This window comes from Lethenteron reissneri, chromosome 49 (assembly GCF_015708825.2).
Source record: "Lethenteron reissneri isolate LAM-NWPU_2019-01 chromosome 49, ASM1570882v1, whole genome shotgun sequence".
Classification (NCBI taxonomy): domain Eukaryota; kingdom Metazoa; phylum Chordata; class Hyperoartia; order Petromyzontiformes; family Petromyzontidae; genus Lethenteron; species Lethenteron reissneri.
This window is the reverse complement of record NC_083827.1, coordinates 2600570-2888927: the sequence shown is the minus strand read 5'-3', so window position 1 is coordinate 2888927 and position 288358 is coordinate 2600570. Positions and strand designations below refer to the sequence as shown.

Below are 288358 nucleotides of genomic sequence, written 5' to 3'. Positions count from 1 at the left end.
AACGTGGAAATTCCACCACTGGCTCAGCGAATGATCGTTTGAGCAGGTCGACATTGAATTGTATCGCAGGGCAGCACTCTCTTATGAAAGGGTCTTCAAGGCTCAGGCTTTTCATTTTAAACAACGGACATTTAGCTGCTACTGTCATCGTGACGTTAATCATCTCCACTGGGGAGATAAAATGAGTGCGTACCAATTTGTGGCAATTCAACGCCAAGAATAAAAAAAACGAACTGGCTCTCGTCACGGAAATGTGGAAATTCCACAGGACCGCCGACAATGAAAATAAGCGATGTACTAAATGGCAAGTTGTTTTAATGAATGCATATTGCCTGCGATAACAGATGGATGATAAACGTGGACATTGACAAAGAAGATGGGGAACGTAGGCTGAAAAGCGTGCAAAGAAGCAGGGAGTAATGTAAGTTTGGAGATACAGAAAGAGGAAATCACACACACGGATCATAGATTATAAGCAGATGAGAGATGTAATATCGACTCTTAGGAATATTGATTGAATTTGTGCAGGACACACCGTGGCTAGACGAGATGATGGGCTGTCATCAAGACTATCGACGGGGTAAACACCCCACCCCACCCCTTCCCCACAACGCACATCGGGAAGATGTAACAATGAAATCAGCTCGATAGTAGATGCGTGAATCGTTGCATCGCGAGGCAGTGCGATACAATGTCAGCCTCGGGAGGGGAGGCCTTCATCCAGCAGTGGGTAGATCATGGCTGCTGCTGATGGCGATGATGCAGACGCTCGCACTAACTCACGCAGAGGCTGCAACGAGCAGAGCTCGGCTCGGAATGACTCGACTCGTAATGACTCGGCTCTTTTGCTGTTTGACTCCGCAGTGTGCGCGCGCGCGCGAGAGAGAGAGATAATAAGGTCGGCAAGAAGAGACAAGCATCGTCGTGTTCCTCTCGATCGCGTGAAGTGTCCACAGATTGCCGCGACAAGTTGCCTCTGATGATGCTGCCGATGAGTCGCATCGCGTGCGCGCCACGGGCGATAAGATCGCGGTGCCGTCTGCGGGCTGCGGGCTGCCGAGATGAAGGGAGACGGCCACGGCAAGACGCCTCGTGTCTTCCTGCCGATCTTAGACGCCCCCCCCCACTCCTCCTCCTGATCAGTGTAGAGCCAGGAGCATAACGAGCGTGGAGGTGTCTTCCCTCCCCCCACGCCGCCCCCCCGGGTGGCCAAAGCTCCTAGTGGTGGCCCCCTCGACAACCACTATGAGATTTGTTTTTAATAAACGTATTAGGGCCCCCATTTGACCGATTGTCGCAACCCCTGAGCTGATGATGTCGTTGCTGCGCCACTGTGTAGAGCACCACGTGTGCGTTTCTCTGCGGTGTGCTGTCCGACGTTTCGCTCCTCGTGCTATGAGCTTCTTCAAGTGTGCTGTACACTTCCCATGGGCCGCACGACCTTCTAGAGAACAGTGGTTGTTAACATTACCTGCAGCCTTGCACCCCTATGGTTCTCACTAATTGTAAATGTATAATGTTAACAAATACACAGGGTTTGATGAAACAGAGTAGTTACATGCCCGTGATTAATTTGTGTTTCGATTATTTACAGTCTAAATTTTGTTTTGTCATTCCTCGCACCCCCAGAAAGGGCATCTCGCATCCCCAGAAGGTGCGCGCACGCCAGGTTAAGAAGAACCCCTCCGTATTTCAAGAGCCGCAATGCAAGTGATGAACGCGAGACGGTGGTCGTCAAGAAACAACGGCGACACGAAGCAGCGGTCCTGAAAGTTCCGCGGGTTCCCGACCCCCTGGTCTAGAAGGGTGCATCATGTCAACAGAGTTGGCGCAATACAAGGACACTCTGGAGTGGGCACGACGTTCAATGTCTCATCAGCACGGTCATGCTCATTAAAATAAACCATTGCTGGTGAACGGGTCGATGTTTAACGTCTCGGATCATATCTGTTAGAAACGGGCGCAAGTTCGACGCAACAGGAGCGGATGTGTGTTCCCCTCCGATGATTTCGGGTCGTGTCGCGTGTTGATCGGAATGATGTCCGACGTTTCGCTCCGCGTGCCGAAAGCTTATTCGCGCACGTGGACGGGAAAACACATGGGAGAGATACACGGCAGTCGCATCACCCGCAACACCTATGCATGACACGTGTGTATTTGTTTATGTTTCAAACGGTTTGGGATGCCGTCAAATGTCACACAAACAAGCGTAAGCGTTGAGTACTTATGAATATCTCCTCTCTCGCTCTCCATGTGGGCAGCAGCCTCCCTCTCTCTATCTCTCTCTCTGTGGGCAGCGGTCCACCCAACGTGAACAGCAATTGAAGAGAGATGAGTGATGGTGAAAACTCAAAGGCGCATTCCACTTGAGCCGCGGGCGTGCGATGGAAAGCACACTTGACTTTAAGGCGCGCGACAGATTGAAAGGCGCACAATAGCAGCGATTTAAGAGTTTCTATTCACTTCCAACTACTGCGAGGATACGAGCTGTCTCGTGCACTCACTCCCAGAAAGCCGCTGGGCAGATGGCTTGTGTAAGAAATACGATGTTTGTTTGTGCGGAGACAGACGGATAGATGCGGGCGTCTTGCGCTTGGAGGCGCGTTGCATACGCGGCGGTGGTGCCACCTGCACAGGTGTGGGGTCAGCTGTCTGTGAGCGCCACGCAGTGACTCACCCGAAGAATGGTCACGACATTTCTCAGGTCCAAAATCGTTGCAACGACTGTTCTACTATTGGTGGGCGTCACACCAGCGAGATGTTGAACTAACTCGCTGGTGTGCAGGCGGTCGTGGGTTCTATCGGTAAGCCCCGTGAGTAAACCCGTGCAGAACAGGGGGAGAACAACCAAACTTAAGGCACCCAAGGCAGGGAAGTGAACTTAGGCTCTTCTTTCTACGAAGCACAAGTGATTCCACTGCGCCACCGAATATCTTTATCTGTAGACATGATGAATATCAAACATTACAGTATGTCTTTGCTGCCCTTCTTTAACCGAAAGCTCGTCGACGTGGGGTCCAGGGTGCTGTTGTTGTTTTTATGATTCGACATGTGCGACGTTTCGATGCACGTGCTGGAAGTGATTGTGTGGAAATGTGGGACGTCATCATGGACGGACAACGCACGGTCGTCTCACCTGCACAGGTGAGACTCCTGTAGAGTTGAACAAAGACGAAACGATGATTGGTTGCAAATGAATTGAATAGATGTCCCTTAGCTTCAAAAGCAGTCCCCAGCATAGAACAGAATTTCTTTGTATATTTTGTACATAGAAGTCACTTCAGTATACGCTGTGCTCTTCCGCGTTTACCAATTCGCTCTCATTCAAATGCAAATTAACACGTTCTACGCAGCACGCGCCGGATGATTGTTAAACCCATCCCACGTGACGCTTTAAGCAACCAACGCTGTCTGCGTTAACTGAGCCGATTCAAATTAAGATGAGGTCTGAGTGTGTGCGTGTGTGTAAACGTCTCCCATGTTTTGTGTAAACGTGTTTCGTGTGTGTGTACGTCTCCCGTGTGTGTGTACACGCGTTCAGCGTGTGTGTGTAAACGTGTTCCGTGTGTGTGTACGTCTCCCATGTGTGTGTACACGTGTTCCACGTGTGTGTATACGTGTTCCGTGTGTGTGTATGTATGCACACGTGTTCCGTGTGTGTGTGTGTGTGTATGTACGTGTTCCGTGTGTTTGTATGTGCACGTGTTCCGTGTGTGTGTGTATGCACACGTGTTCAGCGTGCGTGTGTATACGTGTTCGGTGTGTATGTACACGTGTTCTGTGTGGGAGTGTACACTTGTTCCGCGTGTGTGTGTATATACGTACTCCACGTGACGTAGGCTATACGGGGGATCTTTGTCTTTGTTAACTTTATTTCACACTGTACGTAAGCCAATAACGTAATTATAATATACATGTGTGTATATTGGGGGGGGACACATCCCCCCCCAATATATTCAAATATGCTCAAAATGTCCCCCCCCCCCCAATATATTGCTATAAAATAAATTTCTGTTTATATGATTGTGGTTGTACTTTATTAATCCCTAATCTCTGCCATTATATACAATGAAGCAAGAACAGGTAAAAAAGAAAAACAGCAATGTAATACAATACTCTATAAGACATTATTGTAAAAATAAATAAAAAGTCCATCCCATGTGTTAGTGAATTTTTTATATTTTAGGTAGGAAATTAGTTTTCAAATTTAGATTAATTTTTTTCTGGGGGGGGGGGACCCCCAGACCTCCTGAAAGATTTGGTCCCCCCCAATGTTGACTCCATGGCTACGGCTTTGACGTAAGCCAACCGTGTTAATCGGAGTATGCAGGGGAAGGACAACAAACTAAATGAAAAAAAGTTCTAAAGAAATTAGTTTTCAATCGCGATGATTTAAAAGTGGATAGCTCCAGTGTCTTCCAAATATCGGAAGGGAGAACGTTCCAGACGGCGCACGATGTAATTGGCCGTCTTTGTTCGATGGCTGGACAGCCAAACGCCTTGTGCTGCGAGGATGACCTGAGTCTGCGTGATGGCCCATGCTCCTCCTCCTCAAGGGACGTGTTTAACAATCATCCGGCGCGTGCAGTGTAAAACCATTCGATTTGTATTTGAATGTGGAGGGGTAACTTGGTGAACGCGTGGTGGTGGTGGTCGTGAAGACAGGAGTTTGGGGAAACTTGCCGCTGAGTTGATCATGGTTTGGATTTGAACTTCTTTCGCACCGTACGTAACCAATGGTGGTAAACGGAGGTGCGGGAATAGAGTTGAATTTTGAGAGAATGGATACATTTCCGGAAATTAATTAATCTCGCGTACACATTGTGCATTACACGTTTAAAAAATAGCACGTCTTTAAAGCTATAACTTTTCATCTGTATGCAACGAACACCGCTATAACTTCACATTATAAACGTAATAAATAACGAACGTAACATTTAATAACATTTCAATACCAAACGTGTGCCTACTATTTTATATTAAATTGGTGGTTTTATTCGAAAGCAAATATTACAAATATAGAGAGCTTATCATACGGTGAGAAAACACTTGCAAATATTTACAACAAAAACATTCGGAATATAAAGCACATAAGTAGGTAAATAGTACTAACAAATTGTTAATCTGTTGCATAGTAAAAAATAACTTTACAATTTAAGTTGTAAGAGTAAATAATTACTTATTAACATCAATGATGTCATCTTACTAATTAGGCCTTCATTGTTCCCCGTCCCCCTCTTGCCTGGATGACCGGGCCCAGGTAGGACACTCAAACTAGGCGACGCTTTTAGGTAAGAAACGATGGCTTTGGAATCTTTGTAAAGCTAAACATTTGGATTTAAGATTTAAATATATATACATCTCAAAATCAGCTTGCAATGTAACTCATGATTCGCCGAATTTTGGAGGAAATGTGTCAAAAGTTACCTCATTTGAACTGATCACAGATAATTGCCACGTTTGATTATAATCAATTTAACAAATTATAATTTGTTCATTGTTTTATGCTTTGATAGAGTCTATAATTATCATTTAATAGATATGTTTAATTAATACTGAAATATACCGCAGCAACATGAGTTCAACGCCATCCGGGGTCAACTCCAACTTCACAATCATCACCATCATCAATCTGGTGCCAGGAACAAAAGCACCACTTTGGACGCCGACATTTGCTTGGTTAGAAGTTAAGCATTCGTTGTCCAACAGATGTACTGACCCTCCAGCCATACGAATGTGGAATTTACACAATAGACTGGACTGCCAACACTGATGTGACACTACCAAAAGGCTCAATTGTGCCGGGGAACACTAAAACTTAAAAAAATGTCCGTGCTAATATATTATAACAAGTTTTGCTCGCTGGCTGGCTGGAGGGACGGACAGACGATCACGTGCGCAGGCTGCTCGTGTGCTACAAGGGCAGCACGTGCTACGATGCGTTTGAAACAGTTTCTATCAAATGGCAGTACAAGCAACAATCTGTAAAATTAATTGTAAACACACCAACGTCATCATGCTAAGCAACGACAGCGAACAATAGCAGAGCTACATATGGCAAGCACCCTCATTAAAATCGCCTTGATACGTCAAGGGCATCGTTTTGATTATTACTGCATACGTCAATATGAACAGGCCACCCAGTATCCGTGAAAGGACTCTTGCCTATTACATCAGGAAATTCGGGTGCATATGTTTAGCAGGGCCATATTCTGCCGATGAGACCCAGAGAGGTGGAACCCATTGCATTACAGCGTTTGGCTGCTGAAATAAAGGCTGTTGGAAAACTTTGGTCCACCATTCCAATAGGCTGTTTGAATAAAACATGTTACATTGACATGATAAAACATTTAAAAATATATGTTTTTTTACACATACCGTAGTGTTCTTGTTGAGTACAAAATCGGCAACAACATCGGTGCCATCTAAGGCTGCCCAGGAGGCACATCAACAGATAGCACGACTGATTCCTGAAGCTCAGATGGGCACTGTCGACACGTTCACACTTCATCTTAACTCTTGCCTAATTCCTCAGCGTCCAGAGTTCATCATCACTCCTTTTGGATGTAAATCATGCTCCCAGGCCATCAAAACGTTGAGGTCTCAACTTCCGAACAACTTCGACGGGCCATTCGGGGCCTCCCAGATGGCCGCGGGTCTTCGTCTCAGATGAGGCAGGGCTTGACGTCGTACGAAGAGGCATGGCCAGGTGTACACAGGGACTGGTCGCCCAGGTGCGTGGGCTGTCTGGCGTGGCCGGCGTTCGTTAAGCCCAAGGTAAAGTCCTTTCTGTCTTCAGGTGGAGAGGGGCACAGGAACAGCGGGAAGTCTTCTGCGGGAAAAAAAATGCGTGTGTGATTAAACCAAGGATCGGCCACCAAAATAAAAATAAGAGCCTTTTTTTCGAATTCGGTACCAATATTTAAAGAGCCGCAATGCACGTGAAAACGAAACGGTTTTTGATAAATAGAGTCAAGAAGTAGCCCTTAACAGCTCCGGAGCCGCAGGTTGCCGACTTCTGGGTTAAACAAATCCCAAGGTCGCCCAGGAGGCACATCAACAGATAGCACGACTCCGTGACTTTACCGAAAGAACCAAAGAGTAATTCCTGCAGTCACGAAAGCTTCAAATCAAGTTTGAACCACCTAGACTTGAAGCTTTCGTGACTGCAAGGATTCATATTCTTAGGTTTTTTCGGTAAAGTCACGTAGGTAAAAAATAAAATAAATCCGAAACGTCGTGATTTTATTTTATTTAAATTTTTGACCTACGTGACTTTACCGAAAAAACCTAAGAATTTGAACCACCTCTACGGGGAGGATTTCCACACTACTCAAGACTTAACTTCTAACTTAGCAATCTTTGGAAGAACGTAATCAACCAGCTAATGTGTTAACTGTTGAGTTAGCCGCTTCTCTGTGTTGCATTGCATTACATTTCTAAGTTTACTAGGTTTATTTTCTCAAACTTCCAATTTCTCTCCCCCTGCCGTTTACTCCATTCACTCCCCGTGCCGCTCTCATTGACTTGCTTATTTCTCTGCCCCCCCCCCCCTCTCTATATAATGCCTCACCACAGAGGCCTTGTTTCTCTTTGTGTCTGTGTGTCTCTCTCTCTCCGTGTCTGTGTTTGTCTCTCTCTCTCTCCGAGCTTGCCTGAGGACGTTTGCTTGTGTTGCAATCGAAACGTCGTGTGTTGTATGATTTATTAAATTTAATTTCTACGTGACTTTACCGAAAGAACAAAGAGTAAAGCCTTGTCATCAGAGCCCTGTAGTGCGCTCACTACATTGGTTTACAATAGGGTTCATAGTTTGTGTTGTATGTATGTACGTATGTTTAACTTCTTTTGCACCATACATAGCCAACCGTGCTAATCGGAGGTACAGCGGAAGGACAACAAACTAAACACAAGAAGCAGTTCTAATGAAATGAGTTTCCAATGAAGATTTAAAAGTGCATAGCTGCAGTGGCTTGCATGGCCACAAAGTCACTCATTTCGGGAAATGTACGATTGGATTTACCGTACATTGACTAGCCATTATAATGTTAAATATATCTGAAATGCAGAAGACACCGGGCATCTGAGAAACAACGATTTATAGGACACGTTAGAAATGGCGTAAGCTCGGTTAAAAATCAAACTTGTTTGCCATTGCTCCGAATAAATAGGAGGAGTTGAGGCATTGGGCATCTGCAAGGGTTCGGTGATTTAGATCTTGGGGCTGATCGGGATCACTCGTAAGTTTAACTATTTAAAAAAATATATTTATTTTATTTTACTAGGTAAGGCCCACTGAGTTATATAGCTTTTTTTCAGAAGCGACCTGGCCACAAATGATAGCTGAACGAAGTGGCTCGTCATCATGTGGACATTTATACCAGCCAAATATTCTAAACGCGTGTTTCTTAATGTGGAGGGAAAATGGGAGGACCTGGAGAAAAATCCACGCGACCACGGGGAAAACATGCAAGCTCCAAATATACAGCAGGCGTCAGGGCCGGGAACGAACCCACGACCTCCTCCATACCAGGCGAGGTAGTTAACATCTCGGGAATAGATCCGGGGTTGGTTTGGGAGCAGGCAGAGGAATCGGAGTATTGGGGTTGATGTCTCGTTTACGGGTGCGGGTCAGGAGACCGGCAAAGTCGATGAGGGATGGGGGAGGCTGTACGGAGTCGCAGTCGTTTTTGGTTCTTTCGGTAAAGTTACGTGACTTTCATACTCTTAGGTTTTTTCGGTAAAGTCACGTAGGTAAAAAATAAATTTAAAAGTTAATAAAAGTAATAATGGAAATTACTTTTATTAACTTTTAATTAAATTTTTTTACCTACGTGACTTTACCGAAAAAACATAAGAGTATGAATTCTTGCAGTCACGAAAGCTTCAAATCTAGAATTACGTGACTTTACCGAAAGAACCAAAGAATAAATTCCTGCAGTCACGAAAGCTTCAAATCAAGTTTGGAGTCGCAGCAGTGGAGTCAGGATGTGACTCAGGCATGGAGGAAGGTCTCAGCGGCAGCTGGGGTAAAACAAGATATTCGTATTGTTTACATGCCCTCATACATGTAAGGCAGTGCAGTTATTGTATCTGCCGCCATCCCTGAGTCAGTGGTAGATGGAGTACATGGCAGGGTCACTCTCTCAAGGACGGTTGGCTACGTACGGTGCGAAAGAAGTTCATCATGATCCATGGGCAGGTAGCCCTTAGATGCCCACTGCACATGGCATTTGTTTCCACTTTCCTCTGTCTTGCCAATATGCTCAAGTATTGCCACATCTTTCTGGCACCAATCGCTTAAGTCGTCAAGCCATTCTGTTAAGCCTTCCTTTCAAGTTCAACATAACATAATACACTTTATCGACCTCAGAGAGATGATGTGGCCGAGTCGGCCCCCAACCATGATTTGAACTTGTGAACTTTCCGCTTGTTTGCCAAGTGCCCTAACCGCAGCACCACTCATCATCCACCGCTGTAAATCATCATGAATCATTTACAACCGTCGGTCAATCCACTGCTGGACGAAGGTCTGTCCAACATGTTGTTTACGGGGGATTTGTTTAACTATACTTCACCACTCTGGTCAGTGCAGGTTCGTTATGGGGGAGGGGGGAGGGCAGTAATGATTCAAACGTCACTCGCCACTGACTGATGCTAGCTGACTCATCGCATTCGAAGCGCAGTCCGCTCACCATTGCACCACCGCTCCGCCCCCCCCCCCCACAGCAAATGTCCGTATGTTTACTCCAGTATATTTATACACGTTATAAAATTAGCTCCGTGCGTGCGTACGTCCTGTGCGTACCGAGTGTGTCACTGTGCGCTGGGCGTGTGTGCGTGAGAGAGAGAGAGAGAAGTCTGCTTTCCTTCACGCTCCACAGGAGGGGAGAGATACAAATCGTGGGTGGTCCCGGAGAGCACAGCAGCCGAACGGGACCCGCACGGGGCTGGGGTTTGTGTGGGCTTTGTAAGGGTGGCTGGATCCTGGAGTCTGGTGTCGGGGGGCGGAATGGGAGCTATTGCAGAAAGTCTCGCGGACGGCGAGTGTTTTAGCACTCGGCGCAGAGTTTACACACCCAGTGTTTAAATTTCAGCCGGAACAAGTCCGGAACGCTGTTCCAGGAATTATGTTGGTGCGACAACATCCATCTCGAACCTGCGCTCTTCCCCCGTGATACTGCGGTGGTGTGGAATACATGATACAATTATTCAACTGGAAGTGTCCTACGCCGATGAGCCCCACTCTCCAAGCCAACCCTGGCAGCCTTCCGGAAAATATCGAATGAGAATGTAATCCCTGCACAAAGACAAAGCTCACCCGTACAGCCTTAACAGTCTGTCGAGGAAAGTGATGTTAGCGAGTATCATCTATGAAGGCTGGCACGCCACTCGAGGGGTGGGTGGCCAGCACAACCCCCGACCGCCTTTGTCTCCCTAATGGCGATGTTTACACACCGCACCAGGTACTCATTTGAGGCTGAGTCGACCTAGGGGATGTCCAGTACCGGTTCAGATAATCGACACCGGGTCACCGGGTTCTAAGCGCGGGACGCTAACCGCTGCGCCACCGCTCCCACGCGCACAATCCCAAACTTCGATCAAATCACCCGCATCTCACGGCTATCTCCTCAGATCTCGGAAGTTCAGCTGGGCTGGGCATGCATCGTGCTTGCATGCGTGGCCATCCACCACGTATAAAAACGGGCGCTGTATGGGCTGCTCCGAGGCCGAGTTGTTGTGCGGCCTTCTGTTTGATGCCACCAACTCGTCGACAGCCTTCGCTCAGTGGGAAGCCGCTAATTCACCGCTTCCCCCACAGTCTCGCGCCTCCCGATGAGAATTGTTGGCTACGTACGGTGCGAAAGAAGTGAAACACACGCTAAGTCAGATCTGGAACTTCCTTCCCCCCGCCATCAATTGCTGTCCACTGCCTTCCCCTGTTTAATTTTAGGCCTAAGATATATATATATATATATTTGTTTTATTCCTCTGCCTGTGACTGACTGACTGCAGACTCTATTCAAATAAACACGCTCTCTGTTTCTGTGCAGCGTCTCCAGATTCAGCCGCATTGACAGAGGCTATACACATCCACATTGTACTGCATTGTATGTTATTGTACGCCTCAGTGCATGCATTGAGATTGGTTGTCTTGGAACTTGTTTGTGATTCTAAGTTCGTGGTTGCTACCACCAGCGGTGCTTAATTTCAGCCGGAAGAATCTGGAACCCCGTTCTGGGAATTATTTTGACACGCCACATCAATCTCGCCGTTTATATATAAATAAACCTGCTTATAGGATTATACGGTTCAATAATATTGCATTAGTATGGACAGATGTGCCCTATACTCTAGCGGTAGTGCCTTATGCTGATAGTCCCTACTTCAAGCCAGTCTAGCAGCGTACCGGAAAATATCGAGTGAGATCTGAAGTCCTGGCTGTTCAATTGTGATTTCTAATTCCGTCGGTGCTTGCGAACTTGTTTTATATTTGGGCGAAGTACCCTACAGGGCTGCGCCGTGGAGCCGAGCTTTTGTAATAATTGTAGTTCGTAAACTTTGTTCCCGTGGCACACCGCGGGAAGGGGATTAGGGTCGAGGATGTAATTCGTGGAAGAGGAAAACGGAAACTGGAACGAGAAGAGGTCGAATGGCAAATACGAGGAAATCAACGGAGAAACGCGAGCAAAAGATCAGGAGAGATGAGGATGGGGAGGAAGAGGCTGCATCGGGGGCCTTGATGCAGCTGCACCGACGAGCAGAGTCTGTTTCCACAGGGGGCGGGGAAAGGGCTTAGAGTGGGGGGTGGCCACATTGAAGTCACGTGATTTACAGGAGGCTCGAGCTGATTTAAAATAGACGTTTGTCTTTTTCATGTTTTGTTTTTTTCCAAATTTGGTCGTGTTCACAATGTCACAGCTGTTCCGCCTCACACCGCTGTAGTTGCTTTAAGGGAGCAGATACGCAACTCGATTCTAAGCACGGATAAGACGGTGCCTGTCTGTCCGTCCGTGCAAAGGCACTGCACGTTTTTTACGGAAATAATAAAACTCTGTGAACCAATGCTACGAAACTCACTCCATGGCTCAGCAACACCGATGTCCACATGTATGCAGCATTTAACCGAGATTATGAAACTAAATGCACTTCCAAAACAAAATCACTTCATGAATATATAAAAGTTACATTATGCTGCTCTAAGCAAATGGTGTTAGCACAAGCACCTAATGTCTGTGTCTGTACGTTTGTGTGTGGTGTGTTTGTGTATTTGTGTGTGATGTGTTTGTGTATTTGTGTGTGGTGTGTTTGTGTATTTGTGTGTGGTGTGTTTGTGTATTTGTGCGTGGTGTGTTTGTGTGTGGTGTGTTTGTGTATTTGTGTGTGGTGTGTTTGTGTATTTGTGTGTGGTGTGTTTGTGTATTTGTGTGTGGTGTGTTTGTGTATTTGTGTGTGGTGTGTTTGTGTATTTGTGTGTGGTATGTTTGTGTGTTTGTGTGTGGTATGTTTGTGTGTGGTGTGTTTGTATATGTGTGTGTGGTGTGTTTGTGTATGGTGTGTTTGTGTATTTGTGTGTGGTGTGTTTGTGTATTTACGTGTGGTGTGTTTGTGTATTTGTGCGTGGTGTGTTTGTGTGTTTGTGTGTGGTGTGTTTGTGTATTTGTGCGTGGTGTGTTTGTGTATTTGTGCGTGGTGTGTTTGTGTATTTGTGTGTGGTGTGTTTGTGTATGTGTGTGTGGTGTGTTTGTGTATTTGTGCGTGGTGTGTTTGTGTATTTGTGCGTGGTGTGTTTGTGTATTTGTGTGTGGTGTGTTTGTGTATTTGTGCGTGGTGTGTTTGTGTATTTGTGCGTGGTGTGTTTGTGTATTTGTGCGTGGTGTGTTTGTGTATTTGTGTATGGTGTGTTTGTGTATTTGTGTGTGGTGTGTTTGTGTATTTGTGCGTGGTGTGTTTGTGTATTTGTGTATGGTGTGTTTGTGTATTTGTGTGTGGTGTGTTTGTGTATTTGTGCGTGGTGTGTTTGTGTATTTGTGCGTGGTGTGTTTGTGTATTTGTGCGTGGTGTGTTTGTGTATTTGTGCGTGGTGTGTTTGTGTATTTGTGCGTGGTGTGTTTGTGTATTTGTGCGTGGTGTGTTTGTGTATTTGTGCGTGGTGTGTTTGTGTATTTGTGCGTGGTGTGTTTGTGTATTTGTGTGTGGTGTGTTTGTGTATTGTGCGTGGTGTGTTTGTGTATTTGTGCTATGGTGTGTTTGTGTTTGTGTATGGTGTGTTGTGTATTTGTGTGTGGTATGTTGTGGTGTTTGTGTGTGGGTGTTGTGTGTTTGTGTGTGGTGTGTTTGTGTATTTGTGCGTGGTGTGTTTTTGTATTTGTGTGTGGTGTGTTTGTGTATTTGTGTGTGGTGTGTTTGTGTATTTGTGTGTGGTGTGTTTGTGTATTTGTGTGTGGTGTGTTTGGTATTTGTGTGTGGTATGTTTGTGTATTTGTGTGTGGTGTGTTGTGTATTGTGTGTGGTGTGTTTATGTATTTGTGTATGGTGTGTTTGTGTATTTGTGTGTTGTGTGGTTGTGTATTTGTGTGTGGTGTGTTTGTGTGTGGTGTGTTTGTGTATTTGTGTGTGGTGTGTTTGTGTATTTGTGTGTGGTTGTGTTTGGTGTGTTTGTGTGTGGTGTGTTTGTGTATTTGTGTGTGGTGTGTTTGTGTATTGTGTGTTTGTGTGTGGTATGTTTGTGTATTTGTGTGTGGTGTGTTTGTGTATTTGTGCATTTGTGCGTGGTGTGTTTGTATGTGGTGTGTTTGTGTGTGGTATGTTTGTGTATTTGTGTGTGGTGTGTTTGTGTATTTGTGTTTGGTGTGTTTGTGTATTTGTGTGTGGTGTGTTTGTGTGTGGTGTGTTTGTGTATTTGTGTGTGGTGTGTTTGTGTATTTGTGTGTGGTGTGTTTGTGTGTGGTGTGTTTGTGTATTTGTGTGTGGTGTGTGTGGTGTATTTGTGTGTGGTGTGTTTGTGTATTTGTGTGTGGTGTGTTTGTGTATTTGTGTGTGGTGTGTTTGTGTATTTGTGTGTGGCGTATTTGTATGTGGTGTGTTTGTGTGTGGTGTGTTTGTGTGTGGTGTGTTTGTGTATTTGTGTGTGGTGTGTTTGTGTATTTGTGTGTGGTGTGTTTGTGTATTTGTGTGTGGTGTGTTTGTGTATTTGTGTGTGGTGTGTTTGTGTATTTGTGTGTGGCGTATTTGTATGTGGTGTGTTTGTGTGTGGTGTGTTTGTGTGTGGTGTGTTTGTGTATTTGTGTGTGGTGTGTTTGTGTATTTGTGTGTGGTGTGTTTGTGTATGTGTGTGTGGTGTGTTTGTGTGTGGTGTGTTTGTGTATCTGTGTGTGGTGTGTTTGTGTATTTGTGTGTGGTGTGTTTGTGTGTGGTGTGTTTGTGTATTTGTGTGTGATGTGTTTGTGTATTTGTGTGTTTGTGTATTTGTGTGTGGTGTTTGTGTATTTGTGTGTGGTGTGTTTGTGTGTGGTGTGTTTGTGTGTTTGTGTGTGGTGTGTTTGTGTATTTGTGTGTGATGTGTTTGTTTATTTGTGTGTTTGTGTATTTGTATGTGGTGTGTTTGTGTATTTGTGTGTGGTGTGTTTGTGTATTTGTGTGTGGTGTGTTTGTGTGTGGTGTGTTTGTGTATGTGTGTGTGGTGTGTTTGTGTATGGTGTGTTTTTGTATTTGTGTGTGGTGTGTTTGTGTGTTTGTGTGTGGTGTGTTTGTGTATGTGTGTGGTGTGTTTGTGTATTTGTGTGTGGTGTGTTTGTGTATTTGTGTGTGGTGTGTTTGTGTATTTGTGTGTGATGTGTTTGTGTATTTGTGTGTGGTGTGTTTGTGTATGGTGTGTTTGTGTATTTGTGTGTGGTGTGTTTGTGTATTTGTGTGTGGTGTGTTGGTGTATTTGTGTGTGGTGTGTTTGTGTATTGTGTGTGGTGTGTTTGTGTATTTGTGTGTGGTGTGTTTGTGTATTTGTGCGTGGTGTGTTTGTGTATGTGTGTGTGGTGTGTTTGTGTATGGTGTGTGTTTGTGTATTTGTGGTGGTGTGTTTGTGTATGTGTGTGGTGTGTTTGTGTATTGGTGTGTTTGTGTATTTGTGTGTGGTGTGTTTGTGTATTTGTGTGTGGTGTGTTTGTGTATTTGTGTGTGGTGTGTTTGTGTATTTGTGTGTGGTGTGTTTGTGTATTTGTGTGTGGTGTGTTTGTGTATTTGTGTGTGGTGTGTTTGTGTATTTGTGTGTGGGTTTGTGTATTTGTGTGTGGTGTTTGTGTATTTGTGTGTGGTGTGTTTGTGTGTGGTGTGTTTGTGTATGTGTGTGTGGTGTGTTTGTGTATTTGTGTGTGGTGTGTTTGTGTGTATTTGTGTGTGGTGTGTTTGTGTGTTTGTGTGTGGTGTGTTTGTGTGTTTGTGTGTGGTGTGTTTGTGTATTTGTGTGTGGTGTGTTTGTGTATTTGTGTGTGGTGTGTTTGTGTATTTGTGTGTGGTGTGTTTGTGTATTTGTGTGTGGTGTGTTTGTGTATTTGTGTGTGGTGTGTTTGTGTGTGGTGTGTTTGTGTGTGGTGTGTTTGTGTATGGTGTGTTTGTGTGTGGTGTGTTTGTGTTCGTGTGTGGTGTGTTTGTGTATTTGTGTGTTGTGTGTTTGTGTATTTGTGTGTGGTGTGTTTGTGTATTTGTGTGTGGTGTGTTTGTGTATTTGTGTGTGGTGTGTTTGTGTATTTGTGCGTGGTGTGTTTGTGTATTTGTGTGTAGTGTGTTTGTGTATTTGTGTGTGGTGTGTTTGTGTATTTGTGCGTGGTGTGTTTGTGTATTTGTGCGTGGTGTGTTTGTGTGTTTGTGTATGGTGTGTTTGTGTATTTGTGTGTGGTGTGTTTGTGTATTTGCATGTGGTGTGTTTGTGTATTTGTGTGTCGTGTGTTTGTGTATTTGTGTGTGGTGTGTTTGTGTATTTATGTGTGGTGTGTTTGTGTATTTGTGTGTGGTATGTTTGTGCATTTGTGTGTGGTGTGTTTGTGTATTTGTGTGTGGTGTGTTTGTGTATTTGTATGTGGTGTGTTTGTGTATTCGTGTGTATTGTGTTTGTGTATTTGTGTGTGGTGTGTATATATGCGTATTTTTATTTTGTGTGTATTGTATGTTTTGTATTTATGTGTTTACGTATACGTGTATCTGTGTGCTTGTGTAATACGTACATTTGTGTGTTTATGTGTTTGCGTATTTGTGAGTTTACGTATTTGTGTTTTTGTATATTTGTGTCTTTGCGTTTGTGTGTTTCTGTGTGCACATTTCTGAGTACAATTCATTCCCCGAACAAATGGATGCTCCTTAGCAGACTGGCTTGTCCGTTTAGTTTTATAATTAGCGCAAAACAAATATTGATTGCAATTATGTGCAGCATGCATTAAATATTGTAACTATATTTTAGGCTTGCCTACTATACGATATAAAATTTCACGATGTGATAATTATGCCAATATCAGTTTCCCATAACCTTGTACGTGTATTTCACATTTGTATTGTCCCAGTAAACATACCAACGTTGGGTCACCGTTGATATGTGGTTGGAACCATTGTCCCAACGTCGGCCCATCGTTGTCTCTATGCCTTTCCGTACTTCCAGTTCAAATAAAGTTTGCGTACAAGTTATTTAATAGCAGTTCACTCAACACACACGCCTGCTCTAAAACTTCTAATCATTACATATTTACATCCTAGAATTGTTAAAACGCTCATTCTGTCAGGTACACTAAGAATGAGCATATTTATACAATAACTAGCTGTACTACCCGGCTTCGCCCGGGACTTGTATCTACCACAGCCGGCCGCCTTTGTCTCCCCAGTGGCGATGTTAATACGCTACAGTAGTTAAGTTACTCGTTTGAGGCAGAGTCGACCTAGGGGAGGTTCAAATAATCGTCACCGGTGGTGGCCGTGAGCGGGAATCGAACTGGGTTTGCCGGGTTGGTAGCGCAGCGTAGCGTTAAGCACTACACCCATCGCTCCTCACACACCACACACGCACAGACACACACACAGACACACACACAGACAGAAACACACACACAGACAGCACGCTAACCACTACACTACCGCTCCCCACACACCACACACGCACACACACAGACACACACACAGACACACACACAGACACACACACACAGACACACACACACAGACACAGGCAGCACGCTAAGCACTACACTACCGTTCCCCCTACACAACACACGCGCGCGCGTCCATAGGTACACATACACGCGCTTGCTGCAGACACACACGACTTTCAGGGTGCATACGGCAGTAAACGACTGAAATAATAAAGCGGCAATGCTGTGTAAGGAACGCCTTAGACCCGCATTATACATTTGTGTAATGCGAGCGTAAACACACAAACACACACACAATACACACACACATACATGCAGACACACAGACAGACACATAACACACATACATACACACACATACAAACACATACATAGACACACACATACATACACACAAACACATCCACAGACGTACATACACACATACATACAGGCACGCAGACATACACATAAACACATACAAAAAAACCCACATACATACACACACACATACATACACACAAACACATGCACACACATACATACACACATGCATACAGACACACAGACATACACATAAACACATACACACATACACATGACCCGGCTTCGCCCGGGACTTGGATCCACCACGGCGGCAAAACCGACATACATACACACACAGACATACACACAAACACATACACACACATACATACACACATGCATACAGACACACAGACATACACATAAACACATACACATGACCCGGCTTCGCCCGGGACTTGGATCCACCACGGCGGCAAAACCGACATACATACACACACAGACATACACACAAACACATACACACACATACATACACACATGCATACAGACACACAGACATACACATAAACACATACACATGACCCGGCTTCGCCCGGGACTTGGATCTACCACGCCCAGCCGCCTTTGTCTCCCAAGTGCCGATGTTAATACGCCACACCAGTTACTCGTTTGAGGCTGAGTGGACCTAGGGGAGGTTCAAATAATCGTCACCGGTGGTGGCCGTGAGCGGGAATGGAACTGGGTTCGCCGGGTTGGTAGCGCAGCGTAGCGTTAAGCACTACACCCACCGCTCCTCACACACCACACACGCAGACACACACAGACAGACACAGACAGACACACACACACAGACACACAGACAGCACGCTAAGCACTACACTACCGCTCCCCACACACCACACACGCACACACACAGACACACACACAGACACACGCAGACACACACAGACAGACACAGACAGACACACACACACACACAGACACAGACAGCACGCTAAGCACTACACTACCGTTCCCCCTACACAACACACGCGCGCGCGTCCATAGGTACACATACACGCGCTTGCTGCAGACACACACGACTTTCAGGGTGCGTAAGGCAGTAAACGACTGAAATAATAAAGCGGCAATGCTGTGCGAGGAACGCCTTAGACCAGCAACACATTTGTGTAATGCGAGCGTAAACACACAAACACATACAAACACATACAACAACAACAACAACCGCCATTCGCCACTAAGTGGCGGTGACGTCACCACGATGCTTGTGCCAGGCCAAGTGCACCTTGAGGCCACGTGAAGTGTCGAAAGCCCGCTGGCAGGAGGTCACGGGGCAGACCCAGCAGGTGCCACGGGTCGACTGACCGAGATGACCGAGATGACTGGCTGATGCACCACCTGTGCCCCCTACTGTGCCAACTTGCTGTGCTTTAGCCACCCGGCGCTCCGCTCGTTGTTGTGAGCGTCGCTCCTCCGCCCTCCGTTGTTGTTGGAGGGCGACTGCCTCCAACTGCCCAGTAGCGTCCTTCACGAGCCTCCTCCACTGAGGCCGATCTTGACACCGCTGGTACCAGTCATCGGCAAGTCCACTCAGCTCCACGTCCTCCTGTACCACATCACTCCATCTCTTCTCCAGCCCGTGCCGCGCCCGTCTAGCCCCCTCGATCCGGCCGAACAAAAGCTGTTTAGGCATGCGGTGGCTGGGCATGCGGGCTACATGACCCAGCCAACGCAGCCTTGCCTGCCGGAGGAGCTCACTGATGGGACTTTGCCCAGATCTTTCAAGGATTTGTGAGCTCCTCACACAATCCAGCCTGGTTAAACCCAGGATGGATCGTAGGCAGGCCAGCCTAAATGTTTCCAACCGGCGAAGATGCTCCACCAGGGGGGTCCACGTCTCGCAAGCGTAGAGAAGGGAGGGAATGACCGTGGCCGAGAAGACCTGAAGCTTCGTGCGGAGCGACAGACCAGGTAGCTTCCACACAGCGTTACGTAACCGATGAAAAGATATTGCCGCTCGACTGATTCGGAGTGAGACCTCTGCTGATAGACTGGAGCCGGTCATAAGCACACTGCCCAGGTATGGGAAACTCTCCACTCTCTCCACAACTGCCCCATCACCAATTGGGAGTTGTGGGGGTGGAGTGTCCGATGGTACAAAATACCCAGGCAGGTGCTTAGTTTTGGTGGGGCTGATGGTAAGGCCCCACCTCTTAGTGGCACGCTCCAGTCTCAGCAGCAGCGTCTCCAACTCCTCCTCTGAGTGAGCAGCTATTACCAAATCATCGGCATACATAACGTGGTTGACCAATAGGGAGCCATCCCTTGATCGCACCCGGGCGTCGATCAGCCTCCCATTATATCTGTACCAAATGGAAATTCCCCCGGTACAGCTATTGAAGGCTTCACGAACTACGCGGTCAAAATAGATGTTAAATAATGTGGGAGCCAGAGGACATCCCTGTCGCACCCCAAGGTGTACAGGGAAAGGCTCCGACTCCCGGCCACGTAGTTTTACCCGGGCCCGCTCACCATCATGAAGGTCCTTAATGATCGTGAGCAGAGGGTCAGGGACTCCGAAAGCACGAAGAACAACCCAGAGCCCAGGCCTACTGATGGTATCATAGGCCTTGACCAGGTCAATAAAGCAGAGATGTAGGTCTTTTTGGAATTCCCTACACCTCTGCTGTAGCAGACGGACAGAAAATATGGCATCTGTGCAGGACCGCCCTTTCCTGAAACCGCATTGGGGCTCCGCAAGCCTCTCCTCAGCGTGCCTAGCAAGGCGATGTTGAATAATCCTTGCCAGGACCTTACCCGGCACACTGAGGAGTGAGATGCCCCTGTAGTTGTTACAGTCGGTACGGTCCCCCTTCTTAAAGAGGGGAACCACCAGGGCATCCTTCCAGTCCTGCGGAACCCGTCCAGTGGTCCAGACTGTTGTTATGATGTCATATAGGGCAGTCTGTGCACAAACGCCACCCTCCCTCAGCATTTCGCTTGGGAGATCATCTCTGCCCGATGCCTTCCCTGGTCTCAGACTCCGGATCGCCCTCAGTACTTCCTCAACAGCTGGCACCTCAGCCAGCCACTCACAGGGGGTGACCTCTTCCAATATTTGAGGCACCGCAGCCTCAGCAGGGTTATCACCACTTTGTGCCATGATGTTTTCCTGGCTGAGAGAATTTCCCTCCCCCAGGACCTCACAGAAATGCTCAGCAAATCTGCAAACCTGTTCCTGGGGGTCGGAGATTGGATCACCGTTTTTTCCTCTAATGATGGTAATAGGTGTGGCGCTGCAGGTTACTTTTTTGATGGAGTTAAATAGTGATTTGTGATCACGGGCCACTGAGGCAGACTCCATCTCCTCAGCAACCCGCGACCACCACCCATCCTTACAGCGCCTTACGGCTCTCCGAACTTCTGAGCGAAGGCTGCGGTAAACCTCCTCATTCTCTGACGTGGGATGCTGTAGGCGATGAGAGTGGGCCTGACGCTTTTTCTCAATTAACCTGAACACCTCCTCTGTCAGCCAGGGTTTCTGGGGAGGTCTGGACCGCGTACCCAAAGCAGCCATTGCAGCTGCATGAGTCACAGTCTTAAACCTCGCCCATTTCCCCTCGACATCAGGTGGAGTGGGGGACGATGCCAACCCCAGCTGCAAGCGATGATGAAATTCTCGCTTGCAACTTTCATCAGCTAACTGAGACCAGGCCACTTTTGGTTGGAATGGGATCCTGGGTGTACACCCACCACCGGAGTGGAAGAAAGGCAGGCGCATCTTACAGATGACTAGTCGATGGTCAGAGGAGAGATCAGCTCCACGGTAGGTCCTGGTGTCAAGGACATGGGTTCGCATCCGCTGGTCCGTCACTATGTAGTCCAGCAGATGTTCTTGCTTGGACCCGGCATGTATCCATGATGTTGTGTGGATGCGCCGATGCCGGAAGAGCGTGTTGGTAATTACAAGCCCATGGGCTGCACAAAAATCTAGCAGCCTCCTACCGTTATTATTGAGCTGATCTGGCCCATGCCTTCCAATCACTCCAGACCAGGTATCAGCATCATGACCAACTCGGGCATTGAAGTCACCCAACAAGATGACTCTGTCCCGAGTGGCCACTTTAGCCAGCACCTGTGACAGGAGGTCATAGAAAGAGTCTGACTCATCGGCTTTGCCTGCATCCCTCCACGGATGTTCGTCTTCGGTGGGGGCATAAGTAACCACGACCACCACTCCTCGCCTCTGGTTGATGGGAAGGCGAGCCCAAAGTATCCTGGGGCTTACAGCTTCCCACACCTCACCGCCACGCTCCCACGCCCCCTTCATTCTTTTGTTCAGAAGAAGAGCCACACCCTGTTGTTTGGCAGTCTCCTGCCCCGAGTAGAGGACTGTCCACCCCTCATGGTGGCAGGAGCCAGAACCGGTCCACCGGACCTCCTGAATGCCACAGAGATCCAGGCGGTACCGGTCCAGCTCCAGACAGAGGAGTGGCAGCCTCTCTTCCGCAGTGAGCGTTAGAACATTCCACGTGGCCATCCGCAATGGTTTTTTGTTGTTTCTGGAGGAGCCCCGAGGGTGAAAATTCAATCTCCTGGCTCCGCCAAATGAGGTTTGGCCAGGAGACGTCATAAAAGCCTGTCCCCCCGGGGCCTCCGGCACAAGCTTATTTGTTACAGGTTTATGTTTAATTCGTGGTTTAGTGGTGGTTAATTGAAGGTGGAGGGGTTACCAGCCCCTCACACCCGTCCAGAGCCCCCGTTTAGCCACTGTGGTGGTCACAGACGCCATGAGGGGAGAGGCCAATGGGCATTGGCCCTCCCCCCACAGCACTGCCCACGACAGTGTTGCCCTGTCCGGCACACACAGACATACACATACACACAAACACACACATACATGCACACAAACACATACACAATACACACACACATACATGCAGACACAGACAGACACATAACACACATACATACACACACATACACACACATACATAGACACACACATACATAGACACACACATGCATACACACAAACACATGCACACACGTACATACACACATACATAGAGACACGCAGACATACACATAAAGACATAAAAAAAAACCCACATACATACACACACACATACACACAACAACAACAACCGCCATTCGCCACTAAGTGGCGGTGACGTCACCACGATGCTTGTGCCAGGCCAAGTGCACCTTGAGGCCACGTGAAGTGTCGAAAGCCCGCTGGCAGGAGGTCACGGGGCAGACCCAGGTGCCACTGGTCGACTGACCGAGATGACCGAGATGACTGGCTGATGCACCACCTGTGCCCCCTACTGTGCCAACTTGCTGTGCTTTAGCCACCCGGCGCTCCGCTCGTTGTTGTGAGCGTCGCTCCTCCGCCCTCCGTTGTTGTTGGAGGGCGACTGCCTCCAACTGCCCAGTAGCGTCCTTCACGAGCCTCCTCCACTGAGGCCGATCTTGACACCGCTGGTACCAGTCATCGGCAAGTCCACTCAGCTCCACGTCCTCCTGTACCACATCACTCCATCTCTTCTCCAGCCCGTGCCGCGCCCGTCTAGCCCCCTCGATCCGGCCGAACAAAAGCTGTTTAGGCATGCGGTGGCTGGGCATGCGGGCTACATGACCCAGCCAACGCAGCCTTGCCTGCCGGAGGAGCTCACTGATGGGACTTTGCCCAGATCTTTCAAGGATTTGTGAGCTCCTCACACAATCCAGCCTGGTTAAACCCAGGATGGATCGTAGGCAGGCCAGCCTAAATGTTTCCAACCGGCGAAGATGCTCCACCAGGGGGGTCCACGTCTCGCAAGCGTAGAGAAGGGAGGGAATGACCGTGGCCGAGAAGACCTGAAGCTTCGTGCGGAGCGACAGACCAGGTAGCTTCCACACAGCGTTACGCAACCGATGAAAAGATATTGCCGCTCGACTGATTCGGAGTGAGACCTCTGCTGATAGACTGGAGCCGGTCATAAGCACACTGCCCAGGTATGGGAAACTCTCCACTCTCTCCACAACTGCCCCATCACCAATTGGGAGTTGTGGGGGTGGAGTGTCCGATGGTACAAAATACCCAGGCAGGTGCTTGGTTTTGGTGGGGCTGATGGTAAGGCCCCACCTCTTAGTGGCACGCTCCAGTCCCAGCAGCAGCGCCTCCAACTCCTCTTCTGAATGAGCAGCTATTACCAAATCATCGGCATACATAACGTGGTTGACCAATAGGGAGCCATCCCTTGATCGCACCCGGGCGTCGATCAGCCTCCCATTATATCTGTACCAAACGGAAATTCCCCCGGTACAGCTATTGAAGGCTTCACGAACTACGCGGTCAAAATAGATGTTAAATAATGTGGGAGCCAGAGGACATCCCTGTCGCACCCCAAGGTGTACAGGGAAAGGCTCCGACTCCCGGCCACGTAGTTTTACCCGGGCCCGCTCACCATCATGAAGGTCCTTAATGATCGTGAGCAGAGGGTCAGGGACTCCGAAAGCACGAAGAACAACCCAGAGTCCAGTCCTACTGATGGTATCATAGGCCTTGACCAGGTCAATAAAGCAGAGATGTAGGTCTTTTTGGAATTCCCTACACCTCTGCTGTAGCAGACGGACAGAAAATATGGCATCTGTGCAGGACCGCCCTTTCCTGAAACCGCATTGGGGCTCCGCAAGCCCCTCCTCAGCGTGCCTAGCAAGGCGATGTTGAATAATCCTTGCCAGGACCTTACCCGGCACACTGAGGAGTGAGATGCCCCTGTAGTTGTTACAGTCTGTGCGGTCCCCCTTCTTAAAGAGGGGGACCACCAGGGCATCCTTCCAGTCCTGCGGAACCCGTCCAGTGGTCCAGACTGTTGTTATGATGTCATATAGGGCAGTCTGTGCACAAACGCCACCCTCCCTCAGCATTTCGCTTGGGAGATCATCTCTGCCCGGTGCCTTCCCTGGTCTCAGACTCCGGATCGCCCTCAGTACTTCCTCAACAGCTGGAACCTCAGCCAGCCACTCACAGGGGGTGACCTCTTCCAATATTTGAGGCACCGCAGCCTCAGCAGGGTTATCCCCACTTTGTGCCATGATGTTTTCCTGGCTGAGAGAATTTCCCTCCCCCAGGACCTCACAGAAATGCTCAGCAAATCTGCAAACCTGTTCCTGGGGGTCGGAGATTGGATCACCGTTTTTTCCTCTAATGATGGTAATAGGTGTGGCGCTGCAGGTTACTTTTTTGATGGAGTTAAATAGTGATTTGTGATCACGGGCCACTAAGGCAGACTCCATCTCCTCAGCAACCCGCGACCACCACCCATCCTTACAACGCCTTACGGCTCTCCGAACTTCCGAGCGAAGGCTGCGGTAAACCTCCTCATTCTCTGACGTGGGATGCTGTAGGCGATGAGAGTGGGCCTGTCGCTTTTTCTCAATTAACCTGAACACCTCCTCTGTCAGCCAGGGTTTCTGGGGAGGTCTGGACCGCGTACCCAAAGCAGCCATTGCAGCTGCATGAGTCACAGTCCTAAACCTCGCCCATTTACCCTCGACATCAGGTGGAGTGGGGGACGATGCCAACCCCAGCTGCAAGCGATGATGAAATTCTCGCTTGCAACTTTCATCAGCTAACTGAGACCAGGCCACTTTTGGTTGGAATGGGATCCTGGGTGTACACCCACCACCGGAGTGGAAGAAAGGCAGGCGCATCTTACAGATGACTAGTCAATGGTCAGAGGACAGATCAGCTCCACGGTAGGTCCTGGTGTCAAGGACATGGGTTCGCATCCGCTGGTCCGTCACTATGTAGTCCAGCAGATGTTCTTGCTTGGACCCGGCATGTATCCATGATGTTGTGTGGATGCGCCGATGCCGGAAGAGCGTGTTGGTAATTACAAGCCCATGGGCTGCACACAAATCTAGCAGCCTCCTACCGTTATTATTGAGCTGATCTGGCCCATGCCTTCCAATCACTCCAGACCAGGTGTCAGCATCATGACCAACTCGGGCATTGAAGTCACCCAACAAGATGACTCTGTCCCGAGTGGCCACTTTAGCCAGCACCTGTGACAGGAGGTCATAGAAAGCGTCTGACTCATCGGCTTTGCTTGCATCCCTCCACGGATGTTCGTCTTCGGTGGGGGCATAAGTAACCACGACCACCACTCCTCGCCTCTGGTTGATGGGAAGGCGAGCCCAAAGTATCCTGGGGCTTACAGCTTCCCACACCTCACCGCCACGCTCCCACGCCCCCTTCATTCTTTTGTTCAGAAGAAGAGCCACACCCTGTTGTTTGGCAGTCTCCTGCCCCGAGTAGAGGACTGTCCACCCCTCATGGTGGCAGGAGCCAGAACCGGTCCACCGGACCTCCTGAATGCCACAGAGATCCAGGCGGTACCGGTCCAGCTCCCGACAGAGGAGTGGCAGCCTCTCCTCCGCAGTGAGCGTTCGAACATTCCACGTGGCCATCCGCAATGGTTTTTTGTTGTTTCTGGAGGAGCCCCGAGGGTGAAAATTCAATCTCCTGGCTCCGCCAAATGGGGTTTGGCCAGGAGACGTCATACACACAAACACATACATACACATACATACACACATACATAGAGACACACAGACATACACATAAACACAAACACACATACACATGACCCGGCTTCGCCCGGGACTTGGATCCACGATGCCCCGCCGCCTTTGTCTCCCCAGTGACGATGTTGACACACGACAGTAGTTACGCTTTTGAGGCTGAGTGGACCTAGGGGAGGGCCAGGTCCGTTTCAAATAATCGTCAGCGGTGGTGGGCGTGAGTTGGAATCGAACTGGGGTCGCTCAAGCAGCTTAATGACTGTTTGTACAAAGAACATATAAAGAATCGATTATAATAACCAGGCAAGAGCCCACATTATAGACTGCCAGTACACGCACTCAGCTTCATAAGCAGGCTAGAGTGTACATGATAGAGTGGCAGTACGCTCACCGAGCTTAATAAGCAGGCTACAGTGTACATGATAGACTGGCAGTACGCTCACCCAGCTTAATGAGTATTTGTACAGTGAACATTAAAGTAATCGATTGTTGGCGCGTTGGGTTTAAAAGTAATATTAATAGCACACATTGTGGTGGGGGTGTAGTGAAGAGTAGGAAAAACTTTGATGAATTTACCTCAGAGTGGCGTGGTGGGTGTCGAGGCCTAGTAGCGTGCAAAGCCTGCGGCCTCGCCTAAAATTGTCGGCTTGGAAGAGGCAGGGTACGGGTGGCGTTCCTTCCCCCCCCCCTAGCGCTCCAACAATACTGTGTAATGGCTATTATTTAATTAAATACGGAGCTTATGAAAGTGGCGAAGGCGTGGCTAGCCGTTGGCAGGGGCAACCGCCGTCCAATGAAACTGCAGCCCTTGGCGAAGGCGTGGCTAGCCGTTGCCAGGTCCAATGAAAGCGGCGAAGGCGTGGCTAGCCGTTGCCAGGGGCAACCGCCGTCCAATGAAAGTGCGTATGGGCCAAAGTCCACACACACACACACAGACAGACAGACATGAACGATTTTATATATATAGATGGAGGCTTAATTCAAGTTGTAATGCAGGAAAGAAAGTTTAAAAAATAATCTTCTTGGTTCTTTCGGTAAAGTCACGTAGAAGGTAAGTAATAAAATATTATTTTATTATTTTATTACTTCCCTTCTACGTGACTTTACCGAAAGAACCAAGAAGATGAATCCCTGCAGTCACGAAAGCTTTAAATCGAAATTTAAAGAATAACACAAACACAAACTCCGTCAACTACACGTTAGCCTTATAAGGATAACATATGTAACAGATGACGTTTCGGGTATTGGCCCGCTTTTATTTTTGTTGTGTATGTACGTATGTGTGTATGTATGCATGTAGGTGTGTATGTATGTTGAACTTCTTTCGCACCGTACATAGCCAACCGTGCTAATTGGAGATGCGGGGGAAGGATAACGAACTAAACCCAAAAAGCACTGATGAATACATTATTTTTAAATTTAGAATTCCAGAGGATTTAAAAGTGCACAGCTCCAGTGGCGTCCTAATGTCGGAAGGAAGAGCGTTCCAAACGCAAGGACCATTGCCTGAAACGTCGCCTATTGAGTGTCTTTTTTTTTGTCTTTTAAGGTCTCAGTGTTATTGATGAATGTGTTGAGTTATTTTGCACCACGGCCAACGCAAAGGCAGCATCATCATCATCATTAAAAATAATTTGTATAATATTTAAAGAATAATTAGGCAATTAGATTGTTTAGAAATTAGATTATTGTACCGGTTATTACACGAATATATTTGTCAAGAAATATGCAATGAAAAAAGACCAACGCTTTAACCGTACGGTATTTCTGTTTTGTTTTAACAGACCATGCGGTTATTGTGGGCCTGATCCCGTACGAGATGTACCGACTGTAACTTCACAAAATCGTGGCAGAATAGGGGTTTCATTCACATTTTTTGCTTTAATGTGTAACTACGATATTTATGAAACGTATACAAATTAATTATAAATTATATTTATTACATTAAATTGCTTACGTGTAAATTATGCAAATTGTTGCATATAAATTATACGCGTATACCACATGTCGTATAATGTATACACATTTGCAGATTCAAAATTATCCTCAACAAGCATTCGTACGATTCACGTTTGTTTTTGTGCTTGGGCCACGTGGCAGATATCTGCTATTATAATTTGTTGTTAACCCTCCACCTCCCGACAAGATAGCCACGTTTACAAATACAATACATTATCATTATAAATTTTATTTATACGTCCCAATGTACCAATCAAATTCTGACCACCTCCACCTCCTTAAGACTCTTCTTGACAGAATTAAACACCAACGTACGATGACGTTTTTACTCAAACTGCATTGAGCATCATCAGGCAATGAACTCGGAGTAATCGAGTGAGGCTGCCTCAGCTAAGACACGTGACACCACCAACGGCCACAGCGTTGCTCGTTCCCATGTGTCCTTTGTAAGTTGGGCATTGAAGCCCATCAGCTAAACAATTGTACAATTATATATAATTGCTATCTTAACGACAAACCGTCCTGTCTAATTGGCTAATAGAGATATTGCACACTGCTTGTTGATCAAACGGTGGATGCGTAGATAGCTGTATACATTAATATATTAGCACGCATTCTGCCCCTTAACTACCCTCGATGTTTTTAGTGTCTACTTAACTCAGTGTTAATGGTGGGGGGAGGCAGGCGGGAGGAAATTTCAGTCAGACGATGACTGTGAATGCTTTTCTTGATTCTAAATATCGCTCACGTCCAACAGAAAGCTAGTGCGCATCAATGTTCTGGTATGAGTATTGTGTGTGCGTGTGTGTGGGTTGTAAATTGTGGGGGGAGCGGTAGTGTAGCGGTCAGCGCGCTGCACTACAAACCCAGCGACCCGCGTTGGCTTCCCGCTCAGGGCCAACACCAGTGACGATTATCTGAACAGGTCCTGGGCCTCCCCTAGGTCTACTCAGCCTCAAATGAGTACCTGGTGGGGAGACAAAGGCGTGGTGCTGGCCACCCACCCCCTCGTGTGCCATGCCAGCATTAATAGGTGCTCATTAACAGTACTTGCCCCAACAGTCTGTTAAGGCTATACAGGGGATCTTTGTTTTTGTCGTAAATTGTCAATTGTGTTGTAAATTATACCAATGTCTAATAACGCCCAATGTTGGAGTCAGTCAACGGAAACACAAAGATTAAAAACGCCAGAGCCCAAAAAGAACCATGAACCCCAATACGTAGTCATGAAATTCTCTAAAATAATCCTGCAGTAGGTTCAAGAAAGATTCGTACAATCAATATAGTAATGTATAGATGCCAAAACAAAGATGCGTTATAGATCCCTGTTTAGATAGATCCCTGTTTGTAATAAGATGTCTAATGTCTTGTATAAAGTCATGGAAGGGCTGGTGACGTGTGTAGCAAAGACCTCATGCTCAGTGCCTTCGATTCCAGGGCTCCATGCTGTGGCTAAGGACCCACAGCATGGGTATCTCGGCTTGCAATCTCACCACGATATAGTAGTACCTTCACTACAACAGTCTAAATGCCCGACTCGTGTATTGTAGATAAATGTTCCTTTCCGATACAATTGTGATGAGATCCCACTGGCATATCTATAACCGCCAATAATACTGCAACTCGCCAGAGCGATTTGCAGTATTATTAAGCTTTGATTGTTTTGTCAAGATTTAAATCAGGCTCAAAGTGTCTCCATCAGCAGTCACTCACTGATCTCAAGGTGTGACTCGGGGCATATACGTACGTGTGGTCCATGTCGTGTGTGATTAATACCTGCAGTGCTGCCACCGTATGAAAGGTAGGAGGATCCCGTCTGCTGATGCTGCTGCTGGTGGTGATGATTGGTGAGATGGTGGATAAAATGTGGCCGACTTTTCTCTGCCGGCGAAAGACGGGTGAGGCTTGGCGAGCTGCCAGGCGAACAATTCTGGTGCCACGTTGGACTCAGGCCGGTGGAAAATTCAGGCGACCCTTGCCCATGAACAGGAGGTGGTGCGTACAGAGGTGGATGATGATGATGATGAGGTAGAAGATGAGGTGCCTGGTCAGCGCTGGAGAAGCCCGTGCTCCCCAAGAACAGGTGGTGGTGCACCGCGCTCAAATCGCCAACGGAGTGGCTGCTGCCTCGGATAAAACCCAAACGAGACCCCACGTCCTGCAGGACGTCTGTCGTCTCCACCGCACGCACGTCCTTGGACCCGTGCGTCCCGGCGCCCAGGTGGCCCAGTGAGCCCTTGCTCAGCTCGGAGGACGTGAGCTCGTCTCCCTTCCCGAAGCACGCGTCCTCCCCCAGGCCCAGCTGCTGCCCCGAGCTGGGCCGCCCGTCATCGACTCTTTGGCTCTGGCGACGGTCACGGCCGCCGGGCGACCCCTGCAGCCACCGCCTTGCTCCGTTGACCCCGCCCGCGTACCCGTCTCCTCCGAAGGTCGCCGCCGACTGTGGCCCATCATCAGCCACCGTGCAGGAGCCGAGCGCTTCCTTCCCGCTCCGCGCCATCGTCGCCGAAGCCTCCTTGAGACTGCACGTTGCCCCTTCCGCATACGCGACCTTTGTAAAGCCGGGCGACTTTGGTAGATCTGGCCCTGAATGTTGATTAGCGTGGTGCAGGGCAGGCCTAGGAACGTCCATCCCGAGTGCCAGGTGGTGCTGCAGGTGCCCGTACGACTGTTCGTGGAGCCCATTGTTCTGAAGATGATTGGTTTCGTGGTGATGGTGTTGTAGGTAGTCATGCTGATGGTGTTGCTGCTGCTGCTGATAACTGTGATGGTGTTGGTTGTGCTGGTGCTGCTGATGAAGGGTCTGATGGGGAGGCAGATTATGATGGTGGTGATGTGACTGATCGTGATGATGGAAAGCCGTCGAGGTCAGCCCCACCAGCCCGTAGTGCAGCAACGCCTGGCTGCCTCGGTACGCCTGACACTTGAGCCTGAACCCCCGCGGCCTCCGTCGAAACGACCCCTCCTCAAACATGAACTCACTGGCCGGGTCGATGGTCCAGTAGTGGCCCTTGCCTGGCCGGCCCAGGCCCTTGGGCAGCTTCACAAAGCACTCGTTGAGCGAGAGATTGTGTCGCACGGAGTTCTTCCAGCCCTGGTAGGCGCCGCGGAAGAACGGAAAGCGACCCTGCAGGAACTGGTAGATCTCGCTGAGGGTGACTCGCTTGGCCGGTGAACTCTGGATCGCCATGACGATGAGGGCGATGTAGGAGAAGGGAGGCTTCTCGGGCCGACGCTGGGCCCCGGGGCTGTGTTTCTTGTGGCCGCAGGGCCGTGCGGCCTCCGAGCCAGGTGACTTTAAAGGCTCGTGGACGCTCGAAGACACCTCCATGGTCATCGTCCCCTCTGCTCAGCGCACAGCACGTGCCACGCACACAGGCCCATCAATCATCATCATCAGCATCAGCAGTAGCACCAGCAACATGAATCGGCAGCAGCAGCATCTTATGGATATGCACTGCTGGATGAAACCTTTCCAACGAGACGACGCATAATCATTCACCGCACACAAAGCTGTATGCCGCGTGTCGGTCGGCATTTGTTTTTAGCTTGAGGAACTGGGATTAGCAAAGGTCAAGTCGCCCCGAAATGTACCCAATCAAGTGAAATGTTGTAAGATAAGCAGCGCTGAACCTGGTTAGCGCTCGGAAAGGTGACCACCAGGGCTTTCCAGGTGTTGTAGGCGTGGAGCTGTGAGGTGTGGCGAGTCGATGGCAATGTATTTCCCAAAGAACCCAATGTAGCATTCCCTTGAGAATGCATCTTGAGGCTCATGAGATGCACAGCCATCTTAACACACAATGATTTCTGCGTGAACCGCACCCCTGACTAGTATGGTTCGCTACGTACGGTGCGAAAGAAGTTCAACATACATCACAGGCATGAACCACCACGTCTGGCTCTGTAGGATCATGAAAGCACGTGTGCTTGGAAATTCGAATGCCTCATCACCGCCAGGAAACAGGACCTTGCAATTTGCGCGAATAATGAATTGCGATGGTGCGTGGATGGACGCCTCGCTGAGCCGTCGCCATCTCTCACGGTCGAGCGATACAAGCTAGACTAAACTAAACACTTTTTATTTTACTAGGCAAGGCCCTCTGAGCTATACAGCTGTTTTTCAAAGGCGACCTGGCTATCACAAATTATAGCTCAACGAAGTGGCTTATGTGGGAATGTATAGCAGCCAAATACTCTAAACCAGCGGTTTCTAAACCTTTACTGCAGCCTTGGTTCACAATCTTAAACATAACAAAAAATACACAGGGTTTGATGAAACAAAGTAGTTGTACTTACGTGCCCTTACTTAATTTGTGTTTCGATGATTTACCTTCTTAAAAAAATCTGGCCATGTCTCGCACCCCCAGGAAGGGCATCTCGCACCTCCAGAGGGTGCGTGCACCCAAAGTTAAGAGCCACTGCTCTAAACGCACGTTGATTATAAATGTGGAGGGAAAATCGGAAGACACGGCGAAAAATCCACACAATCACGCCGAGAGAGCCATGCAAACTCCAAATATACAGAAGTCAGGGTCGGGATCGAACCCATGACGACCTCCTGTATACCAGGCGAGGTAGTTAACATCTAGTCACCGCGACAAACGCCACCGTCGCACGAGCTGATTGCATTGCTCCGTCTGCGCGGCAGTCCACGTCTGGGTCGCGTTCGCTCCTCTGGTTGCCGCTCTGCTACCAACTTCGACTCACCGTTGACGATGCTCGCCGCGACGTGTCCTGCCCATGCCCTGCACATACTCTTCTTAGCAATTTCAATGATTAAGTTAAGGGGCATGTTTTTCTTTCATTCCACGTGTTCCCCTCTCTCTCTCTCTCTGCCCCAGGGTAATTCCTAGCATGCACTTCTCATTGCTTATTTGTGCAATTTTGGCCGTTGGTATATTTACTTTCTCAATCCATCAATTAATCCCCTAACTTCGTATATTTAGAGATCACTAAATATGTTTTGATTAATGGAAAATGATGTGCGAATTACTATGCTGGTGATGTTGCATTAATGATGATCGAGTGAATAAAACTATACAAACAGGAACAACACGAAATCAGACTATGGTGTGAAAGCCTCTGGAAGTAGTATCACGATTGGCGGTTGGGGTTTACACGACCTATTATTTTATTGGGGTGGACAAAATCTCTACCACATTTTGGGAAGTCAACGATGGTTATTTGATAGATGTACTCGCCCTTGTCATAGGAATGTGGAATTGTCACGGCCGCCAGTAGAAGTGAGCGCCATTCTACCATGGTCCAATTAGGAAGTCAAATTAGTTTTAATTATTAAAATGCGGTAATGTTTTTTCGTAACATTTGTATAATCACTCGCATTATTCCCGTTAAACGTTGAATAAAATGGGCTAAAAACAAATATATCACTGATGATAGGGCGTGTGTATGCGAGAGTGTTTCGTGTGAGGCGTAGCTGCGTGGATCTCGAGGCTGAGCCTGCCATGTGAGTGGAACCAGCCATCAGACAACTCGCGCTCGCAATTAGGTTCACAACTACACCGTATACATTTCGATTTAAAGCTTTTGTGACTGCAGGGATTAATCTTCTTGGTGCTTTCGGTAAAGTCACGTAGAAGGTAAATAATAAAATAATAAAAATAAAACATAATGAAATACAATTCTCACAACGTTTCGACCACAATGCAAGCAGCCGTCCTCAGGTGAAGAACAGGTCGGAAAGACAGCGTCGGAATGAACACCACCAAGATTGGCAGCGTATATTTAACCGGGGTTTTATTTTTATTATTTTATTTTTTCCCTTCTACGTGACTTTACAGAAAGAACCAAGAAGATGAACACCGTATACAGTTTAAGGTTTTATGATTTTTTTAAATTATTATAATTACTAGATTGAGCAAGATGTCACCTCTCTATCCCATCGTAGGTTCACAAATACACCGTATACAGTTTTAGGTTTTATGATTTTTTTTAAAATTATTATAATCTACTAGATTGAGCAAGATGTCACCTCCCTAGCCCTTAAAATAAAACGAAATGTACAGATTTCCACCCCTTATAGATCAGCAATATAGCGTACACCAGTCAACTTGGTCAAATAACACCTACAACGAATTGTTTCTAGATTTGAAGTTTTCGTGACTGCAAGGATTCATACTCTTTGGTTTTTTCGGTAAAGTCACGTAGGTAAAAAATAAAAAATAAATTAAATCACGACGTTTCGGAGGCAACACAAGCTTCCGTCTTCAGGTGGAACCGTCACAGCAAAATTACTGTACAGCAAAATTACCTTGATACAGTAATTAAAATTACCTTGATACATTAATTTTGCTGTGACGGTTCCACCTGAAGGCGGAAGCATGTGTTGCCTCCGAAACGTCGTGATTTATTTTATTAAATTTTTTTACCTACGTGACTTTACCGAAAAAACCAAAGAGTATAAAACGAATTGTGTCAACATATACCGCCTGGTCAAAACAACTCGCGTGATCGTCACGGCATGGGCACGCATTGAATAAACAGTGGATTAAGAAAGTACTTTTAATTATTGTGATACGAACAAATGTTTTAGTATGAAAAACAACCTAAACGAGAAATTATTTTAATTTACACCGAGTTTGTATGTTACATCTGAATATATGGAGGTGAAAGCTGGACAATTACAGAGAACCTACAGAACAAATTGTAGGAAATATAATTGGGGTTATTATTAAAGGGGATGTTAAACATTTCATGGACAGACACCCGCTGAGTGACATAAATGTGCTACGGATAGGAGTAGGATACACAAAAATAAAATTAGTGATCATAAATAGAGAAGTGAAAGGTTAGATTTATTAGATAGATGAAAAATCGAGAGACTGAATGGGAAGGTTATAGAGGTGTATACCACAAGAATTCGGGAAAGGCCGTAAAGTAAGTTGCAGAAGAAATTTGAACAATATGATGCAAACTTTTAGAATGTTCTTTTCGCACGGCTGATCTAAATGCAGAGCAACAACTACAATTTCACATGCATGTGGTCACGCCAGATAATAGTGTCAGGAACAGCGGAGTTGTTTATCATCGCTGCGATGTCTCCGTATTTGTTTATCGGGCATTGCGTCGTTATACGTTGTACAGTCTGTTCTGGATGACCACAGTCGCACACTGGAGAGTTTTAAATGTTCTGTTTGTGCATCGGGTATCCGTATCTACATTGGTTTGTGCAGTGGATGCGGTTTAGGGTGGACCATGAGCTCAGTGCCGGATTATCCTAATAGCAAAAGTAGCATATGCTACGGGTCCCGCATTTTCAAGGGCCCCGCGGTAGATGCTTTCAAGCTATCAATTCCGGTTCAGTGATTCTGCACTTGCTCTATTGCTATAGTACTATACTGCCTTCAACTTTTATGAACGACAGGGTGTTTAAGGTTAGCGATTTGTCGTATTATCTGGCTGTATACCAAGTGAAAAAATACAATTACTTTACTATGCAAGTAAAAAACGTGTGTTTTATATTTGTGTGTTTTTATTTATTTAGGGCCCCTTTGTAACATATGCTACAGGCCCCGCACTCGCTTAATCCAGCACTGCACGAGATTCGTGGAAGATCAACAACAGGGATCTTCTGTGCTGGGTCTTCATCGTGGACAGAGCTGAGTGGAATAATGGGTCACGATCGCCGATGTCTTTGAGAAAGGACCGTGACTCACATGGAGAAATCGAGATATATTGTACAGGTGTTTGTAACGCAATTATAATTAGGTGCGAACTAATTTCAACATTCATAGTGACTGCAATTTGTATGCAATTATGTGAGCGAATACTCTATGTAAATGACGTTAATCGTTGGATGTCGAGCACAATGTTATAATATCTTTAAACAAATATTTCGTACAAGAGAATGGATACAATATAAACTATATATGGATATTAACTCCTTTTTTTAGACAATACAAAAAGGCACAGTCGCATACACAATCCACATCACTTTCATTATTAATATATTTAATCCGCAACAAGTTCTACCAACTTTATTATTTTGCAGTAGCACATCTATGAATAGAGCTATGCATTTAATGCGTTACATAACGTGCTTATTATATTAAACTGTTGAATAATGTATGCACAAAATACGATTTGATGTATATCACGGATACAATATGCGCAACAAACTACGAAGGACCATTAGTTCTGTAAGATTGTTCGACTAGTGTTGTTAGCTTGCGCCTATTAAGGCCGCCACAGCACACACAGTCATTTTGCAACTCCCCTTTAGCGCTTTAATACAGATGCTTACAACCATATAAAGTGATCATTTATGCACTTTGGTTATTTCGGTAAAGCCACGTAGATTCCTACGTGGCTTTACCGAAAGAGTCAAAGAGTATGGATTCCTGCAGTCACGAAAGCTTCAAATCAAGATTGTTCATTTATGGCTGAGTCAACCTAGTGGAATATCAGGTTTAGATTCCGCTTACCGCTGAGGCTGTGACCGGGAATAAAACCGCTGCTGTGTATGGAGAGTTGGTAGCGTAGTGGTTAGCGCACTGTGCTCCTAACCTGGAAAACTGAGTTCGATTCTCGGCTACGGCTAACATTATTGGTGATTATCTGATCCGTTCCTGGTCATCTCGGTCTTAAATGTCACCGTGTCAACGTCAGCACCGGGGAGACAAAGGCTGCCGTGGGCGGTAATGGCCACACCACCCCCTCGCACCGTGCCGGTCTTCATAAGCGCTCGCTAACAGCACTTGCCCCAACAGTCTGTGTAAGCTACACCGATGATGTTTGTCTTTGTATGGTGCAGCAATTAATTAGCGCACTGGGCGACAACTCAGTCGCGACCTCGCTTTAATTCCAAGCTATAATTCCAAGCTATGGCTATCAGCAATGACGAGTGATATCTGAACATGTCTTAAGCCTCTTCCAGGTCCACTCAGCTTTAAATCGGGAGCACTCCAGCGGCAATGACATAACAACGATGGTGCGTGGTGCTGGCCACCCACGCACTCGTGCGCTGTTCCAGGCTTAATAGGTGCTCACTAACAACACTTTATCCAACAGTCTGTTAAAGGCTACCCTGACCCTACCTCTAGTAAGAACCCTGACACCCATACTGACCCATAACTTCACCCTTCCTCTCGCTCTTAATCATGTTGGATCAATATCTTTGCCTCGGGTACGCAGGGATTAAATTGGTCAGCATATGTCAGCATATGTCAGCATATGTCCCGATGGGCGACCAGGAAAATTGGTCAGCATATGTCCCCGATGGGCGACCAGGAAAATACGTCTGCGCCCGGTACACCACATCCAGTATCGCTCTCAACATGTCTGTGTGGCCACAGCGATAGACGCACGTGCTTTTACTCCACTCTACCAGTTGACCCGGAGACGTGCCTCCCCGCGTGCGTGTGCGTGTGTCCACGTACCTGCGTGTGTGCCACTGGAATAAGCCTCAAGCATAGAGAAGAGCGAAGTAGGAAGTGACCGGTGGTTATCACTGCGATGCACGGGAAGGGAGGGAAATGCACGGGGAGCAGGAGGAGGAGGAGCGGCCACGCGCTTGGGATGGAAGGGGTCGCAGACAACATTTAGCTGTGGGGTTGAGTGTGGTGGTGGTGGTGGGGGGCTGGTAGTTGGGGGTGAGGTTGGGCTGACTGGGGAAGGGGGGGGTCCACATACACCCCCTTGTCCTCCTTCCCTCCCCTCTCCCCCACCCTCAAGGGATCTACTCTAAAACTTGTGGAGCACAAAGAATCCATGCGGTGACATTCAGCAGTGCAAGCTCTGTCGCCACGAATACGTGTGCAGCTCTTCGTGTCGTGAAGTCGCTGCTGGCCGGACGAGGTCCTCCCCAAGTCGTGCGGGTCGTGAGTGTTGTTTGACCTATACTTCACCCAACTATCGTAGAGTACAACAGTGTATGTCGCTGCCCTGCCCTCTGCTGCCCACAATGTGAACCAACACGTGCAGGACTACTCACCTCCCCATCCCAGGGTTCTTCATTGCATGGCCCGCGTGTGCCACTGACGGGCCCTTGGTGGCCTTTAGTGCGGCCCCGGACAACACGCAACATGTCGAAACACCTCCCATCATCGTCGTGGTGTCAACCCCAGCAATAGTTTCACATGTGTGTCGGCCCTCACACCGATTGTGTCTTGTCGGCGAATGTGGCCCCCTCTGAAAATTCGTGAAGAGCAGTGGACAGCATACGTAGTTTTTCATCCAGCAGTGGATCGATTACGGCTCGTGATGATTATAAGGTAGCGACCTCTAGTGGCTGCAGGTGTCACGCAAATCCATTGCATACAAAAACATAATACTGGAAGGAACCTCCTGGTTACACCAGCCCACATGGGGATTATTGTGTCCGTCCGTCGTGCATCCAAAAATGGGAGGGGTGGGGCTGGGTGGGAAGGGAGGGGCTGGGTGGGGAGGGGGAGGGGCTGGGTGGGGAGGGAGGGGGAGGGGCTGGGTGGGGGGGGAGGGGCTGGGTGGAGAGGGGGAGGGGCTGGATGGGGAGGGAGGGGCTGGGTGGGGCTGGGTGGGGAGGGGCTGGTCACCCCGTGGTGCCCTTATAAAACTCAACGTTTAACCTACTCACGCCGGCTTGTGCCCGCCCTCACAGTCGGGCATATTTGCGGAATACACCACGCCGCCGTTGACCCTGGCCATTGACCGAGCAACCCAACGTTCCTACCAGCTCCCTCCGCAGGAATGTGTTATTCCAGCCGTTCTTATTCCCTCAACGTGTAAATACATCTCCATGCCATATCAGTCATCATTACGAATAATAAATAAATTGGTTCTCACACACGAGTCTATAGGCACGGTTGTAGTGAGTGAGCTCAATATCGGCGTGAACCAATTGATGGGTCACACCGCTGATAATTAATTAGACGATGCCCGGATAACGACGAGTCCAGGGCATGCGCCTGATGAAGCCTGTTGTAATTACTGGCGAAACGTCGTACTCAGATTGTAAATGTTGTGGCTTTGCTCTCTAACATACCGGTGTGCTGTACTAGTATACTACACTATACACTATACACTGCACTACACTATACACTACACTATACACTACACTATACACTACACTATACATTAGTGCTGTACTAGTATACTACACTATACACTATACACTACACTTATACACTGCACTACACTATACACTAGTGCTGTACTAGTGACGAATTGGCACGTTCTGTTTGCGTGACAACCCTTACTGGTTGGCTGTGTCGGGTGGTGGCGGGTTTAACGACACATTTATATTTACGCGATCTAACCCAAAAAACCTGCATTATAAATGAAGTGTGGCTATAAACAGTTTTTATTTTATTTTACCAGGTACCATCCCACTGAGCTATGTAACTATTTTTCAGAAGCGACCTGGCCACAAATAATAGCTCAACGAAGTGGCTTATCATGTGGTAATTTATAGCAACCAAATACTCTAAACGCATGTTTATAAATAGTTATTTCCATTTTTATTACCAATATGATTCTCGCTTACACATTTTTAAATTAAGCGTTAAACTAAAACCCTGTAATAAATGTTAATCATTATTACTATTAAATAACCGAAACGAGTCCTGAAATACAATATGTAGTAATACAACGGTGGGGTGAGGATGGAATAGAAATATGTATGGGAGTGTAATTTGTACACAAACATAAAAAAACAAGAAAAGTTCATCTATGTTTACACGCACAAATAGATGCCTGTATACTGTATCGCCTATAAGATTAGATTTTTTTAATTAATCGTGATGTCCCTACACATGAAGAAGGATGCGAGTTCAAATCCTGGTCCTCGTGGCGTGGAAGGCAACAGTGATTGTCATCACTTGGATATACTCGCCCCGCCATAGGAACGTCGAATTTCCACCACTGGCTCAGGCCTGTAAACGAGACACTGACTGACCTGAGATGAAGGACCATTGCCCGAAACGTCGCCTATTAATGTTTATGTTTGTTATATATTTAAATGATTATTTATTTATTATATTTTTTAATGGGTTGGGGAACACGGGGCCGTGGATCTGCGCGATGCCTTTTAATCGATGCGCACTCCAAAACCCTACAGCGTATGGGCATCGCACGCCTCCGCAGCCAATCCGATTGGTCGGATTGCTTTGCCCTCAGCCAATCGTGCGAGCGGCAACGCAATCTGACGCGGCGAACTGACCAATGGGGAGACTCGTCTCACTGGTGTTGCGCGTGCAGTGTAGGGAATGTAAATCTATTCGCCCGAACGCTTCGCGTAGCAACCAAGGGAGTGGTTTGTTTCGTCCTCGGTTGTTCGTGTGACAAGGCAACAATGGTTGGTTTGTTTGAAACTTTATCACGATTAAAAGTGGTGTTTAAGTGTTTGTAATGTTTTTGGCTGCACTGTTGGCGTTATGGGCCGCGTAGTTTGTATGTAGAGTCTATTTCATGTTGTGTTGATTTGAGGCCTTTGCGTAGGCCCCGATGTTGAACCGTCATTTAAATAAGCATTACATGCTATTTATATCGATATTACAAGCTTCACGTGTTTTATTAGGTATGATAATGACTAACAGTGGTTATGGTGTTAAAATCAATATATTGTCCTTTAATTAAATTGTGGTTCAGTTTACAATACTATCCCTATGTGCATCACAGCCTTTGGTATTTATATTGTCAAATAATTTCAACTACACTTTTATCAACGTTAATGAGGTAACTTCAACCGAAAAAAACGCACAATTTTTAAATCAGCCATTTAATACTGAAATGTGACAGTATTACGTACCGTTGCTATGTATAATGTGATGCATATACAAGTTGTTTGTCCAATGCAAACACCGGTCTTGTGAGAATGTGGAATTTTAGACGGTTACCGCCACACGTTCCTGGAGGCGGGGAAATACTTAAACCTTTTAGCTCTCATTTAAGAGGTGTTGGAGTAAGGATGGCATCCATATCGATTTTTTTATACATGCAATGACGCTTCGTATTCTGTCGTGGATTTACATCGCCCTTGTACAGCAGTGGCTTAATCCACTGCTAGATGAATGCATCAGCCTCTTGTGTGGGTTGTTTGAACATGCTGCTTGTCAGTGTGAGTTGATGACTGGGTGAGGATCCCAGAACTGGTTCGGATATCATTTGGATATCATTCGCATTGTGTAGCACGCGGCAGTCCACTAACAACGATACGAGTACGACTGCGCTTCTCCAGTTAAGGGCGTATCACTTTGTAACAAGAATTATGCACCATAATAATTATATTTTCTTTGGGTCTTTCGGTAAAGTCACGTAGATAGGTTCAAATAAAATTACAAAAACTACGACGTTTCGATCGCAACAAGCGGTCGTCTTCAGGAAAAAAAAAAGACCCAAGAATATGAATTCCTGCAGCGACGAAAGCTTTAAGTCACCATAATAATTGTTTACACCAATATATTATTGTTAGGGTTCGACTTAAGTTACGACGTAAGGTTACGTAGGTTTCTTTTGTGCCAATAGCCGCTTGCGTAAACCATTACGTTTTGAATGTATTTAAAGACAAACTAATTCAATTAATTTGCATTACGAAACTGGTCATAGTCGTTTTCGTGTGTTAGGTACACGAGTGTTAAAAGCTACATGCTCGGAGCTAGTAGCCGGTAGTTTATGGTTAGTAATTAGTATGTCGGTTACTGGGATTACGTTGTGGACAATCAGAAGTTAGTGCAGCAAAATACATTATTGTACCATATGTATAGTACTTTTATGCTACTACGCCTAGCTCCCGGCCTTCAACTTCCACTGACCAGCGTGGTGAAGCATGGTATAATATCACCACGACCTAAATAGTGTGGGCATGAACTCATCCAGCAGTCGATTGACGAAAGCATTGTGCTTGTACATCGATTTAAACAAAAAAGTACAAAAAGGGATTTAGTCTACTTAAATATGGTTAGTAGGTCGGATGAGTTTTGTAACTCTCTTTATTAACTCGCTGGGACGGGCATTTCAGTAAATCTGAAACTTTTTTTAAGTGAAAAAGCAGGCCGTGACGTGATATTCATTGCATCAATTCGTCTGCAATTTGTAAGGCCGCGGTGACACATACTTATTGAATTTAAAGGTTATAATCCCTTGTTGATCATGGTTATGGTAGCATCTCGTTCGGGTGCTATTAGGTACGGCCGTCTAACGATGAATCACGATTGTCTTTGATACCCAGTCTGAGGTGGAGGAGACTCTGAAGAGGATTCAGACCCACAAGGGGGTGATTGGAACCATCGTGGTGAACGCTGAGGGTGAGTGCCGTGGCACACGCCGGGTCCATATTGTTCACTGGAACAAGGGCAGTGAATCCAGCGAGGTGTCGTCATAGTGCATGCGTGACCCTTTCTGTCAATCCACAACTGGACGAGGGCCTTCTCGTGTAATGTGGGTTGTGGGGAAGTAGCAAATAGTAAACGTTTATCTGGAGATGGAAAACAACCCATGAAGACAACATTTGCATGGGTGTCCTAGGTTAAATCACAAGTTTATTTAAAGTTATACAGGCAAAACAGAGCATCCGCAACACAAATATGAAAAATACACTTAAGGTGAAATTCCACCATACATTTGTAGTAAATAAGAATCAGAAATAATGAACCAAATATTAAGTTGCTAATACATACAGAAACTATAGATTATAATAATGAAGGGAGTTAATCTAGCACCTGAGTGAAAATGGGTGGTTTTTGAAATATACGAGGCACGTAAAGATTACTTGGTTAAAATTCTTATGCTCTCGACGTGTGCATCGAATTGTGTGTGTAACAATATATTTTCAAATCATGCAGAATTGATGCTACTTTTTATGATGGCTGTGACAAGTGAACTAAAACATGAGATCAAATAAATGATAGTGCAGACAAGACTGAAATTATACAGACGGTACACATGGGAAAGTATAAACAATTACAAACTTCGTACTTGTGATAGAAGGGGGGTGGGGGGGGACATTGTACCAAAGTCTTCAACAAAATAAAATGTGGACATTGCCTTGTGCCACCATCGCCCTCTCCACAGGCATTCCGATCCGCACGACGCTGGACAACTCGACGACGGTGCAGTACGCAGGCCTCATCCACCAGCTGACGATGAAGGCGCGCAGCACGGTGCGCGACATCGACCCGCAGAATGACCTCACCTTCCTGCGCGTGCGCTCCAAGAAGCACGAGATCATGGTGGCGCCCGGTGGGTGTAGGGCGCAGCGACACGGGGGGCCCTGCCACTTAAAGTTGTGGTGGTGGCCGCAGTTGTAGTGGTGATAATTTAATGGATTTCCGAATAACGTTTCTTGGCAGATTTCTGAAGCTAACTCGTGTTAAGCCTTATATAGTGCTTGGATGGGTGACAACCATACATTAATGGGTTGCCACAGGGCTTGGGGGGCAACGTGGTGAGCAGTAAAGGTCGATGCAGAAATATACATGGTTGTACTCTACTTCTATGTCAATCCACTGCTGTGAGGGAGCTACACGAATAGAATTTAAGAAGCTCCCAAAATGTGGAGGAAAATGTGAGCCCTGCCGAAATACGTGGTACAACCCGAAAACACGTAAGAGCTATACGGCACAACAGCAAAACATATACACAGTAGTAGTTCATTACAATGTCAAGTTAATTTATGTTCCATTGTGTTTCCCCATCGCGAATGCAGACAAGGAGTACCTGCTGATCGTCATCCAGAACCCGAGCGAGTGACATGGCTGTGTGATTTCTGTGTGCACATCACCCACCACGGGGTCGAGCTCCAGCAGAATCCAGTCCAGCTCTTCAGTCCAGAGTTCACCTCCAAATACTCTGTCTTGGGGTTTTACAACAACATATGCCTGTGTCATCCCTATGGTTGTGGTTAATTCCACTTATATAGCGTGTATTAAAAAATATTAATTTTATTTACAAGTTTTTCTTTTATTTTGTTGGGCACTAAATTTTTTGACAAAATACATTTATATATGTTCATTAAGAAAATGTTTTAAAACTGCACATGGTTCTGATCTAGAAATGAGTGAACATCAATAAATTGAGCGTGCAGGGTCAACTGAAAAAAAATGCAACAAAACCCTTTGTTTCAAAATGCTATTTGAAGGCAATCGTTGACTGATATTTTTTCATTAACTACTTGGCGTTTATTAAAGCTGGCTTTTACATCAGCATTAAACCTTTATTTGTGCCCAGAGTGATTGGTCTGAGTTGATCCTTAACCAACCTAATTGTAAGCTACGTTTTCTCCCACAGCATCACCCAACCGGCTACAGCTAATTTATTTCACACACTACTTTTGACTAACCACCTTCATATTAATGAAATGATTGATACTCTTACTACACTCCTCATACATAGTATGATTTAGTGCATAATGTGCCACTGTAAATCATCAAAACATCTTTCGAGCTGTTCCCAGTAACCATCTAATGTTCAATCATTGGTCCCAGTTTCCCCATTCGCTGAGTAATAACACTCTTTGGAATTATAAGGGTGGTATTCCGAATTGTGGGGTCTAAAAGAATCTACAGCCAGTGGCTGGCAATGACTTTTCTGCTTCTACTGTTGGTCTGCTCCCTGATTTTTCTTAAAACAGGTCTGACTTGGGCTGCTGTCTCTCATCTTCGGTTACATTGTATTTCAGGCTTTTACCTTGCACTGTTGGCATGTTAGATTTGCGTTACCAAAACTCGCAGTAATTCACTGAATGTCCTTATTTCTGTTTCATTGATGCTGTAATAAAAATGTCCGTCATAACGTGATTTTCTCTATTTTTATTCACTAAGTGAATCCTCACTTCAGCCTCAATTGTCAGAAAAACTAGCATTCATCGTTAGGTTGTACAAAAAAATTGTATATTTTGTAAAATTATTTCATCGTAGGTGGGTTTTGCATGGAGAGATGCATACTTGGAATTCTATTAAGGTGCAGTCAACATGGAATAGAGAACATGGAGGTTAACGACAAAGTAAGCAGACTTGGATAGGACATGTCGCAAGAATGGGTTATGGCAAATGATCAAGAATTGTGATGAGAGTGGCAGCCAACAAATGGAGAATGATCAAAACGACATGCGGTGCTTGGTGAATTGTTATATCGCATGTGCCATGAAATAATTGATTAAACCTTGCCGTACGGCCTTAGGGTTCGCTGCGTTATTGCCTCGTGGGTACCTGGTTAACTCAATACCCATTCCCACGTCACCGATTTATAGGAATCGAACTTCTCAAAAGTATGCAGGTTGGCAAAACTGACCACAACGCTATCCAAACAAACATCTGCCATTAGCTCCGTAGATTGCTTTACACCAAATATATGACATCATACATACCATTCATTGGTGAATAATCGTGTAAGAATCTATCAATATAAAATAATTACGATAAAATGTATATCCATATGGTAAGTTAGAACGATATAAATGACCTTTGTAAACTCATTGATCGTAAACAAAGTGGTTTCCAATAGTAACCAGCGAACAAATGACGTCATGCATTCAGAGCGTTGAATGTTTCTATTCGCTTGCAGCTCACAACATGGACAATTCGTTAAAATGTCGATTTATTTCTCAGAGCCACGTTGGGTCAGGCAAGGGAGTACGCTCGGTTGAAAGAAAATTCAACTGCACCCTAAGGGCCGTCCATAAATGACGTCACGGGGGGGGTCAGACATTTGTAACGAGGAAGGGGTGGGGTGAGAAATGTGACGTCACATCAAAATGCGCAACTTTGAATAAATATATAATTGTTATAACAACATTGTTATAACAAACTCCTACAACATCAGAGTGCAGCGCCACATTAAATACGCATTACAATGACAATAGTTTAAAGCGATTTGAAGCATGTTTTAATTTCAAAATGGAAATATGGTTTTGGGGGTGGGGGCAGAGCTTTGTGACGTCATATTTGAGGGGGGGGGTCTGACTTTTTGTGACGCCACGTGACGAGGGGGGGGGGTAAAAAAATCGTCCAAAATCGCGTGACGTCATTTATGGACGGCCCCTTATCAACAGGAGCACAAGTCAGTGGTCGGGGAATTCCCGTGCCCGCAAGCACTCCCAATATAAAGACTTTATTGTTGTTAAGGACTGAGCAATTTTCGCAACAACAACGAGAGGTCGTCATCCAGGAGTTGTTTTTAAAAATGACCGTACAAATATATATAAATATATAGTATCGTGATGCGTGTGTCTCTCCAGCCAAAAGTACGTGATAGGAAAATCTTGATTTGAAGCTTTCGTAACTGCAGGAATCCATACACATGGGTTCTTTCTTTAGGTAGAAATAATACAAAAGAAATCACGACGTTTCGATAGCAACACAAGCCATCGTCTTCAGGTGAAAGTCGTGATTTTCACCAAACGACCTACGAACAGTGGCGGCTCCTGCAAAATCTCTCAGGAGGGGGGCAAATGTCTGGATGATTGATAAGGATAAGGTCCACCCATGCAATGGATAAATTAACAGCTTAAGCATGTAAAGGCAACTTCACTTCTTTAATATTAATGAAAAATAAAGTGACTCTTACAATACATCTTGTTTGATTCTATACTCACTATTAATACAATCCACTCAAGTTTCTTTTCCTAAAGATTCCACTAGGTGGCGACAAATTATATTGTTTGATGAAATGTGCTTACGTATGGTGACGTAAGCACGTTAGTGCGAGCCCTCCCGGAAGCCATAGAGAATGCATTGCAGCGCCCCCCGTTCGAAAAAAAAACATCTTTGAATGTAAGTTTATGGGGCCACTCGGGGCGATTCTCAGCCGGAGTGAAATCGCCCAAAAAGAGGCGGTACTCCACAGAACGTGACATGACACTGATTGGACTATATCCAGAGGCACAGTGACGGCTAGCGTGACTCTGTGGTTGAATGACATTGGTGGTGCGTCGCACAATCGCCCTAATGAAGAAACCGCCCCTGCCTACGAATCACAATAATGAAAATGTTGTCCCACAATGTTATCTCGATGGTGCGATGGATTTCACGAGACATAATTGCCCAGTCGCATCTTTTGCACAGCATTCGTGTTCGATAAGGGCACGCAGAGGCGGATATCAGACGCCTTTGAGATTTATATTCAATACGAGTACTCGAAATTCCCGCAACTCAGAAGTCGCAAATATCATTATTCAGGACGGACACAATTATCTAGGGTTATGAGGATTAGGCATAATGCCATGTTTAATTGCAACGTGAAGTCACTGATTAGCACGGTTGGCTACTATTGTGATAAAAGAAGTTCAACATACATACATAGAAGGTATTTAGGTACAGTGGTACCTCGGTATGCGTCGTTAATTCGTTCCAGAAGGTAGGAAAATGACGTATACCCATAAGAAATAAAGGGAAAGGAAATAATCCGTTCCAGAGTATAAGAAATTATATTTTATATGGCATATTATACATTAATGGGGTTGTATAAATAACTTAGACACTACTTATTACTAAAATGCATACATAAATTAAAATAAATGCTTCAAGTTCCAGCAAGCGCGTCGTATCCTAAGCAAGACATCGTATCCCAAGACATTTTTTCTCGTTAAAACACGACGTATGCCAAATTCGACGTATTCCAAAGCGGTCGTATACCGAGATATGACTGTATTACCCAACTACGTTCGCACCTACCCACCAACCCAGCTACTGTCTCTCTACACACATATCTATCCAAATACCCATCCATCTTCCAACCTAAAAAGTTGACACCCACCTATCAATCCAATCACCTCGCTACCCACCTACCCATCCATCCATCTGCTGTTGTAGAAAGTATAAACCCACATACCTATCCACCAAACGACCTACAAATAACATAACATATCTACTAAGTTATCTATCCAATTACCTACCTACTCATCCACCCACGTACAAACCTACGTATCTAACGATATTCATTTGCGTCGTTGTTGAGCATATAAGTAACAAAACAGATACGCAGAGAATACACATATATTCACTTACCTGTCCCTCAAAAATAGTATGTTTTAGACATCATACACGGCCTTCTGGGAGTGCATCATTTCAGAAGCGTTTGTTAAACAATTTTTGGATTGAACCAAAGTTTGCTGAAATTGTGTGCTGCCTAAAAGGGTCTTTTGGCTGATGAGATGTGTAAAAAATACTTTTTTTATGTGAAGGATAGGTAACAGATATATGAAGGACACGTATTGTCTGCTTATCTATTTTGTGACTTACATTCTACACGAAGACACAAATTAATATTGTTAGGTCAGGAGGTTAGTAAGTAGGTAGGAATGTGATAGATAAATTAGTCGGTGGGAATGTTGGTGGGTAGGTTGGTGGGTAGGGAGGTAATTAGATTGGAAGGTGGATAGGTGGGTGGATAAGTAGGTCATTTGACAGATGAATAGGTAGGTGGGTTTTTAATTTCTCCGTAAACAAAATAATGTATAGGTAGGTGGTTTGGGGGGTAATTGTATTGCTCGGTGGGTGGGGAGGTGTGTGTTCTACTTTCTTCGTAGGTGGGTAGGTACGTGAGTAGGTAGGTGGGTGAGTAGGTAGGTGGGTGAGTAGGTAGGTGGGTTAGTAGGTAGGTGGGTGAGTAGGTAGGTGGGTTAGTAGGTAGGTGGGTGAGTAGGTGGGTGGGTTAGTAGGTAGGTGGGTGAGTAGGTAGGTGGGTAGGTAGGTGGGTGAGTGAGTAGATAGGTGGGTTAGTAGGTAGGTGGGTGAGTAGGTAGGTGGGTGAGTAGGTAGGTGGGTCGGTGAGTAGGTACGTAGGTGAGTAGGTAGGTGGGTCGCTAAGTAAGTAGGTGGGCAGGTAGGTGGGTAGGTGGGTTAGTAATTAGGTGAGTCGGTAGGTGGGTTAGTAGGTAGGTGAGTGAGTAGGTAGGTGAGTGAGTAGGTGGGTAGGTGAGTAGATAGGTGAGTGAGTAGGTAGGTGGGTAGGTGAGTAGATAGGTGAGTGAGTAGGTAGGTGGGTGAGTAGGTAGGTGAGTGAGTAGGTAGGTAGGTAGGTGAGTAGGTAGGTGAGTGGGTGGGTGGGCAAGAGACGTAGTTACCGAACCCATTGTTCCCTTACACCACCACACCGCACGACCGCATTCAAAAACCCCATCACGCCGTCCAGCGGTCGTCAAAGACACGGGGGGCCCGGGGCTGGGCACACGGAGGGGCCACGAGGCTGTGGCGATGACGTCATTGTTTGTCGCAGCATGAGGTCACTGCTCGTGCGTGCGTGTGTGTCAGTCGGAGTGTGTTCATTGTACATTGTACAGGGGGTGGGTTTCCTCTCTACAGCCACAAGCTTCGCTACAAGTGTCGCGTGAACGAGTTGCTTAGCAAAAGTGTCATTTTTATCTAATCCGTACGGCACAACATCGACAGCTTCGTAGCAGTGATGAGTCCCGAGAAGTCTTTCAAGCAACGGAGGACACTGGGTAAGCTGCTGCTGCTGCTGTTGTTGTTAAACCGTCTCCATTTCTTAACTCCTCAAGCGATGTTGTTGTTGTAAATGTCATTACTGCGTATTTTATACACATTGCTTAAAGCATCGTCGTCATTATATATAGAGACAAAGATCTGTTGTTTGTGACCTTGTATACTGTGCTGACCAGTGCTGTTAGCGAGCGCCTAGTAAGGACGGTCAACAACACGGCCCCCCGCCGCCTTTGTATCCAAAGCGGCGAGGTTATTTCCTCGTTTAAGGCTGAGTCGACCGAGAGGAGGCCCAGGGCAGGTTCAGATACAGTCGTGCTACGTTCTAGGTCGGTAATCGAACCCAGGTTCAACAATGGTTGTGTAGTGGAGTCCGATTAGTGTCACGAATAAGATACAAAAAAAATCGACTTTAGTGGCACGAATACACGGGGCGATGGTATGGATAGCACCTCGCCCACGTCCGCCTTTGTCTTCCCAACACAGGTACTGCTTTAAATGCTGAGTCGACTTAGGGGAGGCCCAGCTAGAACCGGGATAATACATTGGTCGCCACTGACAAATCCGTGTATGCCATCAATATCCACGTTTGTCGTGAGTTTTAAATGCATTCAGTGTATGCAGTACGGTATACATACAATTAACATCATATATACTGTATTATAAAATTACTTTGTTGACACCACACGTTCAACATTGTCCTTTAATAGTGGCGTGGACATGCTTTACATAACTGTGCAATGTTACACTGCTACGTGTTGGGCAGTAGTGCCAAAAAGTCGATTGTTGGCTGGTACTTCTATGTACCCCCCAATGCTCTGCCATAACTAACCCTCATCGATCAGTGTGGTGAAGTATGGTCAATCAACGAATCATTCGCCCACTGATTAAATCCACACTTACCCCTAATGAGGCCCATTGAAGCCCAAACAAAGTAGGACTCATCCTGAAAACAATTCACAGTACTTGAAAATCAATTTGAAACTCAAGACTGTCTTGGGTTAAACCAAAAAGCCATTTACTTTGTATTATAAACACACCACGGCGACCCATAACTTAACGTCACGTTTAAAATGATCGATGACCCTGCAACATTCAAGTTTTTATTGTTTTAACAGTCATGGACTTTGCCTGCCTGTTAAATCTCACGTCTCCAGCCTTCTGAATGCCCAACACAGTTAGTCACATGCATCAACATCACGATTAGCTGTAAAATCCCTCCTATCCTAACTAGTAATCAATCTTCCAAGTATCTGCGCCCTCGAATTGAACCACGGATCTAGCTACAGACATACTATCTGCGCTTTGATTCATCCTATTTTGGTGATTTCGAAATGTTTTTTTGGGTTTGGCTATATTTGTTTGTTGTAGTACGGAGTGAGAATGATGGCTTTAATCTAAGTTGTCTTGTGGTTGTTGTTGTTGTTTGACTTGCATCCCACTGGGATTTTTTGCACAGCGTTGGTGTACGGTGCTTTTTTCTGGAAGACTTTGCAGTTTTTTCCTGGATTTTTCTGTTTTGCACATAGTCACTTTAAGAAGTTTTTTGTTCATGTTTAGTTTTTTTGTTTGTTGCGGTTACACCCGATTCAAGAGCCGAATGGCTCACGGGGCTACACCTAATACATGAAACTGAAACTATTCGCGTTTCTGCGCCGATAAGGGGAGTAACTTGCTAGTGCCAGAGGACTCATCCTGAAATCCGCGTTTACCCGACAGATACGTTGTTGTTGCTTTGTTGGGCACACTTGGGTTTTAAATATACAATAATTTGTATTATTGAGATCTTGTAACATTCCCTGTAGTTAATTATCATGGCCATGTCGCCAAACAATGTCAGATGGTTCATGTTTCACCATTTAAATGTATGACTGTTTCTCCACTCTGTAGATTTTAGACAACGCATGTTAATAACTGTCGGAATAGCAATAATCTACACACCTGTAAATGGCTAAGTGTAAATACCATGGAATACATTTTTTATAATTAATATTGTAAAGATATTCTATTATAGATTTTAGTTCAGTTGTCCGGCACACTACTGTTGTGACCACACCCTAACGTGCACAGGTAGTAGGCCCAGGAGCCTCTTCCCAGCCCTCCCTGCTTGCCTAGATACCCCGGCCCAAAGAGACGATTCAAAATCGGTAGGGCGGTCAATGCAAGGTAGTGTGGCCTACATTAGCAGGGTGTATAAATATTCGAAATAAAACTTGGTATCAACATTTTCAAAATGTAATCGACCCAGCCCTTAATTTTACCGTGATCAATATAAATTATCTCCAGTACCCTGGCATTGTTATACAACGAGCACACACCTTGATTGCACGTCTGCCAAGACTGGTTTTATGCCAAACTTGGCAGATACATTTTTAAAGTTGTTATTAAAAAATAAACCCTGCTTTTCAAAATAAAAAAGTGGGCTCTACCTTGGGCTCCACCCTGGCAAATGAACAATCTTAGTCGCTTCTGTCTAAAAATATATATCTGGCAGGCTCTTCTCCTCAGCACCGATTCCCTGAGCAGAAGGCAGAACACACACTTGTTAAGGTTTCTCCAGTGTTACGAACTCCTTACAATGGAAAATCACCAAACAAACCTCAAAACATCTGCGGTTAACATTGTGTTGTATTAAATTAACTTTCGTAATCTGATGCAGGATCCTGAATACATACCCGGAATTGCACTGCAATAAAGCATGCGTTCTATTTTGTATATATATTTTGCATAATGTCCTAGTCAATACCATGCATTGACAAATTGTTGCCAGGAAAACTCAAAGGGTCATTAGATCTCGTGACAAAATTGCTACGTTGGCAATGCTGAGTTTCTCCCGCAGGCAGATAATACAGTGTACTATGTACTGTACCGTGTTGTATACTCTGTCTGAGTATCCCTGTATACTCTGATAAGATGCACATGTTGTGCTAGCAGGGTTGTATTGTGGCAGTGCTGTTTTTCAATCGGACAATCATGAGTTTAACTCGGAGTTTGTTCAGCCAATCCTCGCTTTTGGGGTGGATTGAATTGGAAGCCATTATTTTCCAGCTTTCCCGATGGATGAAGAGACTATAACGGGAGGAAATGAGCAATGCCTGGAGCTCGCTTGTGTAAATACACAATGACTAGTTAGACATGTAGCATACAATTTGTTGATTTTCATTGATTCATACACTTAAAGTATATATGCATCAATTCTTAAATTGTAAAAATTGTTGACTTAATTTTACAAATGCTATGAAAATGCTATTCTAATGTTGCATTTTGGGAGCGAAAATGAAGAATTGACCTATGGATAACAAGGCTGGACTGTTATCCCGTGCCAACCACATTGACGCGATTTGCAAGTTAAGTTTGACCCGGACAGTACGGATATTGGCATCATCTGTGTGGGGTGCCAGGAATTGATTTGTACTGAGATGTGGTGGTTTTGTGTTGAACTTTATTCAAGAAACACTTGCATTTTCGTCAACTTATGTTTGTGCATCGTTATCATTGATCTAGGTTTTATCTGAAATTGGTCTGTGGAAAAGGTAGCACCCCTCTTTCCACAGATGCTAAAATCTATATTTTGTATCCATGTTATTAATGGCTATACATTATTTGCTTGGACAATGTTTCTTACGTATGTTTATTATTTTCCACCATCAGCTTCAACACAGCTAAGAAGAGTTTCATTGTCCTTCGAAATCCTAAACTAACTCTGAAAATGTGTTTTTTAATTAATCTTGCAGTGGAGAGACAGAGAGATGTGGAGCAAATTCGGTCACAGCATCCCAACAAAATTCCAGTGAGTATCATTTTTACCAATTTGGGATACATTTGTATTCTGTATGTACGTTTTTAAAATGTATGTATTTCTGTCTATTTAGAAATCAGGAAGTGTTGACAAATGTGGTCACATAAGACGTAGAATTACACTTCACAGACTTTACACTTTGTTTATGATCTCCAGCATTCGATGGATGGACATATTTGAATGAGCATTACTTAGCGGAACAGATTATACCTAAACTCTACGTCATTTAGAATTCAAATTTAAAATTCAATTGACAAATTAACATATCTTTAATACAGAATTTGTGAGAACACAGCTGGGTGTTGGCTCTGTTGATAATTCATTATACTGCGCTACGAATCCTGCGACCTGAGTTTATTTCCAATCCACTGCTTAATCAGTGGCAATTATCTGAACCGGTCCCAGGCCTCCCTGTGTTCACTCATCCTTAAATAAATACCTTGTGCAGTGTGTAAACATCGGCACTGGGGAGACAAAGGTTGCCGACCGTGGTACAGGCTATATCACCTTTCCTGCCATACCAGTTTTCATAGGTGTTCGCTGAACAGGGCTTACCCCAGCACTTTTTACAGCTACACATAATCTTTATCTTTGTGGTTTGTGCGTGCAGGTGATAATAGAGAGGTACCGTGGAGAGAAGCAGCTGCCAATGCTGGACAAGACAAAATTCCTCGTCCCTGACCATGTGAACATCAGTGAGCTCGTCAAGATTCTCCGGTAGGTCCTTCAACAAGGGTAGTTCATTTCCAACATCATGATCATTATCACCATCACGGAGAAAGTAGTTTGGCCCAGAGCTGGCACGTCTATCTAACAACTTAAGAGGTGTACATGTAATAATACAAGTATAATTATAATGGTATTTATTTCTCTAGGCAAGCCTCACTGAGTCTCAGGTATTTTTCAGCAAGGTCCTGCATTGAAGGGATCTTGTAAGAAGTTCTGTAATATCCGCTAATAACACGAATGTTTGCACGGCACTGCAAATTATTCGAATGGATTTTTCTCAGGACAGTGAAAGCATAATTGGGATAACATTGTGGGAAAAAAGTTTATTTTAATGTTAAGAAGAGGAAGGTTCTGCATTGGGATGTTTGGCCAGTTTACATTTATAAGTGTTTGGTTTGTGTGGCAGGGAGCATCAAAGTAAAGTAGCAGTTTACTGCCCACCACATAACCTCGCAGACCCTATGATAACACTGTGTAACAAATTTGTGTTTATTTTTTGTTCCTGGGCAGTAAGTGTTATTTCTTAATTGCTTATGCCTCAAAAGTACAGAAAATAGAGATTATTCCCCACAAACTTTGCTTTTGTGACCAGGACAGTGATATTTGGAAATGTACCTATTTTCAATGAGAAAACGGGTGAATTTGTATATTTTAGTTCACATAAAGTCAGAGAAAAACAACATATGAATGAAAATTTACAAGATTTATAAGTGAGTAGTTTTTCGAGATTGTTCCTCTCCACAGAGAACTTGGTCCGCTGTGACCACTCCAGCCTGTGGTAGTGCGCTTTTGTGTCTAAATCTTTTACTACTTAGGAACAAAAATTGTGTTACATCGTGTAATTTGTGCAAGGTGGTCACCCATCCAAGTGTGAGACTCAAGCCTGCTTAGTTTAAAAAAATCTAACAAGCTCTGGCACATTTCTGGTGATTTGGCCATAAGCCACAGGACTCTAATACAATTCAATTAAAAGCCAAAGCCCATATCAGTGTTGGCCGTCCTCATTTTGTCAGCAGTCCTGATGTAAATTCCCCATTCCCATGGTGGAGGAAAGTTTATATATAGGACAGCCACGGTTATGTGTTCAAATGCTGGCTGGGCCAAAATACGATGTCAGATGTCTCATATGTCGTAGCCAGCTGTGTTGGCTTTTACAGTCTGACTTAATGTCTAGCGAAGTGGAAATCGAAGCCTTGTAAAATATTTATCATCAACCTCTAACCCTCATATGGTAAGCTTGGCCTGCAAGAGCTGATCATTTTACTCTGTGTGCAACGCTGTGCCTGAGTGTTCCCTTAAAGGCGTCAACCCAGATCAATATCATGCCATCTGTGCAGTACTACAAAATCCATGCTCTGAATGTGGCTCATCAAACTGACTAAGACAGTCCAATAAGCGAGCCTCAGCCTGGTGTGTAAAATACGGTACTGTACAAACAAGATGCTCAGCCTGGTGTGTAAAATACGGTACTGTACAAACAAGATGCTCATTAATGGCATTGGATAAACATGTTAAGGTAGGATGCTGCTGGAACTGAGTCAGACTCTGAGGCTCTCCTGAGTATGTAGCATATTGTTATCATTGTGAAGGTCCATATTATCATCAGCAATGTTATTATCAATATTATATTTTATCATCTGCAGATTTACTATCGTCACTGTGAAAGAAAAACATTTGTTTTCACAATATGAAAGTTTTTCTGCATAAACAAAGGGAAATATGTTCGGTAGTTTTTTTTAATTCAACATTAGCTTTACTACCCGGCTTCGCCCGAGACTTGGATTCTTGTCTTGGATTAATACACGGCCTACGCGGAGGGTGGGGGGGGGGGATGCGTGACGTCAGCAGGCACACTGCGTGACGCTGCCGCATGCGGGTGACATCACAGATGTGACGTCACCGCTCACTTGCCGTGCAAAATATATCCATTATTGCGCCCCCCCCCCACCCCCCTCAAAATACAAAAATCTATTTTTATACTTTTTGCATTGTATACAGTCTGGAAGCTACCCACATGCCAAATTTAAAGTTTGTTGCATGTTGGGAAGTACGCTAAACATTTTGAACAGACACACATATTCACAAATTTCCCTTTTATATATAGAGAGATAACAGCTGTTGTGGTTTTTTATCAGCTTGGAAATGTATATGTTTTGTTTGTTAATTTATTAATAACATGTTGTGTCCCATTGCACATCATATTTGTCTGTAACAAAATGACGATGAGTGTGCTCGATCTTATCAGATCGCATACGCTAAGCAGGGTTGAGCCTGGATAGTGCTTGGATGCATTACCACCATGCACGTCAGATTGTCATAGGCGGCTGTGGGGCTTCATGGTGTTCAGCAAGGTCTTTTATGCTCCCTGGCTTCACCAACTCATACTGAGCAGCATAAGTGTGGTCACATCACCCCCAAGTCCCGCATGGCGTAGGAATCCATTTGTCCATCAATGCGTTGACAAAGGGCTGTAAATATATTTACCTGAAACTACGATTACCGATACAAATAATTGCATTGATTGCATTTCTGATATTATCATGCATATTCGTATCACTATTCTTGGTGGTACTGGTATCAGATGTAATATCTGCAGCCACTGGCGGAGCCAGTGGGGGGTGGGGGGGGGTGGCACGTGCCCCCCCAATGATCTGATCGAAATCCCTAATTTCGATCGGATCATTGGGGTTTATTGGTAATAAATCGGCATTTTGCGACCCCTACTGCCACTGTGTAGCATATTATTAAGTGCCAGGGACTCTATGAGATGATAGGACAATAGTCTGAGTCCATAATTGGCAATAAGTAACGGCAAAGCAGTTATAAGTGACTCACAGAATTGTGCGCAGTTGCGTATACAGTACATGACTTCCCTGAAGGCATTCACCTTCAGTGAGCGTGATGCCGATCACACACGGTTCGAATTCGACCCTCGATCGATGGCTGCGCCATCGCCACACACGCGTCAAATAAAAAGCAAGGGACAAGTCCTTACTTATTAACAACTCTTATCATTTTTCATTGCTGGAGGGGTTGCCCCCCCCCCACCTGAAAATCCTGGCTCTGCCATTGTCTGCAACTATCGTCCACCTTTGTTTCAGAGTGAAGCTGTGTTAGCAAAATAATGCCGATTATGTTTTATCCAGGAAGGCCTCACTGCTTCTCAAGACTTTTGTTTATGAGGGTCCTGCTACATTGACATTTTGGCCAGTACCACTAATGAGTGTCATGGCGGAGGAAACTGGAGTACTGGAGAAAAACTACCCTGCAGAGGGATAGCACTTAAAGCTCTAAAAATAAAGATTCATTAATCAAATTCTGTATTTCCTTATACTGGCCACCTCACATCCTAAGCCTATTACGCCTGGTATTTCCAGATAGTCTCCCATTCACTTACTAACTAGGCTCGTGGCTACTTAACATTAGGGATCCAATGAAGTTGTGTGCGTGTCGGATGAGTGTGTCGATGAAATGATAAGAGCATATCTAGTTCCGTGTGTGTGTATGTGCGTGTCTGTGTGTATCTGTACATGTGTAGGCGCTGTCTACACAGCAGTTTGCGTGCTAAGCTACGAACCCGACCACCCAAGTTCGATTCCCATTCACAGCCAACACCAGTGACGATTATTTGAACAGGTCCTGGGCCTCCCCTATGTCGACTCAGCCTCAAATGAGTACCTGTTGCGGTGTGTTAATATCTTCGCTTGGGAGACAAAGGCAGCTGGGCTTGGTGTTGGCCACCCACTCTCTTGTGTGCCGTGCCAGCCTTCACGTGTGCTCGCTAACAGCACTTTCCCCAACAGTCTGTTAATGCTATATGGGGGATCTTTGTCTTTGTAGGCGCCGTCTGCAGCTCAGCCCGAACCAGGCCTTCTTCCTGCTGGTGAATCAGCGCTCCATGGTGAGCGTGGCTGTGCCCATATCCCAGGTTTACGAGCAGGAGAAGGATGAGGACGGCTTCCTCTACATGGTCTACGCCTCTCAGGAGACATTCGGCAGTGTCTAACACTCACTCGCCCAGCACCCCCCCACCCCACCAAATAACACCACACCCCTCGCGGCCGTCGGACACTCACAATCATCACCGCCACCACCACCACTGCCAGCACGCACTCTCAGTTCCACTCTGATGCTGTCGTACATGGGCAGAGCTGTGTAGAGTAGAGTTGCCATCTGTGTGGAAATCGAATGTTGTAGAATAGGGTTATCTTTTGTCTAGATTTTACCTTTAATAATAAGGAACCTGATCGTTATAAAATAGTGACACCATCTATCTCTGTTTTAGCCGAACATGTGTACATGTTGTAGAAATGTAAACATCTCGTATAATATGATACCAATAGTATTTCCAAGGTTTCTAGTCCGGGCAGTGGCATCATAACCATTTTACCTTTTTTGCGCATTGCACTTCTCCGGTACTTATTTACTACCCCAGCCCTTGGCTGTTATGAGGGCCGTAGAAAGAGAGGGAGACAGGTGGATACAGTTTGCCTGGAGCCTCAGATCCGAGGTGATCTCAGAATGACAGAGGGAGGGGGACTTAATGACATTTTGCCCTATGCCTCCAAGAACACTCTGGTAGCCTTGTCCATTATCCAGTTCTGGCAAAACAATTTAAGAACCTTACTGGATCCTCATTGTGCCCAGTCCCATCCCCACAAAGTTGCGTGATCTCACCCCTCCCGTCATCTACGCTCTCTCACCATGCTCTTCTCCCTACCCCCAGGGAGCACGTTTGCTGGGTAGAAATTTTGATGAGGAGGGGTTAGGATGGGGTGGTGGTGGGAAGTTGGTATACACGATACTGTACTATAGTTGGGAAAACAACTTTAAGCAACGTTTAATGGGAAAGTAAGTTAGGTAAAATTAAGTTACGCAAAAAAATTCTGCATTGTGTATTATTTTAGGTCGTGGTGTTATATATATATGAACACGGTTTAATGGTTGGGACAGGTGTTGCTGGAACAGTCTGTGCAGTCCGAGTTGTGGTGTTTCCATGATGTGACTACTGTCTCCAGGTTTAACCTGGGGGTCCGGACCCTCGCACACTTACTCTTGTTTCACTGGCACATCCGAGTCACGCCAGAGCGGGGTTCCCATGATGCAAGTGGTTTTCCGCTGGCTGTTTGCTGTGTCGAAGCGGAAGCAAACTGTCATACGCTGGCCATACAAAACATCTGAATCTGAGTCGGGGCCAAGCAGGGCCAGGGATCGGGTCAATCATATTCATCCTCGCGACTCGTTCACTGCGTTTTAGCTCCTGCAGTGGGAAAACAACAACCTCGCCCCTCGTGAGCCAAGCTGGGTTGACTCGGCACGATGTGAACGTGCGGTGGAATTTCGAAGCATTACGATCCCACAACCCTTGTGTGGCACCAGGCAGGAGTTTAACTCGGTTTACAAATGCATAATAAACGTTTTTGGGTTAGATCGCGTTATTTATAAATGTGTCGTAACCGTCCATCACCCGACACGGCCAATCAGCAAAAAAGTGTCACGTTGACAAAAGACAAATAGTTCACTACTTTAGCCCACCGGTGTGTTGAAGCGTGAAACCACAACATTTAAATTTTTTGAGTACGACGTTTCGTTGGTAATTGCATCCAGCATCATCGGGCAATTCGCCAGAATGGTGAGGCTCTGCTGTTGCTCCCTGTCTGAAATAGAGCAGCAGCAGGGTGCCGTCATCATTTAACTCATCAGTTAAATCGTTTTACAAAGCAAGCTTTTCCGAATGCCTGGATTGAGCAGATTGACTCGCTGAGACGCTTTAACAAGCCAGCTGTGATGCTGCTGAATGGAAGTTGTAGTCCTAGATTTTATGTGGATATTAAAATGAAGTTTCACTGATATCGGGCCCAATTACCGACAACTTCTGTTATCCACGCCACCAATCAATCTAGTTATTGGAATTATTCCCGTAATAATTTCCATAGATAAAGTCACCAAACTTCATATCATCTGGAGACATATAATCCACGCATTTACAGATGAGTAATTTAGAAGTGTTGGCAAGTTCATCGTATTCACGTTTATCTCTAGATAAATTGACAGATTACATGAGTAATTTGCACAGATAAAAGGATCTGCCAAATAGTGCACCACACATCACGGATAAGAGGAATTTGAATGCTTCTCATACCAGTCAAGTTTGCACTTTTCTGCATGACTAGAATAATGCTCGGCAACATTACGGTACATTTTGCATAAGTTAAGTTTTGGTGTTTCAAATAAGCTTTGCCTAGCTAAGGTTCAGCTTGCTGATAAAATGGAATTTCACTTTGTTGTAAATCTAATAGCTTAGTTATTCACAAATTCAGCCAATGGAGAGGAGTGACAACTCTTGGCTCCAGGTTGAGGAGGTCACAAAATCCATCTCGGGGGTTTTCCCCGATCTCGGGTGATAATGTGTGCAGGTGAACTCATTGATGACTGGACCAACAAAGGCAGTGTGTGGTGATAATGATAATTCTGATGAAAATAACAAAATAGGCTTTACCCTTTCCAGCAAGAATACAGGAGGTGTAAAGGTGTTTAAACACCAAATAGGCACCTATCACAATGCATCTAGTCTGCATTAACCACACATGCTTGTTGCTAAACATGCAAAAAAACATTATTTGGTAATGTATCCTGTATCGTTGAAACTGATTGACCTGCATTGAAGATGGCTTTCTTTATGGCATTGTCTCAACAAAGAACGCCAAAAGACGAACAGCACAAAGACAATGCAAATAGCAAAGCATTAATAGCTCAGGTCGAGCAGTTATATCTAGGCCTCGGCAAGGCAAGGTAAAAGTGTAAAAACAACGAGCCTACCTTTACCCTACCTTTTACCTTACCACAATACAATCACTCTACCCCTACCTTTTACCCGTTAGCAGGTAAGGTAAAAGGTAAAAAGCAACGAGCCTACCTTTTACCCTACCCTTTACCTTACCTCTTGGCATGTCGACACCTTTACCTTTACCCTTTTACCCGGTAAAAAGGGTACAATTACCTTACCTTGCTGAGGCCTAGTTATATCTATGGAACCCCTTTTTGACAGTCTAATCTTGATACTTTTGTCATCATCTTGATACTGGAAACAAGGGTCCCATAGACCAGTGGTTCCAAACTTGACCGAGTATGCGAACCCCTTTTCAACCAATTTGCGGACCACTGCATGCATCTAGTTGTTTGAAATTGTACATTTCCTTGGCAAGGATCTTATTTGTATTTTCTGCGGACCCCTTGTAGTAGCCTCGTGGACCACCAGGGGTCTGCGGACCGCAGGTTGGAAACCTATGCCATATATAAATGATGATGATGATGCTGCTACTGCACCAGTGCTGGGCCCACCAGACCACCACGTGGACTGCGAGTGGTGGTCAAGAGAGTGCCGATGATGAAGCCACCGCCAACACATTTCAGTTTCTCAATCCCCATCTGCGTGCGTTATCATCCAAGGCTGGAAAATCCGGGGTGGACTTTTGTTGCCTGCTCAATTTTGAATCTACATTCACTAGTGGAGCCGGCGGGGGGGTGGGTGGCACGTGCTCCCCCAATGATCCGATCTAAATCCCTAATTTCGATCGGATCATTGGGGTTTATGAGTAATAAATCGGCATTTTGCGACCCCCACTGCCATTGTGTTGCATGTTATTACGTGCCAGGGACTCTATGAGATGATAGGACAATAGTCTGAGTCCATAATTGGCAATAAGTAACGGCAAAGCAGTTATAAGTGGCTCACAGAATTGTGCGCAGTTGAGTATACAGTACACGACTTCCCTGAAGGCATTCACCTTCAGCGAGCGCGATGCCGATCACACACGGTTTGAATTCGACCCTCGATCGATGGCTGCGCCATCGCCGCACACGCGTTAAATAAAAAGCAAGGGACAAGTCCTTACTAACAACTCCTATCATTTTTCATTGCTGGAGGGGTTGTCCCCTACCTGAAAATCCTGGCTCTGCCATTGACTACATCGCCACTGGAAAGGAGCTGGACAGTCTAAAATGTACGAGAATTAAATGTATGAATGCTTACACTTGGAAGAACAATTTTAGAAGATTAATCAAAGTTGCAGTGCTTATCATTTTAACTAAACCTGAGCATCACGTCGTAGAATTAGTAGGTAAAGGAGATGGTTTGATAATATAACTGCCTGCTTGGATCGCAAGCTATATAGTTGTTTCAGTCCAGGAGAATATTAATCTGACTGCGTAAAGTTTTGTATCTGTCTCCGATGTGTTTTGGTTTGTACTGCGTGTTCGGCAACGTTTCGATCCATATACTGCGAGCTTCTTCAGGATATGAATCTTAGATCCGAATCCTGAAGAAGCTTCCAGAAAGTAGAGTGAAACGTTGGACAAAATGCCGGACAACCTGAAAGCACATTTGAGGGATCATTAACCTACTGCACAATAAGTATAGGCCAAAATAGTGTCCGATAACACACACATAATACACAGATTCATTGCCAAAGAATAAACTAACCTTTTAGTCCATCAGCTTTTGAGCCTTTTGGAGAAATCTTTTCCAACTAAATTTGTTAAAACAGAAAAACGTGCACTTGTTTTTATTTCTCAGAGCTTAGATTTTCAGCAGGGTGTAGCTTATTAAGCAAATGCCATTGGGCTGCCTGATGACATTGGCAAGAGCCCTCCCTGATCACCATGGGGCCCATTCAGCACCCATACATCAAAACTGTATAAAACAGATCTGTTCCAAATAATTGCTATAAAACCCATATTCCTCCAAAATAGCACATCGTAACTTGGTACAAATCACACGGTCAGACGTTGACACAATTACACTCCAAGGCATCGTGGTGAAAACTGGCAAACGTGTAAATGCATGTTCCGCATACCCAGTGACATTTTAAACGCTGGTTGGCTGCAGTGAACTTGCAGGCTAACAAAAGGTTATTGCAATGTTGAGTGGGATTTTTGCATGGTGCCCTGCAGCTTGTTGCACATAACAGTGTGCAGCTGTGTTCACGGTTTATTTTTCACATGGCGATCGTGCAGCCACTAAGCATACCGTACTTTTACTCGCTTTGTGTCAGTCCACTGCTCAATGAGGGTCTCCCCACACCTGTGGGGAAGGCTGGTCAGTGCGAGTTAATGAAGGACCGGAGCCAGGATGTGGGAGCCTAGAATGATATCAGCCCTTGCTGCCAACCGTGTAACCCCCAGCCCATACAACAACAACAACAACCTCTTGGGCTTGACGGTCACCCATCCAGATTCTATCACGAGTCAACCCCTGATGGGATCGGGTGCATTCTCTCTGTGATTTGGTCATGGGTAATATGTGGGAACGTTTAGGTTGTTGAATTTACTACACCCACACTAACTTCGATTTATAGGACACTGTATGCGTTTCCAATTTCACCTTTAACTATTCAGCAAATGTGTAAAAATATACCCCAAAAATATTTTAGTTATGTATTTCCTTTTCCTATTTGTTTGTTAGTCGAATAATTAATATATACTGTATACTGTAGTTCTCAAGTTGTGTGCAGGCTTGATATGTTTACATTGGGTTGTCACCCTTGAGGTGAACACAATCTGGACTCTATGGGTGATCGGTGTTGTACAGTCGCACTGCAAACATCACATATTTGCTTGAGGACAGTGACATCAAATAAGGCAAGATATGTTAAAGAGTCCGAAAGTTATAAACATTCTTGCACACGCATGGATTATGTAATGCTTTCCAAACGTGCATGTCTTTGGAAGTATTTAATTAGCGGTATGGAAGCTGATGGGCAGTCGTCGGGCTAAACTCGTTTGAATGTTTGCAAATGCTGTTGGTTTCTTTGCATCTGATTTGTGTCAATGTTTTGGGATGAAAAAAAACATCCATTTGATCAATGTGGCCAGTTTTCAATTGGGTGAGTCCCTGATTGCAACACGACTTTATACTCCAGTGCGGTTTATACAGGGTGTTTTAAAAACATGGACCCGATTTGAAATCGCTATATCTCTGCAACCACGAACCACCCATGAATTAAACTCTTACCACTTGAAAGGGCGGGGCATAGAGTTTTAAATGATTACCGCTAGCTGCCTCTCCCAGCGCACAAACAGCCCCTAGCCTCAATCATTCGCAAGACGGTCACCCCGCAACACAAGGCGTTTTGCGTTCTGCAGTTCAGCAAGACTGAATCCGTAATTGCGATGCAGCGTGCGTTTCAACGGCGTTTTGGCATTGATCCACCAATGTCAAAGAGCATTTGTTGTTGGTACCAACAATTTGAGGAAACCGGCTGTTGATGTAAGGGGAAGAGCACAGGGCGACCACGCACCTCAGAGGAAAACGTGAGAAGAGAGGCGTTTAGGACGAATTCAACTATCGTCTCGATGTTGTCCGTACAGCAGGTGGAGGGTACATAGAGCATTTTTAAAATGGTTAGTAAAACTTGATAACTCATTAAACCGTTTGTAATTTTTTTGTGTAATTGTAACATGTTGCCATCGTGAAATATACTGCTTTGAAATTGGGTCAATCTTTTTGAAACATCCTGTATATTGGATCATCTTTACGATAGTTGTACTGCTCCCGTCCGGTTATGGATGGATGGACGGACGGCGATTGCATAATTATTCATGGTCCAAGCTTAATTGAAACGCATTAAAAAGAGAAAAGTGTTGAGCAGACCCAGCTGAAATATGTTTCTGGCCATACTAATTATGTATGGGTGGCAACCCTATGTGGCCTCGTGAGAGAACGAGTTGGAACGTTTTAGATAAATGACATTGGTTGGTTGACCTTGGACTTTCGAGCGATGCAACTGTGAGAACGAGTGACAATTTTACTTGCAAAATTTGTGGTGAAAATTTGTCATCAAAGTGTTTTATTGTGGCAAGCGATTGCAACGAGTGGAGGACGGACATCATCAAACGTGTTGGTGACTACGACTACCACCAAAGACCAACTCATGACCATGACGAGACGAAATTAACTTTGCTTGAATGACGACGCAGACGAAAATTATTTATTAATGAAGACAAAGCATGGTAATTAGATATACAGGTTTCCCTCTCTGTATGCGGGTTAGATTTGTGCGATTTGGCGGATAGGTGGCTGACCTGTTTCTACCCAAAATTCGCTGTACAGTATACGGTTTGAATCCAATCACATGCGGTTACGCGGTCGAACATTGGACAATGTTTGTGCGTAGTATATGCGCAACTCGGCAGGCAGCTATCAAATGCGGTTTTGCTTTGTGCGCCCATTTTGGAATGCATCTCCTGCATAAAGCGAGAGAACCATGTATATGTGTCGATTATTTTACCAAGTTCACTGATTGACTCACCTGATAATATTAGGGGTAAAATGATGCAGTACTGACATCAATCTTTATTAAATAACTGCACCAAATGTTTGACTGCTTTAGTCCGCGAATCGGGCGTGGAGTCGTTATGTTCCATTGTTCTGTTCTGGGTGACCACAGTCGCGATGTTTCCATTCGTGCATCAAGACTCATCTTGCTGTGGGCTGTGTGGATGCGGTTTTGGGGTTGGTTGCCGCCCGCAAGCTGCTTCCGCACAAACCATGGCAGATGTGCACACTCGCTGCTCCAATGGAAAATTAAGGGAATTACTGGATTAAATCCACAGACTAAGACTTCAAAATGTCATGTCATCGACTAGACTAAAATAAAACATGCCGATTACATTAATACTGTCCTGATAGGAACACGTGGAGTTTGATGAACTCCGAAGATTACAACAAAGCTGATTTCACCCCATGTTATGCATAGCGTGGTGTTACACTCGTAAGCAATGCGTAGCAAAGCGCTGCTACCCAGTCTCATACTCACACGTCGTGTCAAAATGTCTCGGATGATGTGTTGCAAGACAAGGTGTGAACGTGTGGATTATTTCGTTTTTGAGAGAAATTCGCTTGTGACTACAAAATAAATACGCTCGGTTTTTGTTTTGCCAAAAACATTCTCGTGGTTTTTTTTTGTCTTGTAACTTCAAGAGAACATTCATGTTATCCCTCAGTACTCTTGTGGTATGGTAAATAGAGCAACTGCCTCGTTAATGGTTTTTGTTGCTAATGTAGAAATTACACAATGACATCACGTGTGCAGTGCGGTCCCTAAACCAGGGGTCGGCAATTCGCTGCTCCGCATCTGCAAGCGGCTCTGTAGAGACTGCTTCGTGGCATTATTCACTTGCATTGCTGCTCTTGAAAGAGATTTTTTTTTTGTACAGAATTCGAAACAATGGCTCTTTTTATTTTGGTTGACGGCCCCTGCCCTATACCACGACATCACCACGACATCACAATCTCGCAGTGGCTAATTCAATCATACAAATAAGGAAAACTGTAAAGTTTTGGATATGTTAATAAGTAAATTCTCAAAAATGTGAAAACAATTATTTAATAACCAGAACATGCATATAACCCACCAATCCCTGGTGCTGTAGTGGATAGCATGGCTGCCTCTGAAGCTGGTGACCCGGGTTTCAAATTCCAGACTTTTTTTTCCAATTTACAAATCACAACGATGTCACTGCTCCTTTACTATATGTGCGCAGTGCAATCACCACACTATGTGAATTCCATTATATCTGTATTAGGACACGGTGGCTCATAAGCAATGAGAGCCAATCTCGGAGTGCAGAGATGCAAGATTTGAATCCTCCGCCAGAGACAAATATACGGGACAAGGCGCAAGACAGACTGGAAATGCCGAGACTTGGACCAGATGTGAAAGAGACGGGATGTGTTGTTCGAAAGGAGACAGTGTGGAAGTTGGTTATGTAGCAAGTGTGCGCAGGAGGAGATGGCACCACTCACAAGGAGTGGAGGAAACTCAGAGACTTGGGCCATATGTGAAGGAGACTAGAAGAGAGGAAATAAGTGAATCTCTGCTTTTTTAATAAAGGTGTGGCCACTAAGGGGCGCTCTTCTACCACTAGGGAGCGCTGTTATTGAATAAGCAATATTTTTGGGGGGAAATAAACAAGCTTAAAACAGGGTTTTCAACAGATTTAAGCTGTAAGCCAAAGTTTTACGTAAAATCGCAGTGAAATCTGCCAGTAAAACAAAAAGTTATGCTAAAATGGTATTACAGTAAATTTCTATCACCAAGGTGACTCCGGGTTTCCTGGAATGTGGCATTAGAATGCTGTCCGTGACAAAACATTTTTTTACAACAATATGACCAACAACACAATTAATCTAAAATAAATAACGTGAGATATTACTAAATGAATCGTATTTAACCGCTTAAATATTTAAAACTAATAAAACAGCAACCAGTCAAGTATAGTTAAATAACCCCCATAACCACACGCAGACTGGAAAGGCCGTCGTCCAGCAATGAATAAAAAAAATGGCTGTATATGTACAAAGAGCAAGCAGTAAAAGGGTTCAAACGGAGTGAAACATTAACAAACGAAAGATATCCATTTGTGCAATGTGTTAAACCCATTAAGACCTACTGCTAACGTTTTTACTGCAAAATTAATTCGAAAAATATAACGTGAGCAAAAAATACATGGCGTCTAACAGGCAACACGTGACTTTAATTGTGAAACCCCAGGGAGTAGCAGATGCAGGATATTCGTTTTACGGGAGAAATGGAATATGATTATTTTCATCTGCAGTGGGACTTTGTTCCAGTGTAGGGGAGCAAGCTGGGGAAAGGAGTGAGACTGGGCGCAGGGCGAGGGAGGCACAGAGAGGGACAGGTGGAGACTGGGAGCGGAGAGGATTGGATAGGACAGAGTAGTAGGAGATGAGAGAAGCCATAAAAGCTGGGGCAAGAGACCATGGATTGATTTATAGACGAGAGTGAGAAATGTAAACAGACAGCGATGGCAGACAGGAAGCCAGTGGAGTTGAGCAAGTTGAGCAGAAGTGTGGGAATTGTGGGGGAGGTTCAAAATGATCCGGGCTGAGGCATGTTGTATCTGTTGTTGGAAAGGAGTTAAGGTGTAGGCAGGAAGGCCGAGAAGAAGGTTGCAGTAGTCTAGGCGGGTGAACACGAGGGAGTGAATCGGGAGTTTAACAGCAGAGAGTGAGATGAAGGGATGGATTTTCAAATATGTTGAATAGGTGACAGCGGCGAGTGCGGGCAGTGGCAGAGCTGTGGTTGGAGAGAGAGGAGTTGAAGATGACCCAGAGGTTGCGAGGCAGAGGAGACGGCAGAAGACGGAGAGCTCTGCATGCAGTTGTGAGCTACACGTCGGAGGCCCGTAGGACTGCGAGAACGGCTGGGTGCAGACGCAACACTTGTAGTAAAACAAAATTATAGTAATATTATAAATATTACATAGAAAACATAGGGGAACATAGACATGGAGTAGGGAGAGAGGGGGTAGAGAGAGAGGGCGGGGTAGAGAGAGGGGGAAGGGGTAAGGAGAGCAGAGCGTGAAATCTATTGTTGCAATCTTTCATTTAAAAACGGGGGGTTACATAATGCAAAGCATAACAAAAACAAAAAAACTAAATGATGAACGAAGCAAAGTGCCGACTACACCGAGCATCTTCTTGTTTCCTCTGATCGTAAAAAAAGGAGACAGGAGTGAGGAAGAAGGGAGGGAATGAGATGGTCGGACTGGTTGGTGGGAGTGTTGCCCTCGAGCGGCATGGGACACGCAAGCACCTGAGTTGAGAGCGAGTGGTTGGATCCCTGAACTTGGCGCCCAGTGTCACACCGGCTGTGTCGATCAACCTTGACAGCCGTGGGCCGCTTGACTGCAGGGAAAAAAAAAACAAACCCTGGCCGTCGTCAGCCAGGTCACATGAGTGGTCGTTGCCCTGGACTGGCTTTCATACAATATTCGCTCGCTCGCGACAAGCGGGGAAATCGCCACAGCGTGTGGGGCTGCGTGGCTGTCAACGGGGAGGTTGAAGACCCTGGGAACATCGGCATTGACGAATTCGGAGTCCGAAAACAGACAGGGACGGTGATGTGAGTTTTCCCAGGCAGCATTCCCCGCCGCCACCGCTGCTGCTGCCACCACCATCCTAGAAGACCGCTGGCAGAATAGTGGAACAACGCGGATGGACCAGCATCAACGGCCTCATTCGAGACCCAATCATCGCAACTCCTGGCTTTGACATTTCTCCTCCGAAGACACTGGAGCGGATGTGTGGTACAGTATTATACCGATGTGAAGCCTACTCATTGGCGTTTTGTTCCATACCAGTTTCTGTGTTCGCTGACCACTCCTTTCACTGGTTATTGGCTCACCTGCTACATTTGCACATTTAATGTGGCTCCGCTTTACTCCGACTTCATTGCCTTTTCAGCGTAATTTACCTTCTGTACTTTCCCTGTCCCTCTCTTAATGTTGCACCAGATTTTCCCTCTTCTCCACCATACTCCTCACTCCATTGTACCCCCTCCTCTCACGGAATAATGTGATCTTTTACATAACTCCTCGCCATTACCATATCTCCTGGTTTCCAAATAGTACTATATTCTTAAGATCTCACGTCCCTTACTTGTATGTTGAACTTATTTTGCGCCGTACGTAGACAGCCATGCTAATCGGAGGTACTAAAAAATGACAACGAACTAAATTAAAAAAAGCAGCGCATAAAGCAAGGTAACAATCGTTGCCACCCCAGTTTATTTTTGTACTCCAACTTAACCAGCGCAGCAGCAATGGATTGTGTGCGTTACAAAATTGGCTGGTCACTCTGTGACTTCAAGAGTCTGTTTTCCAGCTCTTAGGATTTCCCAATCAAATACAATGTATATTTATTGAGCGCCTTCACTCGAGGTTCTTGACATGGCTTACTAAAACGGTGACACAGAATGGATTGATGTAGGTTGACAGGGGCAGTGCTACAAGGATTGAGGAGTAAATGACAGCGATAGAAGGAGTTCTTCGGGATCACGAAAGTTCGATAGAGGAGGAACAGGAAGGCGTGGAAGGGGCAAGAGGAGGAACGAGGATGGGCGATATGAAATGAGGTGGGCTTTAAAAGCGAAACGGGTACTGCTTTTAAATTTTGACTTAAAACTTTCGTGACTGCATGAATTCATATTCTATGTTCTTTCGGTAAATTCACGTAGATAGAAATTTTTTAATAAAAATAAAGTGAATACAAATATCACGACGTTTCGATCGCAACACAAGCGGTCGCGATGACGACCGCTTTATTTTTATGATAAAATTTTCTATCTACGTGACTTTACCGAAAGACCCAAAGAATATGGTACTGCTTTTTTTATTGTGCGTTCTTAAATATACGTAAACGTTTGTCGTCGTAGCGATAATTCAAGAACAACCTAAGTCTGTGCTCTCCAATTGGCTGCATGAACAGTTGTGGCCCTGTGTCCTTGCCCCGTCATGGCCCAGCCCGACTCAATTACTCAACATATACACATCCGCTGGTCATATTGGCATAATATATAAACACAAAAATAAATGGCATCACAAGCTCCGTGGAAATACCGCGGTTTTTGGATCGCCCCAGCCCCTGCATTCGCCCGGTATTTTGAAGACACTGTGAGGAAAGACATGACCGAAATGACCGGTGTGCTGATGTATGTGTAACGGGTTCCGGAGACACTTGTAGAGGTAACTTCTTTATTCCTATCCAACACTCCAACAGTCCAACAGTCCAGTACAGTCCTGGTCTTGAGTCTTGGGTCTTGAGCTACAACTGGCCCTGATCGTCCAGGGAGCTCCCCTTTTATGCCTAGTCCCCAACGAGGGGTGGGGGCCGTGTGCACCCCCAGATATCCCACAGAGCACACACAGCCCCCCCCCGTTGGTGGCGCCAAGCGGCTTAAGCGCCTGGCCCGCCCAGGGTCCCAGAGCCCCCAGCAGCCCCTCCCTTCTTATGTCACTACATATGCATGTACCATGTTGAACTTCTATCACACCGTACGTAAGCAACCGTGCTAATTGGAGGTGTGGGGGAATGACAATCAAGGTGGGAAACGTGCGCACGCAGACAAACACAAGGGCACAGGGAACACGTTCCTTGAATTTTTAAAATTTATTTTTTGCAGAAATGAGTGACAAGAGACATTAAGGATTTGTAAAAAAAAAAAATATGGCTCCGATTGCATATGTACCAAGCGGCGATGGTGGTGTTGGAATGGACATTGGCAAAACAAAGAAAATAATATACTTAAAAAATACTGTATTCGAATAAAAAACCCCAAACTGAAATATGCAGCTACAGTGATGAGCATGCGTCCAGCATTGACTATTTTTCCATTGACCTATAAAAGCAGAACAATAAGACATTAAAGATCCCCCGTATAGCCTGTAACAGACTGTTGGGGCAAGTGCTGTTAGCTAGCACTTATGAGGGCCGGCATGGCACACAAGGGGGTGGGTGGCAAACACCACGCTCGGCCGCCTTTGTCTCCCCAGTAGCGATATTTACACACCGCACCAGGTACTCATTTATGGCTGAGTTGACCTCGGGGAGGCCCAGGATCGGTTCGAATTATTGTCACTGGTGTTGGCCGTGATTCGAACTCGGGACGCCAGGATCATAGCGCAGCGTAGCGCTAACCGCTACCCTTGCACGACAACCATTGCTCCACAGACACGCACACAACATGCCCCGTTTAAAACTCCTCAACCCTAAACCACGCACGCTTGCGAATACCTCCTATTTAACTATACATAATGATATGGCAAGTGCTGTTAGCGAGCACTTATTAAGGCTGGCAAGTCACGCAATAGTGCAAGTCACGCAATAGGCCGAGTTAACGTGGGGGCTAACTCGGCACAGGTTCAAAAGTTAACAGGTTCCACTGTTGTTCATCATTGCTAGGAAATGAACGATGGTGCTTTAGGTCATAGCAGTGCTTAAACCATCCAAGCACACACAACTGCTGCCACTCACCACTTCACATGTTACAAGGGTGTTTGTGCCAGGCTAGGTGCACATGGCAAGTAATGGAGCAGGCACAGGTGTTATGGATAGGCTCAGAGACGGAGATAACTGGCAGATAGACTTCAAAGACAACAATCCTATCTTTAGTTCTATAGTGTAAGGCGAGTTTGAGATCATATTTTTACCCACATAGTATTTTCATCCAGGGATTGATAATTGTACATATTATTTGAATGCTGGGGTACACATTCTATTGTAACAATTGATCCTCTCGTGGAAGTATGACCCAATCACTTAGCAAAACTAGGTTGGGGGGGGGTGTTAAACAATCATGTGGGGTGTTTGAAATAACAACAATATAGGATTCTGAATTCTACAGGAGTCACAATCCTACCTCACAAGCTTAGGATGCCACGATCGCAAGATGTTAACTACCTCACCTGGTATACAGCAGATAGTGGGTTCGATCCTGACCCTGACACCTGTATATTTGGGGTTTGCATGTGTCTGTCTACGTGTTCACGTAGATTTTTCTCTGGGTCCTGCAGTTTTTCCTTCCACGTTTAGAAACATGCGTTTAAAGTATTTGGCTGCTATACATTTCCACATGATAAGCCACTTTATTGAGCTATCTATTGTAGCCAGGTCACTTCTGACAAAGCGCTACATAGCTCAGTGGGCCTTTCCTGATAAAATACAAAAAATTGTTTAGTTAAAAAAGATAAAAAAAAAAATTAGCTAGATTTACCTCACACTGGCAATGTGCATGACGAGGTGGTGTGGTCAGTATCTCATCTGGAGCCACCTTTGTCGCCCCAACATTGATATTAAAACACTGTACCAGGTATGCACTTTAGGCCGAGTAGGCCTAGAGCCGCTGGTGTTCGCTACGGCCGCGATATTGAGCTCAGGTCTGTTGAATATATACAACAGGTCGCTGATATCATCATAGTCGCATAACCATGCAACAGACACAAAACCACTTTGCTAATTCTGGAGAGAACATAGCAAAGCTTCGGTTTGTACCGACGTTTTGTGACCGTGCCTCTTTATTTCTGTGCAGTGAAGTAGAGGAGGAATTGAGAAACAAAAGATAAAACCGACTCTCTGGTCAGATCACTTGAATTAACAAATCGTCGGGTTCATCATCTTCATCTCTGCAGGGTCGATCAATTGAGTACCACTTTGTGGGAAGTCAAAAGTGGATCTTCTATAGACAATACTTGCTCCTGTCATATGAATGTGGAATTTCCACCAATGGTTCAGCATCGCCAATGGAGATGTGTGTTGAGAGCGAAACTCTTTGACTTGAATTTGTGTGTCCACATTTGAGTTGGGGTTGTGGAGATTGTGGTTGAGGGGACGGGGGGAGGTGCGGGGGGGATAGGGGGGGGACAGGGGGGGGGCAGGAGGGGGATATGGGGGGGTAGGGGGGGTGGAAAGGTCAGGAGGTCATTAGGCCGATCTCCACGCCCGGAAGCTGAACCCAAGGTTGATGCAGTAGCAGCAAGTGACCACGAAGGCAATAACCTGTGTGCACACACATCCCACACACACACACAGACAAATATTGCATGTGTAGCAATGCCAAATGAGTGTCTAGAAACATCCCAGGGGGGCAGGTGGTGGCAGGGGGAGTCCCAAAATGTCAAGCTTTCAATGCATTTTCGAGGTTTGGATCTGCCACCCAACCACGCGTACAGCTGGGGCTAATTCATGCTGATGCTGATACCAACCTCGATGCCATGACATTGACAGTGATGATGATGTGCAGGATGCTGCTATTACTGCCACCACTGGCGCAGTCGTACTGGGCCCTCTGGGCCACGTTGCTTATCGATTGCGTAAAAATAGCATCAATGGACATCACCACAGCCGCTCCGCCACCTCGTGCCATAGCCGGGCCACCTTCGCGGAGCTCCACCGCACCAAGACGAACGGCACGAGCGGCACGAGCGGCACGAGCAGTGCGAGCGACGCTCATCGTCGAGGAGCTCACCGCGGCCGCGATGTAGATCCCCTGCTGATCCCCCAGCTCGCGGGCGATGCGGCTCGACTGCATCGCCTCGACCACGGCGGCCGCGAAGTAGAAGCACACGGCACACGCGTTGAAGAGCAAGCCCTGCGACGGCACGGGGGGGGGGGGGGGGGGGGGGCAGGACACGGCGGGACAGCAGCAGAAGGGAGCGGAGACAACGTTAGGAGCGCACAGACATCATCCTGTGTGTGCGTGCGTGTGCACGGAGAGCGGTAGTGTAGAGGTTAGCGTGCTGCAATACGAACCCGGTAACCAGAGTTTGATTCCCGCTCATGGCCCACGTCGGTGACGATTATCTGAACTGGACACGGGCCCCACCTCGGTCGACTCAATTGAGTGCTCATGAACAGTACTTGCCCCAACATTATGTTAAAGCTATACGGGGAATCTTTGTCTTTGTTTTTTGTGCACGTGTGTGCATGGAGAGCAAAGCCAAAGCTAAAGATGCCCCATATAGCCTTTGAACAGACGGTTGATGCGAGCGCTGTTTGTGAGCAGCACCTATGAAGGTCGGCACAGTACACGACGGGGTGGGTGGCCAGCACCACGCCCGGCCGCCTTTGTCTCGGAGTGATGGCGCAGTGGTTAGCGCACCGCGCTACAAACTCAACGCCCCAACTTCAATTCCTAGTCCTGGGCCTCCCCTAGGTCGCCTCAGCCTTAAATGAATACCTCGTGTGATGTATAAACAGGTACGAACTGCCTTCGAATGCTTGTTAGAAGCAGGAAGTGACTGCGGCTGCTGAGAGACACCCGGCCCCATCACACACCCCTGGGGCCAGACAAACCGAGGCACGGCGAGTGAAACAAATCTCCGTGGTGGTCGTGAAGGAGGAGCGCAGAAAATGAGCGAGGCTCCAAAAATGAGGGCTCAGGAAAGTTGCTCCACGGCCTGAAAGTGACTCGCGCATTTGTAATGAATCCAAATTTAAACCCCTCTCCCTGAAAATTCCTCTAATCAGTCAAATTACTTCGCTAAATTATACACCAGCAGTCATCTGAGTAAATATGTGCCTAAAGATTTGTGGATGCACAATCAGGGATGTGTTTTTTTTGTGCTGTGTGTGCATTTTTGTACGTGTGTTTGTGTGTCTGTGGCGTTGTGTGCACGTGTATGCATGTGCGTGTGTGTGCGCGCGTGTATGCATGTGCGTGTGTGTGTGCGCGCGTGTAGGGAGTGGTCGTGTCGCGATTAGCACGCTGTGCTACGAACCCGGGGGCTCGAGTTCGATTCCCGCTCACGGCCAACACCAGTGACGATTATCTGAACCGGCCCTGGGCCTCCCCTAGATCGACTCAGCTTCAAATTAGTACCTAGTGGAGAGTGTAAATATCGCCACAAGGGAGACAAAGGCGGCTGGGCACGGTGCTGGCCACCCACCCCCTCCCTCGTGTGTCGTGTCCGCCTTCATAGGTGCTCGCTAACAGCACTTGCACCAACAGTCCGTTAAGGCTTCATGGGGGATCTTTGTCGTTGTTGCGTGCAAATGTGTGTGTGATTGCATACGTTGGTGTGTGCACGTGTGGATGTATGAATGGATGTGCAAGCGTGCGTCCGTGCGTGCACATGTGCAATAACAACTGCTAATTCACAGCCGCGTCAATATGCCACTGGATGAATGGCTGCTAATGCTGCGTTGGTCACGGTAGTTGTTTGACCATACTTCACCACGTTCACGCAGGTGCAACATCGTTAGTGGGCTGATTCGAAGCGGTAGGCACGGAGGCTTAATTTCAGCTTTCCAGTTGGATAAACCGGAAAATATTTCTGCAAGCCAGCACACGACATCCAGTATATGCATTGGGGAAATCTCCAAATGAAATGTGCCTTACAAATGTAAATTAGTGTAATCTTTAGTATTATCCAGCCAGTGGGGAAGTGTTAACTACCTCACCTAATATGCAGGAGGTCATGGGTTTGATTCCGATGTCTGTATCTTTTGAGTTAGCATGTCCCACTGAGATTTTTAGCACACAGTCTTGATATACGGTGCTTTTTCTGGAAGACTATGCTGTTTTTTCCTGGAGTTTTCTGTTGCGCCTAGTCACATTAAGATGTTTTCTTGTTCATGTTTTGTTTGTTGCGGTTGCACCCGATTCAAGAGCCGCATGGCTCACAGGGCTATACCTAATAAATTAACTGAACTAAACTCTCTCCCTGGGTCCTCTGGTTTTTCCTCCCATATTTAGAATCAAAATGCATTTAGAGTATTTCGCTGCTATAAATGTCCACGTGATAATCCATCACTTGTGGCCAGGTCGCTTCTCAAAAAGAGCACAGTGGGCATTACGTGGTAAAATAAAATTTAAAAAAATTGTTTAGGTTAGTTGATTATGATTACTCTTATACCACCAAACTGAATTTAGTGGACCACGTCCGGACACGCGGGGGGCACGGGTTCTCCCCCAGCGCGTACCGGGGGATGTGGTCTCGGCGCATGCGTCCAGCGAGCTCACCAGCAGCAGCCAGCGCTTCTGCACCATGTGGCGGTAGAGCTCCGCGATGTAGATGATGAACATGAAGATGGTGAGGATCCAGAAGGTGATGGCGACGCACACCACAAAGCCCAGCGGCGGCTCGCGCTTGTAAGGGGTCGCGGCCACCAGGGCCCACACCACCAGCCCCAGAACCTGCACAACAGCATCAGCATTAGCATCATCATCAGCAGCGTTATCATTGTCGCCATTGTCATGATCATAATCATCATCATTGCAATCACGCTTGTTTACCCAGGAGAGCCGCAATGAGTTTCATGACTATTTTGACAGGTTTTTAAAGTACAGGGAGTAATTACAGTTGTGGTGTGAGTGCTGTTATGGAACACCGATTAAGGCCGGGATATCAAACGAGGGGGGTGGGTGGCTAGCACCATGACCAACCACCTTTGTCTCCTCACTGCTGATATTTACACACTGCACCAGGTACTGTACTATTTTAAGGTTGAGTCAACCTAGGTGAGGCTCCGCACCGGTTTAGATATTTGCCACTGGTATTGGCCACGAGCGGGAATGAAACTCGGGTCGCCAGGTTCGTAGTACAGTGCTGTAATCATAGCGCCACCACTAACGACAAACACATACATACAGAACATATAATAAGCCAAGAATCTGTGTGTGTCCCGTGCGTGACGTCACTCCACGTGGATGAATCGTCGCAATTCGATTAAACAATTTATCCAATTTTTGGGGGTTTTGACTATTGCAGAGAATGCCGATGCTTCTAGCTGCTGCCGTGGCCGAGTGAACCGATGGCATACACCATGAACACATCGAAAGGGACAATGAGCAAGATATGTGATGATGAACGTTTGGCTTAAAAGTCGATATTCATCAATGAATGGGCGAGTCGTTCGACCTTTGTACAGACGAATGGAGGGGGGGGTCTAAATCTTTGGCTTGGTGCATTTTCCATTAATAAAGCAACCAGGAAGAGATCGCGTGCTGCAGGGACATTTGGCAAGTGCTGTCACTAAGAAATGAAGCTTAACTTGTTCTCTGCTCTACTTTGCAGTGCAAAGACCCCCCGTGTAGCCTTTCACAGACTGTTTGGGCAAGAGCTGTTAGCGAGCACCTACGAAGGCCGGCATGGCACACGAGGAGGGAGGGAGGCGGCCAGAACCACCCCCAGGCCGCCTTTGTCTCCACAGTGATGATGTTTGCAAGCCGCGCCAGGTACTCATTCAAGGCTGAGTCGACCTAGGAGAGGCACAGTGCTGGTTTAGCTATCACTTGCTTCTGATGTTAGCCGTGGCCCGGGAGTCTAACTCAGGTTTCTTGTTTTAATAGTACGGTGTACTAACCACTATGCCACCTCTCCCCATGCAGAAACTTTTGCCCAAAGAGCCAAAGTAAGCCAGCCGTACGAAGTCGGCAAGTCACAATGCATCCATTTATCTACCAGCATCGATTCAAGGACTCTCTTGAGGAGGATCCTGCTACAGTGGTTTTTTACTATTAAATGTTTTTCACCAATCGTTGAATTGTTTAATGACGTGGGAGACAAGCGGAAGACCCGGAGAAAGCCCACGTGCGCTCACGGTATGCATGCATAGAATCGGGCACGTGAAAAACAATGATTCATGTTTTATGCTAATCAATTCAAACTGGATGCTAATATTTAGGCTAACGCTGCATAGACGTGGCGGGGGAAATGAGAAACAATGCAAACTAGGCAGGTTTAAAAATTTGGCTAAATATTAAGTGAAATCATGATCCATTCTTGGGTTTGGTGACATTAGGATGCTTTGGGTTCAGTGAAAATGCTTAGGACTAATGGAGCCAAACTCGGGTATAGCAGTAAGAATTCGTAACAGTGAGGTGGCCAGGTGTCTCAGAGGTTAGAAGAGCACTGAACTAGTGCCGCTGAGAATCCTGGGTTGAAATCTGGGATTCAGATACCCATGATTATACTGAGTTCAAGTGATTTCATGAACTTAGTCCAGTTACCAATGACGGCACCATTTAACAAAAAAATATTTAAATAGTTTTTATTAATTTGGCTCAATTCCAGCTCTGACATACTATGAACAATATGTGCAGAGAATGTGAAAGGTGCGCCTTTAATGTAGATGCTAATGCACATGACCTCAGTGGTAATTTAGTGGCATCTACTGTTGGGGCCATTCTCTCGACGCAGGAGGCAGAGATCCGAAAGGAAATATCTTCATCTTACGACATTGACACCAATAGCACATCATCGATCATCATCACCATTAAATGGAACATTAAAGACAAACCAAAGTCGTACGGATGTGGCCGTGCAACCCAAACTAATTACCGTATCGTACACCACTGCAGTCTGCGCTCATTTAACGGAGGAGGAACAGCCAAGCTACACGAAACTCAAATTGCCATTTAGCTCATTAACATATTGCCATATTCAAGAAGAATGATCATTATAATCATAATCAGCTTTGATCCGTGAACTGCTGGATGAAGCCCACCCCAAGCTCTCACTTTCTCTCACAGTGCTGCAATGTAAAAATCCACCTGACACACGAGACGATTTCTTCGTTCCATCTCCGCAGGGGAGATCCTCGCAATCGCATTCCGTACCGTGGCTGCCACTCCATTTTTTTCGAATAAAAAAAACACTTCAATATTTCAAGAGTCACAATGCACCGTGTGGTGAATATGAGATGATGGGTCCTGAATAAGTAATGCGTCACGAAGCAATCCTCAAAGGGCCGTACGTTGCTCCAGAGCCGGAGGCTGCCAACCTTTGGGATAGACCACTGGCTAACGTCCATTTAACACAAAGTTAACTTTCTTTTCTGAACACTGGAAATTATTTCCCTAACTTGCCTTCATATCGAGTACATATTAACCACCATCATCATCATATAACCACCATCATCATCAACCATAATCAATCCACTGCTGGATGAAAGCCTCCCAAGGCGTTGCCATCTCTCGTGACCACACGATGTAATTAATTTATTTCAATTGTCAATGTGCCAAATGTTTCGTGGCCAATTAAAAGGCATTTATTTGGATGACTGCATCAGCTTCTACTGACGCAGTCATCCAAACTCTTACAAACCGAGGACCTGAATAAACTAAAAGTTTGGAAACAAACGAACAAGTCGTTTTGTGTGTAGTTCCTCGGTGGATTATTGCAATGCGGAATCGTGAGAGGTGGTGCGAGCTTGGAAAGGTCTTCATCCAAGCAGCGGATTGACCATGGCTCTTGACGAATACAAAATTGTCTCACTCTCTACGCGAGCCATGTCCTTTCTCAAAGGCGTTGGCGATCGTGGAATGTTCAAATTGCTCATGCAACTACAGTAATTCATTGTCTACCCCAGCTTCTTGTATTTGAATCCAATCTCTATTTTTCTCATTGCGTATTGAAGATCTCGAACTATTTATTTCATGTTAATAATCTTGGGTCCGTCCATGAAACTTTCTTAAAACACACATTTACGTTGCTTTTGTAGTTTGTTGTGTCCAGCTTTCAGAGACCCAGAGACTCACGTAGAGATCCATATACTGTTGTACTTATATCAGGGGCGGTTTCTTCATTAGGGCGATTGGGCGACGCACCACCAATGTCATTCAACCACAGAGTCACGCTAGCCGTCACTGCAGCCTCTGGATATAGTCCAATCAGCGTCATGCTACGTTCTGTGGAGTACCGCCTCTTTTTGGGCGATTTCACTCCGGCTGAGAATCGCCCCGAGTGGCCCCATAGACTTACATTCAAAGATGTTTTTTTTTCGAACAGGGGCGCTGCAATGCATTCTCTATGGCTTCCGGGAGGGCTCGCCCTAACGTGCTTACGTCATCATACGTGCTTACGTCATCATACGTAAGCACGTTTCATATAACAATATAATTTGTGGCCACCTAGTGGAATCTTTAATAAAAGAAACTTGAGTGGTTTGTTTTAATAGTGAGTATAGAAACAAACAAGATGTATTGTAAGAGTCACTTTATTTTTCATTAATATTAAAGAAGTGAAGTTGCCTTTACATGCTTAAGCTGTTAATTTATCCATTGCATGGGTGGACCTTATCCTTATAAATCATCCAGACATTTGCCCCCCCTCAGAGATTTTGCAGGAGCCGCCACTAACTTATATAGAGACTCATAAACGAATAGCTTTCATATCCACATAAAGCAGAACTGCATGCACCACTGCAGCAGGATTCTAATTATCGTTGTCATTCATAATTTCTTACTTTTCAATATTTCAAATTTTATTAAATACAGTACAGTATTTTGTTTACAGTGTTATATTGAAATGTACAATATTTCTTATTTACGAGTTTATTAATGCTTCCACTTTTTTGTTTAACCGTAACACATTTCATAACACTGACCGTATGTGCATTTAAATATAGTACAGTGCATTACAGGTAGTCCCCGAGTTACGATGGTCCGACTTAAGATATTTCGATCTTACGATGGCGATAGCGATACGACAAAATTGCCATCAACCACCTAACATCGTTCAAGTGTGCAGACGACGGACATAATCTTGGTAAGTACAGTACAATGATACGTTACGATACGTTCAATGCATGTATGATACGTAGCTTTAGCGATTTCATTATAAGGTTACCACGATACGATACGTTCAATGCATGTTAAAGTTTTTATAGCAGATAGGATTGTTTCCTGAAAAAACTTTCTATTAAATTGCAGTTCATATAGGTAGGCGAAGAATTTACCTTGTTTTATTACTTTACATTTTACTGTGCAATACAGTATTGTAATTAATAAACACATACAGTATATAGTTTATACAGTACGGTACTGTAAATTGCTGTTTTGCTAAATTATCACCATTCTTTAAGACTCCTGGGTAGGCGAGGCCATCTTCGACTTACGATGGGGTCGTCGTAACGCATCTCCATCGTAAGTAGAGGACTACCTGTATTGTGTTCCGACTTACGAACCGCTTGACTTACGAACGGGTCACAGAAACTAATCACGTCTGCAAGTCGAGGACTCATTCTTTTGTTCTTTCGGTAAAGTCACGTATAAAGAAAAAATAATACATTAAATAATAGCATACGACGTTTCGATTACCGAAAGAACCAAAGAATAATTCCTGCAGTCACGAAAGCTCCAAAGTTAAGATCAAGGACTCTCGCATATCTATTTCTCTGTTCATCTCTGTCACTCACTATGCATCTACTGCCATATAAATATACAGAAATAAATCGAGAAAGATCATTCATAAAAACAAAAAACTTCAGCCACAACTTCGATGGCGCGAATAAACGTACAGTATTTATTATAAATTCGGAACCGCCGCTAACCGATGGAGCTGTGGATGCGCTCGACAAAAAAAATGAATGCAATGAATAGTTGAAAAAAGGACTTCAATATAAACAGAGGCCTGCGGCTCACTTGCAAGGTGGCTAGGCAACCCGCGTTGTTGTTTCCAGGGGGTCGGGTTTGTCGTCGATTCATTCCAGCCGGGGGCTTTAACCGTCCGCGCTGGAACCGGATACGATGAATCGCTCGACAGAATGAATGAAACAATGATGTCAACGTGTAGAATTAATGCACGAACAGAATTAGTGATAAATTATGTTCACGTTGAGGGGCAGAATTAATCCCCGAACATGATGAATGATAAATTATGCTAATATTGAAGTCAGCCAATGGTGATCGATAAGCGGACGAACAGACACAAAATGCTGCCAATGGCTTTTTTCAAGTCCCAGACCTTGTTCGGGCAAAGCCACCCCCAACCCCTCCATATATGGGTCTGAAAATTAACACTGTAATTCATTCTGTCCACTGCTGCGGCTGTGAGTCGTTAGAATGTCGACGTTTGAGCGCAGGTGGGAGCCAGTATGAGGTGGGAGCCAGGTGAGGTGTGAGCCAGGTGAGGTGTGAGCCAGGTGAGGTGGGAGCCAGGTGAGGTGGGAGCCAGTGTGAGGTGGGAGCCAGTGTGAGGGGTGAGCCAGTGTGAGGGGTGAGCCAGTGTGAGGTGGGAGCCAGTGTCAGGTGGGAGCCAGGTGAGGTGTGAGCCAGGTGAGGTGGGAGCCAGTGTGAGGTGGGAGCCAGGTGAGGTGCGAGCCAGGTAAGGTGTGAGCCAGTGTGAGGTGGGAGCCAGGTGAGGTGGGAGCCAGTGTGGGGTGGGAGCCAGGTGAGGTGTGAGCCAGGTGAGGTGTGAGCCAGTGTGAGGTGGGAGCCAGGTGAGGTGGGAGCCAGGTGAGGTGGGAGCCAGGTGAGGTGGGAGGCAGTGTGAGGTGGGAGGCAGTGTGAGGTGGGAGCCAGGTGAGGTGAGAGCCAGTGTGATGTGTGAGCCAGTGTGAGGTGTGAGCCAGTGTGAGGTGGGAGCCAGGTGAGGTGGGAGCCAGGTGAGGTGGGAGCCAGGTGAGGTGGGAGCCAGGTGAGGTGGGAGGCAGTGTGAGGTGTGAGCCAGGTGAGGTGGGAGCCAGGTGAGGTGGGGGCCAGTGTGGGGTGTGAGCCAGGTGAGGTGGGAGCCAGTGTGAGGTGTGAGCCAGTGTGAGGTATGAACCAGTGTGAGGGGTGAGCCAGGTGAGGTGAGAGCCAGGGTGAGGCGGGAGCCAGGTGAGGCGGGAGCCAGGTGAGGCGGGAGCCAGGGTGAGGTGGGAGCCAGGGTGAGGCGGGAGCCAGGTGAGGTGTGAGCCAGGGTGAGGCGGGAGCCAGGTGAGGTGGGAGCCAGTGTGAGGTGGGAGCCAGTGTGAGGTGGGAGCCAGGTGAGGTGGGAGCCAGGTGAGGTGGGAGCCAGGTGAGGTGCGAGCCAGGTGAGGTGGGAGCCAGGTGAGAGCCAGGTGAGGTGGGAGCCAGGTGAGGTGGGAGCCAGGTGGGAGCCAGGTGGGAGCCAGGTGAGGTGGGAGCCAGGTGAGGTGGGAGCCAGGTGAGGTGGGAGCCAGGTGAGGTGGGAGCCAGGTGAGGTGGGAGCCAGGTGGGAGCAAGGTGGGAGCCAGGGTGAGGCGGGAGCCAGGTGAGGTGGGAGCCAGGTGGGGCCTGGGCGTGACGCGTCACGCCTCGACGGGATGATGGACGATGGGCCGGAGTAATGACGGAATGCCAGCCGAGGAATGGAACGCGTCCCAGAGGACGCCCACCTCACGAGACGCACGGAGCGATTCGTTCGGTCCGCATGCACACAGGCGCTAGGTGGATTGTTGGTTCAGAATCAGAATATTTATTCGTAGTGGAGGAATCCGATGAGCTCTGAAGATCTTTCACACATGTACAGTAGGGGCAGTTACATCGCAGCACAGTGGAAAGGCGATCACCAGCCCGTACTGACCAGCATGGTAAAGTATGATCAAACAATTCCCATGACTGACACGGTCTGAGGAGGCGTTTACCCAGCTGAATATCTGCAACTCGCATGTGCACCCCCCCCCTCCTGTGTCAGAGAAATCGACGTCAGAATATTTTCCCTACGGCTGCCCCAAATCCTCCATCTTCAAATTTCCAGTTGACCCAAAATGCCAATGCCATGCTCCTCACCTGAACCCACAAACGGGGACCACATCACCCCGATACTCACGCGATCGCTCCCACTGTGCCTCCCGATACAATCCCAGATCATTTCCAAGACCGCACTCGCCGTATGCAAGACCCTGCGTGGACTCGCTACTGCCTGTCCATACCTTCAACCCCCTCTCATTCCACTTTACCCCCCCCTCAACACACTCTCCAACTCCAGCAACCAAGGCATCTGTCGAAGGCCCCCAGTCGACCATCGCCCAGTCCCAGTTTGCTCCCTCTACTCTGGAACTCCCTTCTCACAGACATCCGTGCTGTCAACTCCCCGTACCCATTCAAGTCCAGGCTTAAAGCGTTTCCTCGTTTCCTCTGCCCGATGACGAGCTGTAGATACGTATGTATGTTGAGCTTCTTTCGCAGCGTACGTAGCCAACCGTGCTAACAAACACCCGTTTTTGCGAGATGTGGTTACATCCAATTTAACGTCTTGCCATGTGTCCGTTGCATTGGCAAATATCCTGAGATGTTTAAGTCTCAGAGCAGGAATGAACCAAATTAAACTTAGACTCTTTGGTCCTTTCGGTAAAGTCACGTAGGTATAAAATAAAATAAATCACGACGTTTTGATCGCAACACAAGCGGTCGTCCACAGCAGTAGAACTGCTGAACCAGCGAGATAGCTGTTACAACAAGAGGTTATATATGTGGTGATGGGCAAGCAAGCGGGGTCTGAGCTAGAAAGGAATTCCACCCCCAGACGCAAGCACGTCAATTGTTTAATGTGAGCATGAGAGTGCAATCCAAAGGACATGTGAGAGATCTAAGAGAGAGCCATAGAGAGAGACACATAGAGTCGGAAATAACAGCTGACATAGGCAGGTAGGAAGGAAACATCACAGTCAGTTAAGACTTTACCTGGTTAGATTAAACTTAACTATATTTCATGCTTTTATTTACGTGCAGCCATTGGTGGCCAAGCTGAGGCCCATCAACTCACTACACTCGAGAACCCGGATTCGAACTCCAGGTTACAATACAATCCAAGTGACAGAATGCAAGTGACGCAGTCAACCGTGCTAATCGTGATAATCGCACCTCCGATGTGCTGCGGCACTTGCCGAGTGTTATTGTAACTCGCGGAACCTCTCGGACTGGACATCTGTGAGTAAAGAGCTTCACAGCTCATCGGATTCCTCCTCCAGTCTAAATAAAGTTGCCGAGTCTAAATGCAACCGCATCTCTAGCCGCTTCACAAGGAGGAAAAAAAATTAAATGTGTCTCTGTACACGTGAACATAAATGGGGTCTTACAGTCTCCACTTGTGCAAAGCCAGCAGAGTCTCAACCGCACAGAGTTCAAGAGGGAAGAGAATTCCAGGCAAAAGGAGCAGACGCTAAGAAGGTGCCAACCTCCTTCCATGGAACGAAGATTGAGGACCATGGGTGACCTTTGTGAGAAGGAGGAGGCCTTTGCTGCTGGAGCGGACAGAACGTGGCCAGAGACTACTAAACTAAACTTTTTATTTTACCAGGCAAGGCCCACTGAGCTATATAGTTCTTTTTTCAGAAGCGGCCTGGCCACAAATGATAGCTCAATGAAGTGGCTTTTCACGTGGAAATGTACATCAGCCAAATAGTCTAAACGCACGTTGAAAAATATGGAGGGAAACCCTGGAGGACCCAGAGAAAAATCCACGCGACCACGGGGAGAGAGCCGTGCAAGCTCCAAATATACAGCAGGCGTCAGGGTCAGGATCGAACGCACGAATCTCCTGCATACCAGGCGAGGGAGTTAACATCTCGCCACGGCGGAGTGGAGTGAGACGAGAGAGGGAGAGGTGGGAATCAGGGACAAGACGAGTTTTAAACACAATCTCAGGCAGGGCTGGCTGGGTTCGTGGTCCGAGCGCGAAGCCACCTGGCACTTCCACAGCAGCGATGTTCACTGTTAAGGAGGGCCGTGACTTGCTTGGTGAAACCATCCAAGCTCTAAATAATTTGCACATTAACGTGCGTCTCAGCATTTTCCAAAACTGTCGCGAAGGTAATTTCTTCCTCGCGCCACTGCTGGCGGAAGAAGCCGTCACTGGAGGCCGCTCTAGAGAGAGAGTCACACTCTCGTGTGGGATATGGCCTCCTCTTCCACACTGACCAGATGTCTTGGAAGAGGTGTAAGTACCCACCACTTACGTATCCCACCAAACGTAACCTGCCAATCGACTGGTTGTGTTTGTACCCATTTATAACCTCCGATTAGCGCGGTTTGCTGTGTACGGTGCGAAAGAAGTTCAGCATACACACGTACATACCACTGGGGGGACAGAGGCAGGGGTACTGCATTTGAAACAACAACAGCAAAAATGCTTGCACCTTTGTTTTAACTGTCGCACGGGGCGATCGACTGGAATCAAACCCGGCGACCTGCTACTATCCATTACAACCACAGCAACATCCGCGACACTGCGCTGAGCTTTCAAAGGCCGGAACTCGACGTGCAGGCACATGGGTATTCGTGAGCATGGTGGTGAATGCACGTGGACACCTACTATTTCTAAGAGCATGCAGACTGCAGGCACTGTCTTGAGAAAGCCTTCGTCCGTTTTCAGCCAGAACTTGGGTTGCTCGAGTCGACTCATGTTCGCGCACGTCCAAAGTGGCAGCAAGCCTCCAGCAACAAGAACACTATCTTCCCAGAGCCTCTCTCAACTCCACAGTGGAAAACCACACACACACACACGCGCGCGCTTGCCTATGAGCTGTAACGTGTGTAAGTAGACTGTGCTACACTCCTATCGGTTAACGTGAACGCGAAATTCAACTGTCACACACACACACAAAAGGGCTATTGCAGTTCCCAGTGCGAGCGAAGGCGTTGGAGTCTGCCTGTCTGTGACTGAGTGAAAGAGAGAGAAAGATGAAAAGCAAGCGAATGGTTGCACGTCAGTAAACAGGTCGGGTGGGTTTGTGGGCGTTGGCTGGCTATTCTGTGGGGGAGAATCGCGTTAGTGGACGGGGTGTGTTTGTGTGTCTGTGTCTGGGCCAGCATGCGTGTTGTGAGAGATGCCTCGGGGGGACCCAGGTGGGAGCCGCCCTCCAATGACTGATTTCATGATTCGCAGGATCAAACAACTTCTTGGTAAAGGCGCGTCCCTGAAATTTCTTGACCGGGCCATTGCTGGTGGAAAGGCCTCCACTGTTGATCCAAATACGCCCCAGGCCGAACTCTCCCAAGCTGCGCAGACTATTTAAAACTTTTAATATATTTATTTTTACCAGGTAATGCCCATTGAGCTGTACAGCGTATTTTCAGAAGCGACCTGGCCATAAATGATAGCTCAACGAAGTAGCTTATTACGTGGACATTTATAGCAGCTAAATACTCTTAAAGGCGTGGTGATGTTGATTCTAAATGTGGAGGAGAAAAAAAACTAATGGACCCGGAGAAAAATCCACGCGACCACGTGGAGAGAGACACACAAACTTCAAATATACAGCAGGCGTCAGCGTCGGGGTCGAACCCACAACCTCCTTTGGGGTCGTCCATAAATTACGTCACGCACCTAGGGGGGGGGGGGTGTCAGACATTTGTGACGATGTGTGACGAGGGGGGGGGGGGTTGAGAAATGTTACGTCACATCAAAATGCGCAACTTTAAATAAATATGGACAACACGTTCTACTTAATTAAATAGACTTTTTAATAAATGTTTTCTCCTACAACATCAGAGTGCAGCGGTACATTAAATACGCACTACAATGACAATAGTTTAAAGATATTTGAAGCATGTTTTATTTTTTGGGGGGGGGGCAGAGCTTTGTGACGTCATATTTGAGGGGGGGTCTGACTTTTTGTGACGCCGTGTGACGAAGGAGGGGGGGGGGTCAAAAATCGTCCAAAATCGCGTGACGTCATTTATGGACGGCCCCTAATGGGATGATAACGCGCTGGACTCTCCATCTCCCAGGGCGCCGGAAGGTCATTAAACATTGGCACAACTTGCATGAAGCCCAACACCGCCCCTGTCCACTCTGCAGTCCAATGAATGGGTTAAACCCCCAGCTAGTCGACTGGCTGGTGGTGAGTGGCGGGGTAAAGTGTGGGTACTCCCATCTTCGACAAGACGGTGGGGGTATCGACACTTGGCGGGGTGTTGAATATCTCCCCTGGTATAAAGGGGCCGTCCATAAATGACGTCACGCAATTTTTGACGATTTTTGACCCCCCCCCCCCCCTTCGTCACACGGCGTTACAAAAAGTCAGACCCCCCCTCAGATATGACGTCACAAAGCTCTGCCCCCCCCCCCCAAAATAAAACATGCTTCAAATCGCTTTAAACTATTGTCATTGTAGTGCGTATTTAATGTGGCGTTGCACTCTGATGTTGTAGGAGAAAACATTTATGAAAAAGTCTATTTAATTAAGTAGAACGTGTTGTCTATATTCTTGGTTCTTTCGGTAAAGTCACGTAGAAGGGAAATAATAAAATAATAAAAATATACCGAAAGAACCAAGGATATGAATCCCTGCAGTCACGAAAGCTTTAAATCAAACGTGTTGTCTATATTTATTTAAAGTTGCACATTTTGATGTGACGTCACATTTCTCACCCCCCCCCCCCCCATCGTCACAAATGTATGACCCCCCCCCCCTCCTAGGTGCGTGACGTCATTTATGGACGGCCCCTAAGTTGGCGAAATGACACTCGCCGCTGCAGCTTGCACAGCAATGCCAGTTGGGTGGCGGGTCAGTCGCCACCAGTGGCGGCTGACTCGCCCCTACTTGATATGCGAAGAGCTTCATAGCTCATCAGATTCCTCCACTTTAAATTAAGATTCTGATCTGTGAAGATGACATTCAGTACTTTCCACCCACAATGTCTGGGTCTGTCCTGTGACTTCCCATCCATCATGATGCATTATCATCTTCACTTTCAGATACACAATACTGTATTACATTTATACAACTAATTAAGTACAGTAGTATTACATTTTTTCTTCTAACCTTTAGCCCTGTCAATCAACTGTCAAATGGAAGGCCTACCAACGCTATATCGGTCATGGGGGTTGTATTGACCATACTTCACCATACTGGTTTCATAAACATAGTTTAATAAACTACATATAGACAGTACATATAAACACAGAAAGACAAAGACACCCCGTGTAGCAACAGTACTTTAAATGTGTTGTGTGGGACAGTGCTGTTAGCGAGCACCTATTAAGGTCGCCACAGCGCACGACGGAGTGCTTGTGGTAGTACCACGCCTGGCCGCCTTTGTCTCCCCAGTTCTGATGTTTACACACTATATCAGCTGCTCATTCAAGGCTAAGTTGACCTCGGGGAGGCCCTGAACTTGTTTAGAGATCACGAAGCCACCGATGATACCCGTGGTCGGGAATCAATCAAAGTCCCGTCCTCCGGGTCTTTGTTAGCGCAGCGTTGCCATTGAGTCACCGCTCCTCCGACGGGACCGATTGTGATACTATAAATGTTTCACGCAAAACAACTTCTGTGATTTACAGGGCATTGAGACTCAGTGGGGCTTTCTCGGATATTCAAAATCAACCAAATTATTTGTAGTCCAGCATTAGAAATGAAATGAGCTTCACCACACCTGAGTCATACACCACACCCAGACACACCCAGGAATGCTAGAAGCTGTGAGTCTGACGCCCTACAACAATCATTCATCCCCACTGGGGGTACGCTGGCCCCTCGCTACACGAATGTGGAATTTCCAACACTGCCCCACCGATGCAGTCCATACTGTAATGCCCCACGCTTTAAGCAGGAATTACTTTGACCTTTTAACAAAAAGGTAAAGATACAGGCAGTCCTCGACTTAAGAATTTGCGAGTCGCGAACGGGACTCGGGAATCGGAACCCATTCGTAAGTCGAGGACTGCCCTATTCAAGTTTGCCACTATCGATCTGGGAGGGCCTCTTCATTTCGAACACGCGAGCATGTTTATATTGTTGTGACTTCAAAACGAACCTAAAAGTTAAAACAATAAAAAATGACTTCGAAAAACGTCAACATTCCAGTAGCCTGACATTTATTTTTCAGTAAGCAAAGACACAATTAAATAACCACGCATATTTGCTGGGTCAGAACAAGGCACCTGGGTTCTCAGGCACTCAGAGGTTGAAATTACTAAACAGTGACACTTAAAGAACGTGTCACTATTACGATCATCTCAATGCTTTCCCCATACAAAACATTAAACAATGTATGCAAGTTCAACTGAACACATTTTTAAAAATAAATGCTTTGAAAAATCAGTGCATATAACTTTGTTGTAACTGAAATGTAACATTGTGCAAACATTACTGCATTTAGAGCTGCCGCGGTGTAATGGTGAGCCCTCCACACCTGACATGAAGAGTTTGGAGGTTCGATTCCATCTCCTGGTGCGCCAGTTGAAACGATCGATGCGATTTTAAATTTGTTTAATTTTAAATATTTTTAGTAGTATATATGTTTTGATTTAAAGCTTTCGTGACTGCAGGGATTCATATTCTTGGTTCTTTCGGTAAAATCACGTAGAAGGGAAAACAATAAAATAATAAAAATATAAAACAATCAAATTCTTACGACGTTTCGACTGCAACAGAAGCAATCATCATCAGGTGTGAAAAACACAGCAAGACATTTTTTTTGCTGTGTTTTTCACACCTGATGATGATTGCTTGTGTTGCAGTCAAAACGTCGTGAGAATTGTATTGTTTTAGATTTGTATTATTTTATTGTTTTCCCTTCTACGTGACTTTACCGAAAGAACCAAGAATATAGTATATAAGTTGTTTGTCTCTTAACTGTGATTCTTGAATATGTTGTTAGTTCTAATGTTAGGTTAGAAACACTTAGTTCGTGCTGCTCTCCCGTTGTCTGGGTGAAAGTGGTGGGCTAAGTTCTGCCCCATCATGGCCAGCTGGCTCAACAAACTTATCAAAGCAACTTAAGAGTGGGGGAAGGTTTCCTAATTCCCCTGCCACATCTCACCAAGGAGGACACACGGGCAGGCCACAGTCGCCCGGCAGGGCGTGTTTTAAGCGGTAAAGTGTGGGTGCTCTCACCTCCTCCCAACATGTCTGGTCAACGTGGAAGAGTAGACCAAATACCCTTGAAGATTTCACTCCAGTGGAAGGCCCTCATCCGAGCAGTGGCATGAGCAATTACTGTACTTCTGTAGCGATGAATGTTGAGGTCAAGAGGTTATCAAGACGAATGATGCTGAGGCTACCTCGCCATCGCTTCCTACCTTTTACCAGCTCCCGTAACTGGGAGGAGGGCGTTCTAGACGACGAAGGCAGCAGAGGAGCATGAGAAACGGTGACGTGACAGTGGGGTTGGTGGATTGCATGCATATAATGTGCGTTCATTTAAAGGGGCGGTGGAGCAATTAGACGGCATGATGGGCGTTATCACCTCGTGTGTATAGGCTTCTCCCGACACTCTCGTTTCCTCGTGCATGCGAAAAAAAAACTCAAAATGGAAACTGGTCAAGAGTCACCTCTCCAGGAGCCCCTCCCCCCCGAGACTCTGTGAGGATTTCCGAGAGGAGAATTTGTCAGATACGTTTCAGTGATGTTTTACTCAAGTTAGCATTGAAGCAGCAGTGTTCAACTCCCATTTGCAGCCCTAAGCCAGTGGCGACAATTCCAACTCCACATTCCTGTGACGGGGAGCGAGTAACCGCGTTTGGATCCCCCACAAAGTGGTACTAATTTTATCTGCTCTGGAGGGATGATGGGCTGAGTCAACCCCCCAGCCAGGATTTGAACTCACAACCTTTCCGATCGCTCTATATTGATGGCGATTAAATAAAACAAAACAAAAATACAACTCTAATGTATTTCAAAAAAATAATTAACTATTGCACAAATCTGCAGGGCTTTTGAAAACTGTGATTTGTTTACATGCACGATACAGGCCTCACAGACAACTAAAACACTCGACAGCTTCTCATCATAGCAGCTTGTCAATGCTATGCAAATGCCAAACAATAAACTCTTAAGTGCTACTTAACACGCAGTGGGATTTCACCACCGATATGATTGATTATTCAGTTTTACGTACAGCCACGTCATGATCTGGCCGTATTTCTGTTTTAAGATCCTCCACGTTCAAACTTCCCTGATTTTATGATTGGAAATTAAGCTGTGCACATTACTGCCCCACCCCTGTCCCCATTGATGAGCTCTGTAACTAACTTGGCCCTGCAGGGAGAGTCGGGAAATATCAAACGGTCGATGACTACGATCCCCTCACTGCGGTTTAACGTCTCTCTTGTTACATAAAAGGGTGGCGGCGCATCCCAATGTGTTGTCCTAACTGTAAGTCGAGATTAAGTTTACCAACATGTTGCTACAGGTGTCATGTCATCAATGAATCAATGCAATTATTTGGACCGTGCCATATTCATGAAAGAGTTGAGATGGAAGCAGGGATGGCTAAGTATCGATTTATAACTCTCGCAAAGGTCTCCCGTGGAGCCGGATATTACAAAGGTACCTCTGAGAACACTTCAAGAGACCTCTGGTTCACAGCGGCTCCATCACTGCGAGTTACGCTTGTTGCATGACAGCCAAACCGAAATTTATAATTACTTGAGCTGGAAGTTTGCCGAATATATGTGCAGAAAACATTTTTAGCGAGATGGGGTTTCATGTGCTGTGATGTTATCGTCAAGGAGCCCATTCCATGAAGGGATGACACTGAGGCCCTGCTGACTGTAGGCATTCTGGAAGGAAAATCTTCCACTACCCTAATAACAGCAGAACTGGGCTAAAAACTAAATTATTTTAACTTCACGGTTTTCGCTCTTCACCTCGATAAAAACCTGCAACTGCACAAACACACACCTACAGCCTCCAACACCACCTACACTTATACGCAAAGCTACCAATGGCATCCTGGGGCGGCCGAGAGAGCCCCCATTTCACAAAGTTTGTCATGCTGGTCCCCCCCCCGAAGCATGTGCAAAAAATTGGGATTTCATTCCCGGTCTAACATTCTATAGCCTCAAAATCGACTCATGATAAGAGGGAAAAATAGTGGGGCTACCTGAGCAGTGGGCATGGTTGGCAGAGGAGTGGGCGAGGGCTACGTGCAATAGGCGGGGCTAGTGAATGACAGAGGGAGGGGCCCCACCAGGTCAACATTTGCATTGGTTGAGTCTCCCAGAAGTTCGGTAGCTTTGCTCATAAGACATCACCTCGCCACTGTTCCAAAACCGATCGCCTCCACCCCTACAAGGTGGGGCCGATGGGACACAGCACTGCCTCATTAGCTGATGATGCATGGGTCGTCAGACACAGGCTTGATTGCTCCGAACAGGAGCATTTTGACCACGGCTCGTGCAAGGTAGACCGCCGTTCCACACTTCCCCACCGGTGGCGTTTGGTAGAACGCTGTTAAGGCATCCTACACACACACACACATACAGACAACACACACAGATCCTGAACAGACTGTTGGGGAAAGTGCCGTGAGCGAGCACCTAGAAAAAAAACATACGTACGCTGTATATACAGTACCATACAACCGCCGTTCGCCACTAAGTGGTGGTGACGTGACCACGGCGCTTGTGCCAGGTTAGGTGCACCATGAAGCCACGTGAAGATTAAACATAGACCCTTACATGTACACATAAACACATGTTCAACAACAGCTGCCATTCGCCAATAAGCGATGGCGTCACAGTGCCAGGCTATGTTGCGTTGTGCGGTTCAGCGTCTCAGACACCCGGGGAACTCGGCCGTGTCACAGCTCAAGGTGTCGCCCGAAGGAGTTTCCCCAACGACGATTCTTCACCCCAAGACACGGCTCTGATCGCAACACGGCTGGGACTCAATTTGCTAATATTGTCACTGCCCGGCCCAACGGTAGTGTGTTCGCAGCCGCGCTGGCTAGGAGATGTAAACTACCTCGCCTGGTATGCAAGAGGTCGTGGGTTCGATCCCGACCCTGACGCCTGTGTAATTGGAGTTTGCATGTTCTCCACGTGGTCACGTGGATTTTTCTCCGCGTCCTCCAGTTTTTTTTCTCTCCATACTTTAAAACATGCGTTTAGAGTATTTGGTGGTTATAAATTCCCACGTAATGAGCCACTTTGTTGAGTTATCATTTGTTGCCAGGTCACTTCTGAAAAAGAGCTGTATAGCTCAGCGGGCCTTACCTGGTTAATAAAAAAATGTATCAGTATAGTTTTACTTGTTTCCAAGGTTCGCGGTTCGATTCCGGTAAGATGTCCTGGTTATTACTGTGGATATATCAGCAGTAAAATACTACTCGCCGTCTAGTTCACAGTGAACAATAAAGATGCCATTATGTAATTCGAAAAAGTAATTTATGTTTCGGCATCACGGATCCAAATTTGACTTTTTTTTTATGTAGCTGCAAATTACTCAATTGGGATTACACATTGCAACATCGCCCCCCCTGTCCATGGTGGTTACTCTGTGGTTACTCTGTAACCACCGTGGACTCTGTGAAGCACGGCGTCTTCATGATAGCCTCGCTCGCGCTCTGAGAACGACGCGAATACTGAACGCGCGAATGACGACGACGACGCGGACAATCGACGCGGGCGGGCAGGCGGTCGACGTGGACGGGCGGTCCGCGCGGACGATCGACGCGGAAGCGCGTTTTAACCAAACACACAAACAGAATGAAGGAGGCCGAGCCATCACCTCGTGCACGTGTCCCACTTTCGTGCGCTCGTGCTCGAAGTCGTTCACTGCCTTCTTCAGCAGCAAATCCAGGTCCACCTTCTCCTGAAACTCCACCTCCGGGTTTCTTTCCAGCACTATAGACACCACCATCAACAGCTGGACACAAGGACGGGAGGACGGGCAGAGGGCATATCGTCATCACCATCATGGTCGTTATCATCGTCATCATCACCTGTGAGATTGCTGACAAATGATTTAGTGAAACTGTGTTTGGCAGTGGTTTGCAAGCACAAACAACTCAACATGTTTGTAATAACACCGTTGCCTTAAAAGGAAAAATATGAGGCGACATTTTGGGCAATGGCCTTTCTTTACAGCACATGAAGAGGCCATAGCCTCTCCTTGATAAAAGCATTGAATTTGTGTTGTAGTTGTTTATATTCAGGGAACGTCTCACAGCTGTGCGGCAGCTTTGGCATCGAGGCCCCACGCAGGGATCACAGTAAAGTCGACACACTCATCACGAAAATCTTTCACAACGTATCATGGAAAGGTCTTCATCTTATGACGTGACACCGAATATCATGAATGGAATATCATTTGGGAAAAAAAACCCATACTTAAATAAATTAAAATGTTATGTTATCTAAATGCCAATGTATATTAACTATTTTCCCTTTTCTCGACGTATGCAAGTCGCAGGGTGTGTCCCGTTCACTGCTGAATCTCGGAACGCGCAATCAGTTAGCGTACATTTTATTTAGAGAGGCATTGCCCCGCCATTTTTTAAGACATTATACTCACCGCAAAGAACTGTAGCGACACTACCGCACTCGATGATGGCAGGCGCCAAACTGTGCGACACGCCCTCCCGCATAGCCTTACGGGAGCCTTGGTACCGATAAAGTTAATTTATTTTAGTGTTTCAACTGATGATGTACGTCATTGGAACGGGAAAGGGTTATAATCCAGTACAATAATCCAGTACAGAACAAGTGGGATTCTTTATTTCACAGAGCAGAGGAGGCATAGAGAAAGGTCTCTCTGCTCATCTCTGTCGGTGTAGAAATTTCACATTCACATGGCGTTGGTCGGACTCAACGTGGGACAAATGCTGTAGGTTTCCCAAAAAGTGGTACCAAATGTATTGACCCAAGAGGGATGATGGGCTTAGCTGATTCCCAACCAGGATTTGATCCCACAGCCACGGCATCACATCAAGCACCCAGACAAATGATGTTGGGATGCAGTTGGTCATGAAATGCAGGGGTGTTCTGTGGCTGTCTGGAACGCTCTCTTCCTTCTGATATTAGGAAGCCACTGGAGCTATGCACTTTTAAATCTAGATTGAAAAATCATTTCTTTAGAACTGCTTTTTGTGTTTCGTTTGTTGTCCTTTCTGCACCTTTGATTAGCATGGTTGGGTACGTACGGTGTGAAAGAAGTTCAACATATATACATACTTGAGTGTGCAGAAGGAAAGTAGCTGGGTGTACGGGAGCAGTAGTAATGTCGTGGTTAGTGCACTGCACTATGAACTCGGAGGGCTGAATTCAATTCCAACTCATGGCCATCTAACAGTGGAGAATATCTGAACCGGTTCTGGGACTCTGCGAGGTCGACTCAACCTTAAAATTAGTATCTGGTGTGGTGTGTACAACATCAGCACTGGGATGACAAAGGTAGCCAGGTGTGGTGCTGGCCACCCACCTCCCTCGTGTGCCGTGCCAGCCGTCATAAGTGCTCACTAACAGCAATTGCTGCAATAGTCTGTTAAAGTCTATACGGGGGATCTTTGCCTTTTTTGGGGGGTATGCGGGGGTGCGGTGAGCACTGACCTCCACCACCAGCTGCCGATAGGCGGGGTGGTCAATTCCCTGCAGAATTTCCTCCACGAGCAGAGAGAAGTTCATCTCGTACATGGTCATGTCCGAGAGGGTGGGTTGCTGTGGAGCGAGAGCGGCGTCGTCATGGTGAGCATTATCGTTGCTGTTGACAACGTGCATTGTCCAATCAACTTGTTCTCTTGCATCATCGTCGTCATCGTCATTGCCATCGTTGTCATGACTGTCATCGTCACGATCGTTTTCCGCTGGCACACGTATCGAAATAGTCATTCAACTCTCGTCACCATCACTGTTTCTCTACATACACAACCACAACACCACCGCCAGCCTCCACCATCACCACTGTAATATATCGTTTAGTTTGTTGTCCTTCCCCCGCACCTCCGATTAGCACGGTTGGCTACGTACGGTGCGAAATAAGTTCAACATACATAACCTCTAACTTTAACACCCACCCCACCACCACCATACTTACACCACCACCATCTGCACTATTACTGCAACTTTACCATCGCCACCACAACTATCACCGCCAACATCACAGCACTTTGGAGGCAAGAAAGATTGCTGACGAGACGCTGTGTATCGAAACCGGTCCAGAGTTATGGTTGTCTTGAATCAATGTTGCACTCCCAGGGAGGCCTTGTGGTTGACGAGACACATGGACATCGACCGTCTGCTTCTTTATTCTTGCACACCCTCTGGGCTGCGAGGCAGCAAGGATATGGCAGGATAGAAAGTGAATTCGTGAATCCATCTGTGCAGGCCATCGAATGCGATCTTCTCACAGCGTGCACAGTGGGTTTTCTACGTGGACATAATCACGTCACAAGCAGGACCGTCGCGAGAGAGAGCCGGGAGACTCAGCAAGGTTTCCGTGGGTAAACTATCTAAAGATTTCGTCCTACCAAAATTATAATTTAAGCAGTGGTGTAAATCACATTTATAAAACAATTATATTTATAAAACAAACACTGTTAACTTCCTCACAAAGTGGTACTTGTTTTATCCACCCCAGAGGGATGATGGGATGAGTCAACCCCCAACCAGGATTTGAACTCGCAAACTTTCGATTGGGAGCTGCTCGCTCGAACCCGAGCCACCTGCACCAACAGAGGGCATCGCTATTGCTGTTATCAGACGGCAGGGTGGCAGAGTGGCAACACTTGTGCCTCACAGCAAACAAGCGCCTGGGTTTGATTCCTGATCCGGGAACTTTTCAGTCTGGAGTTTGTATGTTTTCCCTCTGTTTTGCATGCATTTTCTAAGGGTTCTCTGGTTTCCTCTCATAGATAATAAAAAAAAAAGACAGACCTTACAACGTAACTGGTATTGGCCGAAAAATATCCTAATGGTTAAAAAATTACCTGCAATTTAGTTCATTGGGATTACACGTAGCAACATCATCCTCTGCTGTGAAAAAACTGGGCAGGACCCTCCTGAAAATGAGACTTGAGACTCGGTGAGACGTTCTGGGGTAAAGACGCACAATCAAACATTAATAAAGGCCCTTTCCAAAAATCCTTAAGCATTCACATTTATCTGAACCCAACCTCTGCACAATTCTCTTTGGCTGGCTTGCTCGATGGCTAACTACCAAATATGCGCTAGCAGATGAGATCATCTGAACCACAAAACACATGCATTTATATTTTCAACTATTTTCTAATGCATTTCCGTCATTATTAGTGGCCGGGCTGCGACAAAAACTTGGCAGTACCCTCCTGCAGAAAAATCTTGAGGCTCAGCGAGGCATCATTATCAGAGGCGTAACAACGACGACCGTGATGGTAATTGGCGGTGCTGCCTGTGGGTCACGTGCCCCCCCCCCCCACACCTGCGGGAGGAGCGTTCCGGCCACCACAATCCCGTGCGGCGTCCGCTCCAGGATCTGCCACACGCGGTCGTAGAACCCCGGCGGTGTGCGGTTGAGGGAGCCGTCGAGGTAGCGGCGGTGCAGCCACCCAGAGCTGCATCCGCGGCCGTCACGAGCGTGGGTAACAGCGTCACGACGACAAAATAAATACACTCCTTTATCTCTTTCCTCGGATTCATCTCAATTATGCCACCGGGGTCACGTGATTCGTATTTCTCACAGAGCTATGCTCCCCGTGTTAGAGAATGGCCCGTGGAAGAGGATATCACAGAACTAGTTTAGAGATCCCCCCCGTGCACCCTCTAAACCACACGCCCTGCCACAGAGGCATACATTTAATTCTAACAGCTGGAGTTTAGGCAATTTCCAAACCAAATGTAATACGATGAGTTTTTTTTTTGGTAGATACCGGTGACCAGGCTGAGACCATCAACTTGTTACATTTGAGAACCCAGGTTAGTCACGGGCGGCTGCTGGCATTCTAAACCAGGATTCCGTGAGGCGGCCAGCTTAGTAACCTCTGAGCTGCCTGGCTAGCCACCTGAACTTAGTATTAATCTCATATTGAGGTGGCAGGGTGGCTGCTTTGAGGTCAGAGCATTGAGCTGTGGAGCTGCCACCGCTTAGGCCGTGGGTTCGAATCCAGGTCTAAGCCACTCATGATTAAACCGGACTGTCAAATTGTAGTGAAGTTGATAGTCCTGAACTCTGCATAAAAAGAGTGAAATGTGGTTTGTCAATTTGGATAAATTACAACAGCGGTTATATTGAAAGTCTTATGATGTCACTGTCTTTCGAGGCATTGCTAAGATTGGCCAAAAATGCAGATCTTAAGTTTTCAATACAATCTTAACCACAAAAAAATTAATAATTTTTTTGAATAATTAATTTTTTGTTTGTTTATAAACTCATCAAAATCAAAATACAGTTAATTACTCCGTTGTTATTTTGGTTACCTCACGGAGTGTAAGGTGGCAGAAGCCTTCATGCGGCTCACTCTAAGTCAAGTGAGAAGTCATGATTGATGTCAGTTTAACACGTAGGCTTTAGCGACCAACATTATGACCGAAACAGGAGGATTTCTCCACAATTCTGGTTGTCACCTGATGAGGCAGGTTGTAATTATCGGCGAAACGTCTTACTCGAATTGTAAATGTTGTGGGTTTAGTCTCCAACACACTGGTGCCCTGAACTAATAACTAATTGGCACGTTTTGTTTAGGCGACAAACCTTACTAATTGGTTGTGTCGGTTGGTGGCAGGTTTAATGACACATTTATATTCACGCGATCTAATAAAAAAAAACTCGATTATGGATGATTGATGCCATCATCAATCCCGCGCCCGAACATCGATCAACGATCTCCCGGTCTTTCTGGCCAGGGTCAAACAACACGGCAGATATTATCACACTCGATTTTTTTTTTAAGTGGGAATTTTCACAATGATGTCTTTTTGACCCCCAAATAGTTGATAAAAGTTTATGTTTTTATCAAAAAAATTCCAAAAACGTATGAGTAAATTTTTTTAATTTTTATTTTATCGAAAAAATTACTTCCTCTGACATTTATGGTATGGTGCACTATTAGCTGATAGAGTTTTGAATGGAAATTGTATTCGTCTAATCCCATCATGTCAGAAACACAACTCGAATGCAATTTGAGGGGAAAAAAAAAGTCAGAACAATATATTATATGAACACATGGATTATAAAACATATGCAGGTTAATGACATTATCCAAACTCGAAAGAAGTCAATTGGGCTTGGGCAGGACGTGTCGCTAGAAGCGACGATTTTCCAGACTAACTCCAGAATATTGACGGAGTGGCAGCCAAGGAATTGAATGTATCTGAGAGGGTGTCCAACCAAGAGATGGAGCAATGAAATCAGTTTGTGTGCAGGTGCTTGGTGCATTATTACATCGCAGGATCATGAGAGGTGGCGGCGGTTTGGGGAAGCCCTCATCCAGCAGTGGATTGACCATGGCTGAGGATGGTATCATAATTGGTGGCATCGTGTTACTCCACCGCACTACAAACCCAGAGACCCGAGTTAGATTATCGGCCAGGGCTCACATCAGTGGCGATCGATAGCTCAGCGGGCCGTGAGCCTCCCCTAGTGGGGTTGTGGGGTGAGTGCGGGGTGAGTGCGGGGTGAGTGTGGGGTGAGTGTGGGGTGAGTGTGGGGTGAGTGCGGTGCAGCAGGGATGGCGTGGCAGGTCCCCACCTGCCTTGATGCTTGAGCTGCAGCAGCTGCAGCAGCAGCGACTTCACGTCGCTCGGGGAGAGGTCGCTGAGCACGTAGGGTTCGTGGTCGCCGTGACCCCCATGACCCCCGTGACCCCCGTGGCCTCCAGGCACCATGAGCCCCCCGTGCCCCCCGTGATCCATGGTGGGTACCATGAGCCCCCTGCCATGCTGCTCCTTGTGGCGCCCCCCGTGGAGTGCCTCGGCTCCTACGTTCACCCCGATGTCCACGCTCTTGTCGCCCTTGGCCTGCAGCTCCAGCAGGTAGTTCATGGCATGGATCATCCACCTTCCGGTGGAGTGGGGGTGGGGTGGGGGTGGGGTGGGGGTGGGGTGGGGGTGGGGTGGGGGTGGGGAGTAGTGGCGAGATGTTAACTACCTCGCCTGGTATACAGGAGGTTGTGGGTTCGATTCCGATCTTGACACCTGCTGTATATTTGGAGTTTGTGTCTCTCTCCCCCTGGTCGTTTGAGTTTTTCTCCAGGTCCTCTGGTTTTTCATTCCACTACTTGAAACGTGCATTTAGAGCATTTGGCTGCTGTAAATTTCCACATAAGCCACTTCGTTGAGCTATCATTTGTGGCCATGTTGCTGCTGAAAAAGAGCTATATAGCTCAGTGGGCCTTACCCGGTCAAATAAAAAATTGTTTAGTTTTGTGGTGGCGACGCTGCGGTCAGCAACCCGAGTTCGATTCGCCATTACGGGAAACAGGGGCGGTTTCTTCATTAGGGCGATTGGGCGACGCACCACCAATGTCATTCAACCACAGAGTCACGCTAGCCGTCACTGTGCCTCTGGATATAGTCCAATCAGCGTCATGTCACGTTCTGTGGAGTACCGCCTCTTTTTGGGCGATTTCACTCCGGCTGAGAATCGCCCCGAGTGGCCCCATAGACTTACATTCAAAGATGTTTTTTTTCGACCGGGGGGCGCTGCAATGCATTCTCTATGGCTTCCGGGAGGGCTCGCCCTAACGTGCTTACGTCATCATACGTAAGCACGTTTCATCCAACAATATAATTTGTCGCCACCTAGTGGAATCTTTAATAAAAGAAACTGAGTGGATTGTAATAATAGTGAGTATAGAAACAAACAAGATGTATTGTAAGAGTCACTTTATTTTTCATTAATATTAAAGAAGTGAAGTTGCCTTTACATGCTTAAGCTGTTAATTTATCCATTGCATGGGTGGACCTTATCCTTATCAATCATCCAGACATTTGCCCCCCCTGAGAGATTTTGCAGGAGCCGCCACTGACGGGAAATGTGAGTGGCGAGGCGATATCTGAACAGGTCCTGGGCAATCCCATTCGTCAACCTTAAGTCCTTGACATCCCACGTGTCATTCACTGATGGAATTGGCCAAACATCCCCAGTGAGGATACTGATGGAATTAGAGTTATGAGACTCGGTGCCTGTTTCCTGGATAAACTACTAATTGATCACGTAGTAGGTTGTTGCAGCAAATATTAATATTCATAATTGACATTTTTGGGTTTGGCCACAATAATGATCTGGCCAAAATTGCCACTAATAATTTGCCAAGATAATTACATGGCCTAGAATTTATTAGTACATTCTAAATTATAAATATTAATCATTACTATTATTCGGAAACAAAATAAAACATATTACTGTTAGTGTCAAGTGGAGCCTTGATCAGTTACATACTTTATGTATTTGCATCTGTGTGCCTGTCGAATCAGTTATGTATAATTTTCATATTAACATTACAATGTTCAACATATCCAAACGTGCTGTGAGTGCAAATACACAAATATTGCATTTTTCAGCACGTGTAATTATTTAAAAGGGGGCAAAACTTCAAGTCAAACAGCTGTCGCTTTGTAGATGCACACCTCGAAACCGCGAGTGCCTGGCTGTCCTCTAACAGTTAGAATCTCCATTCGCAGCAAAATGTTTTGCGACTGGAGCCACGCAACCTCCGAGCGCACCACCGCAGTGCCACCTACTGCCGTCTCGGGGTTACAACCGGCTCCGTCTATTGCACAGTACGATGTGACTTTCAGTGACGTGGCGAGGTGTCGGAGCAAGCTCAACACTGACACACAGTCTCAACACTGACACACAGTCTCAACACTGACACACAGTCTCAACACTGACACACAGTCTCAACACTGACCCACAGCATCAACACTGACACACAGCATCAACACTGACAGTCTCAACACTGACCCACAGCATCAACACTGACACACAGTCTCACACAGTCTCAACACTGACACACAGCCTCAACACTGACACACAGTCTCAACACTGACACACAGACACTGACACACAGTCTCAACACTGATACACAGCCTCAACACTGACACACAGTCTCAACACTGACACAGTCTCAACACTGACACACAGTCTCAACACTGACACAGTCTCAACACTGACACACAGCCTCAATACTGACACACAGCCTCAACACTGACACACAGTCTCAACACTGACACACAGTCTCAACACTGACACACAGCCTCAATACTGACACACAGCCTCAACACTGACACACAGTCTCAACACTGACACACAGTCTCAACACTGACACACAGCCTCAATACTGACACACAGCCTCAACACTGACACAGTCTCAACACTGACACACAGCCTCTACAATGACTGAGTTTTTTTGACAATTAGGGGGGGGGGGGGGTTGGGGGGTGGTCAGGGTTGAGGAGGGGCCCTACCCGATGCGCAGGCGCAGCATCCCCCCGAAGAGTTCGGGGGAGTTGGCCATCGCCCACCCCACGTGGATGACGAGCTCCTGCTGCAGGGCCGAGGCGCGGGGGTCACGTGCCGCACACGTGCCGTACACCAGTTGCTTGGCGGCCGCCGGCGACACCGGGTTCGAGATGGCCACCTCCTCGTGGCCGAACACGCCGAGTGTGAGCTGCGGCATGAGTGGAGAGGACATGAGCACGTGTGCGTACGTGCGAGAGGTGTGGACGTTAGTTTGGAGCGGCAGGGAGCAGTGGCGCGCAGCGGTCAGCCGCGGTTCACTTCGAACCCGGCGATCCGAGTTTGATTCCCGCTCACAACCAACTCCGGTGGGGAATATCTGAACCGGTCCTGGGCCTCCCCCTAGGTCGTAGATACGTGTGGGAGGAAACTGGAGCACACGGAGACAACACACATGTGCGAGGGGGAAACACTCTGTCCCCATACAGAAGGGACAGCTGACATGAGCCACACTTTTATGTGCCGCCATCTCCTGGAGAGCCAGGGTACGGACCTTCCTGGACGCCCAAAGGAGAGACATTGATTTTATGTATTCCAAAATGTTGGGCTCTACTTAAAAAAAGTGAAATTTCTTGATCAACCCCCCCCCCTCCCCCCTCTTTAGGTAGTTTCTGAATCCACCTCTGCTGGTATAGTGCTGGTGGAATTGATGGTGGCGGTGGTGGTGATGGTGGCAAAAATTGTCATGTTGCCACAACTGCCCACGCATGCAGACGCGAGCCTGGGAGTCAAACGGTCAATTTGGATAAATTACAAAACCCGAACCTAAAGCCAGACATTTAATCGCTCACTGCATTTTCTTTTGCAATTTTAACAATAGGAGAACGGGATCTGGACCCTCCGAGGCGGTTTTAATGAAGTGGTGGCACTGTGACTGGTTCAGTCGCTTTTGGGTTACAACCCACACTGATTCCCTTGCAGTGAGCATTTGGGTGGGTAGATGTTAACTCCCTCAACTAATATGCAGGAATTCGTTTGTTCAATCCCGACCCTGACGCCTATATAATTGGAGTTTGCATGTTCTGCCCATGGTCGTTTGAATATTTCTCCATTCCCTCCGGTTTTCCCTTCACATTTAGCAACATGCGTTTAGAAAATTTGGCTGTAATAAAATGTCCACGTGATAAGCCACTTCGTTTATTAATCATTTGTAGCAAGGTCCTTTCAGATAGAGAGCAAATAGCTGCGGGCTTTTTACCTGGTAAATAATTAATGTTTTAAACATTGTCACAACCACCATTCATGCGTACGTTAATTTAGCAATTAGGTAAGGCATGAATAAAGAAGTCAATGAAAAATGTTGTTGATGAATCACTTAATGAGCGAATGAAGGAATGATCGAGTTAGTCAATATGTGAAGGAATTAGTTCATAAATGAATAAAGATGTGAATGAAGGAATTATTTAATGATAGAATATATTAAATTAGTAATTAGTTAATGCATTTGTGAAGGAATCAATGAATATGTGAATTAAGGAACACGTTAATAATTTAATACGTGATTGAAGGAATCAGGAAATGAAAATGTGAATGAAAGAATTGGTTCATGAATGAAGATGTAAATGAAGGAGTCACTTAATAAATGGATACCTGAAGGAATCAGCTGATGAATGAAGACGTGAATGAAGGAATCAGTAATGAATGAATGCACCGTCTGGGTGGTGGCGGCACCTGTTTGCCTCCGACGACGATGTTTGTGATGGACGGGGCGAGGCTGTCAACGACTTTTCCTAACAAGCTTGCTGCGTAGCGCACTATGGACCTGCAAAGACAAAGATCCCCGTATAGCCTTCACAGACTGTTGGGGCAAGTGCTGTTCGTGAGCAGCTACGAAAACCGGCACGGCACACGAGGGGGTTGGGTGGCCAACACCAAGCCCAACCGCCTTTGATGTTTACATACTACATCAGGTACTTATTTGAGGCTGAGTCGATCTAGGAGGAGGCCCAGGAAAGGTTCAGATAATCGTCACTGGTGCGGGAATGGAACTCAGGTCGCCGTGTTTGTAGCACAGGGCACTAACCGCTACACTACCGCTACCCAACATGCATACACACAACGACAACCAAACATGGACACACATACTGTGTATACATGTGCACCAACAACAACAACCCAAATTATACACTAAGTGATGAGGACATCACCACTTTGAGGTCAACTGAAGTGTCAAATGCTCGCTGGCATGAGGCCACGTGACAGGTCCAGGTATTATGCAGTAACCGATATCACTGCGCAAGATGCACCACCTGTGCTCCCCGCCGCCCCAACTTGCTGCGTTGTTACTCTAGCCCAGGGGTCGGCAACCAAAATAACAAGTAGAGCCATTTCTTTCCGATTCGGTACAAAATTCAGTATTTCAAGAGCCGCAATTCATCTGAGTACATACTGTACATATCGTCAAGAAGCAGCCCGTAAAGAGCCGCATGCGGCTCCGGAGCCGTAGGTTGCCGACCCCTGCTCTAGTGCGTCCTCCTGCACGAGCCTCCCTCCACGGAAGCCGATCTTGACACCGCTGGCACCATTCATCGGCAAGTCCCATTCGTTCCACATCCCCACGTACCACTGCACACTCCAGTACCACTCGTAATGAAAGCTATATCACCCTTTGTATAAGTCCATCCGACTCCCCCCACGTTGTCCACTCCTGAGTCCACCTCTTACATCACTAGACTACTCCGCTACATCCTCCACCTCCTGTACCTCCTCCACTTCCTCTACCTCCTCCATCGATGACTTCCCCGCTCCTCCCCCCACTCTGTTACCAGCGCTTGTTGGTGCCGGCCACACTGTGCACACGCTCCAGCTGATCCGTGACGGTGCCTGCTCGCTCACACGGGGACACAGAGACACAGTGACCACACATACACACACGCAGTGACCCCACACACAGTGACCGCACACACAGTGACCACACACACTGTCACCACACACACACACACAGTGACCACACATACACACACGCAGTGACCCCACACATAGTGACCACACACACAGTGACCACACACACACAGTGACCACACATACACACACGCAGTGACCCCACACACAGTGACCACACACACAGTGACCACACATACACACAGTGACCACACATACACACACGCAGTGACCCCACACACAGTGACCACACACACAGTGACCACACACACAGTGACCACACACAGTGACCACACACAGTGACCACACATACAGTGACCACACACACAGTGACCACACACACAGTGACCCCACACACAGTGACCACACATACACACATGCAGTGACCCCACACACAGTGACCCCACATACACACAGTGACCACACATACACACACACAGTGACCACACACACAGTGACCACACACACAGTGACCACACATACACACACGCAGTGACCCCACACACAGTGACCACACACACAGTGACCACACACAGTGACCACACACACAGTGACCACACACACAGTGACCCCACACACAGTGACCACACATACAGTGACCCCACACACAGTGACCACACATACAGTGACCACACATACACACACGCAGTGACACCACACACGCAGTGACCCCACACACAGTGACCACACACACAGTGACCACACACAGTGACCACACACACAGTGACCCCACATACACACAGTGACCACACACACAGTGACCACACATACACACACGCAGTGACCCCACACACAGTGACCACACACACAGTCACCACACACACTGTCACCACACACACACACACAGTGACCACACATACACACACACAGTCACCACATATATAGTATAAATTGATTTTCTTTCATTTAATTTTATTTTTATTTTCTTGTTTTATTTAATTTAAATTTATGAATGATGCCCTGACTGGTGAGCATTTTAAATTTCGTTGTACTGGTGACAATGACAATAAACGATCTATATCATATATCACACACAGTGACCACAGACACACAGTGACCACACACACAGTGACCACACCCAGTGACCCCACACAGTGACCACACACACAGTGACCACACACAGAGTGACCACACACACAGTGACCACACACACAGTGACCACACACAGAGTGACCACACACACAGTGACCACACACACAGTGACCACACATACACACACGCAGTGACCCCACACACAGTGACCACACACACAGTGACCACACACAGTGACCACACACACAGTGACCACACACACAGTGACCCCACACACAGTGACCACACATAGTGACCCCACACACAGTGACCACACATACAGTGACCACACATACACACACGCAGTAACACCACACACGCAGTGACCCCACACACAGTGACCACACACACAGTGACCACACACAGTGACCACACACACAGTGACCCCACATACACACAGTGACCACACACACAGTGACCACACATACACACACGCAGTGACCCCACACACAGTGACCACACACACACACACAGTGACCACACACACAGTGACCACACCCAGTGACCCCACACAGTGACCACACACACAGTGACCACACACACAGTGACCACACACACAGTGACCACACACACAGTCACCACACACACTGTCACGACACACACTGTCACCACACACACACAGTGACCACACATACACACACACAGTCACCACACACAGTGACCACACACACACACAGTGACCACACACACAGTGACCACACACACAGTGACCACACACAGAGAGACCACACATACACACACACAGTCACCACACACACACACAGTGACCACACACACACACAGTGACCACACACACAGTGACCCCACCCAGTGACCCCACACAGTGACCTCACACACAGTGACCACACACACAGTGACCCCAAACACAGTGACCACACACACAGTGACCACACACGCTGTCACCACACACACACACAGTGACCACACACAGTGACCCCACACACAGTGACCTCACATACACACAGTGACCACACACACACACAGTGACCTCACATACACACAGTGACCACACATACACACACACAGTCACCACAAACACAGTGACCCCACACACAGTGACCCCACACACTGTCACCACACACACACACAGTCACCACACACAGTCACCACACACACACAGTCACCACACACACAGGACGCTCCTCGCCTTAACCAACCCGAGCTGACCAGTGTGGTGAAGTATGGTCAATTAACGTCGATGAAACGCCGTTGCCTGGGGCGTCTCCTATGATTAATGTTTTTTCCTCTTAATGCCACAGTGTTCTTGACACGAGAAATGGTTATTAAAGTGCATAAAGCCACCACCAGATGGCAGAAAGACATCATGTCGAGTGAACTCGGGGGACCACTCCTGCAATTTCCGCACGGATAGATTGCAGGATCCACTGTTGCACCACCATCTCCAGCGGCCTGGCAGCCCCAAGAAAACACACGTGGCGTTCCCAGGCAGTCTCCCATCCAAGTATGAATCGGGCTCCGTCTCTCTCTATCCCACTGAGCTTCTGAGATTTGACGCATTTCACGACGTTAAAAGGTCGTAGGCGAGCGGTGTGCTTCGTGTCAGCTGTGTGATACATTTGTGATGTTTATCACTCGGGGTTGTGCTGGCCTTGAGCAGCTTAAACGAGATTTTACACGGAAGGATTTGGCTTTACCGAGTCATGAGCACCATTTGCTACGTACGGTGGGAAAGATGTTCAACATACACAGATACAGCAGGCTGGCATCATCATCAACTCCCTGCACAATCAAATCACAATTGGCTAAAAGCAGATTCATACCCAGATCTCTGTGGTGCCAGCTCAGCACTCTGACCTCCGAGCCACTCCTCAGCCTCTACTCCCGTTGTTGTGTTGAGGTGGCCGAGTGGTTCAGCGGTCGCACTGCACTCATGGAATGGCAGCCAATGAATTAAAGGCGTCCCAGCGGACTACCGCCGTGGAGATGGAGCGGTGAAATCGGCTGTGACGTGCAGGCGCCGGTTGGATTGTTACATCGCAGGATCACGAAAGGAGGCATGGGGAGGCCTTCATCCAGCAGTGGAGTGACCATGGCTCAGGATTATGTTGGCCAATTGGTTAGGTGTCTATGGTTGGGCTCAGCAGAAGGGTTTCAGACTCACAATCAAATCGATGAATGACCCATCGTTGTTATTATTCTGTTGCCCATCGTAACAGAATAACAGCGCAGGCCGGAAAACACCACACGTTTAAAACATCACATGCAGAAGTGCGGAAAATGCACACAGCCTGTGTGCATTATGCACACACCATCAGCATTGTGCTCCCCTTGCTTTCACGTTTTTTCAAATCTATGCTGATATCTACCGGAAAAAAAGGACCACAAAGCACTTATTCACGAAATGCTGATTGTTTTTGCAAAATGCACAGAGGCTGTGCGCCTTTTACAACGTGCTCTCCGTGTCCTACAGCTGGTTTGACCAGTTGGTCTCCCTGAGCAGCTTTCGTAGATTTCTCATACGGCTGCTGCTGACGTACACACCTGCGTTTGTGATGAAGTGACCGCCTTCCCGCTTCAGCAGAATTCCCAGCAGCACCGTTTGGTTGTGGAGTGCGTGGCATTCCTGAAAGCAGACGGCCAACCTTCAGTAAAACCCCTCCGTCAAGGTCTCTCAAACTCCGCTCCTCGTCGTGTTTACCGAGTCGTTACACGCTGCACTTGCCTGATGCTTGCTACATAACAGCTAAACATATGCGTCGTCGTCATCATCATCGTCATCACGATCCACGGGGCAGATAGCCACTGCACATTTCGTCATGTTTCCACTTTCCTCTGTCTTGTGCCAATAAGCTCAAGTAGTGCACACATCGTTCTGGCAACAATCTCTAAAGTCATGGCACGTGATGTTCTGCACTTGACGGAGCTCCCTGGACGTCGTGTGGGACACAAAGACAAAGATCTCCCATGTTACCTTTAACAGGATTTTGGGACAAGGGCTGTGAGCGAACACCAAAGAAGGCCGGCACGGCGCACGAGGGGGTGGGTGACAAACACCACGCCCCGCCACCCTTGTCTCCCCTATACCGATGTTTACACATTGCACAAGGTACTCATTTGAGGCTGAGTCGACCTAGTGGAGGCCCAGAACTGGTCACTGGTGCTGGCCGTGAATCGGGAATCAAACTCGGGTCGGCAGTTTCGTAACGCAGCAGGACATACACACGCACACACACACACGCACACACACACACGCACACACATACGTGCACACGCATGCACTCAAGATCTCCACCTTAATTGGAATTGGCGCTCTCTAAAGTAGCGCAGGACAAATTTCGCAATCATCAGGCATGTGCAGCGCCCGTGTTTCTACACTCTTTCCTGGCCACCCCATTATCATCATAATCAACATTTTTTTTTATATTAACCAATTTTTTATTTTATCAGGTAAGGCCCACTGAGCTATTTCGCTCTTTTTCAGAAGCGACCTGGCCACAAATGATAGCCCAACGAAGTGGCTTATCACGTGGACATTTATAGCAGCCAGATACTCTAAACGCATGTTTCGAAAAGTGGAGGGGAAAAAAACAGAGGACCCGGAGAAAAATCCATGCGACCACGGGGAGAGAGACACCACAAACTCCAAATATACAGCAGGCGTCAGGGTCGAAATCGAACCCACGACCTCCTGTATACGAGGCGAGGTAATAAACATCTCGCCAGTGCGAGATGCTGACTCGATGATCGAAGTAGGCATACGCTGAGACGGTGAAGCACGTCGGCGCTGGACCGGTGCCCCCACTCCTCCTCCACCACCTCGCCCTCCAGGTTGGAGTCGTCCAGGCACGGCGCGCTCAGCCGCCGTCGCAGACCCGCCGACTCCTTCACCGGCATCTCCTCCAGGAAGCTGAACGTCGGCAGCCTGCAGCGAGCGGCAGGGCAGCGGCGCGGCCAACTCAGCGAGACAGCTCTCCCATGCACTGCTACGCTCCACGCCGTTCAGAAACCTCGCTCCACGTACCGGGAGCTTCTTAGAGCGAAATCTCGCTGCTGAACGACGGGCGGTAACGAGCCGAACGTGCATCGATAAGCCACGTGGCACGGCCACGAAAAAAAACTTAGATATTTTGATAGGAGACGATGGGACTTTGTCAAAGATACGATTGACAAATCTAGACACTCTCTGGGACAAGGATTCAGTAGCGATTCACGATGCTGTATCGCTTTCATATGAAGACACAGATCGGCGTTCTACTTATACGTGTGTTACCCATACTGCTCCACAACAACGCATAATTAGCACGGTTGGCTACGAACGGTGCGAAAGAAGTTTAAAATTTTTATTGAGATTTCATGATGACAATCATTCAAGCGAGTGTTGTGACTGGCAGAGCGGATGTCATTAACCCACCACCACCCGACACAGCCCATTAGTAAGGTTTGTCACGGAAACAAAACATGCCAATTAGTTGCTACTTCAGCACAATGTTTCGCCGGTGATTACAACCAGCTTCATGAAGTGATTTGCTAGACTTAGAGTGGGTGAGCATTGCGATTGACAGCGTGGGTGACCGTTGTGGGCTCAAACACTCGGGGGCATTTCAACCCTGAGCCAAAGCGCCACGCCACGCTGGACTCATCTCGAGTCGTGAAGGTGAAGACATTGCAGGAGTCTCAGACCAAAACTTACTCCTCTCCATCGCTGACTCTCAGGAAATCCAACTGCTGAACCAGCGTTCCAGAAATCAGCGCCTGGAGACAAGACGAGGCATGGTGGGCTTTTGACGAGGCCAGCATTTCCTACATTAAAACCAAACAACAAACTAACAACTTTTTTTTATTTTATTTTACCCACTAAGCTACACAGCTCTTTTTGAGAAGCGACCTGGCCACTCTAAACGCTCCCTTCATCCACATCAACGCCATCATCCACGGCCGGTGCCCCCCAGTGCCGGCGCATTCTACAAGCTCCTCCAACACACAAGGCATTCTGAGTATCAGGATTCCCAGTCCTGTTACTGCAGTGTGTAGGGTGTTCATGCTTCAGTATTTAGGGAGTCCATGGTGCATTGTGCAGGGTAGTCATGGTGCATCATGTAGGGTGTTCATGGTGCATCATGTAGGGTGTACATTGTGCAGCGTGTTCATGTGAAGCTTGTGGGGTGTTCATGGTGCAGCGTATATGGTGTTCACATTGCAGCATGCAGGGTGTTCATGGTGCAGTGTGTAGGGTGTTCATGGTGCAGTGTGTAGGGTGTTCACGGTGCAGTGTGTAGGGTGTTCATGGTGCAGTGTGTAGGGTGTTCATGGTGCAGTGTGTAGGGTGTTCACGGTGCAGTGTGTAGGGTGTTCATGGTGCAGTGTGTAGGGTGTTCATGGTGCAGTGTGTTCATGGTGCAGTGTGCTAGTTGACGCTGTGTTTAAGTGGAGTGCACCATGAACACCATCCAACGAGGATGGTGTAGTCGTGTTGAAAATCAGGCTAAGCGTGTATTTTATAATCTCTCTTACATATTTCAAACTTTATGTACTTGTCACTAATGTGTGTAGTGTTACGTTCACGCGTGGAGCGCTCTGTGACGATTTCATTGCGAAGGGCACTTTAATGAATAGTAACGTTTGGCCAAATGACGGAACATAACTGGCAGGGAGGCGACCGCCGCCTACGCAACGTCACCAAACAGTCAGAGGACTAAATGCGTTCGCCGCGATATCATTTTTCAAGCTCGCGGCGTCAAGATTTTAATTCGTAATCGATTTTTTTTGCTGGGGTCGGGTGGCCCGCATCGTGACCCGGCACCCAGCGATTCTCACAAATGTATCGCTACGTTTGGAAGCGAGGAACTGTTCTCCGACTTTTGCCAGTGTGCAGTTTAATTTGTTTGGGTGCGTGATAGCCGACGTGGTAAAAATCATATTTGACGACGTGAAAAACGTTGCGAAATCGTTCTGACACACAATAAATATCACGTAAAAGTTCTTCAAGCACGGTTCACTCGACACAAGCCTCGAATAAATCTTGCAACTTCACATCTCCAATGTTTACAAACGCTTACAACGCACGCACAGTCACAGAACAATGACGTCGTATAATCAGCGTGCCGTCAAATTTATCTGAAAATCGTTAATACAAAGCTATTTACTTTTAAGTTTAGTCATCATTGTGAACTAAAATTATTGACTCATAGCTATATATATTTGGGAGATTTAATATTTTTAAATAGGCAAGAGTAAGCCACGAGAATCATGATAGGACGTTCTGCGAAACAGATGATACGATGACCGTGGATATTACATCGTACCATGTATTGCCATCTCTCGACAACCCTAAGACTTCGTGATGATGCAAAGCTGTGCAAAATGTTCAAGAACCCTACACGTTACAGACAAGACACTACAAATCATACCAAGGGAAAATGCATTGCATGAATTAAATCCCGACACTAGAATCGCGACGATTGAATCTAATCGCCAGGTGGGTTTCGTGACTCCGTCGTAATGTGCACCAACGCCTACTTTATTGAGAGCAATATTGGCGAAATAAAATGAAGATCGGTCGAATGATCGATCAGGTGACTCGCGGAGTCCCCTACCCCAGACCACCTTGTCAGTACCTGAATTCTGTCGACGCGAACTTTGACCCCTCCGACACTACCCCGCTTGAAATCCGCCAGCATGTCCATCATCGGCTCAAAGCGGCTGCCCCTGTTGGGAGGCGAGTGAGCGAGAGAGTGACATTCCACACCGCGACCTTCATTGACCCAGAGAACGCGCCGCTCGTCTGTGGGCGCACAGTGCAAAGGTGCAGTGCTATATAACCGGCTGCTGCATCAATGCATTTCCACGATAATCAACGCACAGTCTCATAATAATAATAATTTAGTGCATTTGATATTCGTGCCATTTTTGCAGCACAGGGCTACCAGTAAGAACGGTGCAATGTTCCACGCAGTCTGCAATAGTTTTCGCAGCAAGGAGCGTTGTTGCTGCGTGCAATTCAAACCGAGTAATTTGCTAGCTGACTTTCAAGACATTTGGACCACGACGCCAAAGGCCTTCTCTCCCAAATGACGTCCGGGGATTTTCAACGTCTCCTGCGAAGCGGACGGGCGTGCGGCATTTGTACAGTCAATACACCTGCAGAGATGATGCTTCCTGACGAGCAATCGATATACTTCGCTGTGGTCACTCATCCAAATTGCTTGCCAAGCCCAAACTCTGCTTAGCTTCTGAAATGGGGCAGAGTGCAGAAACGGCAGAGCTGTGGGGCTGGCAGGGGAGCGCGCGCCGACAGGAACTTACTTGAGGTTGTCCTCGCGGATTAGGAGGAGGCACAGTGGCCGTTTGCTCATCTTCCAGCACTGAGACACAAACTGGAGACAGTTCTGTAAAGGAATGGCAGCGATTGGCAATTGTTTGTAAGAATAATAGTTATCATCGTCCTCGTCATCATCATCATCATCAGTCACGATAAATCCCCTGCTGAATGAAGACCTCCCCAGGCTGCCGCCATCTCTCGCTGCCCTGCGAGATAACAACCCGCCAGCCACGTGCACAAGAGCCGATTTCATCGCTCCATCTCTGCCACTCTGTCGTTCGTCTCGGCCACTGGCTGTCATCTCCGCTAGCGACGCATCCGGCACAAGCCCAATTACTCTTCACAGTAAATGTGATGCCTGTGACCTGTGTATGTTTTCAGGGTGGCAGGGTGGTATAGTGGCACAGTGGTCACACTCGCGCCTCAGAGCAAAAAGTGTCTGGGTTCGATTCCCGACTCGGGCGCCTGCGTGGGTTCCCTCCGGGTTCTCCGGTTTCCTTCCAAAGCAAAAACAACCCCCACAGAATGTAACTGACATTAGGAGGACCCTCCTTAAAAACACAGTCTTGGAACTCGATGAGGCTTTCCCGGGTAAACAAGCACAGTCAGAAATATTAATAGATTCGACAATATCAATAGAAAACTGACGGCCTATATTTGAAAGGCCGTAGTGAGGACCCCTGTTCTCGAGCCATCGCAACGCAAAAGCTCCCTTGGGGGGGCCACTTTCTCTGCCATAAAACTCTGCGTTTGTGGGGGGAGGGGGGGAGGAAAAGAAAAAAATCGAAATACATGAAATGAAAATTAGCTCCGAGCAGTGGGAAGTCGCGTTGTATTTCATCGTCAGAGCGGCACGTTAAACCGCGGTAATGGGAACACCCCGTGTAACGAGCTACCTCGCGTCGCCGTTACGATCCATCTCCCTCTCACCGCCTCGCCAGGCGTGAACACTCTGCATGGTTGCCTCTCGCGAGCACCTTCACCACTTGAATCGCCTCGAAGGTAATGGGTCGTGACTTTTCCTCCTCCTCCTCCACCTCTGGTGGTAGTGTAGGTGGCACCGCGGGGGTGGGTGCAAAGGAGGGGGTGGTGGGGACGCTATCACCCCACACCCATTCGCTCATTCTTTATTGTATGTATGTTGAACTTCTTTCGCACCATACGTAGCCAACCGAGCACAAAGTGAGCTTAAAAAGGTGTGGGAGAAAATGTATTGGAGGAATAGAGAGGTCCTAAGATTCTGACAGCAGCGACGATGCTAGTGAGACAGAAGGAGGAGACAGGGAGTGAATTCCAGACGAGGGGAGCTGCGACGGAGAAGCGACATTACAGTTCGTCTGGTTTGAGAGGTGACGAGCTCGATAATGAGGAGGTCGCTTGAGGCCAATCGGAGGTTTCGAGATGGAACGTACGATGAGACGGCGGAAGCTGAATCGGCCGCTTGACTCAGAACGCATGCGTGGGGGCCTCACGGAGTTGATTAACCCTTTACAAATTCCGATGACCTACGTGTAAAATCATCGACATGAAACCAGATGAAAAACTAAAATAACTTTATTGGCACCGATGCTTCCACAAGGCCATGTGTGTGGCAGTTTGTCAGCAGCTATCATAGAGTGCAGCCGTGTCGCTACGGTTCTCTGCGTTGAGTACAATGTCTTTAAAAACAATGACGCTACTGCTCTCTAAATAGATTCACGCTGAGCCTATTGTGCGTGCCGAGATTCAGCGATGAATGGGAACCCACCCTACAACTTGCAGACGTCTCGGAACGGGAAAGGGTTAAGAAGCTCTCAGGGACGGGTGGAATTGGTTGCGTGTCGTGCCGAGCAAACCGCCCCAACTCACCGGGGCACGGAGACAACCAGTTAGAAAACAAGTCCCAGGAGTAACGATTCGGTCCCCGAGCGAAGGCACGGCACGGATGCTCATCACAGCTGGGGCTGCACGGCGCTCTTTCACCTAAGCCATTTCTAGCTGGCGGTGTGTGTTATTGGTGTTTCCAACCACGGGCAAATCAGCCTGAAATGTTACCGTTGAATTCCTTGCCCCCCTGTCCAGGGCCAGACTCAAGACCTTCTATTCTTTTCAGCTGACTCGGCACTCCGATGGGCCCCATAAAGCAGACGCGGGGCGCACTGGGCGGAAGACAACTCGGTGCCTTAATCTCACCCACAGATCCAATCACACCCACAATTAATTCTCCAGCTCATGCGAGAGGCGCTCCTCATCCGCACCATGCCGACTCGCTGACCGCGGAGGTGCAGTTTGGCCTCGCCGAGCGTGAAGGCGAGCGAACAGCGCGGCGGCGTCAGGAGCCGACGACGCAGTCTTCCCGCTCGCACCGAGCGCTGGGTTGGCAACGGTGGAAATTCCACATTCCTATGGAGGGACCAGTCTATGGCTGACTAACCACAGCTGACTGACAACAATGTGATAGTTATTTTGCCCATGGAGATTCAAAAGAATGCATTGTTTGACATGCGAGCAGGTGATGGAAATTCTACATTCATATGGCAGGGGCCAGTCTCTCAATTGAACAGTTACTAATCTTGGTTCTTTTGGTAAAGTCACGTAGAAGGGAAATAATAAAATAAGAACATTTTAAATAAAATAATAAAATTCTCACGACGTTTCGATTGCAACACAAGCAACCATCATCAGGTGTGAAAACCACAGCAAGAAAAACAAATTGATGATTGCTTGTGTTGCAATCGAAACGTCGTGAGAATTTTATTGTTTTAGTTTTATTATTATTTTATTATTTCCCTTCTACGTGATTTTACCAAAAGAACCAAGATTATTAATCCCTGCAGTCACGAAAGCTTTAAATCGAAATTGAACAGTTACTGTTTTGAATTCGCACAGAATCGTACGTAATTTAGTGTCCCTTTGTCTCCCCGGTGCTGATGTTTACACACCACGCCAGGTGGTACTTGTTTAGGGCTGAGTCGACTTAGGGGAGACCCAGGAGCTGTACAGGTATTCATTACCCTCGTATTTAGGGGGTGTAATGTGGACATCATTCACCGGTTTACATGGGTCCTTAGGCTTGCGATACTTGCACGGATTCACGTGCGAAGAAATCAACGTTTTTCAGTTCATATGCTTCTAATGTCATGGGTTTGTGTGGCCTCTGCAGCTGCTATGTTTACTGCAAAGAATAGATTTTTAAATTAAATTGTGATCCTAAAATGTGGCAATTAATTCGGTGGGGGGCGGAGGGCAATTGGTTAAATCTCCGAGACTATATCTTTTTATATATATATATTTTTACAAATATGAGCCATAGCACTGACGCCATTGCGCTTGTTTATCCACCAGAGGCTCACCGAGTCACAAGATTCATTTTCAGGAGGGTCCTGCCAAGTTTTGCGCAGTAACGGGAGATGTCGCTACTCTGTGCAATCCAATATAATAAGTTGCTAGTAAAGTTTGACCGATGGGATCTTTTTGGCCAATCCCACTGACGTTTTATGTTGTTTCGGTTTAGCTATGGGAGGAAACAGGAGAATATCGAAGGAAACCCATGCAGGGCAGGGGATAACTTACAAACTCCGCATGGAAAGTCACCTACATCGGGAATCGAACCTTGTTCCTTTGTTGCTGTGAGTCATGAGTGCTACCATTGCACCAGCACCCTGCCACCCAATGGCGTCATCGAGTCGTGAATGTTCATAGATGTAACAAAGGAAATACGTTTACAAGAAAATTAAAGTACAAATGTGTAATCAAAAAAAGACCCCGTAGTAAACTGACGTTAGGACGCCAAAAAAACATCAGACAATTGCAGGCGGCGTGAATGTCAAATCATTGCAAGTGTAGGACGAAGCACAATTTATTAACATAATTGGCAATAATTTCCGGCTGTATTTGAGTCTCAGCGGACCACAATTAACCTCGAGACACAGCCTACCGGCGAATTAGCGCTCACAATTTGTCTTGCGATGACTCAAGCGCTTGCAACAACACCATTCTGTTGGCTGTGCGCCACAGAGACAGTGCGGGTTCAATAGAGAGAGAGAGAGGAGGAGGGTGGAGGAGGACAGGGGGAGGTAGCCGTGTGGTGAGGCTCCGAGGGGAGGCTGTCAGCGTGTGATTAAAATCTGAGCGCAGAGTCATAAATCTTTTGCTCGGAGAAAGTTGGCTGCGCTAAGTTCTGGCCGAAAAGACACCCCGTAATAAAACGCGTCTGAGCTCGAATAGCCATGATGATTATCGAGACGTCGTTGCTTCTGACAACAATGATTATGTTGGTGTTTCTGCCGCCGATGATAACAATGACGAAGATGCGGACACCGATGGTTGTGGTGATGATGATTACGATGTTGCTTACGACAATGATCATGATGATGGTCGTAATGGTGAGTGATGATGCTGGTGCTGATGCTTACAATGATGATGATGTCCACACTGATGACGATAGCGATGATGATTATACTGCTTCTGCTTGTGACAACAATGATGAATATGATGTTGGTCGAGATGGTGATGATGACACTTACTGTCTATTCATGACAACAATACTGATGATGACGACGATAGTGGTGATGGTGATGTTGCGAGCATGATGGTGATACTACAGCAATGACATCCTGATTTTCCCAGGATCATCGCTCTTGCTGAGGAGGTAGCTGTCCTGGGAAATTTGAAAGTTATCACAAAATATAAAAAGTCTCAGATTTTGTGAGTTGCACAATAACAATAACACAGCGCTCAAGACGACGAATTCACACGAAGCTCTCCCCTCTTCTGGATCTGTGAGATATTATTTGTCCCATGATGTGCCAACTGGAGTTGCCACCTGTCCCGGTGTTCCCAGGAGCATTCCTTTGTTGTTCGGGATTTTTGTACCTCTGAGGTGGCAAGCCCACCCCACTCACCACTCTCCACTCCTCCCCACTCACTACTCCATACTCACCACTCCTCCCCACTCTGCACTCACCACCCCCCACTCACCACGATGTTGTCCTTGAGCAGAAGGACGTCTTGGCACATGTAGAAGTCACTCAGGTCAAAGATGACGGGCAGGCAAACCACGGTGCGGCCCAGAATACGATACGTCTGCGTCGAGAGGGATAAGGGCACAGCGCCGTTGGTGACACAAACACACAGAGGGCACAAAAAATACAAGAGACCCAGGACCTGCTCCAGACAAAGACAAAGATCCCCCGTATAGCCTTTACAGACTTTTGGGGAAAGTGCTGCTAGCGAGCACTGATGAAGTCCGGCACAGCACACGAGGAGGTGGGTGGCCAGCACCACACCCGGCCGCCTTTGTCTCCCCAGTGGCGATGTTTACACACTGCACCAGGTACTCAATTGAGGCCGAGTCGACCTAGGAGAGGCCCAGGACCGGTTCAGACAATCGCCACTGGTGTAGGTGGCAAATCCAGATCTCTGGGTTCATAGCGCAGAGCACTCACCACTCCGCCACCACTTCGCACGTCGTTGGTTACACAAATGCCTGGGGAGGGCATGAGGGCTGATGGGGGATACTAGAAGATGGGGTCCCAAGGTACTTCATGCCACCACTTTTAGTTGCGATCCATTTTTTTATGGAGGTTAAGGATGTGACAAAGCTTCATTCGCGAGTAGTTCAATTGTCGGAAGATGATTCTGTTGGAACGGGACCGGTCCGAGAGGACGTCCGCTGGTGAGATGGAGCGATGAAGCCAGCTCTTCCGCAGGCAATGGGCGGATTGTTCTATCGCGGGACAGATGGTGGCGGCGTGAGGAGGCCTTCATCCAGCAGCAGATTGACCACGGCTGATGATGATTTTTTATCATTTTTTTCTCACCCCACTAAGCTTCGATGCTTTACCAGGTTAGGAAACACATCTGATTTCTGTCGAAAGCACCCAGCAGCAGAGGGCAGAGATCGTATTGTGTCCTCATTGTATTCACCTATTACGCTGCTGCAGGGTAGAGCGGTGGTGCAGCGGTTGACACGTCGCAATATCAACCCGGTGACCCGAGTTTGATTCCTAGCCACGGCTTACATCAGTCGCGAGTGATATCTGAACAGAATCCAGTCGCACACCCCTCACCAACCGCGCGCTGACGGACGCGGTGAAGTTACGTCCAAACAATCCCCACAATCCACACGGGATGGGCAGGCCTTCATCCAGCAGTGTATTGGAAACGGCCGAAAATACGTTTCACTGTCGTGCTACGGCACAGCACTGTACAATAATTTCCCTCCTCGTGTTTGGAAATCTCTCTCGTCGAGTTTCTACAACCCCGCTCGATGCAACAAACGCTGCTCCTCTCTATCTTGCTCATCCACCCATCGCGTGTTAGATATCTTGGGTTGGAATCCAAGATTCAGTCACTTGTGCTTTATCTGAATTCCCAGGGAAAGCCGCACCGAGTCCCATGACTCTTGTCAAGGAGGGCCCTGCCATGTATTCGATGGAGCGTACTGCTAAGTGACAGCCTGCCGCCGTGTGAGTGCGGGGGGCAGGAGGCTTGTGAAGTGCGCCAGGGCGTGTTGGGTGGGCTGGTTGTTGTTGCCCTCACGTGCTGGAGAAGGAGGAATCTGTCACATGGCTCTGTGGCTACGCAGGGACTGACGTCCCATCACGATAACATCGACATGCGCATCTCATTATTTAATGATAAAATTTCCTAGTGTACCTGGTGCACTAACCATGTAAAATCATTCGCTCAGTCAAAAAAAACAGTCATTGATGACGGATTGAATCACTCGCCGCCAATGTTATCCTCGGGGCCTGGGATCAAACTCGGCTTTCCGGATTCAGAGCGCGGCGCTAGCCACTGCTCCAGCCTATTACATGTTAACAGGTACACGCGAGGTACACACGAGGTGTCGATGAGCCACTAAAAACACAGAGGGCAGAAAAGTCCAACCGCTTGGCGAACGGTGCCGTTGGCGAGACTAGCCGTTGAATTAAGCAGCTGCTTTTTTCTTCTTGGGTCTTTCGGTAAAGTCACGTAGATAGGTTAAAAGAAAATAACAAAATAACCTATCTACGTGACTTTACCGAAAGAACCAAGAATATTAATTCCTGCAGTCACGAAAGCTTTAAGTCAAGAGCTGCTTTATTGACGAGAAATTATCAGTCATTAGCATTGGATTAAATCAACAATAAGTGTTGGTGAATGCTAAACGCATCATTACTTCGACAGGGCATTACCTCATGATTAAACAACTAATTTATACACATTGTACTCACTTAAAAGTAAAAGAAAAATTGCAGCAACAGTAAAATGTTTATGGATTACATTTCTACCTCCGTTATTTAATGTCCCCCCCCCCCCAACACCGTGTTAATCTGCGTATGCGAGTGAATTAATAAGCGGATGATGCGTCCACATTACACAGTGGTAAATTATCGGTGGGCAGGACGCACAGGAGACGTTAAAATGTCAGGCAAATGAAATTTATTTTAATGCAGGGGCTGATGGAAAATTACCGTGAGCCAGCGCACAGCGGCTCCACCGGCAATCTGTTGCAATATTTCGAACGGTACGGTGATGCTCGGGCTACTTGTCTGGAAAAGCATCGCTGAGATGTCCCAGGAATATTTTCACAAGGGTCCTGCATTGAAATCGTAGATATGTTATTCCGCTTGTGCCATCAGTGTCACATCACAATATGAAGAATCCATGCGGATCTCATAGCCCATGGAAGTGGATGCCACTGAGATACATCCCACACCCCTCCAAACAAGCTCTGGTCCACAGTGTGGAGGGGCAGCCTTTTCCCACCTGCCCCTGCTGCTACAGTGTAATTAATATTCGTCACATGTCTGGCCGAACCGACGTTTGTAATTCTCAAGATATTGGAATTTAGCCAAATTAAGAGCAGAATCAAATTTCACGTGATGGGGATTTTTTGGTGCGATCATCGGTGATCTGTCTGACACCATCAACTCGATCAACTTGAGAACTCGGTTTCATCACAGGAGGCTGCAGCCTGGATTAGACCCCAGAATCTCGGCGGTGCCAGCAAAGCCCTCGGACCTTTGAGCTACGTGGCCATCGGAGGAAATCATAGAATATGATATACTGCAACAGGCCGCGCTCACAAAACATCAGACAGCACTTCCTCGTCCTCCGTAAAGAGTGCTTCCCCACATATCAATCATCACAGATGTTTAAAGAAAAGTTCAGGACATACATAAAGGAAATTAGAGCCCTTTATAAAACTGCTGCTGTATGAATGCCTCCCAATGCTGTGTCATGGGAGTTGTTTGATCATAGTTCACCTTGCTAATCAGTGTGGGTTGGTGAAGCGAAGCCTTAGGACTGATTTGTATAGCACTCTGCACTGACATTAGCCATGGCCAGCAATCAAACTCGGACGCCAGGTTTGTAGCACAGTCCAAAAACCGCCTCGAGACTGAAGACAGTGAAAGCCATAAAGTATATTATGGATTAAAATTAAATTCTCAGGTCAATGGGTCGAATCAACCCATCATGCTTCCAGCAACAATAACCTATGTACCACTTTGCAGGAAGTTAGCAGTTATTATTTTATGAGAAAGGATGGCTCCTGCCACATTAATGTGGAATTTCCAGCACTAGCTCTGGAACCAGTAGTTCTCGTAAGAGCAGCATTGACCTGTGCATTAACATTCCAATTCGGGGTCGACTCAGTCTATCATCCCTCCTTGGATGATACAATAAGTACGAAGTTATTGGTAGTTGTCCTCTAGAGAGAATGGTGTCTGTCGGAAGAATGTGGAATTGACACCACTGACTTGGGGTCTCCAGTGTAAATGTGTGTCTCCAAAATTCTCGTTGGCGCGGTAAATACTTTTATTTGTTGACTGTAGATAAAAGTGTGATTCGAACTCAGGGTCTCTTGGTGCGAAGGCAAACACTCTGCTCTTCCGTATCCCAACCAACTTGAATAAATCTCAGAAATCTGAAAATCGTACTTATATACAAAATGTGGGATGAATCAAACACATTTGTTTGGGATTGATCCAAAATATTGCGCACAGGAAGTGATGTCAATTCTATGGCATCACTTCCTGTCAATGATGTTTTCAGGGGACATCACTTCGATGATACATGCTTCAATTATAAAGGATAAAACATTAAAATAATGGTTTTATTGATTGAGCTATGTATTAAAATGTGTAATGCAATTATTAATATTTAACACTGAAGATATAATTACACTGAGTGCATGTACAATGAATGTTAACAACATTGAATACAAATCCAGAAATATCGACATTTTTAATTAAATCCCAAATTTGCGGCAACAAGTCTCAAAATCCGATATGATGATTTCATATGCGAACAAAATCTGACCCATACCTCTAAGTATGCAGTAAAAATAATTTGGTAGAACACCACTGCCCTTACCTTGGCGGTGCCCAGGCACCCGATGGGACGTGCCGGCCGGCCCGAGAGGCCGAGCTTTGGGTTGAGACCCAGGTAAGAGTACGCCTGCAGACAACAACAACAACAAGTCAACGTGACTCTACCTTCACAGACTCAAGAGGTGGAATTGGGTGGATCACTCAGAAATGGGGGCCTGTGAGAGAGATGCCCAGATGGTTGGTGGAAGTGGTGGGGTGGGGAGGCTTGGAATGGGCAAGAATCGCTGAGGTAGCAACGCTGGAATTCTTGACTCGGATCTTGGGTTTCAACCACCCCGTGATTAAACTGGCTTGTCAAGTGTAAGGTATTGATAGCCATAGCCTGGTAACCAATCATTGCACAAACCATCATTATAGTAAATGTGGTTATTAATTTAATCCTGCATGTTTGAACTATGAGGCCACAAATAGCTTGTTATGATTGCCTTTTGGGATGTAAGGTTTTGGGATGTAAATTTATGGTCTCAGTATGGTAACCAACGACTAGTAAAAACACACAACGGGTTAGAGTCTATTTTCGACTTAATTCGCATTATTTCGGCTCTAATATTCGTACAAGTTTTTTTGATTGGCATACAGTGAACTCTCTTTTCATGGCATATACGTGTTGTGCCCTTCGTCTGGATAAGAGGCAACTGAGACGATAGTTCAACCTTGATTTGAGGCTTTCGTGACTTCAGGAATCCATATTCTTTGGTTCTTTCGGTAAAGTCACGTAGGTAGAAAACGGCTGAAGCAAGCTTACTTCAGCAGTTTTTCCTTGCTGTGGTTGTCCCACCTGATGACGATTGCTTGTGTTGCGATCGAAACGTCGTGATCTATTATTTTTCTACCTACGTGACTTTTACCGAAAGAACCAAAGAGTATGAGAAGATGGTCCTCATTATGAGTAGTTCTGTGATTTTTCGATTTGAAGCTTCCATGACTGCAGGGATTCATCTTCTTGGTTCTTTCGGTAAAGTCACGTAGAAGGGAAATAATAAAATAATAAAAATAAAACAATAAAATACAATTCTCACGACGTTTCGGCCACAACGCAAGCAGCCGTCCTCAGGTGAAGAACAGGTCTGTCGGACGCTGTCTTTCCGACAGACCTGTTCTTCACCTGAGGACGGCTGCTTGCGTTGTGGCCGAAACGTCGTGAGAATTGTATTTTATAATGTTTTATTTACCAAGAAGATAGTTCCGTGATGTCATGTTCTGTGGGCCTTTCCGACATCAGCTGGTGCACTGCTCCCTGCAAGAGTTCAAATTAGCAATGTCCTCATCCTGTGGCCTGACACAACTCAAGTAGAATTGGAAAGCATTTCTTTGACAACGTCATGCCACGGACCATGTGCAGGTTTCAATGGCGTGCCTTGTGGAAGGCCGTGCAGCAAGTAGGCTGGCAATATAACTCTGCGGGGCTTGAGTATTTGCCTCCCAAATATGTTTTCCATCCAGAAGACAAAGATCCCCCGTATAGCCTTGACAGACTGGTGGGGCAAGTGCTGTTAGCGAGCACCTATGAGAGCCCGCACGGCACACAGGGAGGTGGGAGGCCAGCACCATGCTCGGCCGCCTTTGACTCCCCAGTGGCGATGTTTACGCATCGCACCGGGTAATCATCTGAGGCTGAATCGACCTAGGGGGGGCCCAAGACCGGTTCAGTTAATCGTCACTGTTGTTGGCCACGGGCGGAAATCGAACTCTGCGTGCCAGGTATGCAGCAAAATACGATAATCACTGCGCCACCGCTCCCAAAAAACAAAGATCCCCCGTATAGCCTTAACAGACTGTAGGGGCAAGTGCTGTTAGCAAGCACCTATAAAGGCCGGCACGGCATACGAGGGGGTGGGTGGCCAACACCACGCCCAGCCGCCTTTGTCTCCCTATTGGCGATGTTTACACACCGCACCAGGTACTCATTTCAGGCTGAGTCGACCTAGGGGAGGCCCAGGACCGGTTCAAATAACCGTCACTGGTGTTTGCCATGAGCGGGAATCGAACCCGGGTCGTCAGGTTTGTAGCGCAGCGCGCCAACCGCTTCACTACCGTTCCCTACACACGCATGCGCTCGCATTCGCATGCAAGGACTCCCCGCGGTGGTGAGGCCTGGCGCAGCTTGATGGATGCCATTTAATTTTTTTGTTGTCTCCCCGTGCCAGTAGATTCATGGAGGGTGCGACGTGTCGGGCACGGGAAGTCAAGGCGCCAGCGGGGGCCCCGGTACCCTCCCCCCCCCCGTGAGGTCGAACGCCGGTGAGCCCCGACGCGCTTCGTCACGGCACCGCGAGCGGCTCAGTTCAGCCGCAACGCGGCACCAGGAATTATATCGGCGCGCCACATCCGTCTCGCCTTGTATTACCCTCGTAATTTATATTAAAAGCTCTTCATGGGATTATAGGGATATAGGAGTTAGGGGTAGTTTGGGGGCTCTCACTCTAAATGGGGAAATGCCAAATGGCTCAAAACCTCCCCAGTCTATGACACAGCAGATGGAGATGTTCCAGCTGCTGTTCATAGGAATCAGAATATATAAAGTCATCAAGGATGGCGACATGTTAACTACTTCGCCTGGTATACAGGGGGTCGTGGGTTCGATCCCGACCCTGACGCCTGCTGTATATTAGGAGTTTGCGTGTCTCTCTCCCAACGGTCGCGTGGATTTTTCTCCGGGGCCTCCAGTTTTTCCCTCCACATTTAGAATCAATGTGCGTGAAGATTATTTGGCTGCTGTAAATTGATTAGCCACTTCGTTGAGCTATCAATTGTAGCCAGGTCGCTCAGTGGACCTGACTTGGCAAAATTAAAATAATTCAGTTTAGTTTTAGTTTAATCTGCTGACGAATGTCCAGGGCTTGAATCCAGGATTTCAGTCGAGTTGGATCAGCAATTTGACGCGGACTGCCACCTCCCTAAGCGGACTTTAGTTTACACAACAACAACAAACAATTATAATCACAAAAGCCTTAAGTGTTCTTCGATGCTGTTCATAATAAATGTGAAGTATTGCTCCAACTGCGATGGCGTATTGATGAAAGAGAAAGTGGTTGATTTCTGGGTTAACAATGTGTGTATGTCCTCTACAAGACAAACACAGCGGTGCTTCATTATAGAAATAAAATAAAAACTGGCCATTATATAATTTAATTCCGCTTTCATAATTCATATTTACCACCTCGCTAGACTCTATAGAACCGCAAGTGATCACGGTTGTGAGTTCAATCAGCAATATTCTTCATGCATCTCCATCACTGCTGATATCATCATCATAATAGTGATCATCAGTCCTGAATTCGTCATCGTTGTTACCATCATTATCATCACCATCATCCAATTACAAATAGTGTCAATCTAAACCTTCAGCAGTCATGAATCCATTATCATTGTTATAATGATCAAACTTTCAAAAACATAAAAAGGTGCAGCCCTGCAATTGCTTGCTCACGACACTGCTGCTGGAAGGGGCCTCTACGGGAAGAAGCTTTGGAGTGCCCCTCCAGAGAGGACTCTTGGCCTCCTCTTCCACACTGGCCTGACGTCGTGGAGGAAGTAGGCGTATCCACACTGTACCCCACCGACTGACCATGATGAACCCATGCACTCACATTGCTGAGTGGAGAGGGGCAGTGGAAGGGGAATCTAAGAAACTTGCCCCATCGTTTCAACTGCCGCGCCGGGAGGTGGGATTGAACCTGCGACCATCCGGGTTGCAAGTCCGGTGCGCTAACCGTCGTGCCGCAGCGGCAGCGTCAATGTGGCACGATCCGGAGCACACATGAAGCCAAAAAATACTGCAGAAATGAAGAGGAACACGATGTTTCCGAGATGTGTGCCAAGCCTGCGTCAACGCAATTCAGTAATCGCTCCTTCACAATCTTGTCTTTTGAATATAACAAATATACAGACATTGATCTCCCATTGTATGGCCTTAACAGACTGTTGGGGGAAGTGCCGTTAGCGAGCGCCTATGAAGGCCGGCACGACGCACGAGGGGGTGGGTGGCCAACACCACGCCCGACCGCCTTTGTCTCCATAGTGGCGAAGTTTAAACACAAAATGGCATCAGGTACTCATTTTAGGCTGAGTCGACCTAAGGGAGGCCCAGTACTGGCTTAGATAATTGTTACTGGTGTTGGCAGTGAGCGGGAATCGCACTCAGGTGGCTGGATTCATAGTGCAGTGTATCTCTAACCGGTGCACTAGTAAATAAATATATATACACACGATTTAAATGTAATGTGAATCTATAATGGGTTTAAACTTCGAATATTGAAGTATATGCTCTCCATTTGTCTATGTGACAAAGATGACATTCACCGTGTTAAGAAAGCCAACTTGTGCGTAATCCACATTGACAGGGTACGTCTGCTCACAATCAACTGCTCTGTACGACGTGGCTTCTGGGGGGGGGGGGGGGGGTATAATGGCCATGTCAGATCACTCAGCTAACACCACTGAGATCCTGGGTACAAGTCCAAGTTTCAGTCACCTGCAATTGCATCATGTTCTGAAGCGCCGTGGTGCTGAGATGTTAACTACCTCGCCTGGCATACAGGAGGTTGTGGGTTCGATCTAGACCATGACGCCTGTATATTTGGATTTTGCGTGTTCTCCCTGTGGTCGCGTGGATGTCTCCCCAGGTCCCCCGGGTTTTCCTCCGCATTTAGAAACATGCGTTTGAGTATTTGGCTGCTGCTATCAAGTACCACGCGATAAGCCACCTCAAATAGCTATCATTTGTGGCCAGGTCACATCTAAAAAAGATCGATATAGCTTAGTGGGCCTTACCTGATCAAATAAAACATTGTTTAATATAAAAAAAAATGTTGATGATGATGACGATGGGGTGGCCAGGAAAGAGTGTAGAAACACGGGCGCTGCACATGCCTGATGATTGCGAAACTTGTCCTGCGCTACTTTAGAGAGCGCCAATTCCAATTAAGGTGGAGATCTTGAGTGCATGCGTGTGCACGTATGTGTGTGTGCGTGTGTGCGTGTGCGTGTGTGCGTGTGCGTGTGTGCGTGTGCGTGTGTGCGTGTGTGTGTGTGCGTGTGTGCGTGTGTGTGCGTATGTGTGTGTGTGTGTGCGTGTGTGTGTGTGTGCGTGTGTGCGTGTGTGTGCGTATGTGTGTGTGCGTGTGTGTGTGTGCGTGTGTGTGCGTATGTGTGTGTGCGTGTGTGTGTGTGCGTGTGTGTGTGTGCGTGTGTGTGTGTGCGTGTGTGCGTGTGTGTGCGTATGTGTGTGTGCGTGTGTGTGTGTGCGTGTGTGTGCGTGTGTGTGTGTGCGTGTGTGTGTGTGCGTGTGTGTGCGTGTGTGTGTATGTCCCGCTGTGTTACGAAACTGCCGACCCGAGTTTGATTCCCGATTCACGGCCAGCACCAGAGACCAGTCCTGGGCCTCCACTAGGTCGACTCAGCCTCAAATGAGTACCATGTGCAATGTGTAAACATCGGTATAGGGGAGACAAAGGCTACATAGCTCAGTGAACCTTACCGGGTAAAATAAAAACATAGTTTAGTTTATAGCGTAACGGCATCAGCCTCGGTCACCAATGCCTGCACGAAAGGTTAAAGCGAAGCGCTGCAATTGCTTGGCTCCTGTCACTGCTGGCCCAAGCGGCCTCCACTGGAGGGAGCGCTCTCGAAAGCTCTCCGCTTGTTTTAAATAAAGATCCGTCGGGGAGGGCACATGTGCCTGGGGTTCTACCCCTCCTCAGAGGATGGACAGGAGTTCGTCACTGCCCTGCGGGGCTTTAGCTGCTGATACGCTCGCTCGGCGCGTGTTCGCCATTTTGCTTTGCAGTTTATGTTAAGTGCTCTCCCCCTTCCACATCCCCCTCGATGTCCCTTCTACCCCCTCCCTGTCGTTTGTCGCTCTTCCCTCATCTTCCCTTCCTCACATAAAAAATTAATGCTCCCGCTCGCGGTCCCCACACGGATGGAACAGTGAGGTCCAATTTTTGTCCCCTCCCCTAAACCCAGGAGTGTTGAGTTGAGGTCTTTTGTCCAGGTAATTTCTGCGCCCCCCCCCCCCTCCCTTTGTCACGATTTATGCTCGTGTTCAATTACAACAAAAAATAAAGATCGATCGTGCCAATGTTAAGAGACACGGACGAAGAAAACAGAACAGAAGCTGAAAAGTGCGCAAAAAAGCGTTTCCAGAGATACACGCTTTGCATCGCACTGGGAGACAGAGAGTAGGGACACGGTGATTTGGGAGCAAATGCAAAAAGGAGACGTAGATTTATTTTTGCATGGAAAGTAAAGGAGACTTGGGCCAGACGCGCGGTGGCGTGGTGGGACGATGGACGAGACTGGCGGTGGAACGGCAGCCAATGGAGTAAGCGTGGCCGGGAGGATATGAAGTGTGGAGATGGAGTGACGAAATTGGCTCTCTCGCAGGAGCTGGGTGGATTGATTTAGCCTGTTGTTTGAATGGATTGTAACTATATTGTAGTGTTTATTAATTGTGCGTGCAGAACTTTGAGATGTCGGTTCGAAAGACGCGTTATAAAATAAAGATGACCGTTATTATTATTATGATTGTGGCATCATGTGACCGTGATGGATGGTGACGGCTTGAGAAGACCCTCACACAGCAGCGGATAGATCATGGCTGAATTTAAATTCGAACAATTAAATTCTAAAAGGCTATTGCTCAACAGAAATGGGTCCATCTAGCAGTGGATAGAGAATAGCTGCTGCTGCTGCTGCTGCTGTTGATGATGATGATGATAAACACAAACGCCATATTCTCTGGATTACAAGACACTCCAGAAAGTAAGATGCACTCCAAACGTGTGCCCGGTGTTAACAAAGTGACATAAATCTCATCAGACATGCACACAATACACAGCTACCGTTCTTTGTGACGTACCCCAACCTTCTGATTTGAAATACAGGGGGTAGGAGAGGTATCGTATGGTCTGGAGAATACGGTAACGGAATCTGCCCCCACGTGTAGAGAGAGTGGAACCGCGGGGGCCACACTGGTGGTGCCACGGTAGCAAGACGTTCACTACCTTGCCTGGTATACAGGTCGTGGGTTCGATCCCGACTCTTGACGCTTGTATATTTGGAATTGCATGTCTCTCTCCCTGTGGACGCGTGTTTTTTTTCTGCGAATCCTCCGGTTTTTTAGCTCCACATTTAGAATCAACGTGCGTTTAGAGTATTTATCGGCTATACATTTACACGTGATACGCTTACTTTGTTGACCCTGTAATTTCACAAAGAGATATTTAGCTCAGTGGACCATACCGGGTAAAATAAAAACGTAGTTTTGTAGTTTATAGTTTCAATTTAGAAGGGGATCGTTACCTTTACGAGCTCCGACTGCGGCCACACCTGGATGGGCTCCATCTGCAGGGGAGTCTGGGACTGGATTCCGTAGGTGTTCAGGAACGCCTGCAGGCTGCAGTCAAATATACAAAGATAAATACCCCCCGTGTAGCCTTTTACAAGGGTGTTGGGGCATCATACACTGACTCACTCCCACATCATACGCTGACTCACTCGCACATCATACACTCACTCACACAACCACTGACCCATTCACTCATCATACACTAATTCACTCATCATACACTGACTTACTCACACATCATACGCTGAATCATTCACACATCATACACTCACTCACTCATCATACACACTCACTCATTATACACTCACTCACACAACCACTGACCCATTCACTCATCATACACTAATTCACTCATCATACACTGACTTACTCACACATCATACGCTGACTCATTCACACATCATACACTCACTCACTCATCATACATACTCACTCATTATACACTCACTCACACTACCACTGACTCACTCACACATCAAACAGTGTGAGTGTCATTCTGCCAGCTATGGCTGCAAAGTTTGGTCGTACAAGTTATATATATCGTTTATTGTTCAATTTAAATCACAGTTCCTATGACTACTGTTGTTACATTGTTTTTATAGCGTTATTTTGGTGATATGGGTAATCTAAATTGTATTATGGTTGCTATTGTTTTACTTGCTTCACACTGGGATCTTTGCACTCAGCGTTTTTTTTTGTGTGGAAGATTTGCTGGTTTATCCAGGATGTTTCTATTGCGCGTCGTCGCTTTAAGATGTTCTCCGTTAATATTTTGTTTGTTGCTGTTGCACCCGACTTAAGAGCCGCATGGCTCACAGGGCTATACCTAATAAATGAAACTTGAACCTTGAAAGTGCTGTCAGCGAGCTCCTATTAAGGCTGGCACGGTGCACGAGGGGGGGGGGGGGTTGGTATGGCTAACACCACATCTACCCGTCTTTGCCTAGTTTGTGCACCAGCTACTTGATTAATGCTCAGCTGACTTAGGGGAGGCCCAGCACCGGATATGATCGCAGTTCCCACTGATGTGGCTGGATTCATTGTGCAGTGCGTGAACCACTAGGCTGGTGCAGTGTCAACATCAGCATTCCAAGACAAAGAAAAACTCACTCCGCCACCACTCCCATGCACATCAACCTCATCATCACTTGTAACACCATCATCTGAATATCACCACCACAACCAATGCCATCACCATATCTACCACTACAACCACGATCAAAACCAACATGAGCACCATCACCATTTTCACCTCATGACCATTACCATCATCAACACCACCATCATCATCATTCCAGTTTTGTCATCACAGCCACTACTATTACTACGACCATAAATACCACTTTCATCAACACTAAAATCACAACTTTCGCCACCATCACTACCACCTGCATCACGAGAACACACCAACGCGAGCATTACTACTACCATGACCATCACAACCACCACCAAAATGATAATCACCACCCCTTTTTGTTTGACTCGCCATCGAACAAAGACGGTCACCACATCGCGCCCTTTCAGATGCGCTTCTGTGGCCATCTGGAACGCTCTTCCTTCCCACATTAGGAAGCCACTGGAGCTATGCACTTTTAATTAATCCAGATTAAAAACTCATAAACTAATTTCTTTAGAACTGCTTTTGTGTTTATTTGCTGCCCTTCCCCCGCACATACAATTAGCATGGTTGGCTACTTACAGTGTGAAAGAATTTGAAATTATATGCATAAATTAATAACACATTTAATCTAATAGGGGGGTGGGGGGTTGGTGGTTTGTGCAATGATAGGTGACCAGGCTATGGCTATCAACACCTTACACTTGGAACCCAGAATCCGAGGCTAGGATCTCAGCGTTGCTACGCACGGTGCGAAAACAGTTCTACATACATACAACACGACCACCACCACCGTAATCATAACGGTGTTCTAGGGGGTCATCATCGTCGTCCTGGCAGTGGTGTCCTCAGGAATATCGAGGCCTCCCTCCCACTCACTGTTGGCTCTCGGCGACGATCGTGACGTTGACGGCGACGTTGGTGCCCAGGGGCCCCTGGTTGTTGCGGGCGACACAAAAAAAGAGAATAAACACCGCGAAGACTCCGACGAGGCCGATCAATAACAACAACAACAACACCCGCTCCCTGCACGCTCCCAAAACAAACCCGCAGGCACACAGCTCGCGCACAATGCCAGCGACGCTCAATCTCATCTCCAGGCGCGCTCTCTCGCCAAACCTCTCGCCGTGACCTGTTTGTAAAATAAACCGCCGCGGCATTTATGATAACATCAAGAGCGATTGCCGCCCCGCTCAAATTGTTATGAATTTTAGCAGAACTTACCAACAGACGCTCGTAATGTTCCTTTCGCTGCATTGTTATTTTAAAGTCAGCAAAAGGTTTCTGCTCATTGGGTGAGGACTTGAATGTGGAATTTCCACTCCTCAGTCAGGGTAATTTTGGGAAGCTTCGTTTGAGCAGCGAGATGGCACCTCGACTTCAAGAGTGTCACCAAAATGCGCTTTAGCCAAGATAAAGTTCGTGTGAGGACCCATGATGAATTAGTACGTCGCCGGATCACGAGAGATAAAAGGCGCCTTGGGTAACGCCTTCATCCAGCAGTGGATTAACCACAGCTGATTATGACGATGGTGATTCAACGGGGGTGAGTTGAACACCCGTTAATTTTTCATGGGTAACTCAGTGAGCGGCAGTGGAAAACATCCGCACTGTGGAGGTTGGGGCGAATGGCTCCCGCTCGTTTTTGGATGGATCTGTGATACCACAAATGAGTAGTAGCTGCTCCATGACTGCATTAAGTTCATGCGACGGATGGTGAGTGACTCGGTACTGGGCCCCACTAACCGTGCGCTAAACGTTTGCTCCTCCGTCCCCTCACGAACACAATCATCAATTATGTCACCGTGCCCAACAAAGAGATTCGCAGATTCAAGCAAAAAAAACAAACGCGGATGTTTCTTGCGTTCAAATCTGTAAAGCATGAGAAAAACACCATAGTAACACAATAATAGTGTGGGCTGGAAAATCGTAAGCTTATAAAAGCAACACATAAACGTGTACAACACGAACAGCCACTTTGGCACTTCAGCAGTTAAATTTCGATTTAAAGCTTTCGTGACTGCAGGGATTCATCTTCTTGGTTCTTTCGGTAAAGTCTCGTAGAAGGGAAATAATAAAATAATAAAAATAAAACATAATAAAATTATTCTCACGACGTTTCGGCCACAACGCAAGCAGCCGTCCTCAGGTGAAGAACAGGTCTGTCGGAAAGACAGCTGTCTTTCCAACAGACCTGTTATTATTTCCCCTATACGTGACTTTACCGAAAGAACCAAGAAGACCTTCAGCAGTTGCTGAAGAAGTGCATTGTGGTCCTCTTGTCCTACGTCACCACCAATAAAAATCTTCAACAAATGTGACCACCGACCGACACTTCTTCAGTACAAACACCAATGCTTTATTGCATTTGCACAAAGGCTGTGGTGCTTTTTGACGCATTCTAATTTTTTGTGGCTATTTCTTGGCCGTATCTTTACACCTCTGGGTGGGTGCCCAAAAACCCACAACGGCCACAGTTGTAGCTGCTTGCACCCCTCAACAGGGTGGACAAAACGATTATTTGAGCGGAATAAATTGACGGGTCGACAAAACGACAGGGCATGACGGGGGGGGGGGGGGGCTTCTTGCGAAGTCTTACGTAACCACGATGGCACGGACGCACGCTGCGTGCATGAATGGACGCACGCAGGCAGAAACGGCCGAGGAAAAAAAAAAATTTGGCACGTTCCCTGTTTTCACACGGTCACACAGCACGCCCTCTCCTCGCGACAAGCGGGTGCTTTGAGAACGGCGTTAATTCATGCATTAGGCTTTTCAGTCACGGTTTCCATTGAGTTCTCATCTTTTACACTTTGCAGTTGGAGGATGAATGCCGGCCCCACGCTGCTGCCCATTGCCGTAATCCACCTCTCGGCCATGACGCGATTTCGTCGCTCCATCTCCGTGGCAGTCGTTCTCGCTGGCGCGCATTCCCTCCTTTGGCTGTGGTTCCATCGCCGCCAGTCTCGGCCATCGTCACTTCTAACCACCATGTGTCCAGCCCAAGGCCACGTGTCAATGATGCCTCTGATCTGTGTTTGATCTGCGTTGCGAACCTTTCTGTCTTACAAGCAGGATTCCAAATGTCAATCACTCCTCCATGCTGCTTCCTTGGACACTGGACATTTATCTGAGTGCATTAATGTCTCGGGTTTCACAATCACAAAGTGGCGAGGTGGCGCTGGAGTTTATAAATTATTGACTCGCAATCGGAAGTTTAAATTTCAGTTGGAGCACAGCCCATCATACTTGCAGGGTGTTAAGTCAACAGTGGTTTCCTGCAGAGAAAGCGGTCCCTGCCATGGGATTGAGGAGTTTCCACCACTGGCTCAGGACGTGATGAGTTCCAACTGGAATGCTCAGCTGACCAAGAAAAACACTGCGTTGGCCTCCAGACATTTGGCTGTCCCTCACTCCGGCCGTGTGGCAACACAGTTGGAGCTCGTCGCGGAATTCGCCACCGCTAAAACCCAGCAGCCGCCCCGGTTAACGCTACCAGGGTCGGCAAGGGGGTGGAGTGGCTAACACAACAGAGACAAAGATCCCCCGTGTAGCCTGTAACAGATTGTTGGGGCAAGTGCAAGTTAGCGAGCACCTATGAAGGCCGGCATGGCACATGAGTGGGTGGGTGGCCAGTACCATGCCCTTCCACCTTGGGCTCCCTTGTGGCGATGTTTTACACATCGCATCAAGTACACATATACAGACACGCATCACACGCACACGCGCATCCACCACCGCTCACCAATGTGCGAGATAAGTCAGCAATCTCATTAATGGAACTTTGGTGGCAGGAAGAGGTGGGGTGGGGAGGGACTGCCAGCTGCACATGAATGAGCGTGCAATCAATCACAACTTGTCAATGTGTGTCAATGACTGTGGCCTCGTGAGAGAGGGTGCGTGTGTTTTGCGTGTGTGTACGTGTTCTGAATGTGTGTGCGTGGGTACGTGTAGCGGTTAGCGCTCTGAGCTCCACCCGGTGGCCTCGAATTTTGATTCCCGCTCACGGTCAACATCTGAACCGATCCAGAGCCTCCCCTATGTTGACACGGCCTGAAATGAAAACCTGATGTGGTGTATAAACATCAGTACTGGGGAGACAAAGGCAGCAGGGCGTGCAGCTGGCCATCTACCCCCTCGTTCGTGTACTTTACCGGCCTTCGTAGGTGCTCGCTAACAGCACTTACCCCTACAGTCTCTTAAAGGCTATACGAGAGATCTTTGTTGCATGTGTATATGCATGTGTGTTGTGCGCGCACGTGTGTACGTGTAACGCGTGTAACGAGTATATTTATGCATGCAAATAATATTTATGTACATATATTATCGTATGCGTGTGTACATAAGTCCGTCCACGTGCGTGTGTGTGTGGTGTGTGTTTATTTGACCATGTACATGAGCTTGTTTATTGCCACAGGCAAGGCCAGGGAAGGTAACGTTGCCTCTTAACATAGTGCTGACACAAAGATTAACAGACACATTGAATAATGAAATTAGAAACCACCAAAACACACACACACACGTGCACACACACACACAAAGACAGCGATCTCCCCGTGCAGCTGTGAAGACTCATTTCATATGTAGGTTTTTGCGACCAACATTACGTTTCGGGTCAGTTCGTGCGGGAATAATTTCAGTTAGAACTACGAACCCTCCACCACACAACAAAAGCCAAACCAATCAAGCTGTGACGTGGGGCAAATATGGCCAATTAATTCTAGTTCCTTCAGCAAAACCAGAGGAGGGATGATGAAATGCGAGCAAAGCTCTGACAATCCTATTCGACGTTTTACTGAAGATGACACCAGCGTCGTCAGGCATGAACGCGAGAGCTCAGGTCTCGAGCGAACATCTAACAACATTTTTGTTACAAAAATGTTACTCGATTTTCAAACTAAACCCAGTCTGCTGGATCAGTTGGTGGAGGGTTGTGTGCTACAGCCCTGATAGACAATGTCCCCCACACGATCTCGCCCAATACAAAACAATGTTGATCCCCAAAGGCTGTTGGGCCAAATGGGATGCAGTGGCCAGCGCCACGCCCCGCCACTTTCGACTTCTCGGTGCTCATGTTTGCACACTGCACTTGGTACTAATTTAAGGTTGAGTCACCCTCTGGGAGGCCCATGACCTTACTGTTGAAAACAGGGTCTTACTATGTTCACATATACTAAACATACAAACCGACAATGACAAAGAACTCCCGTATACTCTTTGTTTATTCGGTAACGTCACGTAGGTATAAAATAAAATAAATCACGACATCAGGTGGGAAAGCAATGCTTTGCAATGCCACCTGATGATGGACGCTTGTGTTGCGCCCGAAACGTCGTGATTTATTTTATTTTATACCTACGTGACTTTACCGAAAGAACCAAAGAGTATGGATTCCTGCAGTCAGGAAAGCTTCAAATCAAGAACTCCCATGTAGCTATTTGTGAAGGTCAGCACAGTGTCTGTGGGAGTGGTGTGGCTAGCACCACGCCCGGCCACATTTATTTATCCAGTGCTGATGTTTACACCTGCACTACAGTTACTCATTTAAGGCCGAGTCGACCTAGGGGAGGTTCACGACCGGTTCAGAATTTTGCCACCGACGTGAGGCGTGGACAGGAATCGAACTCAGGACCGCGGGTTTGTAGCTCGGTGCACTAACCGCTGCACCACCGCTCCATCCACACATCCACATCGACACGTGAGACACGCACACTCCAAAAATTCCACAGCCCAAAGACAAGAGACGAGCATGTAAATAATACCAACATTGTAACTCAACACAAAATACGCATTACTCATGCCAGTGAGGATAATTAAATATTCGTGACAATTTTTTTCCCATTCACATTGTTAATACAGTAATAAATAAGACAAAACGATAAATATCCATCGCAGGTGCACTGTAAGCAATTTCCCCCCGAAAGAGACAATGCTGAATTTATTCCTTGATAGGAAAAGTGCCGTCCACGCAAATTAATTTTGCTCAAAAATGTTTCGCGTGGTGTTGGGCCGCGGTAACAATTTGCTTCCAAGATCGTTCGTCATCCTTGACCTGATGAAATATTAAAAACAATTTAATAGGAACGCAAAGTTAAGATCAGGAGTCGTAGCGGTGGCCAGGTGACTCGCTCGGCGCTGAAAGCGCTGAGCCAGCAACAGCTGGGAACCTGAGTTCGAATCGAGGTTACAGCCGCCCACTGTCATCAAACGGGGATCTCACACGCGGCGTGGTTGAGGGCCTCAGCCTGGTCACCGATAATTGCGTGAAATAAAAGCGTGACGTAAAATTTGGTTCTGCACTTAACGTGGATAAGTTTCAGTTCTGAAAAACGAATTTTAAATAGATATTGGTCGCGTGACAAACGTTACTTTCGGTGGTGGCAGAGAAGGAGGGGAAGTGCTGCTCCCCCTGCTGTGTTTGTTTGTCTCACCACAAGTACGTGTGCTGCGTACAGCCTTGATGCCTGTTTGCCGTTTCAACATCCTAGCACCTCCTGTATTGGTGTTAGTTGTGTTTGAGGTGACGCGGTGTGCCTACGATGAGGAGGTCCATGACTGCGAACGTTCATCACTGGTGTTTCTTAAAATATTTAGATTCTTAAAATATTTAATCGCGAAATTTAATATTTAACACAAATCCAAACGACAAGCGCGGTACAGCGACATTCTCGCGGAACGGTTGATCCGACTGTCGTGGACCTGATATCATGCGGTGTAATCCCCCCCACCACCCCCTCTACCCCCCCCCCCCCACCATATCGCGCTGACACCGGCTGCCAGCAGTTGTGACGACGCCACTACCGCCGGCGTCCGCGCCGCACCTGGTTGGAGTAGCGGAGGCTGACGTTGCGTCTGTCTCCCATGGGCACGTAGCGACGCACGGGGTCCAGCTCCTGGGGGGTGATCAGCCCGTCCACTGCAGGGTGACAGCGGCATCATCATCATCATCGTCATCATCGCCATCATCATCGCAATCATCATCGTCATCATCGCCATCATCATCATCATCGCAATCAACATCGTCATCATCCCCATCATCATCATCATCGCCAACGCCATTATCATCATCATCCCCACAATCATCATCATCGCCATCATCATCATCATCGCCACAATCATGATCATCCCCACAATCATCATCATCGCCATCATCATTATCATCATCATCCCCACAATCATTATCATCGCCATCATCATCATCACCATCATCATTGCCATCATCATCATCGCCACAATCATCATCATCATCATCGCCATCATCATTGCCATCATCATCATCGCCATTATCATCATCATCATTGCCATTGTCATCATCACCACCATCGACATCGCCACCGTCATCATCATCGCCATCATCATCGCTACCGTCAACGTCATCACACTTTATTTTGTTTGTCACAGTCGCTGTACTCAGGAAAGCTTCAGTGAGTCTGACGACTCTTCTTTTAGGAGGGTCCTCCGCATTGATGATGTTTTGGCCAATGCCAGCGACACTCTGTCTGTGTTTATGTAGCTACAGGCGGGACATACAAACTCTACACAAAAAGGCTAATGTTGCTGCTGATTATGATGCTGAAGACAATTATACTACTGCTGTTGCTGCTGATGGTGATGATGCTGAAGATGATGATACTACTGCTGATGCTAAAGCCACTGCTACTGATGCTGAATACGATGATTATAATGCTGATGCTAAAGCTGCTGCTGATGATGCTGCTGAAGACGATGATATTACTGCTGATGCTAAAGCTGCTGCTGATAATGATGCTGAAGATGATGATACTATCGCTGATGCTAAAGCTGCTGCTGATGCGAGGGGTCCCTCACCGAGCAGCTTGGCGATGACGTAGAGTGCTTGGCCCCACAGGTAGAGGCGTCCGTCGTGCCCCGTCTCGCTCGGGTATCTGCGCTGGCTGCCCGGCTCCTTCTTCTCGCCCTCCACAAACTCCCCGGGGACGTGATAATACCGTGGTATTATCGTGTGGCCTGTAGACGTCACCAATGTTACCATCATCACCATGACAAACACTACCACAATGACCACCATCGTCAACCTCAGTGTCACGATCACAATCGTCATCATCAAAGCAACAAACTCCCCGGAGACGTGGTAACACCGTGGTATTGTCGTGTGGCCTGTAGACATCACCACTGTTACCATCATCACCATGAAAAACAATACCACATTGACCATCCTCGTGGTGGAACACTGGCACTGTGCACTGCGACCCTGGTGACCAGAGTTCAATCAGCGGTGTGCGACATCCGATAGATCCTGGGTTTCCCCTGTTCACCTTGAACCACGGTCGGAGCAATCCTGATGCCCGCTGCACCTTGGCAAGCGCTATTCCAGCAGAGGCACGGTGTTGGTACGACTCGTCACCGACGTTAGCCGTGGCTCGGAATCGATAGCCGTACAGTATGGTGTGCTTGCCGCTGTGCGGCCACTTAATAAAACACAAACATTGTCATCAAATTTATTTGTTAATAACTGAATTGATGGGCACTATTGGCAAATGCCCTTTTTCACTCGACGTCACCGGCACGATCTGGTTTTGGCCGATTTGCCAAGATGTGAATGCGACTCCGATAGACCCCTTTTCCACAAGCACATCCGGACCACACCAGCAAGCCAGCATGGTGCACGTGTGGTTTTCCATTAGCCGCTTATTTTGCCAAGTCAGAACAGAATCGTGATATGCTGGCCACACAAAGTATCTGAATCTGGCTTGAGGCCAAGCAGGGCCAGCGGCAGAAATACTGAGAAACGTTCATTGAGTGTGACGTCGTCAGTCGGTACACAACTCAAATACGACACCACCGCGTCACCTTGGCACGTGTCTCGACTCGTTCGCTGCACATGACGTCAGCGGCACGGCTCGGCTCGGCTTCGGCAGTGGAAAAAGACCACTTGGCCGCCTCCTGAGCCACGCCGGGCTGAGTCGGCACGGCCTTGGCGCGGCTCAGTTTGTGCCGTGGAAAAGATGCGTCCGAGTCGAAAACGGCCCCTCGTAACTGGACGTGCGTGCATAAATGTTGAGTGCATGGGTTCGTATTAGTTTTTGTTTTCATTTACCTTGAGACGTTTTCAGTATAACCTTTTCCAAAAGAGCCAGGTACTCCTGCGTCTGGTTTTGATTTTCATTGAAAACACCTGCGCATTTCACAGCAGATTCAGCAGTTAGAGTTCCCATGCATTCAAGCACATTTTATAACTGGTAGTAAACATGCCGTGGTCAAGGACCCAGTGATTATCGTGCTTGTTTACCCAACATCGCCTCAATGAGTCTCATGATTTTATTTGTGGAGGGCCCTGACAAGTTTTCGCAGGAGGATTTCAACCGAGTCATTTGTGGTGTCATTTTTTCCGATTCTGCATCTTCGGACCGTGGTGCCAGCAACACAATTCGCCAACTCTTGCGAACGACGTCACTGGATCTTTAACGTCCGTCGCGAAGCAGACGGCAGCGCGTCGTATTTAATAAAAATCCGCAGCATTGATCGGGGCGGGCCGCTGGATTCTAATCGCTGAACCCCTGCAACAAGCGGCGAATTTGCTACCGCTAGACCCCATTACAGCCTGGGTGCCGTGGGCCTCACTGGTGCTGCCCGGGCTGTCCCCGCCGGACGTGGCCTCTCGTCCCATGACTTACGGTACCGTTGTGTTTGCGGGATGTAAGGTAATGAAGTCAGACATATCGTGTGGCTTTGGGTCATCCTGCAATGTATGTATGCTGAACTTCTTTCACGCTGCCGTACGTGCTAATCGGAGGTGAGGTGTGTGCGTGTGTGAATCTGGTATGTGTAGGAACGTATGGCTTCTGCGCTTGTGGTCAAATTACAGGACTGTCCACGAAAATGCACCCCATGTTGTCACATCCTGGGGAGTGCCTGGACGGGCGACCACCACGCACAAGCGGCTGTCCATAGGGCTGCTGCAGGCCTATGTGGTAGGCAGCAGAGGGCAATGCAGAAAAATCCTATGTTGTACTGTACTGTGGTATTTCTATGGTCGAACGTCTATGCTCCCTGCCTTCACCAACCCGCACTGACCTGCGTGGTGAAGCATAGTCGATTAACACCTCACAAATGTCCGTACAAGTTACAACGACAAGTACTTGGGGGATGGAGAGGGGGAATCAAAAGCACGAATGCTCCGTATCTCGCACGACTGTGACATGACGAGTGACATACCGGTTCATAATTATAAGAACAAATAAAGGTCTGAGTAAAGTGTGTGAGGTCACCCACTCACCGTCGATGACCATGAAGAGGTAGAACATGGGGAATTCACACTCGATTCCGTCAAACAGCTGCAACGACACCCGCGGCGGACAGCCTGCGTTCATGCACGTTTAACTTCTTACGCACCGTACGCATTGCACGTTTAACTTCGCTCGCACCGTACGTAGCCAACCGTGCTAATCGCGCTTCAATCGCTCCCCTCGCGTACTCAGAGGTGAGTGCCATCTTCTTAAAAGGGAACAAAATCACTTGGGCGGTGCTGCTGCTGCTGCTGCACTGGCAGTGATGCACAAGCACAGTTAACTAACAACTCAACGCATCAATCAGGAACACTGTGGCCTTCAGAAGAGAAAGCATATGTTAGAAGTACAGTACGGTATATAATGGCCATTGTGGAGAGGTTGAGCGGTCTACCTCTCAGGTCTCCGTATGCGCTGTGAAGTAGGGCCATTGCCCGAAACGTCGCGGAGTCGAGCACGGCTTCATTGCTGGTGAGTGATGCTTAGACTTCACTGTGTTTAATTCGCGGGTCACTATCACTGGTCATCACAATAAATTTCGGCAGTACACCTGAGGTGGTTAATGCTTTCGCCGTTCATCTCGAGTGTTTTATTTCTCCACTCCAATGTTGGACTGTCGCAAAAGAGTAGGTGGGTTTCACTCGGATATATCAAAATCTGAATAATTATGTATAACGGATTTAGATCGCGTTATTTATAAATGTGTCGCCATTCTGGCGAATTGCCCGATGATGCTGGATGCAATTACCAGCGAAACGTCGTACTACTCAAACATTGTAAATGTTGTGGTTTCACGCTTCAACACACCGGTGGGCTAAAGCAGTGAACTATTTGTCTTTTGTCAACGTGACACTTTTTTACTGATTGGTCGTGTCGGGTGGTGGAGGGTTACGACACATTTATAAATAACGCGATCTAAACCCAAAAACGTTGATTATGAATAATATTGGTCGCGAAAGCCTACGTGTTAAATAATACTAAACTAAACTACTTTTATCTTTAGATTTGAAGCTTTCGTGACTGCAGGGATTCATATTCTTGGTTCTTTCGGTAAAGTCACGTAGAAGAGAAATAATAATATAAAATAAATATAAAACAATACAATTCTCACGACGTTTCGACTGCAACACAAGCAATCATCATCAGGTGTAAAATCCACAGCAAGGTAAAGCCCACTGAGCTATTCACTTATTTTTCAGAAGCGACCTGGCCACAAATAATAGCTTACCATGTGGAAATTGATATCAGCATGGCTCATCATGTGAACATTTATAGCAGCAAAATAATCTAAATCGCCTCTTGAGCATAAAAACTAATTACTTGAAAGGACGATAGCCAATGGACTCGGCTTGTGACAAGAGTGGCAGCTAAAGGACGAATCATACACTCGGACATTCACCAGGCACAACTCTGCTCAAATCCTGACGAGACCTTCCGTTTTAAAACTGCCGCCAGAGAACAAATGGCCCAAACACGTGCATTGTAACTGTAACTACGCCTTTACCGCAGTGTGACAAACCAGCCCGGGGGAAACCTAGCAGTATCAGAAGCTTTATATTGGAGGAATCTGATGAGCTATGAAGTTAATTTTTATCATCACAATTGTCCAATACGGGCAGGTCAGCAAGCTATTACTTTACTTTTAACGAGCATATACTGTATACAGTAAAAGCTTGGATTGCGAGTAACTTGGTCTGCGAGTGTTTTGCAAGACGAGCAATTTTTTTAAAGAAATATTAATTTGATAAACGAGCGATGTCTTGCAATACGAGCAGTACGTACAGTATACGCTTTGTCTGCCGAGTGTCACGTGATCACAACTGAGCCGATGGTTCTTCTCTCTCTCTCGCTGCGGGATTGCGGGTAATCGTCTCCCATGCTCGGTCTCAGTCGGCGTGCCTCACTCGTATAGTCAACATCCGTGCGAGCGTATACTGTTTACTATAGTGTTGTGACTACGAGTGTGTGTGCGTAAAGCATTTTATTTATTTTGTGTCCAAGTGTAGCGACTGTTCTTTAGTGACTGTACTGCAAGTGAAAGTCGTACTACACAATAACCCTCCTCGCCTCTCTCTCGTCTCCCTCACACCAACCACGATTACATTTAATTAATACATGTGATTACTTTATATTAAATTTAAATAATACAAATATAAAAAGCTATTTTGTATTAATCATTTTTATATGAATACAGTATTTTTGGGTTGTGGAACGAATAATCTGAGTTTCCATTATTTGTTATGGGGAAATTCGCTTTGATATACGAGTGCTTTGATATACGAGTGCTTTGGATTACGAACACGTTTCCGGAACGAATTATGCTCGCAATCCAAGGTTGTATTGTACACCTCTCACATGATAAAACAAAGACGATCACTGCATCGCGCGCTTTGGATGCACTTCTGTGGCTGTCTGGAACGCTGTTAAGAAGCCACCGGGGTTATGCACTTTTAAATCTTCTAGATTGAAAACTCATCTCTTTAGAACTGCTTTGTGGATTTCGTTTGTTGTCCTTCCACCGCACACTCCGATTAGCACGGTTGGCTACGTACGGTGCAAAATAAGTTGAACATACACATACAACCAAGGATAATAATATAAAAAAGAGTGCTACAATAACCTGGGGTTATAGGAGCCGAGTTTCGCTCGGAGGAGCGTGTGTACGGCGAGTGGCGGCTGAGCGCACCGTTACCGAGTAGCCCCGTTCTTATTTTCACGCTCCATTTGCCGGTGCGGCCACGCGGGCCGTGAAGCCAGCGCCGCGGCTCGCTTCAAATCACCTCTCCCTTTTTAACCAAAACGGAAATCAATGTTAATGTAAGTGGCAGTGCGGGCTGGGGCCCTGCGGCCGATAGAAGTGGGGAGAGGGGGTGGTGGGAAGGGGGCGCGGGGGGGGAATATCCGCACCGCCGCCCCGACGGCGAAGTGATTTAGCACAGCGTGGCGATGCGCTCCATCATCTGTAAATATTCAACGGCGGTTGCCTGAGCAGGGTGGAGCGGGGCGCGCACGGGGGGCTCGCAGGGGGCTCGCGGCGTTTTGGGGGGGCTCGCGAGGTTAATGTTCGCGTCAGAGCCAATGAGCCGACAACCCCCCGGGAACCCTGTGGGTTCAAGCGCCCTCGTGTAGCCGGGCGCGCGTCTCGGCCGATATCTGCATTGTGAAATAGCTGAGCCGGCACCGTTGGGGTGGGGGAATGGTGAGGTCACGCCGTGGAGGTCGAGGGGCAACATGTCAAGAGGATGATGCACGAGTGGTTACACTGAGCCGGGACTGGCGAGGGCAAGGGTTCGAGTCCTGGGGCTGGGTGTGTCTCAGAAGGCCGCTGTGCCTGTAAATCACCGAGCCAGTACCCACCAACATCTGCAATTTAGCCTGGGCGCTGCTTGTCTTGATGAAGTTTTGCAGATTATTACGAAAAATGCAGCGAGCTAAATTTTTACGCAGACGAGAATGGGTGCTGCCGTGGTGCAACGTTGAGCAACGCTGTACTTGCAATCCAGTGGTTGACAGGTCGGTTCCATCAGGGATCAGAGCTGATGTCCTGGGTTTGAATCCAGGTTTTGACCGCCTGCCATTAACCCGTGCTCTCAAGCGTAGCGAGTTGATCCACTCAGCCCGATTAACAATGTATGCACAAAAAAACCCCACCGCATTAATTTGGCTGAGTTTCACCTCCTGTACATTACAAAACATATCGGGGTGACTGTCACGTGATGAAAATTATAGCAGGATGGGTGGACTAAAGTGCACGATTATTCAGAAGTAATTATGGGATATCTGCTTCTGCAGACTAACTTGGGTGATGCACTGCTTATCAAGAGTTGGCAGTGACACGGCGTAGCGGTAACGAGTTCACTGCTTGTTGCAGGGCCTCGCGGTTCGAATCCAGCAGCCGCCCTGACTATGACTGCGGCTGTGATAACCACGTGACGTCACTGCTTCACATCAATGTTCCCGTGATGTCATTCATAAGAGCAGACCATTGCGCGCAGGGCGTCTCGGTACAAATTTGCCAAATTTGAAAAATCACACCGTCAATCACCCATTTGTGATTACACGCAGAGCAATCATTACCCCTCCTACTCTGTGAAGACTTGTTAGGACCCTGCTGAAAAAGGATCCTTTGAGATTCAGTGAGGCTTTCCTGGGTACATTTAAATATTATCACCATCATCGCCATCACGGCCCTGATTAACATAGTCACTGTTATCATTGCCGTGGCCATTACCATAATCACTGGGACCTCCTTTCCCAGTACTAAAATGTGAGAATGGGTTTTCCCCTTTTTTTTGGCAACAAAACAGGTGTTAAGATGTTAAAACACCAAACCGAAACATTTTTCAAGGAATCATGTCTGCATTAACCAGTTTGGTGTTTTAACATCTTAACACCTGTTTTGTTGCCAGAAAAAAGGGGAAAACCTATTCTCACTTTCAACATTATCATCATCATGGACTAATTTATTTTGTGTTTACTTTTTGTTGTTTGTGGTTTTGGCTTTGATGCCATTTATTAATTTGGTTATTTATTTTTTATTGTGCTTGGTAGTAGGATTGTTATTTGCTTGGTGTGTGTGTGTGTTGGACTTCTTTTTTGCCGTGCATAGCCAACCACAGTATATGAGATTTGGTCCTTATATTTCGAATTAATGTACAGCGTTGTGGGATGCTGCTGGCATGAATGACACTGCTATATAAAAGTAAATTATTATCATCGTTGTCACGTAGATATAGATGGCGATGCACGAGCTGGGTTAACCTCTGAGATGTTTAAGTAATCCAGGTGCTGCCCCCCCCCCCCCACCGCTGCCCCCCATGACTTCCATTTGGCAGCGGTCGACATCAGCAGCGCTCCCGAGCCGCTCCCCAGCTCTTGTCCTGCCGGCCTTTGGCCGTTTCATCGACGTTAGAAGCCGGAGCCGATAAGTGGTCAATTGTCAGCATGGCGGTCAATAGACGAATCTATTTATTTAAGAAACCAATTCGCGGCTTAACAGGGGGAGGGGAAATGCTTCTGAGAGTGGGCCGCGCCGTACGCGAGCTCTCACGCCGATTGTTTGCAGTGGCTGAGCAAGAAAAGCTCCGTGGAGATGCACCGAGAACACTTACTAAGTCCTCCCCTCTGTGGAGTCTGTCCACGTTGTGCAGATTGCACACACGCCAACCCCAAACGGTACAACTCAGTGAGACCCCCGACTGAAAAATCCTTGGGGGAAAAAAAAACAATGAATTGATAGGGAAACTCAAGATACAGGGGTGCCACAATGGCGAGATGTTAACTACCTCGCCTGGTACGCAGGAGGTCGGGAGTTTGATCCCGAACCCAACGGCCGCTGTACATTTGGAATTTGCCTGTTTTCCCCGTGGTCACGTGGATTTTAGTCTGGGTCCTCCTGTTATTCCCTCCACATTTAGAAACACACTTTAGAACATTTGGGCTGCTATACATTTCCACGTGATAAGCCACTTCAGTTGAGATATCATTTGTGGCCAGGTCACTTCTGAAAAAAGAGTGCAGTGGACCTTACCTGGTAAAACCCAAGAAACTGAGAAGGAAACTCAAAAAACCGAGAGTGACCCGTCTCGTATTCACGTGCATTGCGGCTCTTGAAATACTGTGGTTTTTTTATCGAATTCGAAACAAATGGCTTTGCTTGATAATTTGGTTGCCGGGCCCCCCGATCTATCCACTGCTGGATGAAGCCGCCGCCACGCCGTTGCGATCCCTCTAGGCTTCTAGCCGCGGCAAGAAACCTCCTCACGTCGTTGCTGTTACTCGTGGCCCTGGCTGCGACACTGTGGGACGTCTTGGAACATAACGGCTGCTGGCAGTGACACCGCGGGAGCTGTCCGCAAAGTCAAGAGTAGGAACCTTCCACTCGGAATGCTGTGCAGCACACACTGGGGACAGGGATGGTTGCATTGCAAGCGGATGAAGGTCATAGCTAGGTTAATCACCAGAAATGTAAACCCTTAATGGCTGCTAACTGAGGAATAATGATTCAATTAAGATAAAAATTGCCATAGCAAAAAATGTACAAAACAACCAAAAAAACTGAACAGCAAAATTAAATAAAAACGTTAAACTTTTTCTGCAACACTTTAGTTGTTGTTTTTTTCATGATTTTATCCCGATTTGTCTATCGGCGTCACATCATGAGACAAATGTTCCATCAGGAGCGCTTGCAGAGCAGTGGAACTGTCTGATAGCAGCCCGTGGAAGCGGATACTACAGAACTAAAAAGAAATGCAACAAAACTCTGCTAAAAGGGAGGAATGTTAGACCATTAAACCCATAACAAAATTTAATTACACTCACAAACAATGCAACTGATGAAGAATTGCACTACATGCGAAAACAGAGTAAAATAAAGCAAAACATGTATTGAGTGGCACCTTACTACTCACCAAACAACACACCTATGCACCTACCCACCTGTTCACAGACAACTCACCTACCACTCACTCACCGACTCACTCAGGATCCCCACCACCACCATTTCTTCTTCTCAGCATCTATGCCCTGTCCACTACAATTCTACGCGTAGACCTGCGGTGCATTTCTCAACTCCAGTGAATAGTAGGGGGGGGGGGGGATTGTCTCGAAGCTCGCGTCAGTGGCTCCGTTTAACAGCCAAACGACGGATGTTGTATGTACGTGTGTTGAACTTCTTTCGTGCAGTGCGTGGCCAACCGTGCTAATCGGAGATGAAAGCCGGACAGCAATGCCCTTGACGAAAACAAGCCCGGCATGTGAGCAGCGGCACCGCCACCACCGCCGCGACTGTGACGAGCTCGTCACCTTGATCTCGGCGGGCCGGTAGTGCCGCCGGTGCTCCTCCTCGAGCGCCGTGCGATATCCGTCGCGCAGGAACCTGCGGAAGCCGTAGCGGCCTCTCAGCTTGCGCACCACCTTGTCCAGTGCCTGGTGCCGCAGGGCATCGTCATCGACGGCGAATGCCGGGTAGCCAAGCACCGGCAGCAGGGCCGCGTCGGTGTTCTGCAACGCAACGGGGGGATGTAACTGTAGAGCAGCGCTAACAGCGGCGCCTCTCTCTGATGAGGAAAGGCGACAACGTGAGGTCTTTCATCGCGACCAGGACCGAGAGGGATGGCAATGGCATGGTGAAGGATTAATCCAGCAGTGGATAAAGCACGGCTGCTGCTGAAGATGAAATTCACAGCTAGATTTGCATTAAAATACATTTTGAGTGGCGAGGTGGTGCAGTGGCAACATTTGTGCCTCAGAGCAAGAAGAATCTGGGTTCAATTCGCAACTCGGGTGACTTTCTGCATGGAGTTTGTATGTTCCCACCCTGTGGCTTTCCTCTGGATTATCTGGTGTGCGCCCATAGCGAAAACAAAACGAATTCCACAGTGGAACTGGTATTGGCCAAAACTTCCCAATGCTGAAAGATTACCAGATAAAATACTAAATTGAGGTTACACACGGCAGAGGCAACATCGCCCTCTACTGTGAAACCTTTGGCAGGACCCTCCTGAAAAAGAGCCTTGAGACTCGGTGAGGCTCTCCTGGGTGAACAGGCAGAGTAACAATAAGGATAATCATAATAAACTGTTCGTGACCGTAACTACACTCAGTCAAAGAAATGCATTGCCACTCCACTCTGACAAATAAATAAATCCTCCAATCATTCGGGAGCATGTGGGTGATTTGTACTTGCTATGGGAAGTGACGGTCTGATTTTCAATTTAATTTTCAATACGGAATTTGTTTTCAATTACATTGGGACATATAGGCTTTAATTACCAGCACGGCAATCTGCAGAGCACACTGTGGAATCGCCACTCAATTTGTAATAAATGCCACGACGCCCTTCAATTAAGCAGCCTGTGTTGACTAAAGCGAAATTGAATGCGTTTTGAGCTAACAAAGCGTGTCCAACTGTCAGCACAGGCTCACGCATGCGCACACGTGTACACACCCTCCAGTGCCAAGTGTGTCTCTGCTAATACGAGCCATGAGGCGGCAGACTTTATCTGTTGGTCAACCTGAAGCGGTGGTGGAAATTCCACATTACCATGGATGACGACCGGGCAGGGCTTATATTCCTCGCTGGAAATTTTCCCATGACCAAATTTAAAGGTCGTGTGATCAATACATTTGTCACGTAGTTTGACAAGATCTCACCTGCAAATTACTCAACTGCGATTATGCACACGGCAGAAACCATTGCCCCATAGTGGCAGACATTTCCCAGGCCACTATTATACTGGTAGGAACCTCCTGGTTACACCAGCCCACATGGGATTATTGTGTCCGTCCGTCCGTCGTGCAGGGAGGGGCTGGGTGGGGAGGGAGGGGCTAGGTGGGAAGGGTGGGGGGAGGGTGGGGAGGGGCTGGGTGGGGAGGGTGGGGCTGGTGGGGGGGCTGGTCACCCCGTGGTGCCCTTATAAAACTCAACGTTTAACCGCCCTCACAGTCGGCCATATTTTCGCAATACACCACGCCGCCGTTGACCCTGGCCATTGACCGAGCAACCCAACGTCCCTACAAGCTCCCTCCGCAGGAATGTGTTATATGACACTCATGCTGGTCTCGTGAGTTCACACCTGGTTAAATAAAATAAATTTTTACTCACTCATACTCTCTTATCGTTTACTCATCCACCATCTCACTCACCCACTCCATCATTCACTCACTCATTCACACACTCGAGAGACTCACCCGGCCTCTTGAGTTCTAACGTTGTTTAACATAATAAACTTGAACCTTGCAACAGACATGCGTCCTCATTGAAGAGAGTTTATCTTAAGGCATAAGGAAGTACATTTTTTAAACTGCCGCGCCGGGAGATCGATTCAAACCGGTGAGCTCTAAATCGCAAACCCCGCGTGCACCCCACTGCACCACTGGGAGTGGTGGTCATAGTAGTGGTAATAAATAAATAATCAAATATAGAAAATGTGCTGCGGGGACGCCGCTCCTGACAGCCGCAGCCCACGGAAGCAAACCTGGCCAGATGTAATTAGAACGAGGAATTTCTGCCGATAAATCTCCTCCCGCTGGGTAGAAGATTCCGGACCTGTAATCCGCTTAGGGCGGTTTCACATTCCCCCTGCCTGCCCACTCCACCACCACGCTTCCAATTCATCTGAAGCCGGGCGCAGACACAATTAGTCCAGTTTAGAAATTAATTATCCTCGCCGCGTCTGTTCTACCGTGCCACAGCGCTCGCTCGGCGGGCTCGGAGCAAAAACTCTCCCTGTGGCCCACGAGCGTGGCACACTCCGGTGTCTGGACTCCTACTTAGTTTTGTGTTGAGTTTGTTGTCCTTCCTGATTCGCACGGTTGGCTACGTATGGTGCGAAATAAGTTAAACATACATACTTGTGTTGTGGTAAGAGCGCACAACCCAAAATTTTGATGCATTTCTATCCTTGTGCATGATGGCAAAACGGTACGTTCAGGAGCTAAATATTGATGTCGAGGTCTTCCAGCCATGAGTTTATTCACTCAAAGATCTCAACCGATCAGTTTCTGGCCTTTAAAAAGCCTTTTTTGTGGAATCTAGCTCCACTGATCAAATCTGGCTTCAAAATAATGACGTCCATTTCGCCGAGATTACAATGTTGTGTTTAAGGTGACTCGAAATCATGTAATCCTGAGAGTTAAACGCCGGTATTTTTTATGGGGAAATTTGGCCAATACCAGCTGTGGGAAGAAACCGGAAAACCTAGAGGAAACCCATGCGGAACAACAGGAGAACAATACAAACTACACACAGGGATGCTCCAGAGTTTGGACTCGAACCCAGGTCCTTCCCATTGATAACGGTGCTTTTTCTGGAAAACTTTGCCGTTTTTTCCTGGATTTTTATGTTTGCGCGTAGTCACTTCAAGATGTTTCTTGTTCATGTTTTTGTTTGTTGCGGTTGCACCCGATTCAAGAGCCGAATGGCTCACAGGGCTATACCAAATAAACGAAACTGAAACTTCTCGCTGCACCATCACCACCCTGCCACCATAACGGATTGGATAGTATCAAGTTCAAATCGTTGTGTCAGTGCCATCGAGTCAATGTTGTACTGTGGTTTTTACGCGATGCTTCCGTGCAACTGTGTCAATGTTGTCTTGTTGATGTGTTGTTATTGCGCTGTTATTTTGCGATTTATTTTTGTTAACGTCTTTGTGCTGTTATTTATGATTGCTGGGCTGCATATATTTTGCATCTATTGTGTCATTGTTGTGTTCTGTTATGTTTAGTTGTGTTCTTGTTGTTGCCAATGTTATTGTTGCTGTTGTCACTGACGTGAGAGCGAGACTCGCGGGGCAGCAGGGAGTGCAGCGTCTGTCGGTTGCGGTTGTGAGCGTCCGTGTCCACGAAGATGACTGACCAGGAGCAGCCCTGCACCACCAACAAGATCAGCATCGCCACCAACAACATCAACATCACTATCACCATCGGAAACATCACCAACAACAACATCAACATATACACACACACGCACAAAGATAAAGATCCCCCTATTGCCTTAACAGACTGTTGTGACAAGTGCTGTTAGCGAGCACCTATGAAGGCCGGGACTGCACACGAGGGGGTGGGTGGCCAGCACCACGCCCGACCGCCTTTGTCTCCCCAGAGGCGAAGTTTACACACTGCACCAGGTACTCATTTGAGGCTGAGTCGATCTAGGGGAGACCCAGGACAGGTTCAGATAATCGTCAATGCTGGTGGCCGTGAGATGGAATCGAACTCGAGTCGCCGGGTTCGTAGCACAGCACGCTAACCACTGTGCCACCGCTCCCCACACACACATATTTACACACACAGCATATGAGTAAAGAAACCGAAACGCGCCAGATATCGTCAGAGCTCGGTAGCAAAGCAGCGGCAAGCCTGGCATAGTACTTGGGATGGGTGACCACCGTGAGCATCATTCAGTGGGGGGCAATTCATACGCCATTAGAAAATAATGTGCACTTCTTACATCGATTCATTTGGGGTGCAACGATAAGCCATTGTACAACAGAGCTATTGTCGACTGTGCGCTTTAATACAACCAGAGATGTACTGCACCGCACCATGGCCCAAGAACCACACCAAAGTCGTTTGTGTACAGGTACTACCCTTAGCCGTAGTTCACCCTCAAGTTTGATTTAACATTTCCCGTCGTTGCTGATGAAATCACAGCTGCCGGTGCAGAGACAGCTTTTGGCCTTTATTGCTTTGTGCTGACGTTTGCAACTCATTTTATTGCAAACGCATCGCGAAATATTGGCTGTCTGTCCATGACAATGTCGCCTCTCTCCTTAATGAAATCGTTCTCTCTCCACGATCAACAGCAACACAAATTCCAGCACTCGCTTTGACTTTTCATTCTGATTGCTATTCAGGGGTAAAAACACAAATGAACAATAACAACAGCAGCAGTAGCAACCTGGGCAGGCAAATCCAAAAGATTATCCTGCGCGTGTTATCATATATCTCCATATATATAAAAGGCAAAGTTGTGATTAGGTGTGTCTGTTCAAAATGTTTAGCTTACTTCCCGACATGCAACAAACTTGAAATTTGCCATGTGAGTAGTTTCCAGAATGTACACCATGCAAACATTTTAAAAATACACTTTTGTTTTTTATGGGGGGGGAGGGAGCTCAATAATGCATATATTTTTTGCACGGCAAGTGAGCTGTGACGTCAAATCTGTGGAAGAGTAACGCATTGTAGTGTAGTGGGTAGCGCGCTGCGCTACGAACCCGCCGACCCGAGTTTGATTCCCGCTCACGGCCACCACCGGTGACGATTATTTTAACCGGTCCTGGGCCTCCCCTAGGTCGACTCAGCCTCAAACGAGTAACTGGTGTGGTGTGTGAACATCGCCACTGGGGAGACAAAGGCGGCCGAGCGTCGTGAATCCAAGTCCTGGGCAAAGCCGGGTAGTTTAGCTAGTATTAATTATTATCCAGAGTAATGCTTACTTTTTATTTCAATAAGTGGGAACCAATTTTAAATGCTTTTGTCCAAGATATTGTCATGTCCTACCATAAACGTCAGAGGAGCACAGAGAGTAAAACAAAATTCAATCGTTAATAAATAATACTTTCTAAATAATCGTTTGTTCGTTTCTCAATCCGCTTGTCCTGGTGAGGGTCGCAGCAGCAGCATGTTGAGTAGGGCGGTCCAGACCTGCCTTTACTTGGCGACATACTCTAGGTCTTCCTAGGGAATTCACAGACGTTCCCAGGCCAGCTGAGCGACAGTCCCGTCAGCGGGTCCTGGGCCGGCTCGGAGGTCTTCGCCCAGTGGGATGTGTCCGGTAGAGTGGCAGGGGGAGTCTACCGGGGGGCATCCTTGCCAGGTGCCTGGACCACCTCAACTGGCTCCTCTCAATCGGGTGGAGCAGCGGCTCGACTTTGAGGCTCTCCCGGATTACCAAGCTCCTCACACAATCACGGAGAGTGAGCCCGGCAACCCTGCGGAGAAATCTCATTTCGGCTCCTTTTACCCGTGATCTCATCCTTTTGGTCATCACCCAAAGCTTATGACCATAGGAGAGGGTGGGAACGTAGATCGACCTGCAAACCGAGGGATTAGTTTGAGAACTCAGGTCCTGCTTCACTAACACGGAACGGTACAGCACCCGCAACAATACAGCGCCAGCACCGATCCGCCGGCCGATCTCCTACTCCCACTTACCATCACTCGCGAAAGAGACCCCCAGGTACTTAACCTCCTCCACTAAGGGCACCTGTTCCCCCTCACCTGGACAGCACAAGGCACCATCTCCCAGGAGTGAGCCATGACCTCAGATTTGAAGGTGCTGATCCTATCCCAGCCGCTTCACACTCGGCATCAAACCGTTTAAGTGCCCGCTGGAGATCACAGACTGACGAGGCAAAGAGGACAACGTCGTCTGTAAAAAGCAGCGACGCCACCTCCATGCTCCCGTGCTGGATACTCTCAATACCTCGGCTGCACCTTGATATCCTGTCCATGAAAATCACAAACAGGAGTGGAGACAAGACGCACCCTTGGTGGAGTCCAACACCCACAGTGAACGACTTTGATTTAACTGAACGAATACGGGCACAGCTCTCACTCCAGGAATTGAGGGACCAGATAGAATGCATACCCCGCAGCACCTCCCACAAGACATGGCGGGGAACATGGTCATATGCCCTCTCCAGGTCTACAAAGCAGAGATAGACTTGAGAAGCATGCTCTCATGACCCCTCAAATATTTTTGAGAGGGAAAAGAGCAGGTCCATTGTTCCATGACTCTGACGGTATCCGCATTGTTCCTGCTGAATCGGAGTCTCGACCACCGGGCGTAGCCTCCTCTCCAGTAGCCTGGCATTGGCTTTACCTGGGACGCTGAGCAGTGTGACCCCTCTGTAGTTGGAGCACACCATTTGGTCCCCTTTCGAAAAAATAGGGACCACAACCCCAGTTTGCCAATCCAGAGGTACTCTAACCCGCCTTCCATGCAACATTGAAGAGGCGTGTTAACCACAGCACTCCTACACTGTCCAGCACTTTTAACAACTCTGGGCGATCTCATCCACCCCAGCAGCGTTGCCGCTATGAAGGCCCTCGACCGCCACAGCGACTTCAGCAGCCGTGGTGGATCCGACCCCCCCCCCCCCTCACAGCTGTTTCCAGGGTTCCTTCTGAGACGAGGGCAAGTCCACCGGGTTGAGGAGCTCCTCAAAGTGTTCCTTCCACCTCTCTCCTATCTCCTTAGTTGAGTTCAATGTTACGCCACCACCCTTACTGAAAATAGCTTGGGCCACGTTCCGTTGACCTCTCCTAAGGAATCAGTTGGTTTGCCAGAACTTCTTTGAGGCTGCCCGGTAGTCCCTCTCCATGGCCTCTCCAAACTCCTCCTACGCCCAGCGGTAGCGACTGCTACCGCTGCCACCCACTTGGCAAACCAGTTCCTCTCAGCTTGACAGCTTCTCTCACAACTGGTGTCCACCAGCGGGTCCTAGGGTTGCCGCCATGACAAGCACCAACTGCATTCAGGCAACATCTATTCGCAGCTGCATCGACGGTCGAGGTCCTGAACATCGTCCACTCGGACTCAATGTCCACGACCTCCCGTGGACCATCGGAGCTTTCCCTGAAGTGGCAGTTGAAATCTTTCTGCACTGGGTCTTCCACCAGACATTCCCAGAAAAGCCGCACTATTCGTTTGGGCCTTTTATGTCGATCTGGTCGGTGGCCCAAGCGTCAGATCCAACTACCACCAGGTAGTGATCAGTTGACAGCTCTGCCCCTATCTTCACCCGAGTGTCCAAAACATACGGCCTTAGGTCCAATGTTAAAACTATAAAGTCAATCATTGAGCTTCGGCCCAAGGTGCTCTGGTACCAAATACACTTATGAGCACCCTTGTGTTCGAACATGGTGGTCGTTATTGACATTCCGTGACTAGCGCCGAATTCCAATAACATTACAGATCAGGGGGGGCATTCTTCCAAATCAGGTCTCTCCAGGTGTCTCCATTGTTTCCCACGTGAGCATTGAAGTCGCCCAGTAAGACTATAGAGTCGGTAGGCGGCACTCTGTCGAGCACTACACCCACTGTGAGACCGACTATATCTAGTCGGTACCTTTCCACCTTCTTCACCAGCGCTCCTTCCCCCCCAGTGACGTCACATTCCACGTCCCAATAGCGAGTGTTCATCGCCAAGGTCCAGTCTGTCTGAGACCATCCCTTTCCCTGCTATACTGGCATAGCAGCCACCCCTCAGCCTTCATCCTGCGGATGGTCTGTCCTGTGGGCCCACCATCGGTCTTGTGGGCCCACCATCCGCAGGACGGTAAAAATAAATATCCACCTCTCTAATACAGTAGAGTGCAGATACAGAGGGTGAGCTGGCTATCTGCTTCTACCATGTTATTCCTTGATTTTAGTCAGTGGCCTTCATTATAACATAAGCGCTTATTAAAAATGTCCAGGGTTCATTGCTTGGTCAGTCAAAACTAAATGTGTTGGCCATGCGTGTACATTTGATATTCTATAGAGCGCTCGGAGACGCCTTATTGATGTGCAGTGGGGCATTATAATAATGATTGACCCATCCATTTATTTTTGTAGCCCATGTAACGTACCTGAAATAATCTCACGTTTAATATTACCTGAAATTTTCTTTTTTTTAAACTGACAACATCCGAAAAAAATCCTGCAGAAATGTTTTAAAATCCAACGGTGCCCCCCACTGCCTTCCGCGTGCCCCCACAGGTAAGGAAGTCCACCCGCAGAGGAGAAGCCGGCATCCTAGCGGCGATGAAGTGGTGTGCGGGTGCATCGAGTAGCGAGACAAAACGTTCTTATGGGTGGCGATTAAACAACTACGACTCCGAACTAAACAGTTTATTTTACCAGGCAAGGCCCTCTGAGTTATATAGCTCTTTTTCAGAAGCTACCTAGTCACAAATTATAGCTCAACAAAGAGGCTTATCATCAAGTGGAAATTTACAGTAGCCAAATACTCTAAACGCATGTTTCTAAATGTGGAGGGAAAAACCGGAGGACAAGAAGAAAAATTCACTCAACCACGGGGAGAACATGGAAACTCCAAATATACAAGCATCAGGGTCGGGCTCTAACCCACAACCCCTGCATATCAGGCGAGGTAGTTAACAACTCGACGCCGTGGGGCAGGTTTTGGGACATTGACGATGACGACGATGATCTCCATGATGATGAAAATGATAATGATGATGATGATGTACCAAGCGGACCACGTGGAGCAATACCGCAACTCCATCTAGGCCACTCATCACTCTCTGTCAGTGCACATACTTTGCACTCGCCCTTGTACATCATACAAACAATTACTGCACACCCTCGCTCACATTTATATAAGTTGTTCACCTCTTTGCACAAGCATGCTGGCTTTTTTACCCTATTTGCTGATCTAATCATTGTTATTACATTTGTAAGCATATCTGTCTCGATCTGTCACTGCAGCATACATCAGCAATTTAGTCTGCCTTGCTTAATGACAACTGGAATAATACTCAATTATTATAATGATGCTGGCAATTAAAGTCATGTTACAAAGCCCATCGCAGCCACACGCGAGTCCAATTACACCGTCATTATTGCAGACTGAATTTTAAAAACCATTAATTCTCCGATAAAAGTCCCTTGGGCTTTACGGACACACGCGCCAACAATTTTATTTAGAAACTATGGTTCTTAAAAACGTGGCATTTTAATGTCACTCTACGATATCAAATGACTTGGATCGTTTTGTTTTGAACTTTTTGGATATTTTTTTCCTCTTGGCCGTCGCGTCAGGTTGACGGATGGCTGCCCTCGATGAGGAAATATCTGCCTCTAATGGCTGCAGGGGTGATGTTGACCCCCATTACATACGACAAATACACATTCAAAAACGTTCTTATGCACGCGATTCGATGCGCGTGTCATGAGATTAAGAATCGATATTAATCAATAAACCCATACATTTCACTGCAATGTTGATCAGCATGCACTTCTGCACGCGTTCCACCATATGAAAGGGGAACTCCCACCACTGGCGCAGAACCTACAATTGAGATAAGCAAGGAGACTCTTGCAGTGTAACTGCTTCGAGGTTTTCGCGGTTTTGTAATATTGCTCTCCAACGTGTATTCGGGCTTATGGCACACACGTTTCGGCATTGTGTCCGACGTTTTAGTTCCTGGAGAAGCCTCCATCATGCGGAGAGAAACGTCGGATATCGCACTTAACAGCAGGCGGTAGTTACAACCCAATATGTAATGCTCATCTCGTGTATTTGAAACGGTGATACGAACGCCTCCTCGTTAGAGCAGAGATACCCCGATGAGATTACGTACGCGACATCCATGCTGGTGAATTTGGAGGGTCAGATTGGGGATTAATCTCGAGAAATGAGCGAATTGGACAGCGAATGAGGGAAGGGCGATTGCTTTGGCAGCAACGCTTAGGATTGCCAACTTTCCTCTTCCCAAATAAACGGACAAAAGCGGCAAGGGGTGGAGGAGGGTGGGGGTGAGATTATCCGCTTGATGAAACATTGCAATTTTACACTGATAAACCTCATTCTGCACCAACATGGAGGATCATGGACAGGGCTTGATTTTAACGGGGTCTGTCCTTGCACACTACACCCAGTGTGGCTCTCGCTCTGGCGGCTAGTCACGTGCCAAGAGAGAGCGGCTGCCAGCTGACCATGTGCAGCCTTAACGAAATTGTGTAGCTTTAATGTTCTTGGCGAGCAATGCTCCGCTCTGTGGGTCGCACTTTGCACCCGTGCAGAAGCGTGGTGTTTTGACGTCAAATCAGAGACATCGAATGAGTATTGTACCGCAAGGTCGATTAACGGACAGTCCGGTTTGAAAACCAAACATTTTGCAACCAAAGTAGAGCTGGACTATCCGACTCTTTTTAAGTAATCGATTACCCCCCCCCCCCCACCCCTTTTTCTCTTGACTTTTGTTCCTCTTCCCTCACCTTCCCTTCACCATATAAAAAGCCTATGCTCCTGCTGCTCACAGTCGCTGTGTGAGTGGGGCAGTGAGCCCAACCTTCTCCCCTTCCCAGAACCCAGGAGCACCGAGTTGGGGTTTCAGTCCACAGAATTTCTGTACTCCTCCACCCCTCCCTTGGTGTGGTTCGTGCTTTGTACCAGGCTCAAATAAATAAAAAACATAAAAAGTACGCGATTATGCTCCTGATTATCGGTTGGATTTACTTAACTAATCGGATCACACAAAAATAGCCGTTCTCTCATGTGGTTGCTGGACGGGAGGTGATGGCCTGGTCTTGAAGACGTCATTGGCATCATCAGGCACGTCATAACTGGGTGTGGCTCGTAGAAGGGTTTCCAGCCTTCAGGAGGCAGGATGTGGAGATGGCTACCATTTTTTCCAGCGGCCACAAAATAAGAATTCAGTGATATTTTTCAGTGGATTAATCAACTAATTGTCTTGGCACGAAACGCAAGCAACACTCACACACAGCCAAACAGCTTCCACTACCACGTGTACAATGTCCGTTGCTCTGCACACATCACCTGAGGCCCAAACAGGTTGAATCCGTTGATGGCTTCCAGCGCGGCCTTGGCAAGGCCCACAGAACTGCAGGGACAACGAGAGGAGTCCACTCAATTAGCAACGTTTTTATTTTCTTTCTTTATGCTATCATGAACAGGCATGTGTGGATCTTCATTTAGCAGTGGATTGATCAATCATGGTTGATGATGATGATGATGACGATGTTGATGTGAAGCATACATTGAGTGTGTGGACTTATATTGTCCGGATCTGGTGAGGTGGTGGCTCTGAGGCAAAGTGGTAAGGTATGAGTTCAAATCCCAAGGGGAACATTCCCCTGAAAAAATTAAAACCACTTCGTGGGAAATCAGGAGCCATTGTGTTGTTGGTAGCCTGGCCCTTGCCAAAGGAATATCCAATATCCACCAGCATTGGTGAGAGCATGGAGAAACTCTTTACATGTATACGTTTAACTTAGAACATTTGAGAAAGCATTGTTTAATTAAAATCTAAGGGGTTCTGCGTCCCTCAACCAGATGAGCTGTATACCAAGTGTGTGAGACTTGAGGGATTTGATCTTGAGACCTCTAAATTAGCCCCTAAGCCAGACCTAAACTAGGCCATGAACCAGTCCCTAAAATAGGCCCGAAATGACCCCCTAAACCAGCCATGAACCAGGCCCTAATGCAGCCATCTACATTAAGCCAAAGCCAGGTCCAAAATCATTAATAATCAAGATCCAAAGCCAACTGATTAAGTAGGCCAATATCAATTATTAATGCTACAAAACTATGTCCTAACCCAGACCTAAAATCAGCCCTAAACCAGGCCCCAAATCAGTGGTTGGTTGCAACTGAACCTTAATCTCAATCCAGTTAAATCGGTGCAAATTAAAGAAGATTTCCACCAAACTTGTTCCATGCAATTGCATTGATAGAGGCAGTGGCAAAACTATAAACTTCCCCAGGGGTTGTGGTCCTGACATGTCCTACACTTCAAGTGGGGTCCTCCATTAGTCAATGTATTCCCCATGGCAACTATCAAAAGAACACCAGTTGTGATGTTCTCAGGAGGGGGGGGATGTAACTGGCCCCATCGCCTCCCAACCTTGGATGCACCACTGGCCACTGGCCATCTGCAAAAAAGAGCTTTACAACTCATCGGATTTCTTCGATATGAATACATATTCTGATTCTGATGACCCAGGCCACTGAGCTGGCCCTGGTGAGCCCGGTCCCACCTGGCATGCAGCTCCGTGCTGCCGTTGTTGTATTTGTTGCCGCGTTCCCACATTCCGAAGTCGGGCACGCGGTACGCACGCTCCACGCAGTACACCAGGTTCTGCACAAACGTCACCTGCACGGGGTGGCGGGGGAGGGGGTTAAATGAGAGGTGTGGGGGGGGGGGGGTGGAGTGGAGGAAGCATTTGGGATGGAGGAGACAGTGAGCAGGGGCTTTCCCTTCATCCGGAGTGCTGCCCGGCAGCGGATAGGTGCATCATCACTGCTGGATGAAGGCCTCCCCCCCAAGCTGTCGCCATCTCTCATGGTCCTGCGATGTAACAAAATACGTGGCTCCTTGACGTAAGCTAATTCCATTGCTACATTTCTGCGGTGAACATCCTCTTTGACGCATGCCGTCCCTTGGCTGCCACTACGTTATTATTTTTGCCCATCGGCCATCGTCACCTTGTAATGACGTTATCATGCCCGAGACCCACGTATTTTTCTTAATCGTATTTTGTTTAATCAGACGAGAACTAAAAGACCAGGATAGTCTTGTTTATAAGAGTGACCTGGGTGCCCTCCTTTGGTCAACGAGAGGTCTCTAAAATGTGGATGTTCTCCTTGCGGATGTTATCCGTGTGGATATTCTCTGTGTGGATGTTCTCTGTGTCGATGTTATCCCATGCATTGTCTGGCAGACATCGTTCAAATAAAACCAGGTGACAATCCTGTGAGAAACCTGCGTCACAGAGGCAATTAAACACATTTATATATAAAAAAACATCAACAATATGATGTATTGTGAGACTATTAAACATTACGTCTATATATAACGTGAATGCTGCTTGGCAGTCTTTGAGTTACTCCACATAAAGTGGATGAGATGTACATTCCTATATTGTCACGTGTGACGGCATGTTTTTTTTTATTAAGCAGCACTGTTCCAAAGCTTGGTCATATTGAACGCTGCTTGCATAAATCTTGCAGACTGCAGGCTCGTGTCAATTAGTGAATCCAAACGGGCCTCAAATAGAGGTAAGGTGGGCAGTCCAAACGATTCACTGTGGCAGCGTTTTTCGCAAACGCCATTACTCGTGACCCACCACCACCCATCTCCTCTATTTACCAGAATCTATCGCTCTTCAAATACAAATGAAGCCATTACACGTTGCTTCAAATTAAAACTGTGTGTGTATGTGTGTCGTGGGGAGAGGTAGAGTAGCAATTAGCGTGCTGAGCTACGAACCTGGCGACCCGGTTTCGATTCCCACTCACGGGCAACACCAGTAATGATTATCTGAACCGGTCCTGGGTCTACCTTAGGTTGACTCAGACTCAAATGAGCATCTGGTGCGGTGTGTAAACATCGCCACTGGGGAGAGAATGGTGGTCGGGCGCGGGGCTGTCTACCCACCCCCTCGAGTGCTGTGCCGGCCTTCATAGATGCTACTCGCGAACAGCACTTGCCCCAAAAGTCTGTGAATGCTATACGGGGGATATTTGTATTTGTTCGAAGTGGTGGTATGGGCACTGGCGGAGCCAGTGGGGGGGGGGGGGGGGGGTGGCACATGATCCGATCGATATCACTAATTTCGATCGGATCATTGGGGTTTATTAGTGATAAATCGGCATTTTGCGACCCCCACTGCCACTGTGTAGCATATTATTACGTGCCAGGGACTCTATGAGATGATAGGACAATAGTCCGAGTCCATAATTGGCAATAAGTAACGGCAAAGCAGTTATAAGTGAACAGAATTGTGCGCAGTTGCGTATACAGTACACGACTTCCCTGAAGGCAAACACCTTCAGCGAGCGCGATGCCGATGACACACGGTTCGAATTCGAACCTCGATCGATGGCTGCGCCATCACAGCACACGCGTCGAATAAAAAGCAAGGGACAAATCCTTACTTACTAACAACTCCGATAATTTTTCATTGCTGGAGGGGTTGCTCCCCTACCTGAAAATCCTGGCTCCGCCATTGGGTATGGTGAGCGGTAGCGTCGTAGTTTGCACGCTGCGCGACAAACCCAATGACCCGAGTTCGATTCCCACTCATGGCAAATAAGTGTAGCGAATATATGAACTGGTCCTGGGCCTCACCTAGGTCGACTCAACCTTAAATAAGTACCTGGTGGGGTGTGTAAACATCAACAATGGGGAGACAAAGGCGGCTGGGTGTGGTTCTGGCCACACAATCTCCTCGTGCATCGTGCCGACCTTCATAGATGCTACTCGCTAACAGCACTTGCCCCGACAAACTGGTGAGGCTAGATGGGGGATTATTTTGTCAACGTGCAAAGAAACAAAGAGAGTTACATGAAACAGTGTTTAGCAACCATCAGGCATGTGCAGTGTGTTTTAACAGTTTATATTTGCTGAGAGGTCAAATGAAAAGCGTGGAAAGAGTCACAGCTGTGATTTGTGATAGATGGGTTTTGGAAAGCCAGCACTATGCCAAAGGACCACTAAAACCTGGGTTTAGCATCCGGACACCAGCCTTCTGTGAGTTGTGTGTACTGTGCTGTGAGTCTGATGGGCTCTGCCCAATCACCAATGAATGAATATACAATAACAATCAGACTATTGTTTTTTTACTTCAGTCAGCCGAGCCCAGGAGTCGACAACCTGCAGCTCCGGAGCCGCGTGTGGCTCTTCAAGGACCGCCTGGTGACATTGCATTGCGGCTCTTGAAAAATAGAGGTTTTTTTTACTGAATTCGAAACAATTGTCTCTTCTTGTTATTTTGATTGCCGACCGCTGGCCTAGCCCAACTCTGAGCACTAGGATTGTAAATATAGAGGATGACTGACACACACGGCCAACTACACTTCACCAAGCAAGCGTGGAAGGAGCTCCGTCAAGAGCTGGATGAGAGGTTCTGTAGCATCATCATCAAGTTGAGTACTCTTACACCTGTGTTTTGATTTATTTTTGAAAGCATTATGGGTGGCCCAGTGTATTGTAGAATGTTTTGTTCGTCACTTGTTTGTGTTTTTGTTTGTTGCGTTACCTCATCGGTGTTGTAGATGATTTGCAGGCCCGAGGACGTCATCTCAACGAGGTAGAGGAGGAAGAGTGACAGGGCATCGATCTGACAAAGACAAAGAACCCACGTATAGCTTTAATAGACTGTTGGGGCAGGTGCTGTTAGCGAGCACCTATGAAGGCCGGCACGGTACACGGCGAGGTGGGGTGGCCAGTACCACGCCCGACCGCCTTTCTCTCCCAGTGGCGATGTTTACACACCGCACCAGGTACTCATGTGAGGCCGAGTCGACCTAGGGGAGGAGGCCCAAGACGGGTTCAGATAATCGTCACCGGTGTTGGCCTTGAATGCGAATCGAACTCGGGTCACTGGGTTCATCGGGCAGCATGCCAACCACAACGCCACCACTCCCACAATTAATTCACAAATACACACACATACATACAGGCATACACAGAAACACAAACATTTACACCCATACCGACACATGCAAGCAAATGCACATATGTATAAAAACACAGACACACAAACATAAACACCCATTGATATACACACACATTAACAACATCAACAAAATCTGCCTTCGTCACGTCGTGACCAAGGCGCTTGTGCCAGGCTAGGTACACTTTGAGGCCACATGAAGTGATGAAGGCTCGCTAGCAGGCGGTCACGGAACAGATCCAGGTGTTACAGGTTAACTCAGCGAGGTGACTTGAGCATGTACAAACACACACATACAATATGCAACCATCATTGTACGACTAGGAGAGTGATGGCATTACTACAGTCGTGCTGGTGGCATTCTATGTGCACTTTGAGAATGGCCAAAGCTCGCTGGCAAAGGTTAACAATACGCAGTTGATTAACACACACACAATCCAATCAAGAGACGTCTATCGACATTCGGCCGTACAGAGTTCAGAGATAAGTGCTGTTGGGGAGACATCAATTAAGGGCAGCATGGTGCATGGGAGGGCAATGTGGGTCAGCACTCTCTCCCAGCCACCTTTGTCTCCCCATTGCTAATGACCACTTGCCACGTGAAGAGGGTACTAACTCCAACTGAGACACAATCAGAATATGTATTTATACTGGAGGAATCCGATGAGCTTTTTAAAGGATGTTCAGTAGGGTTTAGAGCGTTGCAGCAACACACAATACAATAACATGATAGGAGTGCAAAGCATAAGAAAGGTAAACGAATCACTTAAAAACATGTACAATTAAAACTAAACATTTTTTTAATATTACCATGTAAAGCCCACTGAGCTATAACCATCTTTTACAGAAGCGACCTGGCCACAAATGATAGCTTATCGAAGTGGTTTGTTGTATGGAAATTTATAGCAGCAAAATAATATAAATAATCTAAACGCATGTTTCTAAATGTGGAGGGAAAAACCGGAGGTCCCGGAGTGAAGCTAGGCTGAGATGTGTCTCCCCAATGCTGATGTTTTACACACCGCACTAGTTACCTATTTAGGGCTGAATCGACCTTGGGCAGAGGCCCAGGACCCAATCAGATATTCATCACCGTTATCAGTTGTGAATGGGAATCGAACTCGGGTCGTCGCGGGATTCGCAACGCACCGCGCTGATCACTACACTGCCGCTCCCCTCCCCCCCACAATGATAACACAAACACACACATTCACTCTATTTCACTGGCATGGATCGCCGTGACCTTCTACCAATCATCAAGACGCTGCTTAAGCGGGGAACGAATAGAGATTTCCGAGGCGGGATGAGTTCTGGACATTGGGAATGCGAATATGACTCAGGCTCAGAATGTGTGTGTGAGTGTTTGGACTTCATATGATAGGACAATAGATTAGGTCAGGCGGTTTTCTCCAGAGCCACTCTTTAAGGATCGCTTCGTGACATTTTTCGTTAAGGACCACTATCTCGTATTCACCACAAAGTGCATTGCAGCTCTTAAAATATTGAGGTTTTTTTCTCCCTCCAAATTAGAAAAAAATGGCTCTTCTTGTTATTGTGGTTGCCGACCCCTGGGCTAGGCGATCAGCCACGAGAGGGGGATGATGGGCTCCCATTTAAATGAAAACAAACAGGTTCTCTTTCCAAAATTGCAAGCAAAAGACACATTATTATTCATATAATTTTTTATCTAGAGTGGTGGTTGAACACAGTCTGGTAGTAGACCGAGTCCTCAACACGGGTGGAGGAATCAACGAGTGAAGTTCACACGAACAGTATCCATCGCAGGAGCGTTAGAAGAGTGATAAGGAGGTGACGGACTGCCGATAAGTGAGTGACCGTATATATATGGAGGAGTGGTAATGTAGAGACTAGCACGCTGCGCTACGAACCCGGGCAACCTGAGTTCGATTCCTGCTCTCGGCCAACACCAGTGACGATTATCTGAATCGGTCCGGGGCCTCCCCTAGGTCGACTCAGCCTCAAATGAGTACCAGGTGTGGTGTGTAAAAACATCGCCACGAGAGAAGGATGGCTGGGCGTTGTGCTGGCCACCCACACTCTCGTGTGCCATTCCGGCCTTCATAGGTGCTCGCTAAGGGCACTTGCCCCAACAGTCTGTTAAGGCTACATGGGGGGATCTTTGTCTTTGTATGTATATGTAAATTAATACAATGTATACACAAATCATATAATATGCACACGTGTACATAGAGCCGCCTACCACGCAATGTTCATTGTTGGGCAAGTGCTGCAAGTTGGCGAGCACGGTTGGCTACGCACGATGCTAAATAACTTCTACATATATATTAAGGAAGTGATCATATAAGTCTGAGTCGACCTGGGGGAGCCCCAGAAACAATTCAGATATTCATCACTGATGGGAATCGAACTCAGGTCACCAGGTTCGTAGCGCAGTGTGCAAACTACTACGCGACCGCTCCCACAAGTACACACAAATGCACTAACACACATATACATACACACAATGCACAGTGAATTTCTCAGACGTATTGGTCTCCACAGTGGTGATGTTTTCACAGCGCACAGGGTATACTAATTAAAGGATAAGTCAACCTAGAGGAGAGGCCAGGACAGGCTCAGATAAGACAGTGCCAATGATGTTATCCCTGGCCGGGAATCGAATCCTGGTCACTGGGTTCAAATGTGCAGTGTGGAAACCTCTGTACCACCATTCTCCAAATATACACAACGAGACAAAGACTCGCCTCGTAGCTTTAACAGGCTTTGGCGGCAATTGCTGTTTGAAAACACCTTTTAAGGCTGGTATCGTGCGCCTTGAGAACGATTGTTTAAGGGCGCTTCATACATTTCAATTATTATTACAATGGCGTGGGTGTTGCCAGCACCACGCCAAAAAAACCCCTTTGTCTCCCCAGTGGCAATGTTTACACACCGCACAAGGTACTCTTTTAAGGCTGAGTCGACCTGGGGGAGAGGCCCCTAACCGGTTCAGACATTGATCGAGCAATACGCATGCACACACACACGTATGCACGTAAGCACGTACACATGTATGCATGCACACACACACGTAAACACGTACACACGTACGCACGTATGCACGTACACACGTACACACGTATGCATGCTCGCATTCCCATGCACCTGCAGGTGCCCGTAGAGGCTGTTGTCCAGCAGCTCGTCCCCCGTGTGCACGTGGAACACGGAGTGCAGGCATGTGCTGGGAGAGGGGTCCTGCTTGTACCGCTCCAGCTGCACCCACACAGACACGGCACGACCTTGACACGGGATACACGTGGCTGGGATAGGTCAGCACTTGGATGTGTGACCCCCCCCCCATCCCACTCTGCGTGTCTCAGTAGAGACTCTCTCCACTGTCAGTAGAGACACTCTCCCCTCTGTGTGTCTCATAAGTGACACTCTCCCCTCTGAATTCCGGACCGTAATTTCCTCTCTATCCTGAGCCTGTTCCTTTTCTCAATTAACATTTTAATAATTACAATTTTTATTCTAATTGTTTCATCAATGTCATGTTATGAGACGAAATAAAGTCCAGAGGGAATGTGCACTGGATGTAGAACATCTTGTCTGTTGAGGGAACTGACTGGAACATGAGGAGAGGAATCTATATCGTATCATATTGCACTTTCATTATTATAATTTTCATCACGAACATCATCACTATACCACCATTAACACTATCGATATCAACAATAATACGCATACCATCATCATTATTTGTCACGTTCATTACAACCATTATTATCATTTGTAATTTCATCATCATCATCAAAGTTCGTCATCAGAATGCCATCAACAACACCATCAATATCATAACGATCTGAACTATGAGTCACTCCCACCAGCAGTTTTGTCAAACTAATTTCTTTGGCTATGTTGGGTGGTGTAGGGACCCAACACAAAAAAATCAATTAAGAATACAATTACATGAGCAGCAAAAATCAACAACCATATGTCCACCATCAAAAGTCGCATTCAATAGATTCATCCGCATTATTGACAGCAAATGTTATCAACATCATCATCGCGATCCAAAGTAACAGCAACAAAATATGATAATTAAATAACGACGTAAGCTGTGCATGAACTTTGAGTTTTAAATCGTAAACGATACCAGGTGCGGCTGGCTCGAAGCCGCATCAAATGTCAGCGAAATCACCTCAAGCTCGAATTTAATCTCCATCCGTCGACTTTTTTCATTTTCAATTAAAATACGATCGCACGTCGGTGGCATTTCTGAGCGTCGCGTTTTTAATCCTCAACGATGGCACCGCTCGCCCCACATCGCGAGGCCCTCTGTCACTCCGGGTTCCGTGCTGAATGACAATGCTGGTTTGTGTCACTCGCCCACGGCCAGGGGAGTAATTATCTCCGTGGTTTCAGCAGCAGAGCTTCTCGCCGCGAGGTTATTGGGTTCGAATCCGTGCCAAGAGTTGAATCAGCCACACTAATATATGACCATACTCTACTGTATATGGTAAGTCCTTCTTTAACGCCGTAGAAGCGTTCCTGAAAAGTGCTGCGTTAAGGTAAAAAGCGGTAAGCGGAAACTATTTCCCTGTAGGTAATGCAACGATATCGTTTGGCGAGATACGATGGATGCACACATGTGGTAAGACCTGAGTTCGCTTCCCGCTCAAGACCAATAACAGTGGCGAATATTTAATCTGGTCCTGGGTCACCCCTAGGTTAACTCAGCCTTAAACGAGTACCTGTTGCGCTGTATAGGACACCAGCACGGGGGAGACAAAGGCGGTGCTCGCGATCATAACTTAGTGATAGTGGTGGTGGTTGCGGTGATGATGGTAGCAGTGGAGGTGGTGATGGCAGTAGAGGTGATGGAGATAGTGTTGGTGGTGGTTGTGATGATCGTGGCGGTGGAGGTGGTGATAGTGGTGGTGACAGTGGAATTGATGGTGACATTGGCGGTGGCGGTGACAGTGGAGGTGATGTTGGTGGCTGTGGAGCTGATTGTTGGGAACAGTGTCGGAGCGCACCCTCTCATCCAAACTCAACAAACTCCGCTTGGACAAACAAAATTACAATTCCTCCTTGCCACTTTGCGGCAGAGTCAACCTCAGTTTTCCCATTCAACCGGCAACACCCACCCCCACCCCCGTGCAAATCACTCAGTCCGATCACCTTAAACGCTGGTGCACTGGGTGAAGAACCGAATATTCTTCACTCTGCGTCTTGCGCTGCTCCCCCGCCACCGCCCACGCGGCAGATAAATACACGTTACAATTCCATTAAGGATTGACTTTAGCGTTGGCCGACGGCCAAGCAAATGTACTTAGCAGCGACGGGGGCCGGATTGCGTCGCGGGATTCAGTCGCAATCCGGCCTCCGTTTGGATTTGACTGCCCGTAGATTATCATTTGGGCGAGCGACGGGCAACGGGGCCACGACGGGAGGGAGACGCCAGGGGAGAAGGCTCTGCCGCCGAGAGGTCGACTTGACAGGGAGGAGTCGTGTTGGTGCAGGGGTCGGCAACCTTCGGCTCCGGATCTGCACATGCAGCTCTTTAAGAACTGCTTCGTCACGTTATTCACGTGCATTGCGGCTCTTAAAATATTTTTTTTACCGAATTCGAAAAAGATTGCTCTTCTTGTTATTTTGGGGTTGCCAACCCCTGTGTTGGTGATGGTCACAAGGTGGGGAGAGTGCATCGCGACGTCCAGTACTTCAGTCGTACTGCCGAGGGCAAATGTATTCTAATGTGGTCCCGATGGGATGTGCTCATGATTGAGAGGTGGTCATGATATAACATTGAGAGGGTAGGTACATTGAGAGGCAATCACATGGAAGAACAGCAGTCAGGCTATGGGGAGGTAGTGACATTCAGAGATTAGGTCACGTTGAATGGTAGACACATTTGAAAGCGTAGACAAATAGAGAGGTATGTATGTATATTGAACTTTTTTCATACCATACATAGCCAACTGTGCTAATCAGAGGTGTGGCAGGTAGACATGGAAAGAGGTTGCCCCAGCAAGGGGTAGTCACACGAGGGTCTGTTCAGTGAGGTGGTTGAGAGGCGTCGTCACGAGAAAGCTGTCATTGTGACGAAGGAAGGTGGTCGCAACAGGGGTGGTCATGCGGTCAGATTGGCTGCGAGCGTGGAGTAGCTGTCAGGGTAGGGGGTTTCTCTTGATGCGGTGTTCAAGCTGTAATCACACTGCTGTGATACTCTCCGTGTTGAACTTGAGCAGCAGCTCTCATCATTGCCACTATTATCACAGATGCAGCGCAGCGTGGGCTCGTGGTGGCACACCCCTGTGTTGCGGTGATTTGGAAGCAAGGGTTGGTCGATCAAGTAGAAATGTGTGGAACCCCCAAACCCGCCGGGCTGCAAAAAGGCCAGAAGGCGGCGGCAGTAGTACATAGAGCGGGTTTGTGGACCCATCTGTGTGGACTTAAGTCGGTCACCTCCTTGCATGCGTGGATTTCCCCGGCGAACTCCACTTTCCTCCCATCGATGATGGGATTGGCCAAACATTTCCACTGTAGAGCCCTCTCGAATACAGAGCATTGAGACTCAGTGAGACTTCTCTGGATAAGTAAAGGGCTTCATCAGAATATTTGTTTTCTCGGAATCAGAATATGTATTTTTCCTGAAGGAATCTGATAAGCTATAAGCTCTTTTTCTCAGATGTACTGTAGGGACGGGTCATAGCGTTACAACAAACAATACACTAACACAATAGGAGTGCAAAGTATAGAAAGGGTAAACAAAACACTTAAAAAGTATACAAATAAAGCTGAACTATTTTTTATCTTACCAGATAAAGCCTACTAAGCTATTAGCTTCTTTTCAAAAGCAACATGGCCACAAATGATAGCTCAACGAAGTGGCACACATCACAGAGTGACTCAAGAGAATATTTATACAGGGAGCAGCGGTGGTGGTGTTGTTCGTGTTATGAACCCGGCGGACCTGGATTTGATTCCGGGCCACAGCCAACATGAGTGGCGAGTGATGTCTGAGCCAGTCCTGGGCCACCCCTTCTTACGTGGGGTGATTGTTAAAAACACAAGTGTTGGATCTGAAATGTCAAGCTTCACTATGATAGTGGTCGAGACATTATTTACAGTCATGTAGCTGTGTACATATGAAGGGCCGAGCTGCGATGCAGTAGTTCATGCTTTGCACTTGAACAGCGATTCCCGGCCACAGATAACACTGGTGGAGAGCATTATCTGAATTAGAACCCTTCACCAACCTGCACTTAGCAGCAGTGAAGTATTGCCAAACAACCCCTACAACTGATCGGGCATTGGGAGGCCTTCAATCAGCAGTGGATTTACAAACGGCTGCAAACTATTATTATTGTTCTTCTTCTTGGTTCTTTCGGTAAAGTCACGTAGAATGGAAATAATAAAATAATAAAAATAAAACATAATAAAATAATTCTCACGACGTTTCGGCTACAACGTAAGCAGCCGTCGTTAGGTGGAGAGCAGGTCTGTGGAGAGCAGGTCTATCGAGGACACAGAGTCTGTCTCCTCGACAGACCCGCTCTCCACCTGAGGATGGCTGCTTGCGTTGTGGCCGAAACGTCGTGAGAATTATTTTATTATGTTTTATTTTTATTATTTTATTATTTCCATTCTACTTGACTTTACCGAAAGAACCAAGAAGATGAATCCCTGCAGTCACGAAAGCTTTAAATCGAAAAATATTATTATTGTTGTTATTTACATGAGTAGATGGCTGTACATGTATGCATGTTGAACTTCTTTCACACCGTACGTAGCCAACCATGCAATGTACAAACTCCACCGTCACGCGGACAGCAACCATTCACAATGGCTGCGACCAAACATTTTCAACAATCACGAAGGAATGAATGCGCAGAGAATTTGTGTAAATAACATCACAAAGGGAACCCATTTGAACCGATCAACCATGCTTGATCACCGGTGTCATGGGACTCAGCCAGATTAAATTCCCCGACGAGGAAGTCAAAATGAAAAATGTGATTATTTACAGGGCTCGAGTCACGTCTTGGAGGGGCCGATCGCCATCCTCCTTCCTCCTCGCCCGAGTAGTGACCTCACCAAAGTGAACGACAGCGAAACTGCTTTAGCCTTATTGATGTGTACACACACGCACGCACACGCACGCACACGCACGCACGCACGTACGCACACTCACACATGTAAAAGATAAAGATCCCCCACATAACCTTAACAGACTGGAGGGGAAAATGCTGTTAGTGAGCACTTATGAAGGCCGGAACGGTACACGAGGGGGTGGGTGGCCAGCACCACGCCCAACTGCCTTTGTCTCCCCAGTAGCGACGTTTACACACCGCACCAGGTACTCACTTGAGGCTGAGTCGACCTAGGGGAGGCCCAGGACCGGTTCAGATAATCGTCACCGGTGTTGGCCGTGAGCGGGAATTGAACCCGGGTCGCCAGGTTCATAGCACAGCACGCTAACCGCTACACTACCGCACCCCACAACGCATCCATACGCACGCACGCATTCCACCAACAAGCTTCTTTATGAATTAAAACTGAAGCCTAAGAGTGAAGTCTGAAGCCTAAATATGTAAGAAGAGTGAATCTACTGCCATTCCAACGAGTACATTCATGAGCAGTTAAAATGAATGGAGCCTATAATCTTCCACACTGGCACAATATAAATTTGAATAAATTCGAACAAATTAATTCGTAATGGTTACCATCTTATGTAAATCTTATTGGTCGTTCCTGTAATGGCATGGCACCTGTTGAAAAAGCTGGGCCAGGTGACACGGTTATCCTGACTTTCTAGATTTTATCCCGACTTCCTGGATTTCCCCGAAAAGATAATTGGCAAAGTTTAAAGTGGAACATCCCGTACAAATTGATACAAGTGCCTGTGAGGATTGTTCCAAACGCACACACACGCACCCACACGCACATACATGGTGCACACGCATTCCTCACAGCCACATAGAAAGACGGTCACCGCATCGCGCGCTTTCAGATGCACTTCTGCGGCCATCTGGAACACTCTTCTTTTCGATATTAGGAAGTCACTGGAGCAATGCACTTTTCAAATCTGGATTGAAATCTCTTTTTTTTAAGAACTGATTTTTCTGTTTAGTTTCTTGTCCTTCCTCCGCACCTCCAATTAGCGTGGTTGGCTACGTACGGTGCAAAAGAAGTTCAACATATTTACATACAAACGCTAATTACACGTGACGGTTTCAATTTGTTTGGCCACGTCGGGTGGCGAAGGGATTTCGACGCTGATTTGGCGAGATCGTTTCGTGACCCTCAACCCAAAACCAATTACGACTCAATCCAGGTCGGGGCTGTCTTCTTCTTCTTTCGTATGGCTGATGATGTAGATGGAGAGTAACAACTGCAATTCCACATTCAGGTGGTCAAGCCAGATAACCGCGTCAGGAACAGCGGAGTAATGTAGTGCCGTTATGTCTACTTCGTATTTGTGGATCGGGCGTTCCATCGTTTTACGGTGTACAGTCTGTTCTGGATGACCACAGTTTCACGCCGTCGATGTATCGCTGTCGATGCATCGTTGACAATGCATCGTAGGATACCCCCCTGTGCTGACTTGCTCTCCACATGATCGGCTTCTCCATCACGCTATGAGCACGTCCTCTTGGAGGAGCTGGGCACGCGTGGAGGGCCTCGCCAGGGCTACGCGACGGGCCACATCCTCACGTGCCGTGGTCTATCCACTGCTGGCCACGAGCACATCAGGAGAAAACCCACGCGTGTGAGGGGGCAGCAGACTATTCTGTGAAAAAGAGCTTTTAGCTCATCGGATTCCTCCAGGATAAATACATATTCTGATTTTGATAGGAAAGGGAGAGATGGTATCAGTCCACACTCTGCGGCACCGCCATCACCTGGCAAACCAGGGTACGGCACCTCCTCAAAGCACCTGGGAAGGGAGCATCGCAATATTTTTGCGGTGATTCATCAAACCTCGCTGCTGCCTCTTCAGCGCTGAATCACAGGCGTGTACCACCACCATAATACCAAATTAATTATCTTCAGTGGCGTAGTATTATTATTATGCAACTGAGAGAATACTTACAAACTTCCCAGGACAGCTACCGCTCTGTAAAAAAAAGTCAAAAGCAGGACAAGGTTGCCACTCTAATTCCAATTCCTGATTTTTGTGACGTCGTGCGTCACAACAATGCAATAGCAGAAGCAGCGGAGAGCCGACAGCCCTGGGAAGCCACGGATCAAATTGCTCGATGACTGAGACGAACCCTGAAATGAGAAAATGTCGTGCGGCGCGCTGTTCGCCGACTGTCATCTTCAATGGGTCTCACGGTCTTTGATTGACGGCGGCACGAGCCAGCACGTTGGGAGGCGCCGCCCTCTAATGAGATCATGCAACTTGCCCCGCCTGCGTCCTGAAAGTCAGGACACAAGTAGAGACAGAGTCGTGGGGTCTTCCTGCTCAAACGAGCAGGAGGGTGGCACTCATCCCCATTGGTGGACATGGACTCGGAGAGGAAATTCCACATTCCCATGACGAGAGACAGTATCTCCATATCACATCCAATGTCGGATTCCCTACAATCATTACATTTTTTTCTATATTGAAAACTAATTTTTTGAAAACTGCGTTTTGTGTTGAGTTTGTTGACCTTCCTCCGTACATCCAATTAGCACGGTTGTCTACGTAAAAAAGTTCAACATACATACATACGAACCGATGTTTAATCAAGTCGGCTATATCCAGGACAGCGTCAGGGCTCCTTTGCAGCATTAAGATGATTGGCCAATTGCACTTTTCATCTTTTGTGGGTGGTAGGGGGCCAAATGGCTCAGAGATCAGAGCGCTGAGCTGGAACCGCTAAATCCTAGGTTCGAATCTAGGCAGTGGCCCACGATTAAACCGGGTTCTCAAGCACGGCGAGTTAATGGTTTCAGGCCAGTTAACGATGACTGTGCAAAAACACAATCACGCCAAATTTGTTCCTGCACTTCACCTGGCTATATTCCAGAATAAAAAAAAACATTTGTTTTATTCTGTAATCATGCAAACATTACTCTCAGCGGCAGAGCAGGTGGAAAAGCGTTGACTCTTAGTGTGTGATCAGAGGTCGTTTGGAGGTGTTTCACCAATAGCCATTCTCCGACACAACCTACTTGGTGTACCTCCACATGCGTGGCAAGTGTGATTTGCATATTTAGTTGCCTCGTGCAACTAATTATCTCTGTGTGATCCACTAACCCTGCTCCGAAGTGCTGGATCACAGGCATTTGCCACCGCACCAAGATTCTCTGACAAGAAGTAATTCCACACGCCCCCCCCCCCACATCATAATTACCATTCCTATCATTTGTGGCGAGCGACCTCGCCACGAATGATAGCCAAATGACGGGGCTTATCATGTGGAAATTTATACCAACCAAATTCTCCAAACGCATGTTTCTAAATATCGAGGGAGACCCCCACGGGGAGAACAAACTAAAAATATACAGGTGTCAGGGTCGGGATCGGGATCGAACCCACAACCTCTTGTATACCAAGCGAAGCAGTTAACATCTCGCCACCGTGGCGCCCACCGCCTCCTGATTACATCACCTCCACTTTCCTGCCACATTCTGCACTGAACTTCCAAGTTGCTTACCCTATCCTGCCATGAAATTCCTGGCATCCTCTGCATCATGGGCCCATGCAAAGCACTATTAATAGTCATTTTTGCACACAGCGTTGGTGTACGGTGTTTTTTCTGCAATATTTTTGCTGTCTTTTCTTGGATTTTCTGTTTGCACTTAGTCACATATTCACTTTAAGATGTTTTTTGTTCATGTTTTTGTTTTTTGTTTGTTGCGGTTGCACCCGATTCAAGAGCTGAATGGCTCACAGGGCCATACCTAATAAATGAACTTGAACTTGAATTTCCTTCTCACAACCCCCCTGTAATTTAGACAACAAAAGCATATCCTAAAGTTTCGACCTTTGACACCACAGGCAAATCTCACACAAAATGGAATCCTCTCTCAGGCCAGATGTCTCACCGTAGTCCTTGCAAAGTCACACCTAAGACTTAATATCCGCCATGTTTGTCCGGGTCAGTGTCCTGGTAAATTCTTCTGTACCCCGCACACCACATCCACTGTACCCCTCACTGTGGTCGTGGCTACTGGTCCATGCACCTACTCTGGTCTACCAGCGACCAGGACATTTTGCAGTGAGAAATTAAGCCCCTGGCAATACCTTACGAACGTTAGGAACATTACAATCTATTGGATGTTACACGTCTGAAGGTCGGGTTTGGGAGACCTATGACACCACATTAGCTTCCAACCCTCCCTATCTGGACACTGCTCAATCAACTCTCATGCAGCTATGAGCCAATCTCATGGTGCCCCACTAAGGCAGTGGTCATGCATTCTCCTTTCCTGGCTTGAGAGATCTGTTAACCCGTTCCCGTTCCATTTTTCTTCCGATTTCATTCTGATGATGTACCTGTACGTCTTAGAACGGAACCGGAAGAAAAACTTAAATAAAATAACTTTGTCGGTACCGAGGCTCCCACAAAGCCATGCGGGAGGATGTGTGGCACAATTTGGCGCCAGCTATCACAGAATGTGGTCTTGTCGCTTCCATTCTCTGTGGTGAGTTCAATGACTTTAAAAACAGTGGTGCTACTACGCCTTTCCAAATAAAATTAACGCTGACCGCTTGCGCGTTCCGAGATTCAGCGGTGTACGGGACATCCACCCTGCAACTTGCAGCCGTCTCGGAACGGGAAAGGGTTAATACACAGAGTCCTGCATCACCACCATCACCGCCACCACCGCCACCACCACCAGTAGCAACACGATCTCGCTTGGAGATGGAACAACTTGAATAATGTGCGCAAGGCGAAGGCACTGACCTTGAGCGACTGGCGCATGTAGCAGTAGAGAATGCCACGGAGACACTTGACGGCACTGTGCTCCAGCTCGTGAATCCTCCCCTTGTCATCATCGCTGCGTCTGAAAGGAGAGGCACGGACCACGTTCCATTGTCAGCACTCGTCTCATCGTTGCCGTCGTGTCATCACCCTGTCATCGTCGTCGTGTTATCTTCGTCGTGTCAATCGTCATCGTGTTATCGTTGTGTCATTATCATGTCATCTCTGTTGTGTCATCGTCGTCATGTCATCGCGAATCACACCACTGTGGTGCTCTTGTGAGTCTTGGCCAGAGATGGAAGCGGTTTGTCCTTCCTGCTAGAGCCGCGTGTGACCGAATCACCAAGAACGCAATCCACCCGATCCGGTGAGATCTCTGAACGCTAAGCAGGGGTTGAGCCTGGACAGTCCTTAGACGGATCAGTGAGTAACGTGCACGCCTTGCTGCTATAGGCTGTAGGGCTAAGTGGGGGGCAGCAGATGGCAGCGCAGTAAAATCAATTGTTGTAGTGTACTTCTGTGCTCCCATATCTATGCTTCCCACCTTCATTAAGCTCCACTTACCGGCATGGTAAAGTACGTTGAGATATCCCTGGCGACTCACACGGTGTGTGAGCAACCTCATCCAGCAGTGGATTAGGAATCAGAATCTTTATTTAGACTGGAGGAATCCAACGAGGAATCCTATCAGTATGTTACAACAGCAAACAATACAATGATAATATATTGATTATATGTCTAATTTATCAATGAATGAAGCCTATAATGTTCTACACTGGAACAATATAAATTATATAAATTAAAATAAATTTGAACAAATTAATTCGTAATGGTTACCATCGTATGTAAATCTATTGGTCGTTCTTGAACAGGTGCCATGTCATGGCACCTGTTCAAGAAGCTGGACCAGGTGACACGGTTATCCTGACTTCCTAGATTTTATCCCGACTTCCTGGGATTCCCCGAAAAGATAATTGGTGCAGTTTAAAGTGGAACATCCCGTACAAATTGGGACAAGTGGCTGTGAGGATTGTTCCATACGTACACACACACACGCACACACACGCATGCATGCATGGGCGCACACGCGTTCCTCACAGCCACACCACACAGCAGTAGTCCCTCACTCAATACAATGGCACATTAACATTGAACTATCGATAATACACAGGTAATTGATAAAAGTTGCGAATCACATTTGCAACTGTGACTGTATCTAGCACTAACCTTCTGTGCCATGAACATGGCAACTTACGATTGATTTCAGGCCATGGCTAAGACGAACGGCAAGTGAAATCCGAACTTGGCCTAAACTACACCAATCCGCACTGACCGGCGTGGTGAAGTATGGTCAAATATGCCCCATGGCCCGCACGGCGTGGGTATGCCTTCATCCAAGGGCAGTAAATTATAATTCATCTTCTTGGTTCTTTCGGTAAAGTCACGTAGAAGGGAAGTAATAAAATAATAAAAATAAAACATAATAAAACAATTCTCACGACGTTTCGGCCACAACGCAAGCAGCCGTCCTCAGGTGAAAACCAGGTCCGTCGAGGCGACAGAGTCTGAATGAAACAGCACACGAGCTTGGAGCATATATATAAGCTGGGCGCATTGACAAAGGAATTTGCATATCAAAAAAAATTTAGCATATTTATGGGAAATGCAGGAATGTGATTAGTACTGCATATGCATGTGCATTATGCAGAATTAACAGCATCAAAGGGAGCTGCAGTTACTGCTGCTGCTGCAGTTGCTGCTGCTGCTGCAGTTGCTGCTGCTGCTGCAGTTGTTGCTGCTGCTGCAGTTGCTGCTGCTGCTGCAGTTGCTGCTGCTGCTGCAGTTGCTGCACTTGCTGCTGCTGCAGTTGCTGCCTTATCCATTTTAATATAACACTATGTATTATTCTACCCACCCTAATGTGTATCACACTGCTATATGTTTACTATACAATTACGACACCATACATTACTCTGCACACTGCACTATGCCAGTGAGTGGAACGCGGTCTGAAAGTCACCGTAAACGTGAACACAATCAGTTAAGATCCGAAATGGTTTATTACGTCCTTCCAATGATTGCTAAGCCAGAATCCATCTTCTCGGTTGAAATTGTCTCTGTGTTTGTATATGTGGATCGCCTCATTAACGAATCTCTCATGATAGCCAGATGGCTTGCAGAGAACCTCTGTCTTGGAGAAGTCAATGTCATGTGAGCCCACTGAATTGTAACAGTGATCTGCCACGGCTGAGGTGTTTGTCCTACCGTGTTTCAGGTCTGCCTTATGTTCACGGATGCGGTCCGAGACATGTCGTTTGGTTTCTCCAATGTAACTGCTACCACAGAGGTAACTTAGTTTGTAGACGCCAGGGTACTGTATGTCTGGAACCACATCTTTTACAGACGGGACCAGATCACGGATTTTATGTACTGTGTTGAATCGGACTTGGATCTTGTGTTTAATCAGGATTTTGGAGATCTTTTTTGTGACCCCAGCAATGTAGGGTAAGGTGATCTCCAAAATCCTGATTAAACACTGTTACAATTCAGTGGGCTCACATGACATTGACTTCTCCAAGACAGAGGTTCTCTGCAAGCCATCTGGCTATCATGAGAGATTCGTTCATGAGGCGATCCACATATACAAACACAGAGACAATTTCAACCGAGAAGATGGATTCTGGCTTAGCAATCATTGGAAGGACGTAATAAACCATTTCGGATCTTAACTGATTGTGTTCACGTTTACGGTGACTTTCAGACCGCGTTCCACTCACTGGCATGGTGCAGTGTGCAGAGTAATGTATGGTGTCGTAATTGTATAGTAAACATATAGCAGTGTGATACACATTAGGGTGGGTAGAATAATACATAGTGTTATATTAAAATGGATAAGGCAGCAACTGCAGCAGCAGCAAGTGCAGCAGCAGCAGCAACTGCAGCAGCAGCAGCAACTGCAGCAGCAGCAGAAACTGCAGCAGCAGCAACTGCAGCAGCAGCAGTAACTGCAGCTCCCTTTGATGCTGTTAATCCTGCATAATGCACATGCATATGCAGTACTAATCACATTCCTGCATTTCCCATAAATATGCTAAATTCCTCTTGATATGCAAATTCCTTTGTCAATGCGCCCAGCTTATATATATGCTCCAAGCTCGTGTGCTGTTTCATTCAGACTCTGTCGCCTCGACGGACCTGGTTTTCACCTGAGGACGGCTGCTTGCGTTGTGGCCGAAACGTCGTGAGAATTGTTTTATTATGTTTCATTTTTATTATTTTATTACTTCCCTTCTACGTGACTTTACCGAAAGAACCAAGAAGATGAATCCCTGCAGTCACGAAAGCTTTAAATCGAAATTTAAATTATAATTATCAAGCGTTTATTCATTTACATCCAAGATTGCTCGTCAATTAAATATTCATGCATTTGTATCTGTAAGAGCTTGCAGGCTAAAATAAATTAATGTTTTAACGTCTATGATGAGTTGTTTGGTGTGTGTGCAGTCATTGGTGACAAATGAGACCATAACCTTCATCACATCCTGAAAAACCTGGCCTAATCATGGTGGGTACTTGTAAATCTGCCCAATGCTGAAACATTCGTCACAGTGATTTGACACGCCTCTTGATGCATTTGCTGGAATTTTGTTTGCATACAAAAGCGGCCTTGCAGCATTGCTCCGCCGAAAAGAACTGTCCAGGGACCCCGTGCCACCCAGTCTTCGACTCGGCAAAAAGCACTCACTTTGTGTCAAACGACATATGTAAAAAACATCAGAAGTTTCTGCAGAAGTACATTGTGGTCCCCTTTGTTTCCACGAGCACTCCAAACTACACTTTACAGGTGTGTAATGATGAATTGGTTTAGGGAGGCCTTCATCCAGCAGTGGAAAGATCAGGGCTGCTGCTGCTGATGATGATATATTGCGTGTAATAGGTTTCATGTAGACCCCAAAGCCTCTATACAGTCACCACAATGTCCAACAATAGATGTGATGTTTGAACAAAATCTTGACCCCAAGAATTGAGACAATTCATCGACACTGCAAGAGAGGCAAATTGCTACCCACCCAGTAAAAGGTACAGGTGCAGCCCTGCAATTGTCTGATCACGTCACTGCTGACAGAAGGGCCTCCACTAGGGGGAGCTCTACAGAGCCCTCTCGAGAGGGTATTTTGGTCTACTCTTTCAGCACAGGCCAGACGTCTTGGAGAAGGTGGGAGTACCCACATTTTACCCCGACCACACGCAAACCTGTCGACGATTCACTGTGCTGGGTGGACAAAGGTGGCCAGGGGGGGCTAAGTAACCTGCCCGTTGAATCCAACTGCTGTGCCGGGAGATGGAACCGGCGACGTTTGGGTTGCAAGCCCATCATTTAAAACCACTCTCGGCCCATTCCCGTGCTGTTATAAGATCACCAACATTCTAAACAGCCTCACGAGCAATATACTGTACTGTCGTCCAATTTGGATGTATATATTGTATAAATGCAACTGCATCTCAATATGATCTACAAAACACTGAGACATGAGCGTCAGAGGGAAAAAAGCTAGCGTGGTGGTGGCTACGCTGCACGTGGTGGTGGTGGCTACGCTGCACGTGGTGGTGGTGGCTACGCTGCACGTGGTGGTGGTGGCTACGCTGCGCGTGGTGGTGGTGGCTACGCTGCACGTGGCTGCCTGTGAACCAGCGCTGTGGAGGCAGCAGCGAGGGTTGGTGGATCACCGCTGCACTAATGTCGCGAAACTCCCTTCCCATGGGCATCGAGGCTCACCCAGGAAAAGATGGTACAACAAAGCGTGGACTAATCTCCATTTGTCCCTTCTGTAAGGGTGAGAGAGCGTTGCCCCCGTTGCATGCATTGGTCTTCTCCGGGTGCTAAAGGTCAACTTATTGTGGAAATGGCCCTTCATTACAGCAGTGCAGATGCACAGCTCGCAAACTCGACAAGCAGACCGCCGTGCGCCTCACCTGTAAGCCAGATGCACAGCCCGCACACTTGACAAGCACGCCGCAGTGCATCTCACCTGTAGGCCAGGTGCACGGCCCGCACATTCGACAAGCACGCCGCCGTGCGCCTCACCTGTAGGCCAGGTGCACAGCCCGCACACTCGACAAGCACGCCGCCGTGCGCCTCACCTGTAGGCCAGGTTCACAGCCCGCACACTCGACAAGCACGCCGCCGTGCGCCTCACCTGTAGGCCAGGTGCACAGCCCGCACACTCGACAAGCACGCCGCCGTGCGCCTCACCTGTAGGCCAGGTGCACAGCCCGCACACTCGACAAGCACGCCGCCGTGCGCCTCACCTGTAGGCCAGGTGCACAGCCCGCACACTCGACAAGCACGCCGCTGTGCGTCTCACCTGTAGGCCAGGCTCAGGGCCCAGACGGCAGCGGCGCAGTAGAGGCTGTCGCGGACCTTGGCGGCGTTGCTCACGCTTTGAGATTTGGCAGGAAAGAGGCCCGTGGTTGGGCTCTGGTGATCCAGGAGGGTGAATCTCACTGTGGAGAAAAATAACATGGATGAGCTGATGAATTAACCCAAAAACAAGTCATGCTGATGAAAACCCAGAAAGTCAAAAACGATCCAGAATATTCTTGCTTAAACAAATTGTCATCAGCATCATTATCCCCTTAAAGCCTGGGTACATGGCTTGTTAGCAATCACTCTCCAATTCTCGTTGCAATATATATGCTGCTGACTACCTGCCCACAAATAAATTCTGCCTGAAAACATTGGACTGCAAAGCCAAGAAGTCATTGGACCAGGACCCATCCCCAAACAAGGACTAGAGGAGTATATTGCAGGTGTTATTGTACGTGTTATATGCAAATGGGGGTAATCGATGATCGATGCCCGGGTGCGGTCAAGGGATGGCTCCCTGTTGCTCAACCATGTCATGTATACCGATGATCTGGTAATCGCTGCTCACTCAGAGCAGGAGTTGGAGGCGCTGCTGCTAAACTTGGAGCTTGCCACTAAGAGATGGGGCCTTACCATCAGCACTACCAAAACTAAGCACTTGCCAGGGTATTTTGTACCATCGGACACTCCACCCCCACAACTCCCAATTGGTGATGGGGCAGTTGTGGAGAGAGTGGACAGTTTCCCATAGCTGTGCAGTGTGCTTATGACCGGCTCCAGTTTGACAGTAGAGGTCTCAGTCCGAATTAGTCGAGCGGCATTATATTTTCTTCGTTTGCGTAATGCTGTGTGGAAGCTACCTGGCCTATCGCTCCGCACGAAGCTTCAGGTCGTCTCGGCCACAGTCATTCCCTCCCTTCTCTATGCTTGAAAAACGTGGACTCCCCTAATGGAACATCTTCGCCGGTGAGAAACATTTAGGCTGGCCTGCCTACGATCCATCCTGGGTTTAACCAGGCTGGATTGTGTGAGGAGCTCACAAATCCTTGAAAGATCTGGGCAAAGTCCCATCGGTGAGCTCCTCCGGCAGGCAAGGCTGCGTTGGCTGGGTCATGTAGCCCGCAAGCCCAGCCACCGCATGCCTAATCAGCTTTTGTTCGGCCGGATCGAGGGGGCTAAACGGGCGCAGCACGGGCTAGAGAAGCGATGGAGTGATGTGGTACAGGAGGATATGGACTTGCCGATTACTGGTAGCAGCGGTGTCAAGATCGGCCTCTGTGGAGAAGGCTCGTGAAGGACGCTACTGGGCAGTTGGAGACAGTCACCCTCCAACAACAACGGAGGGGGGAAGAGCGACGCTCATAACAACGAGCGGAGCGCCGGGTGGCTAAAGCACAGCAAGTTGGCACAGTTGGTGGCACAGGTGGTGAATCAGCCAGTCATCTCAGTCAGTCGACCCGTGGTACCTGGGTCTGCCCCGTGACCTCCTGCCAGGGGGCGTTCGACACTTCACGTGGCCTCAAGGTGCACATAGCCTGGCACAAGCGTCGTGGTGACATCACCGCCACTTAGTGGCAAATGGCGGTTGTTGTTGCTATATGCAATGATTACAAACTTTATTCTTTAGGCATATTGGGACGTTCACTTCCATTACTAAGTTCGGTTTTACAAAATAATTCCAACCCACTCTCATCCACATTTTTAGTTATTCATTTCATTCTTAGTGCCACCTTCAATAATTGTCCTCATTATGCGACACTCAACTTGGTTAAACAACCCCCAAGACCAAAATATCATTGGTAAATCTGCATCCGATGTTGTTGTGATGAGGGGATGTAAACAGGGCCAGATTAAGATTATGAGGCACCTAAGGCTAACTGGAGGGAAAGGCCTAAGTATGTACTGTATTACATATTTCAAAACAAATTATGGAGTCATCAAACCCGTTTATTTACCAATGTAAAATGAACGAATGGATTCAACCCAAGGCAAAGTCATCAAACAGAAATTACTTACTAGACTAATTTCTTCAAACCAATAACAATTGTTGTTCCTCAATTTATTTGTGGCAAAGTACACGAATGACATCATCATAATTCAAAGACAAAAACAATTCCTATGGGCGCGCTACTGTTGCTCAGCTGTTACTCTGACGTGGCACGGAGGGCCAAAAGGAAAGCCTACAAAATATTTGCCTCATTCGCTTGGGGGTAAATCGGGCCCTGAGTGTGAGCACACACTCCCATTGGAGTTTTTTTCAGTTGTGCCCCTCGTCCGGATAATCTCCAATCATTTGGCGAACTTTCCGTGCAAGACTTTTGATTTGCTCGTATTGATCTTGAGCCCCACTCTGCAGCCTCCTTTATTAACTTCTCCCATCACTTCCTACCATTCATTTCCATTGCCATGTGTTACAACGACTACGTCTTGGGCAAATCCGATGTGGTTCGCATTTCCTCAATTTGTATTTATGCCTTCATATCCACAATTCAAGCGTTCGAGAAACGTCTTCTAATTCTACTAATAACATTTGCAGTGACATAAATGATGTCACTACTATGTTGCGACAGTACCAAGCGATGACGGGTACTGTATGTGGGGTGCCTCTCTATGGCACCAGCCTGAGCATGGCACGGCATGACTCACTAGCGGGCAGGGTCCGGGTGTCACTGAGGTCGCGTCAGGGCGTGATACCCTGGGTGAACCCGAGAAGGCACGTGACTGGACGAGGGGGGCCAGGGGACCCCCAGATGGGGGTGCGAGGGTCACGTGATGAGAGACCTGGGCCTTCCTGAAGGATCTGGAAGGGGGCGTGGGTAAGGGCGAAGCCGGCCACGCCGCAGCAGTTATAAGCCACGACCCGCGAGGGATCTGGGCTGTTCGACTTCTGGGAATGAAGCCGCAGTCCACGGTCCTCGGTCTCCAGTCTCCGGTCTCCGCTCGTGGACCAGGCAGCGTGTTGAGCTGTCCTGGTCCGGTAATATAGTATCCCCCGTGTGTTAGCTAAGTTAGGAGCGGTGGTCACCACCCTATGTAGCTATCCTGTTGATGTTAAGAGTTGTATTAGTTAATTACCGAAAGAACCAAGAATATTAATAAACCGTGTTGCCTCCAGTTCCAGTGTGCGCCTCAATTGAACCCATTACACATTGAAGCACAAATTACTTACAAGAAATTAGACAAAAGTATATTGTGCCGTATGAAACGGTCAGAGCAAGAAGACTTAGGCTCTTCGGACACATTGCCCGGCCAGACGCATCAACAGATCATGCCAGAGCCCTGCGCACGATCGTCGATGGCCCACCGCGGGACTGGAGGTGCCCCCGGGGCAGACCACGGCTGACGTGGACACACACGATTGAGGCCGATCTTCAACACCATGGCCTTGGCTGGCATTCAGCGTGGCAGCGAGCGCAGGATAGGATTGCCTGGTGGCGGCTCATAGGGACCGCTATGACCTGAGGGGCATGAGCGTGATGATGATGCCATTTTACAAGAGCTAAAGGTGCTGCCCTGCAATTCCTTGCTCATGCAGGCAGTGCAATTGCAATGGGGGCCACAGACCAGATGGGCCCAGGCCCCAGGCCCTACGCTAATGTAATCACGTCTTGACACACTTCTCTTGAGATGGCACTTTATTGAAAACACGTTCACTTGACATCGGCGGAGACTCCACTGCAACAGCCCCGAGTCTCCCGCGCATCTCCCTGATTTTGCCAACCGAGGCCACGCCCCCCTTCTCGATCATTCTCGCTGACTCTGGACGCTCGCTCCACCGGCAGACTCAACCATCCTCTTCCGTCACCTAATCACGCTCCCTTCTCAATTATTCCCGTAGCCACCAGTCCCTTCGCACTCACAACTGATACCCCTGTCATTACCTCCCGTAGCCACCAGTCCCTTCACACTCACAACTGATAGCCCTGTCATTACCTCCCGTGGCCACTAGTGGATTCGCACTGTAGGCTGACTCCCCTGTCATTACCTCCCGTAGCCACTAGTGCTCACAGCACATGCAGGCTCTACTGTCATTACATTAAGAATAAGGGGGGACATTATGCAGTAGGCCCATTAGATTCCTCGCACAAGTGGTTAATTTCAGCCACAATAGTCCACAACACTGTTCCGGGAATTATCTTGGCAAGGCACATCCACCTCACCTCGTTGTATCCTCTGTGGTGGTGCGTGCGTTGGTGTGTACGGTGGTGTGTGTGGTGGTTCGTGTGGTGGTGCGTGACTGCGGTGGTGTGTGTGCATGTGGGTGCGGTGGTGGGACAGTACCGTGCTGGCCTTCATAGGTGCTCGCTAACAGCACTTGCCCCAAGTCTGTTTAGGCTATCGGGGGTCTTTGTCTTTGTGGTAGTATGCAAAATATGTGTAATGATGCTTCAAATTGCCAGATGCCCTTAAGGACAGTACATAAACAGAGGCTACTTAAATACAGGATATGTATTGCTATGGATAGGTATACCTTCTACTCTAGTAGCAGTGCCTTAATTCTGATGACCACCAGTGCAAGCCATCCGAGCAGCGTTCCAGAAAATGATCAAGAGAAATGAAGCCCCGGCGATCATGCAGATGTATGTGTGTGCGTTTAACTTCTTTCGCACCGTATGCAGCCAACCATGCTAATCGGAGGTGCGGATGTGCAAAGGCAAACATTGCAGTGTTCTCATGGTGCAGCGGGAGGAAAGAAGCCTCCGCTGGTGACGGAAGGAACGATGAGAAGAATGATCAGAGCGGGCAGCCTTGTCAGGCACACATGCTTGAGTTATGGCCGCATTTTAAGCGCATGAGACAACCATCGATTTGTCTATTTCCCCCCCCCCCTTCATTTCTCCCTCTCTCTCTGAACCCCCAGCAACTCGGTCATTCAGAGATCACGGAGGAGGATGCGGAGGGGTGAGTAGTTTACCCAGATTTCTGCCGGGGGCTCGTTGTCAAGGCTCCCTGCGCGAGTCTCCCGCTGGACACAGTACCAGTGATTCTAAACTAAAACAAAACTTTTTATTTGACCAGGTAAGGCCCACTGAGCTATGTAGCTCTTTTCAGAAACGACCTGGCCACAAATTATAGCTCAATGCATTAACTTATCACGTGGAAATTTAGGGAAGCCAAATACTTTAAACGTCCGTTTCTAAATGTGGAGGGAAAAACTGGAGGACCCGGAGAAAAATCTACCCGACCACAGGGAGAACATGCAAACTCCAAATATACAGCAGGTGTAAGGTTCGGGATCGAACCCACGACCTCCTGTATACTTGGCGAGGTAGCTAACATTTCGCTGCCGTGGTGCCTTAAAAAAAGTACGATGCAGACACTGTGTGTGGATGCCGTGCTATAAAAGTAAAGGTGCATCCTTGCAGTTACCCGCTTGGCTTGACTCTGTATGATGAAAAGTAAGTGCTGTAGCTGATCGGCTGACTCCCAGATGGGATTTTTTTGTACTGTGTAGCTATAGCTGATCTTTATAATTTGGTTAAGCCAGTGCATATTATCTTCTATGACATATTGACTGCAAACATTTTGTGAAATGTACACTGACAAATAAAATGGAACAAAAGTTAAAATATGCACAGAGATGCGTGGAGAGATGCATGCTGGGAATAACAGTGAGAGATGGAAAGGGGAACGCACGGATCAGAGAGCACAGGGAAGATAGCGAAATTGTATCGACCAGAATGGAAAGTAAGGCTTGGGCAGGACACATCATTATAGGGAATGATAGTCAGGACATATGACGGAGTAGTAGCCAAAGGATGGAATGCATCTGGGATGCCGTCCTTCGTGGAAATGGAGTAATGAAATCAGCTTGTGTACGGAAGCCAGATAGATTATGGCATCGCAATACCATGAGCGGTGGCGATGATGTGGACAGGCCTTAGATCATGGTCAATGGGGATGATGATGATAGCACATTTAACAAGCAAGTGCAGAAGGACAAACATTACCCGGGTTCTATCACATTTTGGAATGGCATACAAGTGAGGCGCATCTGAAGGGATCAATGAGAAATGAGAATCAATACAGAACATATATACTGCAATAGAGAAGGACCCAAGTGTGGATTCATGAAAACGGAACAAGTAATCAGGTAGAGGGCCCTTTGTCAATCCGTAGCCAGATGAAGGCCTCCCTCCCATGCCGCGTCACCCATGGGAGTTGTTTGACCATACTTCACTACAATAGTGAGTGCGGGCTGGTGAAGGGAGGAGAAGGACCGGTACAGACATCATTCACCAATGATGTTAACCGGGTGCCACCGCTCTCCATACCGTGTGTCATTTGTGCAACAATATAATTATAATTGGCGCAGAAGTATGGAGCAATTAAACAATTATGAAATGCTACTAAGATAATCCAGAATGTGCATATTAATCCATTCTCAATGTGCCAAGAATGTGCGTGGGGGGCGGGGGTGGGTGATGGGGTGGTAGTGGCAGGACTACTCGCCACTCACGTTAACTGTGGCCGCGAATGAAACTTAGGCCCTGGGCCTAAACCCGGCGACCTGGGTTAGATTCCCGCTCACAGTCAACACGAGTGATGACTATCTGAACCGGTCCTGGGCCTCGCCCCCCCCCCCCCCTCCCAAGTTCGACTCAGACTCAAATGAGTACCTGGTGTCTGGTGTAGTGTGTAATAAATACCGCCACTCGGGAGATAGAGGCAGCCGGGCGAGGTGCTGGCCACCCATCCCCTCGTTTGCCGTGCCAGCCTTCATAGGTGCTCGCTCATGGCACTTGCCATAACAGTATGTTAAGGCTATACGGGGGATATTTGTCTCTTTTTTGTTTGGTAGGGTGTGTGTGTGTGTGTTTCACCGTTGTGTGCGTGCGTGTGCCGTACCTTCCCAGTAGTATTTGTCCAGGGACTCCCACAGACTCTTCTCATGTTTCTCCTCCCGGTCCGTGGCTCTGACGGCGTCGTACACCGACTCTGGGACAAACACATGCGGAGGAGCACGCGTCAACATCCCACGTGCGTGCGTGCGTGGCCGGGATGCTCAACCCATTAATTCAGTTCAATGTAATTTATCTAACCCTGCGAGTGCCCTTTGTTGTTGTTGTCAGCCTGTAGCGTCTGGGTCTGTGGATCTCAATGTGATTTTATCGGCTTCTATGTCAGTCTATGGGTCTCTACGGGTCTCTATGTGAGTCTACGGGTCTCCCTGGGTGTCTATGGGTCTCTGTGAGTCTATGGGTCTGTGTAAGAATCTATTGTTGTCAGTATGGCAACTTCCGAATGCTGGACAATGGCCTCCCCCCATTATCACTCCATTCCTTCCTTTCCTCAACTCAACCTTATGGTGGGATACTGGAGTCCCGAATAAACGGAAGTCAGAATCGTAATTAACTTATTTATTTTTGGCGACTCCGTCCCACCGCGCACATAAACGCCGCGACCCACCTGGCGCGGATCATTCTGTTGTCATGTCGTCCAAGCGCAACGAGGACGAATGCCATAGTCATAAACATAACTTTGATAACACTGGTCAACCAAAAAAAAATTCTGGCCTGGACTTTTGCAGCTGTTTTAAACTAATTTCAGATTTGCTCTATCACATCTCATTTTTATGCTATCGGCATACCCCATTTTCATTGATTTTACCCGAAATTAACTCTGTTACTTATGATTGCAAGTTGTTGCGAGTCAGTGACTGCTTTAGTGTTAAAATATGGTGCTGTATTTTTAGGATAGTGTGTTTATAATATCATTTTATGTAGATATCCACATTTATTTAATATTTTTCTTCTGCAGTTTTTATTGAAAATGCAATATTTGATATCTCAAATACCTGATGTGATAGACAAAAACTGATACCAGATTTGGAATCAGCACCCCAAAATTACATTACAACCGTTGGAATACCTTATGCCAGAAAAAGTGTGTTGACCAGTGTTATCACATCGTGTAGAGCTCGTCGAGAGGATTAGATTGCCATATCGTTGGCCTTCAACAGACGTAAAATTACGTCGCAACGCATTTTATACGAGAGCCTGGGGCTTCTGGGACCCCGGGGTCCCGCCATGAGGTTCAACAGCTCCTGGCCCAGTCAGGGCCTCCAAACTCTGCGGTCCCGTTTCACTGCTACCATGTCTTCTGCTGTCTTCCTCTGCCTCCCGTCCCTTCCCTCCATCTCCACTCGGTAGTTAGCTTCGTCTCTGATCTCTCACCAGTTGTTATCATCAGTGTGTTCACACAGCGCACCCGGAATTCATGTCAGACCGAGTGCATTCCGAGAGTGGCAGTCGATCACTACTGTACCATGTTTAAGGCAGTTTGTGAAAATTGTAACTGTCATTTTCTATAGACGTTCACATATCTGACCTTGTAAGAAATCCACCTACATCTCTGCTCCCAGCCTGTGGTTATGCGACGTTGAAACTGCAACAATATATTCGTAGGTACAACAAGACAAAGATCCCCCGTATAACCTTAACAGACTGTTGGAGCAAGTGCTGAAGGCCGGCATGGAATACAAGGGGGTGGGTGGCCAGCACCACGCTCGACCGCCTTTTTTCGTCCCTAAGTTCCGATGCTTACACACCACACCAGGTACTAATTTGAGGTTGAGTCGACCTAGGGGAGGCCCAAGACTGGTTCAGATAATCATCACTGGTCTTGACCGTGAGCGGGAATCGAAATCGGGTCGGGGGTTCGTACCGCAACGCGCTAACCACTACACTACCGAATAAGCAGCACACACACACGGGCACGTGTATATTGAGCCATGTGCACATTTTACGAGCTCGTGAATGTATTCTGCACCAAACTGCCGCAAGGCAATGATCGGCGTGCAGACGGGTAATGTTGGGGGTCATTTGAGATTTGTAAAAAACAGCAAACAAAAAATATTGCTGAGGTTAAAGGCAAACATAGTTGTCCTGCAGATGTCAGTGACTTCACTGTCACTGCACATTTTGTTGAGCAACCCAGATGTGAAATCACAAGAAATGCAGATTAATTCCTTCTCTGTAATATAGCGAGATGGATATAGAGACATACACACACAGAGTATGGTCCACTAGATATACATATCACATTATTTTGTGAAATCTAACTTTAGACGTGTGAGTTTATAGACACAGTGCAGCATAATGTAATTTTACCAGGTATGGTCCATTGAGCTATATAGCTCTATTTTAGAAGCAACCTCCCCACAAATTATAGCTCAACAAAGTGGCTTATAATGTTGAAATTTATAGCAGCCAAATGCTCTCAACGCATAATTCTAAATGTGGAGGAAAAACTGGAGGAGAAATATCCACATGACCACGGAGAAAACATGTGAACTCCATATATACAGGCGTCAGGGTATGAATTAAATCTACGACCTCATATATACCAGGAGAGGGAGGTTACATCTCGCCACCATGGCGTCCCTAATAATAGGGACAGAGTGGTGGCAGAGCGATTAGCGCACTCCACTGTGAACCCATAACAATCTGAGTTTGATTTCCAGCAAACAGTGCCGATTGATACCTGAACCGCTCCCATATGCCGATTCCCCTTCACCCAACCCGTGCCGAGAAAACGTAGTGAACTATGGTCAAAGAGCTCCCATGAACAACACAGCATGGGGAGGCCTTGAAGCAGTAGTGGACTGAGAAAAGAGCTGTCATTATTATTTAATTATTTTCAGAACCATAAACTCACTATGCTGTGAAGCCAGGCACCTGAGTTTGATTCCCAGTCTTGGCTTAAATTCATCATTCACTGTCTCTCTGGCCTCTCTATTCAATTGGAGTCCTGTGGTGGCGAGATGTTAACTCACTTACCTCGTATACAGGAGGTCGTGGGTTCTATCCCAACCCTAATGCGTGTATTTTAGGCGTTTGCACGTCTCTCCCAGTGGTCACGTACATTTTTCTCTGGGTCCTCCGGTTTTTACCTCCACATTTGAGAACATGCGGTTAGAGTATTTGGCTGCTATGAATTTCTCCATGATAAGCCACTTCATTGGGCTATCATTTGTGGCCAGGTCACTTTGGAAATGATGCTATATAGACTTACCTGGTAAAATAAAAATAGTGTGGTTTAATAGTTTAAATTGGTGGCAGCTGAGGTAACACTTGTACCTTAAAACAAGAAGCATCTGGGTTCAATTCTCGACTTGAGCACCATTCTATATGTCGTTAGAATGTTCTTCCCCTGTTTTGAATTGGATTCCTCTGAGATCTCCAGTTTTATCGAAAAGCTAAGAAAACCCAAACAACGTAACTGGTATTGGCCAAAACATCCCAAAAGAAAAATGATCTGAAAATTACTTAAATTGAGTTTACACAGCAGCAGCAGCAGCAGCAGCAACATCACCCGCAACTGTGAAAAACCTGGCAGGATCCTCCTGAAAAGGAGTCCTGAGACTCAGTGGGCATTGTTATGCCTGTTCTGGCCAAATAGGCGTAATAATGAAATAAATACAATCCGTGATACCTGTAAGATATGTTAGTGTACGATACTTATTTAGCCCAGATCTCATTTGAAAATTAGACCGTGCGTTCGGTTTACGTCTCAATTGCTCGACTAAATCCGTTGATGAAAAACTTTTGTTGAATAATGTATTTACCAAATCATTGAAAACTATCGCGTTGAGGTCAGAAACGGCCGCGTTAAATCAACGCCCATGATGCGATCTCGTGTTTTAAAGAGCTGGGCATTCAGGGAGGTGCAAGATAACGCACCTACATATACACGCTGGTTCACAGTTCTGCATTAAGTACGCGGCATTCACATGTGGGTGGACTACTCATCAAGCAATACAAGAAAATACAAAGATCCCCCCCTATAGCCTTAACAGACTATTAGGGCAAGTGCTGTTCGCAAGTATCACCTATAAAGGCCAGGACAGCACACCATAAGGGAGCGGGTGGCCAGCACCACGCCCGACCGCCTTTGTCTCCCTAAGTGCCGATGTTTTACATATCGCACCAGCTACTCATTTGATGCTGAGTCGACCTAGGGAGGCCCAGGACCGGCTCAAATAATTGTCACTGGTGTGTTGGCCGTGAGCGGCAATCGAACTCGGGTCGCCGGGTTCACAGCGTGGCACGCTAACCGCTACACTACCGCTTCCCCTAGCAAGCAAGACACAAACACTCCCCGAGCCACACCACCCTGGCAGAAATTCATTGAGCATTCTCCAGAGCTCCTTCGGTGGTTTACAGTGGTCATCTCTAGAGGGCATACAGCCTTGTGAAATGGGGGGGAGGCAGATCGATACACGAAAGCAGGTCCTTCTATAAGACGAGGATTTAGGGCTTCCGCGCTGATATATTATCGGAAGAGAAAAATAATGCTCTACGCTTAATTGAAAGCGAATTCAATTCAATCACTCGTAATAAAAAATAATGGCTTAAAAAAGTTTGTAGCTCCAAGTGTAGTGATCTCTGGCCACCAATGACTACACCTAAAAATATAATCATTCAAATTGATTTTGCACTTAATTTGGATGTATTACAGGGCTAAGAATGAAAAATATCGGGTTGACTGTCATGCAATGAAGATTTCTCTCCATGCCACGTAGGATTTCGCGCATTTCCTCTCCAGCTCTCCCATGTGCTTTCCGGTCGTACCCCCAATGTCCGGCGTTTTGTCTCCACGTGCGTGGGAGCTTCTTTAGGAACTACGTTGACTAGTGAAGAAAATTCCACATTCCCATGGCAGGCGTCAAGGATAAAGTAATGCATTCATTGTAATACATTTCTATTCAGCTTGAACATTTACAGCCTTTTTGCCAATCCATTTCTGCCAGAGCAAATCGCACACTGTGTTCCATCACGGGGTTGACCATACTTCAGTGTGGGCTCGTTCCAGTGACGAGTATAGTGCAGTGGGTGTAATACAGCGGGGAAATGTTAACTACCTCGCATGGTATAAAGGAGGTCGATCCAGACCCTGACCATGCCTGTATATTTGGAGTTTGCATGTCTCTCTCCCCATGGTCGTGTGGGTCTTTCCCTCCACGTTTAAAAATATGCTTTGAGAGTATTTGTCTGCTATAAATTTCCAAATGATAACACTTATCAACAAAAAAAGAAAACAATTTCTGGCCTGGACTTTTGCAGCTGTTATAGACTAATTTCAGTGTGCTGATTCCAAATCTGATCTTAGATTTGCTCTATCACATCTAATTTTTATGCTATCGGCATACCCCATTTTCATTGATTTTACCCGAAATTACCTCTGTCACTTATGATTGCAAGTTGTTGCGAGTCAGTGACTGCTTCAGTGTTAAAATATGGTGCTGTATTTTTAGGATAGTGTGTTTATAATATCATTTTATGTAGATATCCACATTTATTTAATATTTTTCTTCTGCAGGGTGTGATCTAACAATGGCTACAACATCCGAAATAAGGAAATGCAGTAATGACCCAGATATCTTCTGCTACATCTGTGGCAGCTTCACTTTGCAGGATCAAAGGCACAACACCAATACCTTTGTCAAGAAGGTTTATCTTGCCTACTTTAAAGTACGACTTGGAGACCAAGACAAAAATTGGGCTCCTCACAAAGTGTGTAAAACCAGTGTTGAAACTTTGCGATCATGGTCTAAAGGAAAGAATGCTAAGCTAAAGTTTGGTGTGCCAATGGTTTGGAGAGAACCTACAAACCATTTGGATAACTGCTACTTCTGCCTTGTCAATGTAAAAGGTTTCAATAAGAAAAACAAACAACACTTACAATACCCAGATATCCCATCTTCCAGACGACCAGTTGAGCACTGTGAGGAAACACCTGTGCCTGTATTTACTGAGCTACCAGAGATTGATGTTGAATCCCTCCGTTGACCTGCTTCTACAGATGATGATAATGATGCTCAGATCAAATATACACCATCTGATGCAGATTGTGATAAAAATGTCTCTGTTTAGTCAGCCTGCATTGAATGATCTTGGAAGAGATTTGTATTTGCCAAAGCAGTCTGCTGAATTGTTGGCTTCCAGGCTGCAAGAGAAAGGACTACTCAGACCTGGCACTAGTGTCTCCTTTTATCCTAACAGAGAAGCAGCACTGCGAAAGTACTTCCATTCAGATGGTCAACTTTGTTATTGTAATGATGTTGAAGGGCTTCTTCTCAATATGGGACTGCCCGCATATGATTCAAGTGAATGGAGACTTTTTATTGACAGTAGTAAAAGGAGTTTGAAATGTGTGTTACTTGACAACAGAAATATATATGGTGCAATCCCAATAGGACACTCTGTAAAAATTAATGAAGAGTATGCCAACATCAATATTGTTCTGGATAGATTGGAATACCATGTTCATGGATGGCTAATTTGTGTTGATTTGAAAATGGTTAATTTTCTGCTGGGTCAGCAAGGAGGTCACACCAGATACCCTTGTTTCCTGTGCTACTGGGACAGTAGGGCTACATTAGAATACTGGGTTAAAAAGAACTGGCCACTAAGACTCAGTTTGACGCCTGGTGACAAGAACATCAAGAATGAGCCTCTGGTTGATAGGAATACAATTGTATTTCCCCCACTGCACATACAACTTGGGTTAATGAAGCAATTCGTCAAAGCTCTTGATCACACTGGAGACTGCTTCAGCTGTATATGTTCAACCTTTTCAAGTCTCAGTGCCGAGAAGAAAAAGGCAGGAATATTTGATGGCCCTCAAATAAGAACACTCATCAGGGATCCACACTTTGTTACAACAATGACTGCGGCAGAGGCTAGAACTTGGAATGCATTCTTTGATGTGGTGCGGAATTTCCTTGGTGACAGGAAAGCGGGCAACTATCGAGAGATTGTAGAGTAGCTGCTCTTGAGTTGCCAAGCACTTGGATGTAGAATGAGCATCAAGGTTCACTACTTACATGGTCACTTGGCCCAGTTTCCAGAGAACATGGGTCACGTGAGCGAAGAGCAAGGTGAACGCTTTCATCAAGACATTAAAGTTATGGAAGAACGTTACCAAGGCCGATTGGACTCAAACATGATGGCAGATTACTGCTGGTCCTTGATGAGAGACATTCGACAAGCTGTAAATCGGAAATCGTCAAAGAAGAGGTCGTTTATGCAGATGCAACATCACTATAGTGAATGACCTTCATGTACATATTTTTCTTATCTTCACAATTCAATTCTTACATGGTAATATGCATTCACTCACATTGATATGCAGTCACTCTCACAACTTTGTACTACGGCTCATTAAATGTTTGTTTCATTATTATTGTATATTGTACCTTATCTTATTCTTGTATGGATGTCTGTTTAGCTATTCGTATATGAGCATAAATTTCCTCTTTTTATTGAAAATGCAATATTTGATATCTCAAAAACCTGATGTGATAGACAAAAACTGATGCCAGATTTGGAATCAGCACCCCAAAAATTACCTTAAAACCGTTGGAATACCTTATGCCAGAAAAAGTGTGTTGACCAGTGTATCATCCACTTTGTTGAGCTTTCATTGGTTGCCAGATTGCTTCTGAAAAAGAGCTGTATAGCTCAGGGAGCCTTACCTGCTAAAATAAAAAGTTTCGTTTAGTTGGTAAAACAATGGCTTGTTACTGCACTGCCCACCTTGTAGCCCCTCACAGCAGCCCATAACGACCGTGTGGTCTTCCTATCGCTACCCAGGCTCCAGCTTAGCTTCTGAGATGTGACGAGATCAGGCGTATGTCAGACGATCTCTAGCACAGTATATGCATACATTCACCCACAAAAGGCTCACCGAGTCTCATGACTTGTTTTCAGGAGGTTCCTGCTTAAAACATAGAGTGAAAGGTGCATCTCACAATGGGGAAATATGGTAATTCATACCTTTACAACAGCAGGGCCTGGAGCCTGCAGACTCCATCATCTGGCATAAGATTGATTATATGTTACTAAGAGGTTCTCTCACCTTTAGCCAACATTAACCTCTCATTTAAATGTAACACTTTAGCACCCCCACTGCTTAATTTCAACGTTTAGACTCTGACAGGGTGTTTTGCGCTAATCCTCTTTGTATGTTTTCATCTTTGCTGATAAATCATGGTTATCATCAGCCAGGCTTAATCTACTGTTGCATTTACCACCACCTCTCATGTTCCTTCGATATTATTATATTAATCATCTTATTTCTTATCTTATTTATATTCATAAAGCACCTTCACTCAAAGCGCTTGACATAAATTATAAAACTGTGACAGAATGAAAGGCTTTAGATGACAGGGGCGTGCAAGGATTGAGGAATGAGTGACCGCAATAGAGGGGTACTTAGGGGTCATGAAAGGGTAGGGGAGGGATGGGAAGGAGTGGAGAGGCGAGGGGAGGAAAGAGGAAGAGAATGGGCAATAGGCCAGAGGTGAGGCTTTAAGACAGGTATATAATTAAGTTAAGGAGGAGGACTGCTTGATGGACAGGGGAAGTTGATTGTAGAGGAGGGGTGCAATGAGGGAGAAGGACCAAGAACGGGATTGGGCACAGGGAGGAGGGACAGAGAGAAGATTGAGAACGAAGAGGATGAGAGGGGACATCTTCTTGTCGTATGGCTGATGTAGATGCAGAGCAACAGCTACAATTTCACATTTAGGTGTTCGAGCCAGATAACTGAATCAGAAACAGTGGAGTGTATCGCTGTGATGTCTCCTTGATATTTGTGGATTGTGCATCGCATAGTCAAACGTTGCATGGTCTGTTCTGATTGACCACAGTCGCACCCTGGAGAGTTTTATTTATTTAATTTACATTTGTGCATCACGTATCCGCATCTGCCATGGTTTGCGGATGCGGTTTAGGGTGGGCCATGAGATTTGTGGGAGATCAAACCCATGATTCATAGAGGGGAAATAGGAGATAAGAGAGTTAAGATAATCCACCTGGCACCTGCACATGAAGCGACTTCATCGCTCCATTTCCTCAGTGTGCGTACAAACTCGAACGCATTCCATTCTGAACATGCAGACGAGTGAGTGCCACGACAGAAATCCGCATGTGTGCAGGTGCCAGCTGGCAGGTGGTTGGCTGATATGTGAGCATGAGTAATGTAGGGTGCTTGGGGAGGCGTTCATCCAGAAGTGGACAGATCATGGCACGGGATGATGATGCTGGTGATGATGTGATGACGTGCAGGAAGTTTAATGAAATCCACAGGCCTGTGTTGTTAGTAAATTTATCTTGATTGGATTACAGCAGGCAGAGCACAATGGTGGCGATATGATAACTACCTCGCCTGTAATATAGGAGGTCGTGGTCGATCCCGACCCTGACGCCTGTATAGTTGGAGTTTCCAGGTTCTCCCCATAATTGCATAAATTTTTCTCCGGGTCCTCCAGTTTTTCCCTTCAAATATAGAAACATGCAATTAGCGTATTTGGTTGCTAGAAATTGCCACATAAGCCACTTCATTTAATTATCATTTGTGGCAAAGTCGCTTCTGAAAAAGAGCTATACAGATGGGTGGGCCTTATCTGATAAAATAGAAATAGTAGTAATAATGGTGGCCATGTCATGGGTGTGGCGGATGTATCCTTGTCCTCTCCTGAATATTTTTTGTAAAATGTACAATTTGAAGGTTTATGAATTTGGACTCGTGAAACTGTTTTAATTAAAGATACAATCGTGTTGCGTTGCACCGAGATTAATGGGCAAAGTTTTTGGCTGTCAGAGAGAATTATGCGTGAAAGGATAAATGAAGAATGAGCGATGGAAGGACAGTTGGCCTGCACCAGGAGTTGCGTAAATCTCTCCGTCTCTGCGTATGCACGACCAACTAATTTCATTAACCCCGTCTTGTCTAATCGCTGTCAAAGTTGCGCACCCCAAACATCGTGCCAGAGTTAGCAGCAAAACACAGCCTACAAGGGGGGTTTATAGAGTTCATAATCGCCATGTCAGAGCACGGCGCCAATGCTTGTTGAGATCCTGAGTTGAGCCACCCGTGATGAAAACCAGGTTATGCAAATGTAATAAACTGTATTCTTACATACAAAGTACAGCCCTTTGTCAATTCACCACATGCTGTATTGGTCATGGTCATGGTGTTTGAACATTCTTCACCATAATAGCCAGTGTGAGTTGTTGAAGAGGAGGGGAAGACCAGGATCGGCGCAGTTATCACCCCCCCCCCCCCCCCCCCCAATTTTAGCCAAAACCTGGATTCAAACTCAGGTTATCGAGTTAATACTGGTAGGAACCACCTGGTACCACCAGCCCACAGGGGATTATTGTGTCCGTCCGTCCGTTGTGCATCCAAAAATGGGAGGGGTGGCGCTGGGTGGAGAGGGGAGGGTGGGGAGGGGCTGGGTGGGGAGGGGAGGGTGGGGAGGGGCTGGGTGGGGAGGGTGGGGCTGAGTGGGGGGTGGGAGCGTTGGGGCTGGTCACCCCGTGGTGCCCTTATAAAACTCAACGTTTAACCTACTCACGCCGGCTTGTGCCCGCCCTCACAGTCAGCCATATTTGCGGAATACACCACGCCGCCGTTGACCCTGGTCATTGACCGAGCAACCCAACGTTACTACCAGCTCCCTCCGCAGGAATGTGTTATCACAATGCGCTCATTGCTGTGCCACCACTCTCCCACCGCCACCCACAATTAACTTTAGAAATAAATTAAAGATCTACACATTCCATTAAACTCGCTGGTCATCACCATAATAATCATAATCATTTAAATTTCGATTTAAAGCTTTCGTGACTGCAGGGATTCATCTTCTTGGTTCTTTCGGTTAAGTCACGTAGAAGGGAAGTAATAAAATAATAAAAATAAAAAAATTGTTTTATTATGTTTTATTTTTATTATTTTATTACTTCTACGTGACTTTACCGAAAGAACCAAGAAGAAGAATCATAATCATCATCGTCAGCGACGATCTATCCAATGCTGGCTGAAAGCCTTGGGGATCTTGTCACAGTGCGATGATTTATTCCATGTTATAACGCAAATAATATACAGGCGACGTTTTTGGTAATGGCGCTTCTTCGTAGCAGAAAGAGAGAGAGATCAAGGAGATTGGGTGAATAATAGACGCTGCGTCTTACGCCATTGGGACCCTGATAAGAAATTGTATTTTCGCTAGGTTTTTAGGGAAAAATAATTTAAAACATTCTGGACGCATTCTTAAAATGTAATTTCTCTCAGGGCTCCATAGTGTAGTGTACAGTGCAGTCTCTATTCATCTTTCAATCTCTGGGGCTCATCTATCTCCCTGTTATTGATGAATAATGATAAACAATTTGTGACTCTATCTGGCTTGAAAGTGCTACGATTAGACTGCATTATTAATTATTCGACGGTCAGGAGTTAAACAATGTTGTGTGTGTCTCTTAGCTACATCTAGACATGTAGTGAGTGTTTCTTAGTTACATCTAGATATGTAGTGAGTACCTCTTAGCTACATCTAGACATGTAGTGAGTGTTTCTTAGTTACATCTAGATATGTAGTGAATGCCTCTTAGCCACATCTAGACATTTAGTGTGTGTCTCTTAGCTACATCTAGACATGTAGTGAGTGTTTCTTAGCTACATCTAGATATGTAGTGAGTGCCTCTTAGCCACATCTAGACATGTAGTGTCTCTTAGCTACATCTAGACATTTAGTGTGTGTCTCTTAGCTACATCTAGACATGTAGTGAGTGTTTCTTAGCTACATCTAGATATGTAGTGGGTGTCTCTTAGCTACATCTAGACATGTAGTGTCTCTTAGCTACATCTAGACATGTAGTGGGTGTCTCTTAGCTACATCTAGACATGTAGTGGGTGTCTCTTAGTCGCATCTAGACATGTAGTGGGTGTCTCTTAGTCACATCTAGACATGTAGTGAGTGTCTCTTAGCTACATCTAGACATGTAGTGGGTGTCTCTTAGCTACATCTAGACATGTAGTGGGTGTCTCTTAGTCGCATCTAGACATGTAGTGGGTGTCTCTTAGTCACATCTAGACATGTAGTGAGTTTCTCTTAGCTACATCCAGACATGTAGTGGGTGTCTCTTAGTCGCATCTAGACATGTAGTGGGTGTCTCTTAGTCGCATCTAGACATGTAGTGGGTGTCTCTTAGTCGCATCTAGACATGTAGTGGGTGTCTCTTAGTCGCATCTAGACATGTAGTGGGTGTCTCTTAGTCGCATCTAGACATGTAGTGGGTGTCTCTTAGTCGCATCTAGACATGTAGTGGGTGTCTCTTAGTCGCATCTAGACATGTAGTGGGTGTCTCTTAGTCACATCTAGACATGTAGTGAGTGTCTCTCTTAGCCACACGCAGTGGCTGTGCCCCTACTCTGCTGACTGACATTTCTTCATAATATGATGAAATATATCTCTTTGTGGCACATATTACTTTCATAGCATGAATTCATGAATCATGAATCCTCTGAATCAATCTCACCACCGCTGCTGCCACCACTCGCACAGATAAATAAACAACACATGTTCGTAATAAAAGTTGTAAAAGTTTGAAGGCAGCATACATTACAGTACACGCATTACAAACACCCATGTGGATATTTATTACGTATTGTGTTTGGGTCGGCCATGATTGCAATGCAGGATGTCTGTTAGTAATCCACGGAGCGGGGGAGTTGGGGAGTCTGTGGCTCAAAAACACTTATGAAACGCCGACCTTCAAGACAGCAAGTTGCCTGGAGGAGGAGCTACATTAATTATGCTGCTAAAAACCCTATCGGCATGGTTTTTTGAGTGTTATTCTCCCAAAAGTGCGAGTGTTCTCCAGTCGTCCCAGATTTTTCCCACACGCAATAACAAACGAAATCCAACAATGGATTAGGCCAAACACATGAGTCGGAATCCACCTGAAAATAAAGTATTCACGATCAAGGTCAAGGGGTCATCATCGTCTCCAATTCAGTACCCACCCCCAATCGCTTCCTTCCGCTAGACCGGGGGTAGGCAACCAAAAAGACAAGAGCCATTTTTTTAGAATTCTGTAAAAAAAAACCCTCAATATTACAAGAGCTGCAATGCAATTTGAATATGAGATGGTGGTCCTTAATAAGTAACGTCACGCAGCAGTCCTTAAAGAGATGTACGTGGCTCCGGAGCGGCAGGTTGCTGATCCCTGTTACAGAGGCTTTTGATATGGACTGCTATTACAGTGTCTCTGGATTTGGCTAGAGGTCTTCCCCTTGTCACACAGTCGACTTGTAGGACCACTCTTTGAGTATCACCACCACAACCTAGTTTTGGATCCTACCTTCGGTTGCCAACCTCTGTGTACCACTCCAAGGTCTGTCTTTGACGTGCCCTCCATATCATGCACACCTGCTCCACCTATGCATCCCATGTGTCTGCCTTAATCTACGACGCTCTCTTGCAGCATTCCCTACTGAACTTCCAATTTGTTTGAAATTACCAGGGCCTATTCGCAAAGAACAGAAGCTAAACCATGTAATGATGTATCCCTTCTTCACTGTGACTCGATGAAAGGTCATGGTTTAGGCTCACGATTCGTTTAAAAAATCGATTAATTATTGTCTTGCGTTCCATTAGCTTAATGTCAATAGTATTTTATTCATAGACTTTTGTCCATCCACTGCTGGATGAAGGCCTTGCAATGTTGTGTCGGTTATGGCAGTTGACAATCTTCACGATTGTCAATGCAGGTTGGTGAGGGATGGGGGGGAGAGTGCCCAGCACTGGCTCAAATATCACTCTCCACAGATGTTAGCCATGGCTGAGAATCCAACTTAGGTTCGCTGGGTTCATAGTGCAGGGCGGGAACCACTGCTCCACCTCCGAAGAGGACATTAAAGAAATTCACATAAATACGAAGTCATCGATTGTGGATTGAAGGGAAGGACTGGAATGTGTTCGCTCGGGAGTGATGAACTCGGTTGATGTGCAGGTGCTTGTGGTTTGGGGAGGCCTTCATCCAACGGTGGATTGAGCATGGCCGATAACGATTATATGCTTCGTGTAAGTTGACCTCTCTGATCCGTATAGTAACGCAGATATCGATCCTGCCTACAACTGTCGCAGTACTTTCCATAACATTAAATCAATGTGCATCATGCAATTGCGATTCATACTGCGATATAAATATTTTTAGATAATTATATTCATTCCGAGATTTGTGTTACATATAGCAGTTAATAAATAAAAAAAACGTAATTACCCGAATCAAGCAAAACACTTAATTCCATAGTCAGAGATTATATCAAATTGTGAATGGGTGATGGTCAATTAGCGCAAACTAATTCAGACAGATCTGGGTGACTCGGCAGGGGCTTATGTCGTTTAGAAACGTGCGTTTAGATAATTTTGCTGCTATAAATGTCCACGTGATAAGCCACTTCGTTGAGCTATCATTTGTGGCCAAATCGCTTCTGAAAAATAAGCTATTAGCTCAGTGATATTTACCTGGTAAGATAAAACATAGTTTTATTCGTCTATATTCAAAAGTGATTTTCTTCCCTTTCCAATACTATGCACTCATATAGTGTTCTTGTGTTGATTGTTGTTGTAACGTTTTATAGCTCATCGGATTCCTCAAGTATGTATAAATATTCAGATTCTAATGTCTATCTCAGGAAACAGTCAGTATCAACTTAGTCTTGGGTTCAACCCCTGTGTTCCCTCTCTGCCTCGTTGGACAACTGATAGACCACTTTGTGATAGGGGTTTATAGGTAATTGACAGGGAGACCAGTCTCTGATGAGGCCTCTCAACAGACAGAGCAGTCTCTGATGGGATCTTTAGGCAACAGATTAACACTGGTATATGATGGGGTCTCTGACAATTGATTTGCCGACTCACTGAATGGATCTTTAGATAACATATGGAAAGACTGGCCTTTTATGGGAATTTGAGTCAATAAAAGACACTAGTGTCCTATTGGGTGTTTAGAATACAGACCAATGTTTGGCGATGTCCTTAGACATTACGAAACATTTCACAGCACTGCTCGATGAAGGGAGGAAGAGGGGGGGGGGGATGCTAAGGCCGGTTCAGATATCACTCGTCACTGATGTTAGCCAGACTAACCGGGAGGTTGGCTTGGCAGCCCAGTGCACAAACCACTGAACCGCCACCCACTGACCTCTATGCGATAAGAGTTTTACAAAGTGTTACAGTATCTGATAGGATCTTTAATCACTTATCATTAACAGACTAATCTATGGTGGTCTTTGATATATATGACTGACAGCTCAGTCTATCCTTATTAGCACCACCTCGTCTCAATTAACACCACTTAATCAACACCACTAATGAACACCGCTTACAACCGACGATCGTAAGTGGTGGGTACGCTTGCCACCTGTTCAGGGTTTGCCAGGGTCGTTATCTTGTTAGGCTGCTTTCCTGGGGAACCTCTACGTCTTCCCTGTAATGTTACATTACATTCCTAGGACATCATAATAATGACATGAATGCGCCACTCAAGGCAATGTATTTTACACGCAGCTCTCACCTCTTTTGGTATTTTAAGATACTCTCTCCACTCTTCTGTCCAAGTCAAACCCGGATAGGTGGCAACCCTGCTGGGTTCGACCTGGACAGTTCAGGACTTGGCGTCTGTGTTCGGGTGGCAATTATTGATTTGTACCGAGGTCTGATACCGGCGTTGTCGAATTGCACTTTGTGACAGTATTGTGCACAGTTTTGATAGTACACCCAATGCTGAGAAATGTCTGGGTTTGGTCTAGAGCAGAACAAGTGGTGGCCCTATTGCCACATGATGTCCCGGATTTAGTTTTTATACCTCTGAGGTGGCAACCCCAGGAGGGGTTTAGGAATGGACGTCGTGTAAAAATGATCTGGGGGAGAGAGGGGAGATGGATAAGTTAGGGGGAGAGACACTGAGAGAGACACACGGGGAGAGACACTGAGAGAGAGGAGATGGAGTGAATGGGAGAGACACTGAGAGAGGAGACACTGAGAGAGAGAGGAGATGAAGGAGTGAAGGGGAGAGACACTGAGAGAGGAGACACTGTGAAATATTTCATTAAAAAAATAGTGGAGGGGGGGAGTTACATAAAGCAAAGCATAAAAAAACTGAAATGATGAACGAAGCAAAGTGCCGACTACACCGAGCATCTTCTTGTTTCCTCTGATCGTAAAAAAAGAGAGAGGAGTGGTTCCCAACTCGGGCTCTGGTGAAACCAGAGCTGCCGCGTACAGTGGGAGGCCGGCAGTGGCGCGGCAACCAGAAACAAAAATAAGCCAGAAAGAAACATTCTTAACAATGATACGTACTTTTATTGTTTTATATTTGTATTATTGTATTATTTCCCTTCTACGTGACTTTACCGAAAGAACCGAGAATATAATTATACGTACATTATAAAGTTTGTTAAGCAAGTCAGCAGCTTGTTGTGCATCTAACTTTATTATGAAACTGTGGCGTTGGTGGGGAGCACGTTGGGGCTGAGCGGTGTAGGGGTCACGTAGAGGACGGACGAGGGGTCACGTGGAGGACGAGGGGTCGCGTGGAGAGCGAGGGGTCACGTAGAGCACGAGGAGTCACGTAGACGGCGAGGGGTCACATGGAGGACGAGGGGTCACGTGGAGGGCGAGGGGTCACGTAGAGGGCGAGGGGTCACGTAGAGGGCGAGGGGTCACGTGGAGGACGAGGGGTCACGGAGGACGAGGGGTCACGCTCGCAGAAGCGGATCGGGGGTCGGAGAGGCGACCCCAGTGGCGGGGAAGAGGGGGGAGGTTTATAGCGAGGGATGGGGAGACAAAGGAGGAGATTCGGGAGAAGAGGCCTTTCTCAGAATGAGAATGTTAATCCTGGAGGAATCCGATGAGCTATAAAAGCTCTTTCACAGAAACCGCAAAGATCCGTGTTGGTGCCCCTTTCACAATTACATGTTTAGATTGTGTACTGTACTGATTAAGTGGTTGCCTTGGACGGCATGTGTGGTCATTGTGATGGTTTTATTAGAATGCAGATTATAATTATTTGCAGGCCTTTCTCGATCCACTGCCGGATGGTTTCTCCACCACGCCGTGTCGGCCGTGTGGGCTTTAGTTGACCATACTTCACCACGCTGGTCAGTGCGGATCGGTTAAGGGATCAGGTTCCCGGGACTGGTTCGGATAAAAAAAGATCCTGTCGTACAAGCACTTGCTGTGCTTGAAATCGCGGACAAGTTCTTGCGGACATGGAACACTTAACGAGAAACGACGGAACAGCTCAGTAAACACGCAACGTCGCGGGTTCCATGCGAGCCCTGCACATCCCGTGAGCAGAGGGGGTGACAACGGGTTTCCGTGGCAACTATCGGCATTGTATACTGTACACTGGAGTGTATAATTACACGACGAAACACGATTTTTGTTCCTGGGTATTAAGTGTCATTTTCTAATTGCTTTGGCCTCAAAAGTAGCAAAGATGGCTATTATTCCCCACAAACTTTGCTTTTGTGACCGGGACTTTATGTGAAGGAATGACACAAATGCACACTGTCTTCTCATTGAACATAGGTAAATTTAAATATATCACTGTCCTGGTCACAAAAGCAACGTTTGTGGGGAATAATAGCCATTTTCTGTACTTTTGAGGCTTAAGCAATTAGAAAATAACACTTACTACCCAGGAACAAAAAACACGTTTTTGTTACACAGTGTTATCAGCTCACACATGGGTATCACTGCCTCACTGATGTTAGCCGTGGCCAGGAACCCAACTCAGGTGGCTGGGTTCATAGTGCAGTGTGCCAACCACTGCACTACCGCTCCATCATAATTCAAGAATATACGATGTTGCATACTTTATTGCAATGCCTTGGCTTTCCGACCACCGCAAGTACTAGACTCTACTTTTTAAAGATCATTTGCCACCAATTTCATCTATTAAACCAACCATTTTTTTTATTATTTTACCAGGTAGAGCCCACTTAGATTTTTTCGAAGTGACCTTGCCACAAATGATAGCTCAACGAATCGGCTGATATCATGTGGAAATTTATAGCAGCCAAATAATATGGACGCGTGTTGATTATACATGTCGAGGGAAAAACCAGAAGACCCGGAGAAAAATTCACGTGACCACGTGGAGAGAGACACGCAAACTCCAAATATACAGCTGGCGTCAGGGTCTGGATCAGGATCGAACCCACGACCTCCTGTATACCAGGGCGAGAAAGACAACATCTCGCCACCGTGGCGACTCTGGGTGGTACTCGTCTCTACTGTCGGTTCTGAATCCGTTTGTGGAAATTCCACATTCGTATGATGGTGGCCAGTCCATCCGCAAGACAGCCACTTTGTAGACCCCCCCCCCCCGATGATCGGCTGAGTTTAACCCTGACCAGGGTTTGAACTCTTAACAACCTTCCAATTGTGATTCAATCACCCCACCAACAGTGCCGCCCATCTGGCAAAATGAAGACTGTACCCTGAATCTAAATCAAGATAAAAAAAATAATTTGGCTTACACAACAATACACAGAGACAAAACCACTGCCGCTGCTATTACAACAACATGAGTGCACGCTATGTTTACACACTACAAACAACAGCATTCCTTGGCGTTGCTCTCATTTTTAACAAAGTGTCCCACCACAACGCAAGTATTGAAACAAGTTCGCCACTGATGATTCGGTGGCTGGGAATTTAAGTCGACGGGTCGATGGTGGAGTGCGCTAACCCGTGCGCCACCGCTCTCCCACTTGGTAACCCAGATTCAATTTCTGGCCACAAATAACATGGAATGGCATGTGTTGTCTGAATCGGCTCTGGGCCTCCTCTAGGTTCGCTCAGTCTTAAATGAATACCTGGTTTATTGTGTGATCAGTACTCGGGGTGCAAAGGCATCCTGGCCATGGTGTTAGTCGCACCGAGCCCCCTGTGTGACGATGCAACCATAATAGGTGCTCGCTAAGGGGCCATCCATTTAGTACGTACGCATGGAGGGGGGAGTGGGGTTAACCCAAACGCGTACGCTTGCGTATGGGGGTCTACTGACAATGGACGTACGCATAGGTGAAGCCTCGATAATAATGATTTGTCTACATTGGCCTTCAAATGAGTTAGATAGTCCGGCGGTGGACTATCTGTTTGCTTAAACACGTTAATAGTGTTAATCCTTGATCGTTTCTGTGTGGATTAAATATCGGCCGTTCTCTAGGATTCGGGGGGGGGGGGGGGTGTAAACAGTACGCGTGCGTACAGGGAGGGAGGTCGAGTTTTGACATTTTTGCGTACGTACTCAATGGACGGCCCCTAACAGCACTTACCCCTATGACCCCCACCCCCAACCACCACCACTGGCTTCTGTTGCTCCCTGGCACCCAAATGTCGTGGCGAAAACATCTCCGATCTCATGTGCCAAGAAACTGCCGGTGACGAATGTGACCTTCACACGATATTACCGCTCGCGCGCGCACACACACTGCATTTTTCACCTGGGCCATGTTTTATTCAAGCCCTTTGCATCACCACCGTTCGCCGATGTTAATTTCTCGTCGTCTGCAAAAGCCAAACGTCATTGGGACGGTCGGGTGGCTCTGTGTGCTGCAAGAGTTGTGGGGGTTGTGAGTTCAAGTCCCGGCCAGAGGCTTGACTCAGCAACAGCTGCTGCATTAGGAGCAGTCGCTAGCAGCAAAGTTACCAACATCATCATCAGCAGCAACATCAATATCATCGTCAAAAAGTGCTGAGCTTGTAATAGCAGTGATATGGTTGCAGCAATGGTGAATACTGCAGTAATAATGTACATGGCTCAGCCCTTTGGTCAAGCCATGCGAGTTGTGGCGGTAATTCGACTATACTTTACCATGCATTGTGATTGCTGGTTCGAATAGGGGTAGAACATGTTGCAGCATCGTGCAGTACAACAATGGATATTGCTGCCCTGCCCTCTACCGACAACGTAGCCCCACAGCAGCCGACAGCACCTGTGTTATGCATGATGGTCACCCATCCGAGCACTATCCGGGCTGAACCTTGCTTAGCTTATGAGATCTGACCAGCTCAGGCAGGAATCTGATCTGGCTTTCTAAATCGGTTATCCCCATGTCTGGTACTATGCCGGATCAGTTCCTGTTTCCAAAGTTTGAGAAGCGGTGTTTCTCAAACTTTGTTTGGCCCACGGACCACCACCCAGCCTCCCGTCCCTGGTGACAAAACGCATTCACTTTCTGTAAATTCCACTATCACAACATTATTCATATTACTGGAACGTACAAAATTTTATTTTAAACGCAGTTGTAAGGTGTTTTTTTTGCGGTGGAATTTAGATCTTATGATTAGGGTAGTTAAATTAGTATAGTTTACCTCACTTAATTTTTAAGTAAAATATCATGAGTAAAATATTCATTAATGTCTAAAACAAAAGTGTTAAACGTCATTTTTCCGGATCAACTTGCGGTTTGCATCACAGCCCGCGAACCACCTGGAGGAGCGTCCGGACCACTCATCAGCGGTTTAGGGGCTACAGTCTGAGATCTACTTATCTACAATACTTGGATGTAAGGGCGGAGTGGTGGTATAGTGGTTAGCATACCGCGCAATGATGAATGATGACCCCAGCTACTTGAGTTTAATTCCACAGCTAAAATCCGCTGCGAATAATAACTCAACTGGTCCTGCTTCCTGCCTTCACCAATACGGCCTGACCAGCGTGGTGAAGTATGGTCAAACAATCTCATGGCCGACACGGCATGGGGAGGCCATCATTTTATCAGTGGATCAATAAAGAACAGTCAGTTATTGTTTGTGATGACATTTGTTTGACGCCCTCTAATTACTCAAGAAAGCCTCACTCGAGTCTCATGGCTGCTTTTCAAGAGAGTTCTGCAGCACTGGGAAGCTTGACCAATCCACTTAACGATTGGCACGAGGAAGTCAGACAAGAGTACCCGGACAAACCCCATCACGTATACATGAGGGTAACAGTGAAACTTCGCACCTCCTGGCCAGTTACGCAGCAGCCTAAGCATGGGTTTCGCTTAACCTCCGAGGCGTGTGCGTGTGTGTGCAGAGACAGGGCGCGTTCAAAGTTATGATCTGGTTTCACTCAATACAAACACTGTCCTGTGCATACAAACACACAGGACCTGTAAATCAAAGTGGCCCCTTGCGCTGGAGCCAGAATCAGCAGCAGAAAATTCGTGTGCCGCCCGCGCAAGAGACGCGTGCCATCTCCCACCTGATCTCTTGTATCTGGCCCTGTGACGTTCAGCAACGTGATCATCCATAGCTGCGGCCGTTCGCTGTCCACTTGCTCTCACTTTACTCTCTTCCTCCCTCTCTCTCTCTAAGTCTCTCGCTCGCTCTCCCACCCACACTCTACGTACAAGCCCTTCTCCCACCCCCTACCACGCTGTCTGCCCCCACTCCCCTCCCACCAGACCCCTCCCAACACACAACGAGCCTTCTCTCTGTCGCCCACAGCTATTTAAAGGCAACGCCATCTCAGCAGCTGCTATTTTCAATTCCACCACCCCCCCCTAAAAAATCTCCGGGTTTTGAGTTTCCTCAGCCGCGTGGGTGGCTCGGGGTATAAACTAACTTGCCGCAGGGCCTGGGACAAGGATCAAGTTCACAACCGAATGCATTGGACTTGAAGAATAAACAGCAGCGCAGGCGGCAAGGCTATGGCCACGTCGAATGTAAGGTTTGACATGAGATTCAATCTTGATTTAAAATGCCTTCTTGCTAAAGTGAGAATTGAGGCGGTGCTCATCGCCTGTTGACAGTCCCGAGCCAGCGGTGGAAATGCCACAGAGGACAACCACTCTTAACTTCCAAATAAAGTGGTACTCATTTGATCAACCCCGGAGTGATTATGGGCTCAATCGACCCTACTGACCAGTATTTTAACCCACAACCTTCCGATTGCGAGGTGCTGTCAGTACCCACTGAACCACCTGGCTGGTTGAAATGAGACACATTTTATTTTATCAACAACAGCAGCCATGGTCAATCCAGTGCTGGATTAAGGCCTCCCCGAGCCACGGTCACCTCTGAATATCCTGAGATATACTAATCCACGCAGCACATGCACATGAACAGATTTAAAGTGGACAACATGATCTTTAACAAAAAGAGAATTGAACAAAGGCTGAATGTTTGCAATTACATTGAGAGACAGAAAGAGGAGCACATGGATTAGATAACATTAACAGGTTCATGGCACTTTAAACTGTCAGTAAATGTGTGTGGGCTTGTGCAATTCTTAACGGTACATGCCTTACAAAAAATATATATCACATTTTGAACCTTAAATATGATGAAAGTCAAGATTGTATAAGTGCTAGTGATAATATAAAAGTTTGGTTTTGGGTTAAGATGAATGCCAGAGGTGTTTGGACTTTATCAGTTATGGGTCTAAAGTTAAAGCCGTGACCAAAGTTATGTCTAGGATTCTAATGTTAAGTTATGGTTAAGGATAGGGATGAGGTTACAACTTGGGTTCAGTATCAAAATTTCACATTTCTGCGAATAAATAAAACTTTAAGGTCTTATCTGACAAAATGTTATATAACCAATTTATTTTTTGGCGAGCTACATTAAACCTATTTTGCCCAGGGTGGCCGAATGGCTCTGTTGGTAGGGGGGTGAGGGTGTGGGGGAGTAATGCAGTGTCAGAGCACTGAACCTGCGCGACCACTGGGACAATAATACCAATAGCACTGATTTAGCGCATTTCGTATTCGCGCTATTATTATCTTAGAGCAGAGCCATGGCGAAAGAAGGCACTGTTTCGTGTAGTCCTCAGAAGTATTGCAGTAGGGGGCTAAGTTTATGTGTGTAATCCAAATTGAGTAATTGTTCATGAAATTTCCAAATGTAGCATACTTAGACAACGACACCGACACACAATGCCCTACATTTTTTTAGAATGACGTCAGGGGATCTTTAAAACACCAGCAGTGATAACCAGGGAGGCTTGACTGGGGCGAACCGCGAAGTTTCATCACAAGCGACCAAATTTCCGCCACTAGGGGCTTGTCACCGCAAAATGTGGAGTTCGAATCTGGATTGGAGTTGCCTGTGGTTAAACCGGTTTCTCAGCTGTGCAGAATACAGGGTCTGAATTTGGTCACCAAATATATACATTCGGTTTTATAAATTAGTTGAGATAAATATCAGCTAAAAAAATAAAATGTTATTGGCTTTGATTACCACGCAACAAACACTCTTTGCAGGACATATAAAGAGGTGTGGTCCTTGATGTGGATAAAACGTCTCCATTTTAAGTGACTTTATAATTGTTACTGTCGGTCACGGCGCGCCATTTAGCCACGTTAGCCGAGGACTTTAACTGAACTCAGGTTGCGAGGTTCATAGCGCAGTGGTGCGAAGTTAAATTATAATTAAATCAATATTTTATCTTTTAAGGCCCCAAGGATTCATGGTCGGATGAGAGAAACAAAACAGAATCGATCTCCCGCATTAGGCTTTAATTGACCGTCGGCTCTCGCTCCGTGTACATAATTATGAGGTGACACCATTAGACTCCGCGTATGAAGAACACAATCTCGGCATCGCGATTCATTAATTTTGCGCGGAACAGCTTAGGGACATTTTTTTCATTTCGCGGCATTAATGAGGACAGATGTGCGAGAAATTTTAAGACACTCCGCTATCTTACCACGCGCACGCACTTCCAGAGGCAAATAAAACTATAAATCCGCCAAGCTCGTCGTCAGCCGTCAAAAAAACATAATGCGATTGAGTTTTTAAAACGACGGCGTGTAGTTTCTGTGTAAAACGCAGATGTACGTGGAGCATGTGGTGACGCTGCTGCTTGCTGCTGCGTTGTTAATCGTGCACAAGCACAATTAATAAGAAAACTAAAGTCAACACATTCCTAAATAAAAGTGTGGCCTTAAAATAATATATAGATACACATGAGAAAAAATACATACAAGTGAAAATGAAAAGGCGTAAGCAAGGTTTGAGGTACCTAAGCACGCACGTCCCTACAGACACATTTAATCCGGCTGAACCCTGCCAAAGAATGCAAAGTTAAGTTAATTATTGGCATAATTGTTGGCGTATTAAGGTTATCGATGCTGCCACGGTGGTGTAGCGATCAGCACACAATCCCAGAGTTCGCCGGCTCGATTCCATCTTTCTCAGCAACAAGTCCAACAATGTGGGAATCTCCACCGAGCAGTATAAAAGGGTTCACCACAGTTAGTCCATCGACAGGTCTTTTAAAACTACTGGACACGTCTGTGAAAACAAGCTTCAAAGCTCATCAGATTCCTCCAGTAAATATTAATATTACTTCTAGTGTGGGTACTTCCACTTAATTAAAGACGTCGTCCCAGCGTGAAAGAGTTTGCCCAGATGTGGCCCTCATTTCGATTGCTCACGTGACTGCTGGCAGAAGGCCCTCCCCTAGAGCAAACTCATTAGAGTATGTGGCTTCTACTTACATGTTGACCAGACGTATTGAAAGAAGTTGGCCTACCCACACTTTATCCCACCATACAACAATCTGCCGATCAACAAACCCTAGTCCGCCTATTTATACCGCTGGGTGGACAGTGGCACGGGAGATTTTTAAAAACGTGCAGATTTAATTAAATTTCCACAGTTGGGATGTCGAATTGAACCAGTGACCTTCGAATTACACCAGGGCAGCTCCCCAACACCTCGTTTGTTGCTCAGCAGTGCTGAGCAAGAAGAAGAATTCCACATTTACCGGTCCCCCTCCTTTCCCTTCCTGCCCAGCGGATTCTATTCCTTAGTACCTCCATCTAAAAAAATGAATATACATATCCTATTAGCCCCTATTTATATAATATATTGAGATAGGATCACAGTGGGATGTTTTTTTTTAAACAGAACTGTTTTGTAACGTAAGAATGTCCTCAATTGCCCCCTACTCTGCCAACCCCAGAGACCTTTCCATGACATCATATATTCTGCTGTCAGAGAGGGCTACTATACCCACTATTCCTCTCTCTGTCTGTAGATGACGCTAGGCGCCGTAGTGACCCATTATATGTCACTACAATAGTACAAAACATATCATTTGGAGATGAAGAAAATTGACAAATACCTTGTGTAATTACTAAAGTCTGTAGGATAATGTCGGAGTTGCAGCCAGGGAATTGAATATGTCCAAAAGTACGCCCACCATGGATAAGGAGCAATGAAACCAGTTCATTTGCAGATGCTAGGTGGACTATTGCATCCATGGAAACATGACACAATGGGAGGGCTTTGAGAGTCCTTTATCTAGCAGTGGATTTATAATGGCTGATGTTGATAATATGATGTGGAATGTTGTCTCATACAATAAACATAACACAAGTGTTTATACTATGGATGGAATTACCCCCACCACAAGATTGTGGAACGTCTGCCACTCTATAGAGGCAATCACACCCTGCCCACTTGACCACGGAGCCACCGGCGTTTTATAAATATAATAAATGGATAATTATGGTCATGATGATTATCTCTTCTCTGTGTGGCTGATATTAACGTAGAACTATAATTTGACATTCGGGTGGTTGAGCCAGGTATGTATGCATGTATGTATGTAGAACTTCTTTCACACCGCACGTAGCCAACCGTGCCAATCGGAGATATTGTGATTGTATCAAGGGTGGCGGCGTAGTGCATCATTGCTATCATCGTGACCCTCCTACGTATTTGAGAACCGTGCGTTGAGTGGTGATATGTTTCATGGTTCTGTTATGGGTGACCGCAGTCGCACACCGGAGAGTTTTTTTTTTACAATTTACATTCAGGATGATGATGAAGAATAGTATGATAATAGATTTTTCCCCTTTTTTCTGGCAACAAAACAGGTGTTAAAATGTTAAAACACCAAACTGAAACCTTTTACAAGGAATCATGTCTGCAACAACCACAATGCTTGTGGTCAGAATGCAAACAAAAACATACTCTGATAATATATGCACTGTCCTTGAAACTGATTGGTCCACACCAGAGACAGCTTCCTTTTGAGCCTCGTCTCAAAAGGTGTTAGACCAGAGGACGCCGAAAGGCGTTCAGCCCAAAGACAATGCACTATCAGAGTAATGAGACCTCGGGGTGAGCATCTACATCATGGGACCTCCTATTGCAGACATGATTCCTTGTAAAAGGTTTCAGTTTGGTGTTTTAACATCTTAACACAGCTGTTTTGTTGCCAGAAAAAATGGGAAAACCCTATTATCATATTTTGGTACTGGCAAAGGAGGTCCCATGATGAAGAATAGTAATAGATGATTATGATGACGTTGATTATGATAATGTCGCCAATGATTGACAATAATATATGAGTATGACGACAATGGTGATTAACCACTGACGTTTGCGCTGCTGTCTCCCAGGACATCCGGGCCGCAGCGCGTATCCTTGGATCGTTAATGGACACAGGTAAGCACGGCTGGCATGTATAATGGGGCCAAAAAGAGATTAAATTAGAAATTACGTGAAATCAGGAGGAGGAGCACTTGACTGGCAACATTCGGCCATCTGTTGCTGGGCCCTTCCAGAGGTCCCATCTAAAAGCTGCATTCAACGTGTTTTTTTTACACATTATAAATCTGTGTGCTCACACACACACACAACAAACCACTAATTATTTCCTGTAACACTTGTCAACAACGAATATTTACTATATTAATTTTACCAGATAAGGCCCACTGAGCTATGTAGCTATTTTTCAGAAGCGACCTGGCCACAAAAAATAGCTCAACGAAGTGGTTTATCATGTGGAAATATATTGCAACCAAATATTCTAAACGCATGTTGATTCTAAATGCGGAGGGGAAAACCGGGAGGACTAGGAGAAATGTCCACGCGACCACGGGGACAATATGGAACTCCACATATACAGGCGTCAGGGTCAGGATCGAACTCACGAACCTTATGCATACCAGACAAGGGAGTTAACATCTAGTCACCGTAACACCGTGGCCCTAAAATGGAATATAATTGGCAGCATTTTGGGCAATGGCCCTTCTTCATGGCAGAGAGTTATCTCCGCTATTGACGGACGTGTTGCGTTTTTGATTACTTGTGCCTCAGCACCACTGTCTGGGAAGCTAGGCATGGTGCCACCCGGCATGTAACACGTGGTGCCACATGGTGCCACCCGGCATGTAACACGTGGTGCCACATGGTGCCACCCGGCATGTAACACGTGGTGTCACATGGTGCCACCCGGCATGTAACACGTGGTGCCACATGGTGCCACCCGGCATGTAACACGTGGTGCCACATGGTGCTTCACGGCATGTCACACGTGGTGCCACATGGTGCCACCCGGCATGTAACACGTGGTGCCACATGGTGCTTCACGGTATGTAACACGTGGTGCCACATGGTGCCACCCGGTATGTAACACGTGGTGCCACATGGTGCCACCCGGCATGTAACACGTGGTGCCACATGGTGCCACCCGGCATGTAACACGTGGTGTCACATGGTGCCACCCGGCATGTAACACGTGGTGCCACATGGTGCTTCACGGCATGTAACACGTGGTGCCACATGGTGCCACCCGGCATGTAACACGTGGTGCCACATGGTGCTTCACGGCATGTAACACGTGGTGCCACATGGTGCCACCCGGCATGTAACACGTGGTGCCACATGGTGCCACCCGGCATGTAACACGTGGTGCCACATGGTGCTTTATGGTATGTAACACGTGGTGCCACATGGTGCTTCACGGCATGTAACACGTGGTGTCACATGGTGCCACCCGGCATGTAACACGTGGTGTCACATGGTGCCACCCGGCATGTAACACGTGATGCCACATGGTGCTTCACGGTATGTAACATTTGGTGCCACATGGTGCCACATGGCATATAACATTTGGGGTTACCAGGCAGTGGTGGTACAGTGGTAGAATTGCAAGTAAGTTGCTGACTGGCGTGTACACATGTGTGTTATTCCTTAATGTGTGGCTTTTTTCCAGGTGCTCATGTTTCCCTCTTACATCATACATATGTAATAATTAATTGGACACGTGTTTTGAGTGCAGAATCCTCTTAACAAGGGGTGTTAAGGCTCGCTGAGGCTTTATTGGGGAACTCATCATCAGCCATGATCTATCCACTTCCGGATGAAGTCCTTCCCAAGCCTTCACCATCCCTCAACAGTTGGCAGGAAAATACAGCATACAGCAAGCAGCAAAATACTCAACACGGTGATCAACACTGTGTGGCCTTTAAAACGAAAAATATATTACAGGTCACTTTTGGGCAATGGGCCTTCTTTCTTCTCGTCATGGAAAGGCCATTGTCCGAATCTTCGCCAGGTATCTGTGTTTCCTCTTCAGGCCACAGTGTTCTTGATGAATGTGTTGAGTTCATTTGTGTCAATTGTGCACCACCGCCAACGCAGCAGCAGCAGCATCACCACCAAGGATTTTGTTTAATCTTGAGTACAGCAAGAAGGTTGCAAATCTATCCCCTGGATTTCGTCTGGACATGGCGCTCTCCTTCCACACACAGAATATACTTAAAAGGAATGGGACAGACATCCCAAGCAGGACCCTCATTTACAAGTGCATTGAGACTCATTGAGACTCTCTCTGGATAAATACATTGTATTCAGCATTACAGTTATCCACTGTGCCCCTTTGACCTGCCCTGGGGTTCAATTACTGTAGATATTCCGGTTTAAAATCTTGGTGCTCAAAGAATAAAATCCAATGTCTAGTGTTTTATTGCACATATGCTCTTCCACATTTAAATCTTTGCACTGCTACATATCTAAGAAGTGCTGAGTGTTTCCAATAAAGTCCATCCTGGATTTACTGGAAACATGTGCAAACATATATACAAGCACACACACACTCACAGAAGCAGACACGTGCAAACAAAGACAAAGATCCCCTGTATAGCCTTTAACAGACTGCTGTGCCAAGTGCTGCTAGCGAGCGCCTACGAAGGCCGGCACGGCACACGAGGGGGGTGGGGGGCCAGCAAAACGCCCGGCCGGCATTGTTTCCCCAGTGGCGATATTTACACATGGGACCAGGTACTCATTTGACGCTGAGTCGACCTAGGAGAGACCCCGGATCGATTCATATAAATGTCATTGTTGTTGGCCGTGAGCAGGAATCGAACTCGGGTAGCCAGGTTCATAGCGCAGCGCGCTAACTGCACTACGACTGCTCCCCACTAAGACCCGGGCACACACACACTTATGCATGTAATCCTCAACATTATGCACTGCTATTTAATCAATTGTTCGTCAATCCACAGCAAATGGTCTTCCTTCAGTGGTGGTACATTTCCAAGAAGTGCACCTTAATCCCCTTAGTCCATCCAGACCAAAAATGTAGAATTAAACCGTCCTATCCGGCCACATCCCGCAATCTGACCCCACGTCACCACCAAAAGAGGCAGTGGCCAGCAGCGCGCGCGGCACGGAGGAGGCTGCGGTCAGAGCCCTCGGCTCTCAACCAGAAGGTCATGAGTTCAAATCCTGCCCAAGGGTTGACACGGCCCAGCGTCAACATCCTTTGTCCATCATTATCACTCATTAATTATCCAGCATCTTCAATAGCTCAAATTAATTGTTCATAATCATTCTTAATTAAATGTTCATCATCATAATTTGTCAATTGCTCATCAACACAATCCATGATTGTCCATCGTCAACCATTAATTGTCTGTGATCCTAATTACTATTCATCATCGTGCAATGTCAATTATTATACTCGACGTTGTCTACCGTTATCATTGTCATCATCCCTGCATGGTGGATAACAAGTAAACCCGTAAAAACAAAGTTTTTCACTCTAAATCCTTTATATGCGTGGCGGCTAGAGTGTTCTCGTCCTCTGGCTTGAGATGGCTGCCACCTATGGGTCAGATGATTGTCTGCCAGTATTAAGCAATTGGTAATTAAATATTTAATTTGTATTCCCTAAACAGTGTAAAATTTTGGGAATTTTTTTCACGAACATTAATTGTCTCGCACAACGAGTCTGTGTGCAAAATGTCAGCTCTATTGGATCACGGGAAGTGGGTTAAAAAACGAGCGAAAGATTTGCATGGTCCTAAGCAAGCAAGCACGCAAGCAAGCAAGCACGCAAGCAAGCAAGCGAACTTAATATAAAGGATTTAAAAATTACCCTGCACCACTTTGTTGGGAAGTCAAGAGTTCCCGCGGCTTGTGTTGTTGCTCCGGAGACCGGGAGACCGATGTTCGCTCGCTGCCTTGATGGCCGTCATCGTTATTTCTCACTTAATTTAGTGGGCTGCGTGAAGGCTGCCATCTTCCACTCCAAGAGTGGAACACTTCTCAACTTTGTTGGAAAAGTCAAGAGTGATTGTCTTATACAATGCAGATATTGGCCCATGCCACAGAATTGTGGAATTTCCTCCGCTGATATTGGGTAGCACAGAGTAGAGAGAGGAGTGATGTGTAACGCTTGCCTGAGGGTCATGGCGATGCTCGAAGGGGAATGTAGGAAGAGGAGATTCTAACAACGCATTGTGCACGGCTTCCTGTGAGCGACTCAGCGAGTGGCTACATGAGCATCGATAAAACGAACCACGCCCATGATAGGATAGAGATACGGGTGATGACGATGATGATGTATTATGGGAAATCAATTATTATGGGCGAAGACCCCAGGCCGGCCCAGGACACACTGGTGGGACTATGTCGCTCGATTCGCCTGAGAACGCCTGGAAATTCCCCAGGAAGAAATAGAGTCTGTGTATATAGTAGTGTATCGTAGGGTAGTGTATAGTAGTGTGTAGTAATGTAGAGTTGGAGTCCGTCGCCAGGGAAAGGGAGGTTTGGACCGTCCTACTCAATATGCTGCCGCCGCGACCCTCACCAGGAATAAAACATTAACGAACAAATAATTATTATGGCAATGGTGATGATTATGGGTAAAGATGATACATATTGGGTAATATGATATAATGGTGATAATGTTGGTTGTGACAATATTCTTCATGATCGGATGCATACTTATGATGGAAGAAGAATGCTGACTATGACGATAATGACAATGGCATATAATTAAATGTGATAAGTAGATAATATTGTATGGTCAGAAAGGGAGGACGACGATGACGATGATGAGAGGCAATATATGATTATGATAAATCAAGATTGATAAGCAATGCAATAGAATGATGACGATAATGACGCTGATGGCGACAATGATGAGACTATGTAACATAACACAACGACGGATCCGAACAGTAACACAGAACTACATATCTAAAATTGCGCCGATGAGGCCAGTGACAGAGACGCAGCACGCGCACGCGAGCATTCACGCGAAGGTCCGCGCTGAGCCCTTTACGCTGCGCAAATCACGGCAAAGGGGAGACGGCACCCGGCCCTCGCCGGCTGTTTGAAGGTCAGCGTCCTCGTCAAAACCGCCGGCCACCACGCTCATTTGTCAAAGTCCCCGGCGAGCGAGCGAGCGAGCCAGCAGCGGCTTGAGCCGTCCGGCGGAGAGAGAGAGAACGGCCGCGCGCGGCGGTCGACGCCCGGCAAGCTTCACGGACCCCTCCGCGCTGCCGTCAGCCCCGGGAGCTCTGCGGCAGTCACGCCCGGGCAGGCGGGCGAGGGGGGAGTCCGCTCGGCTCCATCATCCATCCACCCACCCTCCCCCCCACGTAACCACACAGGGCGTTGATGAAATGAGTTTTGCTCTGTGGGAAATCCGCAGCGAGTGGCTGCTCTGTGGGTGATGCTGGGCCCTGTCATAGGAATGTGGACAAGCAGAACGGTTGGCAGGTTGCGGCATGGATACCGTGCGGCAGGATTGACTAATAAAGAGCTTAAGTCGCCTCCTGTAGGATATTGGCGCGTTACTACGTCCTCGACCCCATCCGGATTGAGTCGCACGTGCAGTTTATCAGAGGGGCATCCCAAAATCGTGGTTCTATGTGCAGCGAGTGCCGCTACTGCGCGTGTGATGCGACTTCTATAAACTTGTGAATAATGCCCGCAGCAGCAGCTGCCACCGGTTTAAGTTTTAACCCAGGATGGTTTTCGGCTCGTGGCCAAAACTGCCTCTAGGCAATAACTGGCACAGAGGTTCCTCCATCCAATCGTTAGAGGACCGCAAACTTCGGACTTCTATTGGCTGACCATGTGGCTGTCTTCCGATCTGCCTGTGATTCCTCGCACCTCTGAGCCAACATCAATTTCGTAGCCTAGCGAGTAAGAAATGTAAAACATCTTCTTGGTTCTTTCGGTAAAGTCATGTAGAAGGGAAATAATAAAATAATAAAAATAAAACATAATAAAATACAATTCTCACGACGTTTCGGCCACAACGCAAACAGCCGTCCTCAGGTGAAGAACAGGGCTGTCGGAAAAACAGCTGATTATGTTTTGTTTGATTATGTTTTATTTTTATTATTTCCCTTCTACGTGACGTTACCGAAAGAACCAAGAAGATGAATCCCTGCAGTCACGAAAGCTTTAAATCGAAATGTAAAACAATGTACCCTTTTACTGTGCGCAAGCCAAACGGGCCGCTTGAATGGCTTTTCGGGCGAAGTTCTGCGAAATTCTCCTCTCGCGAGAATTCCAAATTAATTTTTCATCTCATTACTTGATTTTGTAGCACGGCTCTGCGCCTCTGACTTATGTTCAGAAGGCCATGTGAATGTTTTTTTTCAGAAGGCCGCTTGAAGGGTTTTTCAGAAGGCATCAGCGACTGACTGCAAGCATTTTCGTTCGTGTTATAAATCCGTCATTACTCTTATCATTAAAATGGGGGGTAAACAATGTATAATCGTATTCACTAAAGATCAATACTGTATGTCATCACATAGGCTCGGTCGACACTCGACCGGATTTGAACTCACAACCTTCTAGATAGCGAGTCGAATGTCCAAGCCGACCGCACGCCATTCAAAAAAACCATATTCATCTCGGCGCATTGATCCACTCTGTCTAACAACCCCATTGTGCTGTGCCGCGTAATGGGATTCATTCCTAGCCCACGCAGACCTGTGACTCACAATGAGTGATAAGGCATTCCTCCGGGAATCTCATTAGAGGAGGGGGAGGCCGAGAACGTCTGAACACAATGTGAGCTCGTGCTCGTCTTCACGGACAACTACACAAAACCCAACTGTATTTAGAATAAAGACACCACAAATTAAATCGTCCCCAATGCGATCATTTCTCTTTTTTTTTAAACATTATTATCCTCATACTAAATGCATGCGCGTTCCCACACGTGAACGCCCACACATCAATTATCACCAACACCAAGGGAGCAAACATTTTTTGAGAACTCAATGCCCAAAAAAAATTTATATCGGCTAAACAGCTGACCTGAAAAGCACCATTTTTTTGCTCGATTGCCATTAGGCTTGCCTTTCTCTGTCCTCCAAAGAAATTATGCTGACAGAAGGCAGTATAGAGAGTAGGTTCATGACCTGCAGAATCTTTGCAGATCTTTCAGTGGTGTTCCTGCATATGCGTGGGTTTGCTCAGGGCACGCGTGGTTTAATGCTGGACGTGTCATCGATGCGTCGATTAATTGATCAAATGAAATGTTACACTCACAACACATGCATCAAGGATGCTCTCATGGCGGTGTAACGGTCGGCACGCTGGACTTGCGATCCCGAGGTCACGCCGGTTTGATTCGATCTCCCGACGCGGCGGCTCAAACGATGGGGCCATTTTTGGTTTACTTTTTACAAAAAATATCAGTCGTTTTGTTTACATTGGAGGAAGAATTGAATGAGTTGATCCCAATGCACGATGTGAATTCATACCGTCATATTTGTAAGCCGTGGGTTATAATCACTGCACGTTGCTGCCGCTGCTGCTGCGTTGTTATAGATTCTGGTGGAGAAATTTTCAGGTCCATCCTTCCAGACTCCACTTTCAAGACGTCGCACCCTCGACAGCACAAATTGGATTTCAGGGGTGAACCACCCACCCATCTGAACGATCATCACAACCCAGCCGCACGAAACAACAACCGATAAGAGGGTGTTACTAAATAATAACCAATTTTAATTCCACCAGGTAAGGCCCACTGAGCTATACAGCTCTTTTGCAGAAGCGATCTGGCGACAACTGATAGCTCGACGAAGTGGCTTATCATGTGTAAATGTATTGCAGCCAAATACTTCAAATGCATGTTTCTAAATGCGGAAGAGAAAACCAGGAGAACCCGGAGAAAAATCCACGTGACCACGGGAAGAGAACATGCAATCTCCAAATATACAAGCGCCAGCGGCTGGGATCGAAACCACGACCTCCTGTATACCAGGCGAGGTAGTTAACATCTCGCCATCGTGGCGCCTTTTGGCCAAACCAAAACATCCCATTCAGTATGCTCCTGTCAATTAATCTTGAGACTGAACGGTGCTTCCCCAGATAAACAAATACACTGCGGCATGCGGCCGTGTACTGTATTCGGGTTGTACCAGTGGCGTCGTAACGACATTTTTCAGCTCAGGGGGTTCGGCAATCGGTCACGTGGGGCTCCAATATTTGATTTGTCTCACATGGTCGCTCCTAGGCTATTATATATCGTGGCTCCTCTTGCCCAATCACATCATTGTTACGCTCACGGTCTCAAATATTTAACGCTGTAGGGGCGCTCTGTTTTACACTGTTGTGGAAAACAAATATCATGGTGGTTGTTAAGAGGGCGGTATGCATTACAGCATGACGTTCCAATTAATTCATTGCAGGATCTGAATTCAGTCCCTGAAAAAGCTCGCGACACGTGGAGTGAAACGTCGGACATCGTGCCCAGCAACGTGCGGTACAACCACAAATAAACACCGGAGAGCCGTGCAGTTCAATACCTCCTCCATAAAAAAAAAACTGTGATAATTATCGTCATCATCGCACGTCATGCAATATGTGGATAAAAAGTGTATCAGGTTATGAGATAAAAAGTTCCAAACGTGTTAGCAGCAGTTTCTAACTCGTAGGCTTTCGCGACCAATATCCATAAGAGGTTTTTTTTGGGTTAGATCGCGTAAATATATAAATGTGTCGTTAAAATCGGCCACCAACCGACACAGCCAACTAGTAAGGGTTGTCACGTGTAACTGTTTCGTTAAGGAACGAAACAGACTTCTCCACAAATCTGGCTTTCGCCTGATGAAGCTAGTTGTAATTACTGGAGAAACGTCGTACTCAGATTGTAAATGTTGTGGCTTGGCTCTCCAACACACAGTGTTCATAACACGTGTTATGAACACTGTCTGATAGCAGACACGTACAGTGCTCGTGCTATATCGCTCTGCAATGCGTTTTCGGGTCGTGCTGCATAGTATTCGTTACGCTGTCCGACGTTCTGCTCCACGTACCTGGAGCTTACCTCTTCAGGAAATATGAATATTCAACACATGGGACAACCTGCAAACACTTAGGAAAAAGAAAATATACAATGTGATAGGCTGTCCTGTCAAGCAAAAGGTTTCTCTGAAGAAGGGCGATTGCTTCAAATGTCAGGCTATTTTATGTGTTTGTGTTCGAGGCAGTGTCAATGACGGATATGGTGAGGTGCTTTGCTTGTGCTTGACGATTGTGTGCATTGTGCTTTTGGTATCTTTCTAATTTATGGAACCGCATGGCATATAGGTACGAAGGGTAACACTGTATCCTCTCAGCAAGAAGGGTCTTGCTTCAATTCTTAACGAGGGCACTGTTCTGTATGGAGTTTGTATGTTCTCCATCTGTTCTGCGTGGATTTCCTTTGGGTTATCTGGTTTCTTCTCATAGCAAAACATAAATAAATGTGACTAGGATTGGCCGAAACATCCCAATGTTGAAAATGTAGACTTCCAATTACTAAATTGGGATTACACAACGCAGCAATATCGCCCCCTACTGCGACAAAACTGGGCAGGACCCTCCTGAAAATGAGACTCGGTGAGACGTTCCTGCGAAAAGGCGCACAATCAAACATTACATTTTTATTTAAAGCTTTCGTGACTGCAGGGATTCATATTATTGGTTATTTCGGTAAAGTCACGTAGAAGGGAAATAATAAAATAATAAAAATAAAACAATAAAATTCTCACGACGTTTCGATTGCAACACAAGCAATCATCATCAGGTGTGAAAACCACAGCAAGAAAATTTGAAAAAAAGTGACGTTCAGAAAAAACCGCCAATTTTTTCAAATTTTCTCGCTGTGGTTTTCACACCTGATGATGATTGCTTGTGTTGCAATCGAAACGTCGTGAGAATTTTATTGTTTTATTTTTATTATTTTATTATTTCCCTTCTACGTGACTTTACCGAAAGAACCAATAAAATCAAACATTAATAAAGCCCCTTTCTTAAAATCCTTTAAGGATCCACGTGTATCTGAACCCAACCTCTGCACAGTTCTCTTAGGATGCTTTGCTCCATGGCTAACTGCCAAATATGCGCTAGCAGTTAGGATCATCTGAACTGCCAACATACACATTTATATTTTCAACAACTATTTTGTAATTTATTTATGTCGTTATCAGTGGCCGGGCTGAGACAATCAATACATGCCTCGGCACAATGTCGTGTTTCAAATTGAATTGCGTCACCACCGCAGAGGATTTAAGAGAGAGAGGCTGAGCATGCCGTACTGTTATACGCGTTTAAAAATACAACCCAATTGCGGGTGCCTCTATAATATAATAATGCCAACTTGTCACGTGTCGCCACACGGCACTAACTCACTCTCGAAGAGAAATAACAACTCAGAGGCGCGATGTGGAAGCACAGACGAGTATTGTTTTCATAACGCGGATTAGATATAACGCAATAAATGCATGAGCGAAATATTTTCAAACGTGGATGTGAATTGGATATAACGCAATTGTGTGAACTGAACTACGTCGCGCGAGTAGGAATACGCAGTTTAACATGTCGGATTTCGTGACCAATATTATCCATAAGAGGTTTTCTTTGGGTTAGATTGTGTAAATATAAATGTGTGATTAAACCCACCACGATCCGACACAGCCAATTAGTAAGATTTTGCACGTAAAATTCCAATTAGTTACTAGTTCAGCACTGGTGTGTTGGAAAGTAAACCCACAACATTTACAATTTGAGTACGACATTTCGCCGGTAATTACAATCAGCCTCATCAGGCGGCAGCCAGAGTTGTGGAGAAATCCTCGAGAATAGAATAAGCGGTTGTGTGTCTGCCTCAGCGTAGCATCACACAAGGTGGGATGCTGCTGGATGCTTCTAGATGCTACCCACGCGCCTCAGTCTTTGTTCAGCCTGAATACGCATCTCACGTGTTATTGCAGACTATGATTTAGCCTATATATGTTATGTATTATAACGCGATTATTCCATAACGTGGTGTTCTTCAGGAACGCAACTACTGCAACACTCTATCCCATACGAATGGAACACGTGGAGTCCCATACTGCTGTACCTTTTTCTCCTGGCGAGCCATGGAATGGCTCCTCCTCGACACTCACAGGAAAGGGAGCTTCACAATATTCCTACGATCCACCAACCATCGCTGCCTCCACAGTGCTGGATTACCTGCCACGTGCATAACCACCAGCTTCTATTGCCAGCAAACAACAGACGTGGGAAATTTGATGAAAAATAAATTATGTGAAACTGGAATCCGAATAGAGCCCAATTACAGCTCAAATGTACATAACAGGTAAATGTGCAACCCTTCAGATCTGCTTCCACGAGATAACAAGTGCATAGATACATGCGTGCATTAGCACGTCCGCCAAAGAAATTGTATAATATGAACGGGCCACATTTCTGGGAGGCTCAGCCAGGACAGATGGTGATTTAGCAGCCTCTCCCTCTTCCATCAGCTCCGCCTACATTTACATAACCACGCCCACTCAAACACGAGCCCTGCTCAAAGAATGATGCGTCCTCCTCCCTCGTTCTTATGTTGGCTCCGTCTATTGCTTATCACCGGTAATCATGAAACCATAACATTTTAAACTGGCCGAAAAAAATCCTGATTTCTGAAAACCGGGCACTGTCCCAGCCAAGTCAATTTCGTATTTTAGCTTCAGTATAACGTCATGCGGCATGTGCAATGCACCCTATTAAATGTCATCCAAATGAATGACTCACCCAGGAATATTTTAAAGGCTGGCTTGGGAATAATGAAATCCCCCTTGTGCGGTACACCACACAGAAACGTTATTAAAGGTCAGGTTGCAGCTGAGAGCATCGCCATATTCTTTAGAATCAGAGTCCACGTGCAGCCCCCGAGAGCCAAAAACCACCACGCGTGCTGCAGTGCCGCATGCGCCAAGGGCGACCCGGGTTCCATTCCTGTCCGCATCCCACAGCGTTGAGTCGGGTGCGTGCGTCGCGCTGACTTCACGCCCCGGCCCCCGCCACCCTCCCTTCACCCCGGTCTTGTATCCCACGCATACGCCCGGGCAGTGCTCGAGGTATTTTATCTTGATTGCAACAAAACGCGAGCCCGGTACATCAGTGACGGGGTGTAGAGAATCTGCGGTTAATCGAATTCGGTGCGATGGAACCACACACGACAGGGTAGGGGAGACGGTGCGTAGGGGGCCCGCTGCTCACAACCAAGTGGGGAACCCGCGCAGGGAGAGAAATTGAAGATTATAATTGGGAGGGATAATGGGGGGGGGGGGGGTGTGGCGGAGAAATCACCAAGATGTTAAGGAAAGAGCGAGGGTAGAGGGAAGGGTGGGGGAGAAAAAAGGGGGAGCAACTACAAACCCCAGGAATAAAAAAAAACACAGGCGGCTGAAGGGCTTTTGTGCGAACCTTCCACCGCTCCGAGATCCGCTCCCACTTGTCATTGAGGTATGCGAGAGGTATTTAATATATATATAAACAAGGTAAAGATGCAGCCATAAATGGTAAGCGCAAGTAATACATTGCAAAGCTGTAACGCGTGTAGCTTTACCTACCCTTAATTGCAAATGAGTGTCGAGGCATCCACGATTCCACGGCACCGTCTTGCGCTCGCTCAGCATCTGGTTGAGCCGATCCAATTAGCATCACGGCCTGGAACACCCCAGCACAGGACCATTTGACGAACTTAAATTCCGCGCTCACGTTTGCTCCAAAATAATTGCTCCTGTTCTAATTCATAAACCACACAACACACACACGCAACACACACAACACACATACCCACAACACACACGCAACACACACACACCACACATACACACAACATACATACACACACACCACATACACCACACATACACACGCAACACACACACCACACGTACACACAACATACATACACACACACCACATACACCACACATACACACGCAACACACACACCACACGTACACACAACATACATACACACACACCACATACACCACACATACACACGCAACACACACACGCAACACACACAACACACATACCCACAACACACACGCAACACACACACACCACACATACACACAACATACATACACACACACCACATACACCACACATACACACGCAACACACACACCACACGTACACACAACATACATACACACACACCACATACACCACACATACACACGCAACACACACACCACACGTACACACAACATACATACACACACACCACATACACCACACATACACACGCAACACACACACGCAACACACACAACACACATACCCACAACACACACGCAACACACACACACCACACATACACACAACATACATACACACACACCACATACACCACACATACACACGCAACACACACACGCAACACACACAACACACATACCCACAACACACACGCAACACACACACACCACACATACACACAACATACATACACACACACACCACATACACCACACATACACACGCAACACACACACCACACGTACACACAACATACATACACACACACCACATACACCACACATACACACGCAACACACACACCACACGTACACACAACATACATACACACACACCACATACACCACACATACACACGCAACACACACACGCAACACACACAACACACATACCCACAACACACACGCAACACACACACACCACACATACACACAACATACATACACACACACCACATACACCACACATACACACGCAACACACACACGCAACACACACAACACACATACCCACAACACACACGCAACACACACACACCACACATACACACAACATACATACACACACACCACATACACCACACATACACATGCAACACACACACCACACGTACACACAACATACATACACACACACCACATACACCACACATACACACACACCACACACACCACACAACACACACACCACATACACCACACATACACACGCAACACACGCAACACACACACCACACAACACACATACACACGCAACACACACACGCAACACACACAACACACATACCCACAACACACACGCAACACACACACACCACACATACACACAACATACATACACACACACCACATACACCACACATACACACGCAACACACACACGCAACACACACAACACACATACCCACAACACACACGCAACACACACACACCACACATACACACAACATACATACACACACACCACATACACCACACATACACACGCAACACACACACCACACGTACACACAACATACATACACACACACCACATACACCACACATACACACACACCACACACACCACACAACACACATACACACACACCACACATACACACACACCACATACACCACACATACACACGCAACACACGCAACACACACACCACACACCACACATACACACGCAACACACACACCACACATACACACGCAACACACACACTTAATAACGAAGAGCCACACGTAGACGCGCGCGATGGCAGCTGTTACACGAAATGACAGCCACTTAGTTTTAAATTTACGTGTTGCGTGTGTGTGAAGCTGCCAACCATTCCCAGGCTTCCACTAGGTCGGCTCGGCCTTAAACGAGCACCTGGTGTGGGGTGATAAAAACACACATCAGCACTGGGGAGACAAAGGTGGTTCTAGCCACACCACCCCTTCATGTGTGCCTCCATAGGTGCTTGCTCATAGCAAATGTCCAAACAGCCGATATGTTACAGCAATTGCTATTGCCCCAAAGACAAAGATTATACAGGGAATCTTTGTTTTTGTGTAAGATGCCACAGTCCGACCCTATAAACTATTACTAAAATATGTTTTATTTTATTTTACCAAGTAAGGCTCACTGAGCTACATAGCTCGTTGTCAGAAGCGATCTGGCCACAAATGATAGCTCCACGAAGTGGCTTATATGTGTAAATGTGTAACAGGCAAATACTCTAAATGAAAAATGTAGAGGGAAAAACAAGAGGACCCGGAGACCCGGAGAAAAATCCACGCCACCACGGGGAGAGAGACACGCAAACTCCAAATATACAGCAGGCGTCAGGGTCGGGATCGGGATCGAACCCATGACCTCTTGTATACCAGGCGAGGCGGATAACATCTCGCCACCGTCGCACCCCTATCCATGAATTAGGCTGCCACTTGTCTTGATGTAACTCCTCAGCCACCTCGTCATCAATAATCACTGCCTTGAAATGGAAAGATGTGATGTATATTGGAATGATTCAGACCCATGTTTCGGTGATTTAATGAATTGTCATTATTCAGGGCCGCAATTAAATTTAAGAATAAAAAAAAACATCAACACATTCGTCAATAACACTGTATGGCCTTAAATAGAAACACTTTTGTAGAGGTGATGTTTCTGAATTATAAATTGTGATGGGTATATTTGTATAGTTGTCACCATTCAAAACATCAAGATACAAAGTTTCACATGCCTGGATGGAAACAAACAAGTTCAAGACTTTTGCTCGATTAATTGAGGATGACAATCACAGACTAATGTACCTGTCAATGTTTTAAATCTAACGTCATATTTGGTTTCTGTACCATTCAAACTCCCCAAGCGCAACACTTTATTTTCCGTTCCTGTTATGGCAGCATAACTATGACGTCGAGGTCTGCTGCTGCTACTCACGACGAGATGGCTGATTTTTGTATTTAGTTTGTTGTCCTTCCCCCACACCTCCGATTTGCATGGTTGGCTACGGTCTGAAAGAAGTGCAACATTTATGTATTTCTATGGATCTCTGTGTCTCCATGGGGTTACTATGTGGTCCATAGTTTGGGTTGCATGGCCACAATTCCACTACTTTGGCTTTCTTTAATTTTCGATTCATGAAGTAGATGTGCGCATTGGCCTGTCAATGTTTTGATGCGATTGATGGTTCCACCAGTGCCTTTGAGGAGGATAAATGTCAAAGCCAGGAGGTGTGATGTTTGGATTCAGAAATCCTATCTTCTATCTATATACAGTATATAAAAGGGAAATGTGTGAATGTGTGTCTGTTCGAAATGTTTAGCATACTTCCCAACATGCAACAAATTTGAAATGTGGCATATGGGTAACTTCCAGACTGTGCACAATGCAAAAAGTATAAAAATAGACTTTTGTATTTTGGGGGGGGGGGGGGCGCAATAATGGATATATTTTGCACGGCAAGTGAGCGGTGACGTCACATCTGTGATGTCACCCGCATGCGGCAGCGTCACGCAGTGTGCCTGCTGACGTCACGCATCTCCCCCCCACCCTCCGCGTAGGCCGTGTGTTAATCCAAGACAAGAATCCACGTCTCGGGCGAAGCCGGGTAGTAAAGCTAGTATATATATGTTTGCAACGTTCTAAACGGCTGCAATTGTATCCTGGTCGTGAGCTGAGTTAGCTGCTACAGTTCCACTTGGCTGCTTTAGGGTGTTTTACTTTAACTCCCATTGTGCTGTCGGCGTCGCATTTTGCGTTAGAGAACAGCCCACAGAAGTGGCTATCACAGAGCTACCTGTGAGATCCCTTCAATTGACCTATGGCCAGCAAAATCGGGGTCTGCGATCCACATCAATGTTCGTCGCATGACAGTCAAACCACTATTTAATTCTCAGAGCTGGCATTCAGCCAAATTAGGTTCAGAACCAAACTTAATGTCACAGGGTATTTTATGCAGCCATCAATGACTGAGAGCATCAACCCGATTGACTTGAGATCCCGGTTAAATCACAGGGAACTGGAACCCATATTGGAACAAGGATCTCGGCAGTGCTGGAGAAGAGCTCTGACCCCTGAACCATACTACTGGAGTTTGGTCTGAACAGCTGGATAATTATCATTGCCATTTTAACAGCACTTTGCACGTAAGAACCTTTCTTTACAGCCTTTTATTTTTTTGCTACCAAAATCCTGTGACCTCGAGTTTATTAAACACAATTACCATTGACAAACGTATTCAACCACTCTCAACTATAGATTTTACGCCTTTCCAAATCCCTATGTCATTCAACCATTTCGCCTTAAAGTTACAATAGTGGCATGAACCTGAGTGACTTTTTCCGTTTTTTTTTGCGAACAAAATATAATAAAGGACGTAGTACGCAGTGAATTCGCACACTGGCGGCACGCTAGAGTGGATCTGTAATCAATCAAGAATACCGTGCGCTGTTTGAATGCTGCTGCGCTACCCACTTGTAAGCTGTAACAGACGTGGCCGTGTCTGAATTGTGAGAGCCAACTGTCTATACTTAGTGGCTCTCGTCAAGCGAATACCAAAAGGGCAATTCTCGTTTCCATTTTTGCATTTTATTTTCCTACTCAGGGTGGAGCGGTGTCGCATTGTCCGCACGCTCTGCGCTATGAACTTCACGACCCGCGTTTGATTCTCCTGCCCGCGGTTGTCATTCGTGGCGAGTGATACCCAAACAGGCCCTAGGCCGCGCGCCCACCACCCTTCACCGACGTGCACACTGACCAACGTGGCAAAATGTGGTCAAACAAGTCCCATGACTGACACGGCATGAGTAGGGAGGCCTTCATCCAGAAGTGGATTAGCATATTTACTATTAATCACATCTCAGTTCCTGAGAATGGATCAGATTAAAGCCGGTCAATATTTCGTGGAATTGGCCAAATAACCCAATGCAGTGTAAATGTGACGAGCCACGAGACTCAGCGAGGTTCTCCTCGATACATTCAGGTTGTGATTGTACATCTGTATTCATGGTGGAGGAGTAAATATCACGGACGGGGCTTTAACGGAAGAAAGGCCATGATTTCCGACGTGTCTGAGAGAGGACACGGCACGTGTATGGAGAGAGATACTGCCTGCCAGCACACAGATCAGAAACATGGCCATTAACAAAAATGGGACAAGAACTCAACAGTGCACAAAGAAGCAATGACATAGAGGAGTGCGGGAGGAGGGTGAATATTAAAAACAAAAATCCTGACGCGCTGCAAGATGAGAGAGCGTGCGTGCTGAACAGATGGCTTGCTCTTCCACATCTTAACGAAGTAATTACTCCTCACTGTCCCCGGAGAGGAGCCAGACAAAACATGCAATGCTTTTTTTTTTCTCTCTCTCTCCCAGATTTAAAGGTCATGGGTGTTGCATAGCGAGATGCATGGCTACCAAATTAAGTGGCAGGCTAGATGTCGAGGTTGTGGTTTTGAGTCATGGCCCCGGGGCTCGCTATTGTTGTTGTTGTTATAACAGCGGATGCCGCCGTGGGTATAATGGTTGGTGCATCGGACTTACGACCCACAGGACTCCGGTTAAATTCGATCTCCTGGCGCGGCAGTTAAAACGATGAGGTTTGTTACATCCCACAATCCCGCAAGCTGCCCAACCCCTCTGTCCATGCAGCAGCAGCAGCAGTGTAAAACGGGAAAACAGCAGTGTAAAAGTGTAAAACGGGCCACAGAGAGTCGATTGGCAGGCCACCTGAGTTTTTATTTATTAGGAATTTCAGAGCCACTTGAACTGTTTGGGCCCCTAAGCTTTTGCTTGAGCTTTGCACGCCACTCGTGACACACATTGGTGCTGAGAACTGGGGTCTTGTTTCCAACCGATCCACGATCTCATCATCTCATCCCTTCTATGTCGTCATCGTCAATCATCGTTATCATCATAATCCTCGGAATCAGTGGGAGTCTGTCAGCTCTGAGGACAGTATTCGCACATCCATCCGTGACGGCGTTAGGGAAAATCAAACGCTAAGAGCCCCAAATAGCTCAAGAGGCTCCGGATTCATGAAGAAGATATGGTCGTATCAAGTATCAGCTCAAATTCAAATCCTCATAAATATAACACGACAAATGTATGTAAACCACCAATTAATCTTTCTCCTCTCCATCTTGTCTGCATACCTGTTCTCTCGCCTCCATAAATCTCCAGTCCACATTTATATTATCACACTCATGTCTCTATATCTCTTGTCGACGCCCCTGCTGTCGTCTCCCCAGGAATTATTTTAATGTATTAATTTTAAATGGAGGGCACCCACCAATACGAACAAAAACACACATTCCTGCCGAGGTGCCCCCCAACGGACCCGGCACCGCCACTGATCTCCACCCTCCACACGGAGAGGCGCAGCCCCTCCCACCCCTCACGATGATCTCGACCCCTCGGAGAGGCCGCCGCTGCCCACTGATGGGGACAGCGCCACGACGGTGGTCAAGGGCAGAATCGATTTCAGGCGCCCGAGATATTCCCCGTTAGTATTCCCTGGGAAATCGACAGCGGGAATCAATCCGTGATGAAATGATTTCGCTCGGCGTTATTGACGATCGATCCCGCCCATCGCTTGGATGTGATCCGACTGCAGATGGGGACTGGGGGGTTAGCAATACGAACATGCAGGGCGGCCTGGCCACAAACACACGCACGGTGCAACCTCCCATCTCTCTTACAAACCCTGAACTCACACAGGGATCCAGTTAGAAAAGTCCGTGCAGTTATTTAAAAATAAAAATTCCAGACACTGTCTCAGTCCACTGCTCTTTCTTTCGTTTATCGATGTGAATTGAGGAGGAACTATACATCTAAGTGTAAGTTGTGACTGCTGGCTTCAGAGACCAATGAGTGAATCCCACTCGTGGACATTAATTTACACAGAGACCCATGGACACCTAAAGACATCCGTAGACACAAAGACCCATAGACTCACACGGAGACCTATAAACTCACACAGACCCATATACACTCACAGAGGCCCGTATATTTAGAGACCCATAGACTCCCACAGAGAACCACAAATTTACACGGAAACACAGACGCAGACCAATAGACACCCAAAGAGACTCACAGACTCACACAGCTGCACCTCGGCTAGCAGTGGCCACTGTTGAAGTGTGCTACAGTCGCATTTAAGTGATTCTTTCATTTTATATTTGTGGAAAAGGTGATTGCACACCTGATGCCGTGGTCTGTCCGTACACAATGCATCCCCTGCTGGAAGAAAAACACCTCACACCGAATCAGTCACGTGGGCAGTGTGAACGTCCTTCACAACGATGGTCAGTGTGGGTCGGTGTGGGTCGGTGTGGGTCGGTGTGGGTCGGTGTGTCACCCGTGTAGCCGCACGTCGAGTGACTGGCTCGTCGCTTGTTACGTAGAATTTTAATTTGTTTTATTACGTCGCACATATTTTTGTGATGAAATAAAATATTTAAGAAAACTAAAATGAGCAAGGGTAAATCCTTGATACCCAATTAACTTGTCCTTCGCGGACTGCTGTTACAGTCTCATCATCATCACCACCACTGCCACCACCGTCAGCACTTTCTGGCTTTTAACTGTTCTCTTCCCCCTGGTCTCCGACCTCCGGGTGCCACTGGAATGCCGGTGACTGTCACCTGCCCTCCTCTTCCACGCTGCACACCACACGTCCCACCCATCACAACCTCCTCCTCTTTCTCATCACAATTGCAACAACTCGTGCTAAATCCAAAACAGTTAATCTAAAAAAAATATTTTCAAGATAATTATTTGTTCACAGAAGACTGAAATACACAAATGCAACACACTCGTCATGAACACTGTAGCCTTAATTTTGTTTTTATATATATAATCGGCGGCGTTTCGGGTAATGTTCCTTCTTCAAAGCACATAAACAGAGAAGCCAGGGAGGGAGAATGGACAATCATGGTTGGAGACTGCACTTAACACCATGCTTCCTGATGAAAATTTGTATTTTTTTTATGATTACCAGCTTTAAATAGGCATATGAATAGTTCCTGAATAGTAGATATCGGCAAATAATTTGTTTCACTCAAACAGTGACCGTTTCTCGTCATTAAAACCTGCTGTGTTCACTGTTACTGGGTGATTTTTTTTAAATTGACCTGAAAGGAAGTTGCTGAGTAAGCGAAATGTATTTTGGTACTGATTACATTGATTATTCATTTGTCTGTGTAACACAGATCTTGATCAATTTTCTATGCCCTCTCTCACTCGTTCCCACCTAAAACCGCTCGAATAAATCAAACATTAATAAACATAAAACATATATAATTCCATGGTAAATATTTTACCAATGAAGACCAAAATAGCACATCTACATTATACATGACAGAAAATGTAATTATGCGAAATACTAATTAAATAATATATTTTCTGCATGTCGCAGCTGCGGTAGCGGTGGTGGTGGTCGTGATGATGTACGCCGGATGATGTGGCCTTGGAGGTTGGGGTTGGCGGACCATTTAGAGATGGAGGCATGGTAATGTGCAGCGGTCTAAATAATGGCTCGTGACAATCGCTAGGTTTTTGATCAGATAACGAGACCTCGGCACAGACGTACATGAAACGAGCAAATCCAGCCAGCCAAGTGAGATGCCGTCACGAGGCAGTACAGCAAGTAGGTTGCTGCCAGGTTAGCTGTTGCAATGGGCACGATTGGAGTGCTTTCCTTTCGTGTGTGTGTGGGATTTCCTTTGCATGTTCTTCCCGTGGTCGCGTGGCTTTTTATTCTTGTCCTCCGGTTTTTCCCTCCACATTTAGAACCATGCGTTGAAATTATTTTGCTATCATTTGTGGCCAGGTCGCTTCTGAACAATAAGTTAATAGCTCCAGTGGGCTTTACCTGGTATTATAAAAAAGAGTTGAGTTTTATTTGTATATTTTTAAAGCGATTTGTTCACCTCTCCTATATTTTTGACGCCTCTCGTGTTTTTGTATTGGTTGTTTTTGTGACATTCTCACCCATCCCGACTGGGCATCTGTGAAAAAGAGCTTTATAACTCATCGGATTCCTCCAGTATAAATAAGTATTCTGATTCTGATTCCTCCTACACAGAGATACACATGCATAAATTTGTGATATATGCCCAAGAAGGACACTCCTGAAAAGAAAAAAATGCCTTGAGACTCATTTGGACAAACTCATACGTAATTTTATGAAGGACTCTATATATATTTATGGCTATGTGAACTGTAGCCTTGTGATGCTCCTCACCAGGAGTGAGTCATGACGACCTCCACGACAACTATTCACGCGCAGCGTCTCACCTCTTTATATTTCCACAGCTAAGCAGGCTGGTGCCTGGTTAGTACTTGGAGGGATTAGCCGAGTGCCCCCCCCCCCCCCAGAGTATGCATTGTGTTGAAGCCAAACACTCGACAACGATATTTGCGAAATATCTCGATGCAGGACCCTCCTGAAAAAGGTGTCATGAGACTCAATGATACTCTTATGTATATATATATATATATTTTGTAAAGGACTACGTAACTATAATTGTTTGAATTGAAAATGTTAAACGCTTACTCTCACTGCACATAACCAGCAAAAGGTCCTCTCGCGATCTCCACAAACAACCTCTGCACGAACTGAAAAGTCATAAATCGTGCCAAAAGACACGTGGCACAAACACAGAAATCCCCGACGCAGCGACGTCACATTCGCCGATCTGTACGCCGAGCTGATCATCAACTCCCCGCCCGCGGTCCGGTCGATCAGTTGATCGGGCGGTAGTTCTGTAGAAGGGAGACGGTGGGGGGGGGGAGGGGGGTGAGAACCCATCCATGGGGAACTCTGGGGGAGGTCGCAATTGGAGGACATGGACGGAAACCGGACTCTCACCCGTGCCATGGCTCCAGAGCGGAGGTCCAGGGTCGCTCGTGTGGGTGCCCAACTCGGAAAAGGTTACCCGGCAGGGGTTACCCGGCAGGGTTACCCGGCAGGGGTTACCCGGCAGGGGTTGCTTGGGTCACGGCGAGAAGGTCCGTGACTCGCTGCTGAGCACAACTGCTCGTGTGCTGCTGTGTTTTTTTTTTAAGTTCCATTATCGCGTAAAATCAGGATGCATTATGTCGCCTTGTTGATGGGGAGAAAAGAGAAAATGCCATGACTTTTGTCCAAAAATCTGTCTGGGTATCTGTTAGCCATGTTTAGACATGACGGGGGCTTGCAGATACCCACGTTCAGCCACGGTGGCTTCGCCCCAGGTACAAATCCCCAAAATGAGTGCAGAATTTAAATGTCAGCAGTTTCCACCATTCCGTGCGACAAACCCTGAGTCAGGGAGTCTGTGCGTATGCCCGACTGTATCAGCAGCACAAGTTAGGTTCAAATGTTTTAACTGGAGCACTCTTGCATGTGGATGGCTGTAGTTTATTTCATGGTTTAATCTCACCTCTTTACAAATGTAGGAGGGGTCCAAGTGAGACTACCCATTCCATCTTGAGCAAATGTTGAGCCTGGTTAGTTATTGGATGGGAGACTGCATTAAGAAAAAATCAGGTGCTGCAGGAATTGTCTCCAAAGTGACCAGTTAAACGAATGGATTCTTGAATCTTGCTTTGTGGAGATGTGAGTTGTATCCCTGTATATGTGTGGAGGGCTCTCCTGATTTTCCGGCTTCCTCTCGTATATGGAGCCAAACTCTAATTAACGCAATCTGTCATACATCACAAATGCACCACCATCCTGGAAAAAAGTGTCCTGAGATTAAATTAGGCTTTCCTGGGATAATAAAGAACATCTTTATTATTATTATTATTAATTTAGTTCAAGAGGCATCTTATCCACAAGTATTGTTTATACATCCGAGTGCTCTCCAATTGTAAATACAACTGAAGCCTTCACTGCACAGACTTGGAACGTGCCTAATTGATGATACCAAATTCCATATTATGGGGCTTTTTTGTGTGTGCAGCCATTGGTGACTGGGCTGAGGCCATCTTGAGAACGCTGTTTAATTGCAGGTGGCATAAAAGTCCAGATTCATTCCCAGGATCTCAGCATTGCCAGCTCAGTGCACATTCATTGTTGTGAGTCCCCTGAGGAATCTCGATATATATTTTATACAGGATTTAAACCACGTACGCTGCCCTCGTGTAATGGCTTAGGGCCCGTGCATAAATGACGTTACGGGATTTTCGACGATTTTTGCTCCCCCCCCCCCCCCCCCATTGTCACACGGCGTCACAAAAAGTCAGACCCCTCCTCAAATATGACGTCACAAAGCTCTGCCCCCTCCCCAAATATAAAACACCAAAATCGCTTTAAACTATTGTCATAGTAGTGCGTATTTAATGTGGCGCTGCACTCTGATGATGTAAGAGAAAACATGTGAAGTATTCTTGAAGACGCGTGGACAACGGGGTAAGGCACACGTATTTATTTGCACAATGTCTTACAATACTGGAGGGATGTATCGGCCCCCTCACCCGTACAACTGGGAATTCACCCCTAGCTAGCCTTCCTAGCCGAGTCCTCCGCTAACGGGCTAGGGGAGGCTGTCTGGCCCGACACTGGTCAGTCGGGCTACGGTACCCGGAATCCCAGAGGTCTGACTCTGGTTCCGGGACCACGCCACTGGCTCCAGCCTGCACTGCCCTTACAAGGGCGGCGTCCCAGGGGGAGTCCAGGGCCTATCTGGCCGGTCTTCTCTCTTCCCTCAACTACACTAAGACTGAGCCTCGAGCTCTCTGGCTCAACCCTTTTTATACCCCCCTAGAGGATCGAAACCCCCCTCACGCCGTCCAGTACGGACGTCGTTGCGGGCACCACCCCGTGTGCTCACGGAGTCCCCGCCCACTGTGTTTGTTATCCGTTAGCCCCTATGCAAACAGCCCTACACAAACAGCCCCTCTGTAACAGCCCTACATCACCCCCCCCTGTACAGCTCGCAGCCGTCCCGGCTGCAACAACTTTAATAAAGGCTATTTAACCCCTGGATACCCGCGTGTGCCTTAAAAAACGTTTTTAACGCTAACATGAAGGAACCAACAGCAACAACGACAACAACAACAACAATGACAACAACAAAACCCACAACCCCGAAGGGAACAATCCGACGCACCCCCCCTGAATAAATACGAATACCGTAAGAGCGACGCATATATACAGGTTAAGCAGGGAACTCGCAGCACACATGCAACACAACACAAAAAAAATGTGTTAGGAGCTCCCCACCGACGCAGCACCACGCAACCGTACGTAAGAGAGAAGAAGAAAAAAATGTTCGTCCAATGCATTATAAGAGTCTGCGCATTTTTGCGCGTGTCCTTGCTGCAGGCCCGTCACACGGGGCAATCCCGGGTGGCGAACCCGCCGGTGGCGGTTGTTCGTTTTGTATAGAGTCCGCGTCTGACGTCGCGGGAACCTCGGCGTCCCTTGCAGCAGCAGGTGGGTGCGGGCTCGTCAGTCCCGATGCACCTGGAGGTGGCACGGCCGGCAAGGCATTAGGTGAGCGTGGTGGAGACGGAGCTAGTGAGTCGGTCGACCCCCCACACGTCTGGCCACGCATGTGTGAAGTGGATTTGTGTACCGCGACGAAAGGTTTCAACCGAGAGGGGTGCACGAACCATCGCCGCTTCCCCCAACGAATGCGCACGCACTGTGGTCGCAAGACCTCGACCACTTCCACGGGGCCCCGCCACGGCCGCGCCAGCTTAGGGGAGGTGGCCAGGGGTACTTGGGGACAGTGCAACCATGCCCTGTCCCCCGGTTTCCACTGTATTACATGCGCCCGACCCAGCCTGAGGCGCTCGTTCGCCTTTTGACGGAGGTCCGAGTTCAACCTCGCAGCATCCCGCGCCTCTGTTAATTTAGCCAGATTAAATTTGACGTGGTCAGCCAATTTAGTTTTTCCTTGCGGGTCGGGGATCTGCAGCTGGGCGCGAACAGGCGGGTCGGGTTCGCGACCGTACATAAGGTAAAGGGGGGAAAATCCCGTAGCTGCATGGGGTGCCATCCGGTATGCCGCCAAGACCCCCTGAATATGCAGGTCCCAATCAGTCTGAGAATCTGAGACCTGCTGTGCCATCATTGACGAAATGGTGCGATGCAGGCGCTCGACCATTCCGTCTGTCTGTGGGTGATACGGGGAGGTCCGAATTTTCTTTGTGCCTAAGAGGTCACAAACTTGTTTAAGTAATTTGCTTGAAAAATTTTTACCCTGGTCGGTCAGCAGCCGTTCCGGAGCACCTTTGTCCAGGACGTATCCCTGAACAAAGGCGTCCACAATGGCTGCTGCCGACTGGTTGGCAAGGGGCCAGGCCATGGGCCAGCGCGTAAAATACTCGACTCCTGTCAGCAAATACCTATTGCCCCTGGGGGTGGCGGGAAATGGGCCCAAGATGTCCAGCGCGACAAGCTCATTTATTCTGGACACCTTGATTGATTGTAAAGGCGGGTTAGACTCCCGTGCCGGCGGTTTCCGTTGCGCACACCGCGGGCATGAATTCAAAAGATCCCCAACATCCTTTGTCATACCAGGCCAAAAAAAATCTAGTTGTATCAGTGCAAGGGTCTTTAGAGTCCCCAGATGTAACAGGCGCTCATGCGCGGCCCACACCACTTTGCCTCGCAACTCCGAAGGGACGACCAGCCGATGTCGCTGTAATTTTGCGTCCCAATGCATGAGCAGACCCTGTACCATTTCCCATGCACCCGAATCACCTTTCACCCGGCCAGCACCCCCGACGCGACGACGCCACCCGAGGAGGGAGGTATCCTCCATTTGGAGGCGCCCCCACTCAGTGACGGGCAACCCCAACAGGGAATCCCTTCCCTGTTGTTTGATCGAATTATCAGGCAGTGGTTCGTCGTCGTCGGTGGCTGCCAGGATCGGAACCGATGCGTCCCCTGAAGGTCTGCAACGTCCCGACCCCAGGAGGCATGCACATTCCGAGGTGGTTGGCATGCGTGACAGAGCGTCCGCGTTGGTATGGCGAACGCCCTTACGGTAAGTGGTCTCAAAATCAAAATCCTGGAGAACCTCCAACCATCGAGACAACTGTCCCGATGGTTGTTGAACCCGCAGGGCATACTGTAGTGCCGCATGATCTGTGCGGACGGTGAAATGCCGACCGTACAGATATGGGCGATACTGTTGGATGAAAAAAACAATTGCCAACAGTTCTCTACGGGTGACACAATATCTCTGCTCCGCAGGAGACAACACCCGACTACCGTATGCGACCACCCGTTCAACGCCATCAACCACCTGGGAAAGCACACCCCCAATACCCGTGTTGCTCGCATCGGTGTCGAGCAAAAAGGGCTTCGAAAAATCAGGGTAGATCAAGGGAGGGGCTTTCACCAGGGCGTCCCGAAGGGAGCGGAACGCAGCCTCCTCCTCTTGACCCCAGTGGAACCGAACCCCTTTAGATGTTAAAGCGTGCAGGGGTTTAGCAATTGTCGCAAAATCAGCAACAAACCGTCGATAATACGACGCGAACCCAATGAAACTCCTGACCTCTCCCACCGAGGTGGGAGTCGGCCAGGAGCTGACACACTGCGTTTTGGCGGGATCGGTAGCAATACCTGAGCGTCCCACGATGTGCCCCAAATAACGCACCGAATCACGCAACAAATGGCATTTTTGGGGCTTGAATTTCAAATTAGCAGCCCGCATCTTTAGGAAAACCGCCCGCAACCTCTGGAGATGTTCATCAAAGGTTTTTCCAAAGACGATAACGTCATCCAAATAAATGAGGCACGACTCCCATTGCAGTCCAGCCAAAACCAATTCCATTAAACGCTGGAAAGTTGCCGGCGCTGAGTGTAAGCCCATCGGCAACCGGTTGAATTGAAACAAGCCGTGCGGTGTACGAAAAGCAGTTTTAGGCTTTGACTCATCATCCAGAGGAAGCTGCCAGAATCCCGAAAGTAAATCGAGTGTGGAAAAGAATCGCGCTCCCGCCAAGGCGTCAAGCGATTCATCCATCCGAGGGAGCGGGTATGCGTCGGCAACCGAAATTTTATTAAGACGCCGGAAGTCAACGCAAAACCGCAACGAACCGTCCTGCTTTTTAACCAGGACGATCGGCGCTCCCCAAGGGCTGGTGGAAGGAGAAATGATGTCCGCGGCCAACATGTCATCAACAGCCGATTTGACATGGTCCTTTTCGGCGGGACTCAACCGAAACGGATTTTGGCGAATTGGCGCGCTGTCACCCGTGTCAATATGGTGACGCAGCAAGTGAGTGCAACCCAAATCATATTTATTTCGACTAAAAACGTCGGAAAATTCTCGCAGTAATGTTTTAAGTTGTTGACGCTCTGAATCGGACAGGTCCGTCGATCCCGCACAAAGCGCCTCGAGCCACCCTTCATCGCTGTCCGAATGCGGTCGCGACGCAGGGACAGTGTTGACGCAATTTACGGCGGGTTCCTCACACGGCACCGGCGTTGCGTGAGCAAGCACGGTTCCCTGTGGGATCACCACCGTCCGCGAGCCCACATTTAGGACCGCGATGAAGGCTTCACCATCCCCTCTCACTATGGTCTGGGCCGGTAGTAAGTCAGGTCCACTAACCCCGGCCCTAGACGGTCCCAACAGTACCCCTTGTGCCCCAGCACCCTTAACGAGGGGCCGCCGAAGTTTCAAGGGTACCAGCATTTGCGTCCCCGGAGGAACGCGTACCGTTCTTTCCACGAGCGCCGGCACCGTCGCGAACGCCGTCCGAGTCGCAACCGGCGATGGCAGAAACGCCATGCGTCTGCCCGATGGAAGCTCTATGCACCCCTGGTCGATCAAAATTACAATCGGCATTTTGGCCAGGAAGTCCGTCCCCAGCAGGCACGGAACCGCCAGCGAGGAAGAAACAAAAATCGGCCCAGACAATTTTATTTCCCCGATACAAATTTGGGCACGAATTTGTCCGATGATGCCAAGTGAGCCCCCGTTAGCCGCATAGAATGGTATGTTAACTGGCATCAAGGGACGACTCCGGACGGGGAGAATATTATAAATTAATTCCGAAATAATAGTCGCCGATGCTCCCGTATCGACCAGGATGCGCACTTCAACCCCGTCGATATACCCCACAACGGCCGACGACCCCGACGATGCGGCAACCACACGATCGGCCAGCACGGACCACTGGCCGGGTTCGATATGGGTACCCGGAGTGGTGCGTGATGGTGCGATGGTGCGTGATACCGGCCCCCCTCTCGTCGCGGTGTTTGAGTGCGTGACGGGTGTGTGTGTGGGCCAAACGTGTGGGGTGCCGCGACTCGCCGGTTTTTGATGGTGGAGCTTGGGATGAGGCCCGTCGTCCCGGTGAGGTGTCGTCCCGCGCTGACGAGGAGAGCGGCACCCCGAGGCGACGTGGCCCCGGACGCCGCAGTTAAAGCACCGCGGGAGCGACGTCGGAGGTGACGAATGGTCGGAACGGCCCGACCCGTCCTGGCCCGGCCGTGCACTCGTCGCCTGTTGCCGTCGGTGGTCGACGGCGTAGAGTTCCTCCGTCGGAAGGGTGGCTGCAGCCACCGCACGCCCCGCCGATGCCCTGCTGGCTTTTCGCCGGAGCGACAGGAGGTTTGCGTGGAGGAGCCGCGCCGCCTGGAGCGATGTCATTTCCGCGTCCTCCTGTGCGACGACAGCGATGTCAAGATCGTCAGCCAGGAGGAGTATTTTCTCCGTCACCATAGCGTCGATGCCGTCGTCATCCATACGGGGGAAGGCCGACTTGGCCATCGCCAGGAGGCTCGTTCGGTACGCCAGGGGCGACTCCTTTTCTCCCCGCTTGCGGTCGTAGAACTCCTGTCTGCATTCCGCCGATGGTCCGTAGACCCCTCCCAGCAGCTGCAGCGCCATTGGTAACGTAGAGCGCCTTTCCTTCGGTGCCGATGTTAGGGCGGCAAGCGCGTCGCCGTCCAGGAGCGCCGGCAGGGCGCTGAGAGCTTCTGCGTCTGTCCATTTAGCCATTTCTTGGTGGGCGAGGAAGCGTCTTCGGAAGCCGCTCCAGTCGCCCTCTGCGCCCACGAATTCTTTAAGCGGGGGCAGCCTTTGATGCAGCGCAGCAGTTGCCGTGGAGTCCCGTGGGCTGCTGTCTCCCCGACCCGGCTGCGTCTCGGCGCGAACGGCAGATGGCATCGCCTGTCGCAGCTTTGATGACGCGCCCTCCTCCGTCGTTGATGCGGCAGCCCCAGCGCGGCCGATGTCGGACCCCAGGTTGAGGTTGGCCACGCCCCTAGCGGTCGCCGCGTCGATGGCGGGAAATTCAAAATTTGAATCTTCAGAAATGGCGGGAAGGCGCTCCGGACGCCGGTTCCCCTCGCCCCGCGGTGGACCACCAGCCCCCAGCCGTGTGATGTTCTCCAGCGTAGCGGCAGCGGCGTAGAGCAGTTCCGCCAGCCTCTCGTGAGCCAGCCTCAGGTGGTCTGTCCGCTGCTCCTCTTCATGGCGACGCTCCGGCAAGAACGCGTCCGGCCCCGGCTGCATGTCGTCTTGTTGAGCCATCTCGGGCTCGACAATTTCGGCGGCGTCTTCCGTTTGCTGTTCCCTGGCTCGAGCTGTTTGGCGCGTGTCCATGTTCTTGGTTCTTCTGACGCCAGATGAAGTATTCTTGAAGACGCGTGGACAACGGGGTAAGGCACACGTATTTATTTGCACAATGTCTTACAATACTGGAGGGATGTATCGGCCCCCTCACCCGTACAACTGGGAATTCACCCCTAGCTAGCCTTCCTAGCCGAGTCCTCCGCTAACGGGCTAGGGGAGGCTGTCTGGCCCGACACTGGTCAGTCGGGCTACGGTACCCGGAATCCCAGAGGTCTGACTCTGGTTCCGGGACCACGCCACTGGCTCCAGCCTGCACTGCCCTTACAAGGGCGGCGTCCCAGGGGGAGTCCAGGGCCTATCTGGCCGGTCTTCTCTCTTCCCTCAACTACACTAAGACTGAGCCTCGAGCTCTCTGGCTCAACCCTTTTTATACCCCCCTAGAGGATCGAAACCCCCCTCACGCCGTCCAGTACGGACGTCGTTGCGGGCACCACCCCGTGTGCTCACGGAGTCCCCGCCCACTGTGTTTGTTATCCGTTAGCCCCTATGCAAACAGCCCTACACAAACAGCCCCTCTGTAACAGCCCTACACATGTATTAAAAAGTATATTTAATTAAGTAGAACGTGTTGTCTATATTTATTCAAAGTTGCGCATTTTTACGTGACGTCACATTTCTCAAACCCCCCCCCCCCCTCTCGTCACATATCGTCACAAATGTCTGACCCCTCGTAGGTGCGTGACGTCATTTATGTACGGCCCCTTAGCAGCACACTGGACTTGCAATCCAGAGGTCGTCTGTTCGATTCAATCTCCCGGTGCTGCAGTTGAAACAACGGGACAAGCTTCTGAAATTCCCCGCGACAACCTCTGTCCAACTAATGGTATGAATGGATTCATCACAGTTTAATCGATTGGCCGCTAACATTGTGGGGGTACATTGTCGGTAGTCTCCTTAGACGTTTGTTTGGCGTGGAAGAGGAGGCCAAATACCCTATCGAGGGGCTCTACAGAGCTCTGCTTAGTTGAAGCCCTTCAACCAGCAGTGGTGTAAGCAAGCGATTGCAAGACTGCAATCGCTTTCTCATCATTTTAACGATGAGCGAGTGAAACTTAAGCAGCTGCATTCAATCAGTGTCACGAGTTGGGTCTATTGAGTCACGCGGAATGACAAACACACAGCCCAGGAGGAATTGCTGATGTCACTTGGCATATTGTGATTGTTTTTATTTATTGGTAGAGCGATGCAAATAGAGATCTGTTCTCTGTTTGTGTGAGAGTGAGCACGTGGGCGTGTGTGAGAGAGAGAGAGAACAGGAGAGTGGTGGTGCAGTGGTTAGCGCATATAATTATAAACTCGGCAAGCTGAGTCTCCATTTGCAGTCACGGATGATATCAGTGGCGAGTGATATCTGAACCTGTTCCCCCCCCCCCCCAAACTAGATCATGTAAAGCATTTTGTTCATCCACGGCCGGATGAGGGCCTCCCAATGCCGAGGGGGTCATGGGGGTTTTTGACCATACTTGACCATGCTGGTCATTTTGGGGTGGTTACTAAAACTATACTTTGTTTTTTTACCAGGTGAGGTCCACTGAGCTTTTTTTCAGAAGCGACCTGGCCACAATTGATAGGTCAACGAAGTGGGTTGTCATGTGGAAATGGAGAGCAGGCAACTACTCTAAACGCATCTTGATTTTAAATGCGGAGGGAAAATTGGAGGATTCCGAGAAACATCCACGCGACCACGGAGAGAACATGCAAACTCCAAATATACAGGCGTTAGGGTCGATATCGAACCCACGACCTCCTGTATAAAACGCGAGGTAGTTAACATCTCTCCACCACAGAAGCAGTGGCGCGGGAGCATAGAAATACAGTACAACAAGGGACTTTGCTGCACTGTTCTCTGCTGCTCACAACTTGGTCAAGTCAGCCTTAAATCAGCAACTGGTCTCGTCGTTAAGGTTCAGCACTGAGGAGGAAAATGTGGTTTGGCCGTGGTGCTGGCCTCACCCCCTCCTGTATGCCCTTCAAGCCTTAACAGGGAGTCACAATCAGCACTTGCCCAGGCAGTCGATAAGGTTATAAGGGGTATATGTACCTGTATCTTTAAAATGTGTCCATGGCATGTAAGTGCATGTCATGTAGAAATGTGGTGACATGTGTGCGTATGTGTGTGTACATATGGATATCTGTGTATGTGTACATGTGCATGTGTGATTATCTGAACCGGTCCTGGGCATCCCCTAGGTCGGCTCAGCCTCAAATGAGCACTTGGTGCGGTGTGTAAAAACATCGCCACTGGGGAGACAAAGGCGGCCGGGCGTGGCGCTGATCCCCCCCACCTCCCCCCCTCGTGTGCCGTGCCGGCCTTCATAGGTGCTCGATAACAGCACTTGCCCCAACCGTCTGTTAAGGTTATACGGGGGATCTTTGTCTTTGTGTGTGTATATACATGCGAATATTGTACTCTGTGTATCCATGTGTGTCGTATGCACCGTGTATGTGTGTGCGATCACGCGCGTACGTAATTGCGCGTGTTCCACGGATATTAGAGGATTATCATTCTCCCGGCAACCAACATTCCAATTGTAAAGCAATCATTTTGTCTATTTTCATTCTGGTGTTTTACCCGCCCCCCACTCCACCCCGCTCCACCCCCTCCACCTCGCTCCACCATCCGACACCCCGCGACACCCCTTCCACCCTCTCCACCATATTCCACACCGCTGCACCTGCTTCCACACTCCTCCACCAATCTCTCCACCGCACTCTATCCCCTCCATCCCGCTTCACAGCTCATGCGACGCAAATCTCCAGGGTGCTGCGCTTGCAGAGTTGGAGGGAGATGCGAACGACAGTCCCTCCCCCGCTGCAATACCGGGCAGTGCCTTTTCGCTGCGTTAACTGCCCCAGTGGGACACGTGTTTAATTCCGGCCGCAGAAACACCGTGGACAAAAAAAAATCCCACGCTGAAAGAGCGACGCTTTTGTGCTCAAAAGAGTTGTCTCAGCAATGAGTCAGCACCTCCAACAACAGCTGAACCATGGGGACCTGGGTTCATCAATAGTACCTGTGTGAGGTCTTGGAATCAGCAAGACCTCACCTGACTGCTGGGGCTTTGTGCCTCAAGACACGCAGGCTTGTATGGCTCTACGGTGCGCTGCTTCCGGGGGTGTGCCTCCTTGTTGTTCGGCACGATGTCCAATGTTTCGCTTCCATGTGTTGGGAACGAACGTTCCGTTGATAACCGGGTGAGAGGCCATTGAGACCACACACCTCTTCTCAAGAGTCAGTGCGGGGTTAGGGTCCAGAGAGGGGCGCCACGGTGGCGAGATGTTAACTACCTCGCCTGGTATACAAGGAGGCCGTGGGTTTGATCCCGACCTGACGCCTGCTGTATATGTGGAGTTTGCGTGTCTCTTTCCCCATGATCGCGTGAATTTTTCTCCGGGTCCTTCGGGTTTTCCCTCCATATTTAGAAACATGCGTTTAAAGAATTTGGCTGATATGCATTTCCATATGATAAGCCACTTCGTTGAGTTATCATTTGTGGCCAGGTCGCTTTTGATGAAGAGCTAAATAGCTCAGTGGGCCTTACTTGGTAATTAAAAAATAGTTAATAGTTTTAGTTTTGATGTCACTTCTGCTATTAGCTCCATGACTGGGAAGGGCACTCCAGGTTTCTACGATCATAAAGCAGCGCGCAAACCACTGCGCCACCATTCCATCGCTGTTCTCAGTCCGGTATCTTTGTCGCTGAAAGGCTCACTCAGTCTCAATACTTTTTTATTTATTTCAAGTGGATCTTGAATTGAGATGTTCAGACGATTCCCTACTTGATCACGTGCCCCATGCCCCCACCCCCCATGATAAAGAAAAACGAAAATACACTACTGGAATACAGAAGCTGGGAAACGCTCGCGCACATGAGAAGCTGATAACCAAACATCGACAGATTGGTCAGCAGCCTACTTGCTGTACTGTCATCACGCAACTCAGCAGCTTGGACGTCTCACGCCCGCGAGGGTGATACATCTGCGTGATCCCCCCGCCCCGGCCGGCATCTATATCCACGGCAACGGGACGACTCTTCCTCTCCTCTGCTGCTCCTTAGTTCGACAACAGCCTTCCCAGGGCCTTCTGCAATTCCCCTCCCTCCCCTCTATTGCACACACATTGATTTCATTTGACTTCTCCTTTTCCCTCTAGTTCTTCACCTCGTCGCACAACACAACATTATTCTGTATTCTGTATATGAGAGGCCAATGTATTCACACACATTCCTGAGCACCACTCTCCCCACACCCCGCTCCTCCCCCTCCCCCCAGACGGTTTCATTATCTACTGCTTCATTGTTCTGGCACTGTAAGGCAAGTGGAGGTGACTTTGGAGACTAATTAATCACGCAGAGAGGAGTGCAGGGCTCAGAGCACCAAGGATCACGGCCAGGAGGTCGCGGGTTAACATCCAGGTCGGCAGTTAACTCAGCACCCAAATCATCCATCCGAAGTTGATAATAACTAAAAAAAACATTTGTATTATTTTGCGACAGGTCAAATGTGGGTGTGATTGACCCCGGTCATGCGAATGTGAAATTCCCACCGCTGGTTTCCTGCCTGACACCAAGGTTTGCCGCTATACTCGCGCTCGTTCGAGCAGAGCGACAACGGATATATTTGTTTACGTTTGCAATTAACAGCCGTGAAATCCCCATCTGCAATGGCTTAATAATTACCCTGTTAAAATTATTCGGATATAAAGTCTCTTGTCCTCACAAATGCGACGCAAGAAAAGCAGTCTTAGGCACTACTGTCACTATCCACTTAATCCTAAACCCAACACCAAACCATATTCATTTTTTAACACGTAGGCTTTCGCGACCAATATCATCCATAATATAATTTTTGGGGTTAGATCGCGTAAATATATAAATGTGTCGTTAAAATCCGACACCACCCGACACAGCCAACTAGTAAGGGTTGTCACGTAAACAGAACGTGCCAATTCGTCACTAATTCGTCAGCGTTGGTGTACGGTGCTTTTTTTGCAATATTTTGCTGTCTTTGCTTGGATTTTCTGTTCGCACATAGTCACATAGTCGCTTGAATATGTTTCTTGTTCATGTTTTTGTTTGTTGCGGTTGCACCCTGCACCCGATTCAAGAGCCGAATGGCTCACAGGGCTATACCAAATAAATGAAACTGAAAACTGAAACTAGTACAGCACATCGGTGTGTTGGAAAGCCAAGCCACACCATTTACCCTTAAGCCCGAACCCGTTAACCCCTAAACTCTATACACATCTCATGACCTAACACTAACCCCCTAAATCATAACCCCTAACTCTGTCCCCTAATCTCGATCCCTGCACGAAAGCTGAAGGAGCCGGGATAGGAAAGGGAGCCCTAACTCAGGAATGCCCTGCGACCGAGCGGAGAAATCTGGTCTCTGATTGAATTTTTAATCCGCAGAGACAGAAGTGCCAGGAACTTGGATGATGTCTCCGACACTGCTATCGATGTGACATCGCTCCTCATTGACGAGAGCAGTGGCCAGGAATCAAGGCCGTTCCGTGAGCAACAGTAGGCTACCGTGGCGAGATGTTAACTACCTCGCCTGATATACGGGAGGTCGTGGGTTCGATCCTGACCCTGACGCATGCTCTCTCTCTCTCTCTCCCCGTGGTCGTGCGGATTTCTCCAGGTCCTCCGGGTTTTCCCTCCACATTTAGAATCAACATGTGTTTACAGTATTGGCTGCTCTATATTTCCACGTGATCAGCCACTTCGTTGAGCTATCATTGGTGGCCAGGTCGCTTCTAAAAAAAGCTATATAGCTCAGTGGGCCTTACCTGGTAAAATAAAAATGTATTTTATTGTATGGGTTCTATAAGATTACACAGCGTGCACCCTCAGGGCATCGCGGCCAGCTTTGAGTGTGTGGCTTTTTGCAACTCCACTTTCGCTCCTCTCATCCACGGCTCCACGGGATCTTTGATGTCCTTGAGCCCACTGATCTTTGAGTCCACTGTCACAGCGGCGTTCTCTGCCAAGTTCCGTACCGTACGCTTCACACGATCCGCTGCTGGATGACAGCCTCCCAACAAAATCTGCAGGTCGTGAGGGTCCTTTGGTGATACTTGACCACGCCGGATGGTGAAGACGTGGGGGGGGGGGGAGGGGGGGCATAGATAAATGAGTACAACAATTCATACTTAATTTGGAGCTTTTGCGACTGCAGGAATTATTATTTGGTTCTTTCGGTAAAGTCACGTATAAAGATAAAATAATAAATTAAATTAAATACTAGCATACGACGTTTCGATTGCAACACAAGCAATCATCATCATGTATAAATAAAATAGAAATACAAATCTAGTATACTTAGAAATTTAATGTAATACAACAGAGAGTCGGGTGTTGACTGTTATGTTATCCGACTCTCTGTTGTATTACATTACATTTCTAAGTATACTAGATTTGTGTTTCTATTTAATTTATACCTGATGACGATTGCTTGTGTTGCAATCGAAACGTCGTATGCTAGTATTTAATTTAATTTATAATTTTATCTTTACACGTGACTTTACCGAAAGAACCAAATTACAACAATGCATGTTTCTGCACTGCCCCGACACATAGTCCCCGCAGAAGTAGCTGCACCCCTGGTTCATAAAGCTATAAGTTGGGGCCTCCTTGACAACCACCATGAGATTTGTTTTCAACAACAGTGTAAAAGAAGAAAATCGTATTTTAAAACGGAACACCCCTACAGCGTTACATTTTCGAGACCGTGAGCGTAATTATGTGATTAGCCAACAGGAGCTGCGATATATAGTAGCCTCACCTGACCGATTCCCGCACCACCCCCTGAGCTGATGATGTCTTCACTACGCCACTACCCCACAGCCTTCGTGACAACCTGGTATGCATGGGGGGGGGGGGGGTCTCCCCTTTACAAGCACTCGGCAGGCTCAACACCTGCTGAGGCTGCCGACGTGCGATGAGATGGAGGGGGCTTTACTGGCGTTTGTGGGATACAAATTGTGAGCGAGTAAATCGTCAGTGGACACCGTGACCATTAGCCGTGCCACGCAGTAGCAGCCACGACGGTCAACCCCCTGAATGCGTGAGGCATTTACATGAGTGATTGCTAATGTTATCTGACTTAAAGGTCCCATGAGGAAAGCGTGAAGGATTCATTACAGTGTGTGACTGTGTACGCGCGTCGGTGTGTTTGTGTGTTTGCGTGTTTGCATCTGTGTGTGTGTCTGTGTGTACGTGTGTGCTTGTATCTCTATGTGTGCGTGTGTGTATTTAAGAAAGGTCCTGGCAAGGATTATTCAACATCGCCTTGCCAAGCACGCTGAGAGGCTTGCAAAGCCCCAATGTGGTTTCAGGAAATAGCGGTCCTGCACAGATGCCATATTTTCTGTCCTTCTGCTACAGCAGAGGTGTAGGGAATTCCAACCTCCATCTCTGTTTAATTGACCTTGTCAAGGCCTATGGTACCATTCGCAGGCCTGGGCTCTAAATTGGAGTTTACATATCAACAGAGGAATTTAGCATGTTGACGCTAAAGAACCGCTTCTACCCTACTACCATACAATACACCGATATGCAAAAAACTAGGTATAAACGACATCAATATAATCAATGTACTCAATATACTCTCCAATAAGTTGAGCTATTAACATTAAGTAACTGGGTATACACTACATTATATAATGGCTACCAAATCGAAATTTAAGCAGTTACTTCTCCACTTTGTTGCAATGGGCAGTCGGCGTACCAGAAGTTCCAATAAAGATCACTTATGACCTCTATAAGATCATGGATGACTGGTGCACCACAGCGTTGGTTGGCCTCGATCTCTCAGCTGCCTTCGACACTATTGACCATGAGATACTCATCAGGCGGCTAAGGTCAAGGTTTGATGTATTGGGTATGGCACTAGGGTGTATTCAGTCATACCTACATGGTCGATCACAGTTCGTCAAGCTGGGTGATGAAAAGGCATCGCCTATGCTGTGCCTAGTTGGTGTACCACAAGGATTCATCCTCAGGCCCTTCCTATTTTCAACATATGTCTCTTCGATCACCGATGTCATCTGATTGCATTACATCAAGTGCCATCAATATTTCTAGATTTGAAGCTTTCGTGACTGCAAGGATTCATATTCTTAGGTTTTTTCGGTAAAGTCACGTAGGTAAAACATCAAAATTAATAAAAATTAAAATAAAATAAAAATCACGACGTTTTGGAGGCAACACAAGTCTGCGTCATCAGGTGGGACCGTCACAGCCGGATTAGCTGCATCAATTGAGGCAATGATTCAAGATGTAATCCCTTAAAAGCGCGTCGTCCGTCCTTTTGGCCCCGCCCCCCTCCCCCTCCCGATGTGTTGTACGTGGCACTCCGTGCCGTCTTTGAGCCCCGCCCCCCTCCCTCCCGATACGTTCCATTCATTGGCTACCACATTCTGATGAGCTCCCCCCCCCCTCTCCTCTCCCCTCAACTTGCTTTCAAGGGATTACATCTTGAATCATTGCCTCACTTGATGCAGCTAATCCGGCTGTGACGGTCCCACCTGATGACGCAGACTTGTGTTGCCTCCAAAACGTCGTGATTTTTATTTTATTTTAATTTTTATTAATTTTGATGTTTTACCTACGTGACTTTACCGAAAAAACCTAAGAATATGCCATCAATATGCTGATGATACACAATTGTGCACTGCAGTGCAGTCAAATTTAGATATGGAGAATCTCTGTAACCTCGAAGATTGTACGTGAGTGGTAACCGTGTGGTTTTCACGAAACGAAATGCTGCTCAATCCAGAAAAATTGTAGGTTCTGCTGGTTGGCACTCAGGCAAAAACAAATGTGGGAGGATCAGGTGTAGCAGCGGTGTGAAACTGCAGGATTCAGTTTTCTACTCATCTAGAGAGCATCGGCACCATACTCAACCAGAATGTTGTTTGATGACCATGTGCCAAATATAGTCAGGTCCTACATTTCTCATATCAGGGCTCTTTGACACATTCCACTATTAGTGAGTCGTGATATAGCCAACATAGTGGCGTGTAGCATAATATCAACAAGGCTCGATTATGTCAACTAATGACTGTACATGACGTCTGGCAAACACATTACCAAGCTGCAGCCTGTACAAAATTAGTTGGCACGTGTTGTGACAGGTACTGCAAGATCTGACTATGTCCGTCCAGTGCTCGCCGATTTGCATTGATTTCCGGTTGCCGAACGAATACATTATAAGGTTGCACTCATTACACACAAAGTGCTTGCCACAAATGAACCACAATACTTTGGTGATCTCATCAAGGAGCATAAACCATCACGTGAACTCTGGTCATCCCCGCAGCAGCTTTTGGCTAACCATCGAACTAAGATGGGCAATGCATCACATGCTTTCAAATGCGCTTCTGCGGCCATCTGGAATGCTCTTCCTTCCGACATTCGGAAGCCACTGGAGCTATGCACTTTAAATCAAGATTGAAAACGAATTTCTTTGGAACTTCTTTTGATGTTTATTTTGTTGTCCTTACCCTGCACCTCCAATTAGCATGGTTGGCTACATATACTGTGCGAAAGAAGTTCAACATACATAAACACATACTTGGAACATCCTACTAAGAGATGAGGCCTTCCCATCAATCCCACACAAAAGAAACAAAGTACCAGCTTGGGTATTTTGAGCGCGTTGAGAGCAGGGGTGTATGGCGCTGGGCATGTAATGAGATTTCCGTATCCGTGCTCTCGCCCGCGCTCGCTGAGGTACTTTACACAGCCCATTAGTCTGCTCCGCAACGCCGCTTATCCGCCCTTTAATAATAACACCAACTTGGCCAAGCTTGGAGATGTACCCAGTTCACATAGACTTGCCGTGTGCAGGTCAGAGGTGCCCCATTCTCTCTCCACCCTCTGCCTTCCCAAATAAACATCTACCCTTCCAGGTGTAGAGATGGCGTTCTGAAAAATATAGATTTCATTCGGCACACGCCTCGAATGGTGATGATAGTGATAGTACTACATAATTACTTGTACTTGTCAGTAATTTGATTACATTTACACATGATTACTGATGGTTGAAGTATGCATATTGAACTTCGTTTGCACCATACGTAGCCAACCATACTCATCGAAGGTGCAGGGGAAGGAAATGCAGGGGAAAGAAATGAGTTTTCAAAATATAGTTAAAAGTGAATATCTCCAGTGGCTTCCTAATATCAGAAGGAAGAGCGTTCCAGATGGTTGCAGAAGCACATCTGAAAGTGCGTATGCATTGACCATCTTTGTTTGATGGCTAGCCTAAAGCCGCTGCGAGGATGACCGGAGTTTGCGTGATGGTTTACGCCCTTTGACGAGATCAGCAAGTTATTGTGGTTAATTTATGGAAAGCACTTTGTGTGTAATGAGTGCGCCCTTATAATGTATCATTTGGCAACCGGAAGCCAATGCAGTTCGGCGAGCACTGGATGGGCATGGTCAGATCTTGCAGTACCGGTCACAACACGTGCCAAATTATTTTGTACAGGCTGCAACTTGGTAATGTTTTTGCCAAAAGTCCTGTAGAAATTAGTGTTCAATAATCGAGCTTTGTCAATACTATGCTACACGTCTCCATGTCGGTTGTCACAACTCAATAGTGGTTGAATGTGTCGTAGATTACTGAAATGAAAATTGTAGGACCTGAAGATATTTGCACGTGATGATCAAACGACACATTTTGGTCGAGTGTGGTGCCGAGGCTCTTTAGAGGAGTATAACACTGAAGCCGGGAGTCTTCAACCACCACACGTGGTCCTCCCACATGTTTCACCTGAATGTCACACAGCAGAACCTCAGATTTTTCTGGATTGAGAGAATTTCGTTTCGTGCAAACCACACGTACTGATCCACATGCACACCCCCTTTTGTCCGTCCACAGCTGGATGAAGGCTTCTCCAATACTATGTAGCTCATGGAGATGTGATTAAATATACTTTACCACGCTGGTGAATAATGATGATAAAGATAGTTATAATAAAAATACAAATATAATTATTTATGCAGGAAGGCCACGCACTGAGCCCGATGACTCTTTTCAGGAGGGTGCTGTTTGGTGAAAGAGATTCTCAGGACCGATTCAGATACAGTGTACCACTCATGTTCGCCGTGACAGGAACCAAAGCTCAGCTTACAGGGTTACAGTTCGGCTCGGCAACCACTGCACCACCACTCCACCCCACGCCCACCAATAAAACCGCCTTATAAAAGAAGGTACTTAATAGGCTGTTATTTCAGGCAATGGACCTCTTCGCTGCATCTTGTTCATAATCGTGATACCTAACATTTAAGTTCACGAAGAAGCTCTCAGCACGTGGAAAATAACGTTGGACATCGCGCCGACCCACGAACACGTCATAGATATATGTACGGCAGCACAGAGCCCACGCTGAGACAATTTCCCATTACCGATCATTGAGCAGAAGAAGAAAAAAACCCATTTGTCAACTTTCAAAAATAGTCACATTCTTCTCAGGGTCCCACGTATTACATTTCGATCTAGAACTATATAAGTAAAGTACATATCTCTGCCTCCCTTCGAACTTGGCTCCGAATAACCAGCCTGCTTGCTACACGTTGTGCTGTGCTGTAAGGCAGTGTAAATGAGGGACGTGCCAATTAATGTTTAACGTGTTCTTGCATAAACCCACTGCCTATATAAAGTTTTAATTCTTGTATTAAATAATAATTTGTACAATTTATTCAGAGCACGACCCTTCTTCAATTGACTACTGAGAATCAAAATAAAGCTTCCATGCGCACATATAAAGTAAACTATCGTTAATACAGACCATGGTCATTCCACTGCTGATTAAGACCTTCCCAATGGTGCTGTGTAGGACATAGGAGTTGTTGAAAGAGAGATGTTCGTATATTATCGTAATTTAAATAGTGCCTTGACCAAGGAGCTTTACAAAGAATTAACAATGAATGCAATGGTGAAGATGAGGTGACTAAAATAGGTGAGAATAAATAAGGGCGAACCTGTGATGATTGAATTCAGTAAAATAATTACGAAAGAAAACGATGATTTAATTGGATGGATGGGGAATAAGTGGTAGCCATGGGGAGATATACTGAAGAAGGAAAGGAAAAGTAGTGGTTAGAAGGGGAAGATTTAAACTAAACGAGCTTCCGGTGACGTCATGGCCGAGTGAGCAGTGCAGTTCGGATCACTCCAAACCCAACTGGTTTACTATATCCTGTAACCCATCCAAACGAATTGGTAATGTAACGGATGTCAGGGGTAGGAATGGAGATGGATAATTGGTTAAGGGCATGGAGAGTGTTCCTGCCGAAATGATGGGGACAGTGGGGCGGGAACAGGGGGGAAGGGGAGAAGCAGGCAAGGAGATAGAGCAGGGGGCATCGGGGGGACTCGGGCATTTTGACGCGGAACGGATTGGGAGAGAGTGTGGGCTGTGGGTGAATAAAGTACACGGACCCCCCCCCCCCAACCTCGTGTCGGCTCTAACTCTACAGTATTATATAATTTGTATTTTCCTCTAAAACTTTAAAAGCGCTCTTTGAAGACCAGGGTTTCAGACACAGAAAGAGTAGGTACAAGTTAAAGGTAGTTGTGTTTTGTTTACAGAAGATCCGTCGTTTGGTGATGCACTTGGGTCTCATCGGAGGCCAATGTGTGTAGGCATGTTTGGGCTCCGTTCTGAGCCCGAGGGGTGTTTTTAGGTGGGATCCCCCGTGCATTGTTCGGTTGTATCTCGTCTTTCCCCTGTACCCAAGCCCCCCCATCCTCCGAGAGGACTCTCGATAAAGAGGCCAAGCAACAATACTCGGTCGCACTCTCCCGGTGCCCAGCAACCCTGAAGGATCCCCCCCGTAGGTAAATTCAATAATATTCCTCAACGTTAACGGCTTGAATCATTCTATCAAACAACAACGCACTCTCTGCTTCTTAAACACACACACAAGACCGACATTGCATTCCTACAAAAAACACATCTCACTCAACCAGAAGCATAAAAACTCAGGAGTTTGGTGGGTTAAGTTTTCCAAGCTTCCTACGCCACAGGTAGTAGAGGTGTGTCTATTCACATGAATAAGAGGATAAAAATCACCCCACAGACATTAACGTTAGACCCCCAAGCATGGTAGGTATACCTTGCGGGTAAACAAGAGGGCAGAGAAGTCACTCTTCTGAACGTTTATACCCCAACCCCCGATTAATTCAAATATTTCCCCCCCACAATTTCGGCTCTGATTGAGAGAAGGAAGAGGGATCTCATTGCGGGAGGTGACTGGAACCTTGCCAGGGACCCCGATCTGGATAAATCACATTCGACTGCTTTCGACCAAAATGCGGCGCAGACCCTCTTGCTCATTGCAATAATATCCGACCATCAGTTGATGGACCTCTTGAAGGACTCTCCACCCCACTGAAGGAGATGTCACCCATATCTCCAGAGCTAATATGCCGCTTTCTAAAAACTACTTTTCTTATTTCCAGGCCTCTATTACTCCATCTTACCAAAGCAGAGATCCTGGACATGCAACTTTATGGTCATGCAGCAGTGACAATTTAACTCATCCTAGACCTCGAGGACATCACGACTAGTTACTGGTCTCTATACTGTGGACTTTTGGAGGAAGATCAACTGCTTAAAGAAATTAGAGAGGAAACTGAGGAATTGATCAAGGTCAATTCCGCCTCATGCACCCCTCCCTCTCCTCATATTGTGGGACATAAAGCATATATTAGAGGCTCTTTAATAGAAAAAGGGGCACGGAGGCTTAAACAAATTTGGGAAAAGCAACTGCAGTTGAAAGACGACCTGGCTAAGCAACACGAAAGGTTCCAAATCACGTGCTTAACAGAAATTCTTAAAGAAATAGATTGGACAAGATTAGAACTTAACTAATAAATGACCCGACATTATACAAAAGAGCTAGACTCCCTTTCCACGATCCCTCTCCAGCCGCTACAATTTTTTTTGTCAGGAATGGTTAAAACCAGGAGGCACTGCTCATGCATTGCCTCCATATGTAAAGGAAACATCCCCACCTTACTAGAACCAAATAAATCAATGAATGCTTCAGGGAATAAATAAATTCGGCAAGGCTATTAATTCCTACCTGGAGAAAATTTATCGAATTAAGCATATAACTTAGTCAAGAGATGTGTGGACCCATTACCCCCAATGAGTTCCAAGCGGCCTTGGCCACGTCTTCTTCAGGTAAGGACAACCAGCCCCGATGAAATACCAGTGGAACTGTACAGGAGGGTTGGACTCCCTCTGTCAACTCAGTTAAAGGCTACCATGGATGCAGGATTAGAATAATAACTTCTCCTCCATTCTATGAATGATGCCACGATTATGGTTCTACATTAGGCAGGTTCCCCAAAATATGCCATGGATGGTTATAGGCAAATCTACTTTTTAAACCCAGGTGATATAGGTTTTAGCCAAAGTCCTAGCAGGGGAGACTGGAAACGATTCTCCAAGGAATCATAGGGAACGCTCAGACTGGTTTTGCCAAAAATAGAGACTCGGCTAAAAACGTTGGACCCTAACGCAATTTAGATTGCCAACAGATATAACCTCCCTGCATATGCCCTGACGTTGGATGGGGATAAGGCCTTCGACTGAGTCAGATGAGCCATTCTCTTCAGGGTAATGGATATGTAATGACAGGGTTACACCTGCTGACATGACAAAGTGACACCTGCTGGCCTGGGAAGGGTTTCACAGGTACAGCCACAGAGGTAACAGCCAATCAGGGAAGGAGGCATATCTGGGGCAAAGGTAACAGGAGGGGTTAGCGGAGATGCTTGGGAACCTGCTCGAAGGTTCCACGAGAGGGCAGTGGCTGGAAGCGGGGCTTAGCCACGCCCGGGGAGATATAAGGGGGAGTGGACCCGGAGCTCAGTGCTCGTGTGGATCCTGGGTCCTGGCGTGTCGCTGTTCACCGACATATCTCTCCAGTCGTTCGGCTACGTGGAAGATCTCCTGCGTGGGTTCCATCGCCGTCATAACCAATTCGCCAGCCAGCGGCAGAGACGAGTGAAGGCGAGAGGACCCTGCTGAGTGATCGGCTGTGCATGTAGCCACTAGAGGTGTTAGTGCCTAGAGTTATATTCAGTGAGAGGAAGAACCAGTGTTGGCCTGTGTTGTGCCCAGTGTGAGAAATAAAGAAGTACCCTCTATACGACGTGTCATGGAAGTCGCTCATTACAGATACATTCAAATTCCCCCGACAATTTATAGACACGTGCAAGCTCCTCTATACAGACCTCACGGCCTCAGTCATGACGAATGGATTCACTTTAAATAGCTTTCCATTGGGGAGGGGAACGAGACAGGGCTGCCCACTTTCCCCCTTACCTTTCAGCTTAGCAATGGAACCACTCCCTGAAAGTGTTCGGGAAAATCATTATATTGTGGGGGTGAGGTTTGGCAAGGTTAAAAACAATAAAACTACGCTAGTGATGTCCTCATAACGTTCAAGGAACCAAAATTATTGATCCCCAACATACCTAGCTTTAGTAGCTGAATATAGATGGGCATCAGGGTACAAATTAAATATAACAAAGTCAAAATTAATGCCACTATCAGCAACAACTCTCAAACTTCCGGAAGACCTGCTCCCATTTAAATGGTCTCCATCCCATATCAAATACCTTGGTGTCATGGTCCCCTCTTATCTGAATTTGCTTTTTTCTATGAATGTCACCCCGGCGCTTCCAGTAAATAACTGCATCGTTAGCTGCCTGGCAGATGCCCCCTTTCTCTATATAATAGAGGACACCCAATTAAAATTATTATCCTTCCTATCTCCAGAGGATGGTCCCCACACAGATTCAGAAGAGCTAGTTTGGGACGCTACACTTTCAGGATCTCCTCCTTTATATGGAACTATAAACTTGCACGCATTGGATACTTCTCCCTCACGAAGCTATCAGACCAGGATGGCCTGGCCCTTCGAGATTTTGGAAAATATCACAGGGTGGTATGCCTTCATAATATGAAGGGCTGATTCGACACACGGAAGCAAGGAATAGCCAAGAGTTGGGAGGAAGAATTGGTCAAACCATGCTCCCTTGAGGGATTTGATCTGACTAGGAACAAAAAGAGATTGCGAGGGATACAACCACTTTGGACAGTCACATCGACGTGGCATATTGCAGGGACTGAGGAACATACCTGCACACCCCTCGTCACAGGGGGTCGACATATTGGGCAACCCTTTACTACTGATAGGGGGAAAGGTCATACATTGGGACAGCTGGAAAATCTCTGGCCTGGATAGGGTTATGGATCTATTTAATTATCTTTGGACAGAAGGGTGCTGCCCTTTGAGCATGTGTGAGTTAAATGTGACTCCCCCCACTCCCAAGTCAGGGATGCTATTGTAATAATACTCTTGGAGACGGCTTGTGGAATCGGTCCATTTATTTACTTATTTCAGTTCACAAGCACTCCCCGTTGCTGGCAGGCAATGGGAAGTGGGCAGACAGATCGCAAGAGACGCACCGCCACGTGGCACTCAGAGCCCCGCTCGCGCGTGGCCACTCTCTCTCTTCGTTCCTCGTCTGACCACGTGTCCCTCGGCTCTTCCCTTATTTAATGCTTGGGTCACGTGGTACGCTCCAGCCAATCCTTAATAGCCTGCGCCTGAATGTTCCAGATTCCCCATCAACTCCCGGCACCACGCCCCTGACTTGTCTTCCCATTGGCTGAGGCCAAGACCAGCTAGAACCAATCAGCCTAGCTGACATCCCTCGATCACGCCAGGGCCATGCTCCCAGGCTCTCCCCCCATTGGCTGTAGAGCAGGACCGGCAGAGCTGATCACCACGTGAGCCGGACATAGGCTCTCATCACACTATAATGAAATCCCCAGACAAGAACTTAGGGATACTAACCCACACACATTGTGATGTAACAGGCCCGCGTATTGCCTCAAAATTTTCTATTTTTTTATTTTACCAGGTAAGGCCCACGGAGCTAGAAAGCTCTTTTCCAGAAGCGATCTGGCCACAAATGATAGCTCAACAAAGTGGCTTATCACATGTTTATAAATGGAGGGATAAACCGGAGGACCTGTAGAAAAATCCATGCGACCACGGGGAGAACATGCAAACTCCAAGTACACAGCAAGTGTCAGGGTCGGGATCGAACTCACGACCTCCTGTATAGCAGGTGAGGTAGTTAACATGTCGCCATTTTGGTGGGGGTCGTGGGGTGTGTTGGGGGAAAAAGAGTGAGTTTTGAGGGAGGAGCGAAAACTAGTGAGCATAGATGGCTGCTCAATGTAGAGGGGGAGGTTGGTTTCAGTAAAGGGGGCAAAAAATAGAGCAATTGCTGTTATGCAAGAATATGGGGACAAAAAGTAATAAGTAAGAATATATAAAATATATCTATTGTATACATTAAATACATTTTGTCTGATTTAGTCTTTCGGCCTGTTTGACTAATGTCTTATGTCAGTATTTATTGAAGCAAACTCTTCACCAGTGTTGGCATTTGCAGTCTCATCAGCAGTCTAGCATGTTAAACCTGTTGCTGCTGGGTTACGGAATGTTCTTGTTGATATAACACCTGACAACCCAGAAACAGCATTTGTTGCCAAAGAGAGATGTAGAATATTTTAGGAAATAATTTATACTGTAAAAATAACATCGATGTCCTAAGTGGAGATATTATACGGGGAAGCATTTATCGAGAAGTGGATAGATCATTGCTGATGATTATTATGATTGAGGGATGAATGTGATCATGCGTTGAGTCAAACCCTCACCTGGAATTAAAGTCAAATCCTTCCCGATGCGAGCCCGGCAGCCAGACTGGAGGTTTATACCCCTGGGCCTGGCAGTTCCGCAGTAAATTCATCACCCTGCCACGGTATCCCTGCGTGCTTGCGCAGGGATTTTCAGGGTTTTATGTTGACTTACTGGGTTCTGTGGCCTTAGGGGCCACTCAACAGTGCATTTCCCTTATAAATCCATGTGTGGTACCAATGTACAGGGTGTCCATAGAGGTATCATCTATAAAGGTGTCATAAATGTTTTAATGGATAATATACCTTTAATAGATGAATAAAAATGGATGTAACCTTTATGGACACCCTGTACAATAATACAGAGATTTTTAGGGGATGAAACCTAGGTAAACCTCACAATCCGAACATTTTCATTAATCACACCATTTTATTTGCAGATTTGTCATCAGTAATTGAAAGCCCTAAGCTAGTTCCAGATAAAATAATTAAGGTCGCAAAGTTGGCACGACACATTCCCCCTATGGAAAAGGTCTCGCTGTGATCTTCATCATCATCACCATCAGAGTAATCGTCATTGTCAATTGACTATCCCGTTCAGGATGTCAAAGCTTTCATGATTTCCCAGAAAGGCGTTCTCGCTGTAGCTCAGTGTTCCAGCAGCACCCACAGCAGACGGAGAGCGAGCGAGCGAATCTTGGCCACCGCGAGTGCCGCCGCGTCACGCAAATGAATGGACTGTGTCAGTGTGCTTTTGTAACCAAATCTGGCAAGGGCACATGTGTGTGATTCAGTCCGGTTAAGTGGCCGTTATTTCAAGGGGCAAGAATCCATCTGAGAAGGAGAGTTATCTAATCCTGGCGGAGCTGGCCGGGTTGGCGCAGTGCTGAGGGTCGGTGTAACGACGCAGGGCTCATATCGACGCGGTTTTATTAACGCCGTATACAAACAAAAAAAGAGGTTGAGGTGCCACCCTGCGATTGCTTGAATGCGCCACGTGGCTCAGCGGTACAGCGAGTGGCTCGCAATCGGAAGCGTGCGAGTTCAAAACCCTGGCTGGGGATAGACTCAGCTCATCATCTCGCAGCCTCGCCATAGCAATGTGGAATTCCCTCCACTTGCTCAGGAGCTGTTAACGGTAGATGACCACCGATGCCTCGATGTTCATTTGAACAGGAAACAAGTCGCTTTGGGGAGATGTCCTAGAGAACATCTCTCCCGTGGACCGCTCTGTTACTCGTGGGGCACCAGTGCTGCATGAGATTTCCGAATGATGGAACATTCGTCTCATTGCGTGCCAGCAACAGCACAATTCGGCAGATACAGTCTGTTCTCCTATAATGTGATAGTCGTTGCTTTCCTAAAGAACACCATGTTATGGAAAAATCGTGTTATCATAAATTATATATAGGTTAAAGCACAGACCGCAATAACACGTGAGATGAGTAGACTGAGGAGCGTGGGTAGCGTCTAGAAGCATCCAGCAGTATCCCGTCTTGTGTGATGCTACGCCGAGGCAACAGTAAACCCCTTATTCCTACTCATGCTACGCAGTTGTTTGCTCAATCGCGCTATATCCAATTCGCATCCGCGTGAAAAAATGGTCCCTAATACATTCATCGCGTTATAAGCAATTCGCATTATGAAAACCACGTGGCATTATCGGAGAACAGACTGTACTCACGTGGTACATATGTCGTGGGATGCACAGATTTGATATAGAATCATTGACCATAGACCACGCTTAACAATGCTTGACATTTGGGAAATGCTGCATAAAATATTCATGTGTCCTGAGAATACGAGTGCCAAAAAGAAGACATCGCATTTTCTCAACAGATATTGCTGCCATCCTTATTATTACTCAGAGAGAGTAGAGAACCCTGTGGCGCTGCACCTGACAATAGGAGACGGCAGGCTGTCATTTCATTGCCCATCTCACAATCCTCGACACGGTGGCTAGGAGATGTTAACTACCTCGCGTGGTATACAGGAGGTCGTGGGTTCGATCCCGACCCAGACGCCTGTATATTTAAAGCTTGCATGTTCTTTCTCTCCCCGTGGTCACGTGGATTTTTCTCTGGGTCCTACGGTTTGTTGCCTCCACATTTATAATCAACATGCGTTCAGAGTATTTGGCTGCTATACATTTTCACGTGATAAGTGACTTCGTTGAGTTATTATTTGTGGTCAAGTCACTTCTGAGAAAGAGCTTCGTAGCTCAGTGGGCCTTACCCGGTAAGACAAAAATAGTTCAGTTTCGTCCCCAGAGCACTAACAATAATCTGTGCTTTTATTTCTTAATTCCAAATGCCAAGATAATATTTTCGAGGATTTAAAGAATATTCTGGGGAACAAATTACATTAGCAAGAGCACAATTGAAAGTTAGAGCACGACCTTCGAGCAGTTAGTGGGAGACTGAGTGCAGACTTTGGAGGTAGAACCAGTGTCGTAGTGACATTTTCAGCTCAGGGGGTACAGCAATTGGTCAGGTGGGGCACCAATATTTGATTTGTCTCGCAACGGTCGCACCTCGGCTATTATATACAGTGAGGGAAAAAAGTATTTGATCCCCTGCTGATTTTGTACGTTTGCCCACTGACAAAGAAATGATCAGTCTATAATTTTAATGGTAGAGTTATTTGAACAGTGAGAGACAGAACAACAAAAAAATCCAGAAAAACGCATGTCAAAAATGTTTTAAATTGATTGGCATTTTAATGAGGGAAATAAGTATTTGACCCCCTCTCAATCAGAAAGATTTCTGGCTCCCAGGTGTCTTTTATACAGGTAAAGAGCTGAGATTAGGAGCACACTCTTATAGGGAGTGCTCCTAATCTCAGTCTGTTACCTGTATAAAAGACACCTGTTCACAGAAGCAATCAATCAATCAGATTCCAAACTCTCCACCATGGCCAAGACCGAAGAGCTCTCCAAGGATGTCAGGGACAAGATTGTAGACCTACACAAGGCTTGAATGGGCTACAACACCATCGCCAAGCAGCTTGGTGAGAAGGTGACAACAGTTGGTACGAATATTCGCAAATGGAAGAAACACAAAAGAATTGTCAATCTTCTTCGGCCTGGGGCTTCATGCAAGATCTCACCTCGTGGAGTTGCAATCATCATGGGAACGGTGAGGAATCAGCCCAGAACTACACGGGAGGATCTTGTCAATGATCTCAAGGCAGCTGGGACCATAGTCACCAAGAAAACAGTTGGTAACACACTACGCCGTGAAGGACTGAAATCCTTCAGCGCCCGCAAGGTCCCCCTGCTCAAGAAAGCACATATACATGCCCGTCTAAAGTTTGCCAATGAACATTAAATGATTCAGAGGACAACTGAGTGAAAGTATTATGGTCAGATGAGACCAAAATGGAGCTCTTTGGCATCAACTCAACTCTCCGTGTTTGGGGGAGGAGGAATGCTGCCTATGACCGCAAGAACACCATCCCCACTGTCAAACATGGAGGTGGAAACATTATGCTTTGGGGTTTTTTTTCTGCTAAGGGGACAGGACAACTTCACCGCATCAAAGGGACGATGGACGGGGCCATGTACCGTCAAATCTTGGGTGAGAACCTCCTTCTCTCAGCCAGGGCATTGAAAATGGGTCGTGGATAGGTATTCCAGCATGACAATAACCCAAAACACACGGCCAAGGCAACAAAGGAGTGGCTCAAGAAGAAGCACATTAAGGTCCTGGAGTGGCCTAGCCAGTCTCCAGACCTTAATCCCATAGAAAATCTGTGGAGGGAGCTGAAGTTTCGAGTTGCCAAACGTCAGCCTCGAAACCTTAATGACTTGGAGAAGATCTGCAAAGAGGAGTGGGACAAAATCCCTCCTGAGATGTGTGCAAACCTGGTGGCCAATTACAAGAGACGTCTGACCTCTGTGATTACCAACAAGGGTTTTGCCACCAAGTACTAAGTCATGTTTTTCAGAGGGGTCAATTACTTATTTCCCTCATTAAAATGCACATCAATTTATAACATTTTTGACATGCGTTTTTCTGGATTTTGTTGTTGTTATTCTGTCTCTCACTGTTCAAACAATCCTACCATTAAAATTATAGACTGATCATTTCTTTGTCAGTGGGCAAACGTACAAAATCAGCAGGGGATCAAATACTTTTTTCCCTCACTGTATCGCTGCTCCTCTTGCCTAATCACATCATTGCACTCACGGTCTGGAACATTGAACGCTTTTAGAGGCGCTCTGTTTTAAATAAGTTTACATTTTCTTACACTGTTGTTAAAACAAATCTTATGGTGGTTGTCAATGGGGGCCTCAACTCGTAGGTTTGACCACCAATGGGGGAAGGGGGGCAAGGCACCCCCTGCCCCCACGCAAGTTACACTCCTGGTCCGTAGAACGCATTGACGAGTTGCATTGCAGTGGTGGCACCAACGTCTTGACACCACAACTTTTTGTGTCTCTTAGCAGAAGCACAACACAATCTGTCGTGGGGGGGGGGGGGGTGTCCTCTACGGCGGCCGTTTTGCACGCAGGGCACACGGCAGCGTCTCGCGGGCGGCATTGACAACCTCCGCGGGTTACACGCGGCCAAGCTCGTCTTCGCCAAGTCATGTTGTCATAGCCCGTGTAAAAGACAATATGATTCGTAAAATCTCCCCTTAATTACAAAAAATAGTTGAGCGGTGTGTATGTGCGGAGGTCTGTGGGGAGCTGTCGTGTAGCGGTTAGCGAGCCGCGCTACGAACCTGGCGAATCGAGTTCGATTCCCGCTCACGGCTCGCACCAGTGACGATTATCTGAACCGCTCCTGGGCCTCCCCTAGGTCGACTCAGCCTCAAATGAGTACCTGGTACGGTGTGTAAACATCGCCACTAAGGGGACAAAGGCGGCCGAGCGCGGTGCTGGCCACCAACCCCCTCGTACGCCGTGTCGGCCTTCATATGTGCCTGCCAACAACACTTGTCCCAAAAGTCTGTCAAGGCTATACGGGGGATCTGTGTCTTTGGATCGTGTAGGCAGGCTCGGTTGAGACGAGCGCGCGCGAGTGAGCGGAATGTGTAATGTTGCCGCTCGCACGGTGTATGAATGAGCCCCGAGAATAATGTCAGGAGCGTTTACAAATTACACGTGTTCCCGATATCGCTTGGATCTCCGCAGCGCCGCTCTAACTTGCCCTCGCGTACGTACGCACGTGGCGCGGGTGTATAATAATGTAGGAGTAGTATGGTGTTGCGGCGTGCATGCGAGTGATTGTGAATGCGTATGAGCAGGGGGGCGGGAGCGGTGACGCGGCGGTTAGCGCACTGCGCGTTCAGTTTTCATTTCAAGTTTCAGTTTTCATGTATTAGGTATCTAGCCCTGTGGCCATTCGGCTCTTGAATCGGGTGCAACCGCAACAAACGAAAACATGAAGAAGAACACATCTTAAAGTGACTACATCCAAACAGAAAAATCCAGGAAAAAACATCAAAGTCTTCCAGAAAAAACACCGTATATCAATGCGTGACGAAATCGTACGAGATTTGTGGTCGATTCCCGCTCACAACATCGGTGACGACTATCTAAATTTATCTGAAGCGGTGCGTGGCTTCCCCTAGGTCGACTCGGCCTTAAATGAGTACTTTGTGGGGGTGTATAAATGTCAACATTGGGGAGACAAAGGTGGCGAGGCGTGGGTAGAGAATCCCATTTACGGGCTGGTGGGGCTCTCTCGGGCTCCCGCTCAGTAACAAACTGCAGGAGGCATGCATGAAATGCATCATTGGGTACCAGTCGATAGTTTTATTACGATTTTAATGTCCATAGTTTAGTGTAGGAGATTTTGCATTCATTGATTGCATTTGGAGTGCATTTTAATCACAATAAAAACCATCTAATGTTTTTTCAAAATCACCATTCGTAATACGATATCATATATCAGGATATGACTATTATCACAATATCGGGTTCCCATACCTTTGTAATTGTTACTTAACATTTTTATTATATTCATATTGTGCATGGCTCTACTTTCCATAATAAACCGATATTTGCTTTGAAATGTTTCACCTGCAGCTGAATCAACTGAAGGTGGCTTTAAATCGAGCTAATCCTTACAGCCAGAAATATGCTATCAACATCGATTATGAAACTAACCCTGAAAATTATTGCGTCATATTATTTTAAAAAGCACATATTTCACGCATAATAGCTGTTTATATAAACCTAGAAGTTAATATTTAGCATCAAATAAAAAGTAACCAACATTATAATCTTGAAATAACGATCTATTTCTAAACTATCGTGGATATCATGTTATATCGTAGTAACCCTATATGAGAGCTAACCTACTGAGTCTTAACTGCTGGAATGGATCCGGAAAGTTTTACATGTTGATAACAGTTATAATCACGAGAGTGTGTTTAACATAGGGCGCCCTCCTTTACGCCGGATTATCTCAGTGCGCTCTGCACGTGATAAGCAACTTACAATGTCATTTGGACGCATACGAAAGGGCACCCCCAGTGGCAGGTGGAATACTCAGCACGTGGCTCATAAGCTGGCATTAGTCTGCCAGGGGGAAGCGATGATTGCAATGTGCTCTAGCCTCGAAAACCTCCATGCGGCATCTGTCCCTGTGCAGCACAAGATGACTCAGAACCTGGCCTGTAAGCGGGTATTAGTCTGCCGGCACGGGGCGATATATAATTGATGTTGTGTGTAATCCCAATTGAATACTGGACTTGATGTTTCATTGCACGCCAGTAAGTCCATCGTGTAACATCACCAATCACTAGCACTTCCGATGAGCACGGTTGGCTATGTACAGTGCGAAAGAAGTTCAACATACATACTCAACTCTACCTACCCTGTCCAGTAAATATGTAGGGGACTTGATTGGAAGCTTTCCATACTCTTTGGTTCTTTCGTTAAAGTCACGTAGGTAGAAATTTTTTAAAATAAAAGATCACTTTTATTATTATTGTAATCTTGTATTATTATTTTTTCTACCGACGTGACTTTACCGAAAGAACCAAAGAGCATGTAGGGGACTTTTTGTACCATATTTGTGCGCTATTATGATGCCCCCTCAACAGACAGGTTTCCTCACAGACCGCAACTGCTCTGAGCAGGTCCTGACATATGTATATGTCGAAATTATTTTGCGCTGTAAGTCGCCAACCGTGCCAATCGGAGGTGCACTGACCTCTCACATCGAGGCCGAATTCCAGAAAGGCCTGAAGACAGGAATCGCATTTGTGGACCTCTCCAATGCCTATGACGGAGTGTGGTCCACAGGAATGCTACTGAAACTCTCTGAAACGATCCGTTGCGCGAAAACTCAAACAACTAATCGACTTCACGATCAGCAACCAAACAGTTCCGTGTGTACCATGAAGATCAAGTCAGCAGCCCGCGCACAATATAAAAAATGGGCTCACGCAGAGACGAGCCCTCACACCCGCCCTCTCAACATGTACACGAGTGACCTCCCTCCCACAAAGTCACGGCTATTCACATATGCTGACGACATAGTCCTGGTTTGCCAGGCGAAATAATTCCGAGAGACTGAAAAAGCACTGCAGATCTTTGTTCTCTTAAAGCCTACTTCTTAAATTGGAGGTTCCGACCAAACTCTGATAAACTGTCGCTACAGCCTTCCGCCTAAACAACTCGAAGTGCCAGGGAAGAACTTTATGTCCAGTTATGTGGCCAACCCACTTACCCACACGATCTGACACTAAAACAACTCGGAATCCCTCTTGCTTGTACGCTAACCTATCGGCAGCACCTACCGGCAACACCGGATCCAACGTCAAGACGAGGGGTGAACCTCGTGTGTAAACTGGTGGGCACCACCTGGGGCAGCAAAGCCAGCGCGCTACGCACTGCATCACTCGTCCTGCTAGAGCCAACCGCGAAATACTGCTGCTCAACCTGGCTCAGGAATCGTTATAGAAACCCTGGTAAGATACCCACCTCCGGGCAGCCATGAGGACCATCTCTGGAGCACTGAGACCAACGCAGCTTGGCTTCAGTGGCTTACTGTACTCGTCCAAATTGAAATCTCCAAACGTCCGCAGAGAGAACATTTTCCCAAAAGAAAACCACCGGCTGTCAGCCAACGAAGCACTCCCACTGACAAAGGGCCCCAAAAACCCACCACGCTCACGTCTGAAATTCCACAGTCCCTGCTGGGATACACTCCAAAACCTACAAACCGATGACAGCCCCATCTCTCAATGGCGTAACTCCTGGATAACTATTTAACACGTAGGCTTTCGTGACCAATATCATCCATAAGAGGTTTTTGGGTTATATCGCATAAATATATGCATAATGTACGTTGCCTCAGTAATTCCCCTCCCACATTGTGCAAAAGCGCAGAAGCGTGGTCACCACATCTACGCCTCTATATAAGGAACGAAACAGTAAGACTTCTCCACAAATCTGGCTGTCGCCTGATGAAGCTATTTGTAATTAGTGGCGAAACGTCGTACTCAGATTGTAAATGTGGCTTGGCTCTCCAACACACCGGTGTGCTGTACTAGTTACGAATTGGCCATGTTTTGTTTACGTGACAACCCTTACTAGTTGTCTGTGTCGGGTGGTGGCGGGTTTTAACAACACATTTATATATTTACGCGATCTAAGCCAAAAACCTCTCTCCTGGAAAACTGCAAACATCACCAACTGCAACCTGGTAACTGACCCGGGCGGTGAAGTCCCAGGGTTCAACCTTTCACGGTAAACTTGGGACAAGTGCAGTGCGAGGAGCAACCCAATATTGTGACTGTGGCCACCGCCCAAGCCAGACTATCGCCCACGTGCCGATCTCCTGCCCTGAGAGGTCCGTTCCCGGTGGCATCGCGACCATTCACTCTGCCTCACCTGAAGCAAAGGGCATCGCTACGAAGTGGCTCTCGTAACCACCCCACTTACACAAACACAAAAGCACCCGTCTCCGCGGTTTTTTTCGCCGAGTTATAAATGGATTTGTCTAGAAAGAGAGAAATATAAAGGAAATAAAATACATGCATAACCACGTGCAAATGTTGGTGAGTATCCTGAGTGAGGTATTTTTTTAAGGGACGTGTAATCTTTATTTCCCCGTAACGTTGACTTGCCGAGCCATTTGTTTAACGTAAAATTAACGGCGCATATTGCCGATAAATAAACCTTGTAGTGGACACACAGTAACAGAGATGCACGTGTCCGTGCCGACAGTCACACCCATACAGTACCTACGTATAAATACACAGCATCACCATCAGCCATGCTCTATCCACTACTGGGTGAAGATCTCCCCCAGTTCACGGTCACCTCTCGTGAGTTTCATCAACCAGCTCAGATGAGCATCCGTGCGGTACTCATCTCTCGGACGCAGCCCTGAGCCAAGTGGTGCGAACTCCACATTCTCATGGCGGGGCGAGTCTCATCAATACGACAGCCAATGTTGATTTTACCCCACAGTAGTGGCACACGCGCTATGAACACCTTGGCGGGCTGAATGATTTGAACTGTCGGCCTTCCAATTGTGGCGGAGTGTCACAAAGGTGGATTAACGCGTACGGCAACACACGTGTATACTGACACGTGTACAAATATATACACGTACAATAAAGACAAAGATCCCCCGTATAGCCTTAACGGATTAATTAGTGTTGGGGCAAGTGCTGCTAGCGAGCACCTACAAAGGCCAGCACGGCACATGAGGGGGTGGGTGGCCAGCACCCTCGTGTACCTAGTGACGATGTTTACACACAGCATCAGGTACCAATTTGAGGCCAAGTCGACCTAGAGGAGGCCCAGGACCGGTTCAGATAATCGTCAGTGGTGTTGGCCGTGAGCGGGAATATCACTCAAGTCGCTAGTTTCATAGCGCAGCGCGATAACCACTACACTGCCGCTCTTTATCTTTTGCCAAACCCATAACAAAGACAAAGATCCCCCGTGTAGGCATTACAGACTGTTAGGGCAAGTGCTGTTAGCGAGCACCTATGAAGGCTGGCACGGCCACCTTTGTCTCCCTCGTGGCGATGTTTACACACCGCACCAAGTACTCATTTGAGGCTGAGTCGACAGAGACATTGCGTTACAGAAGGGGCGAATGCTAAAATGAAGCCCCCGATCCTCGCCGTATTAATACAATTTCTTGCGGAACAAGTCTCCATCACAGGCACACAAACTAAATGCCATATTGAACCCTCCGCAAAACAACACACACACACACATATGTATTACGTCAAGCCTAATGAACGCAAACAGAGAGCGATTTCCTAACTCATGCAGAGTTTGTTTTTATTTCGGGGCGAGGTTGCGTGGACGTCTGTGTCTCAGGCAGGGAGCCCAAGCGAATTGCGGGAGGGCACGCAGCGTGCAACGCCGCAATGTGCCCGCCTCCTCCCCCTCCCGCGTCTCTGCTCCATCCCCACTCCGTTAGATTAACCACTAAATGCACGCGAACTAAAACCGCGCGATCCCACGCGGCGGGACGACACGGCGCGGTCTGCGGGAGTAGCAGGAGCTTCGAGTCTGCGGCGAGGGTCCCTCCCTCCCTCGCGGGGCAGGACCTTGTTGAAAAGCCGCGGTAGCGTGTGGCGATGGCCGCGTTCACGACCGTTTCGCCGCCTGCCGCCGCCTCTGTAGGACGAGCGTCAGCTTTCGAACAAAGTGTACAGGCGGTGCCACTGCACACCACAGGCGTCGGGGCGACAAAAATGGGTGAGGGCGGCTGGAGTTGGACATGGACCCCCCCCCCCTTCCACCCAGGGACACCCCCAGCCCTCCATTTCATTCCTTGCGCCAGGACCCATGCCGGGTCATGCTCAGCCACTGGTAGCGTGCGGTTGGCACGAAGAGGTGATGGCTCTGAGCCAGTGGCATATGTGGCACATTAGGAATGGACCACTCTTGAATAAGTCCTCATGTGCTGTGCAGCACATCAATGCACGTGTGTACACCAGCATGTGATGACTGAGTTGGGCCTGTGGGGGGGCTGGCAGGGTTAATGATTAACCGGACGTGTACACCAGTCACGTGGTTAACGGCGACTCGGTGAAGATTGCTGTGTGACACACGTGGTGTTGCATTCTACAGGTAAAGGACCCAAAGATTAACCACAATAAATGTGTTTGCCCTCGATTTGGAGCACCTGCCCACGTCCTTCATTTCGAGTGTGCAACACATAAATGCCGTGAGAATTGGCCTGCCTACCCATAGCACGACTGTTGTACGTATTTTGAACTTCTTTCGCACCGTACATAACCAACCATGTTAATTGGAGGTGTCGGGCAAGAATAACAAACTAAACACCAAAAACAGTGCTCAATAAATTAGTTTTCAATCTAGATTTTAAATTGCATAGCTCGAGTGGCTTCCTAATATCGTTGTTGACCTCCCACAACGTGGTTACTCTACCAATTGTTTTGTCTGTATCCACCGTACAGTGATGATAGGCTGATTTGAACCCCACTTGTATTTAAATAAATGTCGTCTTTTTTATATAGCCTCGTTGTCAATCCACTGCTGGATGAAACGTATGAAAGTATATTTCCCCATGGATCACGAAATGGCATAAAGACCACACTCCAGACGCATTAAAAAAAATGCCACTGTAATTCAACGTATGATTTCACTGGTCATATTACGAGTAGAGTTCCAAAATCAAGCAGTGTGAAGAGAAGTGTTGCGGTCTGCAGTAGAGAGTGGGTAGGTGAGTGACTGAGTGGGTAGGCGAAATTACTGAGTGGGTGGTTAGGTGAGTGTGTTGTTATGGCCTGCAGTGTGACGTTTGAATGAATACAGTGTGGTGGATGAGACGAAACAGTCCTCGTATGTGTGGAGGAATACAAGAGTGAAATGCACGGCAACAGTCTCCATGGTAGTAGCGATAAGAGAGTGATAAGGAGGCCGCTGACCACTGGAGAACGAGTGATTGGGGTGAATAATCTGGTGCTTGTGACCAATTAACCCGACGGCTTTACGTTGTCCCGTACTTAGTGGAACGTTTTCCAATGTCTGCATCACAGACAATGGGGCAAATCGCCAGAGACGTGTTCCTGCCATGCTCATCAATAGGCAAACCTGGACCCTGTAACGTTTTCATTGTGAGCAGTGGCGGCTCGTCAATAGAGGGCGCAGGGGCGCCGCCCCCATCAATATTCTAGAAATATACATATACAAAATTTATATAAAAATACATAAAAAAAATCTTTTTTTCATACGATGTGCCGGCTGGTAGTAAGAAAAGCATCAGCATTTAATAAAAACTGGCTTTAATCGGTCAACTATTTTCTATGTTTTTCAATGTGTTTCATGCGGGGCGCCGGACAAATGGATGTCTATGTGAGACTTTACATTTTCGGACAGCATGTGACCTGAAGCTGGTCTCTAATTGGTTTCTTAAAGATTCTCCTCGGGGCGCAAGTCGTTGCGTCCCTGGCCAATCAGAATTGGATACATGTTATTTTATCCAATCTGATTGGTTCTCGTCACCTGTCATTCAAATTTACGCTGTAGGCCACTACTGCGAGTGCGAAGGCGACACCACTTTGACACTTGCTAGGCTGATCAAATTTTTTGTGTAAACAATGGCAGCAGTTCATCCAAATTCTGTAATTTATTTACAAAAAAACCCTTTCACAAGGCTTTCGCTGGAAGAAATAAAAAAGATAAAGGATCTCGGACCGGACCAACCCGATTTACAAATCCAGCAGCAGGCCAGTGACAGAGGACGAAGCTACACACGAAGCTTCACCCGCGCTTGTTATGAGAAACGGAGGTGGCTGGCTGGATGTGATGTTAGCAATTCTCTTTTTTGTTTTCCCTGTCTTTTATTTCAAAGTGTCGGCACTGAAGTTTTGTGGACAACGACGGGGGTAAGAGACCTCAAACATCTCTCTGACAAATGCAAACGTCATGAAAGTAGCCGCAGCCATATTGATAATAGCATGAAACTAACGTTTTTATGTTCAAGTAGGAAACATGCTTTTTGGTACTTTGGTCTGAAATGTATATAAAAGAGAAACATTTATGTTCAAGTAGGAAACATGCTTTTTGGTACTTTGGTCTGAAATGTATATAAAAGAGAAACATTTATGTTCAAGTAGGAAACATGCTTTTTGGTACTTCTTTTGGTCTGAAATGTAAATAAAGATCATCAAAATTTATATTAAAGTAGTCAAAATGGTTTTTGGTACTGCTTTATATTTATTTGCCCCCCTCAATAAAATAAAAAAAATGCGCCCCCCCAAAAATAAATATCACCAGCCGCCACTGATTGTGAGTCAACCATTCTCTCCGTATAGCACCAGCGAACCGGACAATTAACGACATTGCGTGCAAAACGAATTGTGGCAGTGCATTGTCTGTGTGCGTGTGCAGCCAATAACGAAACGACGCTGAGATAATCAAATTCGCTCCACTTTAAAATCTGGTTTAGTCACCGGAAGTGTCTGGGATTCGAACCCGGCAACTCAGCGGTGATGGCTCAGAAAATCGCTGACTCCCTTCACAGCCACCCTCTCACCCTCCCACCCTCTCACCCTCCTACCTTCTAACCCTCTCACCCTCCCACCCTCTCGCCCTCCCACCCTCTCACCCTCCCACCCTCCTACCTTCTCACCCTCCCACCCTCTCACCCTCTCACCCTCCTACCCTCTCACCCTCCCACCCTCTCACCCTCCCACCCTTTCACCCTCCCACCCTCTCACCCTCCTACCTTCTAACCCTCTCACCCTCCCACCCTCTCGCCCTCCCACCCTCTCACCCTCCCACCCTCCTACCTTCTCACCCTCCCACCCTCCCACCCTCTCACCCTCCCACCCTCTCACCCTCCCACCCTCTCACCCTCCCACCCTTTCACCCTCCCACCCTCTCACCCTCCTACCTTCTAACCCTCTCACCCTCCCACCCTCTCGCCCTCCCACCCTCTCACCCTCCCACCCTCCTACCTTCTCACCCTCCCACCCTCCTACCCTCTCACCCTCTCACCCTCCCACCCTCCCACCCTCTCACCCTCCCACCCTCTCACCCTCCCACCCTTCCATTCTCTCACCCTCCCACCCTCTCACCCTCTCACCCTCCCACCCTCCTACCCTCTCACCCTTTTCACCCTCCAACCCTCTCACCCTCCCACCCTCTCACCCTCCCACCCTCCTACCTTCTCACCCTCCCACCCTCCTACCCTCTCACCCTCCCACCCTCTCACCCTCCCACCCTCCTACCCTCTCACCCTCTCACCCTCTCACCCTCTCACCCTCTCACCCTCTCACCCTCTCACCCTCTCACCCTCTCACCCTCTCACCCTCTCACCCTCTCACCCTCTCACCCTCTCACCCTCTCACCCTCCTACCCTCTCACCCTTTTCACCCTCCAACCCTCTCACCCTCCCACCCTCTCACCCTCTCACCTTCCCGCCCTCTCACCTTCCCGCCCTCTCACCCTCCCACCCTCTCACCCTCCCACCCTTTCACCCTTCCACCCTCCCACCCTCCTAGCAGTGAGCGTGTTCGTGACGGGCCGGGTATCATTTTTGGAATATAATAAATGAACTCAATTCCGCGTGAAAGCTACAACATTATTAAAATCTTGTCTCGGCCGATCTTAGAATTTAAGAAAGGTTATACGCAGTTAATTTCTTCTTGACAGGTAATTCTATCATGAGAGACAATGCCGTATAGTGGTACGGAGCGGAGAGGCAGCAGGAGAACGGCGTGATGCGTCTATTGTAGTACCACATGCACTTTGCGAACCCGGCAACCCAAGTGTGAGTCCTGCTCGCGGCCAACACTAGTGACGATTATCTGAATCAGTCCGGATCCTCCTCTAGGTCGATTCAGCCTCAAATGAGTACCTGGTGTGGTGTGTAAACATCCCATCTGGGGAGACAAAGGCGGTCGGGCGTGGTGCTGGTCACCCACCCCTTCGTATATCGTGCTGGCCTTCATAGGTGCTCGCTAACAGCCCTTGCCCCAACAGTCTGTTAATGATATAGGGGGTATCTTTGTCTTTGTATACATTTAGACATCATGATTCACAGCCACGACTGAAGGCACACACGATTTGTGCAAATATATTTATGTGACCAATTATTGGTATGTAGGTACAATATTTGTTTTTTTTAAATATCTATTTACGGTTAGTTGTGTGGTTTGCAGAATTATAACAGCATTGTTATATCAGTTTTTTTACATTATCATTTACACCCCGATGTCAATCTATAGGGCTGCGAACTGGCCATGGGATTCCAGTGCTGGGTCACCCCTCAATGCTTGGGTTTTCTCCAGGGTCTCCGGTTTCGTTCTCCTGTAAGCCAAACACTCAAGAAGTGAATTGACCAAACATATCATTGCAGAACCCTCCTGAAAAGAGTCAGGAGACTCAGTTAGATTTTCTTCGATGAATGATAATGAAAAAATCCACTGCTGAATGCACACCTCCCCATGCTGCGTTAGTCGTGAGGGTTGTTTGACCATACTTCACTACGCTGGTCAATGTGGGCTGGTGACGGGGCCACAGAGAGGGCAAAATCACTTCTGATAACCACTCGTCACTGATGATGTCATCCGTGGCTGGGAACTGAACTCAGGCCGTGCGCTCACCACTGCTTCACCGCTCCACCCCATTATCATAACACTTATAATAACAACATAATAATGCATTTCAGCTGTGGCGTTTATAAAAAAAAATCAATGCGAGTTATAAAATTCCAATTAGCTCCAATCAATACTGTACGTGCATAACCGCGCTGTGAAGGAACCAGCGGAGCTGTCTGAGGACAAGGACAGCGCCACGTCAAGTCCGCTCGGAACCAGAACCCGCACTGCGTGCGTGACAAAGAGAGCACGTGCAAAAGCACACGAACACGTGTCACATTCGTTCGCATCGAAGTATAAGTGGCTCCCTGCTCACAAAACACACAAATTATTACTAACAATGCAATTTATATCATTGGACCTCCTTTGCCAGTACCAAAATATAATTATAGGGCAGAGGAGGTCTAATGATGTAGATGCTTACCCCGAGCCCTCATTACTTTGATAGTGCAGTGTCTTTGAGCTGTACGCCTTTTGGCGTCCTCTGGTCAAGCACCAATTGAGACGAGGCTCAAAAGAAAGCCGTCTCTGGTCCGGACCAATCCGTTTCAAGGACAATGCAAATATTATCAGAGTGTTTTTTGTTTGCATTCTGACCACAAGTATTGTGGTTAATGCACAAATGATTCCTTGTAAAAAAGGTTTCAGTTTTGTTGCCAGAAAAAAGGGGAAAACCCCTTATTATTATTATATTAATGCAATTTATTTTCTATGAGAAAGCCTCACTGAGTCTCGCGAATATTTTGTCAGGAGGGTCGGTCCTGCATTGCCTGTTGGGGCCGGGAAGCTCTTCGCTAACTGAGCTGCTCAATCCGGTAGCTGACGAAGCTCCCAGCACGTGGAGTGAAACATCAGTCATCGCGCCAAACAGCACGCGCTACAGAGAGCCGTGGTACACAACTGGAACTACCCACGCGGTACCATTAGCCAGTGTTTGGCTTCATGTGGCCTACAGTGATAATTGGACCGGATCAACCCGCTATGCGCTCAATGAGCACGACAGGCTAACGTGGGCGAGTTGACACTTACTTGCATTCAAGGAAAAAGTGGCTGAAAGAACGATGAGCCTAATACTTTGCTTACATAACTATTTTCGCTCTAATGCCCCTTTTAACAAAGCCAAATATTTAGCCAGCAAACCCCTTCACCGAGCCTCTCGGCTCTCTTTTTCAGGAGGACCTTGCTACACGGAGATGTTTGTTTTGGCTAATTCCATTAACGAGTTCACTTTGATGTTTGAATAAGTGCTGACTATTTGATTGCCGTAACGTGGTTCGGAAAAACAGGTGGATGTATAATATGTGTATATGTCCTGCCCAAAACTGAACTAAATTATATATTTTTTATTTTACCAGGTGAGGCCCACGAAGCTATATAGCTCTTTTCAGAAGCGATCTGGCCACACATGATAGCTCAACGAAGTGGCTTATCACGTGGAAATGTATGGCAGCCAAATAGTCAAAGCGCATAATTCTAAATGTGGAGGGAAAAACCGGAGGACCTGGAAAAAATCCACGCAACCACAGGAAGAGAGACACGCAAATTCCAAATATACAGCCATCGTCAGGGGTCTGGATCGAACCCACGACCTCCTGTATACCAGGCGAGGTAGGTAACATCTCGCCACCGTGGCGATAAAACGACCTCATTCTACTCAGGAACGGTATAAACGTGTGCATGGTCCTTTGCACGACGTCGAGTAAAATGCATTCAGGAAGCAGCGATTGGGATTTGGAGTTTGTATTAGTTACGAGTGACAGATTCCACCAGATTGCAATGGAAATCAGGACCCTACTGCGAGGAAACGAGGCGCGAATCACAGCTCACAGCGCCGAATCGTGACTGGCGAAGAGAAACAATTGCTCTTTGGGAAAATGGTAAAATTGTCCTCAATTTATATGAATAAGTGTTTACTCGAATAAGCCGAGTCATTTCTCCGACGTCTTAATGGAGACCCCATATGTGAGAACACAGCACACGGCGGGGGGGGGGGTGGGTTATAATGTGCATTCATTTAAAAGCTGGAATGCGACCGATATCTCAACGCGCCATTCAAAATGCACACAGGAACAACGACAATTTGTCAATAGGGGCCTTATTATGATTCTATTAAGCAGGACAGTGGTTAGATGGGAGTACAAACAACAACATCAACAACAACCCGTGGTTGTATACAGTGTGCAAATATGATCGCATCTGGATACGGTTATAAATCGAATACATTTTTGGGTAAAGCCACGTGTAATGAGCCAGACAAATCTGTGCCATTAAGAACTCTCCACCACCCGACGCAGTCCGCCAAATTAACCGAGTCATATGTGCAAATCGGAAGGCAGAAAAGGGCGATTCTCACGACCAACTCTCGCGATGGGAGAAACAGCGTTTTGCTTGAGACTTTCGTCAGACATCATCAGGACATCGGTCCAAGAGGAAATACAAGAGGGAGTCCTCATCAGGGCGCTAAATATATAAATGTTTGAATGGTGGTCCTGAGCCGAGCATGGAAATTCTACATTACTTTTAAACAGTATCCAAATCGTTGTATGCAACCTAGCTCGTCGGATTATATGTCTATATGTCATGAAAAAGGGCCATGTCCCAAAACGTCGCCTATGATATTTGTTTTCCTCTTAAGGTTACAGAATGTTGATACTGACGAATGTGTTGGGTTGTTTATGTTTGCACCACTGCCAACGCAGCAGCATAATCACACAACGTGTTTACTCTGCGAGGTCCGTGCTTATCCATGGTGCTACCAGTTGTTGACTGTGAAGGGTGATGCACCCAGAAACCGCCCAACTCGTCACTGCAGAAGATTCCTCTGAATTCTAGATTTGAAGCTTTCGTGACTGCAAGGATTCATACTCTTAGGTTTTTTCGGTAAAGTCACGTAGGTAAAACATCAAAATTAATAAAAAATAAAAGATTAGCTGCATCAAGTGATGCAGCTAATCCGGCTGTGACGGTCCCACCTGATGACGGAGACTTGTGTTGCCTCCGAAACGTCGTGATTTTTGTTTTATTTTATTTTTTATTAATTTTGATGTTTTACCTACGTGACTTTACCGAAAACACCTAAGAGTATGATTCCTCTGAATGCCACGAAATCTCCGAGTGTCTTTAAACACGAGCACCGTAAACACGAGCGCAGCAAAACAACCAAATGAGAAAATGCCTGGCACAAATGAACCACATTCGTCGTCATTATCACAAGCCACGATCTATCCACTGTTAGATGGAGGTCTAACATCAGTGGCGAATTATATAATAAACGGTTCATGGTTGGCTACGTACGGTAGTAAAAGTTCAACATACACACATACACTTATGGGTATAGTAAATGCCAGGGAATATCAGTGGTAAGTGGTATACTGGGAACACGATCATATGCATGGGTTTTCTCCGGTTACTCTGGTTTCCTCCCAAAGTGCGAAACACTCACAATTAGAATCAGGATATGTATTCATACTCGAGGAATCCGATGAGCTATACTGCTCTTTTTCACAGCTGTCCAGTAGGGGCAGGTCAGAACGTTACACCAACAAAAACTACAAAAATACGATAGTGTAAAGTGTAGGGAACGTAAACAAATCACTGAAAAATGTATACAAATTAAACTAATCTATTTTGTATTACCATGTAAGGCCTACTGAGTCATTAGCTTCTTTTTCAGAAGCGACCGAGCCATTTATGGCATTGGCCAAACACCCCAATACTGGACCCTTCTGAAAAAAGTGAAATTTGACCCAACGAAGCTTTCCTGCGTAAAGCATTATTATTAATGCTACTACGTTTAATCCTATGCCAATTCACTGTTGGATGAAGGCTTTTCCCATGCTGTATCAGTCATAGGGTTGTTTGACCGTACTTCAACACACTGGTCGGTATTGTTTGGTGAATGGGGCGCCCAGGCCTAGTTTAGATATCACTCACCACTGGTGTTAGCCATGGCAGATAACGTGACTGAAGGTCACCGGGTTCCGTGTACAAGTGTGCTAACCGCTGCAGCAGCGCTCCATCCCAAAAAAAATATTATTAGTCACATTACCTCGCATCACTCTAGCAAAGTGCATCTCTTAGAACGTTGACCACCGCAAACAGTATCCTAACATCAAACAGTGAGACGAAGATAACACAGCATGAACAACAATACCAACCGCAATGACAACAGATATCTTTAAGTTATTAAGCAGGAAGGGTCAAATAAGCTGCTCGGGTTATTTGCATGGGCGTTCTTTGACAATACAGATGTTGTATAGTATAGATATTAGTTACAACCATGGTTAGATAGGTCGCGATACAAACAGCTTCACATGTATCGGGTACACAAAAACGAAACGCATACATTTAGTAATTAATTATAATGAAGAAATATGAAAATCATTAGAAAACAATAGTGATTTATCATCGGCACATTAATAAGCGAGGGAATTCAGAGGGGGGGGGGGGGGTAATGTGCGTTCACATGGCACGCGAAGAAATCAAGCACCCGTGTACAATTACGCGATTCCTCCGTGCAGCACGGCAAATAATTAGCTGACAACCGCCGCAACGTTGATCCACTGCGGACGCACGGAGTGAAACGCCGGTTGTTCAGCACCACGGAGAGCGCCTCCGCGTTCTTTAATATTGCAGAGCCTCTGCTCCGGGGCTGGTTCTCTGTGCTCCAGGGAGGAGAGCACGCATCCTATCTGCTCGGAGATCACTCTTGCAATGCACGGGGTTGCATCGCCCAAGAATTATGGCTCCGAGTGAGAAACTGTCAACTCCTACTTAAGCCCCTGGGGGGGGGGGTAACTTGCTTTGCGCCAGTCAGCACGGCCCGATTAATGACTGTATTGTTATTCCGTATGGATGTACTGTATGTTGAACTTCTTTCGTACTCTACTGGCTCTCCTACGCTGTTATTGCGTTTGTTGTAATGAGTCAAATTACATGCATACACACACTATGGGCTTTGCCAATTAATATGCATGCATAACTTCCTGTGGGTGTTAATTATAATATTATTTACAGGCGTACCACCTCATGTGTTTCCAGAGGCAGAGGAAATGTTAATGGACAGCGATTCATGTGGTATCGAAGAATGGCACTGGAACATGACACTGCAGAACTACTTCGGAAGTCAATTCAAAAGGCCTCACGGGGTGGAGCGGTGGCGCAGCGGTTAGTGCACTGCACAGTGAAACCCTGCAACCAATCTGTAATCAATTCCCGACCACGACTGGCTAACATCCTTGGCGAGTGGTATATAGGTTAATGAGCCACCCACCTACCCACCATTTCACCAAACCGCAACTTACCAGATTGGTTAAGTATGGTCAAACGATGAGGCGTGGAGAGGCCTTCGTCAGTGAATTTGACAAAGGGCTGTGAATCAATATGATTATGAAAATAATTGTTATATGAATACGGCCGCAGTGGTCAATTCACCATAGAGTTGAACGGTGGCGGCATTTCCTGCTCTGATACTCCGAAATAAGACTTTATTCATAGTGGAGGAATCCGATGAGCTATAAAGCTATTGTTTCACAGATGTCCAGTAGCTTCTAACAATCAATTCTAGGTAAAGCATATTGAGTAAAAAAAGACACATCTTTGTAATGGCTATTCGTGTATTAGTTGGCAATAATAAGTATGCTAACTTGTCGCGCGCCACCACCGTCACATCGTAGTCGCTCGCTCTAGAATAGAGAGAGAGGACGACTCAAAGGCGGCAGGCGGAGGAACTACAGACGAGTGGGAAGGCAGCAGCAGCCACGCATCGAGCCGGTGCCAATCCCCCTCCCCCAAGTTCTGCCGTGCTTTGTATATTAAGGTGCTGTCGGCCATTAATGTGTGTTTATGTGGGGGAGGAAACCGGAGCACTCGGAGAAACCCCACGCTTGTGAGAGAGCGACACTCTATCCCATGCAGATGGAAACGCATTTGCTGTGACGCCTTCTTCTGGAAAGCCACGGGTATGGAGAAAGTTGAACAATTTGGGTGTTCCACCTAACCTCAATGCCCCTCCCCCCACAGTGCTGGATTACAGGCCATGTGCGCAACCACAATGGCCTGATAAATGCACAACAATACACTTCAAAAAAATTGACCCGAAATTACGTTTATCATGATATTCCGAAAACAAAGTCTGCAGACTGATTGTGTTGCTGTAGAAAGGGTTAAATATTTAAGTAAGCAATATATATTCGCTTTAGTCCATCAGCCTATTGGCTCTCCAAACCAACAAGCAGAATTTGTTTAAGCAATCCAACTCTGTACCGGTTGAGACCTTCTGGGTCTCATCAGCAGTCAGGCTCATTTAACAAATACTGCTGGATTACAAATGTTATTGACAGGAGCACCTGGAAGGTCAAAACCGGTCCAGGGTTTTGCTTGCTTCAACAAAAGTGGTTTAATGACATTGGACAGGAAAGACGCGTAATAGGCTGATAGACTTAAGCAAATATTTGTACGTGTATATGAGGAAGAACAGAGTATATATCAAATCTGAGTTATGCTAATATATACCTACAGTTGAGCTTTTCAGGGATAAAAAAAATATATAAACGCACTGCTACAATTGACAAAATGATTTAATCACAGGGTAGCTGAATTCCACGTTGGTCCCCGGCATCTCGGCGGCACTGGCTCAGCACATCTGACATGGCCATTATAATCCCTCCGAGCCGTGAGGGACACCCCGCGGGCAGTACATTCCATTAATTTCCACGTCGTCTCACAGCCGTGGGGTCGGGATGGAGGGAGACGCGGGGTTGGGCAGCAATTCCTCGGCAAGCCGCAACTCCACGCGTGCGCCCCGCCGCCCCAAACACCGCCCGCCGGCACCTCCCGTCCCACCGCCCGCCATGTGCGTGCCGTGCCAACCACACACGTTCCTCGCTACCCGGTCCGCGCGCCCTTATCAACGCGGGCGGATTAGGCTGCGTCTCGGTCTACATTATCAAGGGCAAGGAGGAGATGAATTGGCTTGCGTCAGGCCGTAAGTGGTGCAGCCTTGCGGGGTAATACACAGTGTCAAGGCGCATTTAGCACACGGTTGCGTTAATGCCCGGAGTACGCGAATGGGGAAAATGACAACTCCTCTTAGTTGCCGGCTGCGGGCTTTGCTGGCAGGGCTCGCTGCTGATCCGCTGCTGGCTTGATCCTCTCACCTCGTGGTTGCACTCACTCGTTCTCTTCTCTGTCATATAAACACAAAAAGACAAAGATCCCAATTATCACAACTCATTTGTATAGAACTGCTTTTGTGTTTTAGTTTGCTGTCTTTCCCCTGCACCTCCGATGAGCAGGGTTGGCTACGTACGGAGCGAATGAAATTAAATATACATACATGGCATTTATGGAGAAAGTGCTGTTAGCGAGTAGCACCTATAAAGGCCGGAATTGCACACGAAGGGGTTGGTGGCTAGCACCACGCCCGGCCGCCTTTGTCTCCCCAATTATGATTATTACACACCACACCAGTTGAAGCCCAGGTGAGAGTCTATGGGTTCATAGACTCTCACCTATGCACCTCTACATACTATTATGTTCATCTCCTCTATATATACACACACATGGTATCCTACTCATGCACAAAGAACGCAGAGCACACATTCATTCTCAGAATCTCTCCCACTCACACACATATAATGTATAATCTTTCAGACACAAATGCACGTACACACACTCTTAATAACACACAAACACTTCTATCCGCTGTCATACAGAGAAGTCATCCTCCCACACACACCATCCAGTACAGATAATGAATCGCCCATTTTCACACGCTCGTCACCACTGATGTTAGCTGTTGCTGGGAATCGAACACAGGTAGCAGTACACTAACTCTTACGCTACCACCGTAATGGAATATACAGACCTACAAAGACAAAGGTCCCCCGTATAGCCTAAACAGACTTTTAGCAAGCGGCACTCATACGCATAGATTCTGTCTCACTCTCTCACATACGGTTATAACAGCCGACATTCACTACTAACAAATACAAATATACCGGTATAGTCTTAATCAGACTGTTGGGACAAGTGCTGTTAGCGAGCATCTATGAAGGCCGGTACGGCAAACGAGGGAGTGGGTGGCCAACACCATGCTCGGTCGCCTTTGTCTCCTTAATGGCGATGTTTACACTCCGCACCAGATCCTCATAGGAGGCTGAGTCGACCGAGGGAAGGTCCAGGACCGTTTCAGATAATCGTCAATATTGTTGACCGTGAGCGGGAATTGAACTCGGTCCGACTGGTTCGTAG

At 47.0% G+C, this 288358-nt stretch overlaps 5 protein-coding genes across 5 annotated transcripts; 2 read left to right on the top strand and 3 right to left on the bottom strand.

The window, feature by feature from the left end:
- Window positions 1–4972: 4972 nt before the first annotated feature.
- LOC133354901 (forkhead box protein F1-A-like) lies at window positions 4973–37914 on the bottom strand. The gene is made up of 3 exons (XM_061572085.1): window positions 37903–37914; window positions 29727–31295; window positions 4973–6832 (listed from the first exon to the last, which is right to left on the bottom strand). The coding sequence occupies exons 2-3, from the start codon at window positions 31285–31287 to the stop codon at window positions 6666–6668; spliced, it is 1728 nt and encodes a 575-aa protein (XP_061428069.1). The 5' UTR covers window positions 31288–31295; window positions 37903–37914; the 3' UTR covers window positions 4973–6665.
- A 2195-nt stretch (window positions 37915–40109) lies between these two features.
- Window positions 40110–44680, top strand: DYNLRB1 (dynein light chain roadblock-type 1). The gene is given in 5 exon segments (XM_061572038.1): window positions 40110–40157; window positions 40159–40242; window positions 42115–42190; window positions 42957–43124; window positions 43591–44680. Coding segments are annotated over 5 exon segments (420 nt in total). The 3' UTR covers window positions 43635–44680.
- A 4422-nt stretch (window positions 44681–49102) lies between these two features.
- MAP1LC3A (microtubule associated protein 1 light chain 3 alpha) lies at window positions 49103–65793 on the top strand. The gene is made up of 4 exons (XM_061572157.1): window positions 49103–49323; window positions 53056–53111; window positions 53731–53837; window positions 57690–65793. The coding sequence occupies exons 1-4, from the start codon at window positions 49284–49286 to the stop codon at window positions 57853–57855; spliced, it is 369 nt and encodes a 122-aa protein (XP_061428141.1). The 5' UTR covers window positions 49103–49283; the 3' UTR covers window positions 57856–65793.
- Window positions 65794–70875: 5082 nt separating this feature from the next.
- LOC133354908 (CKLF-like MARVEL transmembrane domain-containing protein 8) lies at window positions 70876–86866 on the bottom strand. The gene is made up of 4 exons (XM_061572091.1): window positions 86190–86866; window positions 76172–76345; window positions 73676–73798; window positions 70876–73206 (listed from the first exon to the last, which is right to left on the bottom strand). Exons 1-4 carry the CDS (start codon window positions 86277–86279, stop codon window positions 73132–73134), a joined length of 462 nt encoding a protein of 153 aa, XP_061428075.1. The 5' UTR covers window positions 86280–86866; the 3' UTR covers window positions 70876–73131.
- A 2812-nt stretch (window positions 86867–89678) lies between these two features.
- On the bottom strand, window positions 89679–211466 carry LOC133354795 (phosphorylase b kinase regulatory subunit beta-like). Its single transcript, XM_061571914.1, has 31 exons — window positions 211340–211466; window positions 190134–190223; window positions 183283–183421; window positions 177899–177998; window positions 168153–168260; window positions 164610–164690; window positions 161607–161722; window positions 160387–160450; window positions 152642–152737; window positions 149171–149368; window positions 142357–142414; window positions 141178–141255; window positions 139929–140087; window positions 138923–139017; window positions 132981–133036; window positions 130939–131032; window positions 123617–123700; window positions 119231–119335; window positions 114256–114338; window positions 113568–113658; window positions 111644–111705; window positions 110713–110875; window positions 109495–109576; window positions 105807–105864; window positions 104713–104803; window positions 102990–103192; window positions 100270–100578; window positions 98005–98137; window positions 96159–96266; window positions 94339–94476; window positions 89679–93070 (listed from the first exon to the last, which is right to left on the bottom strand). The coding sequence occupies exons 1-31, from the start codon at window positions 211386–211388 to the stop codon at window positions 92933–92935; spliced, it is 3429 nt and encodes a 1142-aa protein (XP_061427898.1). The 5' UTR covers window positions 211389–211466; the 3' UTR covers window positions 89679–92932.
- Window positions 211467–288358: the final 76892 nt, after the last annotated feature.

Bases quoted from the DNA above. Each gene is read 5' to 3' on its own strand.
- LOC133354901 (XM_061572085.1), bottom strand. From the start codon at position 31,287: ATGACCATGGAGGTGTCTTCGAGCGTCCACGAGCCTTTAAAGTCACCT. The intron at 6,833-29,726 runs GTATTAATCACA...TTTTTCCCGCAG, and splicing joins ATACGGTGGCAGCACTGCAG to AAGACTTCCCGCTGTTCCTG.
- MAP1LC3A (XM_061572157.1), top strand. From the start codon at position 49,284: ATGAGTCCCGAGAAGTCTTTCAAGCAACGGAGGACACTGG. The intron at 49,324-53,055 runs GTAAGCTGCTGC...TTAATCTTGCAG, and splicing joins CAAGCAACGGAGGACACTGG to TGGAGAGACAGAGAGATGTG. The intron at 53,838-57,689 runs GTAGGTCCTTCA...TTGTCTTTGTAG, and splicing joins GAGCTCGTCAAGATTCTCCG to GCGCCGTCTGCAGCTCAGCC.
- LOC133354908 (XM_061572091.1), bottom strand. From the start codon at position 86,279: ATGAGTCGACTCGAGCAACCCAAGTTCTGGCTGAAAACGGACGAAGGC. The intron at 73,799-76,171 runs GTGAGCTCGCTG...GTGCCGTCGCAG, and splicing joins AGAAGCGCTGGCTGCTGCTG to GGCTTGCTCTTCAACGCGTG. The intron at 73,207-73,675 runs GTGAGCTCCTCG...GTGTGCACACAG, and splicing joins GGATCTACATCGCGGCCGCG to GTTATTGCCTTCGTGGTCAC.
- LOC133354795 (XM_061571914.1), bottom strand. From the start codon at position 211,388: ATGGATGATCACGTTGCTGAACGTCACAGGGCCAGATACAAGAGATCA. The intron at 111,706-113,567 runs GTACTGACAAGG...TCTTGTCTCCAG, and splicing joins TTCGCGTCGACAGAATTCAG to GCGCTGATTTCTGGAACGCT. The intron at 105,865-109,494 runs GTGTGTACGTCA...GTGAGCGAGCAG, and splicing joins TCACTTCATCACAAACGCAG to GCACCGTCACGGATCAGCTG.